This window comes from Peromyscus maniculatus, chromosome 13 (genome assembly GCF_049852395.1).
Source record: "Peromyscus maniculatus bairdii isolate BWxNUB_F1_BW_parent chromosome 13, HU_Pman_BW_mat_3.1, whole genome shotgun sequence".
Taxonomy (NCBI): domain Eukaryota; kingdom Metazoa; phylum Chordata; class Mammalia; order Rodentia; family Cricetidae; genus Peromyscus; species Peromyscus maniculatus.
In genome coordinates this window covers 9,346,961-9,609,345 of record NC_134864.1, presented here as the reverse complement: position 1 = coordinate 9,609,345, position 262,385 = coordinate 9,346,961, and the positions used below count along the sequence as shown (strand labels likewise).

At 50.6% G+C, this 262,385-nt stretch overlaps 8 protein-coding genes and 2 long non-coding RNA genes across 20 annotated transcripts; 3 read left to right on the top strand and 7 right to left on the bottom strand.

The window, feature by feature from the left end:
* Positions 1-6,222: 6,222 nt before the first annotated feature.
* Positions 6,223-50,202, bottom strand: Traf3ip1 (TRAF3 interacting protein 1). Of its 4 annotated transcripts, XM_015988886.3 has the most exons (17): positions 49,957-50,181; positions 46,499-46,567; positions 44,382-44,543; positions 43,099-43,236; positions 42,588-43,004; positions 37,214-37,285; positions 34,528-34,603; positions 31,940-32,041; positions 30,580-30,675; positions 23,036-23,056; positions 21,705-21,789; positions 21,215-21,298; positions 20,328-20,451; positions 20,106-20,142; positions 18,138-18,214; positions 8,340-8,563; positions 6,223-6,567 (listed from the first exon to the last, which is right to left on the bottom strand). In XM_015988886.3, exons 1-17 carry the CDS (start codon positions 50,077-50,079, stop codon positions 6,402-6,404), a joined length of 2,073 nt encoding a protein of 690 aa, XP_015844372.1. In that variant the 5' UTR covers positions 50,080-50,181; the 3' UTR covers positions 6,223-6,401. The 4 variants fall into 4 exon arrangements, with proteins under 4 accessions (XP_015844372.1, XP_076405710.1, XP_006995516.1 ...); XM_076549595.1 differs by lacking the exon at positions 31,940-32,041; XM_006995454.4 differs by lacking the exons at positions 30,580-30,675; positions 31,940-32,041 and having other exon boundaries at positions 49,957-50,199.
* Positions 50,203-75,808: 25,606 nt separating this feature from the next.
* Positions 75,809-119,530, top strand: Per2 (period circadian regulator 2). The gene is made up of 23 exons (XM_076549594.1): positions 75,809-75,946; positions 84,420-84,668; positions 85,429-85,491; positions 86,723-86,877; positions 90,282-90,403; positions 91,138-91,339; positions 94,969-95,020; positions 95,811-95,953; positions 97,345-97,423; positions 100,108-100,214; positions 100,656-100,809; positions 101,092-101,200; positions 101,815-101,940; positions 102,489-102,573; positions 103,961-104,123; positions 104,214-104,320; positions 105,387-105,551; positions 107,194-107,433; positions 110,630-111,435; positions 112,696-112,882; positions 113,628-113,820; positions 114,633-114,783; positions 117,453-119,530. Exons 2-23 carry the CDS (start codon positions 84,439-84,441, stop codon positions 117,600-117,602), a joined length of 3,789 nt encoding a protein of 1,262 aa, XP_076405709.1. The 5' UTR covers positions 75,809-75,946; positions 84,420-84,438; the 3' UTR covers positions 117,603-119,530.
* Positions 119,531-123,338: 3,808 nt separating this feature from the next.
* On the top strand, positions 123,339-125,086 carry Hes6 (hes family bHLH transcription factor 6). 3 transcript variants are annotated; one of them, XM_006988691.4, is made up of 4 exons: positions 123,339-123,542; positions 123,620-123,706; positions 123,788-123,869; positions 124,110-125,086. In XM_006988691.4, the coding sequence occupies exons 1-4, from the start codon at positions 123,462-123,464 to the stop codon at positions 124,532-124,534; spliced, it is 675 nt and encodes a 224-aa protein (XP_006988753.3). In that variant the 5' UTR covers positions 123,339-123,461; the 3' UTR covers positions 124,535-125,086. The 3 variants fall into 3 exon arrangements, with proteins under 3 accessions (XP_006988753.3, XP_042115785.1, XP_042115784.2); XM_042259851.2 differs by having other exon boundaries at positions 123,341-123,542; positions 123,788-123,829; positions 124,110-124,388; XM_042259850.2 differs by lacking the exon at positions 123,620-123,706 and having other exon boundaries at positions 123,341-123,542; positions 124,110-124,681.
* Positions 125,087-135,118: 10,032 nt separating this feature from the next.
* On the top strand, positions 135,119-169,861 carry Ilkap (ILK associated serine/threonine phosphatase). 3 transcript variants are annotated; one of them, XM_042259848.2, is made up of 14 exons: positions 135,119-135,267; positions 135,570-135,690; positions 141,107-141,280; positions 150,715-150,780; positions 151,250-151,306; positions 153,304-153,420; positions 155,196-155,322; positions 158,524-158,630; positions 159,203-159,296; positions 160,548-160,635; positions 161,725-161,846; positions 167,371-167,490; positions 169,311-169,392; positions 169,623-169,861. In XM_042259848.2, the coding sequence occupies exons 3-14, from the start codon at positions 141,229-141,231 to the stop codon at positions 169,761-169,763; spliced, it is 1,173 nt and encodes a 390-aa protein (XP_042115782.1). In that variant the 5' UTR covers positions 135,119-135,267; positions 135,570-135,690; positions 141,107-141,228; the 3' UTR covers positions 169,764-169,861. The 3 variants fall into 3 exon arrangements, with proteins under 3 accessions (XP_042115782.1, XP_076405707.1, XP_076405708.1); XM_076549592.1 differs by lacking the exons at positions 135,119-135,267; positions 135,570-135,690 and adding an exon at positions 141,538-142,043 and having other exon boundaries at positions 141,266-141,280; XM_076549593.1 differs by lacking the exons at positions 135,119-135,267; positions 135,570-135,690; positions 141,107-141,280 and adding an exon at positions 141,928-142,043 and having other exon boundaries at positions 150,701-150,780.
* Positions 139,183-141,197, bottom strand: LOC121821992 (uncharacterized). Its single transcript, XR_006062896.2, has 2 exons — positions 141,092-141,197; positions 139,183-140,846 (listed from the first exon to the last, which is right to left on the bottom strand). It is a non-coding gene; the product is annotated as an uncharacterized LOC121821992 (long non-coding RNA).
* LOC143268267 (uncharacterized) lies at positions 154,051-154,356 on the bottom strand. Its single transcript, XR_013043980.1, has 3 exons — positions 154,304-154,356; positions 154,159-154,268; positions 154,051-154,120 (listed from the first exon to the last, which is right to left on the bottom strand). It is a non-coding gene; the product is annotated as an uncharacterized LOC143268267 (long non-coding RNA).
* Positions 169,862-171,540: 1,679 nt separating the features above from the next.
* Positions 171,541-179,617, bottom strand: Erfe (erythroferrone). Its single transcript, XM_042259847.2, has 8 exons — positions 179,380-179,617; positions 177,459-177,581; positions 176,455-176,557; positions 175,571-175,833; positions 175,392-175,500; positions 175,215-175,305; positions 174,411-174,489; positions 171,541-173,417 (listed from the first exon to the last, which is right to left on the bottom strand). The coding sequence occupies exons 1-8, from the start codon at positions 179,545-179,547 to the stop codon at positions 173,319-173,321; spliced, it is 1,035 nt and encodes a 344-aa protein (XP_042115781.1). The 5' UTR covers positions 179,548-179,617; the 3' UTR covers positions 171,541-173,318.
* Positions 179,618-183,063: 3,446 nt separating this feature from the next.
* On the bottom strand, positions 183,064-193,716 carry Klhl30 (kelch like family member 30). Of its 3 annotated transcripts, none has more exons than XM_006988687.4 (8): positions 193,608-193,716; positions 190,888-191,735; positions 189,800-189,935; positions 187,780-187,866; positions 187,292-187,447; positions 186,143-186,331; positions 185,612-185,757; positions 183,064-184,455 (listed from the first exon to the last, which is right to left on the bottom strand). In XM_006988687.4, exons 2-8 carry the CDS (start codon positions 191,659-191,661, stop codon positions 184,198-184,200), a joined length of 1,746 nt encoding a protein of 581 aa, XP_006988749.1. In that variant the 5' UTR covers positions 191,662-191,735; positions 193,608-193,716; the 3' UTR covers positions 183,064-184,197. The 3 variants fall into 3 exon arrangements, with proteins under 3 accessions (XP_006988749.1, XP_076405705.1, XP_076405706.1); XM_076549590.1 differs by having other exon boundaries at positions 193,583-193,692; XM_076549591.1 differs by lacking the exon at positions 193,608-193,716 and adding an exon at positions 193,068-193,193.
* A 5,887-nt stretch (positions 193,717-199,603) lies between these two features.
* Positions 199,604-232,876, bottom strand: Espnl (espin like). Of its 2 annotated transcripts, none has more exons than XM_006988695.4 (9): positions 232,383-232,876; positions 231,094-231,284; positions 229,622-229,808; positions 227,312-227,494; positions 220,156-220,287; positions 205,283-205,400; positions 203,654-203,757; positions 202,820-203,014; positions 199,604-201,217 (listed from the first exon to the last, which is right to left on the bottom strand). In XM_006988695.4, exons 1-9 carry the CDS (start codon positions 232,677-232,679, stop codon positions 199,604-199,606), a joined length of 3,021 nt encoding a protein of 1,006 aa, XP_006988757.1. In that variant the 5' UTR covers positions 232,680-232,876. The 2 variants fall into 2 exon arrangements, with proteins under 2 accessions (XP_006988757.1, XP_076405704.1); XM_076549589.1 differs by having other exon boundaries at positions 199,604-201,205.
* A 988-nt stretch (positions 232,877-233,864) lies between these two features.
* Scly (selenocysteine lyase) lies at positions 233,865-259,029 on the bottom strand. Its single transcript, XM_006988686.4, has 12 exons — positions 258,876-259,029; positions 256,647-256,759; positions 253,016-253,116; positions 250,330-250,510; positions 248,659-248,786; positions 248,292-248,456; positions 247,220-247,326; positions 239,459-239,495; positions 237,671-237,754; positions 237,092-237,191; positions 235,709-235,784; positions 233,865-234,900 (listed from the first exon to the last, which is right to left on the bottom strand). Exons 1-12 carry the CDS (start codon positions 258,926-258,928, stop codon positions 234,753-234,755), a joined length of 1,293 nt encoding a protein of 430 aa, XP_006988748.1. The 5' UTR covers positions 258,929-259,029; the 3' UTR covers positions 233,865-234,752.
* Between the last annotated feature and the right edge of the window lie 3,356 nt (positions 259,030-262,385).

The window sequence follows — 262,385 nt, the reverse complement described above, 5'->3', positions numbered from 1 at the left end:
CCTGAGTGCTGGGATTAAAGGTGTGTACCACCACTGCCCAGCAATTGCAGATTCTTAATGACTTTCAAAGATTGCTAGGAGACATTTCCTATTTATGGGTAAAAAAAAAATGATGAAGTGAGTAATCAGTTCAACACCTTAGAAGGTGACAAGGACTTAAACAGTCCAAGTGTATTATCACTGAGAGAGAATTGGCTTTGGTGGAAAAGAAAATACAGGATGCATCATTTGGATCCAAAGCTTGATTGCATTTTGGTTATTTTACCCTATAAGCATTCTCCTACAGGAATTTTAATGCAGAGAAAAGTCATTATCTTAGAATGGATCTTTTTACCACATAAACAGAGTAAAAATTAAAAACTTATTGTGAAAGAGATCTCTGAGTTGATTCTAAAAGGAAAATTGAGACTTTGTCAATTAGCAGAAAGAGACCCAGCAGAAATTAGAGTACCTTTTACTAATGATGAAATTGACAAATTATGAGCAGAAAGTGAACCTTGGCAAAGAGCTTGCAGTAATTTTTTGGGATAGATTAACAACAAATATTCCAAAAGCAAAAGAATTCAATTTATAAAGAGAACTAACTGGATCTTGCCTCATATTTTACAGGGAACACCCATATCTAGAGCTTGTACATTTTATACTGATGCAAACCAAAAAGAAAAGGCAGATTACAAATCAGAAAATTTAAGTAAAGTGGTTCAAAATCCTTATAATTCTGTCCAAAAATCAGAATTATATGACATTCTTATGGTATTAATTGATTTTACGGAATCTCTCAACAATTACTGACTCTCAGTATGCAGAAAGAGTTGTCTTACACATTGAAACTGCTGGATTTATCCCTGATGAGTCAGAATTAACTCTATTTATTCAGTTACATAAAATAATCAGGAATAGGAATCATTGCTTATATATAACTCACATCCAATCCCACATGGGTCTGCCAGGCCCTCTAGCACAAGGTAATGATGAGATTGACCAACTATTGATAAAAAATATGCTGGATGCCTCAGAATTTCAAAAAAAAAAAAATGAAAAAGGATTTTTCCATAACCTGGCAACAAGCCAAGGAAATTATAAGAAAAATGTCCTTTGGAAAAGCCAAATCTCAAGGAGTATTTGGTGTTACTCAGCTTTTAATATGTCAGCTGTTTCCTGATATGAATTTCATATGCGTTCTCATACGTCCAAAGATCTTCTAATAGTGTATTTTATCTAAAATACCTCTCAGGCATCCAAAGCCAAACTGCAGACAAGAGTAAGCCTTTCAGACCAACCACAGGTCTCCAGAATAAAGGTAAACACCCTTATGGAGACACTGCCTGATAGGCAGATATTAGGTGCATAGCTTTGTTTCTTGTGCAAATTAAGTTCAGATCCTCAGGCAATTGACTCAGAACAAAAGGGTTTTGGCATACCAGCTAGGAAGCAAAGCAGACTTCCTAGTTCCAAGCAGTCACCCTACCCTGCCAGATGGCAGGAAGAGGAATGGGAAGGAATGAGGATGGAGAAGAACAAAGGTGATGAGGATGGAGACAGAAAAGAACTTAGAGTTCTGAGAGGACAGGAGGAGAAGGGACAGAGAGGAGCTAAGTATGAGTACAGAATTGAAGCTGTGTAGATAGAATCTTGTTTCAGGGGAATAAAGTGAATGGACTGTAGAGCTTGGTGTACTTAGATTCACTCCCTCAGATTATTCTTGCTGTTGGCAGAATCTCTTCTGGACCCCTGGGAAGGAGACTATAAAGGCTGGACCCCAGTAGGTTCCATTAATGGCACACACCTTTAATCCTAGCACCCGAGAGGCAGAGATCCATGTGGATCTCTGTGAGTTCAAAGCCACCCTGGACTACATGAGATTGATTCAACCAGCCATGCGTTGGTGGCGCACACCTTTAATCCCAGCACTCGGGAGGCAGAGCCAGGCGGATCTCTCTGAGTTCAAGGCCAGCCTGGACTATAGAGTGAGTTCCAGGAAAGGCATAAAGCTACACAGAAAAACCCTCCCTCAAAAAAAAAAAAAACCAAAACAAAACAATAACAACAAAAGAGAGATTGATTCAGTCTAGGAGAGAAACAGAGCCAGGCAGTGGTGGCACACAACTTTAATCCCAGTACTTGGGAATCATATGGCTTTATCCCAGCGCTTGAGATCTCATGCCTTTGCTACCAGTATTTGGGAAGCACACACACCTTTAATCCCAGCACTAGGAAGGAAGTAATACCGCTGGGCAGAGAAAAGTATATAAGGTGTGAGGAGACGGGAACTAAAGCCTTTTTTGGCTGAGGAGCGCTTTTCAGCTGGACCCCTTTCAGCTGAGGAGTCAGAGACATTCAGTGAGAGGATTCATGGGGTTGGCGAGGTGAGAGGTGGCAGTGGTTTGTTCCTTTGTCTCTCTGATCTTTTGGTATTTACCCCAATATCTGGCCTATTATCATAAGACCTATCAGACTGCATGCAACATAGAGTGCCTGGCATACAAGTGTGAAGAGCTAAATTTGGATCCCCAGCACCAACATAAAAAGCCTAGCACAGTCACACAGGACTCCAACCCCAGTGCTGAGGGATGAAAAGGGAGAAAGAAGGAGGATTACATGGTCTTGCTGGCCAGCCAGCCTAGCTGGAAAAGGAAAAAAAAAAGGTGAGTTCCAAGTTTAGTGAGACTCTGTATTAAAGGGTAAGGCAAGGTGTGGAACATCCAGCATCTTTTTCTGCTTTTTCTGGCCTCTGCACATAGGCATGGGCACATGCAAACACATGCATATACCCCCACACACACCCATGCCACACATAAGTAAATAAACCACTTTGTCTATGTCCTTACTCACAGACATATAAAATTGTGACCTTGGTGTATAGATACACTCCTTGTTTTCCTTTTATCCTAAGTTTAAATTTTGTTAGATTTAACTTACGCGTATGGGTGTTTGCTTATATGCATGTGTGTGCCCAAGGAGTTCAGAAGAAGACAGGGGATCCCCTGGAACAGGAGTTACTGATGGCTATAAGTCACCATGTCGGTTCTGGGACCTGCACCCAGTCCTCTGCAAGAGCAGCAGATGCTCTTAACCACTGAGCCATAGCTCCTCGTCATGAGTTTAATGCTTCATTTATCTGTGCAAAATTTGCTCTGCTTCTCACGTCACAGTGGGGGAATCAAGGTATAGTTAGAAGAGAAATGTTCAGAAGCTATGGTTTGTGTAGTTTCAAGGATTAGATACCTGACTGGCCCTAGGAATGGAAGCTGCTAGAATACCATACACAACATAAAAAGCACCTTCTTAAATTCTGTGGAAATACCTGTTTTCAATAAATACCAGGCAAAGCCCTTTGTTAGGGACAGGCACAAGACATCAGAAAGGCAGAGCTGAGACACACAACAGTCCAGAGGACAGACAGGCCAGTCATCACAAACTACAGACAGAAGGAAGAAGAATTCAAATCTGGGTTCACACTTGGTCAAAAGAGTAACAAGCAAGCAGGGTCTGGAGGTGACAAGAGCCATGTCCACTCCCTCCAGAGGCCTCTCTGCTCTGTAGACACTGTAACCTTCCTACTGTTAAGGAGTCTAAGTATTTTAACAGCAAGATGGATGCCTTGACAGGTCTCAAAATAAAAATAAGGAATGAAGAGGTCTTGAGTTTTACAGGCAACGGGAGAGCTCTCTTGGAGAAAGAGCCTGCTGCACCTGGCACCCATGCGAGTCTTCTGAGTGGGTTGGGGAGCAGCAGCCTGTGAGCACCCAGGAGCAATGCTTCTGTCCAGAGCATTGCAGGCTACAGGGCCTACGTGGAGTACTTACAGGAAGTTTCCAAATTACTTGAACCAGTTTAATGCTTAAACCCCACAGCTAGTTTTTCTTTTTACTTGGTTGGTTGATTTATTTGAGCTTGGAAAAGCAAGTTAGGATCACCGAACCACTTGTCAACACTGACTAGATGCCTGCCCACCCCTAACTCTCACTGACACTTGAGGCACAAAACGGGAGGGTACCTCTGTCTTTACATATTTACTCACTATTATTTTTTGTAAAGTTGATCACTGAAAGGAAAATAAGTATGAATAATACTAAAGTATAAAGTATGAACGTTGTAACACCCTGAGCTACTGTTTTAAGTAGCTGTGTGGGTGTGTGGGTGTGTGTACGAGTGCAGGTACACATGTGGAAGTCAGCCCTCACTTTCCACCTCATCTGAGGCAGGGTCTTGTTTGCTGCTGCATAGACAAGCCTGGTCCATCCTCTGAGGATCCCCTGTCTCTGCCTCTCATCTTGCTGTAGGAGCTCTGGGACTGCAGATGTGAGCTAGCTACCACATCTGGCTGTTTTATGTGGGTTCTGGGAGTCCCTTATTCAGGTCCTCACACTTGCAGTGGATACTTTAGCTGCTGGACCATCTCACCACTGCACCCCAGGCTATTTCTGCACATTTCCTCTAAGCTCAGATTAACATCAGCTGAATCTGTAACCTCAAATCCCTAATGTGTGACTCCACACTTCTAGAAAACTTATAAACCACAGTAGGGAAACAACTAAGAATTCCATTTCTGAACTCTCTCAAAATATGGTCAGAGCTTAATTTGTATATCCCAAGACAGAGAGAGTCACACATACAGGGCTTCAGAAATGTCACAAGCGATCTTAAATCTTTTAGCAGAGGATAAGCAGACTCATAAAGTGTCAATCACTATGGGAAAAACAGTGTGTCACAGTATGTATGAGAAGCTATTTCCCCTGGATTCATTTGAAAATTAAAATCCAAAAGCTTACATTTTTTTGTATCAACTTGACAATCCATACACTTATAGGAAAAATAGGTGATTATTTTAATGATGTATGTATAAAAGAAAAATAAAACTTTATGATACAATCTGATAGACTACAGCATATAAAATTTACTCACATACAATGTATGTAATTTTTGCAACATAAAAATTCTATTCATATATACAAATTTATAAAAGGTTTTATATATATATGTATATATATACATATATATATATATCTTAACTTGGGCTACATAGGGTCCACTTAGGGTTATGGCTAAGTCATTCAATTTAGTAGAAAAGAGATCATGAACATACAAAAGACCAGTTGACGGACAATCCTTCCCTCCTCCTCAAACTCTTCAGAAGCATCTGGTTGGTGGAGTAGTGTGGTGCCAGGAGAAGGACTACCAGCTGAAGGGAGTCTCCACAAGGTCCCGATGGCCCCCAGCTGAGAACTGGGCTGCTGCCTTCAGCTGACTGAGAAACACGAGCTGCATCATGTCTGCAAGCCTTTAGGAAACAGAATGTGCTCCAGTAGTCTTTGCACTTACCAGGGCTTGCCTTAGTGAACATAATAAATACTCAGAAACGTAAGGATGATCTCAGACCTTAAGCCAGTAAGAACATCTCCTAACACTGAGATCCTTTATACAATAATTCAAGACCTTGTAAGTATTTACAGTATTTTATGTAGGCAAAAAACTGAATATAAACCATAAAAAAAAAACCCTATGTTTTAAAAAAAGGATCTTTAAAAAGGGGAAACCAACACAAACTATAAATTCTTGGTGTACTCTCTTCTTTATAGTCTCTCCTCACTCCCAACTCTCAGTGCACACACCTACACAGAGGAAAAGGATGCTGCTACCTGTCCTTCATGCTACAAGGTCTTAAGGTGGCCTAGGGGACTGCTTATCCATTGGGAGTACTCTGGAGGCTGAAGAAAGCCAAGGAGGCAGCCCGTGACAGTTTCCCATCAGACAATGCCAGACTTAATTACAGCCAGACTGGATCCTCCTTTTTCAGCATATGAACTTCATGGGCTAGAAATGCAGACAGCAGGGCCAGGAGGGGACTGCAGAAAGAAGCATGTGCAATAATAAGAGGGCAACAACCCTGCCCAGTGACAGGCACCTTACAAGGTCACAGGTATTTCATGACATTTCATGACTCCTTTCAGGTAGAAATGGAAATGCAATTTAATCATTTCCGGCCTCGTTCTGTTTGTAAAGTACCCACTAAAAAGGACACAGTCACCCTTTACCGGGTGCTGGCAGGAAGTCCTTCTGGAAGACTCAGAAGCAGAAATAAAGACCCACCATTTCCCCAGAAGGATGACACAACTTACTGCTAGAAAATTCAGGGACAGGATTAAACTGGCTGCAGCAGAAAACAAAGAAAGAAGCCCTCCCACAAGGCGAGCTGAAGACCAAAGCAGCAAGTACCGCAGCTGGAAGGAGGTAAGAAAACACGGCCTTTTAATAAGTTTAGTGCCTAAACCAAAAGCTGAATTCAGCTGGGTCCAGCCACCTGCAGTCCATTTTCTCAGCAGACTGGGGCTCAGAGTGGTGCTTTCCCGCTGCTTCTCCCATCACAAGGAAGACGGCTCCATCTCTGCAGGCCTGGCCGTTCACCTTCGTGACGTCAGGTTGATGCTATGCACCATTTTCTGGATCTTCTCCTCGTTCTTCAGGATGTTGGCCTTCACAGCACAGATCTTGTCCTGCTGGTCTTTGATCTGCTGCTCCAGCTCAGCTAGCTCGGCCTTCAGGGGCTCCACCGCACTGTCTGTGATGCTGGTGGGAGACAAGCAGTGGCTCATCAGTGTCCTGAGGGTTCGGTCTGTGTCTCTCCCTCCACTCCAAAAGCCAGCACCAGCAAAGGGCTGCCTGGCTTCACCCCAAGAAAAGGGTTAAGTGCCAGCCCCCTAAGAATGGCAGGACAAGCACCATTCACAACCGGCAGGCAGGCCACAGTGCAATCAAGCCTGAGAACGCCAATCACCTGTTTACTTCCCACAGAACCAGGCAGAGAACCCGGGGCTTCACACATGCTAGGCAGACACTCTACCACAAGCTGTTTCCCTAGCCCATGTGAGATTTCCCTTAAAAAGTAAAATGAAAAGGACTAATATTCCCTCAGAGAAAGGCTTGATGTTTTTGAAGTATATACACAAAAAAGACCAAGGGGCAACAGGGAAGTGGTCTACCAAGTCCCCACAGACACTGGATTCAGCCTGGAGCAGCCAAGAGACACCTCTCCTCTGGATAAGGCTCACAGGGCTTAGAGGGACTCCTTCTGCCTGTGTCCCATTAGTTCAGCAGGGACAGGTGATCTCTTCACTGTCAGGCAGAGCACTGAACAGGCACAGAATATCCCTCAGAATGCTGGAGTCAAATGCAACCTTCCCTTCAGGCTTTTAAAGCCTATAAACAGAAAGTCAATACAACACCAAGAGCCGGGTCCCACCCTTTGCGGCAATAGAGCAGGGTCAGGTTTCATAAGGGAGGCTCTTTGGGCTGACACTTCCCAACATCTTATGTCCAAAACTATGAAGTGTTAAACCATTACATGCTGCAACCAGCACTAATGTTCTCGGTGATTTTTCTAGATTCCATCATGTTGCATATGTAAAAACTTATGGGACTAAACATAATAGTAAGAAAGAGGCCCCATATTGGTGGTCCAGCACAAAGCAGGCAGTCCTGAAACCACACGTATACAACAAAAGCAGCCTTACCAGGTGTGTTTATGTATTTGTGTACACACAGACATGCATACATAATCAAAAAAGAAAGGCTATCCATCTGAGAGTGGGGGCATCAGAGGGGTCGGAGGGATACCTGGGGGTGGGGGTGGAAGAAGGGAAACAGAAAAAGTGAATGTAATTCTATTATGAAATTAATTTTTAAAAAATGAAAAAAGAAAAGAGTATAATTTCAGTTTGGTGTGGTGTTGCACACCTTTAATCACAGTGCTCAGGAGGCAGGTGATCTCTGTGAGTTCAAGGCCAGCCTGGTCTACATAGTGAACTCCAGGCCATCCATGCTACACTGAGACCTTGTCTCAAAAAACAAAAAACGGGAGGAAGAAAAGGAGGGAAAGAGGGAGGGGTAGAACCAACTGTAACTCAGCTCTTCTGTAACATGGACTTACAGATGTATCATTCAGTCAAATCATATCTTCTGAAGAAAAAAAGTCTACATGCTAATAGTCACATGATTCTAGGTTTACTGATTACAAACACAGGGTACCTTTCTAAATAAATCTCTAAATAAAACACTTCTCTAAATAAAGCTCTCTTTTCAGTGGCTATTCTAGTTCTTTTAGTTACAATTTTGAATGAGTTCATCGGTATCATTTTGATCCCCCTTCCCTCCCCATCTGCAGCCCCCCTCCCTCCCCATCTGCAGCCCCCCTATCTGCAGCCCCCCTCCCCTCCCCATCTGCAGCCCCCCTCCCCTCCCCATCTGTAGCCTCCCTCCCCTCCCCATATGCAGCCCCCCATCTGCAGCCCCCCTCCCCTCCCCATCTGCAGCCCCCCTCCCCTCCCCATCTGCAGCCCCACCTCTGCTCCTTGCTCAGGGCCTCGGCATGCTGCCTGTTCTCGCTGTGCCACAGCTGCAGCTCGTTCTGCATGGCGTCCACGTCCTCCTGGATGTAGTCCATGATCTTTCCCAGGGGAAGTGCACTCTTACACAGGGTCTGGATGGACACACGGAGCTTCTCTATCTCTTTCGAAACGATGTCCTTCTCCTTCTTCCACGCTGACTCAAAGACGAGGGATCGCTCCTTCAGTTATGGGAAGTAGGAAGAGAAAGCCTTTAGGGTGAGCTCAGCAAGTCAGAGGCAGCACCCCAAGTGGGTCCCACAAAAGGAAAACCTGATGAACTAAACTTATCAGAAATTAAAATATTCACGCTGCAGTCCTCAAGAAGCTGGAAAGACAATCAGGTGAGAGGAAACATTTGTAAATCACACTTTGCACAGAAGACATGTACAGTCAGTCAGTAAACTACAGAGAGAACTCACAAAACTCAGTAGCAGCAAGTAGGCAAACAATCTGAAGAGGGACAGGAGACAGAGACCTTTCCCCGAAGGTGATGTGGGGTCAGCAGGAAGCTCATGAAAGCGTGTCCAAGAGCGCCAGCGCTCTCTGTGCGATTTAGGCAGCGATGCTCGGCATCAGGCAGAAGAGACTGATCTCTGGTAATTGCTGGTTAGGCAGTTGGGGGTGTCTTTAGAGACTATCCCAATCTATAGTTTGAATCTGAAAATGTCTGCTGAAGGCTTGGGCATTATGAAGGGACTTTTGGGAGGAGGAAGCCGTCACTGGGAGCTGACTTTGAGGGTGCATCTTGCTGCTGACCTCTCCGCTCCCTTTGCCCCTGGGCTGCACAGGTGAGCAGCTGTACTTTGCTGTCAGTACACCCTCTCCGCCATGACTTCCAGTCTCCATGACACCCAGAGCAATGGAGCCGACCAAGCCAGAACACAACTTTCTCCCTTGGAGTTGTTTTCCTCGGGTATTCTGTCCCAATGACAGAAAAGTGTCTAATACACATAAAATCCAGCAAAGGAACATCCAAGCATTTACTCAGAAAAAATTACAACTTACATTCACACAAAAATCTATACAGAAATGTTGACATTTTATTCAAACTAGTTACAGGCTGGACATGGTGGCATATGGAAGGTAGAATTGGGAGGACCAAAAGTTCAAGATTATCCTCGCCTACACAGCTAGTTAGCTTGAGCTCTGTCTCAATAAAAACAGAAATAAAGGAAAAAACAAACAAAAAGTAGTTACAAGCTAGAAATAGCCCAGATATGTTATATAAACTGTGGTATATCCATACCATGGAAGACTATAGCAAAAAACACACACACAAGATCACGTGAACAACTCTTGGAGAACTAGGCCAAATGAAAAAACCCTGCTTGGCTATAAACTGAGTCCACTTATATATACAATCTTGAAAAGACAGAATTATGGAAGTGGAGGGCACACTGGTGATGGCCAGAAGCAAGAGCTGGGAGAGAAGAGGTTAAGTTGTAAAAGGGCACTGAGAAGGATCTGGTGACAGGGACATTCTGGACCTTGGCTATGCTAGTATGGGTAACTTGGGTGTGAGAGAGACAGCACAGGCAAGCTAGGAAGGCTTCAGAGCACATCTCCAGTGCCTCCCACAGGCACCTCAAAATAACAAGCTTTTGGTAAGAGAGATGGGAACGCCAGGCACGGTGGTGCACGCTCATAATCCGAGAGTTAGGCGTGGAGACAGGCAGGTGGGGCCTGCTGGTGACTAGGTGAGTGAAACAACTTGTCTCAAAAGAAAGGGCAGATTGGACAGACAGATGGCTCTGTGGTTAGAAACACTGGTTACTCTTTCAGGGACCCAGGGGTGACTCCCAGTACCCACATGGCAGCTCGCAATACCTGTGATATATAGATTACAGATTCTAGGGGGTGCAATCCCCTCTTCTGGCTTCTGTAGGTACTAGGCACACACATGGAAGCCAGACATATAAGAAGGCAAAACTCCCATATACATTTTTAAAAAAAAAAACAACACTTTTTTAAGGTGGATAGTGGTGGAAGAACATGATACCTGAGGTTGTTCTCCATCTTCTACATGCACTTGCATAGATGGGCGCGCGCGCACACACACACACACACACACACACACACACACACACACACACACACGAGGGAGGGAGGGAGGGAGGGAGGGAGGGAGGGAGGGAGGGAAGGAGGGAGGGAAGGAGGGAGGGAGGGATTACAGAAACTCTCTAAACTAAAACACTAATGACTAGTGACTGAAAGGGAAATGAACTGTATTACAGGTAAATCGGTAGGCCTCTGTCTGCGCTGTAGAAGCTGAGCCTGGAACAGCCAAACACACTCACAGCACCACTGCTATCTAACAGAAAGCAGGTGCCAAGCATGGCACAATACCGAGATGCAGGGCCCTGTACAGTGGGCAGGAGCAGATCTCCCCCGAGGCAGGGTTCCAGATGTGGGGAGAATGGGGGCAGGGTCTCTGGGAAGGAACACACTGGCAGGCTGCTGGTGCCCAGAGAAGGCTGAGGGCTGGAGAGCAGGAGTGTCATGGGTGCGAGACAGCAAATACAATGAGGACTTTGGTTTGATCCTGAGCGGGAAGAGCCACGGAAGGGATGTGAGTGTCAAAGGAAGCTATTTACATCAAAGCTGAAAAGCCGTTCCGCTCAGTCTTCAGGAAAGGGAAGCAGCCTAAAGAGTCGGTGACAACCTTCCGAAAGTGCGAGGGGAAGGCAGGGCTGGGGTGTGCAGGGTCAGTGACAACCGTCCAGAAATGCGAGGGGAAGGCAGGGCTGGGGTGTGCAGGGTCAGGGACAACTGTCCGGTCATGTGATGGGAAGGCAGGGCTGGGGTGTGAAGCACACGTCTGGCTTGGCTGGTTGGTCCATGTTTTGGTTTGTTTTGAGATGGGGTCTCAGCTGGTCTCAAACTTGCTATGTAGCCAAGGACAACCTTGAACTTGTGATCCTTCTTTCTCCACCTCCTGAGTGCCAGGACGACAGGGCTGCACCAGCAAACACAGCTTAGGAGAGTGTTTCAGTCATAACTTTTTAAGCAGACGTGTTTTGTTGCATCGTTGAAACCCCACAGATCAGTCTCACACTCCAGGATCCTGTTTCAGCGACCGGATCTTCCCGGCCAGCCGTACACGGATACCACTGAGACACAGGACCATCCACTCCACCACAGCCTTGTTTATAACTACTGCTATTTGCGGTTTGAAACAATGTCAGAATCATTTTCAACCAGAACCATCTCTGCTTTCTAGGCCTCAGACACTCAACAGGTATCACCTGCGCTCACCTGAACCTTGCACATGTATTTTTGAGGCCCATTCTCTGGGAGGACATCGCTGATGAGGTGAGAACACACAGGCCACATGACACTGTGATCACGTTCTGTACACAACCACAGATAGACTTAAGGACAAAAAGCTATTACCTTATGTCCTTAAAAAACAAACCCAATCCCCCTAAGCTAACAGACCTCTTCCTTAAGCTTTCGTGAAGGAAACCAATCCTAGCAATAATAATTATTATTATTATTATTATTCACTGAGGAAACAGCACCAAGTATGTCCCTGTTGCCCCTCTCACAGAATGTCAATAAATACAAGAACCACAGGTAAACAAAGTCAAAATAAAAACACTCTGTCTGGAACTCAGCATCAGAAGGGCATTCTCCAGAACAGCTCCTGAACCAAAACAAAAAAACAAAAAAAAAAAGCCGGGCGGTGGTGGCTCACGCCTTTAATCCCAGCACTCGGGAGGCAGAGGCAGGCAGATCTCTGTGAGTTCAAGGCCAGCCTGGTCTCCAAAGCGAGTTCCAGGAAAGGCGCAAAGCTACACAGAGAAACCCTGTCTCGGAAAACCAAAAATAAATAAATAAATAAATAAATAAATAAATAAATAAATAAATAAATAAATAAATAACCAAAAAACAGAACAGCTCCTGAGAGCTGGCACATGGCTGATGACATCATGACACCTGGAGGCCAATCAGAATCTGAGGCGCAACTCGGATCACCAAGTAAGAAACCAAAATCCTCCCCATGGGACTCGGTTAAACAGCACTCACCGAAGACTATTTACCTTAACTAAATATAACACAGGAAGGTTATTTGGTTCATTAAGAGGCATTTGAAGACACAATAGGTTTTTACATTTCCTAAGGAGCTCCTTTCTCCCCAGTCTTTTGAAACCATGTCTCCTGTAACCCAGCTGGCCTCCACTCCTGGGATTGCAGGAGTGCACTACCACGCCCTGCCTTTAATGTGTCTCTGTGACAGTCACCCACATTTCCTTGACAGCTGCTACATTTTTCTTTTAGGAGGACAATAAATACAAGCAGGCTGCAGGTGACACACACCCAGTCCCCACTGGACACCAACAGGACCTGATTCACAGGGGCAGGAGGTGAGAAAGCAAAATCAGAGGCTTTAAACCAACCCAGAGAGCAAAACCCACAAAAAAGAATGTTCCATCTTATCAGGACGGAAAACACAGGGCCCTGACATCTGACAGAGCAACCCAAAATGAAGAGGAGCTAGAAGGCAGCCCGTAAGAAAGGACTGCGGACCGTGAGGGAGACAGTCAAATGCTTTCGAAGAAGCCCTGCGACTGTCCAAACCTCGGCACAGTGCCTTCACCCAGCAGCTTTAGAAAGCGGTGACTTCTAGAGTGGAGGGGACACTGTAAAACTGAATCTCTGTTTTTCAAAAATTTCTCATGAACTTAAAGTAAGGAGAAAATGCCAGCGGGAGCTAGTAATACTAGTGTATAACCTCTTGAGAAGTAAGCATGTGACTGGGAAAATAAAGCATTTAATACCATAAATAAATACAATAATAGAGTAAATATGATCCGTGTATTTATTCTATAACATGTTGTTCAAGTCCATTAGCACAGCAAGAAATCTCTTTTTTTCCAATGAACTTCAAAGACAGCCTGGAGGGAAGCCCAGATTAGAAATCTGTATTTCCTTAGCATCAAAAAAAAAAAAAAAATGTCCCCTCCAAAGAGAAGTGCCACCAGGACAAACAGCACACCTGATTCCTGCATCTGGGCCAGAACCACTTACTTGAACACTTGAAGGGGAGGGAGGAGGGGGAACGAGAGTCTGCTGGCAGGAGACGGCACCGTGATGGAGCCTAGTGAGATGTACATTTGCCTCTGAAACCTTCAAGGTGCCTAGAACCCTGCACCCAAGAAGGACAGAGAGTAGACACACTTTTGCATGCATTGTGAAATGTTGATTTAAAAAAAAAAACAACTCACAAATTAGCTACCAAGAAAGACTCATCAACTCCTAAGAAGTGACTGCTATAGTACAAATTGTTGATAGAGAATTTCTAGAAACTTTTGCTTGAAAAGTAAGAAACAGCCACCTGGAAACCCACACCTCAGGGAAAAAATCATACCTAGTACATAGATATTAGAAGTAAGAGAGCTTTTAATAAGCAACATCAGTTTGACATTGAAAGAGTTCAAAGGGTCAGGACAGGGCTGGGAAGAGGATTTAGTCAGTTGGTAAAGTGTTCACTGCATGAACCTGAGGTTCTGAGTTCAATCCCCAGCACCCCGGGCGGCACAGGCCCGTACGACTAGTGCTGGGGAGGTGGAGACAGGAGGAGGGCTCCTGGGACTTGCTGGCAACCCGGTCTAGCAGAGTCAGTGAGTTCCAGGTTCAGTGAGAGACTCTGTCTCAAAAACTAAGGTGGAGAGCAGCTGAGAACACCCCATGTTGACCTTTGGCCTCCACGTCCCCCACCCACCAAACACACACACACACACACACACACATTTATTCTTCATTCAAAGGCATCTACACTCTTATCTGTTTACCTTGTAAAGTGTATTGATCTGATTCTGTGTATGTGATGAACATGCATATGTGTGTCCAGGGGCACATGCCTGTGCACACTCGGAGGCCAGAGGAAGGTGTCAGACGGCAAGCCCCGGTGATCCTCCTGTCTCCACCTCCTGCAGTGGCAGGGCTACAAGTCTGTGTGGGATTCAAACTCCAGTCCTCAGGTTTGCACAGCAAGGCCTTTTCACCACTGAGCCGTCGTCCAGCCCTTAGTTTACTAACTAACTAACTAACTAACTAGAGTTGCTATATGATCACTAGAAAAACTAAATGTGTTACTGACAGAGCAGCAGAGGATTTGCCAAACTGCAGCTGGAGACTGCAGGGTCCGGGCGTGTGCAAATCCCATCATGGAGGATGAAGCCAGCCCAGCTAAGCAGAGGAGACCTGCAACTATGGACAGATAGCCCTACTTCAGAACAGCCTGGAAAACACAGACGAAATAAACAGCTCCCGTCACGAAGGAGACAGCTGGAGAACCCATTTCTCATCCCCCTTTGTGCAAAGCTTCCTGTCATACATGGGAGACCACCTCAGCCTGGCTAGGCAGCTCCCCACCCCACCTACACCTGCCAAGACTTCGGTCTAAGAACTGTGCCCAAGCTCTCACTGAGGGTGATGGAATATGACTGCAGTTAGTTAAACGGACACGGGCCAAACCACTCTACTCTACGGTGTTCTCTGTGACAGCTATAAACAATGTGAGTGACAACCCAACTTCCAGTAAGTATGCTAAACATGGAGGGCATGCCTTCTCCTTCATCTTTTCTTGCATGCTGGAATGCAGGCTGGGGGCTCGAGATGGGACAGCCATCTTATCCCATAAGGCGCCTGAAGTTAGGCTCGTAGAAGAGTTAAGCAGGGGCATCTAGGCCATTGCCAGCTGGAAATTTAGCCTCCAGACTTTGACATATCAAATAAAAATCTCCTGGCCTCACTGAAGTTATAGTTATTTCAAAATTAAGAAGAAATGTAAAAATGCTTGCAACTATTAAAGAAATTGACTCAGTAAATAACAAAGTTTTGAGAGAATAAAAAAGATGAAAAGATTGAAATTTCAAAAAACAGCAAGAAAAGGGACTAGCAAGGGACACAGTGGCGACCTGGACAGATCATGACGAGAGGTAAACATGGGCAGAGCAGCAACAGGAGGCGGGGGCCTTGAGAAGGACATGGAGGCCAAGGGGGGCCAGGCCGCGGCCTGGCATGGAATCACAGCGCTGAAGGGGGTAGGCAGCAAGGAGAAGAGGGAAGCCCTCCCAGGGGCTCTGCTGAAAGAGGCGGTGACGTCACCTGACAAATGTACCCTCAGCACCTTCAGAAACTCACAAGTCCACAGAGATGCTCACAGCAAAGAGAAGAGTGCAGAGCCAGGCACAGTGGTACAGGTTTGAAGCTAGCCTGGTCTACACAGCAAGTTCTAGCCAGCTAGGGTCACAGAGCGAGACAGTGTCTCCAAACAAACAGACAGGCGATAACACAACGACACAAGAGCAAAAACAGGCACAAACACAACGACACAAGAGCAAAGACACACTGGCAGAGTACGGCTTGCATGTGGACGGCTATCAAGTACTACAAAGTGCATGAAGCAGACGTATAAACACAAACCTTTTTTTCTTTTCTTTTCTGGCATGCTAAGGACGAAGCCCAGACCCGACAACATGTTAAGCAAGTGCTTTACCACTGAACCACATCCCAGCCCTGGAATGTGTAAAATACAATGTTGAGACTGTAAAGCAAGCTGTGGAGAGATACAGAGTATGGTACATTTATACGCCATTTTTCAATGGAGAGTTATTACTCATTGCTTAGAAAGCACATCTGAAACATGCACCAGCACACAGGAGAATGAGAAGCACTGAATTCAGGCAGAGACCTATGTCTGAGGACTGAGAGTGTGGGCCGCTGACGGCACCAGGGTGCTCCAACTGCATCTGTGGTGCTGTATCTCTTCAGTCGGGTACAGGGACAGACAGACATAACAACACACAAATACCAACATCAACAGAATGAGTGAGTACAAGTGAACAGAGGCAGGCAAGGGCAGTGATTCCGGCAGAGGCTGAGGCAGGAGAATCATTAGTTTAAGGCCAGTCTGAGTTACAAAGCAAGACCCTGTCTAAATGAACAAACGAATGAACGAGACTAATACAATTTGAATCTAAATTACCAGACCTTTGTTCAGTGTTTGTTTGTTTGTTTGTTTGTTTGTTTGTTTAAGACAAGGTCTCACTGTGTAGCCCTGGCTGGCCTGGAACTCACTCTGTGGACCAAACTGGCCTTAAACTCACAGAGATCCACCTGCCTCTGCCTCCTGAGTGCTGGGGCTAAATGCATGTGACTCACACCTGGTAAGATTACCAGACTTTCCATGGAACCAGATGAAGGTAACCTCACTGCCAGGGCTGCATGACCCAGCCCCAAGACTCAGTAGTGGCAGAGACAACGTGGAGAATGGGGGAGGGGGAGGAGAGCAGCTGGAATGACCTTGCCAGACAGAAAACACAATGCTTAAAGCAAGGAGGAACACATGGTGCCCAGAAGCACACCCAAGTGTGCAGGATGGCTGCCACTAGCTGGCTCGGAGCAGGCCAGGGAACCGGATCTCCACACACAGCACTAAGTCTGGACTGACCAGATGCCCAAGGGTGAAGCAGATGGCTTCAGGCACGACAAAGAATAATGTGACAACCTTACAGAAGGTAGAACTGATATACGACACAGCATGCTCAGTGTGGAAAAGAGCTTACGTCTGTACCGCAACAGAGGATTTTTTAAAACAATTTTAAAAAATGAAAAATAGAACTTCTTTAGAATGAAAGAACAAAGAAAGGTAACAAACTACAAAAATATTTACAGAAGGAGACACAGACTTGATCCCAAGATGTATATCAAGCACGCAATATAGACAGACATTATATATAATATATACATTATATCTGGGAAAGCACAATACGAAAAGTCATCAAAGGGGAAGGGGGATGATGGGAGGCAGCCACACCAGCCAGTTCAAAACTCCAAAGCTCTCGAGAAGGAAAGGCTTCCATAAACCATATTGGTTCCTCTCCACTGCTGTGACAGAACACTGTGATCAGACTTCTGCAAGGAAGGGTAACTGATCTGCACTCAAAGGTCCAGGGTTTGAGTCCACAATGGCGTTGTGAAGGCAGGGCAGCGGGAGGAGGAGCTGAGAGCTCACACTTTAACCATCAAGCAGAAAGAGCAGACTAGCAGTCATCTAAGTCTTGAAACTATCAAAGCCTGCCTCCAATGACACATTCCCTCCAACAAGGCCACGCCTCCTCAACCTCCCCAAACAGTGCCATCAACCGAGGACCAAGTGTTCAAATGTCAGAGCCGCCAGGGGACATTCTCATTCAAACCACCACAGCCACCAAGACTCATTCAAGGTATTTTAGTGTTCCATCCTCTTACTAATGTGACTCTGGGGGAGCTTTCACTTGTTTGCCTCTGGCCTTGCTGGAGGCTGAGGGCAGACAGATCTATATCATAACAGTTTTAAAAAAGGAAAACCACATCAGGAAGGAAGCTTCTAGGACACACGCACACAGAATTCACAGTAAGAACCAGGCCTGAAAACCCCAGCTCTTAATCTGCAATGACCCAGGGTCAGGGGTCAGCCTGTCCAGTCCACTCTTCACAGTTGCCAGGGAGGATGGGCAGGCCAGGCCGGAAGGGACGCCATGGAGTGGTGGCTCAGCAGCTTCCCAGCAGCTCCCCATGCACAACAGGCTGGGCAGTCGGGAGCAGCCGCCCCCCCTCCCCTGCCCCCCACAGCCCCCCACCTTCTTATACTTCAGCTGGGAGGGGAATGGCCTTCAAGCACATGAACAAGATGATGGGTTTAAATCTACTGAACCTGTAACATCGAAAGGCTTTCCAAGTGCCCGTGGCAGACCTGCTCCTCACCTTCTCACCAGGCTTGGAAGACTGCTGCAATTTCTCATAATCCTTCTTCGTCTCCAAGATCTTTTTCACAAGCCCACCTGTTAAAAATTAGGAGTTTTCAGTTAAAGCTCATTCCCCAAGAAGTTACTTATTTTTCTTAGACCTCATTGGGAAGATGGGCAAAACGCTGAATTCTCATCCTTCCTCTTCCCATATCAAAACACCTTGCGATCCTGTGCTAAGACAGAACACAGCGCCCCCTGCTGCTGGCTAGTCACAAAGTGTCACAGAAAAGAGTTTTAGAAATAAACAGATTTTTTTCTTCTTCCTCAAGTTAAGAAGAAATGTGGATTAACACCCCAAAATGTAACCACCTACTGAAAACAGAGCGATTAGGATGGTTTCTCGGTGCTGATGCTACTTTTAGATTAGGCAGGAATACTAAAGTTCTTTAGAAATCTCTACGGTGTAAATAGCTTAGGAAAAATCATTTTCTTAAAAATACTGTTTTCCAGTGCTATGTAGGCTGCTGGGGTAGCAGCATCAACCGTGGAACTGAGCTGCAAACCCCGTGAACCACAATAATGACCAGTGAGGCACAGGACACCCACGGCGCAAGCATGGCTCAAGTGTATGAGGTAACCAGTTACTTTCTGGTTGGATTTAAGACTTATTCACCAGAAAGAAACTCAAACACCGTACTGTAAATCTGGCCAAGACCGGGTGGCTGGAGTCCTGGAGCTCACCAGCCCCAGAAGAGAATTTCTCCTGTTCTGCTAAATGGACATAGTATCAACTTGCTCTCTGAATTTGTATCTCTCTACCCACAATTAGTGTAGCCCTCAGACCTCATAAGAGAAGTTTCTTTGTGCAGTGGGTGGTGGTTAATGTACAAACTCATAACCAATCAAAATATGTTTCATGAAATTCTCAAAGAATTAATAAAATATACTTAAAAGTGGTTTTGGTTTTTTTTGTTTTGTTTGCCAGGCAGTGGTGGTGCATGCCTTTAATCCCAGCACTTGGGAGGCAGAGGCAGATGAATTTCTGTAAGTTCGAGATTAACCTGATCTACAAAGCGAGTTCCCAGACAATCAGGACTGTTACACAGAGAAACCTTGTCTTAAAAAAACAAAAGAAAAAGTGTTTTTTACCCAGTGAGGTTGAACAGATGAGTTATGACACAGCCACGTGGTATAAAACACACCTCTCTGAAGAGAGGCCAAAACCATTCCTCTGTGCTGGAATGAAAGCCAGCAGACCACACACACACACACACACACACACACACACACACACACACACACACACACACTTTTAAATGGAAATATTACTGATATTTTCACCTGCACCTACAGGCGAGGGAGAGTATAGGGAGAAAGAACAAGGTCTAAAGTCTTACACCTCAGTGCTGGGTGGTGTGGTGTACACTTAGAATCTCAGCATTCATGAGGCAGAGGCAGGAGGATGGTCAAAAGTGGTCCCCACAGCAAGTTCTAGGCCAGCCAGAGCCACACAATGGGACCTTGCCTCAAACAAACAAAAAACGAAACAAAACAAAAACAACAAACTTCCACCTCTTAATGCATTTAGCTGTGTACATTTAACCTTAAAGCCATAGGAATATTTTATGTGAATGAAAAAATGAAACTGAGTTGGGTGTGGTAGCACATGCTTCTAATTTCAGCATTTAGGAGGCTGAGGCAGGAGGATGGAGAGTTCCAGGCAGCCTAAACTACATAGAAACCTCTAGTCTCAAGGAAATTTATGTGTGTATGTGTGTATACAGGCATTAATGTCTTGGGCAGACAAAACAGGATGCCATCGTGACCAGAGCCCATACTGATCTCAGGTCCTGTGGTTCCCTACAGGTCCACATGGTGGCAGCAACAGTGACCCTCCTAGACACAGCTGGGCACAGGAGGGCCACTTGCATCTCTGAGAGCACTCATGGAGAACCCATGGACACATGGACTCAAGTACACTCACCATGCTTCTCCTCATCCTCCAGGTCCCCTGCTGGTACCTGAGCAGAAAAGAAGAAAGATCAGGCACGCTGAATTTCAAAGTCATTAGACAAACAAACAAATAATAAATATAAACAAAGAAACTAAAGAAATTAGACAGCTTACTGGAACTAGGGGGAAACAGTTTTTACACACATGAAAAGCCGACCATCTTCACGGAGAACAGCCCCTCTGGTGAACTAACCATTTCAATCTCTGACATTTCTGTGAGCTGAGGGGCAGCTTCCACCACAAACTGCTCATCATCCTCGTTGTCAGAATTCTGTGAGTCGATGATCACATTGGAGACAGTTTTACCACTTCCTGACCTGAGCAAGCAGAGAGTCACTTACATTAGAAGTGGCCCACTAGCCACCAGTGTCATCAGCCCCACACATCTGGAAACATCTCAGTCATCTGAAAGAAGTCGGACTGCCATTGCCCTAGACAGGTGGAGGGAAATCTCAGGGAACAGTGGGGACAGAGAACAGCACCTTTCACTACCCAAAGCCCCCATGCTGTCCAGAGCTATAGGCCACCTCAGCCCGCTACCCCAGCCTTGCTGGTCCTTCTGCTCCACAAAGGCTCTTGAGACCTCCCTCTTCCGACACTGGCTCTAAGACAGACCACGGATGGTTCATGTGGCCGGCCGTACAGGCCACACTGACCCAGAACCTCGCCTCTTCACAGGACAGCTCCTCTAGGCCCAGCCACCACATCCACTACCTCTTCAGTAGGTTCAGCTTTGGGGCACCCTTTTGTTTCTAACTTTTGTGCAATTAAGCCTTCAACTGTTCCTTTTTATGCTTTCAAAGTCTTCTATCTAGAGGTCAGTGAAACACAACCCAATACTGGCCTATGCATTCTGAGGTATCATGAACGTGAACACATATTTTTCCCTCTCACCGGTATGGAATGTATGCTGTTTTGTGGGTTAAGACCTAACCCCATCTTTCTTCAAAAGCAAGTTTTCTCAGCACTACCTACTACACCCCCACCCAGTCTTTCAGCACAAGCCCAAGACCCCCGCACCCCACAGCCCACACACTAGAGAACACGGTTCTCCAGAACCTCCCGGCCAGGTAGCCTCACCTGTCTCCTGCCAGGGTCTCAGTGCTCTCCTGTCGTTTGACCCTGGGAGGTGCTGGGCGTGCACTCCCTGGCCGAGGTATTCTTCTGAGGAAGCATTGGAAGGAAAAAACAGCACATGACACACACACACATTTCAAAGTGGACAAAATAAAAACCTAGGTCATTAGCACTCATCCCACGCCACTGTCAGCCTGACAGTCAGACACACTCTGCGGAGGAATCTGAACACTCATTAACACAGCACAGCTGCCACTCACCAGAACATGACAGACCTCTGCCATGACTAGAGACTTCCCCAAACTGCTACAATGCTCCAAACATGGCCATGTAATCAGGCACAAGAAAACTGTACAAGCAGCTTCCGCTTAGTGTGTACAGATGATAGCTACGGCATCACACAAGCATCAAATGGGCAGCGGGAGCTATGGCACGAAGCAGCCCAGCTCCTCCTTGGAGTGGCCACACTCCCAAGCACTGGGGAAGGACTCACCTGAGAGTGGAGGAAAGCTCACTGGGGGCTTCTGTATTCTCTGACACCTCGGGCTTATCTTGGCCAGTAGGTCCAGCTTCTCCTTCTAAACAGGTGACAATCCAATCAGCAATTCAAAAAGAATTCAATAGTAACAAACATAAATTTACTCGAATATAAATGCCAACTAATTGAAATATAAATATTTGAAAAGGCATCAATCAAATGATTGAAAATGTCAATGAACTCTTTTCATCCATCACTGGTGAAGTTGAAACAGAAGAGGCCTGACATCTAAATGTGGACGTCTGGGGACATGAACACATTCAAGTTCTGTTAATGCAAACTGACGGACTGATCCAGGAATAAAGTTCAAGGGATGGCTGGATCCAGTCAGCAACTTAACACAAATGAACTGACTAAGGAAAGCCACGGCACACCCAGACAGACAGGAGTGTCAATCGCCAGCAAATCCAGTCCACTCACACGCTGGACTCCTCACGCTGCCATCTAATTAGGCACACAGTGTTACAGTGACAGACATCGAAGTCACATTCACACATGTGGGCCCTACAAGTGTGAGGGGCTCAGTTGTAAACAGTCACCAAGTGCCTCTCACTCTGTTACAGTGGTCTGCATTTCTGAGTGATCTACAGTGGGGCTATGGTCTCTTCATGGTCAGGAAATAATTTTGTTTGTGCTTATGAGACAAAGTCTTCCTACGCAGCCTGAAGGGCCTGGATCTCTCTCTATAGACTAGGGTGGCCTTAAACTCATAGAGGTCTACCTGCTCTGCACCCTGAGTGCTGCGATTAAAAGTATGCAGGACCACCTGACTAAAACAGTTTTTTCATTTTAATAAAAAGATTAAGTCCACAAGTTACAAGTCCAAACTACTAAGACAGTAGAATTTATTCTACTATTTAAAATAAGGGAAATTTATACTTTAGAAAACAGTAAAAATATATTAGAATTTGAACATTAGAAATAAACGTTATACTCTGGAAAGAACCCTGAAATGTGGCCTTTTCAAGATTAAAACACATTGAACATGCAGAGGCAGGCAGATCTCTGTGAGTTTGAGGCCAGTCTGGTCTACAGAGCAAGTTCCAGGACAGCCAGGGGCTACACAGTGGAACCCTGTCTTGAGAAAAAAACAAAACAAAACAAAATACCACATAAACATGTATAACCCACACACAAGACTGAAACTTAAACTACAGCAAATTAACACACATTCAAATGGTCTATTTTCTTAGTATTTCACTGGCACATTTTTTAAGCCCAGAAGGAGGGCCCATGTTGACATCCGCACACGCATGACCGTACCCCACACTCAGAGCCGCTCTCACCTGCGTCACTGGGGGAGTCGCCTAGAAAAGAAGAGCATCAGAAAATTAGCCTCCATGTCAGGGGCGCACAGCACAGTGACTCACTGAGCAGCCAGAGAAAATACACCTCCAACAACTGAGACCTGCTAGACAGGGCTCCTCTGGGGGTTTGTTTCTCCAGCATGTTACCACCGGTCTGCTATGGTCAACCAGATCCATAAGACTGCATATTAAAACGAGACTGTGGCCGGGCGGTGGTGGCGGCGCACGCCTTTCATCCCAGCACTCAGGAGGCAGAGGCAGGCAGGTCTCGGTGAGTTCAGGGCCAGCCTGGTCTACAGAGCGAGTTCCAGGCCAGCCAGGGCTACACAGAGAAACCCTGTTTGGAACCACCCCCCCACCCCACCCCCCGCCACCAAAAAAAGGAAAAAAAGAAAAGAAAAGAAAAACCAAGGGAGAAAAAGAAAGACTGAGCTAAGTGAAGCAATTACTGAAGTCACAAAGCCACGAGAAGCAAGCTGGTGTGACATCGGGGCCAGCAGGACCGGCACGCGCAGCCCACCATGATGAACTAAAGATGAACTAAAGAACTAACTCCTCCAGCTTCCTGCAGCCTAGACTGCGCCTTCACCCTGGTCCTTGCTCTTCACATGCTGTACTCGGGGCACAAACACAGCCCATTCAGTGAAGAGCACCACAGGGTGGACTCCAAGCTGTGGGCTGGAGGGTGTCAGAGCTGGCCAAGCATCCATGAATCCCTGGGTTCCAACCCCAGGACCACCAGACAACAAAACTGAAGGCCCAGAATCCTTGCATCACACTGAGGGACACCTTTACATAGGCCACCAGGATGAGGGCTGGGCACCTTGGCTGGGGAGAGCAACACACCGTCACATATGCCCATCTCCACACAAGCCTTGTCCTCAAGGCACAAGCATCAGAGTACCACATGTGGGCACAGGGGCCATGGCCCCCGGGATCTGACTCACACAGGACATCTCATGAGTGCTACAGCAGAGTTCCTAGACAAAGTAATCTGAGGGAGGAAGAGTTCCTGCGGCCAAAACAGGGGGATGATCTAGGATCCTTTCTCTGTGGCCCCAGGAGACTTCAATGTCACAGCACAGAGTGGGCAGTGGGCAGGGACTAGACAGTAAGGACTCCAGATAGAAGGACAGTACGAAAGAGCAGCGGGGACCCAGGCAACAGGCAACAGGCCTGAGGGACGCCACTGAATCCAGAAACAGCCACGTGGACACCCTCGGGTCCGTGTGCCCAGGCCTGGCCTCTCCTGCGGGCTGTGCTGGGCTCTGCTCCTCTCTGCTCTGCTCGTCAAGCCTAAATTAACACGGAGCTGCTTTGGCCATCCACCATAACCTATGTCACCACTACCATAAATATCACCAGCTTCCACTGCTCCAGCCTCCCTGACATGGCCACGTGAGGTCTGGAAGGACCTGGCTGGGCCCTCTCCTTGCCCACGCCCACGTCTTGCTTTTCATGCTTCTGCTACACCATGCCAGCCACCTCAACTTTTCCCGGCTGGGAGCTTCACTGGGGCACCCTCCTGTCGGGAAGGCTGGTAGACTCGCCTGCTTCCCAGGTCACCCCCAGTCCCTCTCCCCACCCTCCTTCCACCATCTCCTGTGCGATGGCTTTTCTCCACCTTGCGGCCTCGGCCCCTGTACCAATGCCAGGGCAGGCGGCCCTGCCGCCCACTCTCCCATGCATCCCCTGCCCTCGTCCTGACACAGTCGCTCTCAGACAAGTCTTCTGTATTTAAACTAGCTCATCACCATCATCCCTCACCTGGCTGCACCCACCAGGCCAGACCCAGCACATGCCCAGCCTGCTGGAGGCTCCCAGGCTTTGGGAACAGACTGAGGGGTCCTCTGCCAGTCCTTTGAAAGGTAGGAAAAAGCTGAAGACAAAGGCATCTGGAGCCTGGAGGCCCCAGACAGAGGGCCAGGCAGCAGCCCCATCTTTGGCTGTCTAAAGTCCTCTCAACAGAAGTGGCCTGCAGGGCTCTGACCAGTGGACCCGGAACTTGTTTCAGAGATCACTCATGACCCCCTGGTGTCACAAATGTCACTGCTTCACACAGGCCCAAGAGTGCCTTGCCTTGTTTTACGTGGGGACCCCCTCGCCTCATCAGGGTATACTCAGGTCTGGCTGACCCTGGGAGGACACTGGCGCCTGGCAGCTGGCGTGCTCTACGCTGCTTCGTCTCCTCCCACCAGGAGGTATGAGGGGGTCATCCTTACCTTTCTGTTTTACTGCTGACTCTGGCTCAGCGCTCTCCCGCCACAGACTAGCTGAGTTATCATCTAAAATACTAGTTCAGTTAGCATTGGCTTCTCGGATCCTGACATAAAGAGTTCACAGCTGGGCACGAGACTGCGCCATGAAAGGTCTGTGATAGCTAATGGCCTGCCCAGCACTTACATGTCTGTTTTCCCACACTGCCACAGGATAAGGACGACAAAGGCAGCTTTTGAGAGCATGCAGCTCTGGGACAGACACAGGAGGAGAGGACCAGACGTGAGCCTGGCCCGGATCTCAGGACAGCTGGGATCAGGGAACTTCCCAGTCAAGCAGACTAGCCCTACCTCCCCATCCTAGAACCACTTATACCAGCTCCTACCGGCCAGGCCTGAGAGCCAAGCTTCACACAATTAGCAATCAGGAAGAAAGAGAAAGGGGATGTATACTTCTGGTATACATCCCTCAACACATTGACGAGTCCCAAAAACTGTCTGCTGATACTAATGTTCAAGTCTTAAAAATGGGAAAAAGTTCATCATGTGGGGTAAATACTTTCCATACTGAAAAGCAAAGGGGCAAGAGAGAGGCTCACAGAGAGGCTGTGCACAGCGGCGGCGGGCCCAACTCTGACACATCAACTCAAGGGCCCTGGAAAACAGTCTGCCTCCTGACACCCAACTGTGTGACTTCTTCAACCCATTCAAAGAGAGGGGCCGCACCACCAGCTGCCACTGACTACCAAACGACCGCTCCAGTTAGGAAGAACTACATAAAGTAGTGGTGTGGGGCTCTATAAGGAAACTTTTCTTCAATTGATAAAAAGAAAAAGAAAAAGAAAAAAGAAAAAACTGGCCCAATAGCCCGAATGAAGTGACTAAGTACTGCAAATGTCATAGAGCAGCCAAGAATGAGCACGAAATTCTACGATCGAAGAGCAGGCAAGCTCAGCAGCTGCGGACTGCCAACCCCGGAGCCACCAAGTCCAAGCTGTCTCACTGTCCGTGTGAGTACCAAGCACCTCTGTTCTACAAACCCAACATCACGGTGAAAAGTGCAGACGCCACTGTGTGTCTGTGGGAAGCCCACAGCATGATGCTATGTTCTGTCTGTCCATCTGCCTTTATTAGTTTATTGACTTGGGGGTGGGGGGCAACCCCGGCCTGGCTTGGCAAGTACTAGACCAGCTTCCTACCACTGAGCTACACCTCTCAGCTCAGACCCTTCGTATAATTTTACTCTCCCCAAGCTCTACTGGTGTGTTTTTGTCAGGGTTTGTTTGTTTGCTTTTAGGTTTTTTGGAGCAAGGTTATCTAGTTTTGTTTTTTTTTTTTTTGATTTTTCGAGACAGGGTTTCTCTGTGTAGCTTTGCGCCTTTCCTGGAACTCACTTGGTAGCCCAGGCTGGCCTCAAACTCACAGAGATCCACCTGGCTCTGCCTCCCGAGTGCTGGGATTAAAGGCGTGCGCCACCACCGCCCGGCCTAGTTTTGTTTTTAAGACATAGTTTGATGTAGCCCATGTCGCCCCTGAACTCAGATGCAGCCAAGGCTGGCCTTGAACTCCAGATCCTCCTGCCTCCCTCACCAAGTGATGGGATTACAAGCATTCACCATTGTGCTCAGCTTCCACTGGTCTTCTTTATATTTTTCATTTTATTTATTATTTGGGTGAGAGGATGTGATCCATGGGTGTGGGCAAGCACATGGACGTCAGTAACAACCGTATGGCGTCAGTTCTTTCCCCCGGTCCTGAAGACTAACCTCCGGTCAGGCTTGCACGGCTAACAGGTCAACCACCGAGTCACATTCTCTGGTATTCTTAAGCAGTCTGACTAGTTTGTGCTGTGTTCATGGTTTGCCCAGATGTAGGCCAGCAATGCAGGGCTGCTGTTAAATCTGACTGCATAACCACGTTTTCAAACAGTGGAAAATAACTTTAAAAAAATTAGAACACAGCTTGGATTTTATTTATTTATTTATTTATTTATTTATTTATTTATCTATCTATCTATCTATCTATTTATTTATTTACTTACGTATTGGTTTTTCAAGACAGGGTTTTTCCGTGTAGCTTTGTGCCTTTCCTAGAACTCACTCCATAGCCCAGGCTGGTCTCAACAGCTTGGATTTTAAATAATTATCAGAAATAATTCTGCCAGTGCTGTTATGTCAGAGATTGTCTATTTTGTTGCATTGAATTTGGGGGCTGCACTCTGAAGTGTTTACAGAAAATTATCAAGATGTTTTTATCGTACGTGGTAATCATTCCTAAAAATCCATAGCTAAGGCAAAGCAAGCATAAAGAATTTAAACTTCACAGGACACCTAGACCCTGGGTGAGCTGCACTGCTGTACGCTGCTGCATTTTTGATAATAGCAATAAAACAAAATGAGTGAGGTAAAGTGAGCAAAATAAACGATGGCTTAATGCACCAGAAAAGGCAGGAAGTATCCACCTAGAGAGACCAGCACACATGGTGCGAGCTGACATTACACCAGCATGCAGGACACAGGTGCTCATGGGTGGAGGGACACGGGTAGACTCCTGGTGAGTTCATCAACACACCTGAAAAAGCGAAATGGAGCCGGGCGGTGGTGGCGCACGCCTTTAATCCCAGCACTCGGGAGGCAGAGCCAGGTGGATCTCTGTGAGTTCGAGGCCAGCCTGAGCTACCAAGTGAGCCTCAGGAAAGCTGTAAAGCTACGCAGAGAAACCCTGTCTCAAAAAATCAAAAAAAAAAAAAGCGAAATGGTAACCAAACCCATACACTCTCTTCTGGCAACCCACAATAGAACCTGCCATGTGTAAGGGCTGGCCAGCCAGCAGATGGCTGCTTTCTTTGAAAACACAGGCCAGGCATGATGGCGCATCTGCCATCCCAGCTCCTGCAGGCAGAGGCAGAAGGATCTTGAGTCCCCAGCCAGCCTGGGCTACATAGTGAGACTCTGGCAGATGGGTTGGGGCACTCCCAAGCCAGGGCTCTGCTCCTGACCACTGTTACCTAAACCCACAGTATCAGCTCTACCATCCAGGAGCAGCACAGGAGCCACACCCTGACCGCCCCACTAGGGGGCAGTATGGGAGCAACATTCTCACCCTACCAGGCGGCATCAGGTTTCACTCTAAGCTACTAAACACTCAACAGTACAGTTTGCACTTCTTAAGGCCTGAACTTATGCTTTCACACCTGTAGATAAGATTTATAAACTGTTCAATATAAGCCTAAGAATGGTTTCAATTTATTTGAAATCAATAGTCCCCCTGAGCTGTGATTTTAAATAGATTCCAGCTCGCTTCTCTCAGAGCAGCTCTCTCCATACCCGCATGCCATGAAGAACACAAAGGCTAAGACCGTGCTCAGGGAACCACCTGAGAGCTTGCTCCAGGCCAGGAGGGGCAAGCAGAAGAGGTGGGAGTCATCCACTGGTCTTGGATGAGGAGTCACAGCTGATCAGGCAAAGACTGCCTCCCAGCTCTCACCACCACCTCTACAGACAGGCAAAGCTCTTGCCCAAATAAAACGTGTCATCACAAGATGGGGTTGAAGGGTGGCATGCCCACAGTGTCAGCAAGAACCGTGACTGCCCAGTTCAGAACCTGTATCTGACCAACCAAGACTGACAGCCTGGAGAAGCCACGTACAGAGCTTGACTTGAAACAAGGCAGCCACAGACGGCTTTCCCATTGCATCTCCTCACTAACAAGGGAACAGAGCGGTCCAAACATCCCTCTTAGAGGCCTGAGTTTCAGAGGGACCCCATGCACAGATGCACCTGCCATCGTTCCAGGTGTATTTTCAGAATTTTACTGTTTGCTGCCCACAAGCCAGGGAGGGTGGCATGCTCCCCTAATCCCAGCACTGGGGAAGTGGAGCCAGGCAAATCCCAGGAGTCTGCTGGCCAACCAGTCTAAAAGAATTGAAGACTCTGTTTCAAAAAACAAGAGAGAAAGGGGCTGGAGAGCAGTTAAGAGCACTGGCTGCTTTTCAGAAGTCCCAGGTTCGATTCCCAGCACCCACATGGCAGCTCACAACTGTCTGTAACTCCAGTTCCAGGGGATCCGACATCCCTCACACAGATACACGTGCCGGCAAACCACCAATACACATATAAATATAAATCAATCAATCAAACAAGGGAAAAAGCAAGAGGAGAAACTCAATGTGGACCTCTGCCCTCCACATCCACACACGTGCACATACACAGACAATACACACAAAAAAGAAAAACAAACTATACAAAATCTGGTAGATACAAGGCAGGTTTAAGCTCCAGGAAACTAGAGTGCCTGGAGTGAGGGTGACCCTGTACACTTCTTTTCCTTCCCAGCTTTAACTGCAATGACTGTGGCCATGTGCCACGGACATGTTCTTTAAGGCCTTAAAGAATTGATACACTTACAGTGTGATATGAGCAAATGCGTGTCTGTGTGAGCCACAGCACACAAGTGGAGGTCAGAGGATGACCTGTGGGAGTCAGTTCTCTCCTTCTAGCATGTGGGTTCCAGGGATCAAACTCAGGCTGCCAGGACTGGCCGAAGGCCTCTTTACCTGATGAGCAATCTCACTGACCCACTTTTTAAAGCCTTAATGGTAAAAAATTCTGAATGAAACAAAGTAGAGCCACATCCACATTCTCTTATTCAACTTCAGTATCAAGATGAGCAAGAGCAGGGCGGTAGTGGTGCACACCTTTAGTCCTAGCACTCAGGAGGTAGAGGTAGATAGATGAGTTCAAGGCCAGCATGGACTACAGAGGGAATTCTAAAGTAAAAAAAAAATTTAAAAAATGAGCAAAATGTCTTGACTTACACCTTACATGTTAGTACATATATCGTACCTGTCAAACACATGTAATAGCATGTATATGTAATATATAGAAAGGCATGTAGATAGATGTGGCACACACCTGTAATCTCACCATCTGAGATGTTAAGGCAGGAAGGTCACTGTGAGTTGGAGACCAGCTTGGGCTACAGAATGAGATGCTGTCTCAAAAGAAGAAAAAAATGGAGGGGCGGGGCTTGAAGATTTACTTCAAGCCAACTTAATAAAATTATCACATAACTTAGCAAGTCAAGCTGGACGGTAAGTCATATCTGATCCTCAGTACACAGGGGAAAAATATGATGAGCAGTAAAGTGCTTAGAATAAAAAAATCCACAGCTCCACTGACACGTCAATATTTTGTATCAAAATCGTGAAGAATTTAACTGAAGGACAGTTTCTCTTACAGCAACACTGACCCGCAACTATTTCACATCAACACTGAGGAGTCAAACTGAAGGGCGCATTTCTCTTACCTATTTCTGGAGCTGTCGTTTCCTGATCTGGTTCGTCATTTAGTCCCGACACTATGGAGTCTAAAATCTTAGCTGAAATATTATCCTCTTTCCTTCCTGACATAAAACAGTTAACAGCAGATTAAAACACTGCAGGAGTTCTGTATTTCGGCTGCTTTAGTTAGTTTATAGCGCCTACGACCACGGTCACCACAGACTGCGTGTCCAGTCAGTGCTCAACTCTCAGCTGCCCCAGGACACCCCTCAGAAGACCGGGCAAGACGTCCTCTCTGCTCTCCACCACGTCCTTTCTTTGACATCCAGGACACCCTCTCCAACTTTTCCTCTGAGCCATCTTCCGATCTGACTCTTGGTGGGCTCATGAGCATCTACAGGCCACACTGTGCTGTCACTACAGACTAAGAGCACTCATCTGCCGCATCCTGTTTCCAGGACTGTCCCTCAGCACGGCCTAAATGACTACTCGCTGTCTGTGCATACACATATGCTCCAGACATCTCAAACCTCATTGTCCCCGAGTTCGGGACACTGTCACCTAACCCACCAAGCGGCACCTCTGCCCCAAGTCTCTCAGGTGGGTCTTTCCTTTGAGTCCTTTCTTTTCTAACTAGTGGCTTCCAATCCATCATCTGTACTGCCAAATCCCTGTCTCTCGCCTGCTCCCATTATGGCTCTGGGGCTGAGCTGCCATTATTTCTCATCTTCACACACACCATCTATCTCTCAATGGTACAAACTCTCAATGTCTTCCAGACTCTACTCCCACCCTCCAGAGCCAGATCTCATCTCTACCCTGTGTAAGATCCACCAAAGCCTTCTGCACACTGCCAGCTGATCTGGGCCTTCTCCAACCACTGTCCCTCTCTCCACTCTAGCCTACGGCTGAGCTTCCGCCACGCATGCGTCAAGCCTGCAGCAGCTCTCAGTGTCTCCTCAGGGCCTGCTACAGGTCCTCTGTCTCCCGGGCAGCTCTGAGCTGATGCCCCTGCTCGCTGAGGCTCTTCCTGCCGGAGTCCCTCGTTCCTACTTCTCTCAGGCTTATTTTCCTCCACTTACACAGGTTTGCACTCCAGCAGTCTCTCTATACTGTGGATTCTGCCCAGGAAAGAAAGGAAGGTTCAAACGGGCACCTTCAGTCCATGGCAGCTCACTGCGGCAGCTTGGGCAGAGCCCACAGTCCTTCCCCATCTACTGCAGCCTAGGGACACACTCCAGAGATGAGGCCTGATGTCATATAGGAGCAAGCACTGCGTGGCCACCCTCCGTGGTCAGACATCACCCAGAAGCAAAGGACCAGACACTGCCTAGTTCCACTCACAGACACTCACCCCCAGCCTCACTGCTGCTCCAGTGATCTTACCAAGCTGCTTCACGCTATGGTCCTTCTTAGCTTTACGGTAGGAAGCATTATGTTCTTTGTCAAGGGAAAGGCTACTTTCACTGGCTCTAGAGTCCCTTCTTCCTGACATGAAATTGCACAATGGAAAGAAGTGTTAAACTTACAAACGCTGCAGTTACCCAAGCACAGGAACCCAGGTGAATCTAGCAAGTTCTGAATATATATATAAAATGAGCTGTTTCTGAGTAAGTAAACGTGTCATACTCCCATACGTCTCTTACATGCTATGGTGAATCCAGAAGAGCCTTAAGAGTCTATTCATGCCTGAATCCCTTGTTCTTTGTAGTGGATACAAGGCTCACCCTGTGAACCAAACACCCAAGCCCTGTGTCCTGGGCACCTCTGAGTCAGGACATTTGCTCAAATGATGACCCACCAGGAACGGCAGCATGTCTGGTGGGGTGCAGCCCTGCTGAGGGAAGGGCCTCTGGTGAATCAGGGCCTGGCTAGTGAGGCTGGGAAGACAGAAGTCCACCAAGCTGCTGCCAGCTCAGTGAGGCTCACAGTCAGTTCTTGAAAGTCCCTGATGCTAAATTCTCTTGAGGATCACAGAAGAGAGGAGACACAGAGAAGGGAGACGAAGAGGGAAAGAGAGACAGTGTCACAAAAGACAGTGTCACTAAGCATCTACAAACTAACAAGTATTAGATAAGAGGGTGTGATAATGCACCCCTGTAATACGAGCTCTAGGAGGCTGAGGCAGCCTGCCGGACTAAGTGTGTTTGAGGCTGGCTATATAGTAAGACCCTGTCTCAAAACCACCGAGAAAAAGCGGGGTGAGGAGGAAAACAGGACTCCCCAAAGTAAGATTAAAACAACACAAGGTATCAACCATCACCTCAACTAAGACACCCCAGCACACCACATGCACAGCCAAGACTTTCCAAATTATGAAAAACACAGTTAACATGAGTCATAAAAACCTGACAAGTTAGTCTATTTACTTCCTGGCATTAGGGTAAGTATAAATGATAAAGTGATTTAAATCCATTTATCTGGAAGAAGAAAACAAAATAAAATACCTCAGGCATGGTGGTGCACACCTTTAATCCTAGCATTCAGGAGGCAGAGACAGAGGCAGAGGAATCTCTGAGTTCAAGGCCAGCCAGGGCTATATAGTCAGACTTTATCTCAAAAAAAAATTTTTTTTTTAATCTGTAAAGATAAACAATTCAAAACAGCACAATTTAAACAAAACTTCTTTAAAAAGAACTGTGAGAAAGCAGGTAGTAACAGAAGACATGGCCCAGAGACCAGGGAAGGGCAGCTAACCAGGATGTCATCCTAAACAATTCAGAGCATCGGCTTACACCATGAATTACAATAAGGAATTTATTTAAAAGACTAGATAACAAAAATGTCTGATAAAATCAATCTTCATTTCTCAAATCTCTAAACACATCACCAAAAACTACAAGTGGCAAATACTAAGGCCTCAGGCAAGTCAGAAGCCAAATCAAGTGAAAAAGAACCAAGGAACCAGAAGAGAACATTTCAACACTGCAGGCATCCTACCAAGGAGTTCGTGAAATGAACACCCCACAGGACTCCACAGGAGTCAGGCCAGTCGAACAGGTGCATCGGAGCAACCAAAACCTACCAACACGGGGAAAATGCCGTCTCACTAGGAATGACATGCCCACGTTTACCTGTACCATCAGGGAAGCTTTGAGGAACTGGGAAGGGATGGGATGAGGTGTCCATGGAGCCCTGTGGCTAATCACCCTTGCCCTTATGCCAACAACCGTTCCTGTGGGCATCTCCCACAGATGGCACACACAGAAGGCTTTTTGACATAAAATGTCACCATGGCACCACAAGCTAGGCAAGGAGTCAATATTGAATGAAAAACCCCAACTACCGTACTCCTGTCTATGACGTCACAGGTCAGGAAGAGGGAGATTCTCCCAAAACCACTACTGCTCAGCAAAGCTACTTCGTACGTCAGTGAAGTTAGTAAGCCTCCAACACTACTGGCTATTCCAGGATCCCCACGCTCTCCTGTCCTGTCTGCTGCTCTGCTGAGCAAATCCCAGGTCTGTGAGCTCAGTTCTCAACATGACTCATTCTTTAAGTGCAGCAGCATCTGCCTGTGGGCTCTCTGTGTCTGATTTGCAACGGGTTCACCTCTTTCTACTACAGCAGAACCAATGAGACTGAGGTGTCGGACAAGCAATTCTGACAGGAAGTTCAGTGCACCCTTTAGATTTCAACAGGCTCTCCTGCCCTGGGTGGGGCGAGCTTGCACACACATGCACTTGCCCCTCTGTGAGTGTGTGCAGAAGCCAGTCTCTAGTTTCAGAGGCTGCCCGCCCCCCAGGTGTGCCCGTGCTGTGCTCCCCCAGGTGTGCCCGTGCTGTGCTCCCCCAGGTGTGCCCGTGCTGTGCTCCCCCAGGTGTGCCCGTGCTGTGCTCCCCCAGGTGTGCCCGTGCTGTGCTCCCCCAGGTGTGCCCGTGCTGTGCTCCCCGAGGCCCCTCCTTCTACACTCTGGTCGGACATAAAGAGCAGCCTCCACCTCAGTCAGCTACGTGCCCAGGCAGCTTCGTTACCTTCCAGTGAATTCTTCGATCGCCGTTTTGATGTTTTTGATGACAAGGACCTGGATGCTCCCACAGAAGCCTCAGCCTTAAAGAAGAGAAGAGAGAACACTCAGCACACTGCACATCAATTCTATCAGAACTTACTTTCCATGCTCTGCTGGAAGAGGATGAACAGGAGACATCCTTTGGCGTGAGGGACCATACCAGCCCCATGTGACGACAGCCTCAATCCTGAGGTGAGAAGTGGAGGCCATCACATCTCCCTGCCTTACATTTAGATCTGTCTGTGCTACTTACTGGAAGAAGCACAGTGAGGTGTGCCCATGAGGAGCCTACCTCTGTTGCTAACATAGTCTTAGGCTGAAGGACAAGACACTTGTCAAACTGTGCTGTGCAGCAGATGATCTCCTCAGTGACTCAACAACTCAGGGTGTAGCATTTGCACAAACTAAGATGCCATGGTGTTAATTAGCAATATAGCTTTACAGGGCCACCATCTTAGATGAAGCCCATCCTGGATCAAGAGACATGGTACATGACTGCACTCAGTTACTGAAATGGATTTGTACCAAACTCTGTATGTACAAACTTCCAGCATGGCTTAAAAACAACCATCACCAAAAGGAGTCAGAGAGAACACAGTACAGCCCTCTCCTTCTCTTCTTCCCTCCCTCCCTCCTCCTCTCAAACCTTCACCCCTCCTCCTTCCTCTTTCTCTCTACCTTCTCCTTCCCCAACCTCCATCAATCACCCCCCCACCCCACCCCTTGCCTGGCACAGTCCCACACTCCCATGCCCAAACAGTCCCATGGCCTCCCCAGCCCTGCTCCTGCCGCCTGCATCTCCTGGTTCTGAATACTTCGAGATGAATTATGGAAGTTGGCTTCAACTCTTCAATGGCCCTCAATACTTAGGATGAATCCAGCCTCCCCAAGACGGCCTACAAAAGGATGATGCCATGATTGTACATCAGCTACAGGAAACACATTGTAGAGTCCAAAATTCACCAGACAGAGCTTAGACGGCTTCCTCTACCTGGCTATCCCTGGAAGCCACCTCCACCATCTCCCCGAAATGATCTACACATTCCGTGTCATGCAAAGATGTGCATAAACCTGGAAGTGCCACAGACCAGCATCCCACCTGTCCAGCAGGTGATAAACAAGGTACACCACAGCTTTCACGACAGAATCGCCATGAGACAGCACAGTTTAAGCACAGCATCCTCTCCTTCCATGCTAGCAGACCCAAGAGGATAGAGCACTCACAGCTTCAAGGCAAGTCTAAACCGACACCTTAAAACGGTTCTTCAGGGGCTGGGAAGATGACTCCGTGGACTCCGTGGGTAAAAGTGCTGGCTGCAATGATCCTTCAGCTCAACGTGCCAACTTGACAGATCTACAACCACCTGGGAAATGGGCTTCTGGGCATGTCTGTGGGATCACCTTGGGAAGACACCCCCACCCCATTGCTGGTGGCACCAGTCACTGGCTAGAAACTATGATCAGTTCCCTCAAGCTCCTGTGGCTACTTCTTGCCTGCTATGATAGACTGTGAGTCAGATTAACCCTTTCTCCCTTAAGTTGCTTTTGTAAGGGGATTTTCATCACAGCAACAGAAAAAGTAACTAAAGCACCACGCAAGCATAAGGACCTGAGTTTGGAACTCCAGAATCCACATAAAAGCTGGATGCATAGCACAAGTATATACAATCCCTCTGTTTCTACAGGGATGGGAAGTGAAGACAGAGAATGCCAGGAAACGTGGCTCAGTTAGTCTGGGGTATAAAAACAACAAAGACCCTGTCTCAAAAAAGGTGGACAAGAGGACTGATACCAAGGGTGTCCTCCAATCTGCACACACATCATGGGAGACAAATGGCTGCACACACACACACACACACACACACACACACACACACACACACCCCATACCACACCACACACTATACTGGCTTCTATTGTCAACTTGCCACAGACTAGAGAGACAAGAGAAAAGGAAACCACGATTTAAGAACTGCCCCCATTAAAAGCCAAGTGTAATGGTGCAAATCTTTAATCCCAGCACTCAGGAAGCAAAGACAGGCTGGTCTCTGAATCTGAAGTCAGCCTGGTCTACAGAGCAAGTTCCAGGACAGCCAGGGCTACACAGAGAAACCTGTCTTAAAAAAGAAAAGAAAGAAAAAGGAAAGAAGAAAGAGAGAGAGAGAGAGAGAGAGAGAGGGAGGGAGGGAGGGAGGGAGGGAGGGAGGGAGGGAGGGAGGGAGGAAGGAAAGAAAGAAAGAAAGAAAGAAAGAAAGAAAGAAAGAAAGAAAGAAAGAAAGAAAGAAAGAAAGAAAGAAAGAAAGAAAGAAAGAAAGAAAGGAGTTGCCTCCATCAGATGGTCTGGGAGCATGTCTGTGGGGCACTTTCGGGATTGCTGACTGATGTGTGCAGTAGCATCCCTGGCAGGTGGGCCCAGACTATAGAAAACCAGCTGAGGAAGAAAGAGCTGGGAGCAAGCCAGTAAGCAGTGGTCCTTTATGGACCTGCTTCAGTTCTGCCTTCAGCTCCCTTTGATGACAGACTGTGATGTGGCAAATAACCCTTTACCTCCCCCAGGTTGGTTTCGGTCAGTGTTTTATTATGGCAACAGAAAAGCAAACACAGACAGACAGAAAGGAAGAAAGGAAGAAAGCCTGTTTTTTAAACATTACCTCCATCTCTGCTTTGGCATCTTTGAAAGATCCATCTGACAACTTTTTAGACATCTCCCCTGAGCTTGCTGACTAGAAGAAGAAGAAGAAGAAGAAAGATTGTTAAAATCTGTAGCATTAACAACGTAAAGAAAACCCCCGAGACACAGGACGTGACACCGAGGAACAAACGAGACTTCTCACACGGGAGCACACTGCCACTCCAGATCTGAGAGCCGTGGTATTCTGCCTACAAGTCCCAAGAGTCTCCCAAGAAAACTGAGGGGACCTGGAGACACCCTCTGGTACGCAGGATAGCCAGGATCCAGAAGTGAGGGTGGTGTGGCTGTGAACCCACTCCTGAATTCTGGGCGTCTCCTGACAGTGCAGTGACTGCAGAGCAGAAGGACACTTCACACAGAAGGGAAGACACTCAAGGCTGTCAGGAGCCATGAGGACTGTACATACCATCTCAGTCCATAAACCAGCTCTCTGAAGGGTCTGGACAAAAGCAGACAGACTGGCATCACTGAGAGCATGGTGAAAGTATGGAGGAGGATGGGATTACTGGTAATTGCTGAGTTCAGGTCAGCCTCAACCCTCACAGCCACAGCTTCTAGCCTCAGAGAGGCAATGAGAAGGTGGCCAAGCCCCAGCAAGGCTGAGCCAGCAGCTAGGCTCTAATGCCACCCTGGAGCCCTGCTGACTGCCCTTACCACGGCACTGACTGCACCCACCCTGACTGCCCTTACCACGGCACTGACTGCACCCACCCTGACTGCCCTTACCACGGCACAGACTGCACCCAACCTGACTGCCCTTAACACGGCACTGGCTGCACCCACCCCCCGACTGCACCCACCCCCTGACTGCACCCACCCCCTGACTGCACCCACCCCCTGACTGCACCCACCCCCTGACTGCACCCACCCTCTGACTGCACCCACCCCCCTGACTGCACCCACCCCCCGACTGCACCCACCCCCCGACTGCACCCACCCTCCGACTGCACCCACCCCCCGACTGCACCCACTCCCCGACTGCACCCACCCTCTGACTGCACCCACCCCCCGACTGCACCCACCCCCCACTGCACCCACCACCTGACTGACTGCACCCACCCCCCGACTGCACCCACCCCCTGACTGACTGCACCCACCCCCCGACTGCACCCACCCCCCGACTGCACCCACCCCCTGACTGACTGCACCCACCCCCCGACTGCACCCACCCCCCTGACTGCACCCACCCCCCGACTGCACCCACCCCCCTGACTGCACCCACCCTATGACTGCACCCACCCCCCGACTGCACCCACCCCGACTGACTGCACCCACCCTCTGACTGCACCCACCCTCTGACTGCACCCACCCCCTGACTGCACCCACCCCCCGACTGCACCCACCCCCGACTACACCCACCCCCTGACTGCACCCACCCCGACTGACTGCACCCACCCCCCGACTGCACCCACCCCCCGACTGCACCCACCCCCCGACTGCACCCACCCCCCGACTGCACCCACCCCCCGACTGCACCCACCCCCCGACTGCACCCACCCCCCGACTGTACCCACCCCCGACTACACCCACCCCCGACTGCACCCACCCCCTGACTGACTGCACCCACCCCCTGACTGCACCCACCCCGACTGACTGCACCCACCCCGACTGACTGCACCCACCCCGACTGACTGCACCCACCCCCCGACTGCACCCACCCCCCGACTGCACCCACCCCCTGACTGACTGCACCCACCCCCTGACTGCACCCACCCCCCGACTGCACCCACCCCGACTGCACCCACCCCCCGACTGCACCCACTCCCCGACTGCACCCACCCCCTGACTGACTGCACCCACCCCCTGACTGCACCCACCCCCCGACTGCTCCCACCCCGACTGCACCCACCCCCTGACTGCACCCACCCCCCGACTGCACCCACCCCCCGACTGCACCCACCCCCTGACTGACTGCACCCACCCCCCGACTGCACCCACCCCGACTGCACCCACCCTCTGACTGCACCCACCCTCTGACTGCACCCACCCCCTGACTGACTGCACCCACCCCCTGACTGACTGCACCCACCCCCCGACTGCACCCACCCCGACTGCACCCACCCTCTGACTGCACCCACCCTCTGACTGCACCCACCCCCTGACTGACTGCACCCACCCTCTGACTGCACCCACCCTCTGACTGCACCCACCCTCTGACTGCACCCACCCCCTGACTGCACCCACACCCTGACTACACCCACCCTCTGACTGCACCCACCCTCTGACTGCACCCACCCCGACTGCACCCACCCCGACTGCACCCACCCCCTGACTGCACCCACCCCCCGACTGCTCCCACCCCGACTGCACCCACCCCCTGACTGCACCCACCCTGGAGCCCTGCTGAGCCCCTCTGATGACACCTTTCTTCACAGAAGTCCACCAGACAGCCAGCCGGAAGACGACAGTAAAGAGCAGGGGCTGGGAACTGGCAGGGGGCGTGGCTGCAGCAAACCCCAGGGGTTCCTGCATGGCACTTCGGCCACAGCAAGCTTCACTGTTGGTTTCCCAGACCCACAGAGCATAATAAAGGCTTCCCCAGATCAACAGCAGACGAGTCAGACAGACAAAACTACCAGCAGATCGCAGCAAACTCAACTTCACTTGACTGGGGTCTCCCATCCTGAAACAAATCACTTGCATTTGGTTCTTATCCAAACACTCCTCTGGAACTGCCTTTCTGTTACTAAGTTACAGCATCAGCAGCTTTAGTGAGCAGGACATGCGGATGCTTGATCTGGAGTTTCCATGAGGGACTGCCTCACACAGTTAAAAAAAACAGCGGAATAAGCCATTGCCTCTCAAAACTCAGCTCAGTGAAAAGTATCCCCTTAGGCCCCAACAAGAGGTAATGACAGGAAATAGCTGATTGCCCAAACTCATCAAGGAACTCATCAGGTTACTATGACACAGGTACATTATGACACAGGGTACATTACTCCAGGACGTGCGTGGGAAGTTGAAATGTGACTTAAATAGCAAACACCCAAGAAAGTGCCCAACAGAACACTGAACACAATTACCCACAAAGCCACACGGTCTCACTGCACCAGATCTAATGAAGGAACATGCTGACACCCAGACAGGCAGTCATAGGACACCGGCATGGCTGGTCCTAGAGCGCCCACTCCTCTCCAGTCACCAGAGCAAGATGACTGCCATAGGTGGGTTTAGAACCAGCCCACATCTGGGTTGTCCTCTGGCCAGCAGCTGCAAGCAGGCGGCTCTCAGCCTCTCTAGGATGCTTTGTGCATACTGGGTCACCAGAAGGACATTGGGAAAAGGAGTCCTGACCTGCGATGATGGATCTCCACTGGGCTCTAGAGCCACCTATAAGAGGATTCTCTGGACATGCAATGAAGGATTATCTAGATTTAACTGAACTTAGAAGACCTGCTGACCGTGGACAGCATCACCTCATGGGCTGGGGGCGAACGAATAGGAAAGAAAAGGTGAACTGCTCTGCAAGTACGGGTTTCCAGGGCCTGCTGTTCAGTCCTCTCTGTCATGACGGACTATACCCTGGAACTATAAACCAAAGGAAAACCAACCTTCCTTAAAATTGTTTCTTGTGAGGTATTTGTCACAGCAATGAGAAAAGTGACCAGTCACCTGCATTCAGGAAGTAATGAGAAGACGGAGGATTTCCTGGCCAACCTTAATTTTACTTGAAAATATCATTAAACAGGAATTACAGGAAAATGGAAGTCTTATAACACTTATAATGTGTAAAAAAAAAAAAAACCAACACTTTGAAAGTAGCTCTAATCCTTAATAAGCTCATCATGTCCACACTCCAAGGGGGATCGCACCTACAATCACCTGTGTATGTGGCAAATGACACAATTTGCAAATGGCAGCAGGCAAAAGACCTTTGAATCATCTAGCAAAACAAAGCAAGGCCAACAGCAAATGGGCTCCCACTGTTAGGCCTGGCGGGGAACTGTCAAACACTTAACTCTGAGGACAGAAGGCACCTGACAGCATGTCTGCCTGGCTTCCTCTCGGGATTCATCCTTCAGTGCTCCAGACACTCACAGGCTGCTAGGAACTGATCAACACCAGCCAAAGATTCAAGATCGGGAAAACCTACTACCCTTCGTCTGGATGCTTGCTTCACTATTTCCCCCAAGGTCTACTGCATACCTACTATGTGCCAGCACTCTATTAGACCTAAGGTCTACTGTACACCTACTATGTGCTGACTCTATTAAACTAGGGATTCAACAATGGACATAAGTAACATCCGGAGTATGTGCCTAAGGATATTTTAAATGTTTGAAAGCTTCCTGAATAATGCTGAGTTAAATGGCTGAACTACTATTAATAAGTTACAAAAACATTCAAAGTTCTTAAAAACTAAGCCAGTAAGACAGTTCAGTGTGTAAAAGCATTTTTCAGGCAAACCCAGCATCTTGAGTTAGATCTCCAGGCCTAACCAACTCCGAAAAGTTGTCCTCTGGCCTCCACACTGTGGCATGCACACACCCACATTTACACACACTTCATGCAGCCATACATAACAATATATAAAATATAAATAAATGAAAAAATTTTAAAGATAGCTGGTAAGAAACTGGTATCTCTTTGGATAACTACAAGGAATCAAAGACAGCCACAATTCACAGCTACAAACTTTCCAGGATGACAGGCTCACGTGCAGGAGAGATGGCTCAGTGGTTAAGAGTCCCTGCTAACTCTTAGAGAGATGCAGAGCTCGATTCTCAGCACCCACACATCAGGCAGCTCACAACCACCCGTGCCTCCAGCATACGTGACATACACACAGACATTCACACAAATTGTAAAAAACTAAAAATAGCCGGGCGGTGGTGGCGCACGCCTTTAATCCCAGCACTCGGGAGGCAGAGCCAGGCGGATCTCTGTGAGTTCAAGGCCAGCCTGGGCTACCAAGTGAGCTCCAGGAAAGGCGCAAAGCTACGCAGAGAAACCCTGTCTCAAAAAAACAAAAAACAAAAACAAAAAAAAAAAAAAAAAAAAAAAAAAAAAAAAAACTAAAAATAAAAGCTAAGTCTTTAAAAGTGTAAAAGTAGGGCGGATGCTGTGTTAGTGAGCACACCAAGGTCTCCCTGAGCAGGGCTGAGCAGGCCTCAGGGCTGGAGGGATTACAGTGCTGGCTGCTCCTGCAGAGGACCTGAGTTCAGTTCCCAGCATCCGCACAGCCGCTCAGAACCTCCCATAACTCCAGACCAGGGGACGCGATGCCCTCTTCGGGCCCCAGGGGCTCCTGCACATACATGGTCCACATAAACTCATTCAAACACACACATAAACATAAAAATACTAAATAAATAAGTTGATCATGACCATGCCTTTTTCTCTGGCTTGTCTGGATCTCTGCTTTTCTCCCGGTCAGGGTCCCGGGAATGTTCCCCATTCTTCGCTTTCCGCCGTTCCCGGTCTTTTCCCCGGTCGCGGTCTCGGTCCTTCAGCCTCTCCTTTTCTTTCCCGCCCTCACTTCTTCTCTCCCGATCCTTGTCCCTTTCAGCCTCTCTGTCCCGGTCTTTGTTGCTTCTGTCCTTGTCCTGCTTAGCCCGACTTCTGGCTTTCTCTCGCTCTCCCTCTCTGCTTCTGTCCTTGTCGGGGTCTCTGTGGCGGTCTCTGTCGGGCTCCTTTGCCTTCTCCTTGTCCCTCTCCTTCTCCCGTGGCTTGTTCTCTTCTTTCAATTCCTCCTTCTGTCTGTGCTCTGCACTGGTGCTTCTCTCCTTTACCTCAGAGTTTCTTTTATCCTGAAGAAAAATATATGCACATGTACATCATTTTTCACATTTTACTGAAATTAGAAAGACTTGCTATTTCAAAGATGTGCAGCCTACAACTCACCTCTTTATGAGTTCTGGACTCTTCTTCCTTCACATTCTTATTGTCGGCCTCATGGGTTTTGGAGGTCCGTAAGGCCCGTCCTTTTGAGTCCGCCTTCTCCCCAGCTAAGACTCTCTTCACTGCCTCGTCGCTGGAGAGCTTGTTGGCCATGCCAGGGAGGGAGAAATGATATTAGCACATGCAACCAATGAAAATGCAGCGTTCAAGGACAGTCCACTAAACAGACTTTCTCCCTACTGTAAAGGACATTTGGAGGATAAAATACAAATGTTAGTGACAAACACCGCATTTGACAGCCATTACTAATGCTCCTGCTACCACCTCCACCCAAACTGTCAGTGTGGACGTGTGTGGCTCCAGTAACCCACATAGCACTACAAATGTCTTCAAACAGAATCCCAGGATCTAATCCCCACACATCCATTAATACAGCTATTACAAAAGCAATTTTAAAATTCTAAGTATGATGAGGAAAAAGTGTAGCCTGTGAGTCACTGGGAATGCAGAGTGCTGCCGTCCTCCGGAACACAGCATGGCGGCCCCTCACAATATCAGACACAGAACAATCAAGATGACCCAGCTACCACCCTCCTGGGTTTACAGTAAGAGAACTGAAAACTGGTCTGAAGAGAAAGTTCCACTCTGCACTCAGAGACACTGTTTGTGACAGCTAGCATGTGGAAGCAGCACAGATGTCCCTTAACAGATGAGGGGACCAACAATGTAGTCAATCTACATAGCAGAGTATATATTGCTAACTAAGCGGGAAGAAAACTGACCCTGATACACCGTGGATGAACTCTGAGGACACCATGCTAGTAAAGGACAAATACTACCACATACATGAGGTATGTGGACAGTCACACTCACAGTGACAGAGAGGGGCAGGTTGTTACCGGGATAGGTAAGGAGGTCAGTTTTGCCAATGAAGAGTGGATGGCAGTGATGACCACATGTCACTAATGTATCAAACTATGAAACTATATGCCAGCTGGGATGGTTGTCACTTGAATTTAACACAACAGAAAACTACTAAGTCCCATCAAAAGCAGAATCTGGCTCCTGCATCCCTCACAGCCATTCAGGGTACTGCACAGGTCTCTGCAGATGGACTTTTCTGTCCCGCCAGCCAATTCCCAAATAAGCACAGAGATCAGCACAGGAACTGCCCACTCCCATACCTGCTCCACAAGCATGAACCAGGAAAGCGTTCCACACCAGCTCTACCTGTCTAGGACAAGTTGCCTACCAAGAAGGGTTCCAAAAGGTGGGCTCCCACCTACCTTGTTGAGGCAGCACTTGCCAATCAGCTGAAGCAGCTCATTGGTTTTTTCAGGTTCGTGCCCAGCCACAATTCTTGCTGGTTTTGCTGACAAGGGTTCTCCTGAGACCATCATGACCACATCTATGGCCTTCTGTAGGAAGCTAATTTTTGCATCTTTATCCTGAAATATTTCCATATAAGAGACAAATATTAAAATAAATACTTTAGGGCTGGAGAAATGGCTTAGTAATTAAAAGTGTATAGTGCTTTTACAGAGGGCCTGAGTTTCGGTTCCCAGCACCCGAATCAGGTGGCTCATAACTCACTTAACCCTAGCTCCGGAGGATCGGACATCCTATTCTGGACTCCACAGGCACTGCACTCACACATTAACATACACACCCAGAGCACAGTTTTTTGGTTTTGGTTTTTTTTTCTTTTTTTTCTTAAAAAGGAAGCCCTGACCCTGGAAGGGAGATAGCGTAGGGAGCACCAGGGGAGTTGGAGGGAGGCAGTGGTGATATGATCAAAATACTCTGCATACATGTATGAAATTTTCAAAAAATAAAAGTATTTTAAAATAAAATTTTGATTTTTTTTTTTTTTTTTTTTTTTTTTTTGGTTTTTCGAGACAGGGTTTCTCTTGTGTAGCTTTGCGCCTTTCCTGGAACTCACTTGGTAGCCCAGGCTGGCCTCGAACTCACAGAGATCCGCCTGGCTCTGCCTCCCAAGTGCTGGGATTAAAGGCGTGCGCCACCACCGCCCGGCTAAAATTTTGATTTTTATATAAATACTTTGAGGAGTTTGTACTATCCTCAGTATATTCAATAGGCACAGAATGGCTCTCTTTATATGAAAAATTATTTTTAGATGTATGACAAATTCAGAATTTCTGACTTTTCATAACCTTTTATGAACTTTCATTGTTTACAATAAAATCTACTCATTCAAGTTTTCAATGCCATTAATGGGCTAGTATTAACCTACAAAACAATCTGTTTTGGGCTTTTTGTTTGTTTTTGAGATATGGTCTATGTGGAATATTCCTTTACACTGTGTGGATACATATCATTGTGATTGGTTTAATAAAGAAGCTGATTGACCAATAGCTAGACAGGATAAGGTTAGACAGGAGAACCAGACTAAGACGATGCTAAGAAGAAGGGCAAAGCCAGAAGGGTCATCAGGAGACACAGATGAAGCAGGAGATGAATTTGCCATATTGAGAAAAGGAACCAAACCACGTGACAGAGCACAGATAAGAAATATGGGTTAGTGTAAGTTGTAAGAGCTGGCTAGTAACAAGCCTAAGCCAGCAGCTGAGCATTTATAATTAATATTAAGTCTCTGTGTGGTTATTTGGGAGCAGGCAGTCCTGACAAAAAACTCAGCCTATAGGTCTATGTGGCCCTGGCTTCAAACTCATGATTCTCATGTCTCAGCCTCCCAAGGGCTAGGAATACAGGTGTACCCCACCATGCCCGGCTACTTTTGCTTTTTGGGGTAGGGTCTTGTTGTAGCCTTGACTGGCTGGGTCCTCACTGTGCAATCTGCACTGGCCTTGAACTTGCAGCAGTCCTCCTGACTTAGGCACCCACGTGCTGGGATCACAGCTATGCACCACCACATTTGGTTGTAACTCTGCTTCTTTTTCTTTATGTATGTGTATGTGCGCATGCACATGTGTGTGCATATGGAGGCCAGGGATCAACCTCAGGTATCATCCATTCCTCAGGATAGATCTACTTGGTGTTTTGAGACAAGATCTCTGGGTCCTAAAGCGCTACCTGGTCACCAAGCATCTCTCCAGCTCTGGAAATACCAGTATACACTGTCACACCCAGCTTTCCACACGAGTGCTGGGGAATATAACTCAGTCTGCAGGTTTGTGTGGCAAGCACTTTACCAGCTGAGCTCACTCCGACCCTGAATTCTGCTATTCAGTAGATAAATTTAGCATGGCAGGCAATTACCACAAATGAGAAAATGAAGTAAGAGAGGGTACACACAACTCAAAATCAACCAGCCTTGTATTTGGCCCATCTGTCAGCATAGGCAGGATATACACAATAGTGTAAAACATGCTGTATTCTTGAAGGCACGGGTGTGCAGAAAAGGAACTCCCAGCAGACCTACCTTGACATTGTCTGACTTCATCTCAGCATCTGTGTAGAGGCCCTTCATGAAGCCAGTTATCCTAATCACCTGCAGAAGACAGACAGGAACCATCATACACACCTCACTGGACAGCCCCTTCACTGACCTCATCCACTGAGCCCCTCAGGAGAGGTCAGAACGCAGCCACACCTGCAGCTCTAACTGCCTCATCCCCTTCCTCAACAAAGGTTTGGTGCCTACTCAATGCAGGGCCAGGCTTCAGAGAACAGTTATGAAGACGGCAAAGACCACCAGCACTGAGCAGGTGCTGGCAAGTTCACAGTAGGGCAGGGAGGACCAATAGGTGCCCGGGACAGCTTCCCACCGAGGCCAGAGACTGACAGGGAAAAGCTGGGAAGCACACACTCAACAAAAGAAAACAACCAACTAGTCCAGACTGACAGGTTCCATCAGAGGGACCAAAGTTATATGGGGTGGCTGGAGCCAAGGCCACAGTCACACCAGGCCTGACTCCAGATCCTTTGCAGCAACTTGAGACCATAAACCAAAGCACTCCAAGGAGACACAAACAGCTTTTCTACAGCAGAGGACCTGACCACACGCCCTTCACCAGCACACTCAAACCAAATGGGGGAAATGCCCTCCAGAAAGAATAGGAGCTACTTAGCCTGGGTATCTAAAACCACAAGTTCCAGAACGGTCTCTCATTTCTTACCATAATGGAGTGTTCCCCAATGCAACCTCATTTGTTCTCTCCCTATCATGCCCCTCCCCACAAGTAACCTGTAGCCCTAGTTACCTCTAAAGAAGGACAATGATTTTCTGTTCCTCCATGCCCCTACATCTGGCCAGGGTCCTTCCTGGGTTCTCAGAGGTGTAAGTTACTAGGAAATCAGTAAGACAGGTAACAACAGCACTTAAAATTAAATTAAAAAAAAAAAAAAAGATATCACGAATGTGAATGCAGTGCTCAGTGAGGACACATATGACCAGGAATATGATACATAGTAACACGTTACCAAGAGGCAGGCTTTAAAAACATAGGCAGCAAGACAGCCCCTTGTGAATGCCACCTCTCCTCTGGGATGGGGCTACAGCTACCCTGGCTGCATCGTGCCAGTTATTAATTAATCTAGAAGAGTCCATCTCACAGCAAACTACAGGAGAGCTACACTATTCAGCTGGGCGGGCTTGTGCTGGGTCATTTTGAGAAGATAGCTGGTACATGGACCACCAGAGCATCCTGATCTAAGATAAGAGAAGATAGCTAGCATGTAGACCATTAGTGCATCCCAATCTAACATTCCTGAAACTACTTTTGCTCAGGTTTTCCCAGGACACTGGCAGTTTAAATGGTGAGCAGCAACTGTGACAAGAGACATTCATGTCATAGAACAGAGGCTTACTTAATGAAGAAACAGTCAGTTAGCTGTGGCTAACCCACAAAGGTGACTTGAATGCAATATTCAGGGAGAGGAAAGAACCTTCCATGAGGCTATCTACCTGTGATCTGAAATTTCTTGCAAGTCAACTCTGACAAGGAGGCGACAGCTAGTGTACTTGCCTTTCTACCAGAACGTACAGGCCTCACCACTGGATCCAGGAACGATCCAGAAGAAAAGCAGACCTCACTCCCTGTCCACTTCCACTTCAATGGTCCTCCTCCTTCCCACAAGCCCCGCTCCATTCCCAAGCGCCTTCAGGATGAGGTCCACTCCCAGCGAGCCATGGTACAGAAGAAAAGCACAGGCCTGGCAGTCTCCACCGTGACAGGCCGCCACCACGCTGGCTAACTCTTCTGGACTCCTTCATTTTGGAAGGCGGCAACTGCCCGCCTGGGGCTCTCCACACACCAGTCCCTTCCTCAAACCTCCCAGGAAATGCTACAAGTGCCTCAAGTCTGGGAGGAGAGACTACAAGTCGGTGGAGCCCCCTTGGGAGTCGGGTGGACTCCAGAGCGTTTCTAGACACACCTAAGACAGCTAACAGGCAGGGCCATGTTCCTAAACAGCACCCATGACAAGCTAAGGTAGGCAGGCCCAAATGAGTCAAGCAATGGATAGGTAGACTAAGGTGCTCAACCTGCTGAGAGGAAGTCTCGGGGACAAAACCAGGGCAGACCTTGGACTCTGGGGACTGACTACTAAGTCCCCACAACACTGAAAGTTCTACAGTACCCTCTGGAGTAGCATGCCAACTGTGCTCACCCCCTGCAGTGACACTCTGGATTTACCAGGAGCCCTGACACACTCTACACAGTTGTGACTGTTGTACAATGCTGTGTACCTCATCCAGTGTACCTCCCTGGAGCTTTGCTAACAACGGAAGATATGCTCTAAAGAGATACAACGGCAAGTTGGGGCGGGGGGAGTGTTTGGGGGAGAGCCCAGAAGCCTCCTTTGTAAGAGGTGGTAAAGTAAGGCAGGTCCCAAGACCTTGTAGGCCTGGGTTCCCAACATGAAAGGCACCTTGGCCCTAGCCAAGCTCTTAGTCAGGCCCCAGACAAGGACCCCCACCCTACCCAGGCCTCAACTATAAGCAGAACCCAATTCTAGGCCTTCAACGTACACTCCAGCTCCTAACAGCACCCTGACCCTGGGCCTCAGACCCTGTCCCAGGGCTCAACCCAGGCCTCCACCTCAACCCCATCCTCAGCTCCCAGCCCCTAACCTACAGCCTGACTCCGGACTCCAGACCTGGACCCTGACCCTTACATCTCCACCCAAACCACTTGATCCAACCTCTAGCCTGGACCCTCACCCTGGTCCCGACCCACAACCTGGCCTGTCCCTGGCCAGCCAATCCCAGTCCGCCAAACCTACAACCAACCCCAGACCCTGAATCCGGACCCTGACCAGCACCCGCCCCTATCAGCCTGGCCCTCCAATCCACCTTAGACCCCAGACCCGGGCCCCAGACCTGCATCTGGCCATGACCCACCCTCCAACCTAACCCCAACCTGCAACCCATCCTGACCCTCACACTGACCAGCACCCTCTACTCTACCCTGACTCCAACTGAAGCCCAACCCAGACCCTGACCTGACCAGGGCCTGCACCTCCACCCTCACCTCACTCTCACTCCAACCAGCACCTGGGGCCTGACCCTCACACCGACCCTCCCTCACCTCAACCACGGGACTGACTAATCCTCACTTGGACCTGAACCCTGACTGGCACCTTCCGCGACCCTCACACTACTGGGTCCCTCAACCCGACCCTCTCTACCTGAATACTCACTTTGACCCGACCCTTATTCTGACCCTCACCCCAACCCGCACCCTATTCAGACCCGCATCCTAACCCGACCCCCACCCTACTCAGACCTTCACCCCGACCCTCAACCCGTCCCGCACCTACCCTGACCCATAACCGGTCCGGCACCCTACCCCGGCCCTCACCCAGTCCCGCACCCAACCCTACCCTCACCTCGCCTCGCCCGGAACCTGACCTGACCCGCACCCAGCCCGCGCCCACCTCAGTGATGATGTCGTGCAGGTAGCGGAACGGCGGCTTGTTCAGCAGCTTCTCGGTGAGCGGCGGCCTCCGGATCACTTTGCCCAGAGCCTCCTGCGTCCGCCGCACCACTGCCGCGTTCATGGCGCTGGCGCCCGCGGCCGCCCGCACCCCTCCTCGCGCGCCGCGCCTCCGCCCGGTGCCCCGAGATGCCCGCCGTCCAGGCGCGCCGGTCTCCCATCCCACAGTGCACCGCAGCTCGCCACTGCGCCTGCGCGCGCCACTCGCGCCCGGTCTCTAGGGCCGCGCGGCCTTGGCAACGGACGCGCGCCCCGCCCGGCTCAGCCCACTCCGGCCTCTCTAGCTGCGCAGGAGGACACGCGCGCTCGGCCTCGGTGGCTGCTTGAACCTGAGCCTGCTCCGCCCGCCCCACGCACCGCCCGGCTCTGCACGGCGCTGACCAGAGACCAGGCGGTTCTGTATGAAAAAGGAGCGATCGTTTCTAAAGAAAGCGTACGAAGAGACAAGTTTAAAGTAACACCCACCAGGAAAATAACACTTCACATTAACTTGGAGAGCCGAATTGGCTCTTTTCATCCCTTCATTCCGATTCCCTGTCCAGTCCAGCACCCTCTGACTTGGGTAATCTTGAAAATGTTGCCAAAGGGAGGGACGCGGGGAGACTGTGTCCCTTCCACATTTTCTGTGCTCTTAGTTCACCAGGACTGGCCCCAAACTGTGAAGTGGCTAGGCCCTTAGTGTAGGAGGCTGCAGCCTTCCGCCCCCGGGCGATGTAGGAGAGAAGTCTGTTCTCACGGGTTTGTGATCCTCCTGGATGCCACTCGAGGATCAGGTGCTGCTGCTGTGCCTGAGATCTGGAGCTCCTTCCTCCCAAACTGAAGGCAACTCAGCTAGGACGTTGCCCTTGATCTGCCTACCATGGCCACACCGGGGAGCTAGAAACTCCTTGAAGAGCCCTCTCACTTCTGAATCCCAGCTGGAGTTGGTCTCTGGGGTGGGCAGAATCCAGAGATCAGAGGTCCTATCTCTCAACACTGTCCAAGAGAACAGACCCACATAGCTACTACCCTGGGTAGTTAGTTCACTCTGGGCAGAATCCAATTAGGAGTATGGGCTGAGAGTTATGATCAGCAACTGGCTTGTCTGTGGTGCTAGACAGGGTGATGGGAACATAGATGGGACTTGGAGATACCTCTGACCTTGGGAGTTTACTGAGGACCTGGGTCCTAGGCCATGCAAAGGGAAGGTGATTCCTGATCCCCTCACAGCCCGTAGATAGCAGGACAGAAAATGGACCCCAGAGGCCCCGTGGAGGTCCAGAGTATAGGATTTGACTGCTCTTTGGGAGTGCTAGCCACCTAGGTGTCAAAGTCTCTGAGAGGATCCAGGACAGGAAGTATTGTCACCCAGTCCCTCTGAGGACTGACTGACCTAGGGAAGGCAACCACGTGGCAGCCTTTGAAGAGTATAATTCCATCTTCCAGAGCCTCACCCCTGCCGCTGGTCCAGCCCACCCCTCCATACTGAAGAGAGAGTGGACAACATTCTAGTCACAGAGAAAGCAGATCCCAGAAGATGTAACCAACGATTCCTGACTTCAGGAAAGATAACTGGAACCAGAGCCTCCACAGGGAAAGGATGCAGAGGCCAGCCTGGAGCCAGCAAGTCTTAAGGGGTCAGCGGAGTAGGGCCCCTAGCCTAAATCACCCCCCCCCCACCCCAAGATGAGGCAGAGAACAGTGAAGAGTCATTCATGGAAAAGGTAACTGATTAAGTATGGGGAAGGAACAGCAAAGAATGGGTTTCTCACACAAAAGACTGGCAGGGGAGGCTTTCAAAGTGAGCAGTTTCCGAGTGAATGAATGAGATTACCATGGCTGTGACTCACCCCAGGAAACAGAAGCCACAAAGCAGAGTGGCTTCCAGGCCCTACCTCCCCCAGCTGGGTAGCAAACATTCCCTGAGACAAAGACCTGAGGATGCTGAGCTTTACATCTGCCAAGAGCCCAGGATGTGGGTCAGACTTGGGGAAGGGCCTGGATTTGGGTACCAGGGTCGGGAGCAGGAATCATGCAGAGCACAGACAAGCCTCGCCTACAGATACAAGACAGGCTGTCTACACCATCTGAATTTCAGATAAAACAATATTTGCCATAAATTTATGGCAGAGGTTTTTTTTTTTTCATTCTTTTATTTGAAATTCAAGACTGAATAACCCGCACTTAGTGTTCTCTAAGCCTGCAAGCCCCGTCATGGAGCAGAGTACAGAGCAGAAGCAGGCATCTCCCACAAGTGGGGAGCCTCGCCTGTCATTGCTGCTTCTACTTCCCCAGCCAGGGGTACAAAGCAAGGTCCCCACTACTTGCATCCAGCTCCAGATGTTGACACCTCCATTGCTGAGCTTCATGTCAGTCTTGTGGAAGCTGGAGGAGGGCACAGTCAGAGAGGGAGCCAGAGAGAGGCACTGTCCCTCTCACAAGGTTCTACCTGGAGGTTTTCAGGACTTTGGCAAGGTTGGGGTCCGGGTCCCATCACCCCCAAAGGCCTCTCAGCTGCTCTCTGCTGACCACACTTCCCTTCAGTGAGGGGGAAAGCTCTCCTCTCTGGGCACACAGAGTCAAGGTCAAGAGCCCCACTAGGAAAGTGAATCTGGGGGTGTCACAAGCCCTGCCCACTTCTGAGGGGAGGAGTCAGGTAGGGGCAAGCTTCCAGCCTTCCTAGGAGTGCTAAAGTATACAGGTGGGAGCAGCTCCGCAGTAGAGCACTTGCCTAGCATGTATGAGGCTCCAGGTTCCATGGTCAGCTCTGCAGGGCAAGGGGAACAGGGGGCTTTTCAGGTGACTCAGGAAACACTTGCTTATATTCCCACTCCCACCTTCCTCTTAAAGCAAGTTATATTTTGTATATTTGTTTTATTTTTTACTATGTCATTTATGCATTTATTTTACTTTCTTTCCTTTTCTAGAGTATATGTCACAAATAAAAGTTATATAGCTTTGTAGTAAAATAAATCACAATATGACATTTTGATATTTGTATAAATGGTAAAATGTTTAAATTCAGACAATTAACATGCCTCCCATACGTATCACTTTATTTTTTATTTTTTTTTATTCTTTTTTTTTTTTTTTTTTTTTTTTTTTTTTTTGGTTTTTTCGAGACAGGGTTTCTCTGTGTAGCTTTGCGCCTTTCCTGGGGCTCACTTGGTAGCCCAGGCTGGCCTCGAACTCACATAGATCCGCCTGCCTCTGCCTCCCAAGTGCTGGGATTAAAGGCGTGCGCCACCACGCCCGGCCGTATCACTTTATGATGAGACTATTTAAGATCTAGTCTCTCAGCAATAATTTGGTGTGCAATGTGTTGATATGATCCATAGCCACTATACTATAAAATAAACATGAAGTCTCTTTTCACCCTATGTAACTGAAAGTCAGACTCCTCCTACAGCCTCTACCAGTACCCTTTTATGCTCTCATTCTATGAATTCAACTTTAAATTCTACATGTGGCATTTGTCTTCTGTGCCTGGCTTATTTCACTTAACACAATGTCCTCTAGGTCCATACTTATTGTTGATTTCTTTGTTTTATGGCAGAATATTCCTCTGTGTATATCACATTTTGCTTATCCATTCATCTATCAATAGCTACTTAGATTGATTACTGCACTGGTTAATTTTAATGGTAAACTTGATATAACCTACAGTAATTAGAAAGGGAATCGCAATTGAGGAATTCCCTACATCAGATTGGCCTGTGGGTCTGTGTGTGGGGGATTCTCTTGATGGTTGATTGATGTAGGACAGACCAACCCACTGTAGGCAGAACCATCCTAGGCTGTATAAGAAAGCTAGCTGAGTCAGATGTGGTAGCGTACACCTTTGATCCCAGTACTTGGAAGGCAGAAGCAGGAGGATTCCTGTGAGTTCGAGGCCAGCCTGGTTATATAGTGAGCTCCAGGACATCCAGGACTACATAGAGAGACCCTTAAAAAACAACAGAAAAAAAGAGAAAAGGCTGAGCATGAGCCAGCAGTATCTTTTGTGATGCCTGCCACCTTTCTTTGGCTGTGACTTCCCTGCTCAGAGGTAGGACTTTATAGACCAACGGGCAGCTGCCTTCAGGCTCCTGCCTTGACTTCCCTTGACTTCCTTTGATAATGGACTGTGATCCAGAATTGTGAGCCAAATAAAACCTTTCTGTCCAAAGTTGCGTTGGGTTGTGTGTTTGTCACAGGGACAGAAAGGAAAGTAGGACAATTATACATTGTTTTAACTTATTATTTATTTATGTATGCATCTGCTGTGGAATATCTTGTACACTGTAAAGCTTTGTCACTTGAATTGGTTTAATAAAACTCTGATTGGCCAGCAGCCAGGCAGGAAGCATAGGTGGGGTGACCAAACTAAGAACGCAAGGAAGAGGAAGTGTGGAGTCAGTAGTCACCAGCCAGACACAGAGGAAGCAAGACGAGAATGCTATGCTAAGAAAAGCTATATAGATAACAATTGTGAGTTAAATTAAGTATAAGAGCTAGTTAGTAATAAGCCTGAGCTACTGGCCAAGCATTTATAATTTATATTAAACCTCCAAGTCAATAATCTGGTAAACAGCTGACTAGTATTTGGGAGTTGCTGGTGGGACAGAAACCTCTGATTACTGTGTATGTTTGTCTGTGCACCATGTGTGTACAGTGCTCATGGAGGCCAGAAGAGGGCTTGGGGTCCCCTGGAACTAGAGTTACAGACAGTTGTGATCCACCATATGGGTACTGGGAATCAAAACTGGGTCCTCTGGAAGAGCAGCCAGTGCTCTTTAACCACTGACCCCTCTTTCCAGTCTCTCATCATCCCTTTTTGGTGACATAATCTTCAGTTGCTTTCCGTCACAACGAAACCTTTGTCTTATGGGCTGAATCATGTCCTCCTAAAATCCTGTGCTCAAATCCCCAGTACCTTGGAAGGCAACTCGGTTTGGAAACAGGAACTTTAAAAAGTTGATTATAATTAAATGGTCATTGAATCCAAATCCAATCTGACTGGTGTCCTCTTATGAAGAGATTAGGACACAGGCAAACAGACAGACAGACAGACAGACAGTCACACACACACACACACACACACACACACACACACACTCAGAGAGTGATGAGCATGTAAGGTCACAAGGATAGGGTGGACATATACAAGCCAAGGAGAAGATCCTCAGAACTGTAGTAGAGTATTTAAAGGTGTGTTACTTTTATGCTGCATTTGTTTAACTCTGTGAAGCTGTGTTACTGTGTCTGTCTAAAACATCTGATGGTCTAATAAAGAAACTAAGCTAAGCTAAGGCCGGGCATTCATAATTAAGAATAAGCCTCCATGTGTGCTTTATTTGGGAGCTGGGTGGCAAGCCCCTCAAAAAAGACTAAAATACCAACAACAACACGGAACAATACCAACCCCATCAACACTTTGACTTTAGATATCTAGCATACAAATTTGAGCCCCCAAACATGTGGTGCAGGTTGTCATACCCTGTTTAGGCTAGAGCATCCCAATAGGTTCTGTGTGGCCCATGGTCCTTGGTCTACAGCCAGCCTATGGGACTCACTTGTCCTGTGCTGTGGGGTGTCCTGATGGTGTGAATATATGTTTCTATGATTGATTGATAAATAAAAATGCTGATTGGCCAGTAGCCAGGCAGGAAGGATAGTGTCGGCAGGACAAGGAGAGAGGAGAAGGCTGGGTAGAAGAAGGCTGAGGGAGGAGATGCTGCCAGCCACGGCCATAAGTAGCAAGATGTAAGTTACCAGTAAGCCATGAGCCATGTGGCAAGGTATAGATGAACAGAAATGGGCTGAGTTTAAGTGTAAGAGCTAGACAGTGGTAGTTCTGAGCTAATGACTGAGCAGTCTAATTAATATGAGCTTCTGAGTGATTATTTTATAAGTGGTTGTGGGGTCCGTGGGGCTGGGCAAGACTGGAGAAAACTCCAGCTACAGCCCAGGGTAGACAGTGGAAAAGCAACATGTTCAGCAAAGCAAAGCCTACCTGCTCCAGGACAGAGTGAGACTTTGCCAGGAACCTGGCCAATGGCAGAACTTTAGCAAGCCCTTGAGGAACTCAGAGCTTAGGACAGGACACATTGCCAGTGCATTTGGGAACTCAGCAAATATTTGTGGCATGCTTCACACATGAATGAGTACCGCATAATAAATATTCACTGTTTATTTGGCCCTTGCTGTGTGTCAGGGTCCATGCATACTTGGTCTCTGAGACTTGCCCAAACCTGCCAGTGGAGGGATCATTCTTTTCACTTTCCAGATCATGTTCCAAGGTCACAGTGGCTGTCTCTGTTCACATGTTCATTGTAGAAACCAGATGGGGAGATGGATGGCAAATAAACTGTTCATGGGGTGATCAACAAAAGTAAACAAATTCTATCTGCAGCCTGGGAGACACAGGTCTGTTGGCATAGCAACCCAGGCTGTGATCGTACCTTCACTGGACTCTTTGGTCATGAGCCAACATTAGCCAGCATGAGCCCAGGCTTTTTGTATCCCTGATCTTCATAGATATACATCCTTGCCATCTTTTGAGCATCACAAGTAGACCATGTTTGGACTAGAGAGACGGCTCATGGGTTAAGATAATTTGCTGCATTTCCAGGGGACCTGAGTTTAGTTCCCAGCTCCCATGTTAGGTAGCTCATAATTGTCTGTAATTCTAGATCTGGAGGATCAAATGTCCCTGGCCTCCACAAGTACCTGCACTCATGTATACATACCCACCTGAAGACACGCACAGTCACCAAAATTTAAAATAATAAAGATAAATATTGTTTAAAAGTAGACCACATTTGAACTCTTCAATCTGTTGCTGTACATCATTTTCATCAAAGTATTAGTTTTATTAAAATAATGCAAGATAAGACTCATGACCCTTGCTTTTTGTCTTCCCTAGTGGCCCAATTGCTCTGTCAGGCCCCAGTCCCTTCTCCCTTCAACACTTCAGACATACACAGGCACTCTCTCTTTCATTGTTGCCATAAGAGATCTGACAAGAGCAACATAAGCAAGCAGGGGTCTGTTTTGGCTCGCTTTTGCAGAGTACAGTCCCTCCTGACAAGGATGGCATGGAGCCAGAGGCAACTTGGCCCACGGTGTCCACAGTCAGGATGCAGGGAGAGGTGTACGCTGCTGCTTTGTTGCCGTGTTCCTTCCTATTCAGTCCAGGACCTCAGGCCGTGGGATGACACTGCCCACATTCAGGGCACCCAACCTAGAAACTCCCTCTCGGGCATGCCCACAATTTTGTCACCTAGGTGGCTTTAGAGCTTGTCCTAGCTAGCTTTCTCCTGCTGTGATAAAGGCCATGGCCAAAAGCAACCTGGGGAGGAAGTCCATCCTTGAGGAAAGCCAGGCAGGAGCTCAAGACAAGAACCTGGAGGCAGGAACTGAAGCAGAGCTATGGAGGAGTGCTGCTGCCTGCCTTGCTCCCTGTGGCTGGCTCAGTTACCTTTCTTATACTACCTGCCCGGGGGTGGCACTTTCATTAGTCAAGAACATGCCCTCACAGATTTGCCTACAGGCCAATCTGATGGAGACATTTTTTTCTCAGTTAAGGGTCCCTCTTCCTAGCTGACTCTAGCTTGTGTCAAGTTGACAAAAACGAACAATACAACCCCACAAAAGCCAACTCAGTGATAACATTAACCCTCACGGGCACCTGGTAACTATTTGTTGAATAGTGACTAAATTGTGATTAGAGATGCTCTTTCAAAGGGTTCTTAATAATCTGGCTGTAATTTAAAAGTCTACCATGGTTTTAATTAAAAAAAAAAAAGAACGTTACAATGTTCCTTATACAATGTGGCAGTAGTGTGTGTGTGTGTGTGTGTGTGTGTGTGTGTGTGTGTGTGTGTGACTTTGAAAACGTCCAGTAGTTTCAGGCTCTGGGAAATATTTCCAGGTGTTGTGGTTTGTAGGAGAGTTTTTCTAATTCCTTATACTTCATTATAATCTAGATCTATCTCTCAATAAGTAGTAACTATTAATTTTTTATAAGTTTGAAATTGTCAGAGGTAGGAATGAAATTGGGATGTCTTTGTGGGAAACACATCTACATACCCTCTGATTTCTCATTTTGGGGTGACTGTCTTCTCTCTCAATCACCTCTGGGACTGAAGTTTACCCAGCACTGGAGAGGAACCTTTGCCTTCAGCTGTGCAGCAGACAAGTCTGCTCTTCGAAGCCTCCAGTCACTTTACCAAGCCATGAAGGATTTGCACTTAAGATGCTCAGGAGAGCCCTGCAATCTCACCCTGTGTGGAAACCTGAAAGGATCCCTGCCCCATAAGACAGAATCAGCGCCCAGTGCATCATGACTTGAGTCTCTCTTATGAGAAGCCCTGGGCCTGGAGAATCTATTGTAGAATATTATTTTAAGGTGTGTTACTTTTGTTTATGCTACGTTTATGCTACATTACTTTTGTTTAACTCTATGAAGCTGTGTTACTGTGCCTGTCTAAAACACCTGACTGTCTAATAAAGAACGGCCAAAGGCGAGGCAGGAGAAAGAATGGGCAGAGCTGGCAGGCAGAGAGAATATATAGAAGGAGAAATCTGGGGGAAAAGGAGTAGTAGCCAGAGAGGACATCAGGGGCCAGCCACCCAGCTACACAGCAAGCCACAGAGTAAGAGTAAGATTTACATAAGGAAGAGAACAGGAAAAGCCCAGAGGCAAAAGGTAGACGGGATAATTTAAGAAAAGCCAAGCTAAGGCCGAGCATTCATAAGAAATAATAAGCCTCAATGTGTGATTTATTTGGGAGCTGGGTGGTGGGCTCCCCAAAAGAGTAAAAACAAACAACAACAGGGATCTGAAGGAGTAGGTTTAAGTAGGTTTAAACCCATGGAGACACATACAGAATCATTTGTTTAGGCACATGCCTTGGTTTCTTTTCTGTTGCCTCTGACAGAGGCAACATAAGGGAGAAAGGGTTTAATCTGGCCCACAGTTCCGGATTAGAGTCTATCATGGCAGGGCTGTCACCATGACAGGAGCATGAAAGAACTGGTTACAACTCATCCACAGTCGAGTGCCAAAAGCAAGGATCAGTACACACAAGCTCCTGCTCAACTCATTTCTCCACCTTCATACACTTCAGCATACCCTGAGTATGGAATGGTGCCACCCACAGTGGGCTGGGTCTTCCTATATCAATTAATGTAATCCAGAAAATTCCCCACAGACATGTCCATAGACCAACCAATTTAGATAATTCTGCACCGATGCTCTCTTCCCAGGTAATTCTAGATTGTGTCAGATAACAGTTAAAACTAATGATCACATGGCACTTTGCCGGAGAGAGGAACAAAGGCATGTATCCTATTTCTCAAATAAAGGGTAAAAAAATCTCCTTCTGGGGGCTGGAGAGATGGCTCAGTGGTTAAGAGTACTGGCTGCTCTTCCAGAGGTCTTGAGTTCAATTCCCAGCAACCACATGGTGACTCACAACCATCTGTAGTGAGATCTGATGCCCTCTTGTGACATAAAGGTTTACATGCAGATAGAGCACTCATACATAAAGAAATCTTTATTTTAAAAGAATTCTCCTTCTGCTTAAGTCTTAAGCAAACACCATAAAAATCTAATTGACTAGTGTCCAAAGTTAACTAAGGTCCAAAACTAACTAACTAATAGGTTAACTAACTAATAGGTTAACTAAGCGCTATTTGCAGGGCACAGATAACTTAGAGATTTCTGCTGGTGTGAGAAATCTTGGCGGGCAAGAATCGGAAGATGCATCCCAGGCCAATGACAAAACCTGCGGTGCCTCTGACACAATGGGGAGTCCCTGGCCTTCCTGTCTCCCATGTACTCCACACAGTTACCTGAATCTTGGCTACCCAGGCTCACAGGGAGTTATATCCCTACCTGCCACACCCATAAACCTATGATTCAGCCCTGCTTTATTCGTGTTGGCTGTCTCTAGGCCTGTACTGCCTCTTCTGGCCAGAATGCAAGCTTCCAGAAGGCAGCTGGGACCCTAGATGTCTCCTCAGGACACCCTAGACATATTGGATGGATGGATGGATGGATGGATGGATGGATGGATGGATGGATGAATGGATGGATGGAGGAAGTCTTGAACAGTGGCCTGGTGAATGCTATGGCATGTCACCAGGTGCCCCCTCAGATCACAGCCCTTGCTTCTCTCTGGGGAGTCCTGGCCAAAGTTGTTTTTCTCAGTCCCACAGCCCCAGGCAGCCTATATTCAAGAAATTGGTGAATGAAAGCCCAGTTTCCAGAATTTTCTACAAGAAGAGGTCTCAGGAAGAAGAATCTAAAATGAGGCTTCAGAGGTAAACTACTACCAAGGGTTCAGAGACTGAGAACTGCCAGTCCCCACCGCTGTTAGGATAGATCCCAGAGGGGCAGTCTACACTGTGGTGAGGTTAGGCAGCGTACCAGCAGGGGGCACCATCTCCACTATTTGAAAGGACTCGGAATCCCTTGGTCTGTTGAGGATGCCTACAGAGGCTGGGACCTTCATGACAGCCCAGAGACTTGCAGCCCCCAAACAGAACTGGCTGAGAATCAAATCCAAAATTAATTCCCAGGTAGTGGAGTTCCAAGAAGGCTTAATTCTCACCTCTAAGAGGCAGACTGTTCCAAGGCCACATTCCCAATTGAGAAGCAACAGGGCCCCTTGGACTGGGTAAGGACTATCTAGGCAAATGTCCCCGATTCTCCCGAATAGCCAGGCCTCTGGAGGTAGCCCACTCTTATGCAAGACCAGCCATCTTCCTCTTTCTCAAAGACAGCAAGGTGATAGACGGCTGTTCCAGAACCCAGCCCAGTCTCCTACTCCAGCAGAAGACAAGAGTCAATTCACAGCAGAACCTCTCTGGGACCTTCCTGGCCCACTAAGAGAACACATACAGTACTTTAAAAGCTGCTGGCATTCCAGCACAGACATCAGGGACCAGGCAAAACACACACACACACACACACACACACACACACACACACACACACACACACACACACAGAGAGAGAGAGAGAGAGAGAGAGAGAGAGAGAGAGAGAGAGAGAGAGAGAGAGATAGACAGAGAGAGACAGAGACATAGACAGAGAGAGACAGAGACATAGACAGAGACAGAGAACTACATCTAGGACCCACAAGATCCAGAGGGGAATGGATCAGACAACTGGATGTGAGGGCTGACCCAAGCAGGAGCCTTTCCATTAGAATTTCAGACCTGAAAACAGGGATAAATCTTGACCACGGAGGCAGAGCATTCTCAAACGGCTACCAGCCGTTTAGATGGAGCATTAGTTCCTTTCCTAGGTAGAGCTCCCTGTTCGTGTCAACACTGAAGATTGCCGGGATCATTTCCTGTATCTTCGCCAATGTTGTTTCCATTCTGCAGTGATACTGATTTGATTTCAAGAATATCGCATTAGAGAAAGGGAATTTTGAGCATGCTTCAGGGGTGATGAACAGGCTTGTTTGGTAGGCTCAGAGCCTAGCCCATGGGCAAAAGGATAGGAAAATTAGTTGGGTAGGTGGGCCAGAGCAGTGAGGCCAGGGATGCTTGGGCAGCCTCGGGGAGCAGGGGGTGAGGATGACAGCCCCCATTTAAAAGGAGTCATCAAAATCCTTCCTGGGTAAGTAGTCTTCCAGGACCAGATGACGTGGGAGTCATCATGAGCATCCCTGGATAAGCAGCTCAGGAGTCCTTCAGTTTGCGTTCATTTTTTTTTTTTCCTATTAAAACAAAATCAAGTGTATTGTATACACTGTGCTGAGCAGAGGACTAGGCTGAAGTATTCTCAGACTATTTACAAAGTTTTACCATGTTTCCAAGAGTTCCTCCTATCTGTTTTGATTCTGGTAAATCAGACCCTAAGCTGACATGCCATGCTCCCCTGTAGGACCCAGCAATGTGCAGAGTCCAAGCTCGGCAGTGCTAGCCGGAACCCTGAGAAGTAGGAAATGTGAAGTGAGTAGTAGTGTGTGGCCCCTCGAGGCCTGGGAAGGTCCGAAGTGAGCAAGGGCAGGAGCCCGCTGGTCACGTCCGCCTTCGGTTTTCTGTCAAGTGATGTTTCCCATCAAGGCAGTTTTAGATCTCACTGCTGCCAGCTATCAGTTGGCACCATGCTCCAGAAGCCACGCTGTGAACGTTTAAGGAACTGTCTCATTTAATCCTCAGAACTGGATAAGACAAGAAAAGACCCCAGCCGACAACAGGCAAGTGACCAAGTCTGTGGAAGGACAGAGGGCCAGCGTCAGTACCTGGGGAGATGCAAGTCAAGTGGCTGAGAGATGACTCGGCAGGTAAACCATGCATAAACCTGACCATCTGAGTTTGATTCTCAGGGACCGACATAAAAAGCCAGAGGTGGTCGCATGCATCCCAACACTCCTAGGACTAGACGGGAAGTGGAGGCAGGAGGATCTCCCAGAGCCTCATTGGCCAGCTAGTCTGGAGTTCACAGCACAGCAGCAAGAAACAAGGCAGACAGACCCTGCCTCAGCAAGGGCCGGCAAGGAAGGAGAAACCTGACTCTCAAAAGTTGCCCTCTGACCTCCACACGTGCCCCGTGGCAAGTACTCACCCACACATACACATAAGCATAACCTTGTCAAAGAAATGCAAATCAAACCACGATGAGACGCCACGTCTCATCCCTTGGGATAACGGTGCCGTTTGAATGTGGGCTGTCCCGACAGGCTGGTGCTATTAGTGTTTGGTTCCGAGCTGGTAGCACCGAACCAAAGTTGTGCAAAATGATGTGTGCTTAAAAGCAGAAAAGCTTGGAGCTGAAGAGATGGCTCAGCAATTCCAGAGGACCTGGGTTCAATTCCCAGCAACCACGTGGCAGCTCACAACTGTCTGTAACTCCTGTTCCATGGGATCTGATACCCTCACACAGACATATATGCAAGCAAAACACCAATGCATGTAAAATAAGAATAAGTAAGTAATTTAAACAAAATTTTAACTGGGCGGTGGTGGCACACGCCTTTAATCCCAGCACTCGGGAGGCAGAGCCAGGCGGATCTCTGTGAGTTCGAGGCCAGCCTGGGCTACCAAGTGAGTTCCAGGGAAAGGCGCAAAGCTACACAGAGAAACCCTGTCTCAGAAAAAAAAAAAAAATTTTTTTTTAAGTAGAAGAGCTGTTCAGTTCCATGCTACATGCTTTATCACGGTGGCTTTTTAATTTATATATATTAAATGTATATGTGAATTAAATATATATGAATTAAATACATATATCAAGGTTGGAGAGAGGGCTCAGTGGATGATGAAACTCCTGCTGCACAGATGTGAGGACCAGAGTTGCATCCTAAGTACCCACACAAAAGCCAAGCAGGGGTGGTGGTCCTCCTTAGGTGGTCCCCTGAGCAAACCAGCCGGCTCCACACGCTCCAAACTCAGGTTCATTGAGAGGCCCTGCCTAGACAGACAAAAAGAGTGATTGAGAGAGACACGTGGTGTCAACTTCTGCTCTCAATATGTATATGCATGTATATACACGCCCACCTGCATTCTTGTAAACACACAAATACATACACACACACAAACCCTCCAAGGAGCAGCCAGGATCCATTTTGTGGAGGAGAACACTGAGGCCCAAGGAGTTTATCAGCATTTTGTGGCTAGCTGATGGCAGATCTAGCCCAGGACTGGATAGGTATGGCCACAGGACCTAGGCTTTCCAGAAGTTATTGACACTTGGCCAGTTGAAACATTACTCCTGAGGTGAGTCCATGATAGGGAAGACATGCCCATAACTGGTCTTTCCTGAGACAGAGATCTAGGCATGTTTTCTCAATATTTGTTTAGCAATATAGGCCACTTTCTTTGTTCAGTCTAAATGGATAAATTTTATATGTGCTTTGCAATTGTTATAAATTTAGGACAGATGATACTGGGCATAATGCTGGCATTGAGGGAAAAAAAGAATCAGGTCTGCACCACTCCAAGAAGCTGCTGAATGAGGCCAGGCTCATTCTGGGGACTCTCAGGGGTCCTCATACAGGAGGAGCATGGAGTGGCTGTTTTTATTGAGTGTAATAAAATGTTATAAACAAACAAACAAACAAACAAAAAAGCATTCAACTTGCCGGGCCTTAGAAAGTTCTCCACAAATGCTCAGTCTACCCTGATTTGTCCTCTTATAGTTAATGTGGGCTATGCTGGGCTTGAGTGTGAGCCTGCTGTCTGCAAGGTGATTGCATTGGGGATAGGGCAGGGACAGGAGCTGGTTCCCATCTGGCCAGAATGAACCCATTAGCAGCTGGGGGCTATGCATTCAGAGTACTCCCATTGTTCACTATTGGCTTTGTGTCTGCCGAGAAGTGGAAATCTGAAAAAGGAAACCACAGTCTTCAAAATTTTCCGGAAAGAAAAAAGGTGAGATGTCAGGGGAGAGCTACACCAAAGCTTTCTTCCTACAGGCAAAGACTCTCCCCCATGCAGCTAAAACACGCCCAGTACAACCTGAGACCAGCCGCAGGGCTCCTATACAAACCAAACAAAGAGCTGGACTGCTACAAAAAACATTGTTACAGAAAGTGGGTCAGTCTTTTCATGGTGGTGGAGATGGGGGTCCCTGGCCACACTCACACACACACACACACACACACACACACACACACACACACACACACACAAACCTAAAAAAAATTAAAGCTGAGACCTAGTGGTAGGCCCTTAAGCCACTGGGGGTTCCATCTTTGAAAGGAGTTAAGGTTGCTCTCAAGGAACCCCAAGTTAGTCTCTAGAGGAAGTTCTTTTAAAGAGTTCCACTGGCCCCTCTACCTCGTCTAGCTTCCTGTCTCACCATGTGATCCTCTTCCTCATGTGTTCCTGCCATAACACTGTCCACCATGACACAGCACAGCCAGGGAGGCCTTTCCACAACCAGCAGGACCTTCACACACCAAATCTGTGTGCTCCGCGATGGAACAAAGCTTACCGCTGAGACAAGGGGGGGATGTGGTGGTTTGAAAGAAAATGGCTCCCGAAGGGAGTGGCACTATTAGGAGGTGTGGCCTTGTTGGAGGAAGGGTGTCACTGTGGGGGTGGGCTGTGAGGTCTCTTTTGCTCAAGTTTCCCTCAGTGTGACAATCAGTTGACTTCCTGTTGCTTCTGAGTCAATGTGTAAGGACTCTCAGCTCCAGCACCACGTCAGCCTGCACGCCGCCATGCTCCCCTCCATGATGATGATGGACTGAACCTCTGAAACTGTAAGTGAGCCATCTCAACTAAAGGTTTTCTTTATATGAGTTGCTGTGGTCAGCCGGGCAGTGGTGGCACACCTTTAATCTCAGCAATGGGGAGGCAAGGCAGGTGGATCTCTGTGAGTTCAAGGCCAACCTGGTCTACAGAGTGAGTTCCAGGACAGGCTCCAAATCTACACAGAGAAACTCTGTCTCAAAAAACCAAAAATGGTGTCTCTTCACAGCAATAAAAACCCAAACTAAGACAGGGAAATAACTCTTATTTTAAGTGAACTCCTAATTGAGGAGAACTCTGAAAACTACAGGTTACCTAAGGTTGAGGCAGGAAAGTGTAGGGGATCTTAGCAACCCAGGGATCTACTTGGCTTGAACTGCACCCGCACCCTTTTTAGAGAGTCTACGGCCCACCCTGGAACCTCCCACCAGCACCAAACTGCACACACACACTACTCCAAACTATACAGCAGGTCTCTCCTCCCCTGGTAACCTCTTGATAACTCCCCTTTCATGGTTACTTTCCTTTCACGCATGGCTGAGGACACATATGGGAACTAGAGACAGGGGATGATCCAGCATGAACTAGTTTTGGGTGTGTGTACAGTAAAGCAAAATGTATCTTCTGAATGAACTTTTAGGGGGCTATTATTTTCTGCCTGTATAAACGGGTGTGCATATGATTAAAACCACACACACTGTAAGAAAGGACATGCATAATAAAGACTTACATAACCTAAACCTGTCATTCAAAACAGAGAACCACCCACACTACAACCTTAGAAACCAACTCCTCCTTCTCTCCGTCTTCCTCCTCTTTATTGTCCTCCTCCTCTTAGACCCATAAAAGGAGTCTGGGACGATAACCGCTGCTCTTGGACACTCTAGTTCCCTTGTAGTGTGCTTTGTACTGTCTCTTTAAGCATAACTTCTTGCTATCTTACTGTGTCCTTTTTTTAATTCTCTGAATAAGACACTAAGTACCTAGAAACAGTTGGCCCACTCCCAACAAGACCACTGGCAACAAGGGTAAGATGCCATCAAAAATTGCCTTTAAAAGGAGTTGCATGATAGTATTAAAAACTGCATGGTATTGGCATAAAAACAGACAGGTTGGTCAATGGAATCAAATCGAAGACCCGGAGTAAATCCACACACCTATAGACACTTGATTTTTGACAAAAGAAGTTAAAATTATATGGAAAAAAAAGAAAGCATCTACAACAAATGGTGCTGGTCTAACTGGATGTTGGCATGTAGAAGATCCATATTTGTCACCCTGCGCAAAACTCAAGTCCAAGTGGATCAAAGACCTCAACATAAAACCAGATCCACTGAACCTGATAGAAGAGAATACATGGGGACTAGCCTTGAATGCACTGGCACAGGAGACAACTTCCTGAACAGAACACCAATGTTGAAGACACCAAAATGACAATTTACAATGGGACCTCACAAAGCTGAAAATCTCCTGTAGTGCAAAGGACACTATCAAAAGGACAAAACGGCAGCCTACAGAATGGGAAAAGGTCTTCGTCAACGCCACATCTGACAGAGGGCTGATCGCCAAAATATATAAAGAACTCAAGAAACTAGACATCAAAAAACAAAATAATCCAATTAAAAAATGGAGTACAGATCTAAATAGAGAATTTTTAACAGAGGAATCTCAAAAGGGTGAAAAATCACTTAAAGAAATGTTCAATATCCTTCATCAGGGAAATCAAATCATCAGGGAAATGCAAATCAAAACAACACTGAGATTCTATCTTACACCTGTCAGAATGGCTAGGATCAAAACCACAAGTGACAGCTCATGCTGGTGAGGACTGGAGCAAGGGGAACACTCCTCCATCTCTAATGGAAATGCAAACTTTGGAAACTAATGTTTCTCGGAAAATTGAGAATTGATCTGCCTCAAGACCCAGCTATATCACTCCTGGGCATATACCCAAAGACGCTCCACCATACCGCAAGGACACTTGCTTAACTATGTGCACAGCAGCTTTATTCATAATAGCCAGAAACTAGAAACAACCTAGATGTCCCTCACCAAAGAAGAGATTTTATTAAAAATGTGGTACATTTACACAGTGGAGTATTACTCAGCTATTAAAAACAATGACATCATGAAATTTGCTGGCAAATGGATAGAACTAGAAAAGATGATCCTGAGTGAGGTCACCAAAACCCAGAAAGACAAACATGGTATATATTCAATCATTAGTGGATATTAGCCATAAAGTAAAGGATAACTGTGCTACAATCCACAGACCAAGAGAAGATAAGTAACAAGGAGGGCTCAAGGGGGGAATGCGTGAATCTCCCTGTGAATGAGAAATAAAATAGACATTGCCAGTGGATAGGGAGAGGGGCCAGGATGGGGAGGAAGAAAGGATCAGGTAGGAGGATGGAGGGAGCGAGTACTGGGAGAGACAACTGGAATTTGGGGGCATCTCTGGAACGAGCTAAAAACCTGTGGGTTTCTGTGGCTCCTACAAACCTTCCTTTCCATCTTCTGCAGGATTCTCCAAGCTCTGTCTAACGTTAGGCTGTGAGTTTCTGCATATGTTGCCATCAGTTACTGGGTAAAGCCTCTCTGATGACACTGGGTTAGGCACCAATCTATGAGTATAGCAGATTGCCATTAGGAGTCATTTCATTGACTTTTTGTTTGTCAGTTGTGGTGGGTTCTGTCCTAGGTCTCGGGGGTATCCCACCTCTGGGATCCAGGGTCCTCCGGGTCCTGGCCCTCAGGATGAACTCCCTCTCACGGAGTGGGTCTTAAACTGGGCCAGTCATCGGGAGGCCACTCCCACAACGTCTGTGCCGTCTTCACCCAGCATGTGTAGGTAGGGCAGGTTGGAGAGCTCGTGGCTGGGTGGGTGTCCCAATCCCTCCCCTGGAAGTCTCGCCTGATGTACTGGCTGGTTCTGTGTGTCAACTTGACACACGCTAGAGTCATCAGAGGAAGAGCCTCAGTTGAGGAAATGCCTCCTTGAGATCCAGTGAAGTCATGTTCTCATTTAGTGAGAAAGGGGGAGGGTCCAGCCCATGGTGGGTGGTGCCATCCCTAGGCTGGTGGTCTTGGTTCTATAAGAATGCAGGCTGAACAAGCCATGGGAAGCAAGCCAGTAAGCAGCACCCTCCATGTTCTCTGCATCAGCTCCTGCCTCCAGGTTCCTGCCCTGTCTGAGTTCCTGTCCTGACTTCCTTCAGTGATGAACAGCAATGCTGAAGTATAAGCCTAATAAACCCTTTCCTCCCCAACTTGCCTTTTGGTCATGGTGTTTCATTGAAGCAATAGAAACCCTAACTAAGATACCTGGTTTGGTTTTGTTGTTGTTTGTTTGTTTGTTTGTTTTGTATATACTCACACAGAGACAGGTGACATACATATCTCGCTGTAAGGTGAATTCATTTTAAAAGAATAGTTCACAAACCTGAGTTTCTCCACCCAATATTTGGCTTCAAGTTAAGTGTTTCAGGTGGAGTCATTCCACAACAAGCCTTGCCCCCTTTAGCATCTAGAATCAGAACAAGATATTCCAAGACTTCCAGACCTTTGACCCCAAGGTCAACCATTGGAGGCCAGAATGGCCAGGTTGAAGCAGGCTTGTGACTCTGAGTACTTAGCTAGTGCATCAGAAGTGTAGGGACCAGATAAAGGAAACACTCAGTGACCTCCATCGAAACCTTAACACCTGGGCATACCGCTGCCCTGGGACAGGGGTTCCATCAGCCCTCGCTGCCTTGAGAGGACACCTTGTGTCCACCAAGAACAGGAGTGGTTTCCAGTCCCTGCCGCTGTGACAAATCCGCAGCTATCATTTTGTTGTGTGGCTGCCTTCCAGCAAAGTCCCCATTTAAGGAGCTTGAGGTCTCCGTGGCCTTGAAAGGTGACTAGTGAGGAACACTTGATTGAGGGCACTTGGTGACCATGGCCCCACTTTCACTCCTAACAGAGCCTGGAAGATTGCTCCCTAGCTAACGAATTCCAGAAAGGTGATTCCTCCTTGCAGCTGAGCAGAGACAACTCCTATTTTCTAAGAACGTGCTCTGGTACCCATGCTGATCCGAGCCAGGGCTGGGGACTGAGTGTCTCTCCGTGTACGTGGCCTTGATTGGTTTTTTGCCACTTTGCTAATGGGGTCATAGTGACAACTTAGATTTGGCCACAGTGGAACTTTTTTTTTTTTTAACCAAAGAAATGGGCACATGCTGTAAACCTTTGGCTTTCTTTCCTTTCATTTTTTTTTCTTTAGAGAGCCAGCTGTTAAACATTTACTCTCACTCTGTTGGAGTAGAACTAGTTCCTGGTGCCTCCCCCAGAGACTGCAGACACCACGCTCCACATTACAGAGGAGAGCTGAATGTCCTTTGAGCCCTGTCCTCCATCTCTGTGGCTCAGTGAAGACCCATTATACTGTATGTGCCTGTGGAGGCCCCCAGCACAGGTCAGCCAGCTCTGCAGGGCCATGGCTAGTGGACAGGCTCCTGCCAGAGCGGAGCTTAGGCTCTGGCAAGCTCTGAACTGCTCCTGGCTGGAGGCCTGTAACCTGAGAGGTGTGGGAAGGTTAGGGGCTTAAGCCAAATACCATCCTACAGGCACCTGCCCCACGGGAGGGATCAGGCAAGCGCAGTGCCCTCTGGGGAAGTAATTGCTCCTGCTTGATGGAGGCCTCTGGAGACTTGAAGGGGTCAGATGCTTAGCCCACCTACCCAACAAGCCACATCACAGGGTCAGGGTTATGCCCTCACTGGCTGATATGAACATCGAATGCCTGTCAGGGCTGGGATGCGGGTCTCTGACCCTTGTCATCCGGTTCTAGGTCTGATTTTCAATAATCTAACCAGTTCTATGGGAGCTGAAAAATTCCCAAGCTGCCTTAGAGGCCCCGAGGCTTTCAAAATTTGTCTTAAATGGGAAATTGTCCTAAGCCCGTTCCTTTTCCTTTCCCGGGTATCCAGGTCCAACGTCATAAGTCACCTTTCTCCACGGTCATCGTCACTGCCCTCCACTCAGCAAGCACCACATCTAGCAGATGTCTAATTTCCTCCTTGCCCCACCTCCAGGAGGTCAAGAGTCTAGTAACTGTAGTGCTACCAAACACTAGGTTATTCGCAGGACGCAGCGAACCTTTTCTGCAAAGAGCTGGAGAGTAGACAGTTCTGGCTTATGAGCTTCCTTTGTGGGTTTGCAGTAGCAGCCTGGGCTTTCTTTCCTCTCCCTTTCCCCTTTAGCTCACAGGCTATACAAAGCTGGTCTTGGGCCAGATTTGACTGGCAAGGCGTGGTTTAATGATCCCTGGCCATTACAATCCCACTAGACACAGGGACAGGTGTGTTTTGCGTGTTACAATGTGATTTGTCCCTCCAAGTTCCATGTATTCCTATGGATACATGTATCCGCTTGGTCCTCAGCGGTGGTACTGGAGGGGCTGTGCACATTTTAAGAAGAGGTGGGGCAAGTGAGAGGTCCTTGGATCATTGAGGCTGCTGGGGATTGAGTGCCTGGGACACATAGTTCTGAAGTCAGGGTGCTAAAAGGAACAGCCATGGAAGAAGAATTTCCCTTCTCCCTGTCTTCATTTCTGGTGATGAAATCTCTCCTTCTCCGATGTGCTTTGCCATGAAGCCATTCAATACGGACTCTCACCAGAGACACAATGCAGGGCCACCCGATCTTGGACTTTCGGCCTCCAGGTCTGTGGGTTAAATAAGCTTCCTTTCTTTGTGAAGCAGCCTGCCTCAAATATGACATCACAGTATTGAAAACAGATCAGTCGTGGTCAGCAGTTCAATTCCAAACTGAAATCTTGGTTAAGGGGGGTATTTACAGAACCTTTTCTAGTCTCTAGTGTTTCAGCTGGAGTTCGGAGGGTGGCTCAGTCAGGTCCATTTGTCATTTCCTACCAATCTTGGTCTGGGAACAGTTGGTGGTGTTTTTCCATGTTAGGCTTTAAGAAGTCAGCGGGAGACGACAAACCCCCAAACCACACAGTCCTCAGCAGGCTTAGAACAGACTCACTAAAGGGTAGGCAAAGAACAGACATGGCTAGAGGGGTGACTAGTATGGGGTAATCCATGAGAACCTTTACTCCAGCCTTTATAGGTTTAGAAGGAAATCCGAAGAATTCAGGGAACGCTTTGCCAGCCACACCACAATGGAGCTTCCTGCTGGGGAGAATATTCCAGAGGCTGAGAGACCGTTGGAGCCTGGACTTTGATCATTCATAACTTATGCCCTTCCCTCTCCCAGGCTCTGTAGGGTGGAGCGGTGAGGGTGACCATGAGCTCCTACTGTAGACAGGGTTATCAAAGGTATGATGCCTATCACATTGGGAGCTGGGAATGCCTTGTGCAGAGGAGCAATGGGGATGGGCATACACCTTACGCAGCTTGGGGACTAAATAAGAGAAGGCATTAGTGCCAGGTATGACTCCTGTGAACACGGGGCAGTCACAGCTTGTGAAGTCAAGGTGGGGCCCTAACGGCCACACCTCTCTCCAGCCTCAGCCTCCTGCTTTCTTCTTGGGCCTCATTTCCTGATGCTACTCCAGGACAGCATTAGGGGCAGGGGAGGGAAGCAGAGAGGCTGTCACTCAGTGCCACTGACAGAGTTGGAAGGAGATGAGGCTGCTGGGGACACATGAGCAGAGGAAGATAGAGTGAGAGGGCCTGCTGCAGGGCCTGCTGGGAGAAACCTAATGCTCAGAAGAACAGAGAGAGCAGCCCTTGACTAATAAGAGAGCCTTTCTCTTTGTGAAGGATGAAGATCCTCATCATATCAAACATGAGGCTAGGACCAGGCAATGAGATGACCTCAAACATGGAGGATCCCTTCGGACATGGAGGGTCACCTCAGATATGGAGGGTCACCTCAGATATGGAAGATCACCTCAGATATGGAGGGTCACCTCAAATATGGAGGGTCACCTCAGATATGGAGGGTCACCTCAGATATGGAGGGTCACCTCAGATATGGAGGGTCACCTCAAATATGATCACCTCAGACATGGAGGATCACTTCAGATATGGAGGGTTGCCTCAGATATGATCACCTCAGATATAGAAGATCACCTCAGATATGGAGGGCTGCCTCAGATATGATCACCTCAGATATAGAAGATCACCTCAGATATGGAGGGTCACTTCAGATATGATGACCTCAGACATGCAAGATGACCTCAGACAAGCAGGTTGTCTCTGATATGCCATTCACCTTAGATATGTGGTGTCACTTTGGACACAGAATGTATGCTAGCTCCATCACTGTGACAAATACAAATAGTCCGTTTATAAAAAGTTCATTTGGGCTCAGAGTTTTGAAGGTTTCAGTTCATAATTAATTATCACCATTGATTGTTGGCCTTATTGCAAGGGAAGAGTGATCATTGCACCAGCATGTGGGAAATGGTTGACGTCATGGCTGATAAAAGGAAGAGTAAGAGGCAGGTGTTCCACGGTCCCTTTAAGGGCATTTCTCCAATGACCTAAAACCTCCCACTAGGCTCCACCCCTTCAAGGTTTCACCGCTTCCCAACAATACCACCTTGGTGACCTACTCTTTAACATATGGGCATTTGAGGACATTCCAGATCCAAATTATAGCAGGGCTTCACCTTGAGTATGGGAGATCACCTTGGACGTGGAGACCACTCCAGACACAGGGATCAATCATCTCAGGCATGGGACGTTTTTATAGCTAGAAGGTGGAAATGTCTCCCACTGGCCTGGTGTCTGAGCACTTAGTCCTTGGCTGTTGGGGCCACTTTTGGAGGTTGTAGAACCTCTGAAGGCACCAAGCGCATACATGGAGTACAGATATACACGTGGTCAAAATACGCAGACACACAAAATAAATAAAGATTGTAGGCAATGAGAAGTAACTGATACAGGAGGACATTGCCGTGGACACTGGGTGTTCTCGGTTTTTGAATTTATTTATTTTTATCAAATCCCCTGGAACAGGAGTTACAGGCAGCTGTGAGCTGTCATGTGGGTGCTGGGAATTGAACCCTTGAGCCATCTCTCCAGTCCCACTGGGTGTTATCTTAGACATAGGGAGCACTTCAGACTTGGGGAGTACCTCATAGGTAGTGTATCACCCTGGACACAGTTTTCTTGTTGACAGGCTGCCTCTCTGTGGGCTCCTTCAAAACTGTGAGGGAAGTGAGTGGCCCTCAAACCCTGGAAAGAGTCTCAAACCTCCAGGGATCAGAAAACCTTGATCCACTACTCAGTTTTCAAGGCACAGGCTTGATCTACAGTGCAAACCCTGAGAGCCAAAAGGCTGTCAACCACCATGGCTACCCGTCCCTCACCACATCAACACATCACATACCCATCACCTCGCCGCTCTCATCTCAATCAAGCCATTGGTTTTTCTTTGAATGTCCTTTTAGCCGGGAAGGTTGATGCTTTAATCTTTTCTTACATGGCTTGGTAGCAAATAGCTGTTTTAGCAGAGCCTATTAAAACTGTGTCTTCATGGCTGGAGAGGTTGCTTAGCAGTTGAGAGCACTTGTTGCTCTTACAGAGGACCCAGCTTCCCAGCACTCATTTGGCACCTCACAACAATCTATAACTCAGGCCAGCCTGGGATATAAGGCAAGACACTGTCTTAACAACAACAACAACAACAACAAAAGACTAAGGAGGTGCATTTTTGCACTTCTCTCCAGATTCAGGTGTTAGCAAATACTTGTGAAGTGAATTAAAGTTTCCAGTGACAAGAAAGTAGAATCCAACCGAGTGAGACACCAAAGACAAATTAGACTCCAAAGAGTTCTAGAGTCCCACAGTATTGAATTTCCAAAAGAATCTATTTCTATGTCTTTCTAGAAGATTTCCTGGTGGAAATAAAAATGCTAAATTTAGGAGGAACTGTGACATTACCTTGCAGGCAGAATATGGAGCAAGACAAGAAAAAGCTGAGCCTGAAGAAGACTCTGCCAGGTGGATGAGTTGTGTGCTCTTGTTTCCAGAACAATGCAGCCACCATTGACGTCAATGTAAGAGAGGAAACAAAAGGCTCTTTGGGTGTGTGCAGGGTGCAGCTTGGCCCAGCTCTGCTCTGTGTTTGTGCGTGTTGGGGAGTGTGGTGAGGTGTCAATGTCAGAGGAACTAGAGGTGCTGCCCTGGCCCCTGCAGTGAGTCACCATCTGGCTTTCCAGGGCTCCTTTGGGCAGACTGCTGAGGTGAACTTAGTATCTGCCCCATCTGCAGCCTGTCCTGCCAGGCAGAGAGAAAGAAGCGGCTCCCACACAGGAATTCCTGAATGTGGGTTAGCTGGCTGTGTAGACCAGCGGCTCAGCTTGCTCACAGGCTTGTTTTTGTTTGTTTCGGTTTCCATCCCTGGTTCCTAGGACACAGCAGGGGAAGATCCAGAGTAGTGGATGCTGCTAGGCTTCAACTCCTGGACAGTGTGCCACGTGACCCTTTCACCCGTCCAAGACAAGACAACCTCGTCTGCCCCATCACACCCTACACTTTCAGAGCCCTTAAGTTGTTCCGTCATACAGGTAAATCTGGGGCCTCAAACCAATCCCAGGGGAAGTTCCACTCCCTCCTTTGACCCTTTGGACAGGAGCCTAATTGCTTCATGTGCTTCCAGACACTGCTCTTGAAAGAATAGCCTCAGCCAGGGTGCCACAGGGGCACTGCTGCCCTATCCCTGGGGAGTTCTTTACCCTGACTAGCGAGTGTCTGCAGCTTCCACCTAGGAAATGCCCTGCTTTTCCAGATGCATACCCCATTTACCCATCCTCAAGTGCCGCGCCTCCATAGACCCTGTAAGGTTAATCAACTACACCATCTCATTTGGTTAAGTTCCCCTTTAGAACGTCGTCGGTCTTTTCTCTCTACGAGATTGAGGGCAGGGAGGAATCACTTCTTTCTTTTGTATCTCTGCACAGTACTCATGACCTTATTTCCTGAATCAACACTTGCAACACACGGTTTCAAAAACAAGAAAGGCTGCGTGGAAGCGGTGTGCTCTGGTCCATCTGGGATGACCGTCAGCCTGGGGCACAGGATGATGACCTGGGTGGGTTGCAGCAAGAGATCCAGAGGGGCTGCCCTGTCTGTCTTCGGGCGCCTCGCCATGAATGAATGAGAAAAGAAATGAATGAACTGGGCTGGGTGAGCGAAGGGTGCCAGCAGAGAGTTTTCTCGGTCCTGCGGGTCGCCCAGGCCGGTCGTGTAGCCGCAGGTGGTACGCCCGCGGCCCGGGGACTCCGCGGGGCACGAATTGCGTAGCTGCCAGGCATCGTTCCCCCCCGCGCCGCAGTGGTACGCGCCACTCCGCTCTGCACGAGCCTGCAGCAGCCGTGCCAGGTGAATGGAAGGCCCGCGGGCCGGAAGTGGACGAGCCCACTCGCCAGGACGCGGGGGGCGCACGAGCACTCCGCGTCTTCATTGAGGAACCGGGGCGGCGAACATGGAGTTCCATGTGCGTCTTATGTAAAGAGAGCGACGGGCGTCTCAACCAATCGACGCGCGGCGCCCTCAGGTTCCGCCCCGCCAGTATGCAGATGAGGCGGCGCCGCGACCAATGGTGCGCGCAGGGGCGGGCGCAGCGCGCGCGGTCACGTTTTCCACTATGTGACAGCGGAGGGCGACCGGGCGGCGGCGGCGGCGGCGGCGGCAGCGCGACAAGGACTAGCGGCTCCGGGCGGCTGCGGCGCAGGCCGGGCGCACCGAGGGACGGGCCGAGAGAGGGACGGACGCGCGGGCGGACGCGGCGGAGCGGTGAGTGGCGCGGCGCCGGGCGGTGGCGCGAACCGGGACGACCGCGGGCGGCTTACGTAACTGGCGGCTGGGACAGCTTGAAGCTGGGGTCCTGCGCCAGAAGTAGCCGACCGTGAGAATGGGTGCAACTCGGCAGAATGCGGGCGGGACCGCGCGCTGACCCTCTCCCAGGCGCACAGGGCTGCCCCCGTTTCGCAGGTCTAGGCACAGAGGTCGGGGAGGTTAGTTAGGCATCTTGTCGGAGGGCGCAGAGCCGTTGAGTGATCACCACACCAGACTGCGTTTCTTTAAATGATTTTCCTTATCCGCCTCCCGCCCCCCGCCCCCACGCCCGTGATGATGTCCAAGGGGGCCAGGGTCAGTGCAAACTGTCCCTAGGACACAGAGGGTCTCTTGAGAAGCCGGCTTCCTGTTATGTGTCCGAGAGTCAAGTCTGGCCCTGGGGAAGGACCACTGATAGGCGCTGACCCCCCCCCCCCCGCTTCCCCGAGGTGGGGGAGGGGTTAAGCAGAGAGGAGAAAGCCCCCAGTACCAAGCCATGCCTGGGGGGCCCCGAGGTCAGGGAGACCACCTTGTCCACCCATTTTGTCCTCTGTGGCATCCTTGCCAGTATCCCTGTTTCCAGATGGACTGGGTGTGTGTGTGTGGGGGGGGGGGTGTCCACTCTGAGTTGAAGCAGTCACGTCATCCTTTGGGACATACCTTGGCTGCCAAGCACAGACATGGACCAAGAGGTGGGCGGTGGCCTGCTTCCCCTGCAAGAACCCTGGTTGCCAGGGTTTCTGTAACGTACACACAAGGAACCAGTTTGGAAAGGTGATTCATACAGAACAAGGGAGCCAGAAGGCTCCCTGGAAATCGTCCAGGGTAACCCCTAGCTCGAAGAGGCACAGACGCAGGCTGGCAAGCTGTACCACTGTAAAACCAGGCCTGGCTGTCTGAGATCTCTTTCTCCTCCTTGGTCCACATGCTTACCAGAGGTGCAAGCCTGAAGAGGATGTGTCCACTCTGCCTTACTCTATAGGGCTTAGGTCGGATTTGGCTGATAATGGAAGCAGAGTCTGCCTGAAGTCTTGAATTATAAATCGGGTTCTTAAATCACTTTTTGCGAGTTGTTGGAATCTAATAAAACCAGAGACTCCTTTATTTTAGCGGTAGCTGCACAGTGTGCCAGCATGGAATGGCACTGTGGGTGGTTGCAGTTATCTGTCACTGGCATCTTGGTGTGATTTACTGGTACAGAGCTCATCTTTTCTGAGGAGGCTGGAGTGCTCAGCAGTGGGAGAGCCCTGCATCAGCCAGCTGGCAGCTACTGGGTACCTTGGCTTACCCTGGGCCTCAGTTACCCTGAGGCAGTCTCTGAAATCTGATTCAGTTCAAGGGTTTGGAGTTCTGTATCTGTGGACTGTTTTCTCGGGCACCTGTCCAAGAGATAAGTTTCTGAAGCTCTGCCTGGTGTCACTTAGCGTCACTGTGTGAGACATATCTGCTGTGCTTCAAGGAAGTAGGAAAGGTTCCTGTTATTATATGGCTTCTCTCAAACACCGAACCTTCTAGAAAACCCTGGGAGGTGTGGGGGCCTATTACAATGGTATCATTTCACCCGATCTCAGTGGACCCTCAGCTGCAGCGCTGGGAAGTCCATGATGGGCCTGGAGTGTAGAGGCAGAGGAAAGAGCCACAGTGGATATGGGTGTTGCCTTTGCAAATGACTGCATTAGGTGACTAGAAACACAATAGCCCCCAGCTCTGTGGAGCCCCTCTTCATCTAACCCTTGCGGGAAGCTGCCTACCCGCAGACTCCTGGAGAACAAGCAAGTGGAGAGCCTCTGCTGGCCTGTTCCCAAGCCGCGGTTCCCAAGCTCTGGGGATCTGGCCCTCATGTGAAGTGTAATCAACAAAGCCGGTCACTGTAGGCAACTCTAGAGTCTAGAGCAAGACAGAAGCAGGGAGAGAGGCCACACAACTGACTTCTTTCAAAATGAGATTGTTGTGTGTTTGTGTATTGTGTGCCTGTGGAGGTCAGAGGACAACTTGAAGGAGTCGGTGACGGGGATCGAACTCAGGTCCTCAGTCTCCGCAGCCAGTGTCTTGACCCACTCAGCTGTCTCCCAGTCCCACATAATTATCTTGGCTTTGTGAAAAGACGGGGTCTGCTCATACAGCACCTGGTCAAATAGGATCAGTGTAAGTCCCCAAGGGCAAAGGCTGGGCTCCCGAGACCCCACAAGCGTTCCATCAGCTCCTCCTACCTCAGCCACCACCAGGAGCTGCCCTCTTGGTCCATTATTGTTCTACAGCTTGGTGCCTCAACATAGGTAAGGACCAAAAAGCATGTGGGGGAGTCCTAGGGAGGCAGCGCCCTGGCCGCCTCCTTCCCCTCCTTATTTGGACAGCCCTGGCCACATTTTCCTCCGTTACCCAACCGTCACCATGGAGAGTGTGGCTGTTTATTTAACAGGACAAACATTTTCTCCGGATTACAGCAGGCAGGCCCCAGGGAATTGGCTTCTACCAGGAAGTAGAAAACATGTTATAATACTTGAGGTTGTAAAATACCATGAAGCTTGCAGACTCTCAGGTCCAGGCTGTCAGGTCCCTGTTACATAAAGTTGGAAAACAGAGTTTGCTCGGCTGTGATTAGCCAGGCTCAAGCTGTTCTTGCAGGCTGGTCAGAGGGGCGTGTTCAGGTCAGGGACACATACCAAGCTGGGGCCTTATGATGTATGTGTCTGTGCTAACAAGGAAGTAGGTTCTTTACTGGTTTTCATTTCCCTCAGAAAATGTATTTATTTTCCCCTTAAGTAGGGGGCAGTGAGATGGATGTGTTAAGTTCCTGGAGGCTGGCCCTTTGTCCGGGCTTTGCTTCTAGGCTGCGTTCTGTCGCGCTTGTTTGTTGTTTCTAACTATTTATTATGGAAAGTGTGGCGAGCTGTAGTACTGTGAAGTCCCAGCAGCTGGCCTGGGGTACCCGCTCCCACCCCAGACTCATGACACTGCCCTTTCCTAATGTGCCTCTGTCTGGCTGAGGAGAGTGACCATGGCCGAGTGACCCGGTCAACAGACGCAGCTTAACTCCCGCCCGCTCTCAGGCTGACTGCTGTCCGTGGGCGAGGCTACTGGGTGGATATGGGAGGGTGTGGGCTCAGGCCAAGAGGGTCTCGGCCAAGTTCTCCTTCTCCCTCCACAACCCTCCCCGAGACTTGGACTCTCTTTCCCAGGGGCTCCTGCCCACCCAGCAGGGCTAGGACAGAGTGCTTGACCAGGAGGCAAAGTCTGCTTGGACCAGCAGCTGGTTCTGCCAACTTGGCAAATTGATGTCAGTCTATCAGAGCCTTTCATGCTGAGCAGTGCATTTTCTGGAATAATGAAGTTTTGGAAGACTTAGCTTAGTCTGTTGCCTTACATTTCTGCCATTCTTGCCTGGCCTTCTTTTCGTAAAAGTTTATCTTCCTCTCTACGGTAACCTGGTGGCAATCGTGACCCTGTTCACATAGACCTCCCCTACCCCAGGAATTGGAACTGCCAGGCACAGACGAGGAGTCCCAGGAACTGAGCCCAACACAGAGCACCCAGGGCGCACCAGGGGTGGGGTTGGGTGGAATGGGGGGTCTTAGTCCTTTGTGTGTAAGCCAGAGGTGCTACCAGCTGGCTCCACAGTGAACCCCCTCACCCTACCCCAGTTACCGGGTGACCTGGCTGTCTATTTTCCTGTTGGGATTTGGCCTCAAGGTGGAAAGCTGGTATTCGTCGGTCATTTATCACATTCCAGATATATATCAACCCATTTAATCCTCCCAAGTGCCAGTACCGGGGTGGGGGGGGTGGGGTGGGGGGGTGGAGGGGGGTGGGGGCCGCGGGACTTTTTATTCCCGTCATAAAGGTGGGAAACATGGCACAGAGACTAAGGAGCTTGTCCAGATCACCTAGCCGAGAAGAGTGGGGCACAGCAGAAGACTTGGCCCTCTTGGACTGCTTGTCCCGCTGCCCTGCTGCGGCTGCTGCCCCGCCACCTTCATAACCTAAGGCAAAAAAGATGGGCCGCTCATCCGAGGGGAGGCCTGGGGGAGGAGATGGATGTGGTCTAGTGTTAGGGGTCAAGAGAGAACAAATCCCGTGGCTTCAGGGGCACTGTGTGCCCACCCTGAACCCAGGAGCGCACGTGACAAGTCGTCATCATGCGTGCTGTGCCCCTCCGACATCCGGCACCTCTCTCCCAGCCCCCACTCGCATGCGCTGACCTACTGCTCCTTTATGGCCCCCCAGAAAATGTTCATATCCGGTGTGTTCTGGTTCCCTGTTGGTCACTGTGTTCGGGGTGAGCCCTGGGAGAGCAGGATAGCACCTGTGCTCTAGTGTGTGCGAAGGCTGCCCTAGGGGTCACTGGGCAGCAGGGCCTGCATGTGTGGCCCTGTGCTTTTAGTGTGATTACCCAGGTGGTCCCGGACTCCTACAGCACTTTCATAGTGTGGGCGCAGAACTCTGGTACCCAGCCCTGGGCTGCGCTAGCCTACTTCTCCCAGTGGGTGCATAGTGCTCCGTGGTGCAGAGACCTGGCAGATGCACAGTGCTCTGTGGGGCAGAGTCCCGGGCAGTGTGCCTTGCATAGTATGTGTAATGCCCCAGGAGTCCAGCAGGAAGCACTCAGAACTCTCACACTCATACACCTTGCTCCTAGAGGAGAATGGAAACATCATGCTGATACTCCCCCCCCCCCCCCCCCCCCCCCGTGGGGAGAAAGTGATGATGTTATCCGGGTGTCTGAGGAGAGTGCTGTGGGCCCGAGGGAACAGCAGTGCAGATTCTCTGGAGTGAGAATGTACACACAGGCTAGACTGGGGGAGGTGTGGATAGATAGCGGAGATGCCCAGGAACAGCTAGACCTCAAAGAGCCTTAAGTCCCTTTCATAGACAAAGCCTGCCCTCTGAGTAAGGGTCCCCTCACAGGCCTATAAGTAACATCCACTAGCCCGAATCACTTCTCCTGTTGTGTTGACTGCAGTGAGGCCAGGTAGAGGCAGTAGTCCAGTTTGGAAGTTGAGATTGGCCTCTGGTCACATTATACAGGTATCATACAGAGACACCGGGCCCCCCCCCCCACGTCCCCTCCCCTCACCGGCTGCAGCACTGCTGGGATTCTGTTGTTCCACAGACTAAGTGCTCACAACTTGTGTCGGGGGGGGGGGGATTTCTGTGTCTCAGTTCCTAGAAGGAGAAAAGGTCACACCTCCTTCCAGAGAGTCTCTGTGATTACATTTCCAAGCTCCTGTGGCCAGCTCTTCTCCACCTTCATCACCATGCAGTGGGTCCTAATAATGTTCAGTGACCAGCGGGCAAAACAGCTTCTTCCTTTGCCTTCTCCTGGTGCTGGCAATCTCCCCATCAATCCTACATCTCTGTGGGAAGGTCCCCTCTGTGAAGGCTGTGCTTAGGCACGCTCCAAAAGGCTCCTCCCTTATTTAAAAAAAAAAAAAAAAAAAGCCAGGACTTGCTCATTTGGTTCTGACTTCAGCTGGGGCAATCTCTGTGTTTAGGTTTCCTGTGACTTGGGATACTGGCAAACTCCCTCTCTCTGTGACAGAGCAAGCAAGGCCTTGTCTGGGGCACCGTCCCTTCCCCACACAGCTCTTCTTTACACAGTTGGGTATAAACAGTGCCCCAGCCTGGTGCCTCAGCCTGGTGCCTCCTCAGCCTGGTGCCCCAGCCTGGTGCCCCCCTTCCTGCTTTGTGAGTCAGGTGTTTGTTTTTCCTCCTTGGATACTGACACCCCTTTCTTTGCTCTTGAAAACATAACTTTCTGTAGGGTTGCTAGACTTCTGTTACATAATATTGCTGGTACCCAGGGCGTCTGCAGATTGGCAGATTCAAACCTGTCTTTATCTCGGTGTTCTGAGGCTTTTCTAGAAAACAATTCTCCCTGGGTGGAAATGGCCACTTTCCCCTCAGTCTGTCTGTCCTTCTGCTAGGTAACGTCACCTTTCCCTTCTTAGACAAGTGTGGTGCACACACCCATCATCTCTGTAACCCCGGCATAGGGCAGGCTGAGGCAGGAGGATTACAAGTTCAAGACCATCATGATCTACTTAGAAAGACTTTATTTTCCCAGAAGGAGCAGCAACAACAACAAAATGACTTTCTCCGGCGTCCCCGTCACCACGGACATCTCTCCCTTCTTGACCGGCCCGTGTCCTTTCTCATCAGTTCTGAGGTGGTGGTTTCTCCTTGGCCTGTGGCGTCATCTCCGTTGGGGTTGCTTGTCTCGTCAGGCCTGTTGACTGTAGGACTTGTGTGCATCAGGAGGAGCGGGCGCTGGCTGCCCTGAGCTGCCCTCCCTGTCTGCTGGGGGCTGTTTCTCCGTCAGAGCCTTCTCGAAAGCCCTACTTTGGCCTTTGCTACTTGTGGACAAACAAGGTCTCGTCACTCAGCTGGTTCCTAGAAGCAACCTCGCTCGATTCTGTGTGGCTCCCATCTCCCTGGAGTCCGCCCTTCAGTGGGTGAAGGGTCGTGTTGGGCCTTGGGATGCCATCACCAGGGTGTTGACTGGATGTCACCTGCTTTGTCTCCTGCATACATGGCCACCTTCTTGGTGTGGCCCTGCAGGGGACCTCAGGCTGTGGCGCCCCACAGTTTGTCTGTGACCATCTTCCAGGGTTCCACTGTCCATTTGTCCCACTGTGGCAAGGGGGAGGAGGGAGGATCTGCAGTGCTGGCCATCTTCCTTGGGGCCTGGGGCAATCCAGCAGGGCATGAGACTCCAGTGCCCCCCCTCCACCACCACCCCACCCCCCACCCCCCGTGTACCGCTGCTCCCGTCACCGCTACACCCGTGTATGCCCTTGCTTGGTGGCGAACAGTGGGGCCCTTTTGGGATCCCCTGAGCTCCTGAAAACCATGCTGTTCCTCCAGCAGCTTTAAATGTGTGGTCATTTTACATGTATTACGGGGGAAATGGGTGGGAGGTGAATCTAGAACATATTCCTGTCTTTGTTCCATCCTGGACAGGGTGAGCTCATGCTGTAGACGGGCAGTGCCAGGGTGGGCTTAGTCAGCACAGAGAAACCTCTAAGCTTAGGGTGGGTACAGGACCAGAGCATCCTGGGTCAGGCCAGTCTGGAGCTGGACGCTGCCTGATATTATGCAGCCCTGGCTGAGTGTCCTGCCCCGTCAGTTCACCTATGGCATGGAATCTTGCATGCAGTGACTCGTGTGACCTGGGCTGTGTCCATCTTCCATTGGCAACCTGTGTTTTCCTGACTGCCAGGAAGCCAGTGGAGATGTTGTACCTTCCAGGGGAACCTGCTGCTTCACTTGGCCTGCTAGCAAGAGTCATCAAGTCCCTAGTTCTCTAGCTTCCTCCTGTGCTTGGTAGAGGAGAGGTCAGGAGAGAGTGGTCAGGCATTTGTTCCTCAGCCTGCAGTGATCTGGATGTCTTTAGCGCTTTCTTCTCCCCTACCCACTTGAGTGGTGATAACTACCTCTCTCAAGCCCAGCACCCAGCCCTTAACTGCTTTTAGCTGTTTGCAGAAACCTGATGTGACCCAGCCTAAATGATGTCTGCTTTCTGCCAGGGTCCTGCTAGAAACATTATCCCTGGCCCTCCTTCTTTTCTTCCAGTGACATTTAACAGTCTCCTGTCCCTGAGCTGTAACCTCCTGTCTGGTGTTATGCCCACCTTTCCCAGTCACTAAGTCTGTAACCCTTCAGGGAGTTCGGCTTTCTATGAAAGCCTTGTTAGTGATGGAGTTTTAGCCCCTTCTCCACACCTAGCCCTAAGCACACAAGTTCAAGTTTCCATCTAGTGTGGCCGTGGGATCCTGCCAAATGTAAACCAAGTCCCACGGCTGTGATGCTTAGGCAGTTCAGTGGCCCCTAACTGTCCTGGGTAAGCGTGGATCTCCTTCCTGCTCACACCACCTTATGCCAAGGCCAGGCTACTGCAGTGATAGAGCCCCAGCATCTGGAGCGTGCCATGGCATACCCACTGGACCAGCCTCACAGAGGCCTCTTCACCCCTCACCCAATAGCATCACCTCTCCAGCAGGCCCTGCAGCCTGCAGCTTCTCTGTGACTCATGCTGTGCTGTGCGGAAGTTGTTGCTGGACCCTGCTGCTTAATGTCACCTAGGGAGACAGTGGGATAGAGATTCTCAGGCCCTGCTCACCATGTAGCATGACTATATTCCCCCACTACCTAGGTGGCTGCCAGTGTCCTTGTCTGTCTGCTGACAAAGGTGTCAGCACCTCCATGGCCCAGCCGAGGCTCTCAGGTCAGCTGTCTTCCTGATCCAGGACCAATAGGAGCTAAGGAATCAGGACCACATGCGCACACAAGTAAATGACAGCTGTGCCATTGATAATGGGAATCACACCCAGGGCCTCGCCCGTACTAGACGCAGGCTCTATACTATGGGGCTTCATCCCCAGCCTCACTGGGGTCTTTTAACACTTGACCACAATCTTCTCTCCTTCACCAGCTTCTTTCCAGAGCCCGACATGAATGGCTACGTGGACTTTTCCCATGGTTCCACCAGCCCCTCCAAGGAGCCAGGGGAGCCTCAGCCCAGCCAGGCTGCGCTTCAGGAAGACATGGACATGAGCAGTGGCTCCAGCGGAAATGAAACCAATGAGAACTGCTCCACAGGGCGGGACTCTCAGGGCAGTGACTGTGATGACAGCGGGAAGGAGCTGCGGATGCTGGTGGAACCTTCCAACACTCACCCGAGGTAGGTTCAGCCTCAGGCTGGACCCCCACACACAGGACACCTGTGGCTTCCTCCATGTTTTCTGTTGTCCATCTTCCAGCAGCAAGTACCAGAACTTGCAGGATTGCCGCACTACTTAATTCTGTAGATAATATTTACTGGGGGGTCTGTCCTTCCGAATAATGATAATACAGTCATCTTTGCATTTTTGTGTCTGATGCCACTTGACAGTCCGGTGAGATCTTGGAGGTGGCTGCTCACACACCTACAAGGCAGGTCACAGAAAATGATTGCTCTCTTTGCATTTCCATCTCTCCATGCTCAACTCTCCTGATATCTGAAGATGTTATGCTCCAGTCTTAACATAATTTTTCCTTTTGAAAATTTTAATTTTAATGTGTATGGGTGCTTTGCCTTTATGGATGTCTGTGCACCACTTGTGTGCTTGGTGACCACGGAGGATATAAGAGAGCATCAAATCCCCTGGAACTGGAATTACAGGTGGCTGTAAACAGCCGTGTGGGTGCTGGGAATCGAACCTAGGTCCTCTGGAAGTGCTCTTCACTGAGATGATTCTCCAGCCCCGATTCTTATTTTGTGAGAAGCCGTGGAGGGCCTCAGGCATGCCAGGCAGGTTCTTTACCCCAAAGCCATCACCCAGCACACCCCACTATTCTCTTAAGTCTCTGGTGTGATGTCCCCAGTCTGTTGTGCCGGCTGGATGGGGGGGAAGAGGCGTATAGAGATCTGTCACTGAGACTGTCACTATCTGTTCTCGCAGCCCTGATGCCTTCAGACTGATGATGACGGAGCCAGAACACAACCCCTCCACTAGCGGCTGCAGGTGAGACCCACCATACTGCCCACCTCATGCCCTTTCAGTGGCATGGAGCCCACCACAGCTTCTCCCTCATGCTCTCTCAAGGGAGGTGGGACCCACCACAGCTCCCACATCATGCTCTTTCAACAAGTTTCAGGACTTCCTCTTAGGCCAGGTTTGAAAGTAGCGTGACTCTTCAGCTTGGATAAATCTGTTGGCCTGACCAACACACCAGTCAGTGTGACAGGTGACACCTGCCTGTCACCCAGCCACCCCCCCCCACCCCCCCCCACCCCACCCCACCCCACCCCCCCCGTTCCTCTCTGAGCTGGTTGTTCTTGGGCATCTGGTTTCCTCCCAGCTCCCTCTAAGCATCCTTGCCTTGGGCCTGTGTGTCCAGCAGGAACTTCTTCACCCTTTTGCAACAAGTTATCCGTGTGTTCACAGACATTTTCTTATCACTGGGGCAGAGTCCCCTCTCCAAGGCGTGTGGGCCCTTGGCCACTGAAGTCTCAGGGACCTGACCCATCACTCTTTGGATACCTTCTTCTTAACATAAGCCATTTCCAGCAGCAATTCCTTGCTATCTATCTTTCCTGTCTTCTGCTCGCTCTCTTCTCCTTGGAACCCCCCCCCCCTTTTTGGTTTTTTGTTTTGTTTTGTTTTGTTTTTTGAGACAGGCTTTCTCTGTGTAGCTTTGGAGCCTGTCCTAGAACTCACTCTGTAGACCAGGCTGGCCTCGAACTCACAGAGATCCACCTGGCTCTGCCTCCTGAGTGTTGGGATTAAAGGCATGCGCCACCACGCCTAGTTGGAGCCCCTTTCTTAAAGGTCCCCTTTCCTCTCTTCCGTTCTCATGGTTCATGCTCATGTCTCCAGGAGCTATTCTGCTGTCCTTCATACAGCCCTTGTCCCTCTGCATGGGGTAGGGAATGAGATAACCCAGTGGCAAAGCCTACACCACTATACCAAGGGTTGACCAGCGTCCCTCCTAAACGAGGCCCAGCCTGACCCCAGGACAAGGATCTTGTTGAAAGGACTCCTCTCTCTGGGCGAGAACAGGGATTCTTATCAGTCTGTGGTCTCCTGGAAGGAGGTGTTTAGCCATGTCTCTAGACCTCATTCCTGGCCACAACTGAGAAGGTGTTGCTGGTCCGAGGTGAGGGAGGCCGGGGTGAAGAATATGGCTGTCCCTGCCCCAGCCACTCTCTCCAAAAGACTCACATTCGATGGCCTTTTTTCTTGAATTCCACAGTAGTGAGCAGTCTGCCAAAGCTGACGCACACAAAGAACTGATAAGGACACTGAGGGAGCTGAAGGTCCACCTCCCCGCAGACAAGAAGGCCAAGGGGAAGGCCAGCACGCTAGCAACCTTGAAGTACGCCCTGCGGAGCGTGAAGCAGGTGAAGGGTATGTGCACTTTGCACGTCTGTTCACACCCGGTGAAGCAAGTGGGGTTGTGTTTGTTTGTTTGTTTGCTCCTTTGTGCATATGTGCCCGTGCGTCTCTGTGTGTGGCGGTGGGTGGTGTGTGTGTCGCACATGTGTGTGGAGTGAGCTATCTTCTTCCATCTTTATGTAGTTCCAGAGATTGAACTCGGGTCTCTAGGTTTGCACAGCAGGAGCCCTTACCCTCTGATCCATCCTTCCAGCCCTCGAAATGTGTTAAATGTCTCAACTGTAGTGTAAATAGTCTCAGCTTTCTAAGACTCATCCCTGAAATGGCAGAAGGAAGCAATACAAATACAATGCCGTTAAAGTCGGTTAAGAACCATGGTTCCTCACTGTTTTCTACTGAACTGGACTTTCAGAGGCAAAACCAAAAATAGGCAGAAAACCCAGTGGATAGGAAAAGTCTATGTACCTCGTAAGCTTCTTGTGGTAAGATCGGGTCATATGCAGAAGTCTAGCATGTTCTTGGCTCTGGCATTTGTTTGGGACAATGACTGTGAGTTCAGAATGATGGTCACATGAGCTAATGATGGTCACATGGAACTATGAGCTGCATGGGTCAGAATGGAATTGAAATACAACATTCCTGAGGTCTTGTCCACCTTTATCCTGTAGCCTGAAAAAAGAGACAGAGGGGGTTGCCAGCTCTTCGCACTGGCTTTTCTGAAGGCAGGACCTCATGTAGCCCAGGCTGGCCACAAACTCACTGTGCTTGCTGTGTAACTGAGGCTGACCTTGGACTTCTAGAGTCTTTGCCTCCACCTTTCAATTGCTAGGATTAGGTGTGTACCACCGTATCTGGTTTGATGTGATGTTAGGGATCTAACTTAAGGCTTTGTGCAATCTTGGCAAGCATTCTACCAACTAAGCTAAATCCCAGGCACTGTGTGTGGTGTGTGTGTGTGTGTGTGTGTGTGTGTGTGTGTGTAATGTGTGTGTACCTGAATATATGTATATGCACCGAATGTGTGCAGTGCCAGTGGAGAGCAGAAGAGGGCATCAGATCCTCTGGAACTGGAGTTACAAGCAGTTGTGAGCCGCCATGTAGGTGCTGAGAACTGGACCCTGGTCCTCTTAAGCACCAAGCATCTCTCCAGCCCCTTCCACTAAGGTGCTTCTTAATTCATGAATTCAACCCAGGTGACTCATTTCCTGTTCATCTAAAACTGTTTACCTACAGAACCTTTTCTGTCCTGGTAGTAATTTCAGCCAAGAAGGAAAGAGACAGGGCACATCAACGCCCCCCGTCACCGGGTTCTGTCTCAGGACACCTCTCGCTATCATGCGTGCACAGTCAGGGGCAGCTCTAGCCATCAACAGTTCCTATTTTGGGGCCTTCATACAGCAGAATCTGCTGCTGTTTGTGTGTTTGACTTTTAGGAGACAGAATATGGTAGAACATTTTGACAGGCCCGTGAGGAAGGAGACTGAGGCTTCTAAAGAAGGACCTGGAAAAGAGCTGTGGTGCTTTCCTGTGCAGGGAGCCTGTGGGTCTCCAGCACCCAGCAGACTCCTTCAGTCGCTCCTGCCCAGGACCTGCGTGGGTCGGCTCCCCATGTCCTTGGGCCATGGCACTTGCCCTTGACTCCCAGACACCGGGAACACTAACCAGGTGGAAAGCAGGCAGCCCATCCTGAGGTTCAGGCCTCAGTCCCCTGGATGGTCATACTGGAAGGCCTCGCTGTAGGCATTGGAAGAAAGGCCCAGAAACTTTTAGTCAGTTACTGGGCACAGGGACGTGAGCTTTGTGGGTGCTCTGCTGTGGAGGAAACATCTTTCTACAGCCCTGACTCAGTGCTGAGTGCTTAGGCCCTCTTTTTAGTCCCTTGTCTTTCCAGCCACGGATGGTAGGGGATGTCGCTGGCTGTGTGATCCTTTGCAGTGAACTTTCGGTAGAGGCGAGCATCCCACTGCGGCAGGGAGGGCAGGGGCCACGGGCAGGTGATGGGAAAATTAAGCCCCCACCACCCCTTCACCCATGTGTGGCACCTGTGTGAACCTTTGGTCACAGTCACACACATGTGCTGAAGGCTGAGTACTGCATGTTACAAACACACATTAAAATAGACCAAGCCAAAAAGCTGTGATCTAGGCTTTACAGTCAGCGTTCCCAGCTTGTCCTGTAGCCATCAAGCATGTAGGCCAGGCTTGTGTCCAGTAGTCTAGGGATGAACGTATACTTCAGTCTTCTATTTCTAAGTATCTGGACAGCTTTTTGTCAGTCGTGGGCAGGTTGCTGGTGTTGATCTTGGGTCCTTGGATCCAGCTGTAGAGGCGCTATTCTGCGGTGTGCTGGCCTCTGCGTGTTTGGGTGGTCTCTTCAGCCTGAAGCCTCGGTGGGCTCCTCCCTCAGCTGCTGTCCCTTTTGGAAGATGGATGTGGTCTGAAGAGTGCTGTCTGCCAGCCAGTGCTGGTTAGGCTAAACACGTTTGGGAACCTGGTGCTCCAAGGCCGAACCCCACGGTGGAGACCATGGCTCTGGCGCCTGTGCCTAAGGAAAACCCGGCTCTGTGGAAAGAGCAGCTCAGTGAGTCAGCCCGAGCCGGAGGCAGCTCGCTCTCTGGGGACTGTTGGTTTCCACGCTTCATGCTTGGCCTCCGCAGTAACTCCAGAACTTGGGAGCTCTGCCAGATCAAGAACTTTCCTAAGCTTTCCAGCAGAGAGCATGCTCAGAAACCTACCAGCCTGTGAAGGTGGAGTAATCAACATCAGATAAGACCCAGCCATGGGTCCAAAGACCCTGCCACCACACTGCAGGGAACACACGCTTGGCTGGATCCCAAGGTCAAACTCCAGGACACAGCCACCCTGGGTTCCATCTGCCTGGGCATGTGGAACTGTAGACACAGGAGTAACTATTTCACTTCCACGTCCAGCGAGAGCTGCTCTGGCTGGGCTCCCCCAGTCCCCCACAGACAGGAACTCATATCACGGCCACATTTGCAGGAGCTGCTCACGGCACTTTCCAGTGTGGCTTCTGGGACCTGTTCCCCTTTCAAGCCGTGGATTCTGCCTGCGTGGAAATCCCAAAAGGGACCACCAAGGCTCCGGTGCAGGGGCTACTGCTGGGGTCCTGAGTGAGACCATTGTGGTTGCATCATACTTTGGGGCCCTATGGACCCTTATGACTTAAAGTAATGTATTTATCAGATTTTAAATTTGTAACACAGGCCTGGCGTGCCAGAGAAAGTCTCCGGTCTGCTCTTGAGTGCTGGTCACTTATGTCTACACTCCCTGGATCCAAAATATTCTATCCCATCCCACTTGTTCATTTGAGGAACATGGACCGCGCCTGCAGGGGCCAGGGACAGCGCGCTGTTGTGTTGGTCCCACCTGCTGACCACGGTCCCGTTTCTCCTCTAGCTAACGAGGAGTACTACCAGCTGCTGATGTCCAGTGAGAGCCAGCCCTGCAGTTGTGATGTGCCCTCCTACACCATGGAGCAGGTTGAGGGCGTTACCTCGGAGTACATCGTGAAGAATGCCGTGAGTGTTTTGACAGGGCACAAGTCCTCCCTTGGGTGAGCCAGCTGGTCCACTGTCAGGAAGCGGGTCCACTCCTCTCGATGAAACAAAATCACAACGTTGGCAATTCTGAGGTGAAGTCATGTTCTAGACTTCTGCTCTCTCCTGGGAGATGGTCTTCATCTCTGGCTGACTCTGACTCATAGCTCCCAGTCCCAGAGAAGCCCAGCCACGAGGGAGCATGAGGCTCCAGCTTTCTGTGCCTTGAGGATACAGAGACAGGCTCGGAGACCATCCCTTTGTCCAGGCTTAGTGGTAAAGAAGGTCTGGGTTCAAAGCCCACGTTTCTAAATGTGTAAAGGCCTGGCGGAGGAGAGGCCATACTCCTGAGTTCTCAGTGAGAACAGACAGTAATCCTGTGGGGACTAGTGGTGACATGACACTTGCCTCGGCCTAGCTCCTCGAGCCTTCCTGTGATCAGAGGGGCAGGCAGCTCTGCAGGCCACCCCCAGAACCTGAAAGAGGCTAGCTGGAGCAGGTCACTCTGCCATGCCAGGGGAGCTAGCAGAGGAGCGGGGGAAGGCTGGCCTAATGTGCCGTTCCTGATGCACTGGAACAGCAAAGTCAGTGTGGCCAGGTTTGAGGAGGCCCAGACACCCCCCGCCCCCAGTCCTCATGTTGGGGTGCTCCCACTAGCCTTATAGCTGGTCAGTCTCTACTGACGATAATCACCTGATCATGTTCTCCATTTCCAGGATATGTTTGCTGTGGCTGTGTCCCTGGTGTCTGGGAAGATCCTGTACATCTCTAACCAAGTTGCCTCCATTTTTCACTGTAAGAAGGATGCCTTCAGTGACGCCAAGTTTGTGGAGTTCCTGGCTCCCCATGATGTCAGTGTGTTCCACAGCTACACCACCCCTTACAAACTTCCGCCCTGGAGTGTGTGCAGTGGATTAGGTGAGGTCCTGGCCGCAGTGCCTTGTCTCCTCTGAGTAGGAGCATGGAGAAAGGCTGGTGGCATGGCGGGAGGTTGGGAGCTGGCCCCCATCTCAGCTATGTCAAAATGGCCCGCGGAGCCCTCCTGATGGGCGGCCGGCCGTTCACTGATCTGTCTAGGGTAAGAGGCAAACAGTCGTTTGTCTCCAGAATAAATAGCCAACTCGTGGTACACGCCAGAGAGATTTCAAAATCAGGCATTGTTAAAATGAAGTTATGCTGAGTATGTCAGGAACCCTGACATAACTACAATGTGGGGAGATGGGGTGCATCCTGCAAGGCCGAGGAATGGTAAGTGGCGCGCCAGCCTCCTGCAGGCAGTTAATCCCCTTGTGGCCTCAGCTGCCATAATGGACAGGTGTGACATTTGTCAGGGTGACTTCTCGGGGCTCTTCACCTTGGCTGGAGGCAGGTCCAGAAGTGTAGGTTATAAGCTCTCTGGGCTTGCAAGGCGCTCTCCCTGCTCACTAGCAAGTGTGTATGCCTCCTGTGTGCTCCACCCATGTCCAGGCTCCTTGCCCTGGCCCAGCCCTTCTTATCTGGCATCCAGGCCACTCTACGCCTTCTCTCCCTGGATCCAGGCATTCTCCTTGTGCCCTTCCGGCTCCACTGCACCCCCCCGCCCCCCCCCCATCAGTCAGTTGTAGTTTGAGTGTGGTTTGTCCCCTCCAAAACTTGTGCTGCATTTTGCTGATGTCACAGTACTGAGGTGGGACCTTGAGGTGATGAGGTCATGAAGAGGGACTAATGCCTTTCTCCTGGGTCAGAGTCTCACCTGGCACCGAGGTCACTCTAAAGCAAGGTTGTCCCTGGTGTCCTCCACACTGTTTCCCTTTGTGACTGGAAGCAGTGTGTGGCCCTCCCCATCAGCTCAGCCGATCCTTACCATCCTCACACTGTGCTGTCGGACTTTCCGGCCTCTAGAACCATGAGCTTCCTCCTAAGTCATCTGTGACCGATTGTCATAGCAACGGAAAACAGACTGAAACAGTCCGGGTGCCAGGAGCTGGGTGCTGCTGCAGAGGTACCTGAAAAAGCAGTGACCGACTTGGAACTTGGGAGTGGGGAGCAGCTGAAGGGTTTCCAAGTGAAGACCAGGAAAGGCCTGAGTGTTGAGAGCAGTTCTGGTGTGGGGGCGGGGCAGACAGGACTGCTGGGGAAAAGCTCTGATTTGCATACGTGGCTGAGGCCGGCCTGCTGATGGAAGTGTGGAGGGAGTTATCGCAGTCTGGCCACGTACAGAGAGGAAAGGAATGCAGCCTGCAGCCAAGCAGATTGCTAAAGGTTTCCATGGGTAGGAGATGAACAGGAGATGACCTCCTCACCCCAGGAAAAGCCCTGAAAGCGCATCAGAGATCTTCAAGGATGCCTCTGCTCCCTGCATCCACACTTGGCTCTCTCCAGCTCTGGCCGAGGCCCTGCCTCTGCTCCAGGGGCTGTAAGCCTAGGCCTTGGCAGGGTCCTTTCTGCAGACAGGAAGATGATGGCTTCCTGGGCCACAGGGCAGAGATGATACAGAGAATATGACCAAGGCTGTGCCAGGCAGCGCTGGCAGGGGCTGCCACCCTGGGAAGCCAGAGCAGCTATCAGAGCTACCAGAGAGGGGCAAGCCACACATCCCAGGAAAGCCATAGGCAACCCTAACAGCCCAAGCTGGACTGAGCCCAGCAAACCATGGGTCCGGGGCTGCTTGGTTCTTTGGGAACCCAGTCTTACCCACTCGTACCCAGTGTGCAGGAGGTGGTCCCTGGGGAAACATGATGGACCCTACAGCTTTAGGACAAGGTCTGTGGACCCCGATTTCAGACTTACCTGAGGCCTATCGCCCCTCCTCCTGGCCGGCCTTCCTCTGGAACAGCATGCCTATCCAAAACCCTCTTTCCTTAAAGCAGATGGTTAGTCTGAGCTCACGGTTGGACTTGGGACTTTCAGGTCGGCACTAGAGACTATGGGACGGAATTGATTATCGTTTGCATTGTGAGAAGAGCATGAGCTGTGGCAAGCCAGCTGAGCCGCCTGTGGCCTCGACATGGGCTGTCCCTCTCAGACTCATGCTGAACTGTAGGGTCACCTGTGAAACGCCGAGTGACTGGTCTTTAAGGGGTGACTGAGTCCCTCGGAGGAGTTGGCAGGTGTGCTTTAGTTCACTTGGGACTGGATTACCGTGACCATTGGGTCCCACCACACTGGCAGTCCCTCTCTCCTGCCCTTGTGGCTGAACTTTGCAAAGCTTTGTTCTGTTCTGCCAACTTACTGTGAAGACTCTGACCCTGGGGGGGGGCTACCATGCTTCCAGGGTCACAGCACTGCCACTGGCAGTGGGGGTTGAGGGGGAGCTAGCCTCCACCATCATAGACAAGGCTAGCCAGCAAAAGAGTTCCTTGGTGTCTGTCCACACATGGCTGACGGACGATCACAGCCCCTTATGGGCTTTTAATGTCCAGAGCGGAAGCTGAACTAAAGACTGTTGTAGCTTCTGAGGAGCCTGAGGAGCGAGGACGGAACCCAGATTGCTGTCTTTGTCTGGGGCCGGCAGGTCACTGATCTCTGTTCACACAACGGCCTCTCGACCCTTGTCGTCACATCACCACTGGAATCTGGCCAGCGTGAGGAGTTCCTCTCCTCCCCATCCCTGTTCTGTCAGCATCAGAGCTGGACACTGCCACTCTGTCCTCCACCGTGACAAATGTACCCCTGCAGCAGGCAGCCTGGGGTAGACGCACCTTTTGTTTGAGGGTTTCCTCTGAAGGAGGTTGTCTACTTTCTCCTAAACCCAGAGACGGGGCTGACTGTTAAACATTCGCAGTGTGAGTTATGGGGGCATGGTTCAGGACTGTGGAAAGGACATGGCTTGGCATGTGGATGGACAGCCAAAGTATGGTCTAAATAGGAAAGAGAACCTGGCCACCTCACAGGGGGCTTTGCAGGCTGCTAATTCTGTATCGTTTTCTGTAACTGGTCATTTCCTGTGTTTCTTCATTTCTTTTGAATGAAAGAAATGCTGTATGTAAGCTGAAGTCTAAGGTCTTTGTAACCTTCAAACTGTTATAGAGACACCTGCTTCCCTTCCCTGACGTGAGGTCCAGCGAACTCACGTTTCCCAAGACATTGTAGATATAAAAGTAAGTTGATATTTTACCAAGTGTTGATATTTTCAAATGCCTTGTGTCCCTTCTATTAGAAGCGAGTATTTCAGAAGTGGCCGTGTAAAATGCTTAGGGATTTGTCCATAAGTACACGCAGTAGTGTGTCTTCTGCAGTTGAACTGCCAGTGTGTCGGTCACACATTTGTTAGCTCTTGCCAGTAATCCTAGCTCTAGAGAGGCAGAAGGTGACGGATTGTCTCGAGTTCCAGGCCCACCAGGGCTACTTAGCAGAACCCTGTTTCAAAAAGAAAAAACAAAACTCCTAAAGCTGTGGCTGTAAACTTGTAGGACAGTGTAATTTGGTGTACAGCACACCTTGGAATTGAATTGAATCTAAAATCTCTATGAAGGACTCACTTTGTACTTGGCCCAGCTCACAATGTACACCTCCATTTGACTCTGTGTTTGTTGACTTGGGTGAATGACTCTGGGTTTTTCTTGTAGATTCTTTCACTCAAGAGTGCATGGAAGAGAAATCTTTCTTCTGCCGTGTCAGGTAAGTTCAGTCTTCCTAACTCAGAAAGCAATATGTATTGTACGTACACACACACACACACACACACACACACACACACATACACACTGAGAGTGAGACCAGACACAGTGTCTGCAGTGAAACTCACTTGAATGAGTTACAAGATACCTGTGCAAAGGGACTGCAAAGTGGGTAAATCAGCCTGCTCTTCCCTCCTCCCCCTCCCCGAGTCCCCCTCACTGGCCCTCTGCTGCTGAGGAAGACATTCTCTAGGGCCGTGGGCCAGGCGTTGCACTAGCTCTGAATGCGCACCTGCATTTCTTTGATTAGAGTCACAGTGTTCCTTGCAGGCTCTTGGTGACCACCTGAGCATCCGGGACAAGGTCAGCCATGACCCCAAGGAGAGTTGGGCCCAGAACGCCTCTAAGGAAGCAGCTTCCATTTTCTAGTTGCTTTGTCCTAACCTAACTGCAAATTGCTCAGGAGAAAGGATGCAAGGCCTCCCACCACCCGTTGTGTGGACTCTGACCATTGACCCTTCAGTGTGGGTCTAATGGAGAAGGCTAAGGGTGAGCACGGGCCAGCTTCTCCAGTGGGTACAGCTGTGTGCTGCCTCCGGCCTGGCCTAGGTTCCCACCAGAGACTTTGCTGTGGCGGCCCTGGCTCAACACCCTTGGCATCTGGTACAATAAATGGAAGAATTGCTTAGCCCTCACAAACAGCCAGGGGTGGGGCTACCAGCAGGCCAAGGCTTTTCTTTGTCACGGCTCAGAGCCTGGACCCTCACCCCTCTCCACACCTCTCTCTCCAGTGTTGGGAAACACCACGAGAACGAGATTCGCTACCAGCCCTTCCGCATGACACCCTACCTGGCCAAGGTGCAAGAGCAGCAGGGGACCGAGAGCCAGCTCTGCTGCCTGCTGCTGGCAGAGAGGGTACACTCGGGCTATGAAGGTACAGCCACGCCTGACCAGGGAGCACCCGTGTTAGCCCATCCTTGCCTGTGGTCCACACGCGATGTCTAAAAAGTACCCAGCTGCTCATCCGCCTTGGCGTCTCCCTCACCTTGTCCGCCTCCATCTTCCCTAAATTCAGCACAGTCAGTTCTCTTTGTGATCTGGCTCTCCCCACAGTCACCAAGGCACTTGTGTCCCTACCCATGTCCCCTCTCCCCTCCCCTAGCCCTGCTGCCTTTGATCTACAAAGTGTCACCAGCCCTGACAGATCCGAGGCCCCATATCCCTCCCGTCTTTGTCCCTCATCCTGGCCTCTGCCTCGTGACATCTCAGCACCCCCAGGACCCCACTTACTCCTTCAGCCTCCAGTGCTGGGCCATCTTCGTTCCTGCCTTGGCCCATCCTGACTTCCGTCTGGACCACCTTCCCTCTGCCTGGCTTTCGCCGCAGGCTGCAGCTCAGCCTATGGCCATCCAGCTGTCCTAATGCTGTCCCACCACGAAGGGCTCCCTAGGCCACCCTGCCTCCTGACAATCATGGAGCCCAAGGGAAGCTGTGCCATCCCGATTGCCTTCTTGGGATCCCTCTTAAGCAACTGTTTTCTGATACCACGGTCTTGTGGCTACTCCAGTTTTCTAGCCCGAAGCTGTTTGTTTTCTGTGTATCAGCTCTGGAGTCACAGGACTTCAGATCCCCTGAGGGGTAGCCCCACCCTACCCCAGGAACATTTAGACTGCTTTCCCTGGAATTGCCATCTTTGATTACGCATGAGGTTTTTGTTTTGTTTTTACAAAGCACCTCCTAAAAGTGATAGTGTGTTCTAACATGATTTTTCTCTAGCACTGTGGTGTATCTCTGCATCCAGAACATTCTCTTCCAAATGCTCATTAAGAATGTAGACAGGAGGAACAAGTTGTAATCCCAAATTATGAGTGTCCTCCAAGAACCAAAGATTTTAGAATTGGTGGTTGAGGAAAACACTGGATATATGACTTCCTGTGTGGAATGTTCTGTCTTTGGCCACCCTGGAAACTGTCAAGTTCTTCAGGGCAGTGGCATTGGCAAACTATAAGTCCAAACTTATAACTTGTGACTCATTTTTCTAAAGGTCATTGTAGTTTCATCCTATGCACCATGAAGGTGGTCTTCTGTCCTGGGTCCACAGGTCTCAGGTAGCATGGCAGCTCCCATTGGCCGCCCCAGAGAGGTCGGGAGGCTGCTAGTGGCCGACTGGTTGGGCCCCCGCCCTGATTTCAGTATGGTGGCTCAGTTGTTGAATCTGCCTTCTCATTTTCTCATTGGCTGCCCCGTACTCTCAGTCCTTGTGGTTTTTTCCCTGGTCAAAATGGAACTGTGTGTTTCTTACAAGTGGGAATTCTGTTCTTTCAGCCCCTAGGATTCCTCCCGAGAAGAGAATTTTTACAACAACGCATACACCAAACTGCTTGTTCCAGGATGTGGATGAAAGGTGAGTCGTGTCCCACTGTTCACACCTGCCTCCCACTGTCACTTGTCTGGAGCCAGGGGCCATCGTCATGTCAATGCTGCGACACATGCTCAGTGTCTCCTCATTGTCTCAGTAATTACCAGAGAGATAAAAATGAACTTTTTGGCTTTTTTGCTGTTGTTGTTTTAGTTTTTTGGTGTGTGTGTGGTTTTTTTGTCTGTTTGTTTTTCAAGATGAGGTTTCTCTGTGTAACCTCCCTGGTTGTCCTAGAACTCACTCTGTAGACCAGGCTGGCGTCAAACTCAGAGATCCACCTGCCTCCACCTCCCGAGTGCTGGGACTAAAGGTGTACAGCTGAACTTTTTTGCTTTTGACATTGTCGCTGAAGACAAGGTTTCATGTTATTTTTGTCTACACAGTAATCAACAAAAATGTATGACTGCACTGTTCTGCGACCCAGTGATGTCTCAGTGAGACCACAGACACTGTTGTGATTCTGTTACCTAGTGACAAGGCTGTCATAATGCCATCCTGAGGCAGTTAGAGTGGCCTCGCTGTGCACGGTACAGCACCGTGCTTCTGGCTTATGTATTGACGCCTTGTCGCTTTAGCAGGTGTTCCCCTGGGGTGCCCTGTAGCAGCCTACACTTCTGTGGGCCCTGGGTTTCTTGATTGCATCAGCAGTCACACCTGGTGACCAACCTGTGCTGGGCGGGTTTGGCTTTGTTTCCTGACACTGCCTATGACAACAGAATTGCCTAATGATGCGTTTTTCAGATTCTGCCCCACTGTTACAGGACACATGACCATACAGGCAATGAAATTACACTCAGAGTTCCTAAGATGCAACTGTGGTGGCACAGAGTGATCTCAGCCCTTAGGAGGCTGAGACAGGAATAATCGGGAGTTCAAGATCCTACTTCAAAAACATGAAAGAAAAGAAACACCACAGTTTATAAGAAATGAACATTATAAATGGGGCTTTCTCGAGAACTGGAGATGATTTCAGTTGTGCCTGCCTTTATCACCCTGTTTAAACTCTGTCTAGGGGGTGATGGTACCGTCAGGGATGGGGTGCCAAGGGCTAATGACGGGGAGATGCCATTGGCAGGACCTCAGCAGGAACCTGTCTTCCAGGGTCCCTCCACACCTTTTCTCAGCTCCTCGGGTTGTCTCTCTGAACCTGCGGTGGAGGGTGGGTACCACAGCTGGTGTGAGCAGGCCTGGAGGACTCAAAAGTACTTGGTTCTGAGCAGGTTGTAGTCCGCCGTGTGCCTTCCCCCAGCTCTTTGACAGATGCAGAGATGGGAATCAACTGGCTGTCGGGAGTTGTTTGGAGAAACGTGTCCTCAGAAAACCCACAGGAAGTGGACGGAGAGCCAGATCAAGTCACCCCCTAGATTCTGGAGGATTGGGTCCTCCTCCTTTGTCTACCTGGCCAGGGTCACAGGTCCCCTTTTCAGAGTCATGCCGCACTGCCCGCAGGGAGGTTCTGCTCTGTAGGCAGCCAAAGATCTGCCAGCCCTGGCCTAGGTTGCTGGGTATGTCGTGCAGATCACCTGTGGCCCAGGTACCAGAGGGACAGTATCAGATGCAGAATCCCGGGCTGAGTGCACAAAGCCACCTAAGAGGCTACCATTACTGCATAGGTCTAAGGACTGTGTGCAAACTGCCACATGTTTTGCCCCAGCTGTGAGGCAAGTAGACAGGCTAGTGCCTGTGGGAAGCAGTCTGCAGAGTTCTGCCTCGTGAGTGGAACCTACGCCAGGGCCCCTTCACGGAACCCTGCGGTCAGGGGCAGGCATAGGGCCCTTCCTCCTTAGCTTTGTTCCTCCTTTCCTCTCCTCCTCCTCCTCCTCCCCGGCTCCTCATCCTCTTCCTCTTTCCCCCTTCTTCCTCCCCTCCCCCAGTTCCTTCAGCCAGGCTTGTATTGGGAGGGCGCCAAGGACATTCTGTACACTCTGTCTGAAAGGAAACAGGAGGCTGAGAGTATGCCTCAGACACTGAGGATAAAGTCAGAGTCACTCCGTAGCCCGAGAAGGTTCTAGTCTAAGGTTTTGTGTAGAAGGGCCTTCCGCTGGAGCAGAGGGCAGTTTGAGGAATGCGGAGATGCTTGGGGGCAGGTGAGGCTGCTGAGCTAGATGCGAACAGAGTCATAGAGGACTGCTTCGGTTCCACCCCTACAGTGACCCAGGACCAGCCCAAACCACCAAGGGACCTCCACTTTACAGAAGCACAGGCCGGCACTGAGCAAGGGTCCCAGCCAGTCATGAGGACTCCCAGGGGAGCCACAGGAAATGACCTGACCCAGGGGTCAAAGTGACAGAAGGAATATCTTCTGACTTAGAAGGGACAGCTTCCAGACAGCACCTGTTCAGCTGAGACTCACAGCAAGCTGATCAGTATTAGAAAGGTATTAGAAAAAGAAGAATCAACATGCCGTCATGATGTATTCTTTGGGGAGGTCAAACACCATGCTGTCGCTGACAGCCTCCTTATTGTCAGACCCACAGGGATGCTGGAGACCTCAGCTGCTGCAGGGCTGAAAGACACGCTGCCTCTGCTGTGTTTCTGTTTGGGGGAATTTGGAGCCGTGTCTGTCTCTGAACGAGGAGGTTCCCTGAGATGGCCGTCCCCGAGAGTCGGCTGTCTCTGCCCGACACCTGTGTTCCATATGCTGACCGCCATGTCCCCTTGCCTTGCAGGGCAGTCCCCCTTCTGGGCTATCTACCTCAGGACCTGATCGAGACACCTCTGCTCGTGCAGCTCCACCCCAGCGACCGGCCCTTGATGCTCGCCATCCACAAGAAGAGTAGGTCGTCTTCTTTCAGCCCTGAGACTGTGTGCTATGGTGCTGGCAGGGGTCAGAACCACTGGGGGTGCTGAGCCCTGGTGTCATCAGCCCTAGGTGGGCTAGCGAGAAGACAACCCGTAAAGGGCCCTTGGCAACTCATTGATAGTATTGGTGTCCATGGATATGAGGAGACCAGCAGAGCTGTGGGGCAGGAAGGTTCTGACCATCCTCAGGAGTAGACTGCACGGGATCTCTCCAAACCAATCCTCTCAGTGGGTAACACGGAGAGATTCATGTCCTGAAGTAGGTGGTTTCCTCTGTTGGGAACCACCCCAGGTGTGATTTGAAGCAGACAGGGGAGTTGAAAGCAGTGGCTTTGAGGAGGTGACCTTGGCCTGCCGGTGCGTGTCTGTTTTCTACCTCCCACACCAGCCCTGAGACCTGTTTCTTACCCCCTAGTCCTGCAGGCCGGCGGACAGCCTTTCGACTATTCTCCCATCCGATTCCGCACCCGCAATGGGGAGTACATCACACTGGACACCAGCTGGTCCAGCTTCATCAACCCCTGGAGCCGCAAGATATCCTTCATCATCGGGAGGCACAAAGTCAGGGTGTGAGTGCTCCCAGGGTTCCACTCTGGGTTTTGAGGGGTCCTGGCCTTTTCTCACTTCCCACCAGCAGAGGGCAAAGATGGGGCCCTCTCCCTGTTGGAAGCCGCTGGCCACGCACATAGGCAAGGGGTGACCTGCCCGGGTGGGAGGAACTCATCCAGGCCCAGCTGTGTGTCAGCTGGGGGTCTGTGGGGTGGAGACAGAGATTCCAGCCTGAGTGGCAGTGTGGGTGCCACATTCAGGCCAGACAGGCCCTTCTGATGAGTCGAATTAAATTCACACAGGGGCCCTTTGAATGAGGATGTGTTTGCAGCCTCTCCATGCCCCGAGGAGAAGACTCCGCACCCCAGCGTTCAGGAGCTCACAGAGCAAATTCACCGGCTGCTGATGCAGGTGGGTGCCACCCTAGGTGTGTTCTGTTCTGCCCCCATTTGTCTGCCTAGGTGGGCCAAGTTTGGATAGTGTGGTTGGCCTGAGAGCCACCAAGTACCCTCAGGTTTTCCTAGCCTTTCTTCCACGTGTGAGCCATGACCTTGAACGAGCAGTTGAAGGCTGTCCAGACCCCACAGCTTGTCATACAGTTCCAATGTGATTTCCATTGGTGTAAGGCTCACTCTCTCCCAAAATACTATCACCGGCACCGGGACTTAGTGTCGTCACCCTCCAACAGAATCAGTTTAACTACAGGCAGTCCCACAACTGAGTCAATGTCCCTTCTTGGTTATAGAATACAAAGTGTAACTGTAGTTGAATCTATGTTTTTAAAACTTTGATAGGCTTCAAAAGACCTCAGCTGTGCAATGATCAGCTAGTTGAACACATTCCTTTTAAGGGGGTCTCCTTGGTGGCTGCACGTCTATAGATGAAGGCCAGACATCCAGGGTTTAAGCTCCCCTCCATTTATCTTCTCTCTGTGACCTTGGGCAAGCTGAGACCAGTGTGGCCCGTGGTGACCTCCTGTGTACCTTTCCACCGTGTCCACGGCAGTCTGTCTGCTCTTCCCGCAGCCTGTCCCCCATAGCGGCTCCAGTGGCTATGGGAGTCTGGGCAGCAATGGGTCCCATGAACACCTGATGAGCCAGACGTCCTCCAGCGACAGCAATGGTCATGAGGAGTCCCACCGGAAGAGATCCGTACGTCCCTCTCTGTTCTTCCCCCGAGAATGCAAGCTCAGCAATGCATGTCCTAAGAGAGAAAGCATGATGGGAAATAGCCAGGCAGTGGCTGAAGCCAGTGGCTCAGTCGCCTTCTCTGGCTCGATTCTCCTGAGATTCACTTCATTTTTCAAGTGGAAGCAGCTACCCTGTAGTTGAACATGTAAAGGAAAATGACTTCGGTGGGCAGAGCAGGGGAATTAACAGCTTAACTGGAGGGTGGTGAAGAAGCATCAGCATTTCCTCTGCTCTGTGCTACCCTTGGGGGTCGATCACGAGAGCTGGCGCCAGCTCCATCTGGCTCCTACAGGATTTCCGAATCTGGGTTGGAGTGTAGTGAGTACCGTCTCTGGTGATCACGTGTCCAGCATGTGCATGGCCCCTGGTTCTAGCCCAGAGACACGAAGGTTCCCTGAGTTATAATTGTCCATACTACTCGGCTGATATTGGCTCTTCCTCACTGTGGGGGATGGAGAGAAGAGGGTCTCCTAGAATGAATAACGTGTTCCTTATTGTTTTTCTTCAAGGGAATTTTTAAAAATAGTGGCAAGATTCAGACCAAAAGTCACTTTTCTCATGAGTCTGGAGAACCTAAGGAACCATCTGTTGCAGGTAAAAAAGATGTCCTCTGGCTCCTTCCTCCGTCTCAGGAGTTCTTTCTCACTTTTCCTTAATAAATCTACGTTTATTCTGCTTTTTGGAAAGGAAACAAAAGAAACCCCACGTTCCTTTGCTTGTGTCTTAGAATGGCAGAGGAAAGGACCTGGGGTACTGGCTTATTGCTCTGTGTGAGGGCTGGAAGGTCACCTCCTGGGTGTGCTTTACCCCATCCTTGCTCAGCAAAGAAATAAGGGCAGCTCCACTGTGTTTGACCAACAAGTGCAGATCCGACTGTCCAGGACGCCCTTGTTACCCTGTGGACCCCTAGGAGGTGGAGTGCATGTTTCCCATTCCCTAGGACCTGCCTACTGAGTGCACTGGGAGCTGTGGCCACAGGGAGTGGGGTGCCTTATTTCTTCACTCTGCAGAGTAGCTGTGTGACCACATGCTCACATTTCATACACCTAGCACCTGCACGCACATCTGTGCACAGTGCCCAGGTACTTGCAGCTCTCAAAACAAGACTGTGAACAGTAAGGTGCTGGGTGTTGGGGATACACCAGTGAGTGAGATACAGCTCATTGCTCAAGATCCCTCAGGATGGCAAGCATGTGGTACCTATGGTGAGCACAAACAGAATCCACAGCCTGGTGCCTGGGCAGCAATTGCTGTACACTCACTGTCACTAAGTCATGTTTGAAAATCGGCCCTGTGGTTTAGTGGTTTGAGTCTTGCTACCTTTCTTCCCTAGATACTAAAGCAGAAAGATACAAATTCAAGGCAAGCCTGGTTCCATAGTTTAAGGTCAGCCTGCCTGGTGGGTGACTTAGTGAGACCCTATCTCTAAAAACAAACAAAAGCCAGATGTGATGGCACACACCTTTAATTCCAGCACTTCGGAAGCAGAAGTAGACAGATCTCTGTGAGTTCGAGGCCAGTATGGTCTACATAACAAGTTCCAGGCCAGTCAGGATTGCAGAGTGAAAATTTGTCTCCATATAAATAAGCACATATCTAATGGTGGATAGGCCACAGAGCTATTTATGATAGATTACTTGGGCCGCAAATGAAAGACTGTATGTTCTGTCTCACCTGCCCTGCTCAGGAGGATAAGAGAAGGGGTCTGATTGGTCACCAAATTCAAGATATTAAGACCATCCTCCTCCCCCTAAGCTCTGAGCCCTGAGAGTGGCCCTGGCATGTGCTGTTAAGCCCAGAGGAAAACAAGCTCTGCCTGGGTGACAGATTACTCCTAGCCCCTGCTTGGAAGTCCCGCAACTGTCACTGGGGTCCTGTCTTGCTACATTATGAATCCTTTACCCTGCCTTTGATATGGAGTGGTTTCTTTTGGCAGATAAAAGGTATTAAATGGAAAAAAAATTGTTTTGTTTTGTTTCAGAAATGCAAAGTAGCCCTCCAGCTCAGGTGAAAGCTGTCACTACCATAGAAAGGGACAGCTCAGGGGCCAGCTTACCCAAGGCCGGCTTCCCAGAGGAGCTAGCCTATAAGAACCAGCCTCCCTGCTCCTACCAGCAGATCAGCTGTCTGGACAGTGTCATCAGGTACACAGGGCACTTGTGACCTTCCCTGCCCTTGGCATCATCTCCACCCACACCTTCCCACCCACACGGTGCCTTCCAACCCTCACACAGGTACCTGGAGAGCTGCAATGAAGCGGCCACCCTGAAGAGAAAGTGCGAGTTCCCAGCCAACATCCCGTCCCGGAAGGCCACAGTCAGCCCCGGGCTGCACTCAGCAGGTATGCTTTCCATTCTGGGCTGTCTAACCTGTGACTCCTTAAATCTCCCGTATGGAGTCAGAAGTCTTCATAAGCCCTCACGTGTCCCCTTCCCCGTCGTGAATGAATTTTTCATACATTGTACATATATCAGAAAGTTTTTAGATGACCAAGTAGCTGGAAAGTCAACGCCCTTCTTATAGGCGAAGGTGATGTCTAGACGTAGAGCACTAAGCTTTGAGAACAGGGTCCTGGAAAGTCTGTGGGTGGCCAGGGGACAGCTCTGAGCCCCATTCCCTCCTATGGAGGTGGAGCCTCTGCCGTTGTGGGGCAGGCACCTGCCTTGACTGTCGAGAGGCTCCCTGCCTGTGAGCACTAGCATGCCCCGTGGCCATTTGAAAGCTCGGGCTGCTGTGAGTGATGACCAGAGTCAGAAGGGACTCCCACTGGATATAGTGGCACATGCTTGCAGTCTCAGGACTGGGTGGACCGAGGAGGATGCTGAGCTGGAGGCCAGTCTGGGCGATACAAGAAGACTTTGTCTCAAAAAACACAAAAAGAAAGAGAAGCAGGGCTGGCAGGATGGCTCAGTCCATCAAGGCGGTTGCTGTGCCAGCCTGAGTTCAGTCCCCAGAACCCGTGCAGAGGGGAAGGGAGAGAAGAACTGACTCTGCAAAGCTGTCTCCTGGCCTCCAGGAGACAGTGGCACATGAGTCCACACACAGTAATAACAATAACAATAATAATATAATAATAATAATTATAATAATACATTTTAAAGAATAAATAGGGTGTCCCATTTATTAAATGAAGCACAAGAGAGCGGAAGGTCATGTGTGGAACAGAGTGACCATCCACTTCCTGCTTATTAGAAAAACCGTTGCCACACAGCAGAGGACCTTGGCTCAGCATGACCACAGGCATCTAGATGCTTCCCTCGTGGAGGTCCTGGGCTCTGAGGACAAACCATATCTGTGGGGTGGGGGTGTAGCCCGCACCGGCCCCATAGGTCCCTTGAACCTCCAGCTCCTTCACCGGACAGTGGCTTTCATCCTGCATGTGCTTGCTTCTGTTTTCTCTCATCAAGAGGCAGCCCGGCACTCCAAGGTGACCAGCCACACGGAGGTCAGCGCTCACTTGAGCTCCCTGACGTTGCCAGGCAAGGCGGAGAGTGTGGTGTCCCTCACCAGCCAGTGCAGCTACAGCAGTACCATCGTCCACGTGGGCGACAAGAAGCCACAGCCGGAGTTGGGTACGCCAGAGCTCCTTGGGGACTGTTAATAACAGCAATCTGAATTTTAGAAAGGAACTTTGGAGGCTGGGGAGATGGTTCAGTGGGTGAGAGCTATACAAGTGTGAGAACCTGGCTCACATCCCCAGCACCCACATAAACAGTGGGCTGTGGTCAAGAGCATGCCTGTAACTCCAGAACAAGAGCGTTGCTAGAGCTTGCTGGCCCCCAGCCTGGCTCCCGGTGCAACGGGCAACTTTGTCTCTCAAAGGAATGAGGTGGAAAGTAATAGAGCAGAACACCTGACGTCCTCTTCTGGCTTGCATGCACAGCCTCTCCTCTCTCTCTCTCTCTCTCTCTCTCTCTCTCTCTCTCTCTCTCTCTCTCTCTCTCTCTCTCTCACTCACACACACACACACACACACACACCATATGTATATAACACACATACACAGAAAATTGACTTAAAAAATTAGAATACTAACTACCATTTTGAATTTTTATGTTTATTCAAACTTACCAGAAGAGGCCCAGTAAAAGATATTTGGGTACTTAAAATTCAGAGGTGGCATGTGGCCAGCTAAGGCCCAAGTACAAGTCCCTGCTGCGCTCTGGCGCCACCTGGTGGCAGGTGTAGGCCCTAGCGTCTGTCCATAAGGTGCAGGCCCCACTTCCTTAACTAGGCTTGGGGCCTTTTCTCTGCCCCCAGCAAAAGGTGAGGCTAGCAGCCATTCCTATGTGGGGAAAAGAGCCAGAACACATTGTAAGAAGACTGACCGGGGCTCAGTTCTCTTAATAAAATGAGTCTTTGAGGCTGAGGAGGCGGGTCAGGCGGTCATGTGCCTGCTGAGCGGGCATGAGGACCTGAGTTCCTGGTACCTACATAAAACCCAAGCACGGTAATTCTAGCATTGGGGAGGCAGAGACAGGGGGATTCCTGGGGCTCACTGGTTAGTCAGTTTAACCAAGTTGGCGGGTTCCAGGTTACATGAGAGACTGAATCTCAAAAAACAAGGTGGAAAACCATCGAGGAAGACACCCAAAGTGGACCTCTCACCTCCTCATGTGCACATGTACATATGCACACATATGTACTTGTGGTGAGTGCGCGTAGACACACACACACACACACACACACACACACACACACACACACCACGGAGTGAATTACAAGTTTGTTCTTAAAGAAGGAACTAATCAGCCACGTACCTGTGAGAGTCAATCCCATGTGCTCAACCAGCCCTGCTTCATAGGCCACACAGTCACAGTGGCCACCAGGCAGGGTCCTGAGCCTTGGAAGATGTAGCACTTTGGCCCTGTCCTCTGTGTACCAAAGCTGAGGGCAGCTTTGGAATGTCTTCAGGCCCAGAGCGGAGGTGTGCGTGTGTGTGTGTGTGTGTGTGTGTGTGTGTGTGTGTGTGTGTGTGTGTGTGTGTGTCTGTGTGTCTGTGTGTCCACAGCCCCCAGTTTTCCTGATGTTCACAGGCCTGATGCCTGACCCAGTGGATCATCAGGTCTCTGCTTGCTGCTGTCTGCCTTGGAAAGCTGAAGTGGGGAATGTGGCCCCCGACTGCGGGCATCGTGAGCCACCTGGGTGTGAGGGGTCTGTCTCGTCGGTTGCACTGACAAACGCATGCTGATCAGAGCCTGCTTCTTCTTGCAGAGACAGTGGAAGATGTAGCCAGCGGGCCCGAGTCCCTGGATGGCGCAGCCGGTGGCCTCAGCCAGGAAAAGGGGCCTCTGCAGAAGCTGGGCCTGACCAAGGAAGTTCTGGCTGCGCATACACAGAGAGAGGAACAGGGTTTCCTGCAGAGGTTCAGGGAGGTGAGCAGGCTGGGCGCACTGCAGGCTCACTGCCAGAACTATCTCCAGGAGAGGTCCCGAGCCCAGGCGAGTGAGCGAGGTGAGTGCTGACCTGACCTGAGCGTGCACTTTCTAAACACTTCCTTCTTTTTAAGACGGGATCACGCTAGCCGGTTACAACAGGCCTCCCTAGGGCTACGATTACAGGTGTGGGCCTCCTGGCCTGGCTCAACAGTGCTCTGCATCCAGTGCTGGCTTCATACTGAGCTGTGCCCAGGTCGGAGGTGTTCCTGTGGAGTAGCCACGGCCATTTTGCTCGAGGTGCAGCCTGGGAGCACTTTCAAGGATGCAGCCTCATGTTCCCATGGGAACAACACCGGAAACAGTTGCAGAGCCCTAGGCTAGCTTCAGCAAATAGTGGGTTGGGGCTTTTGTCCGTACTCTAGGGTAAAAAGTTAAGTTCAACCTGCAAAGAATAAGCAGGCAGCTCTTAGGAATGGCGGGATGACTGTCCCTTTTCAGTAGACTCACCCTCCCGGCCTGAGGCTGCCCTGTGGACAGCCAACCTCAGCCAAAGCCGCTAGCATAGAACTACACTCCAGTTCAGGGCCATAATCCCTGGATGGTTGCTTGAGGGCTTTCTGTTTCAGGAACCTGGTTCTTGAGTCTAGCTACCTGTCCACAAACTCACGATGGGATCAGGCTCAGTCCACAACCCTCCCTGGCTCCTGTGTATATCTGGAGTTATCTCCAGTCCCGCCTGGGCTGGCAGCCACTCCGACTCAAATAAACACACAGACGCTTATATTATTTAAACTGCTTGGCCTAATGGCTCAGGCTTCTTGCTATCTAGTTCTTGTATCTAAAATTAACCCATTTATATGAATCTATACCTTGCAATGTGGCTCGTTCTTACTTCCTTTTGAAGGTAGAGATTGAGCCAGGGTCTTCAGTGAGCACGCTGCCCTGCTTCTGAGCGACAAACCCAGCCAGCCTTGCTTTTCCCCGATTCCTCCTCACTCTCTTTCTCTGACACACAGTACTGCCACATACAGGAACCTCAATGGAAATGCTAGAAGGACGCCCACCCCAATCCTGAGCAGCCCCAATATACATAGTTCCAGTTCCCACATACCCCTAGACCCAGCAGTTGGTACAGTACATGGATCGCCCCACATTCCAGGCAGGCCTGGCACCGTTGGAGCTTAGCATTTTTACCACTGTCTTCTCTGAGGGAAAAATGTCCAGTAGGAAAAACAACAAAAAGAGACCGAATCATAAAACCTTCCCTTGCAGGGAAGTGTGCTTGGACTGGGCTGTTTGTCTCAACATGCAGTAAAGGTGTGGGATCCCCTGCCACAGCTCACAGACGCCCCCTGCATACCTTAGGCCTGTTATTCTGCTGAAGTGGGAAGAAAACAGGTTCCTGGGCTGCCCCACAAGGAAGGCACTGGGAATCTGCAAGGTTCTCCTGTCACAGTCGCATCCCTCATCCTCACCACAGAAAGCCTCGGCGGCAGCATCTGTCACTGGTGAGGAGGAATGTGGGCATATGTGACTGTTGGTCAGCTTTTCATCACCGTGACAGTGTCTAGGAGGACCAGCTGAGAGGGAGGAAATGTTGACTCGGTCACAATCCCAGCCGTCTGCGGCCACGCTTGCTGAGCCCCATTGGTGATAGTAGTCTCCATGGAGGAGACAGTGACTGGAGAGCTGCCCGCCCATCAGAGGCCAGGAAGGGGGTCCAGTGTCTTAGGGCGTGCCCAGCAGCCTAGCTTCCTCCCAACTGGGCCCCACCTTCTAAAGCTTCCATCTCCCTCCTTCCCTCCCCCAGGGCCAGCCACTGAGCCTTCGGCATGGACTTTCAGGGGTGCTGTAGACCAGGCTACAGCTGCCCCCCAGCTCTCTTGTGGCCAGTGGAACATGCAGCATCTCTTTAGGGAACAGTAGTGGTAGTTTAAGTGAAACTGGCCATTCTGCCATTTAGGGTGCCTACGCCAATACGTATTTTTTTCCTAAGTATCAGGGACTAGCAGAGAATGGCAGGTTTTTGTTTTTCTATTTTGTTTTGGACAAAAAATCTTTTGTTTTTAATTACTGATTTTTGAGAATTCCATAAGATATGTTTTGTTTATATTCACCCTCCACTTTGTATTCTCTCCTTGAGTCCAATTTGTACTACCCATGTACTCCTGGGTGTGGGGCCGTCTGTGTGAGAGTGGTGGCCTACTGTGGGCCTCACCCTTAAAGAAAACATGCTCTCCCTCCCCAAAAGCAACCAGCTGTCCATAGCTCCTCGGTTAGGGAGGCCCAGGAACCCCGTCTGCCTCCCTGATAGAACGTTGACTGGTTTGATCTTGTGCAGGCAAGCACAGCTGCTGTAAGTCTGTGAGTAGAGTGGTCCTGTCATATCCAGAAGACCGATTTTGGTCCAGTCCTGCCCACCCTCTGGCTCTTACAGTCTTCCCACCCGCTCTGTGATGTCGTTCCCTGAGCCCGGGGTCAGGTTTATGCCCATTTGTGGCTGAGCGCTCCACTGGCACACTCAGTAGTGAGTTTCTGTGTTAAATGCCAAGCACTGGACAGAGAAACTTCTGGTGGGCTCTGAGAGCTGCGCTAATCTCTGGGTACAGAGATGAACTTGGAGGTCAGTTTGCTACCGTATATATTTAGTAAAACATTAATAGTAGGTTGACTCCTGGGACCTACGGTCTCACCAGCCTGGGTTCTCGGCCAGATTTGCAGTATCAGGCATGCCTTTCCTCCTGTGGAGGGGACCTTGAGCGAATCAGAAAGTGATGTTGGTTGTCCCCGTAACATTCACGCCAGTATTACACCCCAGGGCATTTCTTGCCACACTGACTATTGTAGTTCACAGCTAGGTTAGACTGTGGGAACTCCCCCCCACCCACCCCCCACCCCCCGCAACAGCCTACATAGCACCTTCTAGTATTATAAAAACTAGGCAGTGAGGAGGAAACTTCCTGGTCCGTCTCAACTTGATTTCTCATGGACAAAGGACCTTGAAGGTCCTTACACAAGAGAGGGCCTGGGACTTTGAGGAGAAAGAGGGGAATGTGGACTTGTAAGTAAAGATGCACCTTCAAGTTGATGGAACTTGGTTTTATGAAAAACCTATCATTTATTTACCTCAGTTCCTCTCACCGGCTATGGACTGAGAAAAGCCGAGTGTTGTTTCCAGGGCCGTCAGGTGTCTGGCATCTACACTGTCTGTGGGTTGACACTCTCGGGCAGCCACTTTTCAATTTTTACCCTGTTATTGTTCCACATTTTAGCTGCCCCAGGACTAAGAAATACTTCCGGAGTGGAGTCCTCTTGGAAAAAGACTGGAAAGAACAGGAAACTGAAGTCCAAGCGCGTCAAGACTCAGGATTCTTCTGAGAGCACAGGGTCTGGAGGACCGGTGTCCCACCGTCCTCCCCTCGTGGGCCTGAACGCCACCGCCTGGTCACCCTCTGACACATCCCAGTCCAGCTGCCCCTCTGCGCCCTTCCCCGCCTCAGTGCCGGCTTACCCTCTGCCTGTGTTCCAGGCACCTGGCATAGTGTCCACACCAGGGACTTTGGTGGCCCCGCCCGCAGCTGCCCACTCCGGCTTCACCATGCCCGTTGTGCCCGTGGGCGCCCACCCTGACTTCACAGTGCAGCCCCTGCCGTTTGCTGCCCCCTTGGCTCCAGTCATGGCCTTCATGCTACCCAGCTACCCCTTCCCACCAGCAACCCCAAACCTGCCTCAGGCCTTCTTCCCCAGCCAGCCTCACTTTCCAGCCCACCCCACACTTGCCTCTGAAATGGCTCCTGCCTCCCAGGCTGAGTTCCCCGGTCGGACCTCGATGCTCAGACAGCCATGCACCTGTCCAGTCACCCCTCCAGCAGGCACAGTGGCCTCAGGCAGGGCCTCCCCACCGCTCTTCCAGTCCCGAGGCAGCAGTCCCTTACAGCTTAACCTGCTTCAGCTAGAGGAGGCCCCTGAGAGCAGCATTGGAGCCACAGGGACCTTGGGGACCCCAGGGACAGCCGCTTCTGGTCTGGACTGCACAGCTGGCACGTCTCGGGATCGGCAGCCAAAGACACCACCAACAGTAAGGATTCCGGGAGGGGCCTCCTTCCTTCCAGGCGCTCGGCTGTACCACATGGTGGCCACGCACACCCTCATGTCAGAGGGGTTCTTGACTGAGTGCTTCCTGCCAGCCTCAAGGCCTGGGTTCAGGCTACAGTGTCCTTTCTGCTTTTCTGGAACGTGTGATTCGTGGTTATGAGGTCCACCATGAAACGTCATTTGGAGCTCTATAGAGAGCACCTGAGAATGACAGATAATGCAGATGAGGGGACCAGGAATAGTGTGGGACTTTGGGGAGCATTTTTGGACCTCACATTTCTAATGAGTCTTAAAACTGTGGGGTTTTTTGGGGGGGTGGGGCGGGGTTTTTTGTTCTGTTTTGTTTTTTCCCTTGAGACAGGTCTTACTCTAGCCCTGGCTGGCCTGGAACTTGCTATGTAGACCAGGTTGTCCTCAGACTCAGAGATCTGTCTACTTCTGCTCTGAGTACTGGGATTAAAGGCGTGCCCTTGTTTGGCTAGGCGTCAAAGTTTAATGAAGCCCAGCATGGGGAAAGGGACAGGCTCCAGCCTGCGTGGCCAGGAGCCTGCCTGGTAGAGTGCAGGCCCCTGGAGGCTCACAAAGATGACGGTGTGTGTGTGTGTGTGTGTGTGTGTGTGTGTCGGTGTTTCTGCTCTTGGCTTAGAAGCCAGTGTTCCCTGGTGTGGTAAGGGCTCTTTTCCAGTATGGTTTCCAAAAGAGCTAGCTTCGCAGTAGCAGCAGGCTGAGTCAGCCCCGTGCACTCTCGGGGTTCGGGGGTTAGGGGAGGTGCTGCCTTTGCAGGGTGTTGATGCTGCCGTTCAGAAAGTGGGGCCATATAAGTGGGCAGTGGCTCTCCCAGAGCCTCTCTGCCCTCTTAGGACACTAGGACCCAAGATGTTTCCTAAGCCAGGCAGCCCCACTGGGGCTCAGAGCCCCCCGTCATGGGGTGGCTTGCTACCCAGGAGGCTGAGGAGCATTGTGGCATATTTCCACTGAGTCCAAGCCCTGCTGTCTGCTGTGACTCTCTCGAAGGCACATATTGGGTGGTATTCATAGAGTGTCAGCGACCCTCTCCCCACAGTCCCATAGCTGCAAAATCTGCTCGCCTGATAGGTCAAGGAAAGGCTTGTGCCCCATGGCTGACCTTTGCACAAAAGCCACCCAGCGCCCTCCCTTGGCTCCACCCCACCATATCGTATGTTGTGTGCCATGTTGTCCCCAAGCCCCTATGACCATTGGTGTCTTTTTCCTGTCCCTAAAGTGCAACGAGCCCTCCGACACCCACAACAGTGACGCCATCTCCACATCCAGTGACCTGCTCAACCTCCTGCTGGGTGAGGACCTCTGCTCAGCCACCGGCTCGGCACTGTCCAGGAGCGGGGCCTCTGCCACCTCAGACTCTCTGGGCTCCAGCTCACTGGGCTGTGACGCGTCCCGAAGTGGGGCAGGTATGTTTGTGCTGAGAGCACCAGTGTACGTTAATCAGTGTGCGTTTGGGTTCTGTCTAGAAGATTCTCACAGAATGTTCTGTCCCTGGCCATTCAGCATGGATGCAGCTCCGCCTGCCCTCCTTAGCACAGCAGGCCCTAGCCATCAGAATTCAGGGTTCTATCTGTTAGCTTCCAATTCCTGTGTCAATGAAGACATTATATCCATGCCAGCCCTTGTTGGGCCAGTCAGTTGGGTACACATGTGCAGACACAGGGATCGTCCACACATGCCCTCAAGCCTCCAGGGTAAACCTGCACATGGCCACCTCAAAATCCTGACACCTTTTCTGCCCTAAAGTGAACATTCCCTAACCTGCTTACAGGCTTCTTTGCCCAGGGGCAACAGCTGCACATGAATGGGCCAGCAGCTCCCCTCTTGGGACACTTCCATGAGTCTGAAGATAGATCTATTTAGTCCACAGACAGTGAGAACTTGGGACAGAGGTCAGGGCTCCAAGACAAGGCCCTGCCTGAGCTCAGCTCTGCCCCAGGCAAGAACCACCTCCATGGTGCTGGCGGGTATCCTGTGTTCGAATCACTCAGATCGTTAAGATTGGAAAGCAAAGGGGAAGTGGGCCAGCACAGGCTGTCTTTACCCAAGGAGCCCTGCTCTCCAGAGCTGCCATGCTTCACGTAAGCACATTTCGCAAGAGTTGCTTTCTTGTGTCAAGGTTATAACGACGTGCATTTCGTGTCTCTGAAGGCAGTAGTGACACAAGTCACACCAGCAAGTACTTTGGAAGCATTGACTCTTCAGAGAATAATCACAAAGCAAAAATGATCACAGACACCGAGGAAAGCGAGCAGTTCATCAAGTACGTCTTGCAGGACCCCATTTGGCTGCTGATGGCCAACACAGACGACAGCATCATGATGACTTACCAGCTGCCCTCCCGGTAACTGTCCCACCTCCTGGGAAGCCTGGAGGGCTGGGTGGGAATTTCCTACACCAAGGTCATCCAGGCAGGCAGGATGTCCCTTGGAACACTAGCCTCAGCAGCGGCAGTAGAGAGAAACGAGGCTTTGGCCATACATTGGTGCAGGCTGCCCTTTGAGCTGTGTTACCTCCCCCACCTCTGGGGTAAATGGGATGTGTCTGTCTAAGCTGGAGAAACCAAGGCTCCAGGTGGGTGATCAGCCCATGTCTGTGGTAACTCTGGGTCTGTGCAGGTTCTGAGCGCAGGTCAGGCTTCCCTAGTGAGGTCATGGCCTTTGCAGAGCAGTCCCGGACATGGGGCTAGAAGAAAGGAAGGGGAACCCCTGGGGTTTCTACAGGCAGCAGGCCCCTGGTCATTAAAACAGAGAAACAGAGGAACCGGTGGGGATAATCCTCAGGCCTCAGGTTGGAGACAGCTGTGGTCCAGGCCAGCGCTGGCCCAGGAAGGAGACAGTGTGGTCCCAGAATCTGGGTGGTTAAGTCTCCTAGGCTGACCACACAATGAGAGCCCAGCCCAGGACTCCAGACTGCACCTGAAGGAGCCAGGCTCCCACAACTCGTTTCAAGAAAAACTGAAATTGTGACCTTGGTTATCATTAAGAGAAAGACTAGAGAATACTTACTAGAAAGATCCAGTTACCTTAAAACAAAATAATTTCTCTCAATGATAGTCCTCTACCGCTACATTATTGATACTGAAAACATTGACAGAAAATGAGTATACTGTCCCTTCAGCCTGTGGCACTCACCTGCACCTCACTCTTCATGAAGGGATCTCCAGTCGGTCTTGAAAGAGGACCGGGAGAAGCTGAGGCTGCTGCAGAGATCCCAGCCCCGGTTCACAGAGGACCAGAGGCGAGAGCTGCGAGACGTCCATCCCTGGGTCCAGACTGGGGGTCTGCCTGCGGCCATTGATGTGACAGTAAGTTTCCAGGGCCTTCCTTCCCACATAGCACTCCAAGGGTACAGCTGGAGCTGAGCATGGTGGCACACACCTGTCAGAAGGATGGGAAGCCAAAGCTGGCTTACCCATAGCAAGAGCTGTCTCAAGAAACAAACAACAGAGGTTCACTGAAGAGGACCCCGGACTGTCTTCCTGGTTCGTCTGTAAATATCACTCATCTGAATTTGAAATTATTTGAAAAAAAAAAAAAGAATTGGATGTGATATAGAATGCATCTGTGGCCAGCATTTGGGAGGCTGAGGCAGGAGGATTGCAACCCTGAGTCCCTGAGTGTACCCTGCTGCACAGGGAGATCCCATCACAAAAAAAAAAGGAAGGAAGGAAGGAAGGAAGGAAGGAAGGAAGGAAGGAAGGAAGGAAGGAAGGAAGGAAGGAAGGAAGGAAAGTTTTAGGAGCCTTATGTGTGAGCCCTTCCAGAGGTTTGAATGGCTAGCCTGAACGGCTCCCTGAAGGGAATGGCTTCCCTTCCCACCGTTTTGATTTCTGTTGCGCAATACAAACATCTCTCTGCCCACCCTGCTCTTCTGCCACGGCCCCCTGGTCCTTAGAATTCCAGAACCGTACGTGCTCCCCAGACCTCTGCTGCCACCTGCTGACTCTCGGGTAGAGTGTCCCTACTGCAGACAGTGGCCTGAGGGCAGCCACCTTCATCACCAGGTCGGGGCTCTCAGTCTACAGATGCTAGCAGCCCCAGGTCCTGGGCACCGGGAATCTTCCCTGGCCTCCAGGTTCCCAGTGCTCAGCTTGGTGTGAGCTCCCGTGCTGATGGTGTCCCCCCACCACTGACCACAGCCAGGGGACACTAGCTGTACCCCGCCCTTCCCAGCTCACTGGATGGAGGCCCACCTTTCCAGACTGCTAACTGTGGGGCCGTCCAACCCGCCTCTCCTACTCCGTCTGGTCGTTAGCAGATCGCACCATTCAACTTTCAGAGGTAGACAGAAGCCACTTCTCACCACCTCCACCATATCCCCACCCACAGGCAGGCTAACCTCACATTGTGCTCCCCCGTGTACTCCAGAGTCAGATCATATTATGTCTCTGGAGGGGTTTGAATGAGAATGCCCGCCCCCATAAGGCTCATGTATTGAATGCTTAGCCATTGGAGTGGTACCATTTGAGAAGGATTAGGAAGTGTGACCTTGTTGGAGTACCTGTGGTCATGTTGGAGGAAGTCTGTTACTGGGGATTGGCTTTGAGGTTTCAAAAAGCCCATGCCAGGTCAAGTCCCCGTCTCTCTCTTAGCCTTCAGATGTAGGTCTCAGCTCCTTCTCCTAGGTCTCAGCTCCTTCTCCAGCACCATGTCTGCCCGCCACTGTGCTTCCTGCCTTATGCTAATGGACTAACCTCCGAAACTATAAGCAAGCCTCCAATTACATACTTTCTTTAATAAGAGTTGCCTGGGTCATGGTGCCTCTTCACAGCAAGAGAGCCGTGACTAAGACAGTCTCCACTTGAATCCTTTCTAGCCATGCCCCATTCTTAGCCAGAATAAACGGCCTCACAGTCACAAAGACCCACCTCCTCCTACCTCACTTCCCATTTCCCTGCCCTCTCTTGGCTGTTCTGGGCCAAGCAGACAGGCATCTGCCCTGGGACCTTCACACTTGCTCTTCCCTGTGTGGGAATCATCTTTGCTCAAAGGCGCCTTTCTTAGTTTTGCTGTCTTAGCTCAGGAACTTGAGAGCAGTTTAGCTGGCTGGTTGGTTCTGGCTCAGGATCTCTCGGGAGGGAGTTTTGATGTTGGCATACATTGTGGAGACTAAGGGACGACCTCAAGTCAACTTAAAGTGTGGGGTGTGCGGGGGCAGGCTGTCTTCTGTTAGCCTAGAGCTTGACAAGAGAGCTAGTCTAGCTGGCCAGTCAGTCCACCCGTCTGCTCCCCAGCACTGGGGTTACCAGCTTTTTTTCACATGGGTTCTAGGGAATGAACTCGGGTCCCGAGGCTTGCCAGGCAAGCACTTCTCCAGCCGGGCTGCCTGAGCTCCTTTAAAACAGGTCCGCACACTGTAGCCGAGCTGGCCTGGAACTCAAAGCGGTCCTCCTGCTTCAGCTTCCCAGGTGCTGGGATTACAAGCAGAAGCCACACGCACAGTTTGTGAAGTTGAAGGCAAGGTTGGGCTGAGCCTCCTGGAGTCTGAAGGCAGGAGGACCTGCCTCTGGGAGGCTCCCTCACAGGCCTGTTGGTGACGACTGCAGCAGGCCCCCATCTCTCACTGTGGGCGCTTAGACGTCTGCAGGAGGACAGGAGGAACCTGTCGTGCCCTGAAGGCCCCATCTCAGAAGGCACACGTGCCCGGTCTAAGTTCTCGTAAGGACAGAGAAGTGGGGTTCTCCCTGCTGAGGGGAGAGTGGTCTTGACAAAGACGTGTGGTCATTTGACTACCCATGCTTGTCCTTCACACACACTCGAATACCTCTTCCGCTTGAGCATATACCCTGGAACACTTTTGATGGAAGTCACTGGTAAAGGACTCATGACCCAGAGCCAGCTTCCTGGGGCAGGGAGTACCTCCGTGGCCAGCAGCCTCCAGGCGCATGGCTCATGTTCTGCCCTGTCTTGCTGAGGGGGGTGACAGCAAAGATTTCAGCTGCTCTCTTACTGACGTCACCTTTTTTCTTCGAAGGAGTGCGCTTACTGTGAAAGTGAGGGGAGAGACAACTTTGGCCTGCCATATGAGGAAGACAGTCCTGCCCTAGGACTCAGTGACGCCTCAGAAGCCAAAGAGGAGGAGAGTGGACAGCTGACAAGTCCTAGGAAAGAGACCCAGACGTAACCCTGTCCCCCGGCCAGTGATCTACATTAGATGGTGCTCGGAAGAGGCGGGAGATCTTCTCATTGTTTCTAATGAAATGGACGTGTACTCACATTGCTTTTTTGTTTTAAAAAAAAAAACAAACAAACCACCCTAGTTTTCTGAAGGTGGAACAAAACTGTGAGGAGGTTTAGGAAGAAATACGTTTTTGTATTGAAATATAAATACGGAATTTGGGGGATGGGGTGAGATTTGTCATTGAACTTGACATTGAACTTGGGGGAGACTGAGATGATCTGTGTATCATGGAGTTTGCCTCAAGGCCCTCAGAAGTTCCTTGACCTCAGTGAGACCCCTTTCCAGTGTACCAGTGTCCACTGGCCCCTATGGGTTATACTGAGACATCACACCATGCTGTGACCCATAGCAGGGAAGTACGTGAGGCGCTCAGCCAAGGGCCTGGCTTTCTAGAACTTTCCCACAGTGTGATTGTATCAGATGGAGGGTTGCTTTTTAATCTAGATTATCATGCAGTCCTGCCGAGTGTTTGTTCACCTACCAAGTGGAGAGAACATCTCTGCTGGCATCCTCTCAGTGTGTTCCGTTACATGGTTTGGAGCATGGCGTGGCAGCTTTGGCTTCCGGTCCTGTAGTGGCCAACATTCCAGTCTGACGTGCTTCTGTCTGTAAACAAAGTTGAAATGCCTGCTCTGGACTAATGGAGCTTAGTGGTTTCTGTGACCAACGCCATCAGACTAGCACCCCCACATTGTACATTTCTACGACGTTCTTGCATCCTTTTTAGACCATCATGGCCGGTTTGTGGAGAGGTATGGTATCTGTCACGTCACCCTAACTGCATGGTGGCCTCTGCAAACCCGGCTTTGCAGCCATGGGGACATGATCATATGGGTTCTTTGTTTGGAATCTCCTAGACATCAGATCCCAGCAGAGAGCAGCCACTGAACACAGGGAAGGGGCAGGGGGCGCCACCTTCTGTGTCCTCCCCACTGTACTCCTGGCTGGCCCCCTAGCTCCTGTGGCTTCAGGTCTCTGTCACCACATCTGTCTGTGCTGCTGGCTCTCAGATCACTGGAACCCTCGGGGGAAGGGGACCTCTCTGCCCAGTTCTACAAAACCTTATGCTGCACCAGACATCCAAAGATTATTCCGACAGACTTCCTGGTGACCCCTGGTGTGAATGAGAAGTCACCACTGAGGAATTATGTGACTTACAAATGCCGAGTCTGCAACAGAAAAAGCAGCGTTTCTTGAGTCTGAAGCGGCTACTAGAAAGTTGTCTTACTGCAGTTGCTTTTCATAGTAAAGCCATCTGATGCCTGAATATTAACCCTATTTTTCATAAAGACAAGAACTCTATTTTTTTTTTTTTATTAAAGCAACACCACCTTTGACTGCGATAAGGTAGTAGCCATGTTTTAATGGAAATTCTTTGTTACAGACAGCTGCCTCCCTCACCCGTCGGATCGTAAGGGTAGATAGATGGTGGTCTAAGCCTACGCTTGTTACTTAAACACAAAACTGCCAAATCTTCTCTCTACTGTCGTGAATGTTTACCATCAGCATTATTTTATGATTATTTAATATATATTCCTTGATTGTTAACTGCTAAGAAGTTGACTTCCTAGGATAATTTTGTGAATCTGTTTACAAGATGCCAAGCATCCAGTCCTGTTTTCTTTAGATGTGTGCTTACACGGGTGTCATGAGACTTTCTCTATTTTAAACTGAGCCTCCTTTTTAATGTAAATAAGCTCTCGGAGTTTGTGCGACGATTCGTGAGCCTTGCCGGACAAATGGTTTGTTTATGTGCAAACCAAACGTACCTTCACCCAGTGCAATATATTTGTGTGACTGCTTGTGTCTTTTTATGACTTTTTTGCCTTTTAGAGAATTGTTAAATAAAGCAAGTATATTTTTATTTTCAATTTTATGCTTTGTTTGTGGTGGTAGTGGTGGTGGTGGTGGTGGTGGTGGTGGTGGTGGTGGGGATTCACCCCAGGACCTCATGCAGATTAAGCATATGCTCTACCACAGACCTATACCCTAGCACTGTATATATTTTTAACATAACATAGACCAATAAACCAAATAGAATGACATTGTCAAAAAATAAGTTAAAGAACTTCAAAAATGGTACATTAGGAAATCTTCAGTCCCCAAAGTTAGCTCATCACTTCCTGCACATGTTCTTGGGTGGGCCAGTTCTTATCTGTGTCTCTCTCATGCACAGCCTGACTCATTCAAGCCCTTCAAGAATTTCCCATAATGCAGATGTAGCCACGCATTCCCTGATCCCTCTCTCCTGATATCTTCCCACCTGCACATGGCTGCTTGGCAGATCCACTGAGCTGACCCTCCACTTAGCATGACCCCCGGAACCAATCCCCCTTTAATCCCACCGTTGGCTGGTTTCTTATGTGCTGGCCTCGGAGCTCCGAGCATGGCTGGGTACCAGGCTAGAAAAGACTTGGATACCCTTTGGGTCTGTACATAGACATCCTGTACAGACCTGCATGCCTGGGGGCACAGGCTTCCTGCCCTGGCCTTCCTGACTGACAGCCTTGCGAGAACTACTCTGAAGAGGCCTGGCTTCCCTTTTCCTCTCTCCAAACTAGGGTCCCAGGGACCCAAGCAGAGGGACAGCATGACACTGGGCCTCAGGGTCAGCTTCCGGGAGCTCTGAACATGCCACCTGACTGTCAGTGCTGATGTAGTGGTCTGAAACAAAGGTTTCCTGGCAGGTATGACTGTTTGACGGACCGAGCCTTTGGAGGGCTCTAATTGTGCTTTGCTGTGGAACCCAAAGGGCGCTCTCTCCTTTCTTTTCACACCAAAGGAAATTCTCTGAGTCTCCTGGGCAGACTGCCCACAAAGTGCTTGGAGTCTGCGGGCTGGCCGGCTGCTGCCTTTGTCCCTCTGGGGATTTATGGCCTGTTATTTCTGCTGCTAACTTGTTGCCCTGCGACCACTATGGCCCTGCCCATCCTCTGCTGGCCTCTGTTCCTGGCTCTAGGGGGATCAAAAGGCCCTAATGCACAAGAAGTCTGCATGCAGGCACACTTTGAAGGCAGGGTATGATCCAGGGGACAAATGGCAGGAAGTAATAGGTCAGCTGAGGGAGGTGGACAGGACACGGAGGGTTTCGTGGCCTCAAGATGGGGTAGTCAAGCCTCTGGGACAGAAAGTCTAAGCCACCTGGCCAGTGAACTCACTAAAATCAATTGAAGCCAGCTTCACAAGTGGGACCTCAAGCAACACCCCACCCCCACCCCAACCAAAAAGCATTTCCTGGTTCATACCCTGCCCTGTCTCTACCCTCTTCTCTTCCAAGAATGCCTCACCACACTGAGGCATATCCCAAGTACTTAATTTCTCTTTCCCTCAGGTCTGGACAGCATTCTGCAACACACCCCCAACTCACACAGCCTTGGGCAAAGCTTTGTGGTCCATGATTGATTCCCAAACATAGGAATGGGCTAAGGTTAACATTTCTCTTCCAGGGTAGCTTTGTTTTCCCTGGAGTTCTTAGTTGCTTTTAATTCATTGTGTGGTTTGTCTTTTTGGTGTCCTTATTCGGCCCGTACTTCTAACTCTCCAATCAGGTGTTCCACCGATGTTTGGAAGAGCCTTTCCTCGGGGCCCTTCTGCTGTACCAAGGGGCGCTATCTTTTGGCCTTGCTCATTTGGATACAGGAAGAGATACAAAACAGTTTGTGAACTAGGGAGCACAACAAAACCAAAACCAAACTAAAACAAATAAACAAAAACCACACACACACACACAAACCTACCAAAGGTTATTTTTGCCTACCTCAAAGTAGTGGGAACTTCAAAGTAGTCATTTTAGAATTTCCTTTACTGGAAGCTGATAGCTCAACAGTACAGTCACAAACCAGGTATGACTGACTGGCTCCCCTGGGATCATTTCCACGCCCACCTAGGAGTCTTACCACTGGGTTCGGAGGACCTTCAGCAGCCCCTGCCTGGAGGGTGGTGGAAGAGAACCAAGCTTTTTAGCAAGTTGGGAATACCCAAATGAGTGGTAATAGGCTGGGGGGGGGGTGTCAGGACCAGAACACAGGGGAACAATTCAGAGGCAAAAGTGGGTCACTAGTAAGGCGACTCTGGAGACCTTCAAACTTCAAACCTCTCACCCAACTCACCCTACCTGACGGCTTTGGAGGACCTGTCTGTAGCCGAGCCACAAAGAGTCCGCCAGGCCCATCTTTAGGAGGGTAGAGGGTTTCCCGGCCCAACTGCACCAGTTCCGGCCTGGTCTTCCCTCGGTCAGAGGCCTTCCAGCCAGCTGAGGAAGCACCGAGAACCAAGACCTGAAAGTTAAATAGGCATCAGTGCAGTGGTGCTTGGTGGTGCCCGCCCGGGGCCGGTACCTAAAGGCCCGGTGAGAGCCAGCTCCCTGTCCCAGCTTTGAAGCAGCAGCAGAAACCAAGAACACTGGAGCAGAGCCAGGGGTTCCTAGGGTGCTGCCTGGGGGCGCGGTCTCGCCCCTCCCACCCCCGCACACCACCCCCCTCCTGCGGCGAGGCAGGGCCGGCAGATGGACCGCCGACGACGCGGGGCTTGGGCGTCTGGCCGACGCAGGCGTGCCTGTCGCTGCCAGCCGGACAAAGCCAGCGAGACAAAGGCGCGGCCAACACCTGTCGCTCCTGGCCGGGCTGCCGCTTTTCTCTGCCGAAGCGGCTGCAGCTGCCAACTGTCACGGGCATCAAGTTACCGGGGCCAGACGGCAGCCTCCGCCTGCAGGGCCCAAAGATGGAAGGGGGAGGAGCCGAGAGGGACTGAGCGCGGGGTGGAGGCGTGGGGGTAGGGTAGGGGGACACGAAGGGGACTCGCGGGGGTGGGGGTGGGCGTGGAAAGGGGTGGGGGCAGGGAAATGTGACAGCATCAGATGGGGTTGCGGAGGGACTAGGAGGTGAGGAGAGCTTAGGCAGGTACCGGGTGGTGAACAAGGAAGGAGAGGCTTGACGCGGGGGTTGGGAATAGAGAAAGACAAGGTAAGTGGTTGGGCAGGTGACTTAGAAAGAGCGCAGAGAAAGAGAGGTTGCAGTGAGGACGACTGAGGACCTTGGTCTAAGGTTACAAGTGTCCTCACGAGTCCACAAAAACCTCAAGGGGCCGGGGCTGTCCCCATTCCTGCAGCTAAATTGGCCCCCACTTTCCCTGGACTTTGCACTCTCGCCACCCGTGACCAGAAGCCTTTTCCAGGTCCCGAGAGCACAGATTTGACTTTGGCACTGCCCCGCCTGAAGCCCACTTTGGCCCCCCACCCCACCCCGGACTGGACCGCTATTCTCAGGAGGCACCTTCGGTGAACCAAAGGAAGCGAATGCGCTGTAGGGATGGATGAAGGGGTGGATGGAATGGATGGATGGATGGATGGATGGATGGATGGATGGATGGATGGATGCACGGCCAGAAGAGTGGATAGCTGAGTCCCGGCTCACAGGCTGGCAGATCTAGGCTCATAACTCAGCAGAGGGAGCTACAAGTACCCAAGCAAGGCAGAAGCCCGAGGTCACTGTCCCGGAGTCCCGCCCCTGCGGGAGTGGCAGGAGGTCCGGCTGTGGGCTCCGCCTCGCCAGCTGCCAGAGGCCCGGGGGGCCTGACAAAGCGCGCCACTCTCATTGGATGCAGGCAGCCTCGCGGCTGGCAGCTCCGGCCACGCACAGCCAATCGGCGCATTGACATGCAAATAAGTTGCTATAAAAGGGGCGGGGCAGCGGGGGCCGGAAGACTCTGGAAGAGTTATTGAGGCCTCTGGGCTGCCACCCGCCTGGCAGTGAGGTTTGCACTCAGCTCCTGGCGCCCGGCGCCCGACTCCGGGCGCTGCGGACCATGTCTCCGCCCCTGGCGCCCAACCGGGACCGTGCAGGCCACGAGGATGAGGACCGCTGGGAAAGACGGGGGGACCGCAAGGTGCGGGCAGGGGCCCCGGGCGGATGGGCTTGCGGGAGGCTGCGCGGGCCCGGGGCTCAGTGGCCCGCTTCCCACAGGCCCGGAAGCCCCTAGTGGAGAAGAAGCGGCGCGCGCGGATCAACGAGAGTCTGCAGGAGCTGCGGCTGCTGCTGGCCGGCACGGAGGTGCGACGGGAAGGGCGCGGGAGGTTGCAGAGTGCGAGCCGGAGCTCACGGCCCGACTCAATCCCCTTCCCCTCCGCGCAGGTGCAGGCCAAGCTAGAGAACGCCGAAGTGCTGGAACTGACGGTGCGGCGCGTGCAGGGCGCTCTGCGGGGACGGGCGCGCGGTGAGTGGCAGCGGGAATCGAGGGCGGGGGCTCTGACCGGGCACGCCTGCTATCCAGGAGCGGGACGCAATGGCTCCCGGGGTCCGGGTCCTGCCCACGGCGAGGGCTCCCCGCCCAGAGCAGGACACACCAGTGTGTCTCCTGGGTGAGTCCCGAAAGCGCAGAGCGGATTGTTCGAGCTATAGTAGTCACTGCTCACGGTGCGGGACGCTGCTCTCTTCTTCCCACCCTGCTGCACAGAGCGAGAGCAGCTGCAGGCCGAAGCAAGCGAGCGCTTCGCTGCTGGCTACATCCAGTGCATGCATGAGGTGCACACGTTCGTGTCCACGTGCCAAGCCATCGATGCCACCGTCTCAGCTGAACTCCTGAACCACCTGCTAGAGTCCATGCCACTGCGTGAGGGTAGCAGCTTCCGGGATCTGCTGGGGGACTCCCTAGCTGGGCTGCCTGGAGGCCCTGGGAGGACCAGCTGGCCTCCAGGAGGGTCCCCAGGGTCCCCATTGTCCAGTCCCCCAGGTCCCGGGGACGACCTGTGTTCTGACCTAGAGGAGGTCCCGGAGGCTGAACTAAATCGGGTGTCTGCTGAGGGGCCGGATTTGATACCTACATCCTTAGGCAGCCTGACCGCAGCTCGCCTGGCCCAGAGTGTATGGAGGCCTTGGTGACCAACAACACTAACCAGGGACCTGTGGAGGGTGGGCTGCCATCCTTAAGTCTACCCCTCCCCCCCCCAGGTATATGATGAGGCGGAAACAGTCCAGGTATACCTTTCCCACCCTTTCAATGGATGACTTGGATGGCAACCCTTGATGGCCAGCCCCTGCAGGCCCCTACCCCTGTTTGAGGGAATCAATTTCATGGACCCTATAGTTCTGGATGAGGGGGACGGAGGCTACAGAAGAGGGGGAGACTCCTGTAAGAGCTGACAGGGCTCCCCGCATGTTCACCTGTCCCTGCCTTTCAGGCATTCTGAGGGACCTAGGGCAGAAGCCGCTAATCCTGAGGCTAAGTGTTAGTGTCCTAGGTAGGGACACCCAGGTCATAGCAGCCCTGACCTGAATAGTTCAGATCTGCTGCTTCAGCCCGGAGACCAGGGGAGGCAGGCGCCTTCCACAGGGTCACTGAGAGCTGTTCCTGTTTGTAAGACACTTGAGTGTGTGGATTTGGTTGCCATCACATGCTCCGATTGAATTAAATAAAGAACTTTGGAGTTAGTTGCCCCCGGTGTATGGTTATTGACATGTCAGATGTGTGAGTGCTCAACTAAGCATGCATTTCCTGCATCTAGCACTAGTGAACATCCGTTTACAGCATTCACCCTTTGTCAGCAAAGGGCATCCATCCATGGTTCTGGTAGAGATGCCCCCATTGCTGGGCAGATCCTCTAGGCTGTCCCACTTTCCTAGGAGTATGTGTCCGAGAGGACTCCACTAGCATGGGGTTTGTCTCCAGGATAGTCAAGCCATAGGGAAATGACCTGTCCCTATACTGTTCTCTCCTGAGTTCCAGGGACGACACTAGTGACTTGTTGCTAGTCCTTTGCCTTGGACGTGTCTTTCAAAGAAGGTTCATGAGTATGGTGTAGATGTTAATCTTCCTTAGGTTGTACTTTTTTTAAAAATGTTATTTGTGCCGGGCGGTGGTGGCGCATGCCTTTAATCCCAGCACTAGGAGGCACTCTTTGTGAGTTCAAGGCCAGCCTGGTCTACAGAGCGAGACCCAGGAGGGGCACAAAGCTACACAGAGAAACCCTGACTTGAAAAAAAAATGTTATTTGTGCCAGGCAGTGGTGGTGCGTACCTTTACTCCCAGCACTTGGGAGGCAGAAGGTAGATCTCTAAGTCCCAGGACAGCCAGGGCTACTCAGAGAAACCCTGTCTCGGAAAAAAGAAAAAAGTGTGTGTGTGTCTGTATTCTAGCCATGCATGAGGAAGTCAATGTTGGAGCCCATCTAGATTTCCTAGTGGCTTTACCCAGCAGGACTGCATGAGAGGTTGATTGGACCACAGGCCTGAGTACCAGGTGTTTGGAAGGGTCTACACTTGGCTGTATCTAGCCCGGGGAGGTCTTCTGCCCTGCCCCTTGGCTTTGTTATAAAAAAGCCCTTCGGAATAAAGTTCTGGGCTGATGGATAAAGATCCAGGCCCACCTGAGGCAATCCTGCATTTCTATGTGTTTCTCCTCCCTCTTTATTTCTACCTAAATCTCTTACCCCTCACTCCTCAAGAGTCCCTGGGGTAAATAAATGTGGGAGCTGGTCTCCCACATCAGAGGATGACTTTGGGGAGTCTTGTCCTTCCCCTGTAGTTTTCAAACTTGGGTCTTCAGGCTCTTTGGGGAAGCCTTTTCTGAACCATATGATGGACTCGGCTTGCCACTTTTCTTGATTGTAGAAGTTTCCCCTGGTGCCAAGTGCAGAGACATGGAGTGCCATCCAGTTTCATTGAAGAAAACGTGCCATGGCTCCAGGCAACTTGTGTCTGAGGTTAGGCCAGACCCTGGAGGTCAGAATCCTCAGGGAGGAGGAAGGTGATGGAATGGGCCACTAGTCTACCGATGTCCATAGTCAGTTAGCAGAGTCACTGGCACTGATAGAGAGCCTCTTCCTCTCCGGGACCCCCAAATAGATGGTTCTCAATGGGCTGCAGGCAGGCAGGTTGACATGTGAGGGTTTGGGTTGTCATCTGGGTCTCTTCTTAGGTCATGTACCTTTAAGAGCATCTTTCTCAAAAGCTGGATGGCAGCTTCTGGTCCCCAGAGTGTTTCAGCATTTGGGGTTCATCTCTATGCCAGGTTAGAATCCATGCAACTTAATCTTAGCATCGGGGCTGTTCTGTGGGGAGCTGGAGGAATGGAAATGTTATCCCTGGGGCTATTTTTCATCACCTCAGACTGGTGTAGAGTTCCCCAGGGGCACAGATAATGGGTCCCCTTGCATGGCCTCTGTCACTATCTAGAGGTCAAAGCACTGATGCCACTGTCGAGAGCGCCAGCTAGGGATTGCTCGAGGAGCATCTCGGTTCTGCCAGCAGCTCCAGCGTCTTCCCACAGGCCCCTGGACAAGGGAGAGGCCTTATGCCTTTCGCAAAGTGACTTGGAATAAATGTGCCACCAGGCCTGGGACATGCGCAAGGTCAGAAGCCACCGACTGGAAGCTCCAGCCCTATGCTCCTCCCAACCCCAGCCAACCTCTTTGTAATCCTCGGGTACAGTCTCTCTCTCAGCAGTGACAAGCGGCTGGCACAGTCAGCGACCACACGTTTCCCTTTCAGCCACATCACTATTTCACCCTGCCTCCTCCCCCCACAGCCCCTAGGCTTCCTCACAGGCCCACCGCTAAGGCATTTGATGGCCTAATTTCCCCTTCTCTGAAAATTGCCACCTCACCCCAGATCTCTGATTCTTTAGTTTCTATAATAGCCACAGCAAGAGACCACAAAGTTGGTGGCTTGAAAGAGCACACATTACCAAGCATTTCCATAGGTTGGGAGTCCAAAGCAAGATTCACGGAGCTCAAGTCAATGTTTCAACAGGCAGGGTTGTGTGCCATGTGATGGCTATTCTAGATTGTCAACTTGACTACATCTGTAATTAACTAAGACCCAAGTGGCTAGGTACACCTGTGAGAGATCTTTTTTCTTTTCTCCTCTTTTATAACTGTTTTTAAATTTTATTTATGTATGTTTTTTAGATGAGTGCTCTGTCTGCATGTATGCTTGCTTGCCAGAAGGGGGCATCAGATCTCATTATAGATGGGTGTGAGCCACCATGTGGTTGCTGGGAATTGAACTCAGGAATTCTGGAAGAGCAGCCAGTGCTCTTAGCCACTGAGCTATCTCTCTAGGCCTCTGGCATTTTTTTTTCTTATATCATTTGAAGTGCAAGATCCACTTTTCATCCAGATCTTATTTTTTAAGATTTATTTATTATGTATACAATATTCCGCCTGCATTTTGCCTGCATGCCAGAAGAGGGCACCAGATCTCATTATCAATGGTTGTGAGCCACCATGTGGTTGCTGGGAATTGAACTCAGGACCTCTGGAAAAGCAGCCAGTGCTCTCAACCTCTGAGCCACTTCACCAGCCCCTCATCCAGATTTTGGGGGTAGGAAGATCCACCTTTAATCTGAGCCACACTTCCAGCTGGTGGCCTAAATAAAGGACGTGGAAGAAGGAAGCTTGCTCTCTTTGCTTGCTCTCTCCTCACTAGCAAGTCCGTTCCTTCACTGGCATTAGAGCTACTTCTTCAGGACTCCAGTGTATACTGAAGACGGCTTGAGACATCCAGCCTCATGCACTGAACAACTGGACTCTTGGACCTTCCATTGGTAGACAGCCACTGTTGGACTAGCTAGACCACAGCCTGTAAGCCATTCTAAAAAAAAAAAAAAACCCCTTTATATAGCTATCAATTTATGTAACTATAGATTCATCCTGTAAGTTCTGTTCCTCTAGAGAGCCCTGATTAATACAGATTTTGGTAGCAGAAGTGGTTTTAGAGCAGCAGAAGTATAAGGATGAATTCTTTAAGTGTCTGGAACAGGCTTTCCAATTTGCCAACACCTATAGCTACTGAAGTCTCTCTAGCCACTGATACCTCTCTTAGCAGCCCATGGTGTAAACTATTTTACAAACTTAAAAAGACAAATGTATTTGGTTATCTTGACTGACCAATTATGAGAGATTTGGTGAGTCTATACACAAAATGTTGACAATTTGTGGAAAAATAAGGAACATGGTGATGCTGGTTGGTTGCTCCTAGCATCTTTGGGTAAATCAACCAAGGAAAGGAATGAGTTCTGTGATAAGATTAACCAACTTCTAGCATCTCCTGCCTAGCTGTTGACCATCCAGCTCTCCATGGGACCAATCAGGTGCCTTAGGCAGGCAAGGTGAAACAAATGTAACACATCTTTACATAGTTAAACAAATGCAGCATAAACTAAAGTAACACCTTTATATCCTTAACAAAGGCAGCAGAAACAAATGTAACACAGAGTTAAAGTAATATTCTGCAGTCTAAACAGATGTAACACATCTTTGCCTAGTTAAAGTAATATTCCACAACAAATGGATTTTAAGGGTGTGGGATAATGGGAGAGAGAACATTAAAAACTAGATCAAGCTGAGCTTATTGACATGAACCCACTGAATGGCGATCCTATGTCTAGTAATGGAATTTTGCCCAGTTAAAAAAGGTGTCAACATTTGTCAAAAGATGGCCTACTGAAAAGAAGTTGGAGATGCCTGCTATCTCTTGGCTTGGTGTTGATAAAATGATTTTTTTAAACTATTTTTATGTGTGTTGATGTGAAGGTGTCAGATCCCCTGGAACTGGAGTTAGAGATAGTTGTGAGCTGTCATGGGGGTGCTGGGAATTGAACCTGGGACCTATGGAAGAGCAGCCAGTGCTCTTAACCATTGAGCCATCTCTCCAGCCTGATTTTAAGGCTCAGGGAAATTGCAATGCTAGAGTAGGTGCACTGTGTAAGACCTGATCCCCCACAATGGGAAGGCCCAGAAGACCTGCCCTTCATTAATCACATAAAACACAAAACGGGGAGAGGGGCACCCGCACACGTGAAGATCTTTGTTGTCACCCTCTTCCTTGTGCCAGACCTTAGGGTTGGAGATGCTGCTGCTAGCTGGACGGACTAAATGCCCTGGGTTTAACTGGGCCCCGAAGCAGCAGGGGCCAGGTGGCAGCACTGAACGCCAAAGACAAGGTCATTGTAATTATCATAATGGGCAGCACAGACAAAGCAATGTCCATAATAGCCTGACCTGGTCAGCACAGGCAAAGTGATTTTTATGGTGGCATGATTCATATGGACCTTTGGTACTGGCTAATCAACCATGGTGTTTCCAGGCATGAAATGGATAAGAAGCCTGCTGTATTCTGTTTGATCTATAAAAGTTTTCAAACAAATGAAAGAAAGGCTCCATTGGATCATAACAAAAGGCAGTCTCGGCCCGTGAACCCATTTCCAGACTTGAGCTTGTTTGCAGACCCAGAACCCCTCGAATGAAGGGACAGCCAGGTTCCCCTGAGGAAGGACCTAAAAAGTTTTACTGTTGTCCTTTCTCCAGTCCTTCCCCAGAGGGACCTACCGCTTTTTTACAAGGCTAACTGTACATGAGGGGAAAGAAAACAACCAGACTTTCTGGGGTCTATTGGTGCTACCAGTAGGTACTTAATTGACACTGATTCTGGGAGATCCCAAGGAACATTGTGGCCCTCCAGTTAAGAAGGGGCTTATGTCAGGTGACTAAAGGCATTTTGGCTGAAATCTGACTCACAGTAGGTCCAGTGGGTCCCCGAACTAATCTTGTGGTTATTTCCCCAAAACCAGAACTTACAATTGGGATAGATATAAATAGAAGTTGGCAGAATTCTCACATTGGTTCTCTGACCTGTGGAGTAAGGGCTATTATGGTTGGAAAGGCCCAAATGGAGTTGCCAAGGACAATGATGAATCAAAAATAGTATTGCTTCCCTGGAGGAACTGCAGAAATTAATGCTACCATCAAGAACTTGAAAGATGCAGGGGTAAGCCAGGCAGTGGTGGCACAGGCCTTTAGTCCCAGCACTCAGGAGGCAGAGGCAGGTGGATCTCTGAGTTCAAGACCAGTCTGGTCTACAGATTGAAGTCCAGGACAGCCAGGGCTACACAGAGAAACCCTGTCTTGAAAACAAAAACAAACCAACAAACCAAACCGAAGAAAAAAGATGCAGGGGTGGTGGTTTCCACCATCTCTCTTTAACCCTTTAACTCTCCTTTCTGGCCAGTGCAGAAGACAGATGGATCATGAAGAATGACAGCTGACCATCAAAAACTCAATCAAGTAGTGATTTCCATTCCAGCTGCTGTACAAGATGTGTCCCTACTTGAGCAGAATAACACACCTCCTGGTACATGGTATATATCTACCAATCTAGAAAAAGCCTTTTCCTTGGTACCTGTGTATAAGGACCACTAGAGGGGCTGGAGAGATGCTCAGGGCTTAGGAGCACTGGCTGCTCTTTCAGAGGACCCGGGTTCAATTCCCAGCACCCACATGGCAGCTCACAACTGTCTGTAACTCCAGTTCCAGGGGATCTAACACCTTTACACCAATGCACATAAAATAAAGTTGAATAAATTTTTTTTAAAAGGACCACTAGAAGCCATTTGCTTTCAGTTGGCAAGGACAGCAATATGCCTTTACAGTTTATATCAAGGATATATTAGCTCTCTAGCCCTGTGTTATATCTTAGTTAGAAGTGGCAGATTTCAATAATCAAGTAGATAGGACAATCTTTGGACAGCCAGCCCCTTTCCCCAGCCATTCTTGTCATTGCCTAATGGGCCCATGAACAAAGTGGCCATGGTGGCAGAGATGGAGGTTATGCATCGACCTGACAACATGGACTGCCACTCACCAAGGCTGACCTGTCTAAAGCTGCCACCGAGTGCCAGATCTTCCAACAGCAGAGACCAATGCTGAACCCCAGATATGTCATCATTCCCTGGGGTTACCTGCCAGTGACCTGGCGGCAAACTGACTACCTTGGACCACTTTCTCCGTGGAAAGGACAACACTGTTCTTATGGAGTAGATAGTTATTCTGGTTATTGATTTGCTTTTCCTACACACAATGCTCCTACCAAGACTTCTATCCGTGGGCTTATAGAATGTCTTATCCACCATCGTGGTATTCCACACAGTATTGCTTCTGACCAGAGAAGTGTGTCAGTGGGCCCACAATCATAGAGTCCACTGGTCTTACCATGTTCCCCACCTTCGTGAAGCAGCTGGCCCGATAGAAGGATAGAATGGCCTTTTGAAGGCACAGTTTCAGCACCAGTTAGGTGGCAGCAGCCTGGAGGACTAGGGCAGGGTTCTCCAGAAGGCAGTATATGCTTTGAATCATTGTCCAATATATGGTACACTTTCTCCCATAGCCGGGATTCATGGGTCCACGCACTATCACTCTCAGTGATATCACTCTAGTCATCCACTCAGAAAACGTTCGCTTCCTGTGCCCACAATCTTAAATTCTGCTGGCCTAGAAGTTTTGGTTCCAGCTGAAGGAGTGATCCTTCCAGGAGCCGCACCAAACATTTCATTGAACTGGAAGCTCAGACCTCCCTCAGCTGCTTTGGGCTTCTGATGCCCTAAAGCTAACACGCTAAGAAAGGAATGACTGTTAGGAGGACTGATTGATCTAGATCACCAAGAGAAAATTGGACTGCTTCTCCACAATAGAGGTGAGAAAGATTTTGCAGTTAAAAGCTCTCTCTGACCAGGCTGGAGAGATGGCTCAGTGGTTAAGAGACTGGCCACTCTGCCTGTTCTTCCAAAAGACCAGGGTTCAATTCCCAGTACTCACATGGCAGTCTGTAACTCCAGTTCCAGGGGGTGTGGCGTCATCACACAGACATAAATACAGGCAAGACCCCAACGTACATTAAAAAAAAAAGTTCTCTCTGAGGAAAAACCCCACTAAGTGTTGGGGATCCCAGTGTAGTCACCAGCCAGCTAATTAAGACTTTCTTCTATTTATTTATTTTATGTGCACATTTGTGTGTGTGAGGGTGTCAGACCCCCTGGAATTGGAGTTACAGAGAGTTGTGAACTGCCTTGTGTATGCTGGGAATTGAACCCAGGTCCTCCGGAAGAGTGCCCAGTGCTCTTAACCTCTGAGCCATCTCTCAACCCAATAAAGACTTTATTGGCTTAAACCTGCATCTGACTGGTTTCTCTGGTGGATACTTCATGACACTATCTGACCTTCATCATTGACCCTTCTGATTCTTCACTTCTTTCTACTTTTCAAGAACTCTTGTAAATGCCTTGGGACCATCTGGATAATCTCCCTAATTTTTAATATTTAACAATCCATAATTGTAGGGACCTCCCAAGACCAAGTTCTCAACACAAAGAAGATTTATTTGCTCCAGAGGGACAGAGGGCAGGGAATAAGAGACAAAGACAGGAGACGGAGGACAAGGGAGAGGGGGAAGGGAACAAAGGAGAGGGGGCAGGGGTGTTTGTCCTGGAAGACAAAGGACTGTCTCTGGGTAGAGAGGGGACACACAGGCAATTGGTGGCTTATAAAGGTAAAAGGGGCCAGGCGGTGGTGGCACACACCTTTAATCCCAGCACTTGGGAGGCAGAGCCAGGTGGATCTCTGTGAGTTCAAGGCCAGCCTGGGCTATCGAGTGAGTTCCAGGAAAGGCGCAAAGCTACACAGAGTAAAAAAAAAAAAAAACCAAAACCAAAACCAAAAAAAAAAAAAAAAAAAAAAAAACCAACAAACAAACACAGTAAAAGGGGAAACCAGTGTTAGGATGAGTTGGTTAATTTTAATTGAGCATGTTAATTAAGGTGGCCAAAAGGTGGCTTCTAAATGATGGATTCCAATATGCTGATAACTGGACCTTGGTAGTCAGCCTCAGGAGGAGGAAGTGGCCAAATAAGGGACTAGACCTTGGGGGCTAGCTTTTGGAATGTAGCAAGGCCGAGGGAATGGGAGAGAAGGGCAAGGTCTGCCAGAGCCATGCTTGCCAAGCTTCTGTCTGTGTTAGCCTTGCTCAGGCTGTCCAGAGTCCCTTCAGTAGTCACATCTACACAGTTGCGTTTTCTTTTTTGTTCCCAATGATAGAGACGGAACCCTGGGACTTGGGCATGTCAAGTGAGTGCTGTATGATCAGGCTACAGCCAGAGCTGGAACCCTGGACCCTGGGCATGCCGGGTGAGTGCTCTACAATCAGGCCACAGCCCCAGGCTTTGCACAGTAAAGTAACAGATTCATGAGTTCTGGGGATGAGGGCGGGGGCATACTCTGCCTACCACATCCACCTACATCTTGGTTCAAGTACTCTTCCTTCCACACCCGAAGAACTGTGGTACTGACTGCTCACAGGGACACAGGGTCTTGTCCCCTCTTATATGTGCTCTCTGCACAGCATCGTTTCCCCTCTGGATTGTTCCTCCTACTGCCACCTGGAAGAAGAGTAAATAAAAATTCCTGGACACAATGTCCCTTGCTGGCCTTGGCTTCTCTGGCCTCAGAGAAGCAAGCTTCCCTGAATGTGTCTCTTCTGCATCTGTCACCGTGTTTCTGAAGCAAAGACTGTCCCACTCCTTCACTGACGGTACTGTCGAGATCCCCAGAGGAGGCTGTTTCCATGGCAGCTGTCTGTGGTGAACACTTAGAATAAAAATAGGAACATAAAATGGAGTGGTTCACAAGATGGAGACACTTCTGCTCAGACACCTGACATCAGGACGTGCTGAAAGCAGACCCGCACCTGGATGTGACCAGCAACACCCTGGGAACAGGCAGCTTCCACCAATCAGGAGGAGCAGGGGTCAAAAAGTTTGCAGGGACAAAACAAGCCTCAGAAGGGTCCTTAATCCCAGGCTCTAGGCAGCTCAGCAAAGGATGGTCTCCAACATACCTCAACAATTACAAGCCACGTATGCAAGCAACAAGGGACCCTTCTAGTGACCACGCCTCCCACGACGGTCGTCTGCCTCTGGCTTGGCTCTAACCTTGGTGACCATTGAGTATCTAGCACCCTGGTAATGTGGCACACGTCTTTAATCCCAGCACTGGAGAGGGAGAGGCAAAGAGATTCTGTGAGTTCAAGGCCAGCTTGTTCTACACAGAGTTCTAGGACATCCTGGACTAAATAGAGGGACCCTGTCTCAAAAAACAAAACAAATAAATAAACAAAAAAAAATCTTAAGAAGCTGGAGAGATAGTTCAGTGGTTAAGAACACAGGCTGCTCTTGCAAAGGACCCCAATTCGGTTCCTAGTACCCACAAAGCTGCTCACAAACATCTTTAACTCGAGGTTCTTATGGGTTCTGTCAGCACCAGGCATGCACTAGGCATGCACATGGTGCACAAACATGCAGGCAAAACACTCATGTATAATAAAAATTTTTAATTTTTAATTTTAATATTTTAAAGTTAAATATTTAACTTAAAATTTTTAAGTTAAAATAAAAATCAGGCAGGTGGTGGTGGCGCACCCCTTTAATCCCAGCCCTTGGAAGGCAGAGGCAGGAGGATTTCTGTGAGTTCAAAGTTTTCCTTTGGGAACCAGGAGGAACTGGGGACTTCATGGGGTGCAGCACCATGGCCAAGGAGAGCTGAACCCCGCCTTCAGACTCACTAGGCTGGAGACCCCACCCTAGGGCTGCCGCAGCGCCTCCTGGGAGATGCAATTCCCACGCGTGCTCCCAGAGGCCTGTGCGCGAGCAGGTGCCAACGGTGCCAACGACGCCAACGGTGCCGAGGGAGCGGCCCGTGTCCTGCTGAACCGCCGAGGGATCAGGCTAGCCCCGAGGCGGGACGCGCGGCATCGCGTCCCCTGGCCACCGTAGCAGTGGTTTACCGTTGGTGAGTGCCTCTCTCCTCTCCAGGTTCAACCCCCTTGACCTCCAACCACCCTAGCGGGCCCTGTAGCTGCCTAGGTTTGTAGCCACACGGTGAACCTTCCGGTGGACTGCCACACCGGAAGCTCCAGCTTTCTTTCCCTATCCCCCTACCTAGGAAGTTTATTCTCAAGCCTCCCCAACCCTAGCCCCCCTCCAGAGCAAGCCAGCCCCCACTACCCCCCTCACCCCCCCCGACACTCCCCCACCGTAGTGGGGGAACCAGAAGCTTAGTGCAGGTAACTTGCCCTTGTCCTAACATTGCAGGATCTGAGCTGCCACTCACTGGGCAGCGCCTTAGCTGCTGTATTCACCATATGGAGGGAGGCGGTGGACATCCTGCCCAGAGAAGCAGGACCCCCACAGGAGCGTGCCCACCCCCACCAAGGTGAGTGCTCTGTGAGACGAGGACCAGGCTAAAAAACCTGGGAATGGGAGGCCAAATGCCCTTCCTTCCTGTTCTGCCCCACAAACACACCCCCTACACCCCCATGGCTCCCGGACAGTTTCTGCTGGTCCTAACTGGTAGTTGAGGAGGAGCCACCTAGTTCACAGAGCTGAGAGCCAGCCCTGGGCAGCGCTCTTACTACAGAGGGACATGGAGGATGCCGGACAAAGGAGGGAGAGAGAAATACCACTCATTGCCTGTGGGATGGAATGTAAAAGCTTCAGGGCTGGCCTTGAGCCCAAACTCCTGTTTGTTTTCTAGCTAAGGATGTGGTGGGCACTTGAAATCTGAGACTTCCAGAAGATCCTAGCCACCAGCTGGTACCTCGCACAGAAACCCCCGCAGGTCCTGCCAGCACCGGACCTTTGCTCTTTCTCCTGTAGCTTTGCTCAGGAGATGGCTCAAGACCCATCTGCACCAGAACCCTGGTCCCTGGGAGCTCTTTTGGAGGCCTGGCTGTCCCTGGGCTCTGCAAGAGCAGACAAGATGTGGGTCTTGTTGGGCCCCGGTCAGTCCTGACCCGGGAGGAGAAGACTGGAGTCTGTATATCCTACTCAGAGATGCTGTGAACAAATCACTGGAGATAGCCCGTGTCCCCTTATAAACAGGAAGGAGTTTCAGCAGGAAATTCAGCCTCGCCCTGGGGGCCACAGCCTCTGCCTGATGAACGTAATTTCAAAGGGGATGATACTTCCCAAGCATCAGTGTGTCAGACACAAGGCCAGGACAGAGAGTTAATAAGCATGGTGAGAGTGGAGAAAAAGCTGAGATGTCCTCCAACAGGCAGGCCCTGGGGAAGGCTGCCTGAAGGAGGTAGCCCAGGAACCCTGCAGGACATGGAGGACTGAGGACTGGGGTTTGCCTTTCAGAACCCAGTGGTCTGATTTCCACAGAAAATTCTTATAGTAATTGGATCTCTGAGATCCCCCAACATGGGAGGGAAATGGGGATGTGGGAAGGGTAGCATAAAGCTTCTCCGTGGAGGGTGTTGGGCTGTACCAGTAGGGCTCAGCTAAGATGTCTTCTGTGGTCCCACTGGCTCGCCTCTCCTCCTTTCCCGCTGGGTGCAGAGACTGTGCATGCCGCACCTTGATCCTGTAAGGCTTCCTGGTAGCAGCTTCCTCAGAACTGGAGGGGTAGGCAGACTCCATCCCATCCAGCCATACTCCCTGCTGTCCCTTGGTGGGGGTGCCAGGGGCAGTACCAAAGCAAAGGTGGGGTGTGGTGCTTGTATCCCCTCAGGGGTTCACTCTGTGTGAGAAAATCGGCCAGCAATGTCTGTTGCTGTGTAACAAACTACCCCACAATTTAGCAGCTTAAGCATATTACAGGTTCAGTGGTTTAGGAATCCAAGTGGTTAGTGGTATCTCTCTCTGCCTGGTAGTGTCTCACAGGCCACCGCTGTGTGTGCTCAGGCTGTGGTCTCATGTGAAAGCCCAGCCGGGAGGAGATGCTGTCACACACAGTACAGTTGGCAAGATTCAGTTCCTCTCTAACAAAATGAATGCCAAAGGGCCTCATTTTCTGCTTTTTGGCTGGAGGTCTCACTTAGCTCTTAGCATGGGCCTATCCACAGTGCACCTCCCAATGTGAGAGGTGCCTCCCACCTGACCAAAGCACGAGGGAGCAAATGAGGAAGTTTCCTCTTTATCATCCATCTGACTTCATAAAGGAAATTCTGGGATATTTTGCTCTTTGTAGGAGTTCAAGCTCATACTTAAAAAGGGAGCAGGTCTATACTGGGGTACATATACCAGGAAGGGAGACGTTGAGGGCCACCTCATGGTTCATCTCCACAACTCTTATAGTGTCCTCAACTGTCTTGGACACAATACTCTGTTCAGTATCCTGTGTACTCCTGTCTGGCCTTTTAAACAAAGTCCTGTTACATCCTGGTATATGCATATGGAGGCAGGCACATGCTTGTTAGAGCCGTCTCTGCTCTCTGTTGACCCTTTTCCAGGGCAGCTAATTTCCTTGAATTTCCCTGTCTGGGTGACATAGAGCTTCTAAAGCTGGGTTGCTAGGCTGTCCCTCAAGGAAGAAGCTTGGGCCCTCAGTTGATACTTCAGAGGTCCCTTAGGAATAGACTGGGAGAAATGACGGATGAGCGTGGGGAGAAGTCAGCCTTGGTGCCCTTGTCTGTATCCACAGGGGCCATACAGATAAGGCTTGAGCACAGCAGAGCCCATATCTGGGTAGAGCACCTTTCAGCCCTCCTAGACAAGGTCAGGTACTCTCACCTCCCTGTGGTCCCTCAAGGTTCTCTAAGGCTTTGATGAGCCATCGGTTCTGCAGCACGGTGTGCCATCATACCATGGCAATCTCTGATGTTTCCCGCCTCCAGGTTCATGCAGAGCTGGCACCCTTGGCTGTTTGCCTATATAAGTAATAAACCTCAATCTATGAAAGACTGTTTGTACTGGGATGGAACCTGGGTTGTTACAAATGAGAAACAGTATCCACTGTCGCCTGGTTACACCGCTACCCCTGGGCTGATATCTCTATAGTGAATCTCAGCTCCCACCGTGCCCTGTGCTTGCTAAAATGAAAAACTGGAGCATAAGACCTTCTGTACCTCCTCTTGCTCAGTGTAAAATTCCTTTCTGCCTTTGTCCCCCTGCTCTTCTGAATATTTGAACCAGAATCACTCTGGCCATCCATAGACTCACTTGGGACCTGGCCAGCTCCCCAATAGGCCAGCATGTGAAGATGACAATGGAACTGTCTTTGTTCCGCATGCGTACAACAAAGTTGACATTACCTGTATGTATACAGAATGTACCATTCTGTGCAAGGCCTCGCCACTCCACATAGGTCAACCTGAGCACTGGAAAACACAGTAGAAGTGTAAAATAGAACAGCTATTGTGGGGAATTCAGCGGTTTCTCAGTACACAGAATTACCATGTGACCTGTGTGGCAATCCTAGGCATATGAGAGCTGTAACAATGCAACAGCTGTGTCCACAAGCAGAACTGACAGCATCCCAAAGGTGGGAGCAACTTGAGTGTGAACTCTCAACAGGTGAACCCTCAAAATAAAAAGATACAAGCCAACATGACTAGTCAATTACAATGGGACATTATTCATCCATGGAGGAGAATGAAGCTCAGACATAAGTACACATGAATGACTCTTGGGGGAAAAAAAAACCACTAAATGAAATGCAGAATAGTGTAGGATTCCACTTACATGAAGTGCCCCAAAGGCAAACTCACAGAGGCAGAGGAATAGGAAAACTGTCTCAAATAAATGGAGGTAATCCAGAGCGTTTGTAGGGAGTGGGGTGTGAATATAACTAAAATACATTCTATGCATATCTGAAATTCTCAAAAGCATTAAAAGGAAAAATATGAAGACAGTTTTGGAACTAAAGGTGGTGGGACCCAGGACCCAGGAGTGTAGAGACAATAAATGAGGCAGACTAAAGTCCCATGCAGTAGCCAACTTTATTCAGAGCATCAGACAATTCTGAGGATTAAGAATAATGTGTAAAGTATACAATAACAAGAACAAGCTGCACTTGGCAAACATGTTTTTCCATAGAGGCATAGAAGCATCTAATTGAATGACAGCAGCAAGCAATAATGAGAAATCTGAAGTAAACTCATTCCTATCCACTACACCTGGGAGGAGCATGAAACTATATTCCAAGAACAGTTCTGTTTTGAAGAAACTGAACTCACAAGGCTCTTGTTTACTTGGGGTTTTCTCGAAGGACTCCATCCTTTGACCGTGTTTCTACAGTGACAGTTTGAGACATGATTGTGCTTAGCATCATGATTGCACATTAAGTATGGTTGAACTTGTAACTTGGTGGCAGTGCACAAGACAGGGTTTCTCTATGTAACAGGTCTGGCCATCCTAAAACTCGCTTTGTAACCAGGCTGGTCTCAAATTCATATTATTCCACCCATTCGGTACAAGGCCAGGCAAATTCCATGGTAGATCTAACCGTGATCTCCTTCTGAGGTCATGACTGAAATGGCTTCTATGTGTGCAAAGTGCTCTGAATTTTCTTTTCTGAATCTTTGTTATTATGGCTGTGTTTGGCCTGTGAAAGTCACTCAGCTTTATAATTATGATTCATGCACTTTTCTGTAATTAGAGTTTGACTAACTCAAAGTTCACTAACCACACACCTGTTTGAATGGTTAAAATCCAGAATTCTGAGAACAAATGATGTCGCGGCTATGGGCAGCAGGCACTCCCATTCCCTGAGGGTGGGAATGTAAAATGCAACAGCCATGTTGGAATGCACTGATAACTCCTCCCCAAACTAGATAGACTTGCACTATATAATCCAACAAATGCACTCTTGTTGTCTGGTCAAAGAAGCGGAAAACTTAAGTGCACACAAATATCTGCACATGGACATTGTGATGGTTGACACTGAGGGTCAATTTGACTAGATTAAGGGATGTCCACAAAAATAGTAAAACACATCGTGTTCTGAAGCAATTAGATCATGAGGCTCTGACCTAGTGAATGGTTTAACCCTGTGGCAGGTTTAACATTTTAAGAGATCGTTGGCAGGGGGTGGCGTGGTGGAAAATGGAAACTGGAAAGAATAGGTCACTCAGGGCTTGTCCTTTGGGATTATATCTTTCCCCGGTTCTATCCTGTTGATGTTCCGCTCCGCTTGTTCACTGTGAAGTGAAAACCTCCTCTACCACATACTCTCATTGGCATGCCTTTCTTCTGCCCAAGCATATGGACCAAGCAACAGACTAAAGGAAAGATGGAGTAGAGAAAATAGAATCAGTCAGGGACTTGAGGTGTTCTGATCACCCATAAACTATTCTAGGGATTCTTGGAGCCCAGAGATCTAAAGATAGTAGGAAAACAAACAAGTCATGTCCAAAAGGGTAGCAATTCAAGCCTGGTGTGGATGAGATTAAAAAGGGAAAGAGGAAAGAGAACTTAAGATCAAGTCAGACTTCCAATTGCCAGGAGTGGTGACACAGACCTATAATCCTACCACTGGGGAGGCAAAGGCATTGGGAGTTCAAGACCAGTCTGGTCTACCGAGCAAGTTCTTGTCTCCACAAAAGAAGATAATTCCATCAAATAACAGCGAGATAGAAGTTGAGCCTGTAAACAAAGAGAGATGGAGCAGTGAATAGGAATAAAACCTGGAGAGACGTCTATACATATAAGGGAAAGACAGGCCAAGTGGCAATTCTGCCAGAATTCATGTGGGATGATGACCATTCGCAGGAGTGGGAAGTCACCAGCAAGCTTAGCCAGAGCTGCTTTGCAGAGATGGTGGGTGATGTCAAGTTGGGGTGGGCTGAGAAGTGGGTGAGAGGTGAGGACAAGAGACAAAGTGCTGTTACTTCAAAATCCTGCAGCTGTTGTGGAGGAGGTGGTTCTGTCTGAGAGCAGTGAAGACTTCAAACAGTGGTCTGGAGGCTGCTGGGCAGATCCACCTATTACAGCCAGAGAACAGCCGGAACAGATTTGCAGTGGAGCAATGACATGTTGCCTGCTGCACCCAGGGAGTCCACACAAGACGGGAAACACAGGTAAGGGGTTGTTGGAAAAAGACTGGTAGGATCTGGATGTGTAGACAATTGATTTGAGGGTATGTTTAAGGAAGTGTGAGGTGTTTTGTGGGTTGTATGTCCGGGAGAGGTGGTAATTCTATGGCTGGATCTTTTCTGAGACAGAAAACACAGAGGACAAACTTGTAATTGGTAAAGCAGCAGCAGTTTTGGTGGCTGAGATGAGGGATGTTTGATATTTTTGTGGCTTGGACTGTCTTCTCTGGTCTCTATCCCAGTGGAATGTCGGAGATTCATCCTGCTCCCGGGTCGGTCAGTGGCTGCTTTGCCTGCTCAATCACACTGGGAAGAGCGGACAGGTGCTGACCTGCCTCCCCTCGTCCGGCATCCTCCAGGGTTCCGCTCCTGACGCCCTGGTCACAGCACACAAGACCGTGCGAGTGCAAAGATGACTGCCACTGTCATCTTTGGGACCAAAAGCCGGTCTGGACGTTCAGGCTCGGCCCCACTACTCCGCTCCTCCCGGGAAACGCCATATCAACAAGTCACGGGATCTGGTGCCCATGCCAGGAGCGCTTGTGCGCTTGCGCAGCCCAACCCCGCCCCCGCGCTTAGCACTCTGGGTCGGCGGCTGCGCGGCGCGCGATTGGCAGGGTCTCGCGCGGTGACTGACGGCGCCGCCGCCGCCGCCCAGGGTAGCGCGGAGCCTCCGCTCCACCGCCCGCCGCCATGGACCTGTTCGGGGACCTGCCGGAGCCCGAGCGCGCGCCGCGCCCGCCTGCCGGTAAGCGGCGCGGGGAAGAGGGCGGCGCCGGGGTGCGCGGCCTCCGCCATCTTCGCGCCACTGCCGCCTCAGCCTCGGCCTGTGCCTCCCGGGGCCGCAGCGACCGCGCGGTCTGGGTCCCGGCCTCTCGTGGCCCACGCACGAAGCCCCGCGCCGAGAGGTCGGGACACCCTGGGTTTAATTTGGCCACAGCAAGACTCCCAGCCGGGTGCTCTGGTCCCGGGCCTAACTGCGTGCTGGGAACCCCGAGAACTTAGAGAACAAGTTTCGACTCCCGTCCCCTCGGTGCGGGACTTGCACGGTCCATGCAGGGCGGTGTGGCCGACCAGCTCGGGAGGCGTATGCCACCCACGTTTGGGGAACGTCTTTGGCAGGGAATAGGAAGGTGTCTTCAGAGCGTTCAGTTCTGATCTTAAGAGATTGTAAGCCGTGGGAAACGCTAAGTACCCAGTGGAACGGTACCTGAAGTCTAGTGAGAGAGACGGGGGAAAGGCGGCTTTTAGTGAGGGCTTCCCGAGAGGGTTGCAGACATTCTAGACGAGGAAACAGTATGTTCAGAAGGGGCCAGGGCTCAGATCTCCAGCTTGCCGGAGCGTGGCGGGCTAGCATGGCGGAGTGCTGGGCTTATGAGAAGGTATTGTTCTGTCTTCTTCAGGGCCTGTGTATTGGCTTCTCACCTGCGCACCTCCAGACTTTATTGAGATGCTTTGTAGTGTCATCTTTTTGCAGTTGCTTCTGATAGATAATGGTACCGTTACTTGCTCCCACCAACCACTCTGATAGTAACAGGAGCTTCTAAATAACTATGCCTTGAGGCTGTGAGTTTGACCCAGCCATTCTTTTTGAAGATAACCACCGTTAGAGTTTTGAATAAAGCTGACTTTATACGGGTAGTTTTACGTCTTTCACAGGAGTATAACCTGTAGTTTTGAATAAAGCTGACTTTATACGGGTAGTCTTACGTCTTTCACAGGAGTATAACCTGTATCTGAATGTGCTTTGGGCAGAGTTTGGATTACCAGGTGTGCCTGGAAATCTGTCATCATTGTACTTCCTATTGCTTTTTATCCAAAGTTAATTTGAATCTTCTCCGAGGTCAAGGCTCTTTTGACATGACATAAAACCTTACAACTCTTTATTAAAACTTGGGATTTAGCAGATGGAATGCAGAGGGCCCAGGCTGACCTGCTTGTATAGAGGCAGTGGGGTATTTAAGATCCTTTACTCCCTAGGAGTGCATTTGGGAAGTGCTTTCTGCTTCCAGGAGGACGCTGACACTGTTACAGTGTATTCTTCAAGTTTTAAAACAAGACAGGCTTTCAGAATTTGTGGAGGACAGGAAGCTGAGGGCTAAATCCTGAAGAGATTGGCAGAATTGAGATTCAAAGTTACTGTAGCAGGCAGTTAAAACAGACTAGATGAGCCTAGCCCTGGTAACACATCTGTAACCTCAGCCCTCACAGAGGCCCAGACAGGAGGATCCTGAGTTCAGGCCAGTCTGGACCACATAATGAGACTTTGTTTCAAAAAACAGCAATAGTACCCACAAAATAGCTACAAAACACCCTAACAAGAGGAAATTTTGTTTTGTTTTAATGTGTACAAGTGTTTTTGCCTGCATGTATATTTGCATCACCTGTGTGCCTAGTACCTGCAGAGGCCCAGAAGGGAGTAGGAGCCCTTGGAATAGAGTTACAGGTGTGAGCTGCCATTTCTGTGCTGGGAGTTGAGCCTAGATCCTCTGAAGGAGCAGCCAGTGCTCTTAACTGGTGAGTCATCATCTCTAGCTCCACGGTGATGACTTAAATCATCATTAATATGATTTAAATGGTTTAATATGATTTATGCTTTAAAAATTGATTTGCATACCATACTATTTACCAGTCTAGCTGGTGGTGGGACCTGGGGGGAAATGGAGCCAATAAATGAGGCAGACTCTGAGGGTTAAGAAGAGTCACATGAGTAAGTGTACAATGACAAGGACAAGCTGCACTTGGCAAAAATATGTTTTCCATAAAGGCATAGAAACATTTAATTGGATAATAACAGCAAACAATAATGAGAATTCTGAAGTAAAATCATTCCTATTCACTACACCTGGGAGGAGCATGAAAACACATTCCAAGAACAATTCTGTGTTTTGAAGGAACTGAGGTCACAAGACTCATGTCTTGTTTTCTGACAAGCACTCAGAATTCTCCTCACAGGACTCCATTCTGAGACTTGTTCCAACATCATACTTTGTTTCAGTAAATCAAGGGTTGCTAAGTAGTCAGGAGGACAAGACTAAATTGCATACTGACCCTCATACATGATGGATCAGTGTAACAGATTTTCCAAAATAATACTGGGATCAATAAAAAAAAATCTAGCCATTTACATGTAGTGTGTGGAAAGTGGAACATACTGTGTCTTCAACTCTGGCTTTGCACTACCCTTTTGCCTTCAGGAACTATTGGCTTGTATGTATAATAGGTGATGCCTCCTGCAGATATTGTATGGATTAAAAAGTACCAGTATGTTTAATGGAACACATGGCCCAGGTTTATGTTATGGACCACATACTCAGGGCTTTGCAGATGTTGGCTAGTTAACATCTGTGAGATGTGCACTGTAACAGCACTTCAAAACCAGTTGCAATGATTTTGGAGTGTATGGAGGAAGATGATGCCACCACTCAGTACAACAGGCATGTTTTGTTGAATTCTTTTGGTTTGGTTTTTTAGTATCAAATCTTATGTTCACACCCACAAGACTTAAATTTTTATGGCCTGTAAGTATGTGTCATATGTTTTCAGATATTGCACTAAATTAACAGGCTTTATCCCAGGACTTAAAAGATTTTGATAGTTGAGCATATCAATTAAAAGAAAAAAGATCTATCTTTTGCTAAAAGGGATGTTGCTTATTTATATAAGTAGTGGAACTTTTTTCTTAGATCCATAAAATGCTTACGTGGGTTGTTTAGTAAGTAGAGTGGGGTTCACTTGCTTGGTTGTTAACACCTGTGTATTTAAAACTCCTGATCAATGTGGAGCTAGAGCATAAAGGTAGAGCACTTACCTAGTATGTGTCAGGCCCTGGGTTCAGATCTGGTACCAAAAAGCAAAAATACCCGATTGTCAGCCTGGGGCTAATGCTCAGTGGTAGAGCACATATTTAGCATGAGAAGTCTTGAGTTCAATCCCCAGCACTTCAAATAAAACTGATGTTTAATTGTTAAGGATTATTTGACAGACTAACTTAAAAGTGTATTTTAGGGACTAGTGTGAAGACACATGTCTGTAATCTCAGCACTCGGAGGCAGAGGCAGGCAGATCTCTATGACTTTGGGACCAGCCTGGTCTATAGAATGAGTTCCAAGATAGCCAGGGCAGCACAGAGAAACCCTATAATAATAGTGATGGTAATAATAATAATGATAATAATAATAAAGCAATTGAGGAAGAGCCTGGGCATCGACTTGTAGCCTCCACACACACTTGTATACATAATGCATGCACACGTGTGCACACACCCACAGACATGTACAGTACCCATCTCCATGGGTATTTATTTGAAAAGTATTGGAAATACAAATATAAAATAAAGGTTGAAATATCAGAAGACATATTACTCTAAAACTTAATGTATAAGCAATATAAAATGCAAGTCATAGAAAGTTAGAGTGAGAAAATAATACAATATATATTATAAAGGATTAATATATTAATATCTAATGATTGAAAAATTCACAGAATTAATGAGACAACCCCTTAGTGCATGCCTTTAATCCCAGCACTTGGAAGGCAGAGGTAGACACACCTCTGTGAATTCAAGGCCAGGCTGATATAGGACTGCATAGCAAAATCAAAGACAGTCTGAGTACATAGTGAGATGCCGTATCAAAAACAAAACAAAAAAGTCTCATCATAATATATAATATCCACTAAACATAGTTCCTAGATATAGATAATGGGGGGGGGGGGATGAGAGATAGCTGTGATTGGAAGGGTGCATAGTTTATTTTCTATTAGTGTTATGGATCAGAGTTGCATGTTGTCTGGTGGAAGCTGACAACAGGAGCTCACATACTTTGATTTCTACTTATTCAAAACAGTGCAAGGTTTTGGCTAATGAAAAGTTCCATAGTATAGTGTTTATGACCCACATCTCTTCCTGGCCTTTTGTCTAAGCTCAGATGTGGTGTTTATAACTACAGCATATTTTAAAGGATCCAACTACACATGTGTTTGAGTATATGAAGGGTGGCCAAAGAGATCCTCATTAGCCTGGGCTTATGTTGTAGGAGAACTTGTAAGGTATGATGGGTCTTTGTAAAGTCCAGGGCAGGTGCCCAGCAAGAGTCCACACTGGGGAATCAGCCAGCTGGGTTTGAATCTTCATTCCACTCCTCACAGCCCTCTCATTTGGGGCAGGTATTTGGCCTTGGTGTCTCAGCTTCCTCTTCATTGAGTAGTAACAGTATCTTAAAAATCTATTATAGTAATCAATTGATTTAAAATGTTTAGAACCCTTAGTGTCTTACAAGCAATGAGTGTTTTACAGCTGATCTCAGTTATGGGCAATAAAATGTGAGGTAATCTCACTGTTTAATTGAAGTATCTTTGATGGTATTCTAGAGTGAGAAAGAACAACATACTGTTCTTTAAGGGTGCAGTTTGAACACTCTCAGTGTTAGGGCTGAAGAGGGGGACCAGGCTGGCATGAAGCAGGAAATCTGTGAGGAGTGCCTGAAAGAACTGAAAATACACATTGCTTCTGCAAAGACAGCTTTCTCTATTGGACAGTGGTCGTGAAAAGATCATGCTTAGGAGAGAAGGATTGGTTGTTAGGTTGGCCTCTGTGCTATAATATACATGCTCCTCTCCTTAAGAGGCTTGGCTTCCTGCTATCCTAGCCTACTGAATGGAGTGTGGTTGTCCTAGATTATCTCATTTTTAAAAGATTGGTGTGTATGGGTGTTTTGCCTGTATGTATGTGCACCAGGTATGTCTGGTTTCCCCAGACATCAGAGGACGGTGTTAGATCCCCTGGAGCTGGAGTTATGAATTGTTGTGAGTCACCTTGTGAGTGCTAGGAATTGAACCCAGGTTCTCTGCAAGAGCAATCACACCAGCCATCAACCCAGCCCTCACACCAGCCATCACACCAGCCCTCAACCCAATACAGTTTTGAGTGTCAGCGGAATGGATATTTTGATTGTTAGGCCTTTGGAAGTGAGCTGATAGAATATTAGGAGTTTGGTAGAGGAATTAATACATAGACTAAGTACTCTTATAGACTAAGTACTCTTTGGTGTTCTACTTTTTTTTTTTTTTGTTTTTCGAGACAGGGTTTCTCTGGGTAGCTTTGCGCCTTTCCTGGAACTCACTTGGTAGCCCAGGCTGGCCTCGAACTCACAAAGATCCACCTGCCTCTGCCTCCCGAGTGCTGGGATTAAAGGCGTGCGCCACCACCGTCCGGCCTGGTGTTCTACGTCTTAGGCTAGAGTAGTTCTTTGTGTCTGTGAGTTCCATAGTTGTCAATTCAATGTACCTCAAATTATAAGATTCTTAAAGCTGTACTGAGCATGTGCAGACTGGTTTCTAGTTATCCTTACTTAAAGGATACAGGCTAGGAGTCGTTTTTTGCAGTATTTACCATGTATTGGGCACTCAGGTAGTCTAGAGACATTTTGGAGTATGCAGGGCAATGTTGGTGGGTTGTTTGGGTAAGGTGACATCTGTGTAAGATAGTGACCATCCCTGGATTTGGGTATTGGAGTGGTCCCAGAAACAAGGGGCAGCTTTGCCTCCTGTTTCCATACATTTTGTGTCTCTTGAGAAAATGAAATCATTTGTGATTCCTCAGTTGAGGGAATCTTGACAGAGCATATTTTCTCATATGTGATATAGGAATAAAGCAAAAGAGATTTTGTTAACTTTAGGGTTTTTGTATATATTGAGGTACTTCTGACCTAAATATCCCCAAGATATCCCTTCCTTGGGATTGGTCAATTCTACTTTTTGTTTTAAAAGAGGAGAATTGGGCTAGGGAGAAGATGGCTCCGTGGTGGAGTGCTTGCCATGCAGATATGAAGATGGGTTCAAATCCCCACTGCCTGGGTACATGTAGGGGGGCAGAGAAGGCTTTCTGAAGCCAAGTGGCTAGCTAATGAGCTGAATAAGCAAGCTCTAGGTTGAAAAGATCCTTTAGAGAGAGATCAGAGAAGACAGCCAGCATCCCTCTGGCCTTCATATACACAATGGCACTTGAGCACACACACATACCCACATGTAGACACACACGTACACCACAAAGGGTAAAAAGGAGAATTGATACTCATCTGTCTTAGGGTTTCTGTTGCTGTGAAGAGACACCATGACCATGACAACTCTTATAAAGGAAAAACATTTAATTGGAGTGGCTTACGTTTTCAGAGTTAGGGTTAGTTGTAGTCCAACATGGTGGCTTGCAGGCAGACATGGTACTGGAGAAGGAGCCACGTGTCCTATATCTTGGTTTGCAGGCAAGAGGAAGTGATCTGTTTCACTGGGCATGGCTTGAGCATATATGAAACCTCCAAGCCCACCTCCACAGTAACACTTCCTCCAGCAAGACCACACCTACTCCAACAAGGCCACACCTCCTAATAGTTCCACTCTCTATGGGGCCATTTTCTTTCAAACCCCCACACATCTCATGTTTATATGGAGACCAAATTATGATACCGATGAATCTCTGAAATATAAATTTATCTAAGTGAACTGATTTACATGAGGGTATTTTTGCATGTGGTCAAAGAAACAAGCAGCAGACCAAAGATCTGAGTATTAGGTTCATAGTGCTAGGAGTTGAAAAGGTACTGTAGGAGGTAAGCATGCTGTATAGTGGTCATCTATACCCAGCCATACATTCTGAGAACCCATGTAGATACTAAAAATGTAAACTCTTATGTTCCCTGTGCGTGGTATTGTGATAAAGTTGAATTTTTAAATTAAGCTTGGGAAGAGGTTGACAGTAACTAATAATAAAATACTTAGAATATATCATAAGAAGTGTGTGTTTTAAGAGCTGGAGAGATTGGCTCAGTGACTAAGAGCACTTCTTGATCTTGCAGAGGATGCAGGTTCCATTCCTAGCACCTACATGATGGCTTGTAATCATCTGCAGCTCCAGTTGCAGAGGATCCAATGCCCTCTTTTGGTTTCTGGGTACCAGGCATGAACATGGTACACAGACATACATACAGACAAAACACTTGTATGCATAAAATTAAATAAACGTAAAATTTAAAGCTGGGCTGTGCTGGCACACACCTTTAATCCCAGCATTTAGGAGGCAGATGCAGGTAGGTCTCTGTGAGTTTGAGGACAAGCCTGGTCTACAGAGTGAGTTCCAGGACAGGCTCCAAAGCTACACAGAGAAACCCTGTCTTAAAAAACAGCAACAACTGTGTGCTTTGGGGATATTCTTAAGTAAAATAAAAGTTACTTGAACATAAATGTTGTAATCCTATGGCTGTCAGTCTGATAACCAAAATGGCTACTAATAGCTTCCAAGTGATTAAGTGACGGGCAGCATGGAGAGCAAGGATTCCCTGATGAAGGGATACACAGTGGGCCAGGGCTGAGGGTAGCACAAGATTTCATTATGCTGACTTAGAATAGTGTGCAGTTGAAAACAAGACTGACTTTGGAAGTTTCCCATTTAATACAGTTGGACTGCAGTTGATACTGACTGACCAAAGCTGTAAAGTGTACGTAAGGGATCTGTTTACCCCACTCCAACAGGATGGTTTCTCCAGATTCTTGTGTGTTAATTCATATGTTTAATAGTTTAAGTAGAATTTTGGAAGCTGGGGAGTAAGGAATTCACATTTTATGTGAAAAATGATGAGACATAAGACATTTATCTTCAGATTCTTAGATTGAAAAACAAAACAAAACAAATATTCCTTAGCTTTTTTCTGAGGCCTGTCCATCCTGAAACTCCTCTTTTCTCCATTGATTGACATTGCTAGTGACACTAAGTTATGGTAGGTTCTCTCCCATTGCATACCAATATAGCGTTCAGTAGTACCCAGGGACCTTTGGCGGCTTCCTCTACTTCTCAACTCCACCTTGAGGTCCAAAAGTCATCTTTCCGCTTTCAGTGATTCTCTTTGAAGGGAAGATTTGAGGAACATGGGTACATTATGTGTAGTTTAGTGGTAGAGCACACACTTAGCATGCATTCCATCCTTAGTACTGGGGGGCAGGGAAGGGGAAGAAGAGGCTGGCGTGGTGGCATATGCGCACCTTTAACCCCAGTACTCAGGATGCAGAGGCAGGAGAATCTTTATGGGTTTGAGATTAGCTTGATCTACATTGAGAATTTCAGGCCAGCGCTATATAGTAAGACCCTGTCTCCCTCTCCTCCACCCCCCACCCCCCACCCCCCAAAAGGAAAAAAGTACCTTTTAAATTTGGCACTTGCTAGGGTGTCATTTCGTTGTTTTTATGTTGACTGTGATGGTTGGAAACAGGGGTTCTTCCATAGTAAAGAGCTGTCCAGAAGAGATTTTAAGAGATATGTCTGTTTACCAGAGGAGAAAGTCTGACTCGTAGCAAGCTGACTCTAAGCAGGGGAGGGCACGGTGTTCCCTGGGTGACCATCTATCTGCTCTCTAACAGGTTTTCTGTTTTAGGGATAGAAGCACAGGAAGGACCCATGCTCTTGGAGGACCTGCCCCCGGCCAGCAGTACTGATTCAGGTACAGTCTTCAGGCTTTCCCAGGTGTGTGTCAACGTCTACTCATCCTGGGATTGTTGTAGTTGTCTCAATCTTTCTCCCTTTCCCCCATTTTTAACACACAGATGTTTTAGGTGTTGGCTGTCTTTAAGTTTTGAACCCATGGCCTCAGGTAAGGCAGAAAGACCTGCAGTGGCTAACTCTGAGAAGTGCTGCATAAACACGACGAGCAGTTTCCTCTGGTTCAAGTCCGTATTTTACTAGTTGAAGTAAAACTCAGCTCTTTAAGACAGAATTTCTGTTTTCTTTGAAATCGTAGGACTTTGAAATAGGTTCCGGATATTATTCCCTGCAGAATGAGTTGCACTGGATTGACACAAGTGTTGAGTTTGTCTCAATGACCTGTTGCATAGGTGTCCTGGTGGGATGGATTCTGAAACTGAAGCCTGGTTGTTCATTGTGTACTCAGTCTGGGTTCTTCTGTGTTTCAGGATCTGGGGGACCTTTACTCTTTGATGATCTCCCACCTGCTGGCAGTGGTGATCCAGGTAGGCAAACAGATTCCAAGGTGTGGATGGAGATAATCTTTCCTTTGCTACTGTGTAAACTGTACCCACAGGTTCATTGAAATGCAGTACAGACAAGGTCTATTAAAACTGAACAGACACCCTCAGGTGGAGGCAGAGATTAGAGACCTCAGTAAGTACTACATCACCATTTTGTTTCTTTCTTTGCCTTCACCTGCTAGGCTGACTTTTAAGAATTAAGATCCAGGCATGGAGACACCTGCCCATAATCATTCAGAAGACTAAAGCAGAGGGAACCTGAGTTCCACACTAGCCTGGGCTACATAGTGAGCCCATGTCTCAAAATAGTAATAATTTAAAAGGTCAGAAATTCACTCTGAACTTCGATATTAACCTTTTAAAAAAATTTCAATCTGCCTCATGATTTGCCTCATGTTCCCCACAGACACAGATACATGACAGTGTTCTATTCTTTTTGTGTCCTGTTAGGGAAGAGGGAAGAATGATGAGTATACTGTTCAGTTACAGCCAAAGACTACTTATTCCAACTAGTTGGCAGCCTCTTGCTTGGAGTTGCTGTGATGGGGACTGGGGAGAGGCTGCGGATAGTCCTGGGTTTTGTAGTTAAAAGTTCCATTTGTTACCAAATAGAAAGAACACTTGCTACTTTTCCAAATAGATTTTTTGTTTCACAGGTTTATCCCTGGGAAATCAGTAGGCTTACTCAGAAAAAGCATTTAATTGTCTTATATAAGAATCACAAAATTTTCAGGGCTGTGGATTCATACCAAAAAATTATAGCATGCTCAAATCAGTCAGCCTTGAAATTTTCCCTAATGAACTCAGTGCTCTTAATTATATGAGGGTTAGTATGCAAAACAAATGTTTTTATAGATTTAAAGATAATTTAAGAATAACTAATTTCTTAGTTACTCATGGGGCAGAAAACAGTAATGACTACACAGCACTCTTGATTTACATATGGGGCGCTCTGGTGCCCAATATTTTGGATTTCTTGGAAGACTGCTCATTCTTCTCAAGTGGGCAGAAACTATGTGTGGGAGTTGACCCTGTGCTAGTCTGTAAGGTAAGTCCTAGTGAAGAGTCTTTCATATACAGACCATATCCTGTGATGAGGTGGAATTCACCTGGAGGTCAGTAACAGCAATATACTTTGTTTTGAAATTAGAAAGGATACAGAAAGGAAAACTGGGACTCAAAAAGTAAGAGCATGATGCTGTTGGAGAGACATTGAGGAGACTCTTGTAAACACCCATAACATCCTCTCATTAAGTTGCTCTTTTATGCAGGGTGTCATGTATTTTGTAATACCATTGTGAAAATACACCCTTTTGCAAGTAGTTGAGTCTTCTTTTTGGGAAAGAGTAGGTTGAGAGAATGGCCGCAGGGAACACTTACAGATATTTGACATAACAGACACCACAATAGATGGTTTATGTATCTTGTCCCTATTGACATTCACACAGTTCCTAGAGATGGTATGCTCTCACCATGTTATGGATGAAGAAACTCTGGCTGAACCTTATGCATTCCAAACACATGAGCACTGCTGGTGCAGTTAGGTATGGCTTGAGTACAGAGGTAGGGGCATTTCCAGCAGTACTCTGTGTCTTTCGGGTAGAGCCTGCCTTTTAACTTGAATTGAGCCTTTTAGGAACATATGAATTTGCTTACAGCTTTTGGAAATTTTCCTATCGATCATAAGGGTCTGAATGTAACACATCATGAATATGCTACAGGCTAAAAGCTTAAGTTTGTCTACAAAGTTTTGCTGGTGAGAAGTCTCTGGGGCAGAGACACTCAGGTTCTCCATTCAGCCTGGATGTACCCTGTCTTCTACCTCCCCAGCCATAGGTCCTAGCCCTAGGCCCTGTATATTCTGGTTCTTACCTAAAATGCCTTGGTGTCTCTAGGTCTTGACTGGATGGCGCCTGGTCTACTGGTGACTATTTCTGCAGTCTAAAGCTGTTTCTGTCTGGCTTTTACTTCATTTCTAGGTTCTCTTGCCACATCAGTTTCCCAGGCAGTGAAGAACGAAGGGAAAGGAGCAAAGAGGAAAACTGAGGAAGAGAAGAATGGCGGTGAAGAGCTTGTGGAAAAGAAAGTTTGTAAAGGTTTTCAGACAGTTTGAAAACAAATGTATCAGATTTCACACCCTAAACATCCCAGAGCAAAACCAGCCTCGGCCTCTAACTGTAGTGCTTCTCTGAGTTTAAGAAGTGGGCTTGACCCCCCCTTTGCAAATGGTTTCTAAGACTGCCCTTGCTTTTCATGTACTTGTCTCACCTGACAGGAAACTGACCACATTGTTCCTCTGAGTTGAGAAGGACCTATGCTTTTTTTCTTTAGTCTTTTCAGAAATGGCTGACTTTTGACTATCCATTCTTTCTGACTACCAGTCTTTGTTTTAAAACTCTTGATTAGCTTTGACTGAGAGATGGCTGTGGACTTCCACTTTCTGTACTGACTGAGAGATGGCTGTGGACTTCCACTTTCTGTACTGACTGAGAGATGGCTGTGGACTTCCACTTTCTGTACTGACTGAGAGGTGGCTGTGGACTTCCACTTTGTGTACTGACTGAGAGGTGGCTGTGGATTCCACTTTCTGTACTGACTGAGAGATGGCTGTGGACTTCCACTTTCTGTACTGACTGAGAGATGGCTGTGGATTCCACTTTCTGTACTGACTGAGAGATGGCTGTGGATTCCACTTTCTGTACTGACTGAGAGATGGCTGTGGACTTCCACTTTCTGTACTGACTGAGAGATGGCTGTGGATTCCACTTTCTGTACTGACTGAGAGATGGCTGTGGACTTCCACTTTGTGTACTGACTGAGAGGTGGCTGTGGACTTCCACTTTGTGTACTGACTGAGAGATGGCTGTGGACTTCCACTTTCTGTACTGACTGAGAGGTGGCTGTGGACTTCCACTTTCTGTACTGACTGAGAGATGGCTGTGGACTTCTTTCTGTACTGACTGAGAGATGGCTGTGGACTTCCACTTTCTGTACTGACTGAGAGGTGGCTGTGGACTTCCACTTTGTGTACTGACTGAGAGATGGCTGTGGACTTCCACTTTCTGTACTGACTGAGAGATGGCTGTGGATTCCACTTTCTGTACTGATTGAGAGATGGCTGTGGACTTCCACTTTCTGTACTGACTGAGAGATGGCTGTGGATTCCACTTTCTGTACTGATTGAGAGATGGCTGTGGACTTTCACTTCCTTCACTGTTATTTGCCACAAGTCACCCCAGTGGGAGCTGTAGTGGTGATGAGAGAACTGCTGGGACAAGGCCAAAGGCATCTCTCCTGGAAGTGAGTGCTCCAGGTGTCAGCAGAGAACTTAAACTAGCCAGAATCTAAAATGGACCCCATTCCACACTACAGCAGACTCCTTGCTCCTTCGCTTCCTCAGCTGGAATAAAAGTGACTGTTACCACTGTTGGCAGCCTGGAACATACAAATATACATTTTTCAGGGTCTCTAGCAGAGTATTTGGCAACTCCACTGATCTGAATTTCTTAGAAATGGGAGCTTTTTGTCCTGATTAGATTGTCACCAGATTAATTTATACCTAGGGATCTCTCTCCCAGGCCCGTGGTCCCGCCTCTGCGTGAGGCAGCACCGCCTTGACTCTCACCGTCTTCGGTGAGCTCGTCTGTGCTCACCACTGACTTCACATGCTGCCACAGCTCCAAGCTTTCTGGCCGAACCCTGATTGTGGCTTCTGACATATAGCTAGGGAGATGCCTTGAGGGATACTGCTTGTTTGAACCACTTGATGTTGCTCAGTAAGGCCACCATAGTACCTCTTACTTGCTCTGGGGCTAGGGCTTCTCAAGGGTGAGGCACAGTTTTGTATTGGCTTTTTGTTTTCTTTCCTCAGCCTCTTCGGTGATCTTTGGTCTGAAGGGCTATGTGGCAGAGCGGAAGGGTGAGAGGGAGGAGATGCAGGATGCCCATGTCATCCTGAATGACATCACTGAGGAGTGTAAGCCTCCGTCATCCCTCATGTGAGTACTTCGATTCCATCAAGCCTGGTTGACGTATGTTTCACCTCTGTTCTACTAAGCTTTGGGCTGTGTGAGGGTGGTTCTCCAAGAAAGACTGATGTAATGAGTGGCCTGCTTTTTGCATCAGTAGATCATAGATGGGAGACTTTTGTTAATATCTGTGGGAGGATATTTTTGTTGTCACAGTGGAGCAGGCAGTTGCTATTGGAATTTGGTGGGTAGAGACCATTGCTAAGTATGGGACTGCCTCTCAACAAAGATTTGCCCAGCCTGAACTTTGAGCAGGGCTGCACCTGCGTGCTAAGTGGGACGTTCCCCTGCTGTGGACTGTCTGGTGTTGTACTCTCACAGTGACTGATCAGCTTCTGGCAGAGTGCTCTTACTCTGTGTCCTAGAGAATGGACAGATTGGAAGTCACTGAGTAAGGTCTACAGGAAATGTGGGTGTGGTGGTACATGCTTGTCATCCTATCCTGCAATCCCAGCACTCAGTGGGTGTCGAGTTCCCGGCAAGCCTAGAACTACGAACTGAGGCTCTGCCTCCAAAACAACAAGAAAACAAACCCAGCAGAGTCTGATGGCACTGGGAGAGGCTATCCAGACAGGTAATAAGGGCCCAGAAAGACCAAAAAAGACACAATGGCCCAGAAGAGAGAAAGCAATGTTTTTTTTGCAGCTGCACACGTGGAACTGAAGCCTCTGATCAGTTCTCAGATCTGGAAAAAACAAGCAGATGCAGCACATTCCCTGACTGTTAACATTCTGTTATATACATAGTATCATATGTATATAATTGAATAATTGAATCATTACACATTTCACCTGTAATTTCCTAAGATGACCCATGCTACCTGCCTGTGTTCACACAGGTGGTCCAGCTCCAGGTCTTCCAGCGCTGTGTTCCTCTTAACTGGGGTTTGGTGGGTTCCATACCAATGCTTATTAAAAGCTTGATAGCAGCCGGGCGGTGGTGGCGCACACCTTTAATCCCAGCACTCGGGAGGCGCAGCAAAGGCAGGCGGATCTCTGTGAGTTCGAGGCCAGCCTGGTCTCCAAAGCGAGTTCCAGGAAAGGTGCAAAGCTACACAGAGAAACCCTGTCTCGAAAAAAAAAAAAAAGCTTGATAGCAACTCAGTGACATAGACTCCCAGGTCAGATGCTAGCTCATTTCTAGACTAATGTCTCGTGAGGTATAGTCAAACTTTTGATAGGATATGCTAGAGAAGGCCGAGAAGATTAAGGGGGGCTGGGCAAGCAGTTGGGAAAGTTCCTGGCCCGAGTGACATCCCAGCTGCTTTCTGTTGACATTTGAGTAGAAATGCTGAAAAGGGAAAGAAAAGAAAAGTCAAGTTCATGCAGACTTTTGTTTGTTTTCGAGACAGGGTTTCTCTGTGTAACAGACAGCCCTGGCTGTCCTGGAACTCACTCTGTAGACCAGACTGGCCTTGAACTTACAGAGATCAGCCTGCCTCTGCCTCGGAAGTGCTGGGATTAAAGGCGTGCGCCACTACCGCCCGGCTCATCTGTAATTTCTGTAATGGAGAATTACATAATGTGCACACTGGGTTTCCCCTGACACTAGTTGATCATTAGCATGAAATGTGCTAACAGCTGTTGTCTACCTCCTCATTATGGCAGGCAACCATTGCTGCAGAGCCAGTGGTCATGACAGAGATGGGAACAGTGGTTCCAAAGCCAGGAAAAGGGCTCTGGGAAAGTCTCCCCAGATAATACCCAGGTGAACAAAGACAGGTTGCAAGTTGTAAGGCAGATGAGGCTTATTTCAACATGGCGCATAGTGTCTTATTGCAGAGGAATTAGAAAGAGTTTGAAAGAAAAGCCAATCTTAACATTAAATGTCATTTCTCATAGGCAGTTTTCTTTCTGATGTAGTTCTTTAAATTAACTTTTATTATTGTGTATGTTAGCACATGGGCAGAGGGTCCATACATGACATGGTGCCTGTGTGGAGGTCAGTGGACAACTCTGTGGGGTTGATTTTCTTCATCCACCATTACTTTGGTTCCAGGAATTGAACTCAGGTTGTCATCCTCTCGAGGCAAGCTCTTTACCCAGTGAGCCATGGAGACATGGTCATACTATGTAACCTTGGCTGGCTCAACTCGAACTCACAGAAATCTGCCTGCCTCTGCCTCCCTAGTGCCATGATTAAAGGCGTGCGCCACTACACCTGGCTCCTATGTAGGGTTTGTTTGTTTGTTTGTTTGTTTGTTTGTTTTTATGGCTTTTACCATATAAGTGGGTTTTTTGACAAAAATTGAATAGGAAATAGGAATAAGACTATCACTATAAGCTTTGAAGTTGGACATTAGTCAACATTTAAGTAACAATCCTGGAACTTCTTGTTCTTAAGGACATTTTTGACCAGAGTCTTGGATGAGTAACTTTTTTTGTTTGTTAAAGTCTGATTTAAATGGGATAAAAGTTCTGAATTCTAATTTCACTGTCTGAAAAATCGTATCGCTTAGTTTTTAAATTTTTATTTATGTGTATAAGTATTTGCCTGCATGTATGTTTTTGCACCACATGCATGCCCATTGCCCACAGAGGCCAGAAAAGGGCTTTGGATCCACTGGAGCTTGAGTTATAGATGGTTTGTGAACTACCATGTGGTGCTGAGAACTGAACCTGGGTCTTCTGCAAGAGCAACAAGTGCTCTTAACTGTTGAGCCATCTCTCCAGCCTGGCTGGTTTCTGAAACAAAGGTGGTTTTGTTTTATGTCTTGAGACAGGGTCTCACTCTGTAGGCCAGGCTGGTCTTGAACCTCACAGTGTAGCCTAGGCCGGCTTCAGACTCTGAGCTGTTCTCCTGCTCTAGCCTCCTGTGTTTTAGGATTATGGTTGTAAACTACTATACTGGACTCAAATTTGAGTTTCTAACAATTAAAATGCATGAAAGTTATTTGAATATTTATCTCTTAAACATTACTACCTTTTCCCCCATTACATGTTAGTATGACTGATGTCTCAGCAATGTGACTTGCTCTGTCTTGGTGTTCATTGTTTGATGTGGTGATGCCTGCATGTGATCCCAGCACTCTGCGGCAGGGGCACAGGTCTGTAACTGGAGGCCAGAGTGAGCTAAATATGGAGCCCCATCTCAGAATTAAACAAAACAAGCTTCAGTGAAGAGGTGTGATATGCTTTAAGGATGTAATTGATTGTTAATTAATTCTTCCAGTACTAGGGTTTCATACTTTGCTGTTTTTGATGGACATGGAGGAATCCGGGCCTCAAAATTTGCTGCACAGAATTTGCACCAGAATTTAATCAGGAAATTTCCTAAAGGTGAGACTGAGAACTGAGTGAACATTTGACTTGTCTCTGCTGTTTGCATGGCAGAGTCTTTCAGATAGCTTGTTGTATTTCAGCAGAGTCACTGATGGGCCTGGGGATAGCACAGTGGCTTGTTCACTTGCATAGCATACATGAGGACTACGTCCCGAGGACCACATATACGGGTGTGCTGTGCATGAGGCAAGGGATCACAAATTAAAGGTCATTCTCAGCCACACAGTGTGACCAGCCTGGGCTAACGTGAGAGTCTGTCTCCAAAAAAAAGTCACTTTTTTTTAAAGGGGTGAACTTAGGGGTCAGAAGTAAGGGGCTGTGTGGATAGAGCATCGTATCTTGGCCTCTGGTCAAGTGTCTGGGGTGTGGTTAGTGTCTTGTCTGCCTCCACAGTGGGAAAACCAGTACAACCAAATTCCCATGGCGCTCCTACAGGTAAGGAAACAGACATTGTTAGTCAGGACGTGCTAGAAATAAGTTCATGTGTCAGTTGACCAGCAGAGCCACTGCCAGAGTGGGCACAGGCTTCCCCCTTGACCAAAGGTTCTCTGTTTGACCTTCTCTACCAGGAGATGTAATCAGTGTGGAGAAGACTGTAAAGAGATGCCTACTAGATACTTTTAAGCACACCGACGAAGAGTTCCTGAAACAGGCTTCAAGCCAGTGAGTATAACTCCATGCAGAATGCTAGTGTGGGGTGTTTCCTGAACACCTTCCAGGTCTTGTGATGCTGTTTAGCACAGTGCTTCCTGTCTCAAAAGTACCCACAACCGTGTATGCTCTTAAAACCGTTAGCTACAAAAGGAGGTGGGGCCAGTGAGGTGGCTCAGTGAGTCAGGGTGCTTGCCACTACCTCTCATGACCTGAGTTGAATCCCTGGAACCCTCATGAGAAAAGGAGACACTGCTAAAATTGGCCTTGTACATGTCGCACATGTACACACAAATGCACGTGCACACCATTCACATAAATACAATAATAATCTTTTAAATAAAAAAACCAAACAAACAGAAAAAGCAAAAATGCTTTTTAAGAGATGTGTTGTGGGGGCTGCAAAGATGGCTCAGGGGTTAAAGCACTGACTGCTCTTCCAGAGGGCCTAGGTTCAGTTTCCAGCACCCACATGGTGGCTCACAGCTCCGTAACTCCAATTCCAAGAGATCCAGTGCCCTTTTCTGGTCTCTACGAGCACCAGGTATGCACTTACATACATGTAGGCAAGATACTCATACATACAAAATAAAAATAATTTTAAGAAAGGTTGTGTGTATCTCTGCATTATCTGTAATAAGGAAAGATCTGACTCAGGCTATGTTAGAACTGTTTGGCATAGTTTTCATTTTCAAGAGAGGGTTTCACTGTGTATTTCTGGCTGGCCTGGAACTCTGCCTGCCTCTGCCTCCTGAGTGCTGGAATCAAAGGTGTGAGTGACTGCTTCAAGCCCAAAATAAAGAGTTTTGTTTTAGCTTGCCATTCTGGATTTCAGGCACAGCATAGGGCAACCCAGTTAATTTAGCCCTTTGAGTGAAGTGGCGTATCACGGTGGGAGTATCAGAATGAATGCCTGTATCTTAGCCAGAAAGCAAGAGACAAGGGAAATGGGCCAGAGTCCCCACAGTCCCCTTCAAAGGCATACATGCAGTAAGATCCCACATTCTGTATGAGGGCTTTCACAGTGACCTATGACCTCTTATAAGGGCCCATCCTCTAGAGGTCCATATCACTTCCTAATAATATCACTGTGGGATCCCAGCCTTTGACACGGGCATTTAAGGACCCTACCCCTATTCAAACCATGAAGTAGTTTAGAGGATACAGTCTGTTTTAGTCTGGCAGACTTGCTGCTTGGCTCTAGAAGTTAGTTTCTGGGCACTCGCCAGTAGTAGTAACTGCATTTCTGATGTGTTTCCCCAGGAAGCCTGCCTGGAAAGATGGGTCCACTGCCACATGTGTCCTGGCTGTTGACAACATCCTGTATATCGCCAACCTTGGAGATAGTCGGGTATGTGGCTCTTAGCCACTTGCTTAGTGACAACATGTCTTGAGAGAACCTCAGGGAGTGTTGGTGGCTGGTTGGGCCTTTTAGTGGGGTTGCTACAAGGAGTATTCCAGTGTGCACCTGGGAAGGACTCAGCAGCTGAGCTGGAGGCCAGTCAGTTCTCCCAGAAGACCCTGAGCTATCTGTTTTAACACCCAGATCCTCTGTCTCTCCCCACAGTGGTTTCCTTTCTATGCATACTATTAAGTGATGCTGTGGTTTGGAATGAAATCAGTACACAAGCAGCTTAGATCCTCATTTTTCTGACCTTAGTTGGTATTGAAGGAGAGAATTAACGCTGTCTTTCCAAACCATTGTGACTGCAGAGTAACTTGAACCCTGTGAGTGGGAAAGCACAAGGCCGAGCCCATCTGCAGAGCCCAGGGACCAAGTCCAGGGGAGTGCAGGAAATGGCCTTGATCGATGGCATGCCGCTTTTCCGTCCAGCCCTGGGGCCCCTCAGTTGTCAGGACCACTCACACTTGAGCAGCCTCTACAACCCCCTCTCCTCTGCTGCTTACGGTTGGTTCCTCATCACTAGGAGGGCAGCTGTGAACCTCAGGTGACAGCCTGTCTTCATGGAGCTTATATTAGGGGCCTCTGTAGACTAGTTCTAGTACGTAAGTGTTTAGAGCAAATGACTCTAACAGAGCAGGAGGAAAAGTGTGCCCTCCTTCAAATTCTTCAGACCCAGACCCAGTCTGAACCCTGGTTCTTTGTGTGACATGTGGGAGCAGCGCTTGCTGGCCCCTACCCTCATCTCTCATAGACTCACAGACTTCTGACTTTGACCGTGGTTTCTTCGTGTCACTGATGTGACAGTGACCATGTGAGTGATTGGCTATGGTCAACCAGCAAGGCTTATGCCAGAATTGACACCAAAACGGGATTTCTCACCCTGAATGTGTTTCCGCAGCTTTCCTATTTGCTGTCAGATTCTCTGAACTTCTGTATGTCAGCAGGTGCTAAGTGTGAAGTCACTGTTAGTCTCCCTTCAGCTGGTTCCTAGATCTGCTCACTGAATTTCCTGGCTTGTGATCTCGACCTTCCCAGGCAATCCTGTGTCGATACAACGAGGAAAGTCAAAAACATGCAGCCTTAAGTCTCAGCAAAGAGCACAACCCAACTCAGTATGAAGAGCGGATGAGGATACAGAAGGCTGGAGGGAATGTCAGGTACCCGGGGGTTTATGGGGCCCTGGGAACTGAGGCTGCAACCCGCTTGAGGATTAAACATGCATGGTACACAGAAGTCAGATTTTGACTCCCACTCTCAGGTCTGGCAGTGCAGATGGCTAACTTGTGGGAGTTCGTTTATGTCTTAGGAGAGGCAGAGAGTGAGCAAGAAATGTCTCCCTGACTCAGCAGAAAGACAAAACCTGTCTCAGGCAGCTACTGACCACTTACTATTTTCAGTGTATCTGAGAAGCTGCTTAAATACTGTCCTTGTTTGTTTGGTTGCTCTTGGTTCTTGATATTGGGTCTCACATAGCCCAGGCTAGCCTTGAACTCCTGACCTTCCTGTCTCCAATTCCTCACTGCTGGAATTACTGGCCTGCTTTACTGTGCTGAGCTTAAATACTGCCCTTTGTTGCACTGAATAAATTAGAGTTTCCACCAGAGAGAAAATCTTAAGTGGTTAGTAGGACAGATTCAGAGCTAGATGTGGTAATACTTGTAGTCTCAGGTACTTGGGAGACTGAGACAGGAAGATTATTTGAGTTCAGAAGTTCGAGGTCAACCTGGGCAATGTGGTGGACACTGCTCCAAGACTTCTTTAATGAAGGGGTGTCTTTGGAGGGTGTTGTTGCTGACGTGGGACACTCTGGCACAGAGGACTGTGCTTGCCTGCTGTGTCCTCGTCAGTTCGCTCGCCACTGTCATTGAAGGCCGTGGAACTCCTCCAGTTGGTCACTGTGTCCCAAGAGCCTAAAGGAGAACTGCAGTTTTGCTGTGGGGGAATTCTGCCACAAGGACAATGCCTTTGGAATGTGGCCATAAATGGGTTCTGATTCTTTCTACAATTTGTCCTTTAATTTAATTTAATTTAATTTATTTCTGTTGAAGATAAATGTTCTAAAGTCTGATTTTAGTTGTGCTCCTGGGATGTTTTGAAATTGAAAGTCCTGTGGCTGAGAGCCTGGCTGTGTTGGGTTAATGTCCCGGTCTTTGCTTCAGTCAGAGCCATGTTGAGGGGCCTTTGTGGATGGGCTTGAACAAGCTGTTCCTTTGAAAAAAATGGGATGTGAGGCCAGAGACTGGCAGAGCCTTTGTCCTGAGTAGTGGTTTACTCTCTTGCCCAAAGCTAGGATTGGCTCTTTCCTTCTTCCAGGTCATATTAAAAATTTCCAACATACAGAAAAATAACTTAAAAATAGTAAAGCAGATTTCATGATTTCCCACTGGACTCTGGTTAGCAATTGCCATGTTCCTTTCTGTGAGTGTATGGCTACAGTAGACATTTGCTATGGATCTGTGGATACTCTGACGTCCATGTGTAGATGTAACCAACCGTCTTATTAAATAAACACAGAACCAATGTAAAAGAGAAAGCCAAGAGGTCAGAGCTCAGAGCTAAAATCTCACCCTTTCTCTTGCGGTGGTCTTAGTTTCCCGAAAGAGAGCTATTTCCCTGTGTGTCAGTCGTTTCATAGTCATTCTTCCTTCTCATTGGTTGTAAACCCAAACTCGTGACTGCCTCGTCACTGTCTGTATGTACAGCCCCCCAGGTCTTAAAGGCATATGTCTCCAATGCTGGCTGTATCCCTGAACACACAGAGATCTATGGGGTTAAAGGCGTGTGCCACCACCGCCACACTCTGTCTATGGCTCAAATAGCTCTGACCCCCGGGCAACTTTATTTATTAACATACAATCAAAATCACATTTCAGTACAATTAGATTACCACCACATCCATGCCTGTCATAATAACTGAGAATTTCATACATTGTACTGTGTATTTTGATTGTACACACCCTCCATCTCCCATTGGACCCTCTTTAATATGTCCTCTCCAAATTGCATGTGTCCTCCCCCCCACCCTTTTTTTTTTCAAAATTGAATTTCATATTAGGCTTTGAACTATATTAGTCTAATCTAGTAGTTATTGAAGTCACCTACATTCTGAATTACCCATTTCTTCCCTGTATCTTTCCAAATATTCCCCACAAACTGGAAGTTAGAGTTAAAGCCTTCTTTTGATTCAGGTTGTTGGAGCTGGAAAGATGGGCTCAAAGTTAAGAATGCTTACTGCTCTTACTGAGGACTTGGTTCAGTTCCTAGCACCTGTACACTAAAAAACACTGTAACTTCTGTTCCAGGGAATACAACGCCCTCTTCTGGCCTCCATAGACATGTGCATGCACACAAACACACAAGTGTATACACATTAATAAAAGTCATGTTTAGATTCAGAATTTTTTTTCAATGATATTTATTATGGCCTGGCATGTAGTTTAATAGCTACCCTGCTACCGTGAACGGCCCTGGGTTTGATTGACAGCACTGAAAATAAAATTATGGGGCTGTCCTGTCCTGCAGGAGACTGCTGTCTGTGCTGAGTCTCCGTACTCAGCTGTGTGCTCACAGCACTGCATTGTGCCTCCCTGGTAATCAGCAGATGGTCTGCAGAGGACGGACGGTGTGCTTCCTGAGAAGTACTGCTTCTTGTCGGCAGCCGTCTCCCTCTGTATTTGAAGGTGCTCTCTGAGCCCTCCACGGGGACAGGGGGAGAATTCCTCCTGAAAAGTAGGGAAATGTCTAAGGCTTTGTTCAGAGTCTGAAAGATGTCCTGACCTCGGGTGGGGTAAGGGTTCTTTTTGTCTTGTTCTGCTCCCTGCTGTGTCCTGCCTGAGCTGCTGTATGAATTGTGCTTTTATTAGTGTGACAGCTGTCCAGGCACAGCTGCTGGAAGCTCCTTTGGGTGCCTTCGCTGTCCTGTTCACATTTGCCACCAGCTTTAAGACCCAGATCCTGTGCTGAGTGCTCATTTCTTCGGGGTGTTAATTCTTTCGGAGTTGGTTCAAGGGCAGAGTTAAACACTAGACACATAAAATCATAGGCTAGATAGCTATTTCTTAACCCAGTTTCTCATTATAGCCTTTTTCTCTTCTTTGATTTAATATTTGTAATTCTTTCCTATTGAAAACCTGGTTTATAATAAAAGTATATTTTTTGTCCAAATTGAAGAATGATAGTCACAAAGTTACCACTGTTTGATACTTCCCATATTCCTTGGTGTTTGGCTGGCTTGGAATGTTATTCACTGTGTATGTATGTGCTGTCACAGTGCTGGATGCAGGCCTGTCACATGCTGTGTCCAGGGATCCTGTCAGTACTGTGTGCAGGTGAAGGGACTGTTCTCACTGTTCTTGTCACTGCCTCGGTCATTAAGACCATTATTTCAGCTTTCAGTTTCAAGGCTTTTTTCCTCTATGAGTTGCATGAAAGATTGGCACCTTTCTGCATTGTTGTTGGGCATGGAGAGTGATGCAGCCGCTGTGGAGACTACAGTTCGTCCAGGTTACATGGGATCACACAGGACACAGCAGCAAGCCCTGTACACCAGTGGTTCTCAACCTGTGGGTCACCACCCCCACAGGGGTTGCATATCACATATTTACATTACATTTTATAACAGTATCAAAATTACAGTTAGAAGTAACAACAAAATTATTTTATGGCTGGGGGTCACCACAACATGAGGAACTGTATGAAAAGGTTGAGAACGGCTGCTACACTATGTTCTCAGTAGCCACAAGAGGGCAGCAGTGTGGTATCCATTGACCGATGACGGGAGGACAGAGTGTTAACTAGCCTTCAGGAGGCACGAAGGCCTCATAGAGGCCACATGGATGAATCTTAAGGACATTGTGTGGAGTGAATATGCCAATCACAAAAAACAAACGCTATGACTCCCTGTTGAGGACCCCGACTCCTAGAGCTTAGGATTAGGATGAGTCTTCTGGGTGGAAAGGGGATGAGCTAGTGCTTAACTGGGAAGAGAGGTTTATTTAGTTTAAACGGGCAGAGAGAAGTCTAGGGATGCGGTTTTATGTTGTGTGACTCTTACTCCCTTACCACATAGTTCAAAACACAAATTGAGTGAAGGGCGTTTGGAGAGGGCAGGTTTTCATCTCTGTTTACTAATACTTTTCTGGCATTTCCTAAAAAAATAAGCAACTTTGTGATCATTACAATGAGGGCATGAAAAGAGGTTATTTTGATTTCACAGGGAAGGATCTAGCCAGACAGGGAGAGGCTTTCTGAAGACACTGACATTGCAGTCCGTCAGCGCCGTGCACCTAGGCCTGGGCTGAGTGCTGGTCTCGTGTCCTCAGGGACCAGAGCTTATGTCGGGCTCATGGTCACTCGCTGCCTTTGGACATCTGCTCTTGGGGATATGGCTCCCTCCTCCAGCCTAGCTGCACACAGCAGTGTGGATAGCTTCAGAAGTCAGCAGTCTCCTCCTTTCTTCAGCAGCCAGCAGAGCCCCAAGTCCCTAAAGAGCAGGAAGGAGTCTTAGCTTGGGGGAACTAGAGTAGGAAGGTCTGAAGGCTGCAGAGGAGGTGCTCTGAGTGTGGGGCTGCTTCCTCCGTGGGTGCTCCCAAGCTGAGCACCCACACTGTTCAGCATTGCTCCTGGGGACTCACTTTGTTCCATTTCTATCTAGTAATATGTGTTCTAGAATGCTCTGCTTTTCCCAGGTGCCAGCAGAAGTCTTTAGGGATTAAAAAAACATATTCATTCAGGATGGCTGAAGTGAGCCACTGTGGGGGACTAGAACCCTGAGGGGTCAAGGCTGGGCTCAATGCTGTCTCCAGGACTAGCACTAGCTACACTAGGAAGAACTTCCTGTCTCACCTGTCTGCCTGCACAGCATCTCATTTGTGACTTAGGAACTTCCGTGCTATTGAACCTACCACGCTGCTTTGTCGTTTGCTAAGTCTTCAAATGATGTCCTGAGGGCCCATGTTGTCAGTGAGAGCCTGGGATAGGTTGATTCTTGGGGGCAGTGGGACTCCACACAGGTTCTCTTGAGTCGTGGTGTCTGTATTAGGTGCCTCTTCCTGTTTGCAGGCCATCCATCTCCTATTTCTTCCCTGCCCCTCAGCAGAAAGTATGGGTGAGGATATGATGAGTGTGATCGTCACACTGCCGATGTGAAGAAAGCACTTCGGCATCCAGGCGGCATAGCCTCGGCAGTCCTTTGAGCCTGGCCTCGTCAGTTTGAATGCAGACCATGCTCTTTCCTGGCCAACTTAACACGGGCTGCGTGCTCAGTCATCAGGGGCCTAGGACCCACCCCATCCTGTCCAGAGAACTGGGCATGGGAAATTGGGGAAGGAGTGTCAGCGTTGTAGTGAGACTCGCTGTTGAGTTTCACCCGCAGTTAGGCTGGATGATGCTGGTTCTTGTCACCGTGTACAGCTGTGTGAGTTCCCAGGCCCTAGGGGAACAGGACTGGAATGACCTAGGTTTATGTCTGCACCTCACCTGAGACAAACGTTACACCAGCCAAGTGCCTCCCAGCCTGGTCTACAGAACAGGTTCTAGTACAGCCAGGACTACACAGAGAAACTGTCTTGAAAAACAAAACAAAAAGAAATGTCAGGCCCAGCTACCATGATCTCTCAGTTTCTGTTTTTGGGGACCTTTGACCTGTCAAGTGAGAGTTTGACCTTGTTCTTCTCATTTTAGAGATGGGCGTGTCTTGGGCGTGCTGGAGGTATCTCGTTCCATTGGAGATGGGCAGTACAAGCGCTGTGGAGTCACATCTGTGCCTGATATCAGACGTTGTCAGCTGACCCCCAATGACAGGTAAAAGCACGTGGTCACCACAAGTGTTGGTGTACACGCACAGGGGCTTGTTTCTCTTTCTGACTTTGTTCCAGTCTGTGTTCCATCTTTGCTGGGGACATTGCCTGGCCCTGGGGTGTGGAGACAGACCATGGTTTCTGGTTTCATGGGGTCCACAGTGGTCAGGGAACAAATGAGGTGGATACTTGGTTTATCACAGGAGTGTAGAAGTTGTCCTAGGAGGCTTTAGCAGTGGGGGAGGGGCATCCCTTCCAGAGGGACCATCCCAACCCATGTCAGCTCATTCAGGTAACAGCGTGAAGCAGCCAGGACTGTGCTAGTAATGGTGACTGGGAAATGATGGATGGAGGAGGAAGTGAGAAAAGTTCTGGGGACAGATTGAGCAGGATCTTGGGTTTTACTGAGGCATTTGGGTTTTAGCTCATAAATGTAATCACAGGAGCAGAGGCTGAGAAAGACTTCCTGTCCAGGCATCGTCTGTTGCAGGTAGATCAAGACCAGGCATGGGCTTGTGAGGGTAGCATAGGGAGCCTAGCAGGGATGGCCAAGGGCCAGGCTCCAGAGCAGGGGGCTCTCCTGACCCTAGCAGGATGGTGAAGGTGAACTCAGGAAAACAGGACTGAGCCGAAGCGGGGTGGGTGGCAGAGAATAGTAGCCACATGGCAGCCTCCTGGCATAGCTCTGACACCTGCCTGCCTGTGCCATGTCATTAGCCATCCTAGAGTCTTGGGAGCCCTTTGTAGGGTTTCTTGATCACTTTCTCTGCCCTGGATGAGGCCAAGCTAGCTAGCTGCCCTGACTGCGGTCTAAGCACACATCTGTGTGATTAATTACTCGAATCTGACTAACAATACTGGAAAGAATAACCTGCTTAGACTTGTCCCCACCATGTCTCAACCTCAGGCTGTGTGCTCAGAAAATGTGGCTGGGCACGTGCCCTGTCAGAAGAGAGAAACTGTGGACAGGATAGGAAGCAAAGGCAGCTAACTACCTTAAAGCCAGGCCAGGCCAGCAGTGGCTGCGTCAGTGAGACATGGATGCTCAGAAGCTTCCTCTGGTCATCTCGGGGAGAGTGAGCTATGTTCAGACCAGAGAATGGGGGGATTCACTTTGGAATCTGGGGCCCTCAGGAGTGAAGCACTACCCAAGGATGCCTCACTTAGCTTGCCCGTAGCTCTCCATTCTTGGGCCTGTGGTGGTAGATCCCAGGGTGTGTTCACTACCCCCTGCTGTTGTCGTGGTTGTCCCTGAGGTGCCAGGTTTCAGCATCTCTGTTGGTGGGTGGGGAAAATGTAGCCCCTCTTGTGGTATGCAGCATCCCACCCACAACTCAAAGGACCTTTAGCCTTCTTGTTTCTATTGCTTTAAAAAAATTTTTTGGCCACTGAGTTTTTGGACAGACACAAAGTTACTTGTTTGGTTTTGGGGTTTTTTGTTTGTTTTTTGAGACAGGGTCTCACTATTTAGACCAAGCTGGCCTCAAAAATCCACCTGCCTTTACCTCCTGAGTGCCGGGTTTAAAGGCATGTGCTAGCTAGCAAGCTCAGTTGGTTTTGGTCTTTTGAGACAAGGTCTTCTGTAGCCTGTCTGGTCTCAGACTTGCTCTGTAGCCAGAGTGACCCCTTCTCTACCTCTAGAGGACCGAGATTACGTATGTGTATGCCACTATCCTTTTATTTTTGTTTTTGGGGTACTGAGTATGGAACCAGGGCCTTCCTTGCATTAAGCAGCTAACTACTCTTCCACTGAACTGTCCCTCAGATCACCTCCTGTTAAAGAGCTTGTGGCTGAAACCCCCTTGTTTCTTCCCAATATTGTAGGTTCATTCTGCTGGCCTGTGATGGGCTCTTCAAGGTCTTTACCCCAGAGGAAGCTGTGAACTTCATCTTGTCCTGCCTTGAGGTGAGACATCTTAGAGGGTGTGCCACTTGTCTCAACTGCTCTTTACTTCCATACCCCTGTGCCAGGAGTAATTCTTGAAGTCTTCTCAACACAACCCTGTTGGGGGCTCACCAGTCACTCTGTCCTGCCAGCCTTTGTTAGGGACAGAGCAGGCACTTCCCTGGCTGTAGTGTCTTGGGATAATGACAAAGGCTGATGTCCTAGTCACTCAGCTTCCGTCCCTTTGGTAGGATGAAAAGATCCAGACCCGAGAAGGGAAGCCTGCTGTCGATGCCCGCTATGAAGCTGCATGCAACAGGCTGGCTAACAAGGCAGTGCAGCGGGGCTCAGCAGACAACGTGACGGTGATGGTGGTGAGGATAGGACACTGAGGCTGCACGCGCGCTCTGACGGGCAGGCTCATTTGTGTGTGCACGGTGTGTGCTCCTGTGGGACTCTATGGCTGTAAATAAAGGTTTCTTTTTTCCTAGTCATTGGAGTTCCTTTAATTCGCTTTGAGTGACTGGTCCTGAGTTAACTGTTTGCTTTAGAATGTGCTCTGGGTCTGTCCTTGTCTGAATCATCCTGGGCATCTTGGGCAGGCCCACAGTGACCTGTTATGTCGTTCACATGCTCTCACCCTCACATGGCTGATTTAGGGCAGTGGGACCCTGCAGTGGGATGATGGAGTGGAAGTCAGGCTTTGTTCAGTTTTCAGTTCCAGCAGGAACCCAGGTGTGGCTGGAATGAGGCCCATAGATGAGATTGCCACATGGAGTGCCAGTCCCATCACGCCTCCTAAACAGCTACATTCAGCTCACTCCTGCTCCTTTAAAGGACTGTTGTCCTGACTTTCACCCTGATGTCACCAGCCACCACAGCGTCAGTTGAGTGCTTGGTTTTTGCTGCCTGAGGTAGACATGTCAGGGAACCTCTGGGCAAGAGCATGATTTGCCCCGCTGAAGAACCTTTTAACCTGCCTGTGTAGGAAGTCAGTGCTGGGGTCACTAGTGAAGAGCTCTTGCAGCTTCTCATGTAAACACCTGGCCTGGGGCTGTTAGGGGTGCACAACCGCCTCTCCAGACCTGTTCTTGTGACAACTACTGCCCTTCTCCCAACCATACCACCCCTTGGCCAGTCTGCTGTGGATGTGGATCTATAAGGACCTCAAGATATCTTATACAAACCATAAAGGACTTCTCAGGTCTGTCATGGAAAAGCCATAAATAGACATTAAATGCAGGGACACTCAGGAGGCCGGCCTGGGTTATGTAGTAAGACCCTGTTTCTAAAACCCACTGAGGGCTGAAGATGTGTCTTAGTTGGTAGAGGGCTTTCCTAGCATACATACATGGAATCCTGGTTTCTTTCCCCAGCACCACATAAACCAGGCGTGGTGGTGCATTCCTGTGACCCAGCACTTGAGAGGTAGAGGCAAGAGGGTCAGATGTGGAAGGCCACCTTCAGCTGTAACAAGTGGGACACATGAGACTGTTTCCCAAACAAAACTCCCTGCCAGGGCCGGGGAGTAGGGTGGAGTGGAGCTGGAGACAGCTCATTGAGTGAAAGTGATCCCCAGTATCCACATAAAAAGCCCAGGGAGTGGTGGCGGCACACACCTTTAGTCCCAGCACTCAGGAGGCAGAAGCAAGCGAGTCTCTGTGAGTTCGAGGCCAGCCTGGGCTACAGAGTGAGTTCCAGGACAGCCAGCAGAGTTGGGAACAGGTAAGTCCTTGGGGCTTGCATCTGGGACCTAATGAGCTACTTTCTGCATAAAACAAGGTGCTTGGCTCCTCAGAAACAAGACTCTAGATTGACCTCTGGCCTCCACATTCACGTGCTCACACATGAATACATGCCTGCACATACTACGTACAAAACGGAATTTTTAAAATACCTGAATGTGGGCCCAGTGGGCTGGCTCTCTGGTGAAGATGCTTCCTGTCAAGCCCGAGGACCTAAGATCAATCTCCACACAGTGGAAGGAGAGACCTGCTGCCGTAAGCTGTCACCTGCCTTCCATGTCTAATCACGGTATGCCCACTGCACCCTCCCAAACAAATGCAGTTGAAGAACATGGGCACTACCTTTCCCCAGGGAATGAGACAACCATCCCCCTGCTTGGAAACTGGGACCTGGACAGCCTGGCATACGGAACAAAATGCCACCTTGTCAGAAAGCAGAGCAGTTTAATTCAGCAAATTCCTGTAGTAACCCAGGAGTCATTCAGTGCCCCAGAGGCTGTGACCCATGTCCCTAAGTGCCACTGTCTGTCTGGGAGACCTGGCACTATGGCCTTCCTAGTTAGTAAGAGCCTCCCCTGCCACCTTCAGGGGGAGCCCCAAGACTAGAGGCATCTCCCCCTCGCTTTCCAGAGCTCACCCCTCATGGTCCTTTGTGAGGTGGACTGGGAAGAGAAGGTCATGAGCCTCGAGTCTGCCCTTCATCGGCTTTGTGTGATCCATCACATAAACACATTCTTCAGGCATATGACACAATGCTTTGAAGTTGCTGTGAGCACAGTTGTTGAGATAGGTGCTTATGTGGCTTTCTCAAGGGTAGAAGATAACTTCGCTAACAGGTCTGTGCCCACTGGATACAAAGTGAAATCCAGAGAAGGGTGTGTCCACCCCATGTCCTTATCAAAGTGCCAGGGAGTTAGGACCCAGGCCAATACAGTGCTTCCTGGTAGGGTGGGTACCATCCCTACTGAGAATCGGGCCAGGCCAGCTCATGGACAGAGCCCTCTGTTTCCCTGTTGCTGTGTTGGCAGCCTGCTTTGGGGAGAAGTTTGATTATAAGAAGGCATTCAGGCTTGCTGTGGTAACCTCTTCCTGAGGTCAGCTGAAAGGTGAGGCAGCTGGCGCCTACCTCCCCCGATTCCAGGCTTGAGCACTCCTGCTAGGCCAAGAGATCCCAAAGCAGCCAGTGGGGATGGATGTGTCAGTTCTTCATCAGCAGGGGACCTTGGAGGTCCCAGTCCTCTCCACTGCCTGTGTGGGGCCAGTCCCACATTTTGTTAAAAATGGGGAGACGGCATTGAGACAAGCTGCATGCTGGCAGTCCTGCTCCTTCTCATGGGAGAGCCCTCAGCCAGCTGCTTCACTGCCCGGCCACCCACACAGCCAGACCACCTTCACAGCAGGAGCAGGTCTCACGCGGGAAGCTTGGGAAGAGGCGGCGTGTGCATAACTGCACTCAAACTTTTGCTTGGTGGGTGAGCCAGAGTGAACTTCAGAGAGGCTGGGAAAGGGTAACCTTTGTAGAGGGTGAAGATGACTTCTCTGTGAACGGGATGCCCCTTTCGTTAGGGTGCCCACCAAAGGGCCTGTGGTTCATCTTGCTTACCCCAGAAGCAGAAACTGCTGCCAGGCCCAGGCTCACTGGCCCCTGAGTCTTTGGGTCCTTGATGCTACACTGCAGGCAGAGGCATGGTGAATGTGGCTATATATGGACCCAGGAACCTTAGGTAGACAGGGTGTGTGGTCCAAGAAGGCCTGGGCTCCCCCTTTAAACACTAAGGAACCACAATCATAGTCCCCATAGCCCTGCCCTGTACAGAATGAGCTGTTCCAGGTAGTGGCCTGGCTAGAGCTCCCTACAAGGTACTGAGGATGCTGAGCCACAGGAAGGAATCTGAGGCTGTATGGAGACACAAGGGTGCCAGCTCTGCGGCTGGGAATACACAAGTGCTACCAAGTATGCTGGATGGTCCCTGAAGAGCCAAGAAGGACTTAAGATACCCACAGATTGCTGTTGGTTCTGGGAGAGGCTGCTTCCTTCCATGACCTCTTCAGGAATGTCTAGGGTGGCTGTGCTAAGAGGTAATGCAGCGGCCCGTGTATGTAGAGGTCCACTGGGCTTCCTCCTGCACAGAGCTGCTGTCCATTGATGCTGTAGACATTAGATCACTCTGCTTGGTGGGCATAAGAGCCCACAGCAGCCAATCACAGGCCCAGGAGGATAGCACTGAAGTGGGAACCGCTGCGTACCATGAGGGAAGAGCCGCTGGCATTGTCCAAGAAGACGGAGGTGTAGTGTCCTGTCTGCAGGGAAGGGCACATGTCAGGTGTCAGGCTGCCCATGCAGCAGAAGCCCTGGGCAGCCTGCAGAGCTCAACATGGATTATTGTCCACACTGTGGCCGACTCTGCCCCACATGAGAGAAGGGACAGACCCAAGTCCAGAGTCAACGTTGACTAGTCTTGTGCTCAAAACCAGTACATCCGGCCCTTATTCTATTGCTCTCCAGTGTTTCATATCTCAGTGTATGGGAGAAAGCTCCTACTCAGGGCTCAGGTGGGGGTTAGGAGGCTAGCAGCTTCCTCTGCCACACAGCTTGTCTCACAGGCCTGCCATGGCTTGCACAGCCATCATGAGCACTGCCCTGACCTTGCTGCCCCAGTGTGGTCCACATATCAGTGGCCCAACTTTCCCTGGACATTGCCATAATAAAGACTGAGAGCCACCTGGGATAGTTGCTCCTGAGGACCCACGTGGTACATGCACCCTTAGAATTCAGTGGAATTCACACTTCCAGCGCTAACAGCTGGCTTGAGCCAAACCACCCACCCTGGAGCTCAGTAGAGAACTACGTGAGCACTCCATCATTCCACCCATCTCTCTTCACTTTCCTTTTTAGTAAATCCACTTTGACATCCACATCGCTACCGCTAGGCAGATCCACAGTGGCAAGACTATCACTGAGTTCTGTGTAGAAAATAACTGTGGTGGGCCTCCTGTAGTCCAGAGGGCTCAGGCATCAACTATCGGCCCACCCTCCTCCCTGCCCCATGGGAGGGCCTAGGTGGCTGGAAGCACCTATCACATTATTAGATTCTTGGAAGGTCTGAAAGTGAGACCATTGTCCCTCAACACAGGTTGGGGAGCAAGAGCTGGAGGGAGAATGGGACCTGAAGCCTGGCTCTTCTCAAGCCAGCACCAACACTTGAGTGTGTCTAAGGGTGCTGTGCCCAGTGGCCCTGACCACCTACCAACACACCCCCACGCCTCGTGCATGGACGGCACAGCCCCACACACCTGCAGATACAGGACACCGTTTACTGAGATGGTGAAGAGCTCGCTGCTGTTCTCCAGCCCCACGACAGTCTCCAGGGAGCTGCACCCAAGACAGAAAGACGGTCAGCCTGTCCCCAGGCCTCACCACCTCCACTCAGAGTGCTCTGAGCAGCAGTCAGTTCAACGATCAGCACCATATGCAGCAAAGTGCTAGGTCCAAAGCCTTCATCTCTAGGAGGGGGGTGTTTGAACTGGGTCCTCAGGAAGGAAAGACAAGAAAGGCTGGAGCCATGCCAAGGGCACAAAGTCCTGGTTCTCCCAGGAGAAACAAGGACCGGCTGAGATGGGAGGCAGCAGGTGATACAGAAAGCCAGCAGATCCAGGAAGTCCAAAGCCGGATTAGATCTGAGACTTTCCCTGTTCATTCACACGTCCTCCAGCTGTGCAGAGCACCTGCCCTGGCTGGCCTCCCTTCCAGGCGCCAGGCAGAGAGGTCCACAGTCCCTGTTTTTATGGACCAAATGAGGCACACGGGGTGGACACCACCAGCAATGAGCAACTTAAGTCATCAAGGGGAAAATTCACAGGTGGGGCGTGGGAGAGTGCCAAGAGAGGGCTTGTGGAATTCTCCCAAGAGCCCCTCCAGATATGACTCCCTCTGTCCTCTGAATGCGAGTCCTGGTGTCAGGAAGGCTCAGAAAGGAGACAGAACAGAGAAGGTCCTGTTTGGGCATGATGGAGTCGGGGGTCCCCCACGCCCTAGTGGAAGTGGGCATGGAGGAGGTGCTCTATACTGTCAGGGGCCAGGCTGCAGCGGCCACTCACGCATTGTGCTGGCAGAGAGACTGGATGCAGATCAGCAGGCGTAGACGGTCCCGAGGTCGTGGTGGTCCTCTCCTCGGCTGCTCTGTGAGTGCTGCCGGGAGCACAAGTCGACGTGGTCACGTGTGTGCTGGCAAGGCCAGGGTGGCGGGCGCCCCACCACCACGCCCCGGGCCTCACCCACGTGCAGAGTGGCGGCGAGAGCATAGAAGCCAGCCACTGGTGCCGTGTACTGGCCGCTAGTCAGGTTCAAGCCTGGGCCCCGGCGGAAGGCTCCCTCGATGTCGGGCTAAGGAGCACACAGACAAGGTCACCGGGAGTCCCGCCCTGCTCCACCCGGCTAGCCGCGCCCCACTTACCAGGTAGTAGACCCCTAGCTCGTGAAGTGCGCGCCGCTCCACCTGCGCATCCCGGCGCAGACGACAGTGGAACGCAGCCTCCACACGTGGCGCCCGCGGGCCCTGGGCCAGGGTCGCAGCCAGCAGCGCCAACACAGCCCCTCGGTCCTGGTCGTTGTCACGCTCCTGGGCGGCCGGGACCCGGGAGGGGCTGCCCGAGGCTGGTGTGGTGAAATCGCTGGTGCAGTGCTTGGTCTCGGTGCTTTCCCGCTGCAGCACTGCGCCTGACACAGAGCAGTCAGTGGACCACTCTGCTCTCCTGCCCCTGGCCCTGGAGCATGGGACTGAGGCTGGCAGCCCCAGGGAGGTCCTGGGGACACTCCTGCCTGGCCCTGCAGCTGCTATTTGCCACAAGCTCCAGCGGGTGCATACCCAGTACCTTTGCCCTCTAGTCTCACCTCTCTGTCACACCCGTATTTGGGGAAAGTTGTGTATGAATTCTCATTGTGGCCACACTGGAGGTAACACAAAGGCTCTTCACTGCGGGAGGCTTTTTTAAAACCAAACAAGCCATGGGATGGAAGCAGGAAATGAAAGGACGCCTAACAGTTCTCCCTGGTCCAGTCAGCTCCAGAAGATAGAGACAGACACTCCCTAGCTCTGGACTGACTGGTCTCCTAACTGGGAGATGGGGGTGAGTGCTGGTCCCCAGTAAAGAACAGTGAAAGGAAGGCAGTCTGTCTTCCTCCATGAGGCCTCTGCCACCTTTCTCCCACCCCAGCCCCGCCCCATGGCAGGTAGGGCTGCCCAATGGAGAGCAACCTTGCAGGTGTTTGCGGGGTGCTGACGTCTGCCCTGTTGGCTTACCCTGGAGCATGTGCCCACAGGGTGGGTGGTAGCCTTACCTTTCAGCAAGAGCTGGAACTCCTTCAGCAGAACTTCAGATGGGATAAAGGGGCCTGGGGGGCCCTGAGGACCTGGTGGCCCTGGGGGTCCTGGCAGGCCAAGCTGGAAGGGAAGGTAGATGATGGGAACATTGGAGGGGAGGGCATGGGCATGGGTGACCCTCTGCCAGGTCCTGCTAGAGAGGGGCAGGCGGGAGAGCGCCCATGCAACGTGGACTCTTCTTGATGGAGGTCCTTTGGGCTCTCGTGTCCATCTGTCATCAGGCAGGGAGTGAGAGCCACAGACCCAGAGAGTGTGAGGATGGAATTAATTGTTCAGGGATGAAGTTCACTGGGGGTGGCGCAGGGCAGGGCAGGCTCTGCACGCAGAACACTGTAACTGCCTCTCCTGCTGTGGATCTCAGAAAAAGGGCCACTCCAGGCCGTTTCTGGGGACTCGCATCTCATTCTGACATGGGACGCACCAGCAAGTCTCCACTGTACTTGGTTCTGGGGCCCCTGAAAGAGTTTATACTGGTTTGGGTCAGGACCTAAGAGAAGGGAGGCAAGCTCCTGCATAGTGAAGCCTGGGCAAGGTCAGGTGGCCAAGGGTGCAGGGCCAACCCACCACCTCTCTGGCCCAATGGGTCAGATCCTGGGCAGCCAAGGCTGACCTCAATAGAGAAGGCCAACACACAGTAAGGCCCAGCCTTGATCCAATGCCACTTTGAGGAGTTCAATGCAGGAGGCATCCATCTGGTCCCAGGCCAGGGCCATACTGAGAGGGCCTTCCTGTATCAACCCATCAGCCTGAAGGTTCTATGACTCCCAAACACATGTTGGGCCAGCTTCTGTCTCTGGGCATGAGGGAAAACCTAGGGAGAGCCTGGCATCCTAAGGGTATAGTGTGAAGGATTGGAACTGGGCTCCTAACTGGACCCTGGCTTCGCATTTGGTTCTTTGCATGGCCTCTGAGGTTGGAGACAAGGGTGCTGGGGGGGCTGGTAAGGGCAGTAGCTGCTCACCTTCAGCCGCCTGGCCTTGGTCCTGCTCCTCCTCTTACTGTTGACGCCCTTATCACTCTGCCTAACAAACAGCATCCAGGCATCCCGGGGATCCACACTGTGCGCATGCGCCGTGGTGGGCTCCTGGAACACAGATGGCCACGGTTGGTTGGTTTGCTCTGTGGCGTTGCTTGGCAGCACCGGGGACCTTGTCACCTGTGTTCTCAGAGGTGGTGTGGTAAACACCCCCCCCCCCCCACACACACACACACTCCCAGCCCATGGAGGATGAGACCTCAGTGTACTTTGGGAGAGCCCAGGCTGCAGGAAGATGGGAGGGGGGACTCTGAAGCAGGTGCCCTAGGACACATCTTCCTGTCCTTCCTTGAGATGTGCCAGGACAGTCTCACCATCCTGGATCGCCACTGGCACCCGCAGGTGCTCAGGAGGTGACTGGATATGTGAATCCTGGCTGACAGCGGGTCCTCTTTCCCTCCCCACAGTCAGAAATGCCAAGGAGACCAGCCTTGGGGGCCTCTGTGGTCACAGGCCATGGTGAGCAGAGGGCCCAGGTGAGATGTCATGACTCAAGGCCACTGCAGGGGACCTTTATCTCTCTCAGCACTTCTAAAACACCGGCCCAAGTAACCCAGCTCTGAGGGGAGCCGAGTTTCCTGGCAGAGGTCTTTGGCCAATGGCACAGTCGTAGGCCTCTCGAGCAGTCTGGTTGCCATGCAGGGCTGCCAGCTGGGAAGGCAATGGCTCAAGGGACCTTAGAAGAAGTCATGGCCACAGACTCCAGTGTCTGATACAAAGACCCGGGATCTCAGAACAACCCAAACCGGTGCCTGTGGGTCACAGGCCAGGCTGTTCTGCTGGCAAGATGGAGGCTCCCATGCTTCTTGCTGTGGATGATCTGAGTGGAAATGTGAGGTGCAGTGCTTCCCACCACAGGTGTACTGACCCTTCCAGGGGGACCAGCGACCTGCACAGGGACTCAGACCACTGTTAGCCATGTTGAGCTGAGGCCCCAGGAGTTGGAGTGGGGGCTGGGCAGCTGCCCTGGCCAGTCTAGTTCCAGCTATCAGGGAGCTAGTGACACCTTGACATTCCAAAGAGGGTCCAAGACCAAAACCCCACTGGGAAGTTCCAGCTCACTTCCCTGCTTCCTGTTGATTATATCTTGATCTCATGAAAGTTTTGATGGCTGATGGCTGGGGCGGATGTGTGTGTGTTGGGGCGGGGGGGGGGGGGGGGGGGGGGGACGCCTGACCAAGTGAGGTAGCTGGGTGAGGCAGGAATGGAATGGTGGAAGGACCTTGGGCTACCTTGCAGAGGGAACCCCGGGTTGTAACCATCTCCAGCTGTCTTAGTGGATGTTTTGTTGGCCTCTGGGGTGCTGAGAACAGGCGAACTCTGGCCTGGGGTCTTTTTGTGCCCCGCCCACACAGACCCTTCCAAGAGCCCTCGCCTCCAGGGCTGAGCCGCTCCAGTGACGGCTGCCAATCCGAGCTCCCCAGGCCTCTGGCCACACCCTCCCCAGCCTGCATCTTCCCAACCCCCACCCCCAGCATTTCAGGTGGAGATCCTGGGAGGGAAGGGCAGAGCCTGGTTACATCATTGCTTTTCCCCTAGCAGTCACCTAACAGAAAGTCGCCTAACAATAAGGAACTGGGTCTGAGAGCCCCGGTTCTTATACTAGTCTTCCAGTTTCGCGAGGAGCAAGTTATCTGCGTTTCACACCTTTCCCAACTTCTACTGGCCTAGTAGAATTCTCCCGCCAAAGCCGCAGTGCAGAGGACGCATCCACACAAACCCTAGGTCTCCCTGAGCCCCTGAACCCGGCGTTTGAGGTGTTGGACACTGAGCAACCAGGAGTGCCACCTTCCTACCGTCTCTGACTCCCTGGGACAGGGAAGTCTGGGGTGCAGCCCCGTCTTACCGGTGGGCTGTCTTCAGGCGGGGCAGGCAGCTCGGTCCCGGGCAGCCGCGGATGTGCATGGTTCCCCACGGGCGCGGCGGGCTCCGGGACACCCAGGCCCATGGCGGCGATCAGGCTGGCGCAGGTGAGCAGCAGGAGCGCTCCGGCGGGGCTGCGGGCAGAGGCCATGCCGGCGGCGGCGGCAGCAAGCGCGGTGGGTCGGCTCCGCGCCTTATAACGCGCTTGAATACCCCGCCTCGCGCGCGCCGCCCTCGCTTGCCGTCGCCCCCTCGCGGCTAGGGCGCGCGCAGCAGGCACAGGGGACCCCGAAAGGAAGCCGACGCCCGACCCAGTTCGGGCACGCCTCCACTTGCAGCTCGGGGCCAACGGCTCATCTCCTAGCCTTGCACCCTGGGCCCTCTAAGATCCCCTTTTCTCCAAGGACACCCAAGAATCCCCCACTCCACCATTCTGCGTGTCCTCTGAGCGCCCCAGGCTCCCTTCCATTTCTCCTGGTGCCCTGTGAGTCGCAGGCCTTGATGACATGGATACCTTGGAGTATGGAGGTCCTTGTGGCTTCTCCCTTTCAAGCCGGGGAACCCGGAGCTCTTGCGAGGTGTTCCTGCTCTTCCCACCCCGGGATGTATCTTCAGTGCTGGAGCCCCTTAGACCCCATCTACAATGCTAACAACTGCAGCGCACTGACCTAGTCTGGCAGGAAGGACAGACCCCTCTGGTGCCCTAAGCCAGGTGTAGGGGCAGATGGAGCCCAGGCTGCCCACAGGACATCCAACCAGGACAGACGTAGCAAACCCTGAAGGCCTGATCTGGGAGAAGGTCATCTATGGGTCGCTCTCCTCCAAATAGGCAGGCGGGTCTGCCTTGGGCTGCTCTCATTGCATTGGCTTGAGATAAACCAGCACACCTGGCTTTCTTGGAGTTTCATTTTATTTTTTGTTTTGTTTTAATCTTAATCTTTTTATGTGTATTTGTGTGTAAGTGCCTTTAAAAGACTTGAATCTGGTGAGGGAACGTGATTTAGGGGGCATGAGTCTCAGATGTCAAGGGACCCTCCTCCCTTTCACACTAAGGGCTCCAGCTGTAGGGCTGACGTCAGGATCTGTTGCCATGTGAAAGAAGTTATTTTTCCAGTGGACTGCCCTAGTGATGTCATGGGTTCTTCCAGAGGGCCCAGATCCAATCGGTTCTGGTGCTGGCATGGCTTCCTGGACCCTAGCTCAAGGTAATGACGCAGCCCAGTCCAGCCCGTGGCCCCAAAACTCTGGGCTTTCAGGAAAGGCTCCCGTATGCTTCCAGGGTCCCATTTGAAAACAAGGCCCCTGGAGGACAGGAGTGCAGAGCAAAGCTCATCGGGCGCTAAGCATGGGGTCCATAACCCACGACGCTGAAGGAACAGCACCCCTTATTCAGAAGTGGGGCCATTGAGGGTGGTGCCTGCATCTGAGTGGAAGTGTTGAATGAGTGGCCTTGGGACAGGGCAGGCAGAGCTAAGAGTGACCTCCCCATGTGCCTTCTTGCCTGGCAGAAATCTAATCCTCATTCTTGGGCCCTCATGTCATGGCCTAGTCCCGGCTCCCTGGCAGTTGGATGAGCCAAGTTTTCCCCGTGTCCCACTTCCTCCAAAGGAAGGCCGTTGGCTGATGAGGTCATGGGGATGAAATCCCCCTTTACCCAAAGACAATGGGAGCCAGCCCGAGGCTGCCTCACTGTGTGGCCTCTAGTGCACATGCAGATAGCTGTGGTGTCACCTGGCCTGCCTGCCACACGGATGGACCCTCAGTGATCAGGTCACGTGACTGTCCCCATCACTTGGGAGTGTCAAGGAGCCTGGAAGCATGTCCAGGCCCAGCTGCCATGTCTTGCGGTCAGTGGCTCTATAGTCTCTGAGTGCTCCTTTGGGCTCGGAGTGCTCCTTTGGGCTTGGAGTGCTCCCAGGATGGCATGGTTTGAATAAGAATGGTCCCTATAGACTCACATATTTGAAGGCTTAGTCACCAGGGAGTGGAACTGTTGGAAAGGATTAGAAGGACTGGGAGATGTGACCTTATTAGAGGAAGTGTGTTACTGGGGGGTGGGCTTTGAGGTTCCAAAAGCCCATGCCCGGCCCAGTCTCTCTCAGCCTGCAGATTGCACTGTATCTATCTCTCAGCTACCGCTCCAGCACCATGGATGTCCCTATGCTCACTTCCATGATGATCATGGACTAAACCTCTGAAACTGTAAGCCAGCCCCGTTGCCTTGGTCACGGTGTCCCTTCACAGCAATAGAACAGTGACTAAGGTACAGGGTCTCCGAGAGTTGCTGAGGGTTCTGAGGCCTCTGAGGACTCCTATGGACTCCATGTGCTCCTGAGCACTTTGTATTCTCACTAGAAGCCCACATTAGCTTCAAACGTGAGTCCTTGTTTCCCTGGGGGCTGCCTTGTGGGCTTCCGCTGCCTTACACGTGGGTCTATCTACAAGAAGATCTTGTGAGCGTCCAGTGTGCCCAGGTTTCTGTGTGTTACACCAGGGGCTGTCTCCTTTCCCACTCACTCTGTGTCTTTAGGGTGGCTTTGGTGGACTGTACTGGTACCCTGTCTCCCCGCCCTAGGCTCTGGTTGGTTTGGCCAGTGGGTGGTACTAGCAGGAGATGTGGGCAGGAGAGTTAGAGACATCCCCCTGCACAGCAGGCACTGTGGCTACTCCAGCTCCTAGCGGTTCTCAGCACCATCTTGGGTGTGCATCTGCCGCCTCCCTGGTCCCCAGAAGCTGGCAGTGGTCAGGATACCCCATTGCTGCCAGCTCCTGACATTTCCAATGCCCTGCCTGGACTCCCTGGAAGCTGGCCCCCAGTTGGAGGAACCCCCCCCCTTATTTACACTTTCAGCTCCCTAGCTGGAAGACCTTTCCTCTTGGAACACTGAGCGTGCCACTGATGCAGACAGGCCAGATGAGGCACAATTCAGCAAAGCTGAGGACCATGCCCTCCCTGGAAGGCATGTGTCCCCGCTCCAGGACCTCCCCCACTCACGCTCGCCCAGGGATGCATGGCCTTCCAACTCCCCATTTCTGGTTGAAGTCAGCTTCCCTCTTTCAGCCTTCACCTTCGAACAGCCCTGGGATGGCATGCTTAGGAAACACTGTGGGGCAGAGACTTCATGCTGTCTTCACCATCAACCACAGGATGAGAGCTACATCCTGATCTGCAGGGGGAGAGAGACTGGACCTGGCATGGGCTTTTGAAACCTGAAAGCTACCCCCTACTCCCCTCACCCCCAACGCACTTCTTCTAATAAGGCCACACCTCCTAATCCTTCTAATCCTTTCCAACAGTGCCACTCCCTGGTGACCTATGGGGGCCGTCCTTATTCAAGCCACCACACCCTGGGAGCACTCAGAACCCAAGTCTGGCTTCTGTCCTGTACCCCCTGCCCTATTTGATCTCTGAGTCAGGTCTAGGAGCAAAGTGAACCCTGACTCGCAAAAGCAGGATGGCATCGAGTCCTGTCCTCAGAACCCAGGGGTGTCAGGACCACTCTGATCCTCTGGGCTGGTCCTGGAGAAGAAGTCCATGTGCAGTGGGAGCTGGAGGCCACTCAAGGCCTCAGTGGGCTAGTAGCTGATGCTGGCCTGACCAGTTCCTAACCTGCAGTCTAGGTCCTCACCAGTCTGTGACAGACAGATCACGCCACTCACACACAGTGAGAGTCCTTTATTGTTTGGTTACAAATCCTAGTGCCTTGTTCTGGAGGAGAGGAAGGAGAAGAAGGATCAGAGGAAGTAAGGATGGGAGGGAGGGAGGAAGGGAAAGAGACACACAGAAAACATGTGGAGACTGAGCCATACACAACCGCAGTGAGACTAAGGTCTGAATCCCTCCAAATCATATCACGACAGACAGTAGAACCCATCAGGTTTTAGCCCCACCCCATCCCAGCCGACCACTGGAAGCAAGCTTCTGACACACCCAGAGGTCATCCCCAGAAGTCCCTGCAGACCAGGGTGAGGGGTCACGTGTCAGATATTTACATTATGATTCATAACAGTAGCAAAATTACAGTTATGAAGTAGCGATGAAATAATTCTATGGTTGGGGTTCACCACACATGAGGAACTATATTTAAAGGCTGCGGCATTAGGAAGGCTGAGAGCTGCTCTCCAAGGGGATCCTCCCCTGCCTCACTCTCCTGCCCTGCACCACACCCCCTGCCTTCCTAGTGTCTCCTCAGGGGCTGCCTTCCTGGTGTCAGAGGTCCCCACGGTGGGGCAGGGACCACCGTCATCCCAGAAGCAGATCTGTAAACACAGTACCAACATGCAGAGGCTAAGGACGGAGAGCCTGGCCCTCATCCAGCCATCCCACGTGGGGTGGGTGTGGAATCTGAGGAAAGAGGGGAGAGAGAAGCCGTGGACATAGTCAAAGAGCTGAGGTGGGCACCCAAGTGTGAGGTCCTGGCTCAGTGTTCTGAGTACCCCACTTAACCCCTCATTTTTGATGCTTCCACCAAAACCACGGGTGGGTAGAGCCAGAAGAGCTGATGGTACGGAGCCTGTTTCCTTGGCGGGTGCCATCCAGGACCCCTCAGCATCCTTCTCTGAGGTCTACAGGGACAGCAGAGTCCTCTCTTCCCCACCACGTGGTACCAGGGTCTCACTCTTACCACTGGTCACAAAGTTTGGTAGCACCAGAGACTAGAGCTGTGTCCTCAGCGGTGACATCTGATAGTGAGGCCAGTCCAAGCCCTGGAGTGGGCAGCAGCTCACAGTAACGGAAGACAAGCGCGACATGAGCCATTCTGCAGGGCCAGGAAGAGCTGACCCAGGAACTCCTTCCTTCCTAGTGTTCCTGAGCGGCACTTGGGCTGAAGGGCTGTGTCCACTTAGAGACGTCCAGGAAGATGGTAGAGGCCCCGTGGTAGAGCCAGAGACGGGGTAGGGAGCCGTGGCGGGCCCAGGCATCCCTCACAGTGTCATAGGCCTCCATCTCCACGTGGTAGTCGCCATCCATGCCCTGCCAGCGGCCACCTGTCACGTACAGCGCGTCACCCAGAGACACCAGTGCACCGTTCTCGTGTAGGCTGTGCTGAGACTGCACCTGTGGATGGCAGCTGTCAGGAGCCGGTGAGCACCCGGAGAGTGGACACAAGGATGCCCTTGGTGGGGCTGGGAACAGCTGCCTGGCCCTGAATCCCAGAGTTCCTCCGCTGCCCGCTGTGGTTATATCGGACGTTTTACCAGGGAGGCCCTGGTCTCTCTCCAACCTACATCTAACAGGACAGCCCCTTCAGGCTCTGGGAGTCACAGGATCCAAGTGGAGTGCTGAGATCTGAGCCCAGAGCTGCCTCCAGGGCGTCTATATTGAGCCTTGGCTTCACTGTAGCTCTCTTGGAGAGGACCGATGTGCCAGAAAAGGCCTGGGTTGCCTCTGCCTGCAGGCCCAACGAGGTCAAAGTAGAGCTCACGCTACTGGGAGCCCAGCCCGTGCTGTGGCTCAGCCGGGAGGCTCAGGGGAGCAGCCCCCTGACAAGGGCTTGCTCTGCGCCTGCTTCACTACCGTCATGGGGCCCCCAGTCAGTGGAACGCTGAAGCTAGAGGGCAGCGGTGAGCAGCAGGACACAGTGGGCCCCCTGTCGCCAGGCTGACTGGAGGCTGGAGGGAGGCATCATTTCATCAGGCTCCTGGGACTGACTGAGAAGGGAGAGGTAGGTGGACTAGCCCAGAGCATCCAGCCTGGGACTGAGGAGAAAGGTCAGGGCTCTGGGCTCTGGTGATGGTGCCTGGACATGCCCACCTCCCTCCTACCCCTTCCTGGGCCTGGTGGCTGAAGAAGAGAGGCAAGGTGAGATGATACTGGGGAGATGGCTGCTCCTCACACTCTTAGCTCAGGATCCACCTGCTTGGCTTCATCTCCCACAGGGTGGGACGCTCACCACCCCACAGCTAACAAACACATCTTCCTTTCTACCCATGGCGGCCCCAGAGGCACTCGTCCCTGAACGTGGATTCGATCCCTGAGAAGGGAGACGAGAACTCCAGGGAAAGAGACCTGACAGTGACCAGCGGCCATTGCGTCCCCGTCATCCCTGGCACTGTGGCCGCCCTGTCTTCTAGAGAGAGCCTGGAGGCCTGCCCAGCTTCTCTGTTGGCCTCGGACACTCCTCCACACCTCCGTTCTGTGGTACCTTGAGGGTGCCAGGAGTCCAGCAAGGCTGCACCAGGGGGTGGGCAGGGGGAGGCACGGGGAGACTCACCTTCTGCCACAGGTTGGCCCCCGGGTCATACACGTAGACCTTCTTCGTGTTATCGCCAATGAGATAGAGGGCTCCGTTCAGAGCAGCGCAGCGTGGGGAGGATAGGTACTTGGGCAGGAAGGGTGAGGCGATCACGCTCCACGCATCTGCAGGGCACATGGATGGCTAACTTCACCAGGAGGAGGGGAGCAGTTCCTCACTGGGGAAGGTCACGAAGGGCTCCGCTCTGAGGGCTCCAGAGCCCCAGCACACTCACTGCCAATGGAGTAAGCCTAGAGCAGTGAACTGTGAGGCCTCTGCCTTACCTGCCTCTCACTGGGCCATGTGGCCGGCGAGGAGCGGGGAGCAGGAGAGGCAGGAGGGTCTTTGACCTGGTCACCTTCCCACCTCATTCCCACAGGCTTCTGGGAGTCCCCGGGCCTCTGCATCTATCCAACCCACACTTCCGCACACCCCGCCAGGTCCAGAAGCCATACGCCCCATCTGGCCCCCGTCACCTTGGGAACACAGGCCGTCAGGGAGGCCCCCCACCTGTCACAGGGCTGTAGCACTGCAGGGCCAGCATGTTGTACTTGCAGGCGCTGGAGCCCACCAGGTAGAGACGGCCCTGGCAGCTGGCGGCCGAGAAGTTGCTGACATACTTGAGGGCCGGGCTGACAGGACTCCAGCTGTCTGTGTAGGGGTCATAACGCTCCACCTCTACGGCGTCCAGGGCAGTGCCTACGGAAGGATGTCCTTAGCTGGGCAGGAGCTGGGCAGTGGGGTCTAGGAATAGGAGACAGTCCTGCAAACGTGGGGTCTGGACTTTTAAAGGTGTCAGGGATGGCCCCAGAGCCCCAGAAAGGGAAGATGGATGAAGGAGGTATGTCCTGAGGGAGGTACTGAGCTGGGTCCCATTCCTAGGCAGGGCCTTCCCAAGGCCACACCAGGAAGTGGTATGTGGGTGGGATGGTGGGCACTGGTCCCTAGGGCAAGTCCTGGGAGAACAGGTTGTAAGGCATACGACTATGGTAATAGCCCCCAGTGGGATCGATGTGATAATTGCAATAACTTATTATGGGATACATGCCTCCTAGTCTAAGCCTCTGTGAGAATCTGGGAACCCCCAAGGTGCCTGGTTACTCAGGGCCTATGTACCCTCTGCTTTCCAGCCAAGAGTACAGCTGGAAATTATTAGAAAAAGGGGAGCCCCTGGGGAGGGGGAGCAGTTAGGCATTAGAAATGGCTTCAGGGTCAGACCTATCTGTGGCTCTTTGGGGCCACCTCTGAGTCTTATTTTAATATTCATCTGAGCAGTATACTCCACAGAGAAGCTCTTTGCTATGGCACTGGGGGGTCTGGGTGATGAGGTGGTCCCCATGGCAGGCTGATACAACACGGAGGTCACTGGGAGTCATTCACTTCCCAGTGACCAGGCTGAGGTCTGAGTCCCTGTTTCCGGGGTGTGTGTGATCATCCTGCTGGCCCTGGGGCACTGAGTCCTCCAGGATAGGAAAACAGGGGCTAGCTGGTTCCTGGGTACCCAAGATGCCCCAGACAGGGGTTCTGAGGACTGTCTGCATGGGGCTCACTGACCCCAGAAGGCGAAGAGCTCTCCCCAGCAGCATCCCCAGAGGGGTGTGGGGTGGGGACCTGGGGCTCTAGGAATGAGGGGCCTGGTGATGGGGCGGGAGGCCTCACCACCAATGGCGTAGATCTCTCCGTTCAGCGCTGTGCTGGCGTGGTTTGTACGAGCCTTCAGCATGGGCGCCACAGGCTTCCAGACAGCTTCCTTCAGCGGGAAGCACCAGGCTTGGGTGGTCGACCAGGTGTCTGTTTTGGTGCCTCGTGAGCCACCTGCCAGAGAGAGAGAGAGAGAGGTTCAGTATACCCAGTGATGTCTCCTAGCACCTGTCAGTGGACTCTGAATTTGTATTCATTTGCTTTACAATCATTTTGGGTTTTGCTTGTTTGGGTCAGGCTGGCCTCAAGCTTGCTGTATAGCCAAGGATGACCTTGAGTTTCTGGCCCTCCCCATCTCTACCTCTCAAAATTCCTCCCTTCCAGATGTATAGAAAGGTCTGGAAGGTCTTCACCTTCCAGGGTCCTGTTGGGTAGGAGAGTTGGTTTGAGAGGCTGGTGCTGTGCCAAGTTGATCAGAGTGTCCCGAGGAGCTCTGAGTCACCCACCTGTGACATAGACATCACTGTTGAGTGCTGCCAGAGAGAAGCCCCACTTGTGATAGTCCGGGAAGTCCGGGAGTGCCATCCACTGCCCTGGTGGGGAGAGAGACAGAGGGTCAGAGCGGTAGAGCTCCTGCAGGCCCTCTGGCCGCACCCCCCCCTCCTCCACCCCCCCCTCCCCCACCCCGCCGCTGCTACTGCACCTACCTGCCCTGGTTCCTTTTATAGAAAGTGACTGCAGAAACACCCCCCCCCACACACACACACACACATACTAGTGATGAAGAAAATGGGGTCAGAGAGAGTCTGGGGTGTCCCAGCTCATCACATTCCCCACAGCACCCCTTAGAGCCTGGGCCCAGACTGGACAAGTATGGCACAAGGATATAAAAGACAGCCCAAGATCTGCCCCCTGTTGGCACCCTGGCCTGAAGCTGACCCTCCTAAATGGACCTAGTCTACCTCAGTCATAGAGGGTATCAGCTGTGTGTGGGCATCGCTCATTCAGTTACTCATCTATTTATCCATCCATCCCAAGCCACTCTCCATTTACGAGGCAGACAAGATAAGCAGAGAACGAGATACCAGTCTTGCAGCAGGTAGAGTGAAGTCCAAACCCCGACTTGCATGCACCAGCTGTGTGAACTTAGACAAGGCCCAGCCTCAGCCTCCCTGTCTATAGAATGGGGGTGAACTGGGCCTGAGAGATGGCTCAGCCAGCGAAGGCTCTTGTCATCAAGACTGATGATTTGAATTTGATCCCTAGATGCCACATGACAGAAGGAGGTAACTAACTCCCACAAGCTGCTTCCACCTGTTAACCGTGGTGCTGGCATGAGGGAGGGAACACACACACACACACACACACACACACACACACACACACACAAATAAATAAATAAATTTAAAAAGATGTGGTATGAGATGTGAGACACATGGGAAGTGGAGGTTGATAGGCTGTTGTCCCTGTTGTGAGGGACAAAGTGATGAGTAGTGCTTTGAAAGAAGCCATCATGAATGAGATCATAGGCGTGGGAAAGTCGAATCCTATGAATGGGCTGCTTGCAAGTGTTTGTGGGAGACCAGGCCTTGGGGAAGTCCCCTGGAATACTGTTGACTGTTTATGACAGTTTGGGAACATGTAGAATTCTAGAACTCATGGTGAGCCGAGCCTGGACCCTGGACAGGAACGGAGTGTCCCCTGATTCATGTCTGTGTCACCCCAGGGTGAGGATGGCCCAGCAATCGCAGACGGTTGCTGCCAGCCAGCTGCCGTCTCCTGACGTCAACCCCAAATCCCCACTCGTCAGCCTCTGACCTGGACGGCTGGCTGTGGACTTCCTCCAGCCCGCCAGAGCTGATGCAGTGGGCACTGGCAACCTGCCTCAGTCCTGGAGCCAACTAGCCCACATCAGCACTTTCCCAAGAGCTCTCCTGGGCAGACAGCCTGTGGGGTGCCCTACTACCCTCTCCCAAGACTCTTTTTTTTACAACTATAGGAGAAGACACTGGGAACCCATTTCACAGATGAGAAAAATCAAGACACATCCAGGGAGGTAAAAATGAGCTGTTCTAGGGTCAGATTGGATCCCAGTTTGGGCTGACCCGGAGGTGAACTTTAACTCCTGGGCTGTTAGCTCCCATTTCCGCCACCCCCCCCCTCCCAGAGCCTTGGTTCCCACACTGGGTGCTCAGGACAGGGGAGCCTAGAGCAATTGATGGGCTGGCACATCCACCCTGAGTAGCACTGTTTGGGCTGTGGGGCCTTGAATCCCAACCACCAGGGCCTAATAAAAACCAGAGGTAAGGCTTCTGCCAGAGGGAGAATGGACTGGAAGTATTACCCAATTCTTCTCTGCCGCCCCCTCCCCATGGCCACCAGGCTCCTCTGCAAGCCTGGAACAGCCTGACACTCAACCTTCTGGAGGCAGAGCTTGGGCAGGTCCCCCATTCTCTGGACACCTCACTGGCTCTACCCCAAGGTGGTGCATGGTTCATGCCCAGGACAAGCATGGCAGGTACTTACTGGCTTTGGTGTTGTAGAAGGCGAAGTTCCCAGTGTGGGGGCTGGGCTCTTCACCACCCTCCTCGTCTTCCTCCAGGGCCCGCCCCCCCACGACCACCAGCACCTCCTGCATCGTCTGTGGGAGGCCAGGAAGCTCCTGTGGGGGCGGGGGGAGCCAGGTCAGAGTGGCCAGCCACTGTCTGCCCAGCACAGGGCTCCATGGGTGCTGTTCCGTTAGTGCCTGGGCTTGAGGTTAGGTGGGCCCTGGTATGTGTGCACGCGTGCACGTGTGTATGCATCTGTGAGCACCTGTGCATGCATGTGTGCATGGGCTGGACATGGTGGTGCACACCCCCGCCCTGTGAATGCCACCACCCCATGAACACCCGCGCCCCGTGCACACCCTCACACCGTGAAGAGCTGTGTCTCTCACTGGTCACAAAGGGCTTTCCCAGGTGCTGCGGATTACCCTTGGGGTGATTACCCTTGGGGTGATTACCCTTGGGGTGATTACCCTTGGGGTGATTACCCTTGGGGTGATTACCCTTGGGACAGCCACAGCGAGGCCTGTCACTTGTCAGGACCTGCCCGCTGCCAGCATGAACAGGGCCGGAACTCCACACAGGTTCAGTCGGGGCCCCCTCAGGAGCCCCTGGTGACGGTTTCCAGGTCCCACAGTGCAGCTGTGCCACTGTCCTGGATGCTTTGCCCAAATCTTCCTCCCGTCCCACTCCTATGCCTCCTCTCAGGTCTGGCTCCAGTGCTGCCTCCTCCAGGGAGTCCTTTCTGACTGCCAGCCCTCGCCAAGATGCCCCTAGTACACTCCCAGCGCTGGCCTTTCCACTACACTTTAACTCTGTATTCAGACTCATCCTCACTCAGTGGAAGGCTTCTTAAAGACAGAGACACTTCTAGTTTCTTCCCTTGGTATTCAGAGCATGGCACACTTGAAAGGTCAATGGTGATGCTCTCTCAGGGGACCAGCCTGCAGCAGGGAGCCATACTCGATTGGGCACTTTGAGGGTGCCCACTCTTTTCTCCCCCTGCAGGTGGGAACTCCGGGGATCCTCCTCCACGCCTTAGGCGCAAGCCCCCTGCCCCTCACTCACCGCACTGTGGCCCTGGGACAGGGCCTCCTGGCATGCCTCTGACTCCTGGATCAGCGGCTCTGTGGCCAGCAACTGCTGCACACGGGGCCGTGGCACCGCATCCAGGTGCACCAGGCTGAGGAGCTCGGGCAGGTGGGCAGACCGCTCCTGGGGGTCATGGCGCACCCAGCGCAGCAGGGCTTCGAGCCGACTCTGCTCCGGTTGGACCTGCAGCAGGTCACTGGCCAGACAGGTGGCCAGTCGGTCTCTAGGCAGCTGCAGGAACTCATCCTCTTGGGCCACGGCCTCGAAGTTCTCCCGCAGGAAGGCCCAGGCTTTGGCAGCCACGCCCAAGAGTCCCTGCTGCTCCCCGAACTCGCAGATGCCCAAGCAGTTGGTGGCGTCCAGCTGCTGCTGGAGGTACCGACCACAGACCTTCTGCACAGTGGGGAAGTGGAGGCGCGATGCGGTGCGGGTCAGCGCCTCCACGTTGGTCTGAGTGATGGTCAGGCGGCCAGTGTACACAAAGTCCACCAGCTGACCCACCGCAGCCGGATCCACATCTCGCAGCTCCACACGGGCCGAAAAGCTCTCAGCAAAGTCTCCGGCAAACATGGCATGGAAGTAGGGGCTGCTCAGAGCCAGAAGGCTGCGGTGACAGGGCAGCTCCTGGTCACCAACTAGCAGGGTGACATCGGCCAGCTTGGGCAGGGAGCGCAGACGCTGCAGGCCATCCAGCATGTCTTGGGCATGTGAAGGCAGATGGAAGTCCAGGTTGTCTAGATTCCTCACCATGATGGTATGCCCACCAGAGACCCTTCTGGGCCACCCTCTTTCCCGGAAGTAGTACCCGGGGCTCGCCTGAGCACCTGAGTAGGAAAACAGGGTCAGCCGTGAGAGCTACGGCCTCATCCACCTATGATTCAGTTATGACTGTCTGGGCATCCGCCATTGCCACCCCTGGCAAGCACCCACCTACTGCATGTTGCCATTGTGGGGGCCACTTTAGGCATCCCATATCCTGCTCTATCCCAGGTTCTCAGCCCTGTGGGCAAGCCAACGGTTGCTTCTACTTTATAGAGAGGAAACTGAGGGCTAGATCTACTACTTATGGCCAACTAGTTAGGGTAATATTGGATCACCTAGAGAACACAAGCCCGGGTCCTCCTATCTTCCACAGCTTAGACCTCCAGGGTTAGGGAACCTCCCTGCTCCAAGCACCCAAGAGGCTTCCACTCTCAGGCTCCACGCTGCTGGGCAGGCAGGCCACTGGAGGTGTTTTTAGGTTTTGCTCTGCACTACTGGTTTTCACAGCCTGTCTGCATGACCTTGCTGGGTGACTTGGTTGAGCCACACCATTGCTGGTCCTGTTTCCTCAGCTTCGGATGGAGAGACTAAGGCTTGGAGTCACCTTCCCAGGCGGTTCCTATGCACAGCCACTTCCCAGCCACTTCCTGTGGCCCCGAGATCACGCTGCCAGGTAAGTGCTGTTATTTTCCAGAGAAACTGATGCAGAGGGTTTGAGTCATCTACCCAAGACCACAGGGCTAGGAAGTGGGGGAGCCAGCAATTGAATTCAGGGTCAGGCTCGCAACCGGGAACTCAGTTTTAACTACAGCAGCTTTCCCATGGCATAGCGTGCAGGCGTGGCCTGTCAGCAGATCCACTTCTAGACTTAACTACATGCGTGTCTGGTATTTTACCCCAAGGAAACCACCAGAGAAACAGCCACTGGTCACAGTGGGGCACACCTGCGACCCCAACACTCAGAAAGCTGAGGCCCGAGGGTTACCAGCAAATCCAAGGCCTGCTTGGGCTACATAGTGAGACCTTGCCAAAAAAAAATTCTTTTAGAAAGAAAGAAGTGGGGGGAAGAAAAGGGAGTGAGGGAGGAGAAAGGGGGGGCAAAGGAAAGAGGGGGAGGATCTATATGGAGGCACCCATCCTCAGTCCCTCACAGCTAAAAGCTGCACAATGGTAATAGTATATTGCCCCCTCCTGGGAGTGGGGGTTACCTCACACAGCCACCACAGTGCTGGAGGATTAGCAAGTCTGGTGGACGCCTGGAAAATGAGGAAATCAAAGGACGAGTCCTAGCCAGGGAGCTGGCAAACCACAGGGCCTGGGGCTGGGGTGGGCTGGGAGCTTGAACCCATGCCCCAGTCCCTGATGCAATCTCCTTCCTATACACAGGGACCTACCTGAGGACCTGTCAGGAAGAGTTTCAAGGGGCAGCCTTGGCTCAGGCCCGCAAAGGGAAGCTCAGGAGACCGTTGACTTCAAGGCCCTCATACCCACCAGGAATCTCTCCTGCCTACCCTCTTGGGGAGGCCTCTGTTAGCTGGGGCCGGTGTAGGAAGGGCTGTGCCCAAGCCAGCGCCCACAGTCCTTGCATTCCAATCATCGCTGGGCTCTTTGGCTGTGGACTGTAGCTGCAGTGGTACAACCAGGCCTGGGCGTTCAGCGCCTCTCCAAGGGGCCTCAGAGATACCTGCTGACCCCGGCTGCTGCAGTGCCACAGAGGCCGGAGGGCAAAGGGGGAGTTTGGGGTCTTAGCAGGGTGCTCATGGGTCTTTAGAGTCTTAGCAGGATGGCATTGGCTTCAACCTGGCTAATGTGGCTGCATTCCTCGGGCCCAGCTCCGCGCTCTGAACCCATATGGCCCCCAGGAGCCCTTTGCCTGTAGAGGACTCCATTAAGTCTAGCTGGCACTCACCTCCTCGTAGATCCATTGATCTTACCTGTTAGTAGGCCTCCTTAGGGCCCCTTGCTGAGACCATAGACCAAAGGGCAAGACTTAGGCTGAAGTGTGGGCCACAAAGGAGGCCTGCTGGGCTGAACTGGGCTGGGCTGGGCTGGGCAGGCCACGTGGGAACTTAGGGGTATTTTTAGACTCTGTATGGGAGGGAGGGGGGAGTGGAGGAGGAGGGAGTGAGGTCCCAGCTCTTCGAAGACTGTCTCCTTTGAAAGCCCACACTGTCTGAAGTCACACAGGAGACTTCTGGGTACCCAGAGTACTAGAATGGACAGTGGGGAGCTTCTTGGGCAAGCCGGTGTTTTGATTCATATCCCAGGCCGTCAGGCTGAGCTGGGGGAGCTGAGAATGTGCCATGGAGACACATCAGGGTGGAGACAGCAGGAGCCTGTGCTGGGGCCTGTGGGACCCATAGAAAACTGCTCAGGGCCGACACTAAGAACCTTCTGGTACTGCTTCGCCACTGTGCTGATGAGGACTCAGGTAGCCACAGCCCCTCTGTGGGGTGGGACGGTCGCGTCATGAGTAAGTACAGGCTGGACAAGCTTGAGGTCCACAGTGGAGGTGGGGAGGCTTCAGCAGCAAAGGTAGTTCTCAGGGTAGTGATGGGTAGTGATGGGGAGACTCCTGACTCCTGAGTGCACGGTGGGAGAGACTGGGCTTGTCCCCACACAAGAAACAAAGCCTTGGCCTTGGGCTGCCCCGGTGTTCCCCTCCATCCGGAATGCTCAGGCAGCTGAGAAATGGGGGTCATCCAAAAAGAAAGTGGCCAAGGTTTGCAACCTTCCATGAAGTGCTTGGTTCGTGGGGACACACTTCTTTTCGCAGACAGACTCTAGGATGCTTACGTCAGCCAAGGTCAGGTTGGGTCAGGGACCAGAGGAGGCGGTCAGAGGAAGGGGCAAGGCGAAGACTTTGCTTACTGCCCCGTTCGCAGGGCCAGTGCTTCTGCTGTTGGGGGAGGGGGGAATGAAGGACAGGGACTGTAACCCAGCAGACCGTGGGGACATTAGAGGCCCGGTGTATTATTGGATGAGAGACTTGGTAGGGAACACAACACCAGGGACTCAACATGACAGGTTGCTTCCAAGAGCTGGGACTTTAAAGTAGATGATACAAGTCAGACATGTTTTTGAAATATAAAGATATGTAGCAGAGCTCTCCTATAGTAAATGACAGTACCCCTCCCCGAGACTGTCAACTCTGAGTCTGGACAGGTACACATGGCTGGGTGGCTGGCTGGCCGGCTGGACACGTGCATGTCACTGCCTTGATCACTTGATGCTGAATCATGAGTTTTGAGGAGACTGGTTTGAAAACATGACTTTAAGCGTCATCTTGACAGGAAGATGCCTTCCTCCCCAAGGCTGAATGTGACTCCAGGCACAGCTCCTATTCACGGGCTTTCGGCTCATTTTCCGTTTTGGACACTATGATGAAGAGTATCAGCTACACAGTTACTTCCCTGGAACAGACTCCCAGTGTGAATTCACCAAACTAAAATGCGTCACTAAAATCTTTTAAAGGTTCGGCTCACCCCAGAGGGACCAGGCCTGGAGGAGGCACACCTGCTTTTGCTGGTGCGTGGATGTTCCTGTGGCCATGAGGCCAACCCAGGATAGGGTCCCACAGGTTAGACTGCCTCGCACAGCTCAGGTTTTATGTTCCAGCTGGTGCGCAGAGTCTCTGGGTGCATGCGAGATTGATTTGGGGAGGGGCTTGCTGTAAACATTCTCTTCCAGCAGTTAGCCACTGCTCTCCACACCGTTACTGACTTCTTCTTCAGTCCCTGTGGTGTGGCTACAGAACTGGTTGTTTTGTTTTGTTTTGTTTTGTTTTACCTCAGGCCATGCTTTCCATGTGTGAACAGTCAGGCTTCTCTGTTCTTGGGTCAGAACCACCTTGCTGGATTGACACTGCTTTATAATAATGACACCCCAGGTCAGAATCAAGCTCCTTTTCTATGCTCTCCTGTTGTATCTGTCAGCTATTGGTGTGGAACAATTTGTCCCCAAATCTAGTGTCTCAAAAGAGCAATGCCCCACAAGTGCCATCCGGGGGTGGTCCTTTCAGAATGTCCCATCATGCTTCAGTAAGGGGTCTTCAAGCTTTGGTCACCTAAAGGCTGTTTTTGGGTGGGGACCTGCTGGGCTATGTGGAGGAAGACTGGATCCCTCCCTACACATACCTCCCGGGTCTCCATAGGGTCTTTTCTCACCTGGCTACTGGCTTCCCTGAGGTGTTGAGGGAAGCAGCTACAGAATTGGAGTCACAGTGTCTTCCATAGTCTAATCAGAAACGACGCCCCCAGTGTCTGCCCTGCTGTATTCTGAAGGGTAAGAGCTGTGACTATAAAGGGGACAAGGTCACTCAGAACCTTCTTAGAGGCCTCACAGCTTCAGTATCAGTTGCTTCTCATGTTGTGGTGAAGCAACTTAAAGGATAAGAGCTTACTTTGGCTCACAGTTTGAGGGGACACAGCCCATCACCCTGAGGTAAGCGTGGCAGCCAGAGTGTCAGACAGTGGTCATACTGTGTCAGAATCAGGAAACAGAAAGCAGACAGACACTCGCCCTGGGCTTTGAAAGCTCAAGGTCCTTCCCCAGTGATCTACTTCCTCTGGTCAGTTTCTACCTTCAGTGGGTTCCACATCATACCAAAACAAAATCACCAACCGGTCTACCTCCAGTGGGTTCCACATCCTACCAAAACAGGACCACTAACTGACCTACTTCCGATGGGTTCCACATCCTACCAAAACAGGATCACCAACTGACCTACCTCCAATGGGTTCCACATCCTACCAAAATAGGATCACCAACTGGTCTACCTCCAGTGGGTTCCACATTCTAACAAAACAGGACCACTAACTGATTGATCTACCTCCAATGGTTCCACATTTTACCAAAACAGGATCACCAACTGGTCTACCTCCAATGGTTCCACATCCTGCCAAAACAGGATCACCAAGTGGTCTACCTCCAATGGTTCCACATTCTACCAAAACAGGATCACCAAGTGGTCTACCTCCAATGGTTCCACATTCTACCAAAACAGGACCATCACCTGGGGACCAAGAGTTCAAACACATGAGCTTATGTGCAAGACTTTGTCTCTGCTTCTTTGAAATGAACTTTGCAGTTGTATTTTAAAAGCTCAACCTTGTGTTGGGTGGTGGGAGTGCACGCCTTTAATCCCAGCACTCAAGAGGCAGAGGCAGGCAGATATCAGTGAGTTCAAGGCCAGCCTGGTCTACAAAGTGAGTTCCAGGACAGCTAGGACTGTTACACAGAGAAACCCTGTCTCAAAAAAAAAAAACCCACAAACAAAAACAAAAAGCTCAACTTTGCATTAAGCCCTCATTGATCTGGAGAACTGACATCTTACTATGCTTGCTCTGGTCACCAAGGAGGGTACCATTCCTTTATTCAACTTGGCATGGTTTCTATTTCTGTATATTCATTCTGCACACATTTACAAACTGACAAAAGAGTCCTGACTCACCTGAAAGCCTTGTTCTGTGGCCTCAACCTCCGGGGCGTATATGAAGGGATTCTGGGTCCTCAGTGGAGTTTTGCCAGCAGGACAACAGACTTATGTGTCCAACTGTGAGTGTGGCCTTGAGGGGCCAACCTCTGCCTATGTGGGCATCTGCTCCCCACAGGTGAGCTGTTAGAGGGCCAGGGTCTCCTAGCCTGCTGGATAGGTCATCAGAACTATCCAGAATGTCTTTGAAAATCAGCTACCTGTCCTCACCCAGGCCAGAGAAACAGAATCTCTAGGTAGCTTCCTGTAGAAGCAATGTGTCTGCAGAAGAAGTTGCCTTCCATTTGGGCTACAAGCCTAGGTTTGAGTCCCCACTGCCTCCCATGCCTGGCATCCCATCTAGCCCCAGGTCCCTTGGGTCTTCTTGGGTGTCCCTGAGAGTCTGAGTCTGGCCTTTCAGCTGAGAAACTGAGATCCAAAGGCTGTGAGGACCGGGTGTGCCCACTTCTTGACTAGGAGATGCAAGGCTGATGCCCTCCCAAGCCACAACCCAGCCTCCTTCTCTGTTGCTCTCTAAAAGAAATGACAGTAACTACCTGCAGGTGTCACACCCACTAGTGTCTGCTTGTGGAAGTACCACAGGCTAGTGAGCATCTGAGCTTGTGGGTACCTCTGGGCAGGATCCCTCACCCACCGCCCTTCAATCCCACCGGGACCAGGGATGGGCAAGCCAGCGTCAGCACCACATCCCTGATCCTATGATGTAGGGAGGAGTCTGGATCCTCTGGGGGCTGACATCTTGACCTGATGCTGTAGCTGCAGTGAGCGAGCTGGGGTCTGAGTGCCCACTCAGTGGCCAGGCTCTGTGGACACAGGCAGCTTTGCCAGGGGCTGGAGTGATGAGCAAGTGTGTACCAGCCAGGAAGAGGAACTTTATTTAGCAAACACACGTCCAGATTTAGCTCCCTGTGAGGCTCTAGACGCAGAGGAAGCCAAGGGCAGGATAGTGGGGTTCACCAAGTCACCCCCAGAGCAGGTCCCAGGGCTGGAGGCAACTTGTAGCCAGGATCTGTGCTGCTGGCCTTTGCGGCTCTTCCAGCACCAACGCCCATTACCCATGCCAAAGTTATCTCCCTGGAGGTCCCTTTCTGTGGAACCCCTACCTAGTCTTGAGTCTGCTCAGGCTCTGCTCCCCCCAACAGCCTGTCTACTGTCATCCAACAGCCCAAAGGTTAGGGTTCCCTGCTCCCCCCAGTGGTGATGTGGGGACACTGCAGGAGACTCTTGGAGATGGTGTGTCCTCACTGTGCATGTCTTGGTTTGAGGGGCTTGGGCGCAGATCCTCTTCCCGTGGCCTACTGTAGTCTCCTCCCAAAACTCCTATCCCAAAGTCCCCATGGGTTCCAGCCCAGTTCTCCTGGGCCCCACGAGCTGGGTGGTGGCTCATCCTTCTTCATGTCCCCAGAAGCTGAAGACAAACCATTCTTACAGTCAGTGGTGTGGAGGCTCCCTCTCCAGCACCTGGCTGCTGTGGCTCTCTACAGTACCTGGAATCCCCAGGTACTGTTTGGCTCCTTCCTCTGTATCTGAGTGGGAAGGGCTATTATGTGGGAGACACCCAAATGCCCACATGAACACCCCTGGTATGCCCACCCTTGCTGTATGCTATTCCCAGAAACTCGGTTCACCTTCAGAGGGTGCCAACCTTTCTGCTCAGAGGACTCCTCACCTCTTGGTGGATATTCTTGGTGTCCCTGCTCTTAGGGCCCTCCTGTGGCCCTAAGTGGCCCTGCCACTGCCTCCAGCTGTGGGTCTGGGAGGGGCTGGTCAGCTGGAAGACAAAGGGCTAAGGGGAGCCTTCCCTCAGGGATCAGGCAGTACCAGCAGCCATGACTGACCAGCAGGAGAATCAGGGCAAGGCCACTTGTCTGCCTTGGGGCTTTGGAGTCTCCTCCATAATTCTTTTTTCCCTCCTCCTTCCTGCCAGGAAGAATGTTCACTCTAGACCCAGCTCCCCTCCGGTTTTACAGATGGGGGTTGCCATTTTTTAAAAAAGGCAGAAGCAGAGGCAGGCCCAGGGCTGAGGCCCAGAGGGCGGTGTATAGAGGCTGTTGCTGTGACTGAGACCACCAGCACTACGGAAACAGGCAAGGGACATCCAGGAGACTGCTGGAAACAAGACCGGCGGGGTGGGGGGGGCAGCATTGTGCTGGGATGCCAGCTCCTTGGCTGCAGGGCCGTGGGACTCACATGATCACCTGGGGGCCTGAAGCCTGTGCTCACAAATGTCAAGGACTTTGACCAGAAGTCACTGCTCAGAAGAGATGGACACCCATGGCTTAAGAGATGTCTGATCTCCGTGAAGACAGACTGGAGTCAGCCAACACCATGCCCACTTCACCTGACCCTCAGGGTGCGCAGATAATGAAAAAGAGGAACCCCAACTTCTGTCCTCCCCCACCCCCACCCCGACAGTCCCATTCACCAGGAGAACTGTCATTCTCCAAAGTTAAACATTTCAGCCTCTTTTTCCTTCCAGAAGGCAAAGCTGCGGTCGATGTAGCCACAGATGTCCCCGTTGTTGAAGCTGCCCCTCTGGGAGTCGGACCCTAGCCTAGAAGCCGCAGGTTCGGGGCCGCTGCCAGGGAGGGCAGCGTGAGGCAAGGACCCCAGTGGTGTCAGGCCCAGCTTGCGGCCAGGCTCCATATCCCAGGCGGGACCCTGGCTGGAGCCGAAGAAGCGGGCTTTGATGTCCTCGAAGCCGTCAGTCCAGGCACGACGACCCGCGGCCACCTCATCGGTCACCGCCTTGTGGAAGGCGCGCACCGCCTCCCAGCCATGCGCGCCCAGGTTCTCGAAGACCTCGAAGCACAGCAGGTGGCGCATCTTGCGCTCCTCGGCGGGCAGGTCGCATTCCAGGAGCTGGAAGTAACCGAGCATGAAGAGGTCCAGCGAGAGGCTGTTGTAGGGCACCGGGGCTCCGTCGACGTGCGGCAAGAACTGCTCGGGGGACAGGGGCCCGCGCGCCCTGCGGCTCAGCCTCCGCAGCTGCCGGGCGGGCACGTGTGCCATGATGGCCTTCCAGGTACCCAGCAGATGGGTGATGATGCCGCGCTGCTGCCACAGGTGGCCGAGCCGGGGACCCTCGCTGGGCGGCGGGGAGGTCGGCCGGGGGCTACCGCTGGCCTCGGCGCCCCTGGATCGAGCACGCTGGGCCTCCAAGGTCCTGCAGGCGGCCGTCCTGAGCGCGGGCGTGTAGGCGGACTTCTTCCAGTGGCCGAGGAACAGCATGACGATGCGCTCCTTGCGCAGGCTAGCCAGGTCCAGCCCTGGCCCCGCGCCAGCCTCGGACGGGGCCTCCTCGCAGCTGATGCCAGAATCGCTGGCTTCCTCCGTGTCGCCCGGCCGGGGCTCCCCACCCATCGGGTCGCCTCGGGGCTGTGGCGGTGCCGACCAGCAGCCACGCAGACACTGGCCGGGCCGCGCCCCCATCTCACAGGGACCGGAGTTCGAGGCACAGGGCAGATTCGGGGCAGACTCGAAGTTCCCCCGCAGCGTCCGCACCGACACCCCGCACTCCTGGATCTCGCGCTGAGCCTCGCTTCGAGGTGGGCTGGCCACGGGCTCCTTGCCCGGGTCCTGCAGGCCCGGGGCCGGCGGCTTCTCCTCTCCCTGCGCTAGCCCGTTCATGCCCTTCAGCAGCAGGGACATGCTGCGCACCAGGCGACCGATGTGGCTGCACCAGAAGGGCAGCCCGCTGGGCTCGGTCTTCCCGGGCTCCGCTGAGGCTTCGAGTTCAGGTGCCAGGACCTTGGCTTCCTCGTCTTCCAGGCCTGGAGTCCGGGGTAGAAAGTGACTGTTGACAGTGATGCTGACCAGGGGCTCAGGCAGGAGGGCCTGCAGCTGGGCTGCCAGGCGGCCCAGCTCGCTCTCGTACTCCTGGCAGCGGCGCCGAAGCTGCAGGTCGTTGATCTGCTTCTCCAGGTAGACCAGGTCATCTTCTGTCAGCAGCTCCCCAAAAGGGCCCAGGATGGCCTGGTGTGTCTGCGAATACCTCCAAGTCGCCTGTTCTGTCGGGGTGGGGGCTGAGTTTCGGCTCTGACTCTGGTCCTGGGCATAGGAAGGCTGGGTCAGAAGTCACCCCAGCTCACATTCATTAGTGTTTTGCCTGCTTCCCCCACAGCCTAGCCCTTGGACACCAGCTGGCCCTCCCCTGGCTTTACGAAGTGAATCCAGTGTCTGGCCAGCCCAATCCAGAATGGGAGCCTAGGGGAAAATTACCCCAGAGTGGATGGAGAACAGTCTGCTCCTGTGGCCTCCTAACACCCCCTAGGGCTGGCTGTCAAGATGCCCAGGCCCTCCACTTAACCCTGAGCAGCCCTGCCTGCCTCCCCACAAGCCTCGGGATGGACACCATTGTTCTAAGCATGTCTAGTTTGCAAGAGGCCAGCACAGAGGCCTCTGCCTTGTAAAGATATCACCCCAAACCGCTTAGCAACCCTTCTCCATAGCCCAGAGCCTCTTGTCTCTGTCGCTGCAGAACCTTGATCCCACCCTTGGATGCCAAGGGATTTCCTGGCCCGAAGCCCCTCCCACCACTGCCCTGCTGTGTCCTCCGATCCCTGAAGATGGGCAGGAGGTAGACACATTTGCTGGAGACAGGCTGCAGCAGGCGGGAATCCTTAGCCCCTGTGGCTGGAAGAGATCTGATTGGTGCAGCGGAGTGTTCCTGCTTTGACTGACTTTAAACCTCCGCCCCTTTGTCCCTGCTGGCTGTGCGGACAGTTCAGCTCTAATCCGGGACACAGTGCAATCCATACGCCTTTGGGGTGAGATTCTATTTCTGCTTGTCCAGTCGGTATCCAGGAGCCTATGAAAGTCCAGGCCAAATCACAGCCCCTTCTCCGCTCACTCCCAGATGCTTTCTAGACAACTGCAGTCTCCTCAGGCTCCCCCTCCCCTCACAGCACCCACTCACTCCACTCTCTGGGTTCGGCCCCGGTGCCTGCCCACCACACCTCAGGACCTCTGCACTCTGTTTCCCTCTCTGCCTAGAATGCAAGGGCTCCTCCTCATTCCCTGCTAACCCCGGTTCAAGCAGGACCTGGCTTGAGCATCCCCTACAGCTCCCACTTCACACTGCTGTGCTCTTCCCTGAGGGTTTCCCCCACCCCGCCCTCACTGACTGCTTTCCCATTGGAATCTCTGCAACAATCTAAGTGCCAGGAAGGTAAGGCTGGCCCCTTCTAATAGGTGACAGAACCCATGGGGACTACCCCTCTGAAGCCATAAATTGTTGGGAGCCCTGCGATCCAGCTTCGCACCACAATATGGCCGAAGAGGAAGCTGGGACTGTACAGTATCAGGAGGAGGACATCTGTTTGGGATTTCAGGTCTGGCTGGAGCATCCCAGCCTTCCACAGGCAACTTCCACTCCTGTTTGGAATTTACTCAGTGGCCATGTCCCAACCTCCTCACCCTACTCCTCACCTCCATCTTTCTCCCCTCCCCCTCCCCTGTCCCACACCATACCTCTACCCCACTCTACTCTATCCCCCACCCTACCCCCTAATGCCCAGCTCAACTCCCTACCTCCCTCTGGTGCGCACCACCCTCTTCCTGGAGCCGCGCCCCCCTCCTCCTTAAGGCTCCGCCCCTCCCTTTGGCCTGGCGCTCCTCCTCTGGCTCCGCCCCTTCCTCTTCTTGCCCCACCTGATCTTCTGGAAGGTGGTCTGCACCCAGGCGTGCCTGCAGCTTCCGAACCATCACCTGCCGCTTCCACTCGGGGATGGGCCGGCCACGCTCGTCCTGTGTGGGTACCAGCACGTCAAGGTCTCCTGAAGGCAGCCCGTCCAGCTGCAGAGTGGTCAGGCCATCATGGGAGTCCCGGGCTTCCATCTCAGGCCCCTAGAGACAAGTAGGTCACAGTATCCTGAGATTCCCCCAAACCCTCCAGTCTCCAGCATAATAAAAGTGAGGCCCTGAGGGTGAGGATATGTCTCCCCGCCTCCCTCCCTGGAGGTGGGGGGGGGCGGCAGGGAGCAGGCGTGGTCTTACAAGGCCTAGATGAGGTTACCTAAGGCACACCATTTGGAAGGGTAAAAACAACAGTGCTTAACAAAAATCCCGTGCTGACAAGACCTGGCCACCAGTTCTGTAGTGCAAAACTTATCAGAGCCTTTCCTGAACTGTGTGCTCTGAGAGGACCAGCACCACCTGGCAGTTTTCAGAGTCCTCTGAGACCCAGGGAGAAATTGGGGTGGGCGGGGAGGACTAGCCGGAAGCTCCAGAGGAGCAGACTCCAGAACCTTCTTGCATGCCACTGGTTGCTTCCTGTGACTGTAGCTTCCAACCCTGAGTCCAGAGGTCGGGACTCTGGGATGACAGAGAATGGCTCTGTGTTTCTTGTCCTAGGGCCTGGCTGCTGCTGCCCTAAGATTCTCATCTCTCCAAAACTTGGGGTGTTCGGAGCTGTGTGGACGGAGAGAACGTGGGGGTGTGTTCGCCTTGAGGTAGAGAGATAGGGAGTGAAGGGCAGACACTCACCTTAAGGGCAGCTGGGATGCTGGTGCTGACCCTCAGAGGGGCTGCACAGGCCATTGGCTCCCTTGGGACAGGCTGAGCAGGCCAGGCTGGGCTGAGGGTCACAGCTGCTGAAGACATCGGCTGGAGTCAGAGGGGCTTCCGCAGGGCAGGAGTAGGGGAGAGCAGATTCCAAGCCTGCAGCTCCTGGACCCAGGACAGCCCTGCCCTTCTAAGAACACTGCTAGGCTTGGAGCTCAAGACCCTGCAGTCCTGCCCCCCAAATCCCACTGGGGTCAGCAAAACGCTCGCCACTAGGAGGATTCTCATAGAGGCCTTAAGAAGGCTTGCCCCAACCTGGCCTCCTGGAAAGCTTGTGTGTTACCTGATTCTGTCTACCACAGCCCCTCCCAACTTCTCAGCAGCCTGGGCAGAGCTAGGAGCCCACAAGATCTGAGGGTCCAGGGACTTAGACCAGCCTTCTCAGACCCCCAAACCTGTCCTTTTACTACCCTGTCCCCGATGCATTATAAACATACCCTGTGCCACAACTCTGAGTAAGAAACCTCTGTGTCACACCCCAGCAGGCACACAGAACCATTCACTCACAGGTAGACACACACAGACAGAGACACATGCATCCTCACAGAGAGACACACACAGAGATAGACACACACAGAGACACATGCATGCTCACAGAGAGACAAACACACAGATAGATACACACAGACAGAGACACATGCATGCTCACAGAGAGACACACACAGAGATAGACACACACAGACAGAGACACATGCATGCTCACAGAGAGACAAACACACAGATAGATACACACAGACAGAGACACATGCATGCTCACAGAGAGACACACACAGAGATAGACACACACAGACAGAGACACATGCATGCTCACAGAGAGACACATACACAGATACACACAGACAGAGACACATGCATGCTCACAGAGAGACACACACAGAGATAGACACACACAGACAGAGACACATGCATGCTCACAGAGAGACACACACAGAGATAGACACACACAGACACACACATGCTCACACACAGAGAAACAGATGGGCACATGCATGCACACACAGACAGACATGCTTAGACGCTCAGGTGCAGATACACAAGTGCATACACAGACATACACCGAGACATACATGCACACTCATGTAGAGACATGCACTCAGACACAGACACATAGACAACACAGACACACTTGCCCACACAGGCAGACACAAACTCCTACATGTGAGCATGTAACCTCACTGCATGTGGTACCTGCTGACATTTTCATGGCACCCTGTCATTTTGACAAGGGTTGATCACAGTCCTCTGAGGGCGCTGACCTGCACTTGCCAGGCCCTCCCCATCTCCTGATGCCCAAGGATGCTCACGGGCCTGCTGAGGTCTCTGGCCTGACTCCCACCGAGACCACCTGCTTTCACTTCTGCTCAGGTCACTGTGACCATGGTACCCGAGATAGAAAATGTCATCCTCAGAGACTTCAAAGGAAGCCTGGGAGAGGGAGCTCTGGGGAGGGCGTGACCCTATGTGCTCAGCTCCTCTGAGAAGGTTGCCCCAGTTGGGTCCTGGTGCCCTGCACACCTTGCCCAGACCAGTTCTTCTGAGGCCCACACTCACCCGGGGGACTCCCACGTCCCGAGTCCCCCCTTCTCCCATCTTCCATGGAGAGCCTTTCAGCCAACAGTGGAGGGGGTGGAAATGGTGGGGGCGGGGGTGTCATCAGGACTGGTGGCACCTGGGTGGAGACAGGCCTGTCAGTGGAGATTCAGGTGAGTCTGGACTCGGGTCTGTCCTAGCTCTGCTGGGTAAGCATGGAGAGCCTCCTGGGATATGTGCAGCTCAGAGATGGCCTGAAGAGGAGTATGCAAGACCTGTCCCTCTTGTGTCTCCCTGCCCACCCATGCTGGGTGCCTGGGTTTCCTAACAATCTGCACCCCCCCATTTCCAGTCCCCTAGAGCAGCCTTACTTCAGGGCTAGAGGCCAGGTTAGTCATGCTCACCTCTCTCAGCCCCACACAGACGGGAGCATGTCCACATGTAGGCACACATGCCTCCCTGTGACCGAGACTCATCTGATTCCTGAGACTCATCTGTCTCCCTCTTGGCATGGGCCTGAGGATGACTTGGGGTAGGGAATTCCATGAGAACTGGCAAGAAGGAGGCAGGCAGTGGCGTGTCCCTGCAAACCCGTCAGCTCTTTTTTGAGTGATGATGCCAGGGCTTGAGTTCAGACCACATAGCCCCCAGGGAGCCTGACCCCTAAGTTGTGTCCAAGACTGGTCTGCTGTCTCAGGGAGCCTGGCTTTGGAGAATCAAGCTGACCAACCTTCCCCCAAATACTGCACCATTGGTTGGCTCGCCCAGGCCCTAAGAGGACAGACATGCTGGGTGGGCAGAGAGGCAAGATGGGATATGTGAAATTCTTCTAAGTCCCTAAGTGGGGGCAGAGTGACTAGAACCATATACCTCAGGCAGAGGTGCAAGCTAGGACCTGCACTCAGTGACCAAGCCACACCAAAACAGGACCATCAAAAACTGGAGAGCCAGCCCCTCCACGTTTAGGTTGGGTAGCCAATTGTCCTCAGATACTGACCGCTGGGTGAGCCATTGACCTGAATGTGCTACCCAGCGCAGCCCTGCTCAGTCTCAGCTGTAGCATCTGACCCAGAGAAGCTGGGGGTTCTTGTTCCTGATGGTACTGGCTCGGGGAAAGAGATGTGAGGCCCTCGGAGTGCGGTCCGCCTCCCCCATGTCCTCCCAAGCCCTCCAAGCTTGGCTTGCTGCCTTTTGGCTGAGAGCTGATGTGGAAGGCTTCTTGACCTTGTCTCTACGAAGGCGGGCACCTGAGCTCTGTGGGCCGGCATTGCATCCATGCCCCTCTGGCATGCAGATGCCCAGCCCCTGCCTGCAGCTAAAGGGCACACACAGCATCCCCCTGAGCATCCACCTCACAGCCACACCTAAGCCCTGGCACTTCCTTCCAGGGGACAGAGGAAGCCAACATAACTGTCGGGCCCTTAAGATGGTGCTGGTGAGATCTGCCCCCCACCCTCCCACCCCTCCACCCCCAGCAGGACAAGGGCTCTGCCTTTGAACCATCCCTGATTCAGAACATATGGCCCGCAGCCAGGGTCTGTGTCAGGAACCTGGGACCCCTGCTGTAGCTTGGACTACTGCTCTGTTCTACCTGCCTTCAAATTCTACCCTATCTGCAGAGGTGCCCTTCTGCCCGCACCTCATGGTGTGGCAGCCTGCACTGCCCAGACAAACAAACTCTCGGCCTCTTTAAGCCACTCCTCACCCATGGGCAAGGTGGATCTGCCCTGCCCTTCAGCCCCACACCACCCAAGACCCTCAGCTCACCAGGTCACAGGGAAAACAGAGCAACATGAAGCCCCATGCGCCCCCTTGTGCACCTCATTTATCCTGGGAATCTGCAAAGCCCGGGAGCCCACACGTGGGGCTGCAGGGCTGGAACATCTGCCTGCTTCAGCCTGGGAGGTTCTCAGGAGCAAATGCGGGGTGGCCGAGCACAGGGAGCCGCCGTGGTTGGCCCAGCCCCGGCTGTCGGGGGCTGTTGAAGCTGTACCCCCCAGAGCAGGAGGTATCGCATTAATATTTGAAGGCCCAGGTGTCAGGTGGCCCTCAGGCTGGGGCCAGGTGTGGGATCCCTTACCACGGAACCCTGTGCTCCACAGCAGAGGTCTAGGAGTGGACCTCTGGGAGGTGGAGGACCTGAGATTACTCACAGGAGCTCTACTTGCCTCTCCCAGCATGCAGTGGGGGAAACAGAGCTTTCCAACGGCTCACAGCTGCAGCACACCGTTGGGAGAGGGTTAGCAGATGCTCTGAGGATAGCTTCTCAGTCTGACAAGTCTCTCTACAGATGCTGAGCTTGACCCTTGAGGGCCGTTGCAGGGGTGACCCCGTAGGGACAGGGGCAATCTGAATGCTGCTCGCTCTGACATGGAGCTGCTCAGGCTCAGTGTTCCTTGGCTGAAACACAAGCCCACGGTGGACATGGCAGCCATCTAGACCTTCAGCCTATCAACTGGGGTGGGACCTGGGGACAAGGGAACCCCCACCCGGGAGCCTCAGCTTCCATCTCTGCCATTCAATCTAGTGTCAAGAAGATGGGCACAAAGCATCCTTGCCCGCCTCACCCAGGACAGATGGGGAGCCAAGTGGGGCTGGCAGCAGCCTCCTCAGACTAGGAGGACAGAACAGGTGGGGTGTTGGCCTGGCCTGGGAGAATAGACTCCAGCTTCAGAGCAGCCCCACAGCTTGAGGACCTTGGGACTGACTGGGCCCTGGGCCCTGGACCACTGACAAGAAAGGGAAGCCAGTGTGAGCCCCATGTGGTGGCTACAAGTGGGCTGTTGAAGGTGAGGCATCATGGGAGCATCTGATCGGACCTATACAGGAAGCCACTGATGCTGACCCCTCTGAACCTGGGCAGGAGGGAGCCCAACTATGGTGCCCTCCAGGCAGCGGGAACCCCCACATCCTTGCCTCTCAGTCTTGGCCATGGCCCCCAAGGGCATCCTTGGTGTAGGAGGAGGGATAGATGCCAGGCTCCATCCTTGAGTCCTAATGGCCGGGCATATCATGTCCCAGACAGCAGTTCTGAGGGTAGCAGTCCCTCCGGCTCCATTGCCTGCCATCTATTTCCTTGTTTTTGGTGAGATTTGAGCCTGCCATGCATTAATCATGGAGGGCAGCTGTGGCGAGCTGGGTTACAGGCCTGTAATGCCACCCGGGCTGAGAAAATCATGACCTCAGACGGAGCTGGACACCATTCACCACAGCTGAGATTCCATTACCGTGGGCAGCCGCCTCCACTTTGCCCTGGGGAGAGATTCTGCCTGGGGAAGTCCCCAGGCCTCTCTAGCCCCAGTTTTCCCGCATGTCTGTGAAGGGGCCCTGGGGCCTTCCACAGTGAGAAGAGGGGACTGAGCTGAGGCCATCACGGCAGAGCAGGGGAGGAACATTGCTTCTGCCCCCAAACGAGGTCTTCAGGCCTGCTTTGAGGATGAGGAAGTCAAGGCTGGTGTCATGTGCCCAAGAGGATCCAGGACCACCCTGGTGGGAGTGTGTGTGAGGTAGGCAAGCAGGGCAACCCAGACCCTGAGGGGTGAGGGCTGCATTCCTTGGGCTTAGAGAGCTGTCCACATATCACCCAGGACTGCTGTGGATGGCCAACACCTCTGAAACCGCCTCGAGACTCCCACACTAGGGAGTCAGGCTGTCAGCCAACTGAGATAGGGGTGGGCAGCAGGCTACTGCCTCAATGGCCACATGGCCTCTGTCCCACCTAGGAAAGGAGGCCCAACCCCTCTCTCCCTGTGCAGAGGGACACTGAGGTCCAGGGAGAAGCAAGGCCTGAGTTTCCTCAGTGCTCCATGCAGGCCCCACACTCAGCAGAGGGTGTGCCAAGGTCCCGCAGACCCCTGATGTGAAGTGGTCATTGAGGGTGTGCCCTTCGGGGGGGGGGGGCGCTCTTAATAATGACGGCCTAGCACTCGGGTTGCCTCTCCTGGGCCCGCAATTCCCCTGGGAGCAGCTCAGGACAGTGGTGTCCGGGGGGAATGGATTTCACATCTCTTCAGGCCCACATGAGAGAGCCAGGGCAGACGACCTCTGCATATTGCGTTTCCATCAATATTGTATCAGGCCTCCCCCCACCCCCCATTGCTGCCGGCCTGCAGCTGACAGCCTGTCCTGCCGTATGAGATGGGAGGCCTAGAGGACGATTCTAGCAGTGGTGGAGTCAGGCTCCCCTAGCTGTCACCAGGCATCATTAAGAAGACACCATGGTGACCAGGCTCTAACCCTAACTATGAAGTTCTAAATGGTTCCTGGGATATATACCGCTGAGCCCACACAAGGTCAAGGGGCAGGCTTGCAGGGCCTGGGTGGGTGCCCACATATGAGCAAGAAGGAAGATATTGGGGTATAGGAAGTGGATGGACCATGTTAGGCCCATGGGGATTCCATGCAGACTCAGGAGTGCCAGGTCCCGTAGTCGCCAGGCAAAGCGGTGTGGCGTCGCCTTGGGTCCTATATAACTTCACAGACACAGCTAGAACCAGATCAACCCCAGGAAGGCAAGGTGGGTTTGTTTCCCTTAGCCCAGGGGAACAAGGGAACATGCAGAGACCCTGTCCCTGAGGTGGGGCAAGGTTGGGGGGGGGGGGCTGGCTTTGCCAGGCTGTAGAGATGGAAGGCTGAGAGCTGGCGTGGACAGAATTCTGGCCTTGGAATTCACATCATACCTGGGGTAAGGGCTAGTCATGGACTTTTGGAAGCTGGATGGGACCTGGTCCGTGGGAGTGGGTATTCCTGCAACAGGGACACGGGGACAGCCACCCTTCCCACCCCTGACCCAGGACAGGGCAGATCTCAGGAGGAAAAGAGCCTGACATTTCAGTGGCTGAGGTATCCCTGGGTCCAGAATGTGCAGTCATGCTCACATTCTAGAAAATGGCCATGTCACCGCTTGGCTCAGCCCAGCCAGATCAGGGACCTTGCTCTGACAGCCGCATCCTGGTGTTTAGTCATTGGTCCATTTCCAAAACAGTTGAATCCCAGGTTTTGAGATTTCCACCCCCGGAGGAGTCCCCCCTGAGTCCTTGTGGACCACTTGAACTGCATCATGCTGTGTCAGGCTCACTGCCAGTTTCAAGCAGTAAAATTTGACTATGACCCTGTGAAGTACCTAGCACAGGCCAAGGGACCAAGGACAGTTCTGCTTCAGCTGGCTCCTGACATTCTGAGGGGACATCCCCATAAAGGAGTGTGGTGGTAATCTAATTGTATTGAAATATTATTCTGATTTGTACTGAAATATTAATTTGATTGTATGTTAATAAATAAAGTTGTCTGGGGGTCAGAGCTATTAGAGCCATAGCAAGAGTGTGGCGGTGGTGGCACACGCCTTTAATCCCATAGATATCTGTGTGTTCAGGGTCAGAGCTATTAGAGCCATAGCAAGAGTGTGGTGGTGGCGGCGGCACACGCCTTTAATCCCATAAGATCTCTGTGTGTTCAGGGATACAGCCAGCATTGGAGACATATGCCTTTAAGACCTAGGGGGCTGTACATTCAGACAGTGACGAGGCAGTCATGTGTTTGGGTTTACAACCAATGAGAAGGCAGAACAACATACTTTAAAAATACGAACGGACAGGAAGTAGGTCTCTTTTCGCGAAGCTGGGACAGCAGGAGGAAGGGTGAGATTTTAGCTCTGAGCTCTGACTTCTCGGCTTTCTCTTTTACATTGTTTCTGTGTTTCTTATTTAATAAGACGGTTGGTTACATCTACATCTGGCGCCCAACGTGACAAGAATCCATTAAAAACTGCTTGGCTTGGCGGCAGGTCCGCTTTCCCGCAAGGGCGGCAGGCGGCCCGCGGCGGCCCGCGGCGGCGGCAGCGGCGGCACACGGCGGCCGGCGGCGATCGGCTTCTTAGTCCGAGCTGCTGGCGTCCTAGTCCGGGTAGCAACTTCTAGCCCGGGCCTAGGTCTGTGAGCAGCTTGCCTAAAGCCGGTGCTACAAACAACTCAGACCTGCCCTGCCGAACAGGGCCCTGTCTGTAAAGCCAACGCACGTGGTCGGAGCTTAAGGAAGCCAGACCCAAGCCTTGACTCGGCACAAGAGGGAACACGTGGCTGCATTTAAGCTTTAGCCGGCTACGCTTTCTTGTGCGTTCTCTCTTTCCTCTCTCTCTCTCTCTCTCTCTCTCTCTCTCTCTCTCTCTCTCTCTCTCTCTGGATTTACACCTGGGACACTAGGTGGCTGCTTTGAAAATCCCCTCGGATTTCTACTGTTCTACGCAGATTTGGTAAGTCATAATATATCAGATATTTTAAAGGAAACTATCTAAAAGAGAATTTTTTTCCACATTAAAAAACAAATGGGTTTTATGTGTACATTGGAAGAAAATTGGTTTTTGTTCGAAATTTTAGGCAGTCTGGCAATGGAACAACTATATAATATTAGTATTGGTGGAATTATGCACCTCATCACTATAATAATCCACATTTTAATATTTAAAAAGATAGTCAATTTAAGTGCCAGGATAACAGCGTTAGAAGAACTTGTTAAACCTGTAAAAATTCAGACAGAAGAAATTAACAGTGAAGTTGTTTCAAGTCGGGATCATAAGGTTGCAGAAAGAAAGCCTGTTTTCACAGAGTCACCCTTAATTTATCCTGTAACAGTACAGCAGATGCCTGATCAAATGGCTACACAAAATACTTGGGCTCCAATTGAAATGTTGGATTTAAAAAGGTTTAAGGAGGCAATAGTATCTTATGGCATGCATTCCCCATATGTAAAGCAAATGTTAAACACTTGGTCAACATATAATAGGATAGTACCACAGGACTGGCGGGACCTCGCACAAGGTGTTCTGGAACCCAGCCAGAGACTTCAATTTCTGACTTGGTTTAAGGAGGAGGCTAAAAACATAGAAAAACAATGGAGGGATAAAGGAGTACAAGTTTGCCAGGATCAGCTTATGGGCGAAGGCCAATATGCTTCAGCACAAGCACAATGTTTATATGATGTCCAAACCCTAATTTTATGTCGAACGGCAGCCTTGAATGCATGGGACAAAGTTGAGGAACCAGGAAAAAAATCTGAGTCATTTACAAAGGTGAAGCAAGGCCCAAAAGAGTCTTTTACAGATTTTTTACAAAGACTGGCTTCAGCAGTAAAGAGAACGGTCTCGGATTCAGAAGCTGGTAAGGCAATAATTGAATCTTTGGCCTTTGAGAATGCGAATGCAGCATGCAAAAGAATAATCAGGCCATTAAGGGCAAGATCTGCACCTATGGAAGATTGGATTAGAGAAACAATTAATGTTGAAGCTGATGAGCATGATGATACATGGGTAGGAGAAGTAATTTCAAAAGGTTTGAGGAGTGTTAGATGTTTTGGATGTGGAAAGCAAGGACATTTGAAAAGGGACTGTAGACAGGTCATTTCCAGAAACAATGTTTCTTCAAGGAACAATGGCAACAGAATGCCCCTTCCTTCTGGAGTATGCAGAAGGTGTGGTAAGGGAAAACACTGGACCAACGAATGTAGATCAACAAAGGACAGACAGGGTAATCCTTTGCCTCAGTCTTCGGGAAACTCCCAGAGGGGCCTCAGGCAGGCCCCCAGTGCAAATCCAGTTCAAACCTTTCCGGCAGCCATAGAGGAAATGCCTGCTCTGGAGAGCGATTAAATAACCAAATGCCTATTGGAATAAATCATGCTGGTCAGAATGATGAAACAGAGAGAATAGAAAATTCAGGAGAAAACATAAAGAAAATTTTTTGGCAAACTTCTATTAATGAACAAAGACCAAAATTAACGATAAAAATAAATGGTGTTTTGTTGTCTGGTCTGGTAGACACAGGTGCGGACATTACCATAATTGCACCAGAATTTTGGCATCCAACTTGGCCTCTTCAGGAGGTAAACGTTCAACTTTTAGGAATTGGGACATTATCTCAGGTGAAACAGAGTGCAAGATGGCTCGAATGTATAGGTCCAGAAGGACAGAGAGGAAAATTAAAACCATATGTGGCTAACATAACTATGAACCTGTGGGGTCGAGACTTGTTGCAACAATGGAATACTCAGATTAACATCCCTCCAATCTCAGAAACAAATCATAAACTAGCACATGTTACTGAGACAAATATTAGAAGATATTGTTCTAATGAGTGGTCACCAGCCATCCATATTATACAAGAACAGGGCACAATAACTGATGATCTTCCAAAGACACCAACAGCTCTACCTTTAAAATGGTTAACAGACAAGCCTGTATGGGTCCAGCAATGGCCTTTAACAACAGAGAAACTCCAGGCTTTAGAAGAGCTGGTAGAAGAACAGTTAAATGCTCAGCATATTGAAGAATCAACCAGCCCTTGGAATTCTCCTGTATTTGTTATTAAAAAGAAATCTGGTAAATGGAGAATGGTAACAGACCTTAGGGCAATTAACAAAGTAATTCAGCCAATGGGTTCTCTACAATCTGGGATGCCTTTGCCTACTCTGTTACCAAAAGGATGGCCTCTCATAGTTATTGATTTAAAAGACTGTTTCTTTTCAATACCCTTACAAGAAAAAGACAGAGAAAGATTTGCTTTTACAGTGCCTACTTATAATAATTCTCAACCGGTTAAAAGATTTCAATGGAGGGTCCTCCCACAGGGAATGTTGAATAGCCCAACTCTGTGCCAATATTTTGTACAACAGCCATTGGAAGTGATACGTAAAAAATTTCCTAAATCTATAATTTATCATTATATGGACGATATTTTACTAGCTGACTCAAATGCAGATACTTTAGAAATAATGTTTGAAGAAGTAAAGAAAATTTTGCCTCGCTGGGGATTACAAATTGCTCCTGAAAAGATACAAAGAGGAGATTCTATTAATTATTTAGGATATAAAATAGAGCTACAAAAAATTAGACCCCAAAAGGTGCAAATTCGGAGAGATAGACTACAGACTCTTAATGACTTTCAAAGATTATTTGGAGATATTTCTCATCTACGAACTATTGTTGGGGTAAAAAATGATGAACTGACTAATTTGTTCAAAACCTTAGAAGGTGACAAGGACTTAAATAGTCCAAGAGAATTATCACCTGAAGCTGAGAAAGAATTGGCCTTGGTAGAAAAGAAAGTGCATGAAGGACACGTGAATCGTATTGATCCAAAGCTGGATTGCATTTTGGTTATCTTACCTTCTAGGCGTTCTCCTACTGGAATATTAATGCAGAGGGAAGATATTATATTGGAATGGATATTTTTACCAAATAAACCAAATAAAAAATTAAAAACTTATGTGGAAAAAATCTCTGACTTGATTTACAAAGGAAAAATGAGACTTCGTCAATTAGCAGGCATAGACCCAGCAGAAATTGTCGTACCATTAACTAAGGAGGACATTGAAAAATTATGGACAGAAAGTGAACCTTGGCAAAGAGCTTGCAGTAATTTTTTGGGAGAAATTAACAGCAAATATCCCAAAAGCAATAGAATTGATCTTATAAAGAGAGCTGATTGGATCTTGCCTCGAATTGTACGGCAAAAACCCATATCTGGAGTTCGTACATTTTATACAGATGCCAACAAAGAAGGAAAGGCAGGTTACAAATCAGAAAATTTAAGTAAAGTGGTTCAAAGTCCGTATAATTCAGTTCAAAAATCAGAATTGTATGCTATTCTGTTGGTATTAATGGATTTTTCAGAACCTCTCAACATAGTAACTGACTCTCAGTATGCTGAAAGAGTGGTGTTACATATTGAGACTGCAGAATTTATCCCTGATGCTTCAGAATTAACTTCACTATTTATTCAATTACAAGATACAATCAGGAAAAGGAATCATCCTTTATATATAACTCACATTCGATCCCATACTGGTCTGCCAGGCCCTCTAGCACAAGGCAATGATGAGATTGATAAATTATTGATAGGAAATGTGCTGGAGGCCTCAGAATTTCATAAAAAACATCACGTTAATAGTAAAGGTTTAAAAAAGGATTTTTCCATAACCTGGCAACAAGCCAAAGAAATAATAAAGAAATGTCCTACTTGTTCCTTCTACAATCAGACGCCATTACCAGCAGGATGTAACCCAAAGGGTACTCAGAGAAATGAAATCTGGCAGATGGACGTGTTTCACTTTGCAGAATTTGGAAAATTGAAATATGTACACCACACTATCGATACTTATTCAGGATTTCAATGGGCAACTGCTTTGAGTTCTGAAAAAGCTGATTCTGTAATCACTCATTTGCTAGAAGTTATGGCCATCATGGGTATACCTGCACAAATCAAAACTGACAATGCTCCATCATATGTCTCTGTTAAAATGAAACAGTTTTTTGCTTATTACAATATAAAGCATATTACAGGCATACCACATAATCCTACAGGTCAAGCAGTTATAGAAAGATCAAACAGAACTCTAAAGGATATGTTAAATAAACAGAAATGGGTAACAAAAACCCCCAGAAATAGACTGCATAATGCTCTTCTAACTTTGAATTTTCTGAATGCCAATGAGAAAGGAACAACAGCTGCAGAGAGACATTGGATAATAGAAAAAACTACAGAATTAAATCAGCCTATATACTTTAAGGATGTGCTGACCTCAGAATGGAAACCAGGGTATGTATTACATTGGGGACGTGGTTTTGCTTTTGTTTCTACAGGAGAAGATAAGCTGTGGGTACCATCAAAATTGATAAAGGTTCGATTTGAACAAGAGAGACCTCTTAATTAGAGGAGGTGATAGTTCATCAACCAGCATGAACATCCAATTTAAACTAACTTGTATCAATAAAACATGCCTTTTCATTTCATCAGATAATAACTTGCCAAAAAGGAACATCCCCAAAATTAGTCTTGGGGAAAGGTTTTTGTTTTTGTCTTTTAGGAGAATGAAGGTTAAGGAATCTGAAGAACACTGGACAAATGAGACAACTGAAGAAAAGGGACAAATCATCTATCCCAAGAAACAGAGTGAAACGGTGTATGGGTATATATTATCTAAAAAAATTTTATGTCTTCCTAAATGTTTGTTTCTGCTTTTCTCTAAAGATTTAACACTCTTGGTTTTCTAATAGTCCCAGTTCAATTAAAATTTAAAGCTGACTTTGGAGTTGGAGAATGGCTCTCTCCTTCTTTAAAATCAAGCATGTTGTTAAAAGGAAAATGCAAACTCCCTGTATCATGCCAGAATAAGAGCCATCTTCTGCTATGGTACAGGACAAAAGCAAAATTAATTAAGGGACTATTCTATTACTAATCTCAACTCTTTGATTCTATTCTGATTCTTTAAACTTTTTCTCAAAGTATAAATTTTATATCAAAATTTACAAGATTAATATATATATATACATTTTAAACTTTGTTAAGATATGAATGGTCACATAGAGTACTAACTAATTCTAGAAAAAAGGCTAGCTGCATATATATGTTTTTGTGTTCGAGTCTCTTATCAGTTTTCTACAGGAAATCACGGCCTGGCCTAACATCAACTGAAGTCTCCAGAAAGAAGATGGGGCCCCACAACAACAACAATTCCACGTGGACAATAATAATATCATTAAGCTGACAAACATCATCCACAGATCAGCTTTGAACTACAAGATGCTCAGAGCAAATTTGAGATGACTAGCTGAGATGATCCAGTCTCAAAGACTACTTGAATAAGGACTTGAGATAAACCCTCAACTTTGGCATTATACACAGACTGGATAATGAAGGATATAGTTACCTCTCCTAGAATTTGACAATTAACCTAAAATTTTTCTTTCAGGATAAAGAAAACTTCGCCCATACCCAGCAGGAAGCAATTTTAAGAATACGACGCCCACATTCCCAAAGAGGTGGTGTGGGGCGGGTGGTTTTTTGGTCTTTTTAATGGGTTTTGGGTCTGGGATAATTTTCAGTATTTAGGGGGGTTGGTTACAAGTTATTGTCAAGGGTTAGGAAAAAGGTTAAGCAAAGGAGATTAGATTTAAGGTTCTTGTTTAAAAAAAAAAAAAAAAAGAAAAAGAAAAAGAAAGAAAGAAAAGAAAAAGACAATTACTAGTTTTAAATACTTTACATTGGATTGAATTGTTTTATATTATATACAAATTTGAAACTGATATTGTTAGAAAATGCTATATGTATATTTCTAATTGTATTTATTCCATCCATTTAACAATGTAATGCAAATTTCTGATCCTTGAATGTTATTATTATCAACTATTAGGATATAAAGAAATGAAAGCTAGTAGTTAGACATTATCATAGAACTTGTAGTCATATTAGATATGTTTTAAAAATTGAGCAGAGATGTTTTAGACAGGTCATCTTCAAACCCTTCAGAGATCTACAGAATATGGCATTTAAAATGTTTTAATAACTTAGAAAATTTTTCTTTTTTGAGACATGTCGGCTCCTGGCAGTACCAATCTACTTTAGAGAAAATATGGGCATTGAAGAAACTGCATATGGAGTCAACTTTCATTCTGGCAAAAGTTAGCCACTGGACAACAAAGTATCCTCGAATCAACAGGACAAAATGGACAGACAGATCACGAAACAAGGGACTACTGATTCTTGCCAAAACAAGTGTGGTTATGGCTTTATCAAAAGGCATCTTCTGAGGCCAGGACAATATGGCCCCATCCCTGAAGTGGCCTTCGCATCCGGAAAAGGTACGGTGCCCTTTTCTTCGAAGGCAGCTTAACAGGCAGAGGGCCGATGGATTCTGTTGTACAATGGAACAGCAGCTGAAAGCTCATGCCTCTCAAAAGTAGACCGGCATTTAATAGAGGGATGTGGAGAAGAAGGGGATGCTGAGATGAAGCCATATATACACAGCCAAGAAGAATGGACAGCTGAATTAAAAAACTGTCAACAATTTCCAGAATTTAAAATCCTGAATCATGACAGGACACTAGTGGAATTCAGGTGTTTCTGGTACGTGGACTGCTCTCACCCAATGTGAGGTTGAACTGTTGACCTTGTGTACATCCTACTTCACAAATGAGTCTGTCAGATACACTAAGCCTATAGGCTGAAGATGATGCCCCAACACTGCGGAGAAACCTCAGGTGACTGCCCAGGCAGCTGGCTGTTTCTGTCAACTCACAAAATTTTTTTGGAAGTTGCTTGCATGCACTTCCTGTTTTTATTTTTGTTAGCTAATATTATTCCCTTCTTGGGTCTCTGAGGGAGTTGAAGATTAGTTAGTTATGGTTGAAGATTAGTTAGTTATAGTTGAAAATTAATTAGGATAGAAAGTACATTAGATACATCTTGGAATTATCAAAATAGGATAGATAATGGAATTATTTTCTCTGATTCGTCAAATACCTGTTTAGGTATTTATTACTTGTATATATTGTATATAGTTATTGTACTTTTGTATATAGTTTTTCTTTTGTTAGTCATAACCTTTTGCTTTTTTTCTTTTTATTAAAATAGAAAAGGGGAAATGTGGTGGTAATCTAATTGTATTGAAATATTATTCTGATTTGTACTGAAATATTAATTTGATTGTATGTTAATAAATAAAGTTGTCTGGGGGTCAGAGCTATTAGAGCCATAGCAAGAGTGTGGCGGTGGTGGCACACGCCTTTAATCCCATAGATATCTGTGTGTTCAGGGTCAGAGCTATTAGAGCCATAGCAAGAGTGTGGTGGTGGCGGCGGCACACGCCTTTAATCCCATAAGATCTCTGTGTGTTCAGGGATACAGCCAGCATTGGAGACATATGCCTTTAAGACCTAGGGGGCTGTACATTCAGACAGTGACGAGGCAGTCATGTGTTTGGGTTTACAACCAATGAGAAGGCAGAACAACATACTTTAAAAATACGAACGGACAGGAAGTAGGTCTCTTTTCGCGAAGCTGGGACAGCAGGAGGAAGGGTGAGATTTTAGCTCTGAGCTCTGACTTCTCGGCTTTCTCTTTTACATTGTTTCTGTGTTTCTTATTTAATAAGACGGTTGGTTACATCTACAAAGGAGAAACATGGCATCCCCCTCAAGTGAGCCCCAGGAGGGCCTCGCTTCCTGGGCCTCAGTGCCCTCACCTGAACATGGGTGGGACAGGTCACCCTCCTGAAGGGGTGGCATGATTGAGAACTGACAGAATTCATCATGGTCACTACCTTGGGCTGGATGGGGAGAGAGGGTTGGGGTAGAGGGATGCACTGGGAAGAGTTGGATCCAAGTCATCAAACTACACCCACAGGAACACCCTCCGACATGCTCCACTTCCCTGTCCTCTCCCTCTGGCCGTCTGCTCACACCAAACCACTCCTCTGTGAATTCCCTTATTTGTTCAATCAGCAAACTGTTGGACTCTGTCCTGTGCTGGGAACAGGGACCCGTTGGAATAGTGAAGGATCCTGGCTCCAAGAGGTGGGGAGATGGAGAACCACACATGGAGAAGAGAGAGCCTCCTACCTCTGGAGAATGATGGGCTTCAGGAGAGTTACCTCAGCCAGGGTAGGGTCTTGCTTCCACCCCTGAGCATGCTCAGCCTGAAGTAACATCTCCAAGACACAGACACAATTTCTGTGGTCCACATGACAGGCATGGCTTGTCCAGTCCTGCCTCAGCCCCCATCACTGCCTGACCCCAGTCACAGGACCTTCCCATGACATCTCCTGCCCTGGCCAGGGTTGTAGCCTGGTCTCTGCTTCCTCTGGTTTACTGCGTGATTGGCTGGGTTCCTTTTTTTTTTTTTTTTTTTTTCCCTTTTTTCTGGAGCTAAGGACCGAACCCAGGGTCTTGTGCTTGCTAGGCAAGCGCTCTACCACTGAGCTAAATCCCCAACCCTGGCTGGGTTCTTTCAAAGCCTTTGTCCTGGCAAGTGTTTGAGGTGAGAGAGGTATGTGAAAGGAGCATTGTAGCCAGCTGCCAAGCCCACCTCCCCGGTCCTCCAGAACAGACAGGGCTCCCGAGGTTTTACCGGCCGAGACATTTCCCGCAGGTACTGGGCACAATCCTGGTGTCCGTGATAGTCTGCCAGATCCATCGCTGTGTACCCATCTTCATCCCGCAGGAAGGGGTCTGCACGGTGGGAGAGCAGGGTCTGGCAGCACTGTGGAGAACAGAATATTCCATAACACACATGGCTCGCTGGGTATCAGTGGGAACGTTCAGGCCACTTCCCTGGCTGCAAGCTTGGTCACTCAGCAACCTGCCAGTGACTGTCTTTCCCTCATAGACTCCTTCCAGAGGTGAGTGAGGCATCTTTCTCAGGTCAGTGAGCCGGCTCCTCCAGAGCTCAGGGCTGGAGCAAGGCAAGCTGAGGCACAGGCCCAAGCTGTCTAAGCTGTCTAAGCTGTGGGAGACTCCTGGGTGGTAAGAGAGGCTGAGGTGCCCTGGAGAGGAGTCGTAGGATCTGCAGAGCAGAGACAATGCAGGAGGGCACAGAGCACCGAGCCTGGCCCCCGGGTAGTTCTGGACAGAGCAGGTGCAGCCTGGACCGGGACAGCAACGGCGGCGGAAGAACTTGGCCGGAGTAAAGGATGCCCTGGGTGCTGGCACGTGTGAGCAGAAGGTGGCTGGTGAGAGACAGCCAACGTGCAAGTCTGGGCATCCAGGAGGCCACAGCAGGAGCAGGTGAGCAGATGGGTCCACTCCAGGGAGGGGAAAGTCAAGTGCCCCAACCCAAGGCATGTCTTCCTAAACATCAAAGAACAAAGAAGTGGGAGCTGATGAGGTCAAGCCCAGGAGAGGAGGGAGGCCTAAGGAGGGGCTAGCCTAACACTCAGATCCACCTCACCCCACAAAGGTGCAATGACACAGGACTGTTCTCCCGGTGGCCTAAAGAACTAGGGACCAAGGGGACAGGAGCTGCAGAAGGGCCATGGAGGCTAAGAGCATCTCTGAGCCGGTTGACGGCCTCATGCTTCAAAGAGGCCCAGGAACCTCCAGCATGGAATAAAGATTAAAATGGACCAGGCTTGTACCTCTCGCTCTTGCCCGGCAAATGTGATAAATCACTCCAATTACACCTGTAGACGATTCCCCAATGAAAATGTCCAGTACAGTCAATAGAAGTGAAGGATTCGGGGAAAGATGAGAAATGATTGACTCCAACAATGGGTCCAGAAAGCCCACCATGACCATGACTTTCAGAGAAACGAAGCCGGGGTGTGAATGTTTAGACAAGGTATCATAGCCAATAAAAGTGATGTGGGGCTTGGGGTGTGACTCAGTGGGCAGATCACTTGCCTAGAACACACCCAGCCCTGGGTTCCACCTCTAGCACCTCATAAACAGGCGTGGTGGTGCACACCTGCGACACCAAGACGCGGAGGTGGAGGCAGGAAGGTCAGAGGTTCAAGGTCATCCTCAGCTACACAGGAAGCACCAGGCCAGCCTGGGCTACATGAGACCTTGTCTCAAAATTTAAAAAGCCAGAACCAAAACCAAAAAACCTGATACAGTAGATTGAAAACGACAGGCAGAAAAAATGACGAATATAATGAAGGATAGAGGCTGGATAACCTGCAGCACAGGTCAGGACGAATCCATGGGAAAAACTATACCGAATGAGGTCGCCAAGGCCCAGGAAGACAAATGCCACATGCTCTCTTAGACATGGACCCAGTTTCAAATCTTGTGTGTGTCTAACTTGAAGCACCCCAGGAGGGCCACATTAGGGGAAGAGGACTGGGTTAGATAAAACCAAAGCGGGGCATTGGAAGCCTGGGAGTTGAGAGGCCAGCAGGGAGGCTTGTGGGGGAAGAGGGAAGCCGTGGAAGGCTAACCCTGAGGGACGGTGTGTGGAAAGCCACGTGGGAGCCACCTCACAACCCAGGTGAAAATGCAATCCCAGGGACAGCAGAATACATGTGGCATGCAAGAAGAGGGGGATTCTGGGAGTTACAGGAGTGAGTGAGGGTGGGGGGGGGACTGGGGGGGTAGTCAAAGCTAAGATGCATGAAAATGCCTCATGGAAACCCACCGGTTAGTAAGCTAAGTTCAAAATGTGACTTTAAAAAAACATCCCTGAGATACTGCAGACAGACCCCAAAAGGAAACAGAAAACCCAGCAGGTGTGCGCCATATTTAGGACAGACATCCTTTAGAGGACTGCCTTAGTCTCCAGTCTGCGGCGCTATTGAGATACAGTGGGACCTCGAGGAGATTGGGTCTAGCAGAAAAATGTTAGGCCAGTGGGGATCCTGGGCCCCTAATCCCTACCCGCTCCCTTTCTCCATCTCACAGAGGTGAGGTCCACAGAGCTGAGCCCTATCCATCCCGTGTTCCCGCCATGATGTTCTGTGTGGTCCCAGGCCCACAGCCACAAGACAGGGTGACCGTGGGCGGAAAACCCTGAGGCTGTGAGCCAAGAAAACGTTTCCTCCTCATCGGCTGTGCAGCCTGACTTCCTGACTGTTCCGTCTGTCACGATCCTGCATACAGGTAAATCAAACTGTCACCTGCAACCTGGGCGTGGTGGTGCATCCCTACCATCCCAGCACCTGGGGGCCAGAAACAAGAGACTCTTAAGTTTGAGGCGGTTGAAGGCTGACTCACGCAGGACAGCCAAGGCCAGCGTATGTGTGCTATGGACCCCAGAAGGAGAGACCGACTGGGGCAGAGGCGCTGTCCGAGAGAGCATGGCTGAGGCTCTTGTGAACCCATGGCAAATGCCAGAGCACAAATCCAGGAATGCCAGCAAATCCCAGGGGGATCCACAGATACCTGCCTGCTGTCCCCTCAGCGTAGGTAGACTGCAGAAAGTACAAGTGAGGGACAGGACGACTTCAGGACACGGGCCCCTGGCCATCTAACAGACAGGGACTGGGATGCAAAAGCACACAGAAAAGAAAGGTTGGACACCACAAAGTAAAAACTTTTTTTGGTTTTGTTTTGTTTTCTCCTTGCCCCACACAAGGTCTCCTAGAGCCCCGGCTGACTTCAACTTTGTTATGTAGCCGAGTCTGCCTTTGAACTCCTGAACTCTTCTTGCCTCCGCCTCCCAAATCCTGGGATTGCAGGTGGGCACCGCACTGCACCACACCACACCACAGCTGTCTCCCAGCCACCAGTTTATCTCTGGCAAAGACATCCCTCGCTGCTGCCGAGGACATAAAGACATTTGGAGGCAAACACACAGAAAGAACAGATTATTCCCAGCCACACAGCCTCACGGAGGGAGCCCCCAACAGACACACCAGACCGCAGGACTGCGATTCCACATGGGAGCTTGGTCTACAAGGGGGGAAGACGTAGATTTGTGGGTTTCTTTTATTTAAAAAGAGAAAGCCTGGGGCGTTTTAAGAGCTGAAGAAACAAACCTGTTGAAGATGGCCCTCCCCATGTCCCCCACGACCTGCTTTTTCTCACACTCCCAGCTTTTCACACTGGTCTCCACACCCTGTCTGAAAAGCTGATGCCACCGTGTCCCCAGCTGGAGGCCCAAGTCTGAGCTGAGCAGAGAGCACACAAGTCCTTCCTATGAGCCCCAGGTGTACCAGGCTCCAGCCCTGTCTCCCAGCCACTGTGCGAGACTCAGCTTCCCCAGGTTTGCAGAAGGGGAATGAGGAAGCTAAGAGTTCTTCCAAGGTGAGGACCCCATAGCCTCCATCCACCCGGGTAGCTCCATGGCTGCCCTATGGACAAGGGGAGCTCTGGGTCGCTGAGGGCAACTGTCCTGCATCCTCGGCCCCAGCACACCCTGAGCCGTCTGCTCCCAGCCTTTCTTAATACCTCACTCACTATTCTAACACAAACACTCTGTGTGATAGCATCGACCTGTACACGTCGTTTCTAAATAATTAAAATCCTGTACTGGAAACCGGGAGGGCCAGATGGCCGAACCGGACGCAGCCGAGAAAGGTAGAGAAAGGGATGAAGATCCTGTTGGGCTTTGTACCGGGGTTCCCTGCTCTGTCCAGGATGTGCAGGACTCTGACCTCCAGCTCTGCTGTCCCGCACAGGACTCCTGCCCACGGGAAGGCAAGGGAGTAGGTGGAGATGACTAGTGGCCAGCTCTGCCCAGCTGTGAAGGCTCTCAGCATTGCTTATCTGTGCACACGGGGTCACTTGGAATTACGGCTTCCTCATCAATTAATAAGCTAAATAGTAATCTTCAACCCAGGCTCTCTTCATAGTTGTGTCAAGATTACACGAAAGCTTTGTTGATATTGTCATCGGGTTTTGTGGTTGTTGTTTTGTTTGTTTGTGTCTTTCTTCTTTGAGACAGGGTCTCCCTGTGAGGATGGCCCCAAACTTGCCATTCCCTTGTTTCTGCCCCCCCCCCCCCCAGTGCTGGGATTGTAGGGATGCACCACCACGCCCAGGTCACAGGTGACAGTTTGATTTACCTGTAGGCAGAATCGTGACAGATGGAACAGCCAGAGAGTCAGGCTGCTGTGGCCGGGGATGTAGTTCAGTTGGTAGAGCCCTTGTCTAGCATGCATGAAGCCCTGGGTTCAATCCCCAAAATAGCACACACACCAGGTGTGGGAATGCATGCCCAAGGTGCCAGCACCCAGGAGACAAAGGCAGGAGGATTAGAAGACCAAGGCCACCCTTGGCTACAAAGTGAGTTTTAGGCCACACAAGACTCTGTTTTAAAAACAAAGACAGCATGCCGGGCTGTGGTGGTGCATACCTTTAATCCCAGAAGAGGCAGGCGGATCTCTGTGAGTTCAAGGCCACCCTGGTTTAAAAAGTGAGTTCCAGGACAGCCAGGGCTCCACAGAGAAACCCTGCCTATAAATAAATAAATAAATAATAAATAAATGATAAAAATAAAAAACAAAGCCAGCATACCTTCTCGGCATTTTGGCTGAGTACAGGGCCAGTGCCAAAACCAAAAGGCAAAAACAATTTAAAAAAAAAGGCAGACCAGTGAAGTGTGTCAACATCAGGCCCAGCAACCGCTGTCAGTGAGTGGCATCATTTTTAAAGCTGGGATGAAACAAAATATCTGTCCCCTCAATGCATACTGTGGAGTCAATTCTAGAGAGGAATCTGAAGTGCAGTCTGGTCAGATGTGTGCATTCACCCTCAGTTCTAACTGAGGGAGTGAGGCATTTAAGGAGAGCCCTGGCTCAGATGATCACAGACCGGGTTTTCACACCTACATACTGAGCCCGGAACCCCGAGGAGGCTCATGGGGTGCAAGTGTGTTCTTCACTGAGCGGGCCGTTTGGGCAGAGCCAACATTCCTGTCCCCCAAGTGCACCCCAGTCACTGTAACCACCAAGGCCAGCCCCAAGTTTCCAGGACCCACAGAGGGATGACCCCTGCAGAACCCACCTGCACTGACAAGCATACCTAGTTCTGTGTCTGTTGAGAGAATGACTGTGACCAAGGGAGGGTGTGGGCACCCACTGCAGGGCATGAGACCCAGTAGTTGGCTGAACCTCCAAGGATGGGGCTTTAGTGGGACCCTGGGCTTTCTAAATGTTCTTTCTGGAGGTAGTTGGGTAGAGAGTCAGTCGTAGCCACACATCTGGCCTGAGGCAGCCTCATGCACATCTGTCCTGTCTTCCTCCACAGCCTGAGAAGGCCTCCTACACCACATCCGGGCCCTTCCACCCATGAGTTCTCTTCCTCACGAGCCTTGCTTCAGCCGCCCTCTTCCCAGCCTCCTCCTGCCACGCTGACCTCACCCAGCCCTCTCACTCCTTCCCATGTGTGCCCACATCTTTGTGGCTCTTTGTAGATGGGGTTTACTGATACTGTTCATACATGGTCCTCCCATCAGGCACAGGCGAGCACCCCCTGGGGAGTTTGCAATAGTCCTCCTCAGGCCCCACCCAGGACCGGTTAAAACCAGAATTGGGGGCTGGAGTGGGCTGCTGGCACATTTTGAAGTTCTCTGGAGGTGAAGCTAAGCTGGAGAAGCACTATTCAGGTCAAATGCTGCAGGCTTCCTAATGCCCGTGGCCCCTGTCATGGGACAGTGACGGTTAAAAACGGAAACAGGAAGTACTCATTTGAACAGCTGTGAAACAGGAGTCCAGCTCAGGGTAATTAGAGGGAAGGCTGGACCAGATGCATTACATTTATTATATGTGTACGAGTGCCTTGCCAGCATACAGGTGTGTGCACCTCAAGTGTGTCTGGTGCCACCCCAGCCTTTGGTTTGTTCTCATATGCCCCGGGGGTGGGGGCAGGAAGGCAGGGGTCCAGCCGTGAGCTGCTGAGGACATGCACTCTTATGAGCCCTGGATTCCGTAAGACTTAAAGGGAGGACGCTCTCCTCTGAGGGCTCCTTGGCATCCATGGGCTTCCGCATGGTCTTACATAGGAAAATAATGTCTAGCTCTTCAGGAAGACCCCTGGCCTCCACAGCCCTGCATCACCTTTCCTAAAAAGGAGCTGGGGTGTGCTCAGGGCCCGATGACCAGTGACAGAGCTCAGAGTATCTGTCACCAGCTGCCTGGGTTGCCGTCGGGGACTCTGTGGCTGCGCTGTGTGGATAACAACATTCTCTTGCTTAGCATGGATGAAGTGGCTCCCTGAACATTTGGGTTCCCACTGGGATGGGCTACTCAAAATCTGACCCATGCTGCTGGGCCACTGGGCCACTGGACACACGTTTCCAATTACAACCCCCATAGAGGAATCCAGTCTGCCTGGAGAGCTGCAGGGTAACCTTGGCAAAAATCAGAAACTCCTGAGGCATCCAGGAAGCAGGAGGGGATCAGGGGCGCTGAAGATTCTCAGGGCAGGAAGGATGGGGGAGAAGGTACCTGCATGGGACCAGATCCAGACAGGCCACCAGCTGCCTCAGCCCTCAGAGCTTGGCACCTCCTGACCTGTGACACTTTCACCCTCGTATAGTGGGTTCTGGAGGTTCATTCCTGGAAACTGGGCTACCTGGGCAGGCAGGTCTAAGTTATGCATTCATCGTTAGCCTTTAGCCATGCATCACGGCGCCTGGCCTGGAGCAGGGAACAGGGGTTTTTCCGAGTCATCTCGTGACCGAGGGCATGTGCTCTGCCTGCTGTACCCATTTTACCCAATAGAAGGGTAGGGCTGGCACCTGTTTCAAAGGACGTCTGGGAAGACTCGGTGGCACATTGACAAAGTGCCAGCTCAGAGTCCTAGCCAGTCCCCCCCCCCCCCCCCGGTCCCCCATTGCAATATACCTCCATGTGTCCATTCTCGGCTGCATCATGCAGGGGAGTCCCTCCCCAGGAGTCTCTCATGATGGGGGCACCCATGAGCAGAAGCCGGTCGAGAATAGGTGTGTGGCCACCCCGAGCTGCAAAGTGCAGGGCAGTGGCTCCTTCGTTATCCTGCGCTGTCAGGCCAATGTCTGTGAACGTGACCTGGTGAGAGAATCGAAGCAGACAGCTGTCAGCGGAGGAAGGACCTGGGGTAGCCATCCCCGGGGAGGAGGGACAGGGGCACTCAGAGCAGAGGTGGGACTCCCCAGCCGTGATTCTCAGTGGGCAGTGGAGATACCCCCGGGAAACCTTGAGGCAGAGCTGGCTCGTCCCACATGCCCTGTGACCCACGTGGCATCCCAGGGCAGGGCAGGTTATATGAGCACAGGATTTGATCTTTGGAAGCCCACAAGCCGAACTCCATAGCCGGAGAGGAACAGCGCATGGGCACCCAGCAATAGGAGAGACAGAGAGGACGCAGGCACATGCAGCCCTTGGGTGTCTCCGCTCATCTGAGAGGGTGCTGCTAAAGGCCTGGGTGCCATGCCACCTTCCCCCACAGCCCTAGCCCAGAGCTGGTCACATGGCCTCGGGCCTGTTCTGTTGGCTGGGGCCTTGAGGTCTGCCTTTGTCTCTGGCTTCATCTGCCCTGTGAAGGTACCATGGGGTCGGCTCCACAGTACCCAGCTGGGGTCCCCTTAGGCTGTCCAGCCAAAAGCCGTGCCCACTCTCCCATGGGCTTGCCTGCTGACATGTGGACTTCTAGGATTGCCTTTGTCTGTTCTGTGGGGTCTGCAGGAACCTCCTTAGAGGAAGGACTAAGGACTGTGGTGTTTCTGCTTTCTCTGCTGCCAGTAATGGGGCCAGCATCTTCCACAAAGGTGGGGTTCCCCTGCTGTGGAAAGGAGCCTTACCACTGAGCTGTCCTGTCCCTGAAGACCCACAGCCCACTGTGTCTGTCAGGCTAGCATGTGCCCACCTTAGCAGAATCCAAAGGTCTCAGGGGACAAATCACCTGTGCCCGGCCACAAGCCATCACCATGGCTACTCCTCCAATCTCATTCCGCTGGCTCCCATCCAGGAGGCAGGAGAGCCAGCTCAAGCCCCAGACCTGGGGCACCGCCCAGGTGAGGGTCTCGGTCTCAAGTGACTGAGTTAGATCTGCAAGCAAGGCCATGGGCAAGGCCTCGGGCACAGCAGGGATTGGGGAATTGGGCAGCCCGGAGCCCAGGCTTTCTCCTGGGGGAGCTGGGGTCGTGGGGGGGGGCAGCACACACAGGTGATACACCAGTGGCTGGGCAGGTGCTACCGAGGAAGCTGAAGGCAAAGGACACAACCTCAGGGACCTCTGGGAGGTTGGGAGTCAAAGCAAGGGTGGGCGGACATTGCTCTTCCTGTGTCTCCTCACACTAACTGCCAGGTTCAGGGAATCCAGCTGACGGGCAGAACCCAACTTCCAGATGGTGGGAGGAGACAACCACTGTGGTGCCAGCCAGATGTGCTGATGGTCAGGTGCTAGTACCAGAGACACCCAGGGATCTCAGAAAGGCGCAAGGCGCAGCGTGTTCGGAGGCCCAGAGAGGAGACTGGATGGACTGATCAAGGACCACCCCTGCCTCCTTTGCTGGCAGTCAGGATGACTTTCTACACTGCATGGAAAATTTTGGCATAGAGCCACCGAGGGCCCTCTCCATCTTTGCCACCCCAGGCCCAAAGGCCAGGCTTTCCTGCCTTTGAGTGTGATGCATCCTCTTCTGAGGAACGGCCTTGAGTCATGTTTCCCACCACAGTACACTTCAAGCTACTTCCTGCCTCTGCCTCCTCCTCCAGTGGGGGTCTCCCCAACTCTTGGACACTATGGCATCTCTAGTGGACTCTTGAAGTTGCCTACCTCCTCCGGGGGTGGCTGGTGTTTTGTTGCGAAGGTGAGAAGTCCCTGGCCCACCCTGGCCCAACTCCAGCCACTCTGGAGTTTGGGATTTTCTTCCCGGGAAAGGTAAGAGCTCTGGGCCTTGAATGTGGTTGAGTGTTTCAGGCCAGGCGCTGGCATCTGTGACTGGGCACAATCATCAACACCAAATGAACTCCAGAGAGGGACCCAGTCCCTAGGAAGGAGCCCTGAGAACTCTGGGGGCTGCTGTTTCCTATAGTTCCTCGGGCACTGCAGAGTTCCACCTCATACTCTGGTGACCTATGCGACCCCAGTGCCTCAGAGCCCCCATTCCAGGCCCAGATGGCTCTAGGGCCTGGACTCCCTGGATGCCCTGTTTCCCCACAGTGCCCCCTTACCAGCCAGACAACCAGAGAGTAGTGGCCGCGGGCGGCCGCAGCATGCAGTGAGCTCATGCCGTCCAGGGCACGCAGGCGCACGTCGGCCCCACAGTCTTTCACCAGGAACTGGGCCAGGTGCAGGTGGCCCTCTTGGCAGGCCAGGTAGAGTGGAGAGGCACCGCTGCGGGTCTGCTGGTTCACACCACTGTGATGGAGGGAGGCTCGTGAGGCCTGCGGTCAGAACCGCCCCACGGAGGCTGAGCTGGGGCGGCATTCGGCATTCGGGGGATTTTCGGCAGGTCACTCTCGGGGCCGGGTGAATCCTTGGTTCCCAGTGACCAGTTGCGGGGTGGGTTGGGGGGGAGCAGTGTCCTACCCCAAGATGACATCATCCTCGGGTGACATAGACGTGTCCTTGATCCCCGACCCCTGACCGTATAGTCCGAGTTTCCCTAATTCCTTCCAGCTTCTGTCTCCATGGGCTCTGTACCCCACCCCCCACCCCCCTGCAAGAAAGCTGTGTTTTATTTTCCTCTTCCCTTGCCTGGGTCAAGCTTACTCCTATCAGTCATTTTAGATGGAGGAGGGTCACAGTCTAGACACAGAGTTGACCCCTAACTCCCAACCCCCCCTCCCCCCGCCTCTGTGCTACTGTGACTGGCAGCATCTGCTGCCGCCACCGAGCAGTCTTTGCTGCGCTCACTGGGTAAAGTGGCCTCCCTTGGCAGTAAGGCTTGGCTCTTCACTGCTCCGGGCTCAGGCACGTCCGTCTTCTAAGGCTCTGAACTGTGGGACCCTTGAACCAGGGGGCCACTCAGGCAGGGGAGGCTGGTGAGTAACGACATGCTTTCCCAGACACGCTGCAACTCACTGAGGGACTTTGGATCCGCTCCAGAGGGGCGCCTCTACTCCATCGTGGAGAGGCCATTACAAGCTTCAGCTGGCAGAAGGGGAAACTGAGGCTGAAAGCTGAATGATTTGCTCAAGGGGCAAGGGTTTGGGTCTCTTTCCTTACACAGTCCCTCTGCCCCCTTAGTTCTAGCCAGGTGAGCTTTGTATCGGGCTCAGACCGGAACATAATGAAGGAGGGGAGAAAAATTTGGAGGCTGCGTGCCTCAGTGGGCCTGGCCCTGTCTTCTCTCATCCCCCAACTCTAGAGGGTGGGGCACAAGGCCTTGGATTTGAAGCCAGTCCGGTCAAGGTGATTCCAGTGTGGAGAATGACTGAAGGCAGTTGCTTTTCCCAAACACCATTTGGGTGCAGTTCTTGCAGCCCCTCCCCCCCTCCACCGGTGCAATGCTGCACCTGTGTGTGAAGGCCCTCCCTTCCCCATGCAGAGCCTGCATCCATGCTTCTCCCCCTGCTTATCCTCTGGCTCTGGAGTCACGGGGCCCGCCTCGACAGGCCACCACCACCCTGTCTTCTTTGCCTCTCCCCTGGGCGGGCTCCCTCGGGGGCCAGCCACTACGGGCAAGGCCCTGGGCTCTCACCTGCCGTGGGCAGCCGCCAGGAGCTTCAGACAGGTCAGGTCACCACTGACAGCAGCGTGGTGCAGCGGCAAGGCCCCCTCCAGCGTCTCCAGTGTGGCCGCGTGGCCCTCGCGTAGCAACCACTCTACCAGGGCCGGATGTCCAAACCGGGCAGCCAGGTGCAACGGGGAGACCCCTGTGGCATCTTGGTCCTGCGGGGACACGAGCAGGACACTGAGCCTCTGTAGGCCCCAGTGCAGCCTGTCTGGGCAGCACCAGCATGGCCAGAGACAGCTGCCTGAGGCTGGCCTCTTGGAGGACCCTATAACGCCTGAAGCTGGCTCCTTCCCTGCTTCCTCCATCCCCTACCGAGACTGAAGTACCTTGACTGAGGAAGAAGCTGGGTTAGGCCCCTGGGGTCCCTCCCCACCCCAGCTGCCTGCCTTTCTGATCAGTTGAATCCCTCCCTGCACATTCTGCACATGCTCAGAAAGACTTCAGCCAGCACAATGATTCTCACCATAGGTGTCCCAGGACAGCGCCCTCTAGACCTCTGTCCCTCGTTCCTCCCCAGGATGGTCCCCAAGGTATTTCTCCTGAAGTTGTTAAGCATCTGGCAGACCTGGGCATTCCCTGAGGGTGCTATAATCCAAAGTGAGTCTGGGAATGGGCGAGCACCTGCCCTCTGCCCTCGGGGGTCATTGGAAGAGTCTGTGAGGAGGGGCGTGGAGGCTGGAGCAGCCATGTGCTGGTGTCTCAGTCTCCATCCTGTGCTCGCAAGAACGCAGCATGGCCGACAACCCTCGAGTCCCATGCCAAGCAGGTCTAGGAGGCTGGTAGCTAGCTCTATAGACACGTTCCAGCAGGATGATCACCCGACTCGAGAGCCTTCTCACTAGGGCGGCTGTCAGCCTGTGTCCCCAGGGCTCCAAAATCCTGAGAGCCCAAGGTACCTCTTTACAAATCCGCTTCTTGACCCTTTGGGGAGCAGGTTCTATTGATCAGTTCTGATCAGAGATGAGATCCTGAACATAGGCAAGGCTATCATTGGTGGTCCTGGGTGCTCCTTGTTGGGGGAGGGGTAGAAAAGCCCCTTTTCTAGATACATATGAGGGTGACTGATGTGGCCTTGATGTTCAAGGGTTTCTGCTGGGTTTTTGGTTTTTTTGGTGGGGGGTGGAGGGGGGCGGGTAAGAGGCATGCATCTCTGACTGAGACAGAGCTTAGATCCCTCCAGGGATCAGAGCTTCTGGACTTGTCCCAGCCAGATCCCTGGACCACAGGCACAGAGCCACCCTATTCTAGCTTACCTGCAGGCCGCAGCCCCCGTCACGGACCAGCCAGCACAGCTCTGCCAGGTTGCCAGTGGCCGCTGCATCGTGGACTGGCGTGGCCCCGTTGTGTGCCCGCTGGTTGCCGGGCAGCTTGGCCCTCTGCACCAGGAACTTGACACACTCCAGGTGGCCAGCCCGGGTGGCATGGTGCACCAGGCCAGCCCCCAACTCATCAGTGATGCCTGGGCTCAGGGTACCCGCCTCTAGCAGCCGCTCCAAGGTAGCCACATCCCCGTCCTGGGAGGCCACCAGTGCCTGCTGCTGCTCCTCCATCCTCAAGTCCGTTCTCGGTGGCGGCTTGTATACAGGCCCAGCAGGGCTTCCTGTTTCAGGCGTGGACGCTGCTGAGGGCTCTGGTTACCTGATAAGCAGCTCCCTGGGCAGATGGGAGGCAGCAACAGGGGGGCAGGCCCTGGGGGACTGGCCCTCAAAGCCTGGCCCAAGCAACTTGGGCTCAGTGCCTGGAGCTTCTGAGCATGGAGAGTGCAGCCTTGGAGGAAGGAATACACAAGTTGGGCCAGCAGGTGCCACTCATCAGCTGGAGCCCTATCACCTACAGAGGGAAGCCAGAGGACGCCTCAGCCAGGCTCTTGGCTTGGCATGGGTCTCCAGCGCCCGGAGGGTGTTCACAGCTACAGTCAGCTCAGGCTCAGAAATACCTGTGCCAGCAAATATTTCAGTGAGAGACTAGCCGGCCACCCAGGAGGCTTCTCAATTCTCCTTGAAGAGTAGACCCACTGTGGCAGCCTTTAGGGTCTAAATACCATCACTGGAGGCCCCTAGGTCTGTGTGTCTCCTCTCTCTCTCTCTCTCTCTCTCTCTCTCTCTCTCTCTCTCTCTCTCTCTCTCTCTCTCTCTCTCTCTTACCTGAGACAGGGTTTCACTAGGGGTCTGGAATCCACACAGAACAGAGTTCCACCTGCCTCTACCTCATGAGGGCTGGAATTAAAGGTGTGAGGTGTGCACCACTATGCCTGGCTGGACTCCTTATTTGAACCCTGGTCCTAGGCTGTTCTCAGCACGGACACTGGGTGAGCTTCCAATGGCTGCTGGATGGTAAGGCCTTTAAGATGAGGGTGACATCACAGCCCCACACTGAAGGTGAAGATGTCCTCACAGCCCCACACTGAAGGTGAGGACGTCCTCACAGCCCCACACTGAAGGTGGGGACGTCCTCACAGCCCCACACTGAAGGTGAGGACGTCCTCACAGCCCCATATTGCCCTCTCTGGCCACAGCATTCTTGGGATCCAGACCATCCATGGTCCTTGTTGGGGAAGTGAGGACAAGCATGGCCTCTCTCAGTCCACCAGAGTCCCTTCCTTCATGTCACAGTGATATACCAGGAACCTCCTTCCCTTTAGCTCAGACAGACAGACAGACAGGCATACACCAGCCTTGTGCGCAGCAAAACAGAGAATCTCCCACCACCACCAGAAAAAGCCAAGACATCTCAGCAACTGCAGACATCTTTTATTAGTTCATTTAATTTCTGATAATTGTTTCCACATGTCCTGTCATCCTTTGGCCCATAGACCCAGACACTGAACGCATTCTTCAAGAAGGTATGCCTATATAAATATTGGTACATGTGCCACACATCCTCAAGATCACAGAAACCTTTGCAAAGAAAATTAAAATTAAAGCCGCGTGAGAAGCGATCAGGTTTCCCACTTTGGCAAAGACTAAGGACAGACAGCAGCCTCCCGTCAGCCACACTGGAGTTGAATCCCTGAGTAGAAGGGAGGGAGAAGACACGTGGCAGGGTGAACTCTGACCTCCAGGAACAAGGAAGGGCCTGCCAGGCCTGAGGCCTCATCTGAGGGACCATCAGGCCAGGGGGACAGGAGGGCAGTGGGGCGCTGAGGCCAGCAGAGGGAGGCAGGGCCGCATTCAGCGGGGTGGTGGTGGGGAGGGGGTCGGGCTCTGCAGGGGCACATGGGAGGCCGGGGGTGAAGACAAAACCTTGTTTCCTATTTTCACAGTAGCAGCTAGGTGACAGGGGACAAAGACTGGGTTTTGTCTTCATTTATCAGGTGTTCCTGACAGGCTGGCCCATACCTGCAATACTCCCATCCCCACACAGCCTTTGGCAGAAGGTGACCGGGGAAGTCCTATGTGGCACTGGTGCCTGAGCCTGTGAGGATGGGGCTGGAGTGGGATTCTGGGTGACAGGCAGCCCTCAGCCCTCTGTACCCCAGAGTAAGACAGTCAGTCGTCTCAGCGGGGACAGCTTAGGGGTCGGGTACTTTCACAGGGGGTTTCCTATGGATCAGCGAGTGGCCGAAGTTCAGCCGGCCACCGAGAGAAAGAGTGGCGGCTAGCCCCAGCTAGCCCCAGCTAGCCCTAGCCCTCCAGCTGGGCCACGGCCTGCTTCAGGTCCTGCACGATGACGTCCACGTCGGCCCTGGTGGTACCGCGGCCCACGCTGAGCCGGAGCGCATTCCGGGCCACGTCCACGGGGATGCCGCAGCTCAGCAGCACGGGGGACGGCCTGCGGGGGAGGGACAGGATCAGCTGCTGCTGGGGACTTGGCCCGCTTTGTGCTCACACCTCTCAGCCAGATCCTCAAGCGCAGGGTGTACTGTGTCCTCTCAGTGCCTACCTACGTGACCTGCTGACACTGGCCTCTTGGGGCCCTCCTGTCCCCAAACATTCCTCCAAGCCTACTCAAAGGTAAGGTCCCCCCAAAACTCTCCCACTCTCTCTGGTACCCATTTGCGCTCCAGATGGGGAACGCCGCTGCTTCCTCACCCTAATACCTTCCTCCCATGCATCCGCCACCTGTGTCCAGCTCTGCCCCGAGCCCTGGCTCCTGGAGCTTTCCTATACTGGGGTCATGGTGAATGCTCCTTAAACAATGCCATCTAGTGCTTCACTGGGTCAGCCCCTGTGCCCTTCCCATCTGTACCTCCCACGCGCCCCTGCTCCCCAGCTGGCCCCAGTCTCCCTGCTCCTGACGGAGCCTCGGCCCCCAGATGCTGGACTCCAGGCATTGTCGGCCTCCATAGGTCCTTTCTCTCTTCTGTGAAGTGCTGATTCCCTGGTCTTTGTCTTCCTCTGCTGGCGGGCACGGGGCCCCTCTGTATTCTTCCTTCACATGCCCACGTGCCATCCCACCAGCTCTGGACCCAGTATTGATTGCTGGCTGCTGTCCCAGAGCCAAGCTCACTCACCACGCTCCACTCCCAGCCACAGGCACATACCTGCCCCCAGCTAGGGGCGGGACCCTTCTCTCCTGCGTGAGTCTGCGGCTCAGCCACCCTTCCCCTTGAGAGCCGGGTGTAGCTAAGAGTACTCACCGGTCTTCATGATCTGAGTGGCACGAGGCTCCCACACTGGCCAGCAATGTCTGGCACTGTGCAAGCACCATGTACCCTGTGAAGATAGCATGTGTCCCTAGGCCATCTCCCCTCCCTCCCAGCCTTCTGAGTCCGATTCCCTGCCGCCACCCACTGAATCCCAGTGCAGGCAGAACTCCAGGAAAACGACTTCCTTTTTCCTCCAGCTTCAGAAATGCCAACACTCTTCTGCCTCCTAAGACCGGGGTTGAAAACGGCATTCTAACCACCCACCTCACGGGGACGCTGCCAGGCTGCCTTGCTCACAGGTTTGGTGCTGGGTGCACTGAGGTCAGCTCCCTACTGCTGTGTTCACTCGGGGCACACTACCCTCTTCTCACAGGCCTGGGATTAAACCCTAAAACTCCAGGGCTGCTAGTGTGGTTATTAAGACCCTTTGTCCTACTTGAATCAACACAGGTCATCAGTGGGCACAGCTGCCCCTGTAGAAGTCAGGGGGGGGGGACAGCTTCCTCCACAAGGGGTCTGTGAGGAGGGCAAGCATGTCTGCTTCCGCTCCACAAGGATGTGCTCCAGCTCCAGCTGCCAGTGTGTCCCGTCGGGACAGCAGGCTCCTCTGTGACCCAAGAAGTCAAAAACCAAGGGCTGGAGAGATGGCTCAGCAGACAAGAGCACTGGCTGCTCTTCCAGAGAACCGGGGTTCAATTCCCAGCACCCACATGGTGTCTCACAACCACATATAATGGGATCAGATGCCCTCTTCTGACCTGCAGGCAGCATGCAGACAGAGCCCTCAGATACACATAAACAAACAAACAAACAAATCCTTGAGAGGCAGAAGCAGAGGCAGGTGGATCTCTGACTTAGAGGCCAGCCTGGACTACAGGGTGAGTTCCAGGACAGCCAGGGCACAGGTAGGGCTGTAGAGAAACCCTGTCTCAAAAAAACAAAAAAGAAAGAAAGAAGTCAAAAGTTTCCTGTGCATGTGGCTCCACCAGGAGCTCCTGAGGGAAACAGAGGTCTGGGGCCCTAGGCTGAGGCTCTCAGGGAACTGAGGAGGGATACCCCAACCGAGGAGCTCCTGTCTGCTCTGGGGAAGACGGCACCTGAACTCGGACTCCTGCATCTTGCCTGCAGGCAGCTGCCACAGCGGTCTCTACATTCTCTTCTCCTGTAATCCTTAGCAGAAGGGCTTCTCTCCCTGGACTGATTTCCTCTCGTTTCTAGGACAGGCTGGCCCGGGCACAGTCTGCCCTCAGCCCTAGCTGAGCTACCAGTCACCCTGGGAAATGCCCTGCCGACAACATCAGCCGCACTGTGCCGGGAGCGCTGGAGCGCTCAGACCCCAACGCAGCCAGGGGCCAGGGTAAGACCGGTAGTCACCTTGGAGCTTGGACCCCTGGATGGAAAAGTTGCAGGTGTTGGGAAGTCTCTCCACTCCTGGAAACTGGCTGTTCAGATGGATTCTCTTCCCAAATTCAGCCTGAAAACAAAACCACACACACACACACACACACACACACACACACACACACACCATGAAACAGTCAGGGATCACTTCAAAGTCACCCTCTCTCAGCAACTGTTTGTTATCTAGACTGTTTTGGAAACAGATCTCAACATGTGGTTTATCTGTTGTAACAGCTAGGGGAACAGGCTATGGACCACAGAGCTAGGACCAGTGGACACACCAAACACATTCACCCTTCCCACACAACCGTGTGTCTGTGAGAAAGATACACTCCTGCTTGGTCCAGGGCCCCTCTTTGGGATTTCTGATGCCAGCTCACTTCCAGCACCCAGTTCTGCCCCCTGTGTTCCCCAGGACCTACTGTTTCCCAGGTCCCCAGACTGAGTTTCCTTCACAGGGAGACAGTGTCCGGTCCCAGCTATCCTGCCCACACTAGGACACCTCCCACGTGGGCAGGTGAGCCTGCAGGGCTGGCCTCTGTCCCCTCTCACCTCCAGTCTCTCCTCCAGGTAGTCTCGGATGTCTCTCATGTGGGCCTCATACGCCTCACAGTTTTCAGTCACCAGCTCAGCAGCCTGGGGACACAGACGTGCGAGAGTCAAGAGATCAGATGGTTGCAAAGATCCTCACCCGGCCACTGCTGTGCCTCTGCAGTGTGCGAACAAGCTACCCCACATGCTCAGCAGGGTCACCAGGTGCCCCGCTGCAGGGTCACCAGGTGCCCCGCTACAGGCTCCAGGTGTCACAGACAACACAGCAAATAGGCCCCGAGGGACTCTCAGGCCCTAAGGAGTGTCATTCCACAGAGGGTCAAAGCTAGGACAACAGGATCACTCCTAAGAAGTGACCACGACAGGCCCCCAGGCCCCCGAGGAGACAGTCACCAAGGAATAGGAAGGGTGTTTCCACCTGTAGGGAGAAGACAGCGCTGTCTTGGATAGCTGCCTACCTTGGTGAAGGTGACGCCCACAGGGCCTGGGCACAAGAATGTAAGTGTGAATGTCATTGGATCTAGTGAGGGCTGAGATGACCTGCCGTGACAGGGAAGGGTCATGCTAACTGCTGTACAAGAGGCCCACAGAAACCACGGCAGACACCCAAAGGACAAGGGCCACCTCGTCCAGTGCTGTGGGCCATGAAAGTGGACAAGAGAGACCTCGGCACGCTGGAGGAAACAGTCACAGGTGCTGCCTTAGGTGCATGAAGGAGGACCAGGAGCTCCGAGGGGCCTCCCAGCCTTGAGAGCGAGGACCTGGAAAGTGGGAGACACCTTAGGATGACGGAGAAAGCAGGGGGGCCTATGCGGTTTGGGATCCTAAGTACGGTGGCTAGTTTTCATTGTCAACTAGACTGGCATTAGAATCACTATGGCAACAAACTGTGGGTGGTCGGTGGGGGGATTTCCAGAACTTCGGAGGGAAGACCCACCCAGAATGTGGGCAGCGCCCTCCCATGGGCTGGGGTCCTGGACTGAATGAAAAGAAGAAAGTGGCCTGAGCAGCCGTGTCCATCTCTCTGCTTCCCTCCTGTGGATGTCAGGTGACCACCCTTGCAGAGCCCAGTTTCTGAAGTCAGCAGAGCTCAGGCTCCTGAGGAGACAGTCCCATACCTGACCCGGGCCCCCACACCCCACACTTCAACAGGCACCAGCCTGACTGCCAGCAGTGAGGGCAGCCCTGCAGCTCTCATTCTAGAAGAGACTCAATAGTTTTTCCTGTAAAAACTATTCTATGGCCGGGAGGTGGTGGTGGCGCATGCCTTTAGTCCCAGCACTCGGGAGGCAGATCTCTGTGAGTTCGAGGCCAGCCTGGTCTACAGAGCGAGATCCAGGACAGGCACCAAAACTACATGGAGAAACCTTGTCTCAAAAAAAAAAAAAAAAAAAAACCAACAACAGCAAACTATTCTATGGTGTGTGTGTGTGTGTGTGTGTGTGTGTGTGTGTGGGTGTGTGTGTGTATGCATGCACACATGTGCATTTGCACACGGCACAGTGCATGTAGAGGTCGAGGACTAAAGGGCTTCAGGGATCAAACTTAAGTCATCAGGCTGGATGCCTTAACCACAGAGCCATCTTACTGGCCTAGCTTTTTCCCTTTTAACTGCTAAGCAGGAGCAATTTACCCTAACACAAAGAACAAAGGTCTCTTGAACTCCTAATCCTCCTGCTTCAACTTCCCAAGTACTGAGGCTACATGCGTGCATCACATCTGGCTCTGGAAATTCTGGGCTTATTAATCAGTGCCCTCGAGGGGTCGTGATACCCGTCCAAGCCTTACCTTCCCCAGGCCAGCAATCATGGGCGTGTTCTCGGTCCTGCAGGAGACAAGACATGGAATATGTAAGTGAATGTCCTAAGAGGGATATGAGTCATTGTCCTGAAGTGTCTCACATTGTTATTCCTAAACATGTGCCTCTAGGTGCTCAGGAGCAGCCTTGGACCCCAGTTGCACGCACGCACACGCGCACACACACACACATACACAGAGCCTGGACAGCCATGGTCCACTGTAGGCACCACATGCTGGCTGTCCACAGTGACAATTCCACCTGGACCCTTTCCCAACCGAGAGAGCACATCCCACCTTCTCCAGGCTTCAGGTATAATGTGGGGTGGGGATTATCCTTTATCTTAGAGAGCTTAGGGACCGACAGAGAAAGGGGTGTGTAGACACACACAGACACAGGCATGAGGGAACAACGCTTATGCTCTCACCAGCTGATCTGCCAAACTGAAACTCTAACTTCTCAGTATGTGGGGAAAAACCAAAATCAACTTAATAATTTTGTTAAAGTTTTGGCTGAATAAAGTTTCCTTAAACTTTTATAATTATGTTTTAAAACCATTGTCTGTGGTTATTTATCACCAGAGAACATTCTGTTACATCCTTACCAGTATTCCATGTCACTTTTTTTTTTTTTTTTTTGGTTTTTCGAGACAGGGTTTCTCCGTGTAGCTTTGCACCTTTCCTGGAACTCACTTGGTAGCCCAGGCTGGCCTCGAACTCACAGAGATCCACTTGGCTCTGCCTCCTGAGTGCTGGGATTAAAGGCGTGCGCCACCACTGCCCGGCGTCCATGTCACTTTTTATCCTAGCCATTCTGACGACAGACAAGGGACACAGGGGCATCTCAAGGGCTTTTAATCTGCATTTCCCTAAACCTGGCATCTGAATGCATGGTTGCATGCTTAGCTGACTAACCTCTTGGGGAGATTGTCCATTATGTCTTTGGCCCATTTTCTTTTGAGTTTGGGGAGTTCTTTATTTATTCTGGTGATGGTTAAATTGTCAACTTGACATTATCTGAAATGATCTGGGTAGAGAATCTTAATGAGGAATTATCCAGAGCAGGTTGGCCCGTGGGCATATCTGTGGGAGAGACTGTCTTCATCATGCTTATTGATGTGGGAAAACTCAGTCCACTGTGGGCAGCGCCATTCCCTGGATTTGGGTCCTGACTGTGTAAGAGTGGAGGCAGTGGTGGTGCACACCTTTGATCCCAGCACTCGGGAGGCAGAGGCAGGTGGATCTCTGTGAGTTCGAGGCCAGCCTGGTCTACAGAGCGAGTTCCAGGACAGCCAGGACTGTTACACAGGAGAAACCCTGTCTTGAAAACAATAACAAAAAGGAGTGGGGAAGCTAGCTGAGCTGAGCCCCAGTGTGCCCGCATCCTCTCTGCTCCTGACTGTGCGTGTGCCGTGACCAGCTGCTTAAAGTTCCTGTGGCTTGGACTTCCCTGCCACGCTGGACTGGAACCTGGAACCCTGAGTTCCAATGAACCCTTTCTCCCCTGGATTGTTCTTTTTTTTTTTTTTTTTTTTTGTCACGGTCTTAGAAATGAAACAAGGACAAGATGTCACCGGACCTGTCACTGAACGTATTTTCCTGGTGGGCTGCCAGCCTTTTTGTAATGAAGCTGATCACAAAGCAACAGTTTAACGTGTGTGATGTGTTCCTATGCATGTACAGGAGTGCATGCAGGCCTGCATGTGTGTGCACATACACGTGAGACCAGGAGTTGGGCCAGGTGTCTTCCTCAGTCACCCTCCTCCACCTGTGTGGTTGACAAGGTCTCGCTGAACCTGGAGTTCACTGATTTGATGGGGCAAGCTAGTCAGTGAGCTCTGGGGACCCACCCATCTCCACCCAACCCAGCACTAGGGAGAGAAATTGGATGCCATGCGCAGATCTTCCACACGGGCTGGGAACGGACTCAGGTCCCGTAGCAAGCACTGTAGAGACTGAGCTGTCTCCTCAGTACCAACAAGGCTTCGCTTATGACAGAGCCCGACTAAGCCAGATTTCCTTTACTAGGTGACTTGATATGAGGCCTGAGAACTTGCTGCCTTGCCCGGGCCTTGCCAGTTTCCCGCTTTTCTTTTTTCTTCCCTAATAAAGGTTTTATATTTTATGTTTTACATTTAAACCATTTGAGTCAACACCTGGTATCACAGGTGCAAGGCTCACATTTTTGCCTATGATGTCCTTTTTGGTCTTGCAGGATTCTGTTTGCTAACCTTCTGTAACTATTTTCTCTCAAACTCGGGGGCGACGTTGATTTACTTCGTTGTTCTGTCTTTGGCTATGGCACCAGCTTAAGACTGACATTAGAAAATGAGCCGGAAGCAACGTTTTATAACGAAATGGCTCCGTCAAGAGCTGGCTTGTCACCACTGACCGCATGTGCGTCTATGTCTACGGTGTCACCGATCCAGGCACCGGGCACTTAACAAGAGCAGAGGGAGGCTTGTGTACATCTGTCTTTACCACATCAGATTTTCTCATTCATGAGCACAAGAAGTCGTTTATTTACATTTCCTGCGGGTCCACTTCTAGCATACAATTCCTAAAGATTCTAGTGGATTTATGCTTGAGTATTTTTCATTATAAATGGCCTTTTAAATATCCACCTATTCATTAATGGCATACACACACATAACATATTCTGGAAGCTTCATCTTATACTGTGACCGTTGGTCTACAGTATAATTGCTTTCCTTGGAGGCGCTGCACACAGCCTCATGCTCTGATCTGGGGCGGTTCACGGCTTCCAGCATTTCTTTTCTCCTGCCTGCCTAGAACTTCCAGTGGTGCTGAAGCAGCAGGTTGACAACGGACGTTACCGCCTCTTTCCAGACGCGTTCTCCATCACTGAGCATGTGTTCTCCGTCACATGACAGTGGCTGTGGCTTGAGAGAGGGGAGCTAGTCCCAAGCTGGGAAACTTTCCTCTGATCCTACCATTTGAGAGTTTTTTAAACAGGAATTGGAGTTGATTCTATCAAACGCTTTTTCTGCCTCAAATGAAACAATCGTGTGATTGTCTTTATTCATGAGCCTTGTTGACGCGGTGGATTACATTGATGGCGTTGATACTGAACCAGCTTCACCCCCTGGTGTTGGCATCAGGCGATATGAGCTTTAGAAAAACCAAATGCCCCTTCCTCTCTTCTTGTCTGGAAGAAAATGAGCAGATGTGATGTTCCCTAGACATTCGGAAGGATTTCCTAGTAAAACCACCTAGGGCTGGAGATTTCTTTCAGGGAAGTTTTAAAGCTCGATTCCAATTCCAAAGAGTCATGAAGCCATTCTAGTGATTGACTGGCAGCCACAGGGTTCTTATGTCTTACTGGGCTCTGATGTCTGCGGGGTCTGAAGTGATGGCTTCACCTCTTCACTTGGGCATTTCTCCTTTCTTCTCTGTCACTCTTCCTAGAGGTTTGTCAATTTGAGGTTTTTCTTGTTTTGGACAAGATAGCCTGAGCTGCCCATGTAGTTGAGGCTATCCTTGAATTCCTGCTTTTAGTGCCACGACCTCCCAAGCGCTAGGATTAGGTTTTTTGTTTTTAAAGAACCCTCTTGGCTTCATTGATCCGTTTTCAAGGCTGTAATTTCTTTCATTTCCAGGGCTCATTTTGCTCTCTAGTTCTTTGCACAGGAGCTTAGGTCCCTGACTTCATGTTTTTCTTCTTTGCTAACACTCATTTTAGAATATCAATTGCCCTTCCAGCCCCGCGTAGCAAGGTCCCACACGCCAGCTAGATTGTGCATTCACTTTCATTCAGTTCCCTGTCTTGTCTAATCTCCTCCCTTCTGGGACTCACAGTCATTTAGAAGACTGTTTCTTGTTTGCAGTTGTTTGGGAATTGTCCTGTTCTCTGGAATTTGCCTCTGGCACTGGTGGCCAGTGAGCAAACACTGTAAAGCTTCTGTTCTTAACTGCCCTGAGGTCTGCTTAAGGGACACAGTCTACCTCAGCGCCCTGGGCTGTAGTTGGATGGAGAGCTCCTGTGCTGTGAAGCCTGCTGGCCAAGCACTCTTGGTTTCTTCTTTCACTTCTACCATGTTCTGCTGCGGCACTGCCCAGTCCATCCTCCGTGATGGACTTAGCCTTCTTCCCCCCACTTCATCGTCTTTCTCTGTGTCTGTGCTCTGGAGCCCACCGTAGTCAGAATTAGATCTGCTTCCCTCTGTTCCCCCCACTTTCAGCCAGTCTCTCTTGACAGATCTGAAGTGCCTTTTAAAAGGGATTTATTTTGAGTTTTGTGTATATGTGTGTCTGGGGGTGGGGTATGCATACATGAGTACAGGTGCCTCAGAAGCCAGAAGAGAGCACTGAATCTTCTGGAGCTGGAGTTAGAGGTGGTTGTGATCCAGCCAATGTGAGTGCTGGCATCAGAACTTGGGTCTTCTGCAAGAACAGCAAATGCTCTTCACAGATGAGCCATCTCTCATGAAATTTCCTTTATGTGTCGTATTTCAACCGTGTACATTTGACATCATTATTGAAATGACAACTCGGATGGTTAGTGTCAATTGTCACCTTGATTGGGTCTAGAATCTCCTGGAAGATAGGGCTCTGGGCATACCTGGAGAGATGATCTTGATTACGTTAACTGAGGTGGGAAGACCCGCCCACTGTGGGCGGCGCCATTCCCTTGGCTGGGATCCTGGACTGTGCAAGTGGAGAGAGGGGGCTGAGCAGCAGCAGCATGCGGTCATCACTCTGGGCTTCCTGACTATGGAGGATGCGCTGCCCCAAGCTCCTGCTGCCTGGACTTCCCACCGTGATGACTGCGTGTACCCTCGACTGTGAGCCAGCAGAACCCTTCCTTCCTCAGCAGCTTTGTCGGCGTTTTATCACAGCACATGCAAATAAACCAAGGCAGCGGGGCTTGTACCTGTTTTCTGCCACCTTTCTGTGGTGCCACCAAAAATCACAGCCTTGTGTATTCTAGACAAGTGTTCTACCATTGAGCTAGACTTCCAGACCCTCCTGTAACTCTGCTTTTGTGGGGTACTGCATGTTTTTTTAAACTTTAATTTGGGGGTATACCTATTTGTCTCTTTGTAAATTTGTTTTCCCCCAGAGGCTCTGGATATTAACTATATGTAATATATTATATGTATACATCATATTATATGTATATATCATATTGTGCTGGCTAGTCTTATGTCAATTTGACACACACACTAGAGTCATCTGAAAGGAGGGAATCTCAATTGAGAAAAGGCCTCCATAAGATCCACTTGTAGGGCATTTTCTTAATTAGTGATTGATGAGAGAGGGCCCAGCCCATTGTGGGTGGTGCCGTCCCTGGGCTGGTGGTCCTGGGTCCTATAAGAAAGCAGGTTGAGCAAGCCATGAGGAGCAAGCCAGTAAGCAGCTCCTCTCCATGGCCTCTGCATCAGCTCCTGTCTCCAGGTTCCTGCCCTGTTTTGACTTCCTGTCCTGACTTCTATGATGTGGAAGCATAAACCAAATAAACCTTTTTCTCCCCAATTTGCTTTTGGTCATGGTGTTTCATCACATTAATAGCAACCCTGACTAAAACATACATATGGCTATGTGTTAATAAACGTTTCAGCCTATTGGTTTTATCATTTTACCAGCTGAAATGAGGTCGTCAGGCACGGTGAACATGCCCTGTAGAACCAGTGCCTGAGAGGTAGGGTCAGGAGGGTCAGAAGTTCAAGGCTAGCCTGAGCTACATTAGACCTGTCTAAAAATGCCAAGCAAATATAGGAATCTCTTCTTCTGTAGCTTTGCCTTTATACAATCATTTTAAATGTTTTCTTTATATACACTGATAACCATTTCAGACACTGCTCTAATCTTTCATAGGCTATCAAATGTACATATTTTTCTAAGCTTCAAGCAAAGCCCACGAAGAGAAGGGCTGCCCGCTGTATTTGGTCTCAGCTTCTCTTAGTTTCTCCTCATCTGGCAACACCTTGACCTCCTCTTTGGACATGAAGACCTGTTCAGCAGGTGTGGGGTTCTAGCTTGCCGGTTTCTCTGGGCACTGGGCACAGCCCTCCTCTGGTCTCCATGGCTTCCAATGTGAAGTCCATGCCATTCAAAGTGTTTTCTCGTCCACCAGAGGTTGTCTTTCTCTGCTCTCAAGACCGTACCTTCCACTGTTTCACTTTTAACGGTCTTGGCATACATTTCGTTGGTTTTTTGTGTGTTTTATGCTCCTCACTTTCTGAATCTGTGCTTATGTTTTCTTCTAAATTTGAGAGGCTGGTCACCCACTATTATTATTATTATTATTATTATTATTATTATTATTATTGGGTTGGTTTTTTTTTTTTTTTTTTTTTTCCGAGACAGGGTCTCACTCTGTAGCCCTGGCTGTCCTGGAGCTCACTCTGAGCCTAGGCTGGCCTCAGACTCACAAAGATCCACCTGCCTCAGCCTCCTGAGTGCTGGGATCAAAGGCGTGCGCCACCACCGCTGGCTCTTTCCTCAAGTGACCCTGTGAGCCCTGTCGTCTGTCCTCTGTCCTGCGGGGAGCCAAGTGACACGTGTGTCACACCGTTTCTGATGGCCTCAGAGGTCCTTGATGCTCTGTCCAGTTTTCTATATCCCGGTGTCCCATTTCTATTATTCTCTTTCAGTTCATGTTTCCTTCATTTTTCTCACTATCCTGCTACTGAGTCTATCCACTTATTCACTCGGGTTACTGCAGTTTTGAGTTTTTTAAATGTCCACTTGGATCCTTACAAGGCGACTTCCATCTGGTTCGTGCATTTCAGGTTCGTGCATTCCAGGTGTGCCCAAGACTCATTGCTGTAGCATTTCGTGGAGTCTGCGGTCTCAAATCACTCTCTTGGGATTGGCATCCATCGATTTTCCTCTGCTTTAAGATCTTTCGAGTCCTTGACATGAAACCTGGCCATTTGCACATGTCGTGAGAATTTGCATCGTGGTTATTTTTTCCTCTCTTCGTGGCTTGCTCCGACTCTGCTCTGCAGGGAAAGGGGGTGTATCCCGATGCTGCCCGTGGGATGTAGAAACCACGGCTCTCACTTGGGCTGTGCGCACTTGATATCCGAAGAGGATGTGTTCTGATACTGATGGGTGGAGACTCCAGGTCCCTTTACAGTCTCTATTGACGCCTCAGCGGGGCTGTGGATGCCCCATACAGCCCATGTGGGTGGAAGCCTGAGTGGCCACTTGATGATTGCTGGTGTGGGGCAGCACACTGTCCTGTGCGAATGGGCTGAAGCAGGTACTGCCTAGTGTTTCTTCTTCTTGATTGGCTGGCTGCCTCAGGCTTTAGATGGAGGCCGATCCTGCCTTCCTTACTGCTGTTTCCAGATGGCTGGTTCTGGTGTGGAACACTTGCCAAGGAGCTGCCACTGCTTGCTTCTTTCTGTCTCCCCCTCTTTGGCGTTCTAACAAAGGTAATGCTGGCACTGATTTGGGGTTCAAACACCATGTGTGCAATGGAGACCCAGGGCTATCACAGAAGAAAACAGGGCACCTTTATGCCTGCTGAGCCCCCACGAAAGAGAACAGCGAAATATTGCGACACACAGAGAACTCAACACCCTCGAGTATTTATGAGGGAGGGGGACTCCTGGCACGTGCTCTGAGTCACCCCGAGAGACTGCAGGACTGAGACCCACTGTAGAAATCAATCAGCAGCGATTGTGATTTGGGGTGATGTGGCCTGTGCCTCTGAGAGACAGAAGAAATGGGACAGCAGTGTGGCCAGCCGGGCAGAAGCTTGCAGGCTCTCAACCTTACCCTGGCCTGAAATTCCGCTCTTGTCCACCTCCAAACAGCATGGGGTACAGGGGGGTAAGTTTACCGACCCCTCGTACATACAGAGCACCAATCCTGGGGCCGTAGAACTGGAAGGAAAAGCCAGTCATTTACTCGCTGGGAACTGCCTGGTGACCTCTTCCGCTTGTGTCTGAGAGCTAGAGGCTCAGAAGTGTTCGGGGGAGTGACGTCCTGCTGCTTCCGTGTGGCCCGGGCTGCTACCACTTTGGTGTCTGAGAGTCTCAAGAACCCTCGAGTGCAGGGCACAGCCCCAGCCTGAGGAAGGGCAGGTACCGAACTCATGTTCCAGCCCTGTGCTGAGAAAGCCCCACACAAGGCACAACAGAATTGTGAAGGAAAGGGACCAGAACAAGAGGTGGCCAAGGGGTTTCTTCCACATTACTCTACGCCTCCCGGCGATGGGAGGCAAAGGGTTAAGTGTCACGGCATCAGGCCAGCCTGGGGGCTCGTTTAGGGACCAGCTAAGGACCATGCTGCAAAACAGCACAGGATGTCTTGGTTTTAGTCAGCTGCCAGACCTTGTCCCTGCACTGCACCAAACCTGCCTGCTGAGAAGTCAGTTTAACCAAGTTAGAGGAAGCAACAGTTTCCGGGACCTCTTCTATGCTGATGGGGTCCTCCTCACGGGCAGATGAGGCCTGTGCAGAGGTTCCCCGTAACCAGCAATCTCTGTGTCCCTACTGCCGTCTGTCCTCCCCAGGGCCCGCTCTGTCCTCCCCAGGGCCCGCTCTGTCCTCCCCAGACCCTGCTCTGTCCTCCCCAGGCTCCATGGGGTGGGGGTGACCTGCCATCCCTGTCATGGCTAACCAGTTGTCATCCTAGCTGTGACTGGTCCTATCCCACACATGCCCTGAAAGCTCCCGAGGACAAAGCCCCTCCTGAGTTGCTATCACGGCATCTCTGGACCTTGACAGGCACCTGGAGCTCACTAGCTGATGACAGTCACAGTCAGTACTGAACAGCAGAGCTGAGGGTCCCCCTCTGCTGTGGCTGTTAGGTCAAGGAGGAGGAAAGGCGGCCCTTACACACATACCTTGTGTCCCACGATGGTCAGGAAGTCCACACCCAGGTCCTCTACGTCCACCCGCCTCTTTCCCAGTGCCTGAGCAGCGTCTGTGTGCACGAGGATCTGGGGCAGGCCAGAGGCAGCCCGGCTCTGGTTCAGGGCCTTAACACGTCGACTGATCTCGGGGACAGGCTGAAATGGGAAGAGGGAGGCAGCTGAGAGACTGCGTGGTTCTGATGTGATGGGGTGGAATGGCACGAGCCGCAGAGGGCAGAGCGAAGCCACAGAGCTCAAGGACAGACACAGAACAGGCCGAGTGGAGACCCATGGAAGCAGCCATGCCAAGCCCCTTCTTCCCTGGGGTCCTCCTTGAAAAGTGGAAGGGCTGACTCACCATGATGACGCCGGTCTCGTTATTGGCCAGCATGATGGTCACGAGGCATGTGGTGGGGCGGACAGCCGCCAGGACATCCTCAACCTCTGCCTGCCCGTTCACCTTCGACACCGGGACAAAAGTGACCTCTGAGACACAAAACATATATACTAAGGTCAACCATGCAAATAACTCCATAATTATACTTTTTTTAAAAAAAAGGAATGTGTTATCAAAGTTCAGAAAACATTAGAAGAGGAATCTAAGGTACTGTCCATTGAGAAACTCAGGCCTCAGGCTCTTCTCACAGCTGCAGGGCTTGGGTGGTGAGTGGCTACAGGAGGCCGGAAGTGCCATGGCAACAGGTAAAACCTTCGGTGACACATTAGCAGCCATGCCCGGGGAGAGACAGCAAAGAGTGGACTTTCCAGGGGTATGACAAAAGGCCCACGGAGAACCGGAATGGACCGGCCAGACTGCCCACAGTCAGTGGAGTCTAAAAGCTGTCTGTCAAAGACAGTCAGCCCGAGCAATCCCTTTATAACCTCTGCCTCTTGGGATGGATTTCTCCGTGGCCACGGCTGAGTGCAAGATACGAGACCAACCCTGCGCGCCGCCCCCCCCCCCCCAAAAAAAAAAAAGAAAAAAGAAAGAACCAATGAACGAATGAACAAGAAAGAGAAAGAAAATAAAATGCACGCCTTTAATCCCAGCGCTTGGGAGGCAGAGGTGGGTGGATCTGTGAGTTCCAGGACAGCCAAGGCTACACAGAGAAATTCTGTCTCAAAAAACAAAAAAGAGTCAATCTCGTACAAAGAAATGAATTCTTTCTTCCTAGCTCACTGTGCACCACAGACTTAATTGTAAGAGGCGAAGCTGAAGACCTCCTGGGCGCTGACATGGGACTGAATCTTCATGATCTGGCGCAGGATGAAGTCTTAGATATGGCACAACAGACAAAAAACAAAAAAACCAAACACCCTCCCCCCCAAAAAATTAGACTTCATCAAAACTTTGTTGGCCTGTGTCAAAGGTATGTATAATTCCTGTAAGTCAATAAAAAGATTAAGTACTCCGATAAAAATTAGGGCAGGGGGGTGAAGGCAACAGGTAGTGCCTGAGCACTGGCCTAGTGCACTTGAGGCCCTGCGATCAAGCTCCAGTAACCACTAGAAACCAAAAATAAAACCAAGAAAGGCAAGGACACTCATAGACTTTCCTACACAGGAGATATCTACAGCTAGCCAGACAACATGAAAAGAGGCCGGGCACGGAATAACCACAGAGGCACAGTCCTCGACAATGACTACGGCAGAAGACCCAGGCAAGAAGCTCGGACGGGGAGAGACCGCTAATGGCGGTGGCAGACGGTGACACTGGACTCAAAAGCAAAGGCTAAGGCTGGTCATGTCCACCCAAGAACCTGTCAAACTCAGTTTCTGTATGGCATAAGTTCAAGAATAGGAACCGCCCACCCAAACGCTCACACGGAGCAGCTCATGGCAGCATCCATCATTCACATTAGCTGAAAATAGGAACAGTGTGAATGGCCATCCACTTCTGAATGGGCCAATGAAATGTGGTTCACGCCCAGACCAGAACACGCCTCCTGCACCAGACAAGTGAGCCAGGCTCTGGGTGGCCTCTCCGTGCTCCCCACTGGGGTCCTGGCCAGTCCCCAGGGTCACTGACCTGCCGCTTGTTCTTCCATTAGGTGCTCCAGGGGCAGCCGGACTGAGTCATGTTCCACGGTGCAGGTGATAAAATGGGGCCTGGCCCCCTCCTCAGGGCTGTGCTGGTCAATCACGTGCCCCTGCAGGGTCTGCCGTTCATGGAAGTATCTCACCATGGAGTGGATGACCAGATTATTTGACTGTGGAGACACAAGAGAGAGAGCCTTCACCACAGTGCCCGGTGGAGACGAGGAGCCTCTCACCTGTTATGTGCCTGACGCTTCAAAAGGGACAGGCCAGCGCACCAACCTCCTGACAGGCAGTTTGGAGAGCCTCCAGACTTTGAATACTCTAGAACTCACTGTTTTGTTAGTAAGCGCGGACTTTCATATTACACAAGCCTGTCAGGAAGGAGAATTCCACCCCTGGTTGGAGGAATACAAACTGGAAGACACACAGGCACAAATATAAATAAGATGAAAGAAAATAATTTAAAAATCAAAAGCCAAATTAAAGTTCAGATACATCCCTGCCTTCTGAGCTCATGTCATTCCACAGTACCTGGCCCCAGATCAAGGCCAGGAGACCCCGCTGGGCAGCAGGGCACGGGGAGGTGGCAGTGGCCTGCAGGGAATCCAGGGGCCTGGCAGCACACTCGGCCTCCCTCTGACTTTCTTTTCTCATCCATCACCTGCCCAGCCCTGGGATACATTAGTCCCAGTGATTAGCATTTAGGGAGGGTAGCTCTGAAGGAGGTTGGGGTTCCCCAGATTTGGACGAATTATAAACACCACTGCCAAGACTGCTTTCTAAATCCATGTCTTCATACACTGCCTCAGTTTCCCAGGACGTTCACCTCCTTGTGGACCGGTGGGCTGACTGAGTGTGTAGTTTGACCTCAGTGGGCTAATTTTTCCTAGTCATTTCCAGCTTCCACTCATGATGGCAGCATGCTCTGGGGATAGTTGGCACAGCGGCCCCTGGTGTGTGCTGGCTGCCGGTGGCTGACGCCTTGGCACAGCGGCCCCCGGTGTGTGCTGGCTGCTAGCTGCTGGAGCGGTCTGCTGTTCACACTTCTGCACTGGTCACTTGAGGCCCTGGACGGCTGGCGGAGTAGAAAGCCCTGTGCTGTGTGTGTTCAAGTCTCTGACTCAGTCGTGTGAGTCCCCAGCTGTCCCGGGCACTTGTCCTTTGTCATCTCTGTGTGACAAACACCTGTCCCCTGCTCTTTCACTTCCCTCACGGTGTTCTTCGATGATTCCAAGTTCATTGGTTAGTTTTGTTGTGACAGAATTCAGTGTCTTTCTGTTTTGTTTTGACTCAAATTTGTGATCCTCCTGCCGTGGCTTCTCAAGCAAATGTTCTCTGCTGTGGATATCACTCTATATAAATAAAACACTGATGGCCAGTGACCAGACAGGAAGTATAGGCGGGACAAGGAGAGAGGAGAATTGGGGAGACAGGAAGAAGGAGGGAGAGACACTGCAGCCACCGCCAGGACAAGCAGCATGTAAAAACGCCGGTAAGCCACCAGCCACATGGCAAGGTATAGATTTATAAAAATGGATTAATTTAAGATATAAGAACAGTTAGCAAGAAGCCTGCCACAGTCATACAGTTTATAAGTAATATAAATGTCTGAGTGATTTATTTTATATGTGGATTGTGGGACTGCGGGGCTTGGTGGAACCTGGAGAGAAGCCCTCCAGCAACAAATGGCGCCCAACGGCTCGAGTTTCCACCTTAAACCTGACAATATTTAATAACCGATTCTAAACAGAACCAAAACCAGGTTCCTGCTTCATGTCTCATACAGGCAGCTAGACACCACAAAACGTGGGTTTGAACTACTGGCGGGTTCCTGTCGTGCGCGTTTGACCTGCCCACACTGGCACACTGTTTCTGACACCTGTCTGTCTAGTTGCGGGAGCTCTTACAGACTTGGTTTATAGACTATGCAGCCTTTTCACTGGGTTCTTGGTCTTGCAGAAGTCTGGACTCAGCTTCCACAGAAGACAGCTGGGGAGTCCATTGACGGGAGCCAGAATTTTGACAGAGGCTGTACCGAGTCTACAGATGAGTTGGAAAGGGCCCATGTCCTCCAGTCTGCAAACATGACCCACCGCCCTTTACTCAGAAGGTCCTAAAGGCTCCAGGTCACACCTCTAACTTCCCTGGGGGGCCTCACCAGCTCTTGTCTACTCCATCTATTTCCCAAGTAGTGGACATTTTTTTAATGTCCTGGCAAAAGCCCATTACTGGCATCCAAAAGAAGCCAATTCACTTTTAATCTGAAAACTGCTAAGGCTGAAGCAAATTGTGACCCACAGCCAACAACAGTCCCTGTCCCTCTAAGTGTCTTCTTTCTAGGTTTCATTGAGTATGTTCTATCAATTTAAAAATGAGTTCCTAGCTGGGCGGTGGTGGCACACGTCTTTAGCCCCAGCACCGGGGAGGCAGAGACAGGCGGATCTCTGTGAGTTTGAGGCTAGCCTGGGCTACAGAGTAAGATCCAGGAAAAGTACCAAAGCTACACAGAGAAACCCTGTCTCAAAAAAACCAAAACAAACAAACAAACAAACAATTAGTTCCTTTGGGATGATGAAGCCTCAAACTCAGTAATACAAACAATTTAGTGGGAATCACAGAAGAGTACCAGAGCAAATGAGAGAGAAAACCCCAGCATTACTGGGCTGCAACTTTACCTCGGTGCCCCCGGAAGTGAAGATGATGTCCTGAGGCTTCCCCCCTATCATCTTGGCCAGGCTTGCCCGAGCTGTGTTTATAATGTCCTTGGCCTTCCTACCTTGAGAGACAAAAACAAAGAACAAAAAAACCCAAATTCATTACTGTCAATGACATGTTGAAACCGGCAACCACACATAGAGCTGAGAACTGCGATGATTCTAGAAGAAAACACAACCGTCTAAGTGAGCACACTATCCTACCACCTGGCGGGGCCTCAGCAAAGGGGCCACACTGAGACTTAGCAAGTCAGTGGCCACCCCAGAGACTTAAAGATCGGAGTGAGAGCCAGGGACAGGCTGGCTGGCAGTGAGGGACTATGAGTTCTCTCAGCACAGCTTTGCTTTCTTACTGGACGCTCGAGGTGGGGCTATGGCTCCCTGCCTACCTTCCCATTCAAGGGCCAGGAGAGGAAATGGAGAACAACAGAAAAGAAAAACTGAACTCAAGACGTCACCCAGCAAGCCAGTCAGTGCCTTCCCTCACACCGCAGGCCAGCCTGGGCAGACACAAGAGGAAGGCTGAGGGCATCTGCTTCAGTGAGCTGACCTAGGGGCCATTCAGCTCCACTGGACAGTGTGGAGAAAGGTGTCGCTATGGGACTCTCAGCCAGCACACCAGTGGTCCCCAGATTTGATGCTGGGGCCATGCCAGCTTCCCCATGCTGTAGTCATTTGGCCAAAACTCCCCCACTTCCCCAGCTCACTTCCAGCTGTTGTTGGCTGCTACAAGCAAGGCCACGGTACATCTGGAGCACTCACGGCACATCTGGAACACTCAAACTCTTCCCACAGAGCCTCAGTGAAGGCTGCTCCAGATTGTAAAACCTAATACTTTGAAACACCTGTGATGAGCTGGTTGTGGTGGCACATCCCTTTAATCCCGGCACTTCCGAGGCAGAGGCAGGCGGATCTCTGTGAGTTCAAGGCCAGCCTGGTCTACAGAGTGAGTTCCAGGACAGCCAGGGCTGTCTGTTACACAGAGAAACCCTGTCTTGAAAACAAACAAAAGTCTGCATGAACTTGACTTTTCTTTTTTTTCCCTTTTCAGCATTTCTACTCAAATGTCAACAGAAAGCAGCTGGGATGTCACTCGGGCCAGGAACTTTCCCAACTGCTTGCCCAACCCCCCTTAATCTTCTCGGCCTTCTCTAGCATATCCTATCAGAAGTTTGACTATACCCCACGAGACATTAGTCCAGAAATGAGCCAACAGTCAAGTTAATGACTGGCTAGCATCTGACCTGGGAGTCTATGTCACTGAGTTGCTGTCGAGCTTTTAATAAGCATTGGTATGGAACCCACCAAACCCCAGTTAGGAGGAACACAGCGCTGGAAGACCCGGAGCTGGACCACCTGTGTGACAGAGTCAGGTGGCGTGGGTCATCTTAAGTCTCCTGATGGCCTTCAGTTCCTAATAAACCACCATTAATGTGGTTCATTTAGTCACCCTAATGCACAGCACAGGCAGGGCCGGGTGCAGGGTTATTGGAGTTATTGCCATCCCACCGATAAACATTAACTAGGATGGCAAGGCCTTAGTCTCCAAGTCTGTAAAAAATTGTGCAATGCTGTCTTCTAACTACTGACTTGAAGCAGAGTAGCCTCCAAAAATTCAAATTTAAAACTCTATACTGCAAAGGCAAACTAGCAAGCGGGAAAAATATAATTATATAACCCAAGCAACAGATTCAAACTTTCCCTTTTTGTCTTTTTTTCAAATTTATTTTACTTTCTTTTGCATGCGTGTGCATGTGTATGTGCTGTGTGTGCATGTGTATGGGTGCACGTGAGTGTGGAAGCCGGAAGTTGAGTAAAGTACCTTCCTTGGTGCTTTCTGTTTGACTTAGGGTCTCCTGCTCAGGCAGGGTCTGGAGCCTGCAGACTCAGCTAATCTGGCTGGTCAGCTTGTCCTGTCTCTGCCTCATGAGTGCTGGGACTACAGACATGCTGCCACACCTGCCTGGTTTTCACACAGGTTCTGTGTAAAAAAAAAAAAAAAAAATCAGGCCTTCGTGCTTGTTCAGCGGCCGGACAGCAGGTGCTTTATCCACGGAGCTCTCCTGTGGCTGCAGCTTTCCTCTTCAGAAAAGGTCAAGACACATACGTAGCCTGATGGCTAAAATGCACATTACCGAAATGCACAGGGACAGACTGCTAGCCGTGTAAAAGGCCCTCGATGGGCACAGGCTTACAAACAGATCTCGGTGCGATCCTCATGTGGGGAAGGGTGGTGGCAGGGGGACACACTAAAACCTGGAGGTTACGGCATCTGGGGGACAGCAGGGCTCAAGATACAACGAGGGACTTTTCAGAAAAAATTCCAGAAATGCCTGCTCGGGATAGGCCCATCTTGGGAAGGGAGAATCAACTCATGCAACTCGTCCTCTGACATCAGAATGTGCAATGTGGAATGCGCATAGGAATGAATGAAGGTAAAATCCTTGCCAGATGTGTGGTTCCGTGCGTGCCTGAATATTATACAGCAGACTTTGAGGATCAGATAGGTGATGGGCAGTGGTGGCGCACGCCTTTAATCCCAGCACTCGGGAGGCAGAGGCAGGTGGATCTCTGATCTGAGTTCAAGACCAGCCTGGGCTACAGAGTGAGTTCCGGGACAGCCACGGCTACACAGAGAAACCCTGTCTCAAAAAAAACAGAAGAAGAAGAAGGAGGAGGAGGAGAAGAAGAAGATAGAAGGGGCTGGAGAGATGATTAAGAACATCTCAGCTTAACATGTCAGCTATTAAGAACACTGGCTGCCCTTCCAGAGGACCCTGGTTCATTCCCAGCACCCACATGGCAGTTTATATTTATCTATAACTCCAGTTCCAGAGCTTCTGACACCCTCACATAGACATACATGCAGACAAAACACCAATGAACATAAAATAAAATGAATTATACAGAAAAAAAAAAGAATCAGATCAGAGTCAGGCAGTGGAGGTGCACACATTTAATCCCAGTACTTGGGAGGCAGAGGCAGGCGGGTCTTGGTGAGTTCAAGGCCAGCCTGGTCTACAGAGAAACCCTGTCTCAGAAAGAAAAAAGGAAAAATTAAAATAAAAATAAAATAAAAACCAAATAAATAAATGGATAAATAAATAAAACCAAATATACAAACAATAATCCGATTAGGTATATTATTGTAACATGGTGCTGGTTTACACAGAAGATATCATGGAGACTTTAGTGACATGTTTAAATATTATAATGTAATTATTTTTCTTCAGATTTTTGTTTGTTTGTTTGTTTGTTTGAGACAGGGTTTTCCTGTGGAACAGCCCTGCCTGTCCTGGAACTCACTCTGTAGCCCAGGCTGGCCTTGAACTCACAGAGATCTGCCTGCCTCTGCCTGCCTCTGCTGGGATTAAAGGTGTGTACTACCACGCCTGGCTTTTGCTTGTTTTTTTAAAAGTGTGCCTTAACAAAACTCTTTTGAATTTTGTTAGGCAATGTCGGCTTTGTAGTAACTAGATTTTATATAATGTCCCTCCACATATGGGGAAATATGGTCTCTAAAGTTGAAAGGAAAAAGGAAGTCTAAGAGAGCTCAGGCTCCCTTCATTGTCGCGGATTCTTCTAGAATTACCTGCCACATAGGAGCTGCTGGGGTTGCCCCAGGCTTCCCTCATGGCCTCGGTCACAGCCTGGATGACTGCGGGCTCCAGAGGTGTGGTGGCGTTGTAATCCATGTAGACCTTCCTGGAAGAAGAGAGAACAGACAGCCTGTGAAGGGAAGGGAGGCAGGGTGTGGGCAGCCGCGCTCTGGGGGCTCACAGCGAGGGTCCTCTGCCTCCAGACTGAAGGCTCAGGTGGAGCATCAGGCTTCAGTTCTCCACGTCCTCCCTCCTGGCGGGAGATGCCATGGTTTCCAGTCACCCGGTACCCGCCCCACACTAGACGGGCATAATTTCCCCAGTACAAGGCTGCAAATCAGCAGCCCTCCTCCAGGAAGGAACTGCCCCTGGCTAGGGGCACATTCCCCTGGGGGCTTCCGGATGACTTCTAGCCATCAGCTCCAGGCCTTACTCCTGGGTGTCCGCGTCCTATGGCTCCCCCCTCCTTCCTGGCTTTCACCAGGCATCCTCTCCCTGGGGCAGGCTTGCACTTTCAGTTACTTCTCTTTGCCCCGCTCCCCACCCCATCGAGACTTTTCAAAGTCTTAGCTTCAACATATCTGCTGGTGTGAGGCTCCACTGTTCTATTTGAAGCTGTGGCCCCGGCTTGGCCCTCGGTCCTGCCGCCCCCCTCCCCCAAGCCCCATTCATCATCTGACTCAAGAGCCACGTGCTTAGTGTCATCTCTAGGGACCAAGGAACAAGCAGGCTTTATCATCTGAGCCCTAGTAAGGCTGCCACCCGGGGTGGGGATGGGGGTGGGGGTGGGGGTGGGAGAGACGGGGGACAGGGCGGGGGGCGGGGCCTTCATTCACAGGATGGCACGGAGTGCAAAGCCCCAGGGACCCTAAGGAGAGTTATCTGCTTGTGTTTTTATCAGAGACACAACTCTTCAGAGATCTCTATGGTAAGCTATCAGGCCTGAAAATAGTAATTATTTCATATGATTTAAGATATCGAAACGGTGCTCGAGCCAACGCACTCATGAACCCAAACACAGTAACTAACTGTGCCCACTAAGCCAAAGGGGACAGCAGAACAGGTAGTTTTGATTCTCTCTCGTTGCCTTAAAGCCCCTAGAATCACCTAACCCTGCAAGGCTTGGGGCCTTGCGAAGTGTGACTGGTGACTGACCCCGGGGCTGGAATCAGTGACATCCCACTGCGGCAAGGACTTTGCCCGTCCCTCCCTGTAAATAAGACCCCAAAGTGCTGCACCCCCCTGGTCTGCCGAGTGACTGTGGCTTTCGCGCGCCTCTGTAGCTTGGCTGAACTACTTTATGTCTTGTATTTCACCAGGGAGCAGGCTGCTTCCTGGAGAAAGCGAAACTCCTTAATTAATGCAGCCTTAGGCCTTTATGAGACTGGTTCTCACTGTGTAATCCAGGCTGGCCTCCAAATCACAATCCTCCTGTCTCAGTCCCCAGTACTGGGATTATAGGCATGTTCCACCACATCCAAGGAGGCTCAAATTTTGAAGGAGAGACAGGCGTCTTACATCCTAGGCATTGGTACAGAAGATGAGAACAAACAAGAGGGAAGCCTGTAATCCTAGCGGGAGGCCGCAGTCTGAGAGCCTGGGCTACAGAGCGAGGCCCTTGTCAGGGGTAGGGAAAGGAAAAGGAAGAGGAGGAAAAAGATGAGGGGGAAGAGTGAAAGAGGAGGCTTATGGCACGACACATTCCTGAGTGAGAGAAGACTGAACCAGAGCCTGCACAGCACCCCTGGGCTTGTGCGCCAGGGGAGGAGGTCCCCGCAGCACCGTGGACGGCCAGAGCCTACAGTCCCCTGCACGGTCCAGGTGCCGCCGGGCTCACTCCCCAAGGCTCACTTTTCACCTCGCGGCGGTCATCTGGGCCCTTATAGATCATCCTCAAAGTCCTTTCCTATCCCACACCCACGCTGCCTACTCTGCAATCAGCAGTGATTCCTTTAAAATGTAGGTAATCATGATTCCGCTGAGCGCTCCAGCCTCCAAGACCCCACGCTGTGGGAAGGAGGCCGAAACCCGGGAGGAAGGGGCTGGCACTCCGGCACAGCTGTCACCCGCGGGCCCCCTTCTCTCCTAGCTTCGGCGGTGGCCGGTCCTCTCCCGGATCGCGTGGCCCGACTCATCTGCGTCTCCCTAGGACTCCAGCCCCCCGGCCTCGCCAGCCCCTCGCTGAGGTCCCCAGGCCCGAGGCCCCCCTGGAGGGAGCGCACCTGTCAGGTGGGCTCTCTGCGCGGCCCCGCGCGCTTCTCCGCACCGCGTCCATCCCCTGATCGCCAGCGGGTCCGGTCACCCCAAGCCTGAGAGCCCCCAAGTCTCCGTAGGGGGCGGAGCCTCGAGTCCCCGGGTATCCGCATTGGCTGTGCACCGCGCTCTGGCCAATCCGCAAGCCGCACGGGGCCTCCGCCCCTGACTGGCTGATTGGCTGTGTAGGGTCAGGTGGCCGTGAGGCGGAGCTGGGGACAGTTTCAGGTGGGGACACCCAGCAGCGGGTTGTGTCTAACCGGCCTCCGAAAAGCGCGCGCCGCTCAGGACATGGGATCCGGGTGCTGCTGCTACTGGCACCGTGCCTCGGGAGCCCACTTCCCCTGATCTGTCAGCCGGTGACAGAAGGACCTGTAGCTTCACCTGTCGCCGCAAAGTTGGTGGAACAAAAAGCGCTAGGATGCGCGGAGCAAAGAGGGGCGCTGCAGGAGCTGGGACTGTGCGCCCGGAAGGGTTGGTGGCCAGTACTTGTAGACCTGAGTGCCCGGAGACATCAAATTCTCCAGGTCCACCTTCCCGGGTGATTTGATTGAAATTAGAAAGCCATTAGCTAAGCGAGGGGTGGGGGAATGTTAAACTTCTGGAAGGAGATGAAGGTAGAGGAACCAGGTTCGGTTCCCATCTGTAACTCCAATTCCAGGGGATCTGATGGCCTCTTTTGACCCTTACAGTCACTGGACATGCACATGGTGCACTTATATACATGCAGACAAAACACTCATACACATTTAAATTTTTTTTAAAAAAGGAGTGGAATGACAGTAACAAGCAGGACATCACCAGTGAATATCTGCAAGTTACTGTAACACCTCATCTTTGAAACCCAGGAAGGGAACAAGTGCTCCAAAGAGCTAGATACACAAGCCCCAAACCGAAGGTATGATTCTTTTGTTGTTGTTGATTTTGAAATAGGGTTTATCTGTGTAACAGCCCTGGCTGTCCTGGAAATCACTTTGTAAACCAGGCTGGCCTGGAACTCAGAGATGTGCCTGCCTCTGCCTCCTGTGCTGGGATTAATGGTTATGTTTTTAAGTCTCACACTCACTCTGAAACCCATCCATCCGCGTCAGCTCCTCAGAACTGAACACCTGTCTGCTTAGCTGAGTGCTAAGGAGGTGCACGCGCTGACAGCATCCCAGAGCAGTCCCTATAAAACTAGACTAGATGCGGCTCTCCCTTCCTCTCCTCATCCTGGATGACCTGGACCATCCTGGGCAGGTCTTCCCTTCACTGCCTATCCTTAACATTCAATTGCTCACCACACAACAGTGATGTTTTCACACTGTACCCAGTCTCTGTGCCAGTTTGACATTCTTGTATGTCTTGATGTTACATCAGATATTACAAGGGCACACATCATAGCCCCTTTTCATTATGTGCAAAAGGCTTGCATATGGTAACCATCCCTCAGGCTCCAGACTCCTCCAGTTTGGTGGTGTCCCACACGCTGCACAGTGGTGGGCTGTTGTTGAGCACCTAGAGACCTAAGAGTGTCTACAAACTTTTAGAACTCCCTGCTCAGCCAGGGCTTCCCCTGTTCTACAGTTGGTAGGAGGAAAGTGCTGGGATGCACAGTGCCACAAGGGGTGCCACAGCAGCTGGGACTTTGCCCCAGGAAGGGTCAGAGGCTAGCACTGTGCTTGCCTACAAGGATGAGCTTGAACTGGATCTGTGGCTCTCCCTGTCTCAGTGATCTTACAGGAGAGTGTGGGTGAGGTAAGTGCACCCCACAAAGGCTGAGGAGGTGGGACAGAGCAGTCAGGATGGCTAATGGGGGGGATTACCTCTCCACTCCCAGAGCCATGGACACAGGATGGCTTTCCACTTATTTAGAGCTGTCTTTCAGCAGTGCTTTGTAGTCCTCAGGACACAAGACTTGTGCATCTTTTGATTATTTTTGTGCTGCTAGCAATGCACGTACCAAGAAAGCCCTAGTGTTTATCAAATCGACCACTACTCTGTTCTACTCTTTAATATTGCTGCGGAATAGTCATTATTTCACTTGTTTATTTGTAGTGTACATGACAGCTTGGTGCTTTGTATATTGGCCAGTCATGCGTCTCGTAACACAGGGAAAGCATCACTGTCCTTAGCGGACCGATTCAAGCCAACAAGAGTCTTGCACATGTACTCACCAAGGGAATGAGCAGAACTCTTAAGGAACGGCACACTGCTTTGGGAAGGAAAACTTCAAAGAGCATCCATCATGTTCTGCCCTCTCTGGTGGCTGTAAAAGTGAGCTGTATGTTTCTAACGATATTGTAGCGTTTCAGCTGTTCTAAATTAGAGATGCCACACCTCTGTTCTCACTGAGGTCTGTGACATCTTCAGGTTTGCCAAAGCCTTTGCCTCTCCCTTTTTCTTTTGCCAGTTTTGTTATGTTCGTGGAGAGTGGTCTCAGAAGGTCTTTGCCCATGAATAATGTTGAGCATTCTTTCAGGTGCTTATTGGCATCTCCTTATCTGCTGAAATGCCTACTTAGCTGGATGTGGTAGAAAGCAACTGTAGTTATAGTCACATCTATTCTGGCTGTCACTTAGTGTATCTTCCCCCGCCCCCCAGCTGAGGACTGAACCCAGGGCCTTGCTAGGCAAGCACTCTACCACTGAGCTAAATCCCCAACCCCTTAGTGTATCTTCTTATGTGGCTGCTATGGGTATTATAATACACACGTGTGAATGAAGTCTGCTAGTACCAACATTAAAAACATTTATTTTTTTAATTATGTGTATATGTGCATAGGTGTGGATACATGAGTACAATTGTCGATGTATTCCAGAGAAGGGCTTTGCATCCCCTGGAGTTACAGGTGTTTGTGAGTCACCCACAAGTGCTAGGAACTAAACTTGGTCTTCCAGAAGCAGTTCATGTTCTTAGCTGCTGAGCCAACTCTCTCTAGTTCCCTAGCACCAACATTTTACCATTTTTGATAAAGGAATCATTTCTAAATTTCCTTTCCTTTGCCTTTTGGGGGGCACAGAAGGTGGGAGTCCTAGAGATGAATCCCAGGGCCTCACACATCCTAGGTTGAGTGCTGCATTCCCAGCCCCTTCCTCCCTTTTTTAATTCTCAAGTATTCACATTTGTCTTCTCCTACTCCTCCTGTTCCCCACCCACGGCCTTTCAGTATCTCTATGCTTGGGTACCAAATGGGTAATTTCTACTTAACCACCATCTATGACTTCTAAAGGCTCCCTGTTTTTCAAGAACTTTGGTCTTCCTTAATTCTTAAGGCTCATTATGTAGCCCTGGCTAGTCTTAGACTTGTAGAGATCCACCTGCCTGTCTCCTGAGTGCTGGGATGAAAGGCGTGCCCCACTGCACCTGTATTGAAGGTTTTAGTCAACCTTTACAAATAGGTGACTAATTCTGTTTTATATCATCTGAAGAATCAAGCTGGCTTTGCACTTTGTTTCCAGAAACAAGGTTTAGCTGAATATACACTTGGCCATATGTTC

Coding starts and splice junctions, on each gene's coding strand:
- Traf3ip1 (XM_015988886.3), bottom strand. CDS start 50,079: ATGAACGCGGCAGTGGTGCGGCGGACGCAGGAGGCTCTGGGCAAAGTG. Junction 34,604..37,213: donor ATGCCAAAGCAGAGATGGAG/GTAATGTTTAAA, acceptor CTCTTCTTTAAG/GCTGAGGCTTCTGTGGGAGC. Junction 18,215..20,105: donor GGAGGATGAGGAGAAGCATG/GTGAGTGTACTT, acceptor AATTTTTAACAG/GTGGGCTTGTGAAAAAGATC.
- Per2 (XM_076549594.1), top strand. CDS start 84,439: ATGAATGGCTACGTGGACTTTTCCCATGGTTCCACCAGCCCCTCCAAG. Junction 90,404..91,137: donor AGTACATCGTGAAGAATGCC/GTGAGTGTTTTG, acceptor CTCCATTTCCAG/GATATGTTTGCTGTGGCTGT. Junction 113,821..114,632: donor ACTTACCAGCTGCCCTCCCG/GTAACTGTCCCA, acceptor CTCTTCATGAAG/GGATCTCCAGTCGGTCTTGA.
- Hes6 (XM_006988691.4), top strand. CDS start 123,462: ATGTCTCCGCCCCTGGCGCCCAACCGGGACCGTGCAGGCCACGAGGAT. Junction 123,543..123,619: donor AAAGACGGGGGGACCGCAAG/GTGCGGGCAGGG, acceptor CGCTTCCCACAG/GCCCGGAAGCCCCTAGTGGA. Junction 123,707..123,787: donor TGCTGCTGGCCGGCACGGAG/GTGCGACGGGAA, acceptor CCCTCCGCGCAG/GTGCAGGCCAAGCTAGAGAA.
- Ilkap (XM_076549592.1), top strand. CDS start 141,989: ATGGACCTGTTCGGGGACCTGCCGGAGCCCGAGCGCGCGCCGCGCCCG. Junction 153,421..155,195: donor GGAAAAGAAAGTTTGTAAAG/GTTTTCAGACAG, acceptor TTCTTTCCTCAG/CCTCTTCGGTGATCTTTGGT. Junction 169,393..169,622: donor TCATCTTGTCCTGCCTTGAG/GTGAGACATCTT, acceptor TCCCTTTGGTAG/GATGAAAAGATCCAGACCCG.
- Erfe (XM_042259847.2), bottom strand. CDS start 179,547: ATGGCCTCTGCCCGCAGCCCCGCCGGAGCGCTCCTGCTGCTCACCTGC. Junction 176,558..177,458: donor CCAAGGCCAGGCGGCTGAAG/GTGAGCAGCTAC, acceptor CTTCCCTTCCAG/CTTGGCCTGCCAGGACCCCC. Junction 175,306..175,391: donor CGCCGCCACTCTGCACGTGG/GTGAGGCCCGGG, acceptor TGCTCCCGGCAG/CACTCACAGAGCAGCCGAGG.
- Klhl30 (XM_076549590.1), bottom strand. Junction 187,867..189,799: donor CTTCTACAACACCAAAGCCA/GTAAGTACCTGC, acceptor TCTCCCCACCAG/GGCAGTGGATGGCACTCCCG. Junction 187,448..187,779: donor CAGTGATGTCTATGTCACAG/GTGGGTGACTCA, acceptor TCTCTCTGGCAG/GTGGCTCACGAGGCACCAAA.
- Espnl (XM_006988695.4), bottom strand. CDS start 232,679: ATGGAGGAGCAGCAGCAGGCACTGGTGGCCTCCCAGGACGGGGATGTG. Junction 227,495..229,621: donor ACTCTCTGGTTGTCTGGCTG/GTAAGGGGGCAC, acceptor TTCTCTCACCAG/GTCACGTTCACAGACATTGG. Junction 205,401..220,155: donor TGCGGGAAATGTCTCGGCCG/GTAAAACCTCGG, acceptor GTCTCCACCCAG/GTGCCACCAGTCCTGATGAC.
- Scly (XM_006988686.4), bottom strand. CDS start 258,928: ATGGACGCGGTGCGGAGAAGCGCGCGGGGCCGCGCAGAGAGCCCACCT. Junction 248,457..248,658: donor ACGAGACCGGCGTCATCATG/GTGAGTCAGCCC, acceptor TTCCCATTTCAG/CCTGTCCCCGAGATCAGTCG. Junction 237,755..239,458: donor TGATTGCTGGCCTGGGGAAG/GTAAGGCTTGGA, acceptor CTGTGTCCCCAG/GCTGCTGAGCTGGTGACTGA.